The 249,600-nt window shown below is 43.0% G+C and overlaps 2 protein-coding genes across 8 annotated transcripts; both read right to left on the bottom strand.

Moving 5' to 3' along the window:
* Positions 1-6,232: 6,232 nt before the first annotated feature.
* PDLIM5 (PDZ and LIM domain 5) lies at positions 6,233-145,670 on the bottom strand. Of its 7 annotated transcripts, XM_035112567.2 has the most exons (15): positions 145,491-145,667; positions 139,376-139,512; positions 107,907-108,058; positions 80,891-80,933; positions 72,681-72,697; positions 71,807-71,821; positions 70,511-70,528; positions 68,658-68,830; positions 66,042-66,078; positions 35,297-35,481; positions 23,048-23,225; positions 18,242-18,422; positions 17,250-17,370; positions 14,750-14,865; positions 6,233-13,414 (listed from the first exon to the last, which is right to left on the bottom strand). In XM_035112567.2, the coding sequence occupies exons 2-15, from the start codon at positions 139,469-139,471 to the stop codon at positions 13,325-13,327; spliced, it is 1,422 nt and encodes a 473-aa protein (XP_034968458.1). In that variant the 5' UTR covers positions 139,472-139,512; positions 145,491-145,667; the 3' UTR covers positions 6,233-13,324. The 7 variants fall into 7 exon arrangements, with proteins under 7 accessions (XP_034968458.1, XP_034968459.1, XP_034968457.2 ...); XM_035112568.2 differs by lacking the exon at positions 71,807-71,821 and having other exon boundaries at positions 145,491-145,666; XM_035112566.2 differs by lacking the exons at positions 70,511-70,528; positions 71,807-71,821; positions 72,681-72,697 and adding an exon at positions 77,272-77,711 and having other exon boundaries at positions 145,491-145,670.
* Positions 145,671-171,462: 25,792 nt separating this feature from the next.
* On the bottom strand, positions 171,463-221,919 carry LOC118083707 (melanopsin). Its single transcript, XM_035112440.2, has 10 exons — positions 221,853-221,919; positions 206,393-206,529; positions 203,415-203,548; positions 202,860-203,063; positions 199,924-200,095; positions 198,293-198,451; positions 196,279-196,386; positions 187,366-187,540; positions 173,700-173,846; positions 171,463-172,128 (listed from the first exon to the last, which is right to left on the bottom strand). The coding sequence occupies exons 1-10, from the start codon at positions 221,868-221,870 to the stop codon at positions 171,730-171,732; spliced, it is 1,653 nt and encodes a 550-aa protein (XP_034968331.2). The 5' UTR covers positions 221,871-221,919; the 3' UTR covers positions 171,463-171,729.
* Positions 221,920-249,600: the final 27,681 nt, after the last annotated feature.

Below are 249,600 nucleotides of genomic sequence, written 5' to 3'. Positions count from 1 at the left end.
GTGTCTTTTTGGATTGTAAGCCAAAGGGGCAAGGAATGTATTGTTTGTATGCAAGCCCCTATGGGAGCCCCTTAGCGAGGTTAATTCATTAATTCACTTGTAAAGCCCAACCCGTTTAATTTCTTTGGTACATCTGCAATAGTGCCATCAGAGCCAGCCTTTGCACTGAATTCAGCCTGTAGCTGATGGGCTGATAGGAGATGGAATCCAATGGCATGTGGAGAGCCGCAGGTTACCCACCAATCTTTGATGGGTACAAATGACAGCCAAGTAGGTTGCTTGGATCCTGTGGTTAGTTCAGTCTCAGAACTTTGAAACCAAGAATGCACCAGGCTTGTAATTATCTCACTTCACCATTTCTGAGAGTTTTGCTGTTGCTCTTCCCTCCATCTCTTGGTGTGTGTGTACACACACACCCCTGATAGAATCCAGTTTCTATGCATAAAATGTATCTGTTGTGCAGAGAAATATTTGTGGGCATCTCACTAGTGCTTGTCTACTGCAGGTCAATGATAGCTCTGTTTGTAAGAGTCTTTCACTTGTGGCATGCAAATACCATATTTTGAATATCACTAACAAGCGTCTCCTGGGACGAGGAACAAGTGTCAACTGTGCATGACAGCCTTCATGGCTGCACACAACCTATACCTTTAAGCTCTTTTCAACTTTGGTTCCTGAGCAATTTTTTATTTAAAAAAATTGTTTGCATAAAGTGCTGCTCCAGTAGACTAAACAAATGGAATGGCATGGAGACTTAGGTTATAGGTAGAAGTGCCAAAGTATACAGTATTGAAGCTCTAGTAAAGGAGGAAGGCTAAGCCAATATTTTGGAGAAATAATATTGCCTATTTTCTGCTGTAGCATTAATACGTTTTTAGCGGGATTTAAAAAAGCTCCATCGGCATCCCTAGTATTGCAAGCACAGTTCAAGGTGCTGCTGCTTGGGACCAGGATATCTCAAATCATCAATTCAGACCACCCCATATTTTCAGATCTTCTGCTAAGGCCTATTCTCAAGCCAAGCCCCGCCACTGCCTTGCTGGAGAGCCTATGACCCTCAGCTACCATGGCTAATAGTCGCAGGTGATGGGAGTTAGTTCATTTGGAGAACCACAGGACCCACTTCTTGAGCAGCCTCACATGCAGCTATTTGAACAGTACACCAAGGGCCCCGAGTCTCCAGCTTGGCTTGCCATCTCCTGTGAGCCTGGAGGTCACGAGAAGAAACTGTCCCAGGCCTCAAGTAAACCACACAGGACACCTTGTTTATCAAGCATGCATTCCTATTAGTTTGCAGTGTGGTTAGACGATGTTGGAATCAGAGCAAGAGGGTTATCCTATGTATTTCCCCATCACTTTCCTTACTGCAAAAAGCCCAGACTTTGGGAGAAGTGGGTTTGTTGAGCAAGACCTTCTACCCATGACCTGAATTTGCTGGTACGTGACTGAATCCAGAAGCAGTCCGGGAGTGCACAGATCCCTAGTTAGGCAGAGAGCGTGTTCCACTTTGTAACCCCACCCCCCACCCCATTATTGAGTTTCAAAGAGATTAAGAGAAGCCATTATGGACATTCTTTAAATGTTCACTCACACAGCCTAGCACCCTGTGAAGAGATTAAAGCAAGTGCTGGGTTCTTGCCATGTAGTTAAAGTTACCAGCAAATTTCCAAATATGTCTGCACTCATTTTATACATATTACTCCCAAGATAGCCAGGAGCCAGCCAGCATTCACAAAGCCGGTATAGTCTTTATTACACCTATTCTTTAACGTGATATTTTTTTTGCAAGTCTTTTTCTTTCTTACTGAGCATTTGTATATCGTGGGTGACCAAAGATCTCTTGTAAAACGACAGGAGAGCTAACAGTATAATTTTCACAATGGATATTTAACATTTACGGCCAGATGTCCTATGTGAAAGTGACCTGGCAGCTGTGATTACTTTCTCTCACTAAGTAAATGACTGACATTATCTGTAACCAGATCTGTGTTTTGATTGATAAAGTTCCATAAATAGCAGCTAGCTGCTCAACTATAAGCCCAATACGATTCAAAAGATAACCCTGGAAAATAAGTTTGCTAGTCTAAATGCTACAGTGGGGAAACAGGAACTCCAAATACTAGAAAAAATACTAGAGAAAACTAGCAGTTTCATGCTTGTACCCCAGTGGGCCCAGAGCATAAGCAGTCGTCCTGACTGATCCAAGCGCCTCTTCCACATCCTCAGGCCTTACCAATTGAAATTCGTCCAACACAATAGGACTGGACACTTCTTGAGAGTCCTCTCCTATAACGGTGGAGTCAAGATGCCAGTGAATGAAACAATTTTATCCTCAAAATATTTTACAAACAAGTGACAAGAAGTTACTGTTGGTTCTGTCAGCCTTATGTTTGTATGTACAGTGGTACATACCTCTACTTACGCACATCTCTGGTTACGTATCCTTTAGGATACGCATGCGGGTTTTTCGGGTTTCACCGCATGCGCATGCGCAGAAGTGCTCTACCGTGCCGCGTGCATGTGCAGAACAGGCACCTCCGGTTGCGAAAACCTCAGGATCCAACCAGAGCTCCAGAACGGATCTCACCCACAACCGGAGGTACCACTGTATATAGAAAAATATACAAGGACAAACTAACTTTAAAAACAGGTAGGCGTAACATTTATAAAAATAAAGATAGATAGATAGATGATAGATAGATAGATAGATAGATAGATAGATAGATAGATGATAGATAAAACCAGCATTTTAAAACACACCTGCACAATAACATTACATGTCTGGTTGATCTTGTCAAAACAAAAAAGTTTTCAGTGGGTGCCAATGAAGGTGCCGTAATATTAAAAGGTGAGGGGTTCTAGCGAGTAGGTGCTGCCACTCAAAAGGATCGGTTCCTTACAGGTATGGAATGAATGTGATGTGGCCCTTGTAAAAGTGCCAGTTCCACAGATTGAAGCATTTGAGTGTGCTCATGTTGGGCTCAATGTGATCCCTCCAAGTAAACTGGTCCCAAGCTGTTACATGGTTTTATATACTAACAGAGCAACTTGAATCTGGCCTGTTAAGAAACATTACAGAACAAATATAGGAGCTTATTTTTCATTGTGATGCAAAAGAAAAACAGTTCTTCACAAGAATGTTGTGATCTTCATGGTAAAGAATGAATTCCCAAGTCAGACATCCTTCCAAAGCAATATGCCACATTATTTGTCCACCGAGTTTGAGATTTATTTGCTCTGAAGGAGTTTTGGAAGAAAATGGCTAGGAAAGACAGTGATGAGATGAGAAGTTTAAGGATTAATGGGTTTATCCCCCATGATGTAATCTTACTCCAATGGCTATTGCCCACCCTCCTCCTTGTAATTACACCACACATTCCAAGAGACAACCCCCCCCCCAAAAAAAAGCCTAATGCACTTCTCATAAGTTGTATGTAAATGTGCATTTCTCTGAGGTTTAATTCAGCTGCTGCCAAAACATATGTGCCCACAGGAAGACTTTAAGAACTCCACGGGGGATAGAGATAGAGAAACTGCAGTAGAACATGTTGGCTGCTGTCCATATTACAACACCACACTGAGAACTATTCCAGATGGAGAGGAATTCCAAAGGAGTTCAGACCCTCTGCCGAATGACAAGGCAGTGTATCAAACCAGAGATTAGGGCTGGAGAGATCCCGGAGCAGTTATTCCCCAGGGAATGACACAAAGTAGTCTACCAAAAGCATGCTGTGGAGTATCACCAGATGCAAGCACATAATCTACATACCACAAACACACACTGGGGTTTGTTTAACACAGTGAGCCATGGCAACTACCCTTTCGGATCTTTCCAAAGAGCAGAGCAGCTGCACCAAACTCCATCCTGAAGAGCTTGGAAGACGCTTGCTCTTGTGCTTATATTTTATGAACACCATGCAAAGCATTTTGGAGGTGGGGTGGGGTGTGCAAATAAAGAAAAAAATGGGGAGGGGAATAGCCTTAGAGCGTCTTGTTGTTGTTTAGTCGTTTAGTCGTGTCCGACTCTTCGTGACCCCATGGACCAGAGCACGCCAGGCACTCCTGTCTTCCACTGCCTCCCGCAGTTCGGTCAAACTCATGTTCGTAGCTTCGAGAACACTGTCCAACCATCTCGTCCTCTGTCGTCCCCTTCTCCTAGTGTCCTCAATCTTTCCCAACATCAGGGTCTTTTCCAAGGATTCTTCTCTTCTCATGAGGTGGCCAAAGTATTGGAGCCTCAGCTTCACGATCTGTCCTTCCAGTGAGCACTCACAGCCTTTGAGCTTAACACAGTATATAAGGCAAGGAAAGATTTCAGCTGAACTATAGGCAGGGTTCCCACTACCATTACTGGCAGTCAAACTGGCATGCTCACGTGCATTAAAATATAACAACGGTTTGCAAAAATGCATGTGCTAATTTATGTATAGATACAAATCTAGACATTATTACTATAGTTTAAATGAAAACATACATCTTCATTTATTTATTTGTTTGTTATCCTGCCTCCCCCCCCCCCCCATGAGTCCAGGGCAGCAAACAGATACACATTTTAAACACAGTATCATTTAAAAGCAAAAGCATTCTAAAACAGATTAAAATATTCTAAGAGCAGTCACAGTTAAAAACCTTCCATCCATTGACTGCGGTTGCCAGCCACAGTATTCTTCAGCCACCAAATGCCTGGGTGAACAGAAAAGTTTCCACAAAAATTTATAATGATGGGAGTCAGGTGCACCCCACTACGGAGGGCATTCCAGGACTGGGGGGGACACCACTGAAAAGGCACCGTCACAGGTCAACACCAACTGGGCAGACAGGGTGGGGAAAACTGTGACCACAGTAACTATTATATTATTTTAACTACACCCAGTGCTTTTTTTCCTGGCAGAACACGCCAGAGTGCAGTACTGCCACAAGAGTCCAGGGCTGCCACTTGGCTGCTGCCGAGGAGAAGTAAGGATAGTACTGGGTAGTGGGAGATGGCACAGGAAGCAGATTGTGGCATGCGACATCTCCGCAGAGCAGAGGTGGTGGTAGCAGCAAGCGAGCTCAAGGTTTCTCCTCCTCACAGCTGCCATAAAATGAAGGGTCAGATGGAGCCTGGGTGAGCTGGTGGTTTCTGCGCTGCCACTGCCCCAGACCAGAACAGCAGAAGGCAGGATGGACTTGGGGGGAAAGTGCCCTCCTCCTTCTCCCACAGCAGCTTGGGGATGGACACAGGGGAGCGAGAGCGAGAGAGGCAATTGACTCTGTGAGAGAAGTGTTGGGCGAGTGAGCGGGGCACAGGAGTGCCTGCATGCAGTGGGTCAAGGTTGCACCCAGGAGCCACTGACTGACCACCCAATGGCTTAGCCAGCTGCCCCCAAAGTGAGAGAGAGCAGGGGAGGGGAGGAGGCTGGCCTCAGGAGCCCTGCCGGCAGGAAAGGTGCCTCCCATCACCAAGCAGGCAAGTGCTGGTGGTGACGGCAACCCACAAGGGAGGCCTCTTCACCTGGGCCCCAGTAGGTGAGTGGGTAGGCAAGGGAACTTAAAGCCGCTAACCTGCCCCCTCTGCCACATGCTGGCCCCTCCCCGTGCCTGCTGGTGAGTACCAAGAGTGGTGTAGTGGTTAAGAGCGGTAGACTTGTAATCTGGGGAACCGGGTTCGCGTCTCCGCTCCTCCACATGCAGCTGCTGGGTGACCTTGGGCTAGTCACACTTCTCTGAAGTCTCTCAGCCCCACCCACCTCACAGGGTGTTTGTTGTGGGGGAGGAGGGGAAAGGAGATTGTTAGCCGCTTTGAGACTCCTTCGGGTAGTGATAAAGCGGGATGTCAAATCCAAACTCTTCTTTTTCTACCAGCACTTTTTCTCTTGGGGAAAAAAGCATGTGTTACCGTGTTTCCCCTTTTTTAAGACACCGTCTTATAACTTTTTTCCTCAAAAAAACCACAGGGTGGCTTATTTTCGGTGGGTGTCTTAAGTAAGATGCAAAGTGATACACAAAATAAGGAAAATATTTGGTGTGTGCAAGCAGTTTTGCATTTATTTCTATTCTGCTGCTGAGTCTAGTCTTCTTACAACACAAGGAGGCGGCTTGCCGGGTTGTCGCCCAGCAGCGCGCGCGGAGCGCCCCGAGCCTCTGGGAGCCGGAGGAGGCTTGCTGGATCGTTGTTTCCCTTGTGTTTCCTTGATTTCCTAATCCCTTCTTATCCCCGCCCTGTCCCACCCTAACCCTTCCCCACCCCCACTCCCACCCCCTCATCCTCCTAGAGCCATACCTTCACTGCGTGTTCCCTGCTGGGGGGTGCGGCTTGGGGGGGGTAATTTTTTCGGTTGCATAGGCTTCGTCGAGCGGCTTTTTAGCTGCTTGAAGGGGGAGCAGTCCAGAACGCTCCGTTTGCTTGCGCTGGGAGCGAGAGCGCTTTAGTGGCCGGGCTAATTTTAAGCTTTTGCCATGTTTTCCGTGCTCTAGGCTAGCGCTCTGAGCGGGAGCGCTCTAACCGCCGCCAGCTACCGGTATTTGGGCGGCAGGGTGCCATTTTCGCGCGCCTCAGGCCACGTGTCCAGTTTTAGGGCTGGCTTGTGGCGCCTTTGGAGGGGTGCTGTTGTGTGCGGAGGCTTCCACTCCCTCCCCCTCCTTTGTTGAGTCCATTGACAAGCGGCTTGAACCCGCTTGTCAGCGGTTCGCCAGGCTTTTCCTTGTCTGCGCTCTGACAGCCGCCAGTCAGCTGGGCTCGGGGAGGCTTTTGTGACAGCTGCAGGTCGCGCCTTTTTTGCCGAGGGAAGCGCGGAGCGGCTCCTGGCTTGGTGGCAGCGCTTCCTGTTTGGTAGCGTCTCTCAGTCCTCCGCCTTGCGGAAAGCCTCCTCCTCCTCTTCCCCGCCCCAGTTGTCTCCTTTCCTCGCTCCCCGCCTTTTCTCTCTCTCTCACACACACACAGAGGGAGAGACACCGTTCCGTGCGCACGGCTGCTCAGCCATTCTTTCGCGAGCGTGTCACAAACACCGCTCTCCTCCTCCCCCCACCCATCCTTTCTTGCGTGCGTGTGCATGCCTCCTCTGTGCTTCAGGTCAACAGCTCGGCGAGCGCGAGCACCGAAAGAGGGCCGAGCGCGCGGTGCTTGTGCCTCCTCCTGTTTCTCCCCCCCCCCGCCCGTGTGTGAGGGAGAAATTAGCAGTTGAGGGCGAGGACGGATAGAGAGCTGCACGGCGCTTCAGCAGCAGCAACAGCAGCAACCAGTTCCAGGTGCCGAGCCGCGGCAGAAAGAGGAGGCGGCGCGCGGAACGCCCTGAGTCTCCGGGACCCAGCGGTGCTCTATAGCCCTTTGAAACCTCCTCCTCCTGCTGTTGTGGCTTGGGGCGCTTGGGGCGCTCCGTGCTGTGTTGCTGGGCACTTTGTCGGTCCCGCTGCTGGGGCGCTCGGCGGTCTCATTCTAAGCGGCGCTGCAGCAGCAGCAGCAGTAGCCAGTTCCGGGCACCAACCCAGCAGCCCTCCTTTTCCTGCCGCGGCCAGCATGCTGGGTTCTGCTGGCTCGGGGTATGGCTTATTTTCGGGGTATGGCTTAATTCCGCAAAAGTGTAAAAATCCTGCTACGTCTTATAAAATGACTACGTCTTAAAATAGGGGAAACACGGTACACCCCACAGTATTAATGGACAGCAGCAAGTTTTTGCTCTGGCTATGCCATTTTATGTGTCTTTTAAAAAGATTTGGCATGAACCACACGGTTGCCGAAACATTTCCCATACAAAACACAGATGTGAACTTTTAAATGAAGGAGAAAACACACACACACACACACACACACACACACACACACACACACAATGCTTTCATTAACACATTCCTTAATATAAACATGGCAGGTTTTTGCTTTTTAAAAAACATTCTTCCATTTTAAAATCCAAACATGATTTTTAATCCAAACACAAAACATAGCTACTTCTTGGGGGGGGGGGGGCTGCTCACAGGGAAGGAAAAATTACCACCACCACCAAGGAAGTATAAATATGCATAGATGCAGAACAGGGGGCACCTATTTTTTTTAATGAGCCTCGGATATCAATGATTCCATTTAGAACCGATCATGTCAACATTTTGGAAACTTTGGCTGGGTAGCACTACTTCCCCCTCTCCCCCCTCCCCAATTTAAAATTTAAATAGCACAGAGGAGCCAGTTACTTTGGGAGGGTCTCCATGATTATAGCCAAGTCTTCCTCAGAGGAATTTTGACACCCTGTTAATTAGTTGATTTCGAGTAGGAGCTGGGCTTTTTCAGTGACTCCTATTCTGCCATCAGTAAAGTGTGATTTCCTAATAAATTTCCATCAAGCAAACTATTTCTAGTAACTCCCCCTAATTAACACCAGGCTGCTAATAATAAATTAGGCTCTATGTGTTTCTGATATAACCAAGATCTTGTCTGAGCACAGATATTAACGTCCCCAGAAAAGTAAAACTCCAGCCTAAATTAAGCCTGCACTGGTTAAAAGGATTTATGTGCAGTCCTGTAAGAAAGGCTTTGAAGATCTTTAACACAGTGCATTTCAGCCAGAAACCTTTTTGACTGAAAGATTTGTTCTAGGTTGAGCAGTGAAAGGGGATTTATTGTGAAAACACACTGTTGAGTTTTAAGACTATAAATATTACACTAGATTACAGTTTCTTAATGAATGAATGACAGATCTCTTATTTTTGTTTCTTGGTGCATTTTAATGTTAAATTATATTGTTAGTTGACAGAAACCAACCCTCCGCTGTTAAAATGTCAAACCCAGCCTTGATGCCTTTAAGAGTTTGGCTTCTGGAGTTTAATATACTGTTTTGCAAATAGACTTGCATTTGTCTTTAATTGTAGCCTAAACAAATGCAGCGGGGGCAAGATTCCTGTAAAGCTGGCTGTAGCTTTTTATAGTCATATGCAGTGCTCCCCCTTTCCTTGTACAAACAAGGTAGAAAACAGCAGCACATTCACCTAGTCAAAAGATACCCAGCTCATTAGAATCTTATGAGGCTACTGTTATCACGAAGTAATTGACCATGTTACTATAGATGGTTAAGTATCCTAAGGTGAAATCAGAGAATGCTTTGTGCCAAGGCTAAATACAGTATCAGATAAACCCAGTCAGAGGAGATAGAATTGCAGTTCCTATTTACTCTCTCCGGTTTAGAGAGGACACCAGACATCTTTGCACACAACTCTGTCAAATATTCTGTTTCGCACCCAGGATTTGGGAAATTAAACAATAAATTATTGCAAACAAAGATAAAAGGGACACGGGGCATCCAATTTAGACTTAAGCATGCTGTGGTCTTGTGAAAACGCAGGTTGCATTCGCACAACCAAATCCTGGCTGAATTAAGATGGGAAATGCATGATCTCCAAGCACTTGAAGACAGGCTCTTTATTCCCACTTTGCTCCTCCTTTTGCAGCAGTTAGAAAACAAGCTATGAAGCTGCAATTAAACCATAGCTTCCCATTACATGCAGTCTAGGAAACTTCCAAGCAAACCATTATATGAAGACATGGTTTAAAGTTGGCTTAAGTATGCTGGCTTTTATTGGAAGACATCATGGACTCCATGGATCTAATCATTCATTGATTTCAGTAGGTCTACTCCAGATATGAAGGAGTTGGATGTCATGCATGTCCTGGTTTATTAAGCCAGGTTTGGACAGCGTAAGCCAGATCACAGAGATGAGCATTTTTATAAATAAATGAAAGGGGGAGGAACTGTAATTTCATAGTCTTTGTTTATTTATCATGTTGCTGACTTTGCTTTTTGTAACAACTGGATCCAAAGACAACTGGGTTTAGACAAGATGTTTAAAGGGAGAAAGAGAAGAGAGAGAGAGAGAGAGAGAGAGAGAGAGAGAGAGAGAGAGAGAGAGAGAGAGAGAGAGAAAAGCAACAAAGCAAAGCACAACATGCATATCACCAGAATCCATTGACTGGAGCAGAACAAAGCTGAACACAATGATCTGGGAAATCCAGAGCTGTTTCTGTCTGTCTTGCTTCTGAATGTCATCGCTCCCCCACTTCCGAGAAATACTGCAGAAGACCAAAGTGCAACTACTCCAAGATTTCGCTTTGGCTCTCTTACTACTGGAATTTCATTCTGTTTGCAAATAATTGTGTACTGGCTTATTACAATATGCAAAAACGTCTTAGCACAGCTAAGATTTTACTTTACTTAATGCCTGATGCTCATAAACAGTTTGGGTTTCAGCTCTGCCTTCCGAAACAAGCTATTTTCTAAGTGAAGTGCTCCTAAACATGCATACAAATGTCCTTTTTCTGTTATTTTATGTTGTTGTTGTTGTTGTTGTTGTTGTTAATAGCTGCTGGTACATTTGGAGACTACCACTTGGTGGAACTGCTGGATAAATTCTTGGCATTTTCCGCTAAGTCACTTTGAATATTATTTTTCAACTTGTAAGTTTCCCAGCCAATTGCCAGGTCGTGAACTTTGCCACATCATATATGTGTAGAGAATGAAGAAAACAACACATCTAAAAGAGTTTAGGAGTAAAGCTTAAAAGAATCATATATATAAAAATATATATATTTATAGAAGAATTCCACCACCAAAAAAGTAGCCAGTCAGAGATAGTGAATTAAAGTACACTGCAAAAACCTTGGTCACTGCTATTAAAAGTATGGTAGGAAATATAACTTAAATTCCCATGGACTTTGCTTGTCTCTTGGGTATATTTATATTTTTGGGTGGCCATAAGTGCTTGGCAGAGCTTACTAGATCCCAGGTTGATAAATGAACCATGCTTTAAGGACTGTATCCAACTTAAGTTCTAGAACAGACCTACTGGAATAAGTTGGAAGGGACCCCGCAATGCAACAACCTAAGTTAGTCATGTCTTTTTATTTCACTGGGCCTGAGCTCAGTACAACTAATTTTGGCTATAACCCTTTGTTTCTATTTCTTTATAATAGAAACCAGTTTAACACAAACAACTATTAACCAGGTGGGGTATGCAGCCACTTGGTCCAGCCAGCTAAACTGTCCTACCATGTAGCAAGGACAGAACAATCAATAATGTGCACATGAATCAAAATAGGGGGTTCAATTTTCTCATCCTATGTGAGAATCTGCAACATGCGTACTTTCAGGGCATGGGACACAGAGCAGGATTTGCCATGGCACAACAACATAGCCTAACATGTAGCTGAGAGAATCACGAGTCACCATTTTTGACTGGGGGAGTGGAAGCCAAGTGTGCAAGTATAAACTGGCATGTGGCCACTTACAAGTCAACATTGGCCGAATAGCTTAAAAACCACATTCATTCTATGCTTCTGAAGTTTGAAAGCTAGAATACATAAACTTTATATACCACTTCACTGGAGTGAATAAAGCTGGAAATGGAATATTTCATGCCCCACAGTCCAGTCTGTGAAGTCACACAATGTGACACAGCATTTCATAATTCAAAGCAACAGTTCTTTGTTTTGTAGTCATTCTTCAGAAGTGACTGAATACCAAGGCAATCACAGCTAAACTGGCTCCTATGATCAGCTGGAAAGGATTGATTTATTTTTACTTTAATTAAAAATCCACACACCCCAGTTTGGTAGCATGGCCCATTAATCTTCTATGTACTGTAGATTCCACAGAAGCCAACTTATTCTTTCAACGGAACACATAAAATGCATGTCCATAATCACACACTTATTAGTCTTGTTTGGACGACTAAAATTTACCCAGAGGTTGCACACTAATTGTTTGCTCTTACTGGAATTTGCCAGTTCCTCTTATAGTGGGATATGCTTTAAAAACAGGTATGGGGAACTTGTAATCTTCCCGAAGTTGTTGGACTCAAACACCTAACAGCTCCAGCCAGCTATCCCAAATGTGAGAATGATGGGAACTGTAGTCTAACAACACTTGGATGGTGCTACTTTTGCATTACAGTAAAAATTATTTCCCTTCTTTCCACTTTCAAAGTGATAAATACTTTGCCATGCAGTTCATTATAAAATCATCCTCCTAACTCTGGAGAAACCAGAGGAATTGACATGTGTAGAAAGAACGTCAACTAATTCATGTATCTATTTACAAATTATGGCAAGCAAGCACCTGTGTTAAAATGGTAAAGCAATATAATTCACAATGTCCTAACACCACAGCAAAAAAATATGATGTTAATTTTTATTTTATTTACTATGCAGTGAGAGTATTGCATCTAAGAAAGCTGACGTTGTTTCCCTTTTCTGTTACACCAAAGAAGTGCACACAATAAAAAAATGTGCACACAATAAAGTAAAATTATATACAAAAAAGTTTAAGATGTGATCTTACGTAACCCAAATCAGACTTACCCCACCCCAGTATCCATCAGTCATTTTCTAGAAATATTTATAACATTTTAAGAGCAGGTAAGTAGCATGTTCTTCCTCTGCACTCATACAAGTTATACTGTATTCTGCATGGCCAAGTGTCTCATTAATTGGTTAATAACTGGTTAACTCTTTCCCCCACATATTTTAAGGGAGAAAATGAATGGAAAAAGGCAAATATTTATAAAATGTGGGAGCTAAAAGAATTGGCTTAACACTGCTCAGTTTCAAATTTCCTAATTACCTACAATAATGAATGCTCCCTTTTGTGCCAAACAATTTCATGTTGTTGGTTATATTTCCGAAATGCATATGATACATACCAGCTAAATTGATTCATTATCTAAAATTGGACCTTCTTCCTCTCTCTCCTACCTAAGAAGCAGCAGCAAACCCACCTTTAGTGGCACTTAAATACAAATGCAAGCTGAGCTACAAAATGTGTGATTGAAACAATATTGCCCTTTCTTAAAAAAGAAAGAAAAGAAAGAAAGAGCCCACCCCACAAAGTCCCAAAGGTTTGCTCTCACTAAGAGAGAGTGTCCATCTTCATTTGCCTGACATTACTACTCTAAGTCATTTTAAATCAGGGGTAGAGAACCTGTGGTCCCCTCCCCTGCTCTTATTATTATTTTATTATTTATTAAATTTGTATGCCGCCCTATACTCTCAGGGCAGTTACAACGTAAAATCGCTATATAATAACACAACATACATACTTGGGTTCCAATTTCCATCAATCTCAGCTAACATGGCCAATGGTCATTGGATGATGAGAATTTGAGTCCAGCAACATCTGCAGGGCTCTAAATGCTCCTTGTTGTATCACATGAAACAGTCATAAGCTTTATTCCTTCCCCACCCCACCCCAATCTCTGCTTCTACAATTAAAAAGTCTAGATAAATACTTCAGTAAGCCTACTGAAAACCAAAACCCAGGAACTTTATCTCCCGGCCAATATGTATGCTTCAGCAACCCCCAGAGCTTCAGATGTTCACAGAGTGGGCATGTTTCTTGCAAAGGGGCTTGTCCTTCTTAGAGAAAAAAGTGTGGCCTTCCAAACTCTCACAGCACACCTGAAATGAAATTTTAAAAGACAGAAAGAAATGTTCCTCGTTTCAAAAATTAGCACATCGGTTAATAACAATGTAGGTATTTTAGGTGCTCATCACGCTTAATTCTAAACGAACTAGTCTGTTTTTGTTTTGTTTTGCTTTTACCATTAATAAAATACAAGTGGAATCTGCAACAAAATGTAGAGTGCTCCGGTTCAGGGCTCTAGCCAGTCATGTTCTCTTTATGGTTGTCCATTCCTTTATCCTCCCATTTAACCCAAGCCAGCATTCCTTGGCTACTGAAGATGCTCAATCTTCTACTAAACTGTTTTGGGGTCCCCTACCTTACCATGCTTTTTTGTAAGCATACTTTTTGCAAACACTGGGTCTCCCCCACAAGGCTGCTGATGCATCTCTCTCATGTGTGTGTATGTGTGTGTGTGTGTGTGTGTGTGTGTGGCTGTCTCGGCTCAGCAAAGATCCATACTTGAAAAATGAATTCACTATTGAACTGATTTGATTAAGTGATGGCTTTACTCTGTGAATCTTCTATTGTTGTTAGAAGCCACCAATAACCTTTCAACTAGGAGGGTGCACCTCAGGAGAGGTTTTCTGGGGCAACCAGGAGCTACAGTGGGAAGGATGGGGTGGCGATTTGCACTAGCTTGTGCTCACCATGGGTTGGATACAACTTGTATTTTTGTTTTGCTCTTCCCCCAAGGAAGAATGCAAATGGGCTTCCCTTTTTTTATCCTCATATGTTCCCATAGTGACTGGGCTCAGGGGCACCCAGTGAGCTTTGTAGTTGAGTTAGGAATTGAATCTCTTTGGTTTGAGCCAGGCACCCCCAAACTTCAGCCCTCCAGATGTTTTGGACTACAATTCCCAACTTCCCCAACCACTGGTCCTGTTAGCTAGGGATCATGGGAGTTGTAGGCCAAAACATCTGGAGGGCCGCAGTTTGGGGATGCCTGGTTTAAGCCCATCTGGGAACCATTAATGTAGGAAGCATTTGCATTCAGATAAAATGCTCTACCACTGAACTACAGCCCTTCAAACAGAAGACTACAAACTTGTATGTTTGGCAACTGATGGGAACAAACCTGAATGATTTATGTGTGTTAAGAAAACAGTGCCAAACAAATTCACATCAAATAATATCTTTAAGGAGCAAAAAAAACAAAACAAAAAGGCCAGCTTTACACAATAGCAAAGTGCTCTCCAAACAATTATGAAATACAGTAGTGTTTTCTTGTGTGCGTTATGGCTATTAAAGGAGCATTTCAGAAGTTACTCCTATCTTATTCAGGCTAGCAATAGCATTGCTGCCATTGATAACCAAGTTTTTATACTTACTGAGCACACAAAGCAGGTATCATGCCAAGTGTGGCCCAAGGCTTCCAGGAACCTGTCCCCAGCTTCAATGGGGAATTCACAGCCATGGCACATGGTCCCAAAGAGTCCATAGTAATCTGTGTAGGCAGACACAAATATGGCCACTGAACAAAATGTCTCAACTTGCAACAAATCCTAAATCTGAATAAATGTCACAGTAAGCACATATTGCTCAAATAACACGCCATAGGTTAAGGTATGCCAAGATTTAAGAATTAAGAACATGATCCCCTTGCTCTTTAGCATTCCACGACTACATAAGCAACACCCAATGCCCAGAGCAGAGAGACTGAAACCAATGGGCTATTTCCTGTTTTCCGTGGGTCTCCTCTTTGTACTACTTAAGTTGGATATCACCCTATGGTTTTTCCTTAACTGAAGAGAGACACATCAGAAAAATGAAATTCAACAGAATTGTGGCATTGCAATACTCTTTCTTTCTCTATATTCCACCCTTTTCTTCGAAGAACTCAAGGTGGTGTACATGATTCCCCCTCTCCCCCTTCAATCCTTACAACAACCCTATGAGGTAGGTTAGGCTGAGAGGCTGAGTGTCTGGCCCAAGGTAATCCAGGGAGCTTCATGGCCAAGTGGGGATTTGAACCTTGGTCTCCCAGGTACCTAGTCCAATACCCTAACCACTACATCACACTGGCTCTTTATTTGCCAGAACCATTTTTATTTATTCATTAGGAAATTCATATACCTCCCTTTCATTTGTGAGAACTGTCAAAGCATCTCACATAATCAAAAATACAGTAAAATAAATAATAAAAATGTAATCAATATAAGCAAATCAGAAACAGACAGCAAGGAAACCCTTCCATTTTTCTCCAAGGAATCCCAACACAATACATTCTTGCAACAAAAGCAATCTCAGCATATGGCTATAACTCTCATCACCCTTCTCCCAGTGACCAACTCAGTTCCTTAAGATCATATGGAAGCTACTTCTACAATTTAAGGGTTTACTAAGTTTGGTATAACTTATTATTCAAACTGAGCTCATTTTAAATCTGAAAAGGTCCTCTCCATTTAACAGAATCATATTGAAAATGGGTGCACGCCTATTTAACTTGGCTGCTGTTTACGGTTTCAAGAGGTTTACAAGCTTTTCTACAGAAGACAGAAAACAGTAGCCAGGGCAGATTGAAAAGCTTCTGTTTTCCTTCCCTTTCAACCCCAGACACACAGTCTAAGATTTTTCTCCTATTACGTTAACCATGGTAACAGCAGCCTGAAGTAATCTGTGCACAGAAAATTTACAAAGGACAAGTCAGTGGTGCCCTGTATTGAAGCTTGTACATCTAATTTCCAGTCTCTGATTCCATAGAGAAATCTAGCATGAAGGCTTGCTGGGTGCAAAACTTGGTGCCTTAAGCTTAGACATCTAACTATTGTTTCTGTATTGCAGCTTCACTACTTCTACTCAATGCCACTGAGGTTGGTTCCCAGGGTTTACACCGCCATCTACTCTTAACTACTGCCAAGTTTGAGGCATACCTTGGGTTCACACAGCAATGTGTTATCCTGTGCCAAAAAGACAGTTCCTTGGTTTTGCCAACCCTATCTCTTGTTGTGGGGGAAATAGCTTACCACTAATCCATTCAACAACACAGGAAAAGCAAACAATTGTGATTTTTAATTCTACATTTTTGCATTTTTTTTAATGATAAAAATAGGGGAACTATTAAAAGAACAAAGGGGGGGGAGAGAGAGAGAGAGAACACAAGGGAAAACAAAATCATTTGCCATTGAAGGAAATTCTACAAAACATTCCAATTCAGACATGTGTGAACATGTTACTTTGGGATTCTTACTTTAGTATTCTCACTAGCATCTTAAGCAGTTACTAATTACCAAGGTCCAGGTTAATGAAGTACAGTTTTCTGTACAGCAAAATAAAAACAGAAAAATGGGAAAAAGAGTTCTCCCATTACAGGGGGGGACGGGGACCTTTGGATCTAACCCTATATAGAAAATCAAAATAGAAAATCAAAATAATGACAGATATGAACCAAGTGCCACCCCCCCCACTTTTTCTACCCAATTGGGGACTCCAAATTTACTTATATTTGATTTTATAGTTTTAACAGATTTTTACTCTTTTATCTATTGTCTTTTTGGGACACTGCTTAGAGGCAATTGGAGTTAAGCAGTATATAAATGGTTTCTTTAAACCAGGCTTCCTCAACCTCAGCCCTTGAGATGTTTTTGGCCTACAACTCCCATGATCCCTAGCTAGCAGGACCAGTGGTCAGGGATGCTGGGAACTGTAGTCTCAAAACAGCTGGAGGGCCGAGGTTGAGGAAGCCTGGCTTAAACAGACAAGACAAACTACGGAAGCTCCATCTGCAAATGTTTGAAGTACTGGTAACAACAAGGGATGGGTCTTATTTTATAGAGGAGAAACATGCCGGTGTAACTAGCACAAATATACTGAGTCAAGTAAAATGCTCACCTGTCTCACAGTAGGGATCACCATCCTCCAAATGGAAAACATTGTTGCGTATGGGCTTGTGGCAAGCCACACACACAAAGCAGGAAACATGCCAGGTTTGTTTCAAGGCATTTATTACTTCCTAGTTGCAGGAGAGACAAAAACAACACCATGTTGATCACTATAGGACTGGAATGAGATGGATTGCTGTTCTCTTGACCATGAAGAAACCCTTTTTTCTTACAAAAAAGGAAAGAAACTGGAGGAAGCACTGAGGAATGTAGGTCTTGTCTTGAACCAGATTTTCTGAAGTTACTGCCATTCGTAGGCTGAGAATCAGTGTTTTATTTTTTACCAGCATCTCAGGCAGAACATCACCCAGGGTATTATGATTACAAATTTCACAGGTTACTAGTAAAGGCTGGTTTGTTTCTGTGTTGTTATGTATTTTGTGTTCTCATTTTTTTATTTTTATGTTGTGATCTTTGGATCAAAGGCTATGGAATGCCCTCCCATCAGATGTCAAGGAAATAAACAATTATCTGTCTTTTAGAAGACAGCCCTGTTTAAGGAATGTTTTATTGCTTTATTATTATTATTATCATCATCATTAATTCTGTGGGAGCCGCCCAGAGTGGCTGGGAAACCCCAGCCAGACGGGTGAGGTATAAATAAATTATTATTATTATAATATTCACATTTTAATCATCACCACAATTCAGAGATTATGAAGTAGGCTATTGCATTGTTCCCGCCAGCCTCCAGCCCATTCTTTTCTGAACTTAAATCTAATCAGGGACATGATAAAAAGTATTTCCCCTTCCACTGTATTATTTAACCCTGGATAAGGTACAAGAGGAGGAGTTTCCCGACTTTCTGCAATTCAGTCTTTTAAAGGTGGTTACAAGGTTCCACGGTTAGGTCTGCTTATGTCCCAATACTTCTGAACTGATCTAGCGTTAAGGATTCCAACATCTAGTCCAAAACTTTAATGTGACAACTTTATTACTTACCCCAAGAATCTTCCTCTGGCATCGGGCGCATTCAGGGGCAAGGAACTTCTCATAGCAGCCCTCGCAGTAAAGAGCTCCCTTTTCTTCCACAAAGCCAATGTATGCCATGGAGGTTTTGCAGTGTGCACAATTAAACTCCTCTGGGTGCCAAGATTTTCCCAAGGCCACCAGGAAAGGCCCTCTGTTTTGAACAGAAACAAAATCATCAAATGCTATGCAATTATAGAAGCAGGGAAACGTGGACAATTTTCAAGTTAAGAACATGCCAAAAACATACCTTGAAAGCAAAGCTGATTTATATAAAAATATATACTGAGAGAATGAAAAGGTACAATGAAATGTAATTACATTATTTTCAACAGCTAGGTTAAAGGTTTTAATAAGTTAGATTTAACTCTGCTAACAATGCCTGCCCTGGTATGATCCATTTTTCAAGGTGTTGAATTAGCATCTCTTAAAAGACAAGACTGCTGAAGAAATTAAAAATGGAAGATGTTGGAATGGAATGTTGGAAGACATCTAAAGGCAGCCCTATTTAGGGAAGCTTTTAATGTTTGACGGACTATTGTATTTTAATATTTTGTTGGAAGCTGCCCAGAGTGGCTGGGGAAACCCAGCCAGATGGGCGGGGTAATCATCATCATCATCAGTTGTTTATTATTATTATTATTATTATTATTATTATTATTATTATTATTATTATTATTATGCAGTTTGGTGAAAAGGGCTAGCTTAATGCAACAGGGATGGCTAACATTTTGTGGGCCAGGGACACATTCAGAAATCTAAATGGAGCACCGTGATATGCCTATTTCACAGAATGAAACTAGAAACAAGAAACAGCCCCTTTTCATCAACTTCAGCATCATTTTTTTTGGATTAACCATGTTTGCTCTGCCAAAGAACGGACACTACCTTTTAAATACCAGCCAGATCTAGAATTCCTGCTGCATGTTTGCACAACCATTCAAACATCTAGAAAAAGAGGACACACTATTTCATGTACAAAATTGTTTTTTTGTCTATCTATGGCCTGTTGGTGAGTTTAGAACTTATTGCAAAGGGTTTCATATATTTTTTAAAGTTCTCCATGCCCCTTTTAAGAGGACGGTCCAGAATTCTATAGACACCCGCTGCTGCCATGTGATTACCTCAACAGAGCAAATACTGACCTAACCTGATACCCTCCAACCTCTGTACAAGCACCTTTTTACATCAATGCCCTTTCAGTTATGTAGCGATCAAACAATACAAGTCCTTATGTACAACAAAGTGCTCTCTTCTCACTGTGTCAGCAAAGGCTAATTTACCAGACTCATTAGGAACACAGAAGAGGTCCTTCTGGCCCCAGGTGGAATCAAGTTTCCAATTGTCTGCTCTAAAATGATAGAATTGGATGCTAATGAAGTAGGAAGGGAGGAAATGTTTTTACACCACCTGTTACATTTAGCAAGCAGTTTTTTATACCAGTTATATTTAAGTTTTCTGCTGTGATTTTACAGTTTTGACATTGCAAAGTGAACCGCTCAAAGCAGTACAAAAGTCCCAATTTAGAGGGGGTGGGGGGCGGGAAAGCAACTGTTTTCTTCCAGTATCTCCCTATATTCAGAACGTATTCATGACTTCTGCAGTTAAAAGTACCATGTTTAATGCATGGAATCACACCAAGAAAGGACGACAAAGTGATTATAACATGACTTTCACTGATCCAGAATTTAATACTCGTGCTCTGAATAACATAAAGTGAATTGCAACACGGGCCAAGAAAACATAAGTGTTAAGCACTGGCTGTCAGTCACTTGTACTAATTTCAGTCTCTCCCCCGTCCATTGCAACCACTTTGAAGTATCAATAGGACTTATATCTGAGTGTACATGCTTAAGATCAGTGCTAAGTCCTTCAAATGTTTTCCTAGGAGTAGAACTGTAATCATTTATAGGACATGCCTTGTAGTCTCCATTTATTAATAAATAACAACAGTTTGGATGAAGTTTAAGCCTGCTTCACTGATTGCTTCCTGCACTCAAATTGCTTTCTGTTACTATAGTTGTGGACAGATACTCAGAACCAGTATTACTTTCAGAATTTCATCCATGTGCTCACATGGGTGAAAATATCCAATATTTCCATATCCAGTGTTTCCATATCCAATGCGAGCACTTTGTTCAATTTGTATTGTTCAAACACTACAGTAACTGAAAGGGCACTGATGAGAAAAGATTGCTGGAGGGTATCAAGCTAGTGTCACTGTTTGCTCTGTTCTGGTAACCAAAATGCAACAACTCTGGCCTGATTTCTTCGAGTTAAATGAAGATACTATAAAAATAAAAACCACATTTTTATACTGCATTGCTTTTTCATTTCCTGTGTCAGGCAACACTTAACTCCATATTTATCTTGGGGGATTCCCCCCCCTCTGACAAAGCCTATGATAACTTTGTTTTAGCACGAAAAACCTTTTTTTTAAAAAAAAACTCATTGCATGTAAACTACACAAAAATACATTAATAAAAAATATGGATTTGAAAGTGATAGCTAACTTAGTTATTCTGACATTCAAAGACATGCCATGTTGCATGAGTACTTGAGTACTGTCAAAGAGCACCCCATCAGATCCACATTACAAATATTCTGTAGATTTGTACATATGCAATAGCCCCCCCCCTCCCTGCAGTGCACCCTGCCAAACCTGGCTCTGGGGTGGCTGGCTGAACCCATGGAAGAGCACACACAGGGTGAGGAAAGGGGATATTGTTTTGTCTGGGAAGCTGAAATGCTTGCACTGACAGAGTGATCGCCATGGTGCTACATTGAATTCATCATCTGTCTTAGGCTTCAATGCAAAAAGAAGGATTTTTTTTTAAAAAAAATGAGCCCCAGGAAAGTATCTATGATGACTAGATGATAAGTTGATCAATAATTAAGAAAAGAAATTAAAAAGTTATGAGGTGGCCTCTCTTAAATTTTGGGAGCTGGCATTTCATGGTTATTTTATGTCTCAGTATAAAGTAACCAAGACTACAAGGCAGTTTGGCTGCAAAACAGGTGTGCTGTGGAATGTCACTTGATCCAGCGCTTACCTTTTCATAGGTAATACTGCCTCAAAGGGCATGAACTGTAATTATGCTAAAACCTCAACCCCTGAAGGCTATCACAAGTTTCCCAAACCACTGTAGTGCAAGAGTGTACGGAGAACATGATATTATATTGATTAAGGTATTGTCAGATGGCTTCAGTGCATATCCTTCTCATCTCGTGTTTTCTGCTTCCTTTCATTTCCTGAATAAAGAACTGGGATAATTTGCCTGCCAGATACTGCGGGCATCAATTACACATTGCAACCATTCCCAAACAATATATTTTATAATTCCCAGCCTAGATATTGTGAGCATTAATTATGCTTTGTTGATCCTCCTACGTTTTTCTGTGCTCTCTGATACGACTGATCATGGAGAAGAAGAAAGAAGAAGAAGAAGAAGAAGAGGAGGAGGAGGAGTAGTTTGGATCTGATATCCCGCTTTATCACTACCCTAAGGAGTCTCAAAGCGGCTAACATTCTCCTTTCCCTTCCTCCCCCACAACAAACACTCTGTGAGGTGGGTGGGGCTGAGAGACTTCAGAGAAGTGTGACTAGCCCAAGGTCACCCAGCAGCTGCATGTGAAGGAGCGGAGACGCGAACCCGGTTCCCCAGATTACGAGTCTACCGCTCTTAACCATCACACCACACTTGTATCACACTGGTGATACACACTGGTGATACAAGTGCAAGACTTCATGGATCCTCTTGGGGTTGGCCCAGAGTTCTCAGAGTGGGGGCAAGGTATGGTTATTGCTTGTCTCAACGTAATTTTCTTTATGGAATCATGAAAGTCTCTGTTCCATTTAACGTGCAAAAGCCAGCTCAACTTAAGTCATATGAAGTGGGTGGACTAATCATTTTCCTTGACACCCCTACGGTTTCATCATTTACTTGATGACTGGCCACAGTTAAGCGTTCCAGTGTGAACTGACTAATCCAGGCAGACAATAATAGCTCTGTAACCTGCCTTGGGGATTTGGGATACCTGTCACTGACAAGGTTGTTACTGAAGGCAGTGCTGGAGCGCAACCTGCAGGCTGTCAATCATTGTTATTACATGGGTTGAACTTGAAGACGACTTGCCAGAAGCAGTCAAACTCCTAAGGAGCTTGTGTAAGCACAGTTCCAGCAATGATTCAATTGTTTGTTTAATTGCCATTCAAGTTTGATAGGGTTGGTATTGTTTAGTTTTCTTTTACCTGTTCTGGCCTTCAAAGAAATATTTGCTACTGCATATTTCTTGTTTTATTTCCATATCACCTGCTATGTGCTTTTCACCTTGTTTACCTTCTGGGTCTGATTGCAATGAATACTTATTTGCTTTAAGTTTCTCTTCTGGTGTCTCCTACTCTCTGTGCCAATGTTGCTAAAAACAGTTGCAGAAAGTGTCCATAGCTACTGGGAGTGTATGATATGCAGTTTATTTCATATAATAGATTTTGAATTTATATTTATGCAAACTTCCTTCTCAGAGTCAAATTATCATTCAATAATGTGCAACTTTTTCTAATATGAATTACACAGACACAAACTATATCTATATATACAAGCTGTTTCAAGTAGAGCTCTAGAAACACCAGCTAGTAAAACTTATAATTTATAATGTGTGGGGTTTTTTTTAAGAGAATGGTCTTGTCTATGGGCTAAGAATACTAAGGTGTAAAAATCTTGTAGATTAACAATTAGAAAGCCTTCATCTCATGTTAAAAGGGGGAAAATTACAAACCTAATTACTTGATTGCAATGAGCACACATCGGAGTTCGCTTTCCTGCAGGAATATGCTCTGCCATCTGAACCAAAGTGTCTTCATCTGTTAGCACAGGTGGTGCTGCTGTATTTTTTTCACTTGGCACAGTTGCTCCGGGTCTTCCACCCTTGTCTGATGCCCATCCACTTCCAGCTGCTATAAAACAAAATGGAAGGAAAACTTTATAATAAACTATGCTTGCAATGATAAATATGAGTAACCTCAAAGTTTTGAGGCATAGCATATGTAATGATTGGGTCATAGCTAAGCAACTAGAGAAAGAAATAGATGTGTACCTATATATTAATCTGTATAATAATAAGAATAATCATTTATTATTTATACCCCGCCCATCTGGTTGGGTTTCCCCAGCCACTCTGGGCAGCTTCCAACAAAATATTAAAATACAATAGTTTATTAAACATTAAAAGCTTCCCTGAACAGGGCTGCCTTCAGATGTCTTCTAAAAGTCTGGTAGTTGTTTTCCCCTTTGACATCTGATGGGAGGGCGTTCCACAGGGCGGGCGTCACTGTAGCGGTTCCTATTTATCTACTTGCATTTTGACGTGCTTTCGAACTGCTAGGTTGGCAGGAACTGGGACCAAGCAATGGGAGCTCACCCTGTCACAGGGATTCGAACCGCCAACCTTCTGATCAGCAAGCCCTAGGCTCAGTGGGTTAACCCACAGCGCCACCTGGGTCCCCATTATCTTGTTACTACTTATATCTAAAAACAGAGTTTTCAGACAGTCTGAGAGCAACTCTGCATTCATATTATTTGAATCACAATGTGACTCAAAAGCTAAACACTACAGATATTAAACTTTAAGCAAACAAATGAGGGATGAATGATATGCTACCTTCTGACACATTTACAAAGGCAGTACAAACAGAAGCGCGTTTGAAAAAAGCATACTTTCATGAAGCATGTCAAGGAATGTTAGGACTTTACCAGAAGTACATTTTAATAAAAGAAGGCTTGCTTCCTTCCTTTAGTTAACTATTACCAAGGGGGAGAAAAGGGCATTGGAAGAGGCATTTTCCTCATTTGAAAATGGTGACCTGATGTGTACTGTACAATGTTGCATAATAGCCACAGGAACCCAAGTGGGGCAGGCCACTGAGAAACAAGAGAGAGGTGTTGAAATGCTTTAGGAAGCACCAATGTCCTCAGAAGTACAAACAAAACCCCACACCACCAAATTGGGTGATCATCTGAAACACACCCCAATGAGGACTGAGTAGTCAACAGGAGTGACGGAATATTGCATGACAGTTGGGGTGGAGAACCAGGCAAGGGGACAAGAGACAGAACTGGCCTGCTTGAGCTGAACCCCAAATGAACATTGCAATGTTGAGAAACATGTTTACAAATAGTCAACTGGATAAAGAAATACCACTCCTTAGGCATGCAAAAAAAAATAATTCACCTATTCATATACAAACACAGCATTTCCCATGAAATATTACTACTATTGCTACTTCAATTTTCTATATCACTTTTTTAAAGCCTTAAAATTAAAGGTGGCAATATTTGGCACAGCCAAGGTTTTATTAATAGCATATTGTACTGCTGATTGCCAACTCAATAGTGAACTGGGAAAAAATAGTGAAGTATTGCTACAAGGGAGTAAGGTCAGATGTGTGAGGCAGTTACTCTGACAGATGATCTCTTGCCCATGGCAACAATACAACAGACTAAATAGTTCAGCACTCACTTAAATATAAGATCAAGTGTCATGCAATGTCTATAAATAACAATACTACTTCAAGGTGCACAATTTCATTTTCAACTGCTGAAATGAAATATAGTGCTATTAGACTAGTATACAACAAAATGCTGGTTCTTCAGCAGAATATTAACACACTCTTATACAGTAGCAGTTCTTTATTTCCTGTCCATGTGGATGCTGAAGGAATGTTATCATGCTTAAATAAAAAAATAATTATGGTAAATGTATGAGATACTTTAGTCCCTTAAGATCCCCCAAAGAATCATGGGCTCAGGTTAGCAGCAGAGAAAGAGCACAAAGCATTCAATAGCCACTTTTTATTTTATTTTGCTGAATTTGTGGAATACAGATAAAGCTTTAAATCCTCTCATGATGAAAGGGCAGAACAGGAAGGATTATGCTGTTATCATTTCTTAAAATGACTGAGAAAGCTAGAATGTGCACCATGAAAATCAGAACAGGTGCATTAGAGGCCCGGTTACAACTTCAGAGGGTTAGTTTCCTGCTGTAGTAGCTAGCCTTTCATCTCTCAAGAGCTCAGATTAAATGGGCTGTGAAGCTTCTTAATTAAAATGAGCATTCTGGGTTGGCTTGGGTCATCTTCTCATCTGCTGCACCGTAAGCCACTCAAAAGTCAGCACAATTTCAGAGTTGTGTGTGTGTGTGTGTCTGTGTTGACTAATAATAATAATAATAATAATTTATTATTTATACCCCGCCCATCTGGCTTGGTTTCCAGCATTTTCCAACAGAAAAATGAAATAATCTATTAAACATTAAAAGCCTCCCTGAACAGGGCTGTCTTCAGATGTCTTCTAAAAATCTGGTAGTTGTTTTTCTCTTTGACTTCTGATGGGAGGGCGTTCCACAGGGTGGGCCTCACTACCGAGAAGGCCCTCTGCCTGGTTACCTGCAACTTGGCTTCTCGCAACGAGGGAACCGCCAGAAGACCCTCGGTGCTGGACCTCAGTGTCCGGGCAGAATGATGGGGGTGGAGGCCAAGCAAGAGCAGTTATAGAACCTGGGGAGGAAGTAGCACCTTGGAGCACCATCATATCCTATTTACACCCATCTATTTATTTTAGTTTGGTTAATTTTTGCATCAAGTACCATTAGTCATTATATGTCACAGATTTGTATCTTGGCTGGCTTCATCGTTTTCCCCGAGTGATTTTTGCATGGTGTACACACACACCCTTCTCATTATTTGTGAGATCAAAAATTATGAAACCGGTATCACAATAAGGACTTCAAGCTGGTTTCGGACAATATATTGATTTATCGCCTAGCCCAAGTTCTGGATAATGCCATTTGGGTAACTGGGATGCCATACTGGGACTCTTAAAAGTATAACTACTGAGTAATGAGGCAGAAATGGCTGTGAGATATAGAGACATTCCCACATTCCAAGACAGCAAGAGACTTCTGCATGGACAGTTCCATGCAGTTCAGAATGATGATGGCAACAACCAGACCCCCAAAAGGCACAATGAAGATAAACACACAATAAAAACCAATAGTTAACAATGCAAAATTCACAAGCCATTACCATCAGGTACAATAAAACTAGGGTTGCCATATGTCTGGGTTTCCCCAGACATTTCAACCGTTCTATCCTTGCTACTAAACAGCACTTCCATTTTACTGTTGCCAACATTTCTAAAGGAGAGATGAGAGCACTGGCTGTAAATCATCTAGCCTGATGAGAAGACCCTGTCTCTGAACTATATTTAAACTAGGAAATGGAAGAGAATTTCATTCAGTTTGTAATTTTAAGTGAACTGACCTGATTCCCATCTCACAATGGACTGGAACAATACAGCCCTTGACTCAAAAACTGTACCAAGTGTCAAAAATATATATTTTAGGATAAAATCGTCTAGAAATATGTTCAATGAGATAAAACACATACTGTATTTTAATATGATTTTTGGATGGGTTTTTTTCTCATTAAAAAAAAACCAGTTTAATGTGGAAACAAATTCATGAATGAACACATGCAAAATTGGCACCAACTGGAAATAAATTAAAGACAGATGGAGGAGACTAACAGAGGTTACTGTAGTCCCCTAGACTTCAGCAAGGCTAACTAGTACAGTGGTACCTTGGTTTACAAACTTAATCCGTTCCGGCAGTCCGTTCTTAAACCAAAGCATTCTTAAACCAAGGTGTGCTTTCCCATAACAGCGGGAGACTCAATTATCAAATGGAACACACTCAACAGGAAGTGAAACATGTTCTTATTACAAGGCAAAGTTCACAAACCAAAACACCTACTTACTTCCGGGTTTGCAGCGTTCTCAATCCAAGTTGTTCATAAACTAACCTGTTCTTAAACCAAGGTACCACTGTAGTTAAATTAGCTTAGTATTCTATTTTTATTTTTTGCCTGTTAACAAGTAGGAAGTGAAATCAAAGTTATGTATTAAGTCTAGATCTAGATTACTGAATCTATCCTATATTTACTTAACTGTTAACACAGGCTGTAGGGCAAAACATTTGATGGCTTCCAGATTGGGGAAGACTGGTCTAGGAACTTGAAATCTTGCTCATTTTACATTAAGGTTTCCACTCTCACACGCCTCTCCCTTTCCCCATTGCTCCTTCTTCCACACCTTTGCCCAACACACTTCCATACATATCCACGCCCACACAGGTGCATTTACAGTACTACCAGACCATATTTCTCTCTTCATTCCCCACCTTTTCAAAGCACTGTAGCAACACCTGAGCTGATTTTGAACTGCCTCCACCTCGTCTAATCATAGCAACCTATGTGAAGTCGGTGTCAAATGCTACCATTCTGATCTGATAGCACCTCTTTTGCAGAGAGGTATATGTTGCAATGGAGAATCATGTCCTAATAAACTAATCAACCCTCAACAGCTTTTTGCTATCGCTCTTTGTCATGGGGTAGCAGGGAAAATTTGAACTTTTTGGTTTTTTTACATGACCGTCTGAATGCACTCTGGATAACGTATGGTAAATTTCCATCAATCATTGGTCCTGGGGTATGTCTCCGTGTACTGCGGCACTGCAAATGCTTTCTAGGAGCAGGGTTAATTCACCTCTTATTTTGGCATTTTAAAATGTTGTTTGGAAACATGCACCCTCTGGGGGGGCTGAGACAATTTTCTCTCCCTTAAATTTCCCATGGCGGCAGATCCACCTAACAGGGTAGCCTCAATGCAGAATTATTGGGGCCATGGCCGTGCCTGGCTAGAGGCCAAGGAAGGCTGAACTGTTGCCAGAAGTGGGTGGGAGGAGGAAGAGGATATGGACACATATTAATCCACCCCCTCTGCATCTGACGCCATGGGAGCAGCCAATGGACTGTGGGAAGCAAACAATGCAAGCATTTCAAAGCTCTCCCACTACCTGAACCTAGATATGAATAATGCTAAATATTTCCACACCAGTTTATAAACCAATGAAACAATACATACAACCCCACCCCCCTCGCAAAGATTATACTGCCTCCATTGTATCTTCCAGTGGTCCCAGGAGTTGCATATTTTCACCGGTTTTCATTTATATTTGCACACTCCTAAAAAAAAAACCTGAAATAAAAACCAAAAATAAACCCCACTGCCACAGTGATTTCAAAAGGTTGACATTTCACACCACAAGTAAATACCCCAGCTTTAACAGTTGACATTTATGAATAGCTTTGCTGAGGTTTCACAATATACTTTCCTTGGCTGCGTCGGAATTCACATTAGTTAACTTGTGAGAGTTTGTGGTATGCCGCCTCGTGACAGAAAAACAATTTAGAATTTTTAATACCAGACTGTCCATTTGTTAGAATTAAACTCCTCTGATGTTGCTACTGAACTATCCATACAATGTTTGTAGGGAATTAAGGTCTATTCCTACATTTGCTATATTGGTTGACTGCAGAGATGCCTAATCACATCCTCTTTTATTTTTCTGCAAAAAAAAGGGGGGGGGTTCCAGAGAATGATTAAAAAATATATGCAGAAGGGAACTTGCTGAAACAGGTCTAGGTCTGATCATTTGATTGTAGGAGTACAACAATGCTGTATTTTAGTTTGATTAAAAAATAATGATGATTTAGCTCAGGCATCCCCAAACTGCAGCCCTCCAGATGTTTTGGCCTACAACTCCCATGATCCCTAGCTAGCAGGACCAGTGGTCAGGGAAGATGGGAATTGTAGTCCAAAACATCTGGAGGGCTGAAGTTTGGGGATGCCTGATTTATCTACAACTCTGCATAATCAGTATTTCTATATTCCTAAGGTCTCCCTATGCCCGTAAACATATGACCTCAACACTGCAAGGCATTATGAGAATATTATTTACTGCCTTCTGCAAAGAAAATGATCTAGTCATTAATAGTGCTAAATCCAAATTAGTGGTCTACAGTAAGAGGAAAAAATGTTATACAAATAGTACATAGACTAGTACATAGACCCCCATGGGGTCACGAAGAGTCGGACACGACTAAACGACTAAACAACAACAACAAAGTACATAGACTTAGAACAGATAAAATCATGTTATCTTGTAACAGCTTTTTCTGCTTCAGGATCTTGGGCTTTACAAAAATAAAAATAACAATAAAAATAAAAATGAATGCTTAAATAGACTCCTGAATTTTAGGTACCTGTGATCAATATGCTCATTTTAAACGTCTTTAGAGCAAAAGTGTTGCCAATGTTTGTTTTCGGCACATAAATTGAGGGCTTTGCAAATATCACCAGAACTGAAAGAGTTCAAAGGCGGTGGGGGGGGGGAGGTTGGATGTGAGTTGGGGTATTAAAAACTCCCCCTGCTTATTTAATAAGAACAGTTATGTGTTATGGCAATCTCTGGCCTAACACATGTTAGGATATCTAATTATTGGTGCAGATTATTTCAAATGGGTGAAGATAGATTTCCTAAGACGTGACTTAAAGAAACAGATGGTACCAGCTCCGAGCAGTTTCTGGTTTCAGAAATTTTCCAAGTTGCTAGAGCAGTATGGATTTTCAGGGCAGGCTCTGAATTCACTTGTGGCCAGAAACATCTTTAAACAAAGAGTATCAGATGTTGGAGCAGAAACTGACAAAGTTGAACAGAAAAGGGCTGCTATTATGCATTGATTGTCAGTTCCAAAACAACTGTATTTTTCATACTGATGCTGATATTTCCCATGAAAATAGTATACCAGAAAGCTTTCATCGTACTTCATTTTGAACAGATGGAATCAGTGATGCAACCGGAGAGATTCCTGGGCATCCATCTGTTGAGCAGCCTCAGCTACCTGCCTCAGTATATTATCTGTATTCTAATATTAGAGAACACTATATAAAGTCCTAAGGGGACATGGGTGGCACTGTGGTTTAAACAACTGAGCCTCTTGGGCATGCATCCCCAAACTCTGGCCCTCCAGATGTTTTGGACTACAATTCCCATCTTCCCCGACCACTGGTCCTGTTAGCGAGGGATCATGGGAGTTGTAGGCCAAAACATCTGGAGGGCCGCAGTTTGGGGATGCCTGCTCTTGGGCTTGCCGATCAGAAGGTCGGTGGTTCGAATCCCCACAATGGGGTGAGCTCCCGTTGCTCGGTCCCAGCTCCTGCCCACCTAGCAGTTTGAAAGCATGCCAAAAAGTGCAAGTAGATAAATAGGTACTGCTCCGGCGGGAAGGTAAACGGCGTTTCCATGCACTGCTCTGGTTTCGCCAGAAGCAGCTTAGTCATGCTAGCCACATGACCCGGAAAAACTGCGTACAAACGCCGGCTCACTCGGCCTGTAAAGTGAGATGAGCGCCGCAACCCCAGAGTCGTCTGTGACTGGACTTAACTATCAGCAGTCCTTTACCTTTACCTTTTTTTATGTAAAGTCCTTACAAAAAGCATGAAATATTGGAGACTGACCAGGGGGAAAAAGCTTTATATTATAAGGAACTAATCAGTATGTAACTTGGAAGGGAGCCTCTTTTGTGATGAAGTCTTCAAGTCTTAGGGTGGTATTCAACTAAGTTTTACTCAAAGTAGGCCCACTGAAATTAATGAACATGGCTAAAATATGTCTATTACTTCTAGTGAGTCGACCTCAACTGCCTCATGATTCAGAGGGATAAGTATGACGGAGGTGGGAATAATTAAATATTGGTAACACCTAACTCCTAATCTCATTATGACCACTCCCAGTATATTCAGACACAGTTAAATAGCATGGGAACAAGACTGACCCGTGTATTTCCAACTCTCACAGTGCCATACAGGGGCCCCCAATAACTATTTTCTGGAAATGGCTCTAGAGGCAGAAGCAGAACCATTAAAGTACAGTGCCCCCAACTTGCACTTTCTGGAGCTGCTCCAGAAGGACACTGTGGTCAAAAGGTGCCAAAACACCAAGCAGAATGAACAGAAGCACACTCCCCACATCTCCCTTTGATGACAAATGTCATCAACCAGGGCGGCCAAGGCAGTTTCACTGCCCTGACTGGGCCTGGAGCCAGGCTGAAATAGATCCAGACAATCAGTTACCTATTTTTACCTAGCAGTTAAACTATTTTGCAAAACCTGGACAAAAGCACTTAAATATTTCATGAAGTAGCTGCAGTTGCATGAGGAACACGTATCCACTGCTAAAAATAACCAAATGCAATAATGGGAAGTCTTTGCATGTCCTGTACTTGGTATAGATTTCCATAAAAGCTCAAGTTCTCCAAATGTGTTCTAGGATCGGTATATAAATCTCCTTAATGCTTCTCAGGTGGTGTTTATCACCAAGAAATCCAACAAATTTCATAAACAAGCTGATGAATGCACTGTTATGCTACCATTGTGGGTTTTTCTCACCTTGTTTTTATGGACAATATCAGCTGCATGAATGCCTTTGTGATTGCTGTTATTTTCACTTAAGAAGAATTGGCACATTCTATTTCCCCCCACACAGCATCTTTTAGAAAGTACACTTTCAAAAGCTACTCCCTCTTGTCAGTCATCTCCCACCTTTTGACAGTACGCAGAGCCTCTGTCAAAATCATCTTTCTCCCACAGTCAGTGAAGTCATCCTTCTGTTAATCTTCTGCACTTCCTTTTTAACACTAATTTAAAACTCTAGTTCTCGATTTAAAGTGCCACCACCCCTGGCCTTCCCTGCCCAATCACCTAGAAGGCAAATGGCTGGATATATGTTTGTAAAAACCAATGTCTTTCTTTGCGTCTTTTGGCTTATTTTTTATTACTCAGAGGCCCCTCAAGTTATCTTTGAGAGCGACATCTTGGGTGTGAGTCCTGGAAGACCTGCTCCATGCCTTGCAGGCCCTTTCCACTTGACTTGGCAGGGCGGGACCCGGACTGACTCCAGCTACAAAAGCTAAGGCTGGGGTATTGCTTAGGGGCTTTCACTGTTTTGTTGTTGTTGCAGTTATTTATATTATTTTCTGTGTCTTTATTCTTAGATCTTATAATGTGTACTTTTTGCTGTGTTTTATTTATTGCTTGTTGTTTATGACTACTTTTGTTATGTTTGTAATTATGTAGTAAATCTTTTCATGTTGTAAGTAAGCCTTAAGCATGGTTTTTAACTATGGAAAGGCAGCATACAAATTAAATGATGATGGTGATGATGATAATGAAGTCAGCCTCAGGAAACAAAAAAATGTGTTAACTTAAAACAAACAAACAAACAAACAAACAAACAAACACCAACAAGGCTGTAGGAGATACGAACCAACTCAAAAGAACGATGGGATCAGTCATGAAACATAATAGCTTTATGAGGTGTTTCTGGGCACAATTCAAAGTGCAGTTTTTAACCTTTAAATCTTAAACATTTTGGGAGTGGGTTGTTTGAAGGACCACTGGCCAAAGACACAAACTTGCCCAAGCTTTGAGATGTGCCTCAAGAGGCCCTGTTCATGTGAAATAAATTTGGTTAGTAAGCTTGAGAGAAAGGGCCTTTTCTGTGGTGGCACCCAGGTTGTAGAAACAACTGCCCTCAGGGATGGGCATAGGCTTTAACTGTGGGTTTTTAAAACGGTTTTAAGAAACTTCCTTTTTTGAGCAGCCTTCTCTTAAATGTCTCTCTTCCCACCCCTGCCCCAAAGGTATGTTGCAGAATATAGCTATTTTAGTTGTTATGATAGTCTCTTATTTGTTTTAATCGGCCTTTATAGTGAGCAGTAAATGTCGCTCCTTTTATCAGCCCTGATTGTTTTTAGATTGTTCAAATTTTTCTCCTTAGGTTTTTTATGATGTGACCCACCTTGGGGGCAGCATATAAATCATTTTATAAACATAAATAAATTAGCAGCAGTGCTGTGTCAAATCCAATTGCCAGAGTCCCCTTTATTATACCACTTTTTTTGGAGATGGGGCAAATTTCAGAGATGAGGCAGGCTTGGTCCATACCAGTTACATAACTTTATAAGGTGGCTGAGGAGCCAAGAGAAAGCTCCTAAAAACAAACAGTGTGCCAGTAACAACTAGCGTGATCCTGACTTTCACAGGACTTTTTTCAGCCTGCTGGGATGGAACAGGATATACTCTTTTCCACCCACCTGGGGAGATCCTTTGAAAGCCAGGATTCCTGTCACTGTTACCGGTGCAATCCCTGCTTTCAAAGGCATTTTCTCTCCCCAAACCACCTCACAAAATTCCTTTCTGATAGGGACCAGCCCTCAAATCCCTCTAAAATTCACACCCAATTTTCAAGGTGGATTTTTTCTTAAAATGCTTCCCATCATCCCAATAATTTGCTTTTAAAAACAAACAAAAAAACAAACAAAACCCAGCTGCACTCGTAAAGTTCAGCTCAGCTCCAGGCAGGGAGCAAAAATCTTTACTCTTCTGTAGAGCACGTTAACACAGTTGTGGCCCTTGCTGTTGAGCTGGGGACAGCAGAAGTGACAGCGGCAATATCAGAGAGAAAAAGTACTGAAATGTCATTTTGAACATATGCTTAAAATAAAATAAAATAAAATCAACCAGTTATGGAAGACTGCATACTAAGACTTTCAACACTCTTAACTCTTTCCACCACCAAATAGAATAATCTGAAGGTTAAACACTGCATTTTTGTCAAATGTAGCATATCTGAAAAGAACACAGAGCATTCAACGCAGGCTATTGTCTTTATGTAAAAAGCCTTGACTTTGTCTCACATTTTGCCGCTAAAAGTGAGTTCAATGGGGCATAGATACGATGAATTATCGCCACCTTGAGGATACTTTGAAGTTCCACACCTCTGAAGCTCAAAGTTATTCGTTTATTAAATGGTTGCAACACAGCCATATTCTCAAAAGGCCGCATTATTAAAAATACATGGCACATTAACACCATATGTTCTCTCTTTTACTTTGAGATTATTTGGATTTTTTTCCTAACTTGTAAGCACATACCCCCCTCCCCCTCGCCCCAAAGGATAAATCCCTTTAAAGTGCCATTGAAAATACAGCTTTACAACTTGAATCACTGGAGAAGCAGGTAAGGGGACCCTATCCTGTATTCAAGATGGTTGATAGTCAAGTTATTAGGCACCTGCTAAAACATTCTTGTCTAGACAAGCCAACCCTGATACTTAGAAAGCTGGGGTAATTTTAAACTGTTTTAGCATGTTAGCTTTAATATGTTTAAAGTATGGTTCTGAATTTTTCTCGATTTTACTGTTTTACCTTGTTGTAAACCGCTTCGAGGTGTTTTTAAAAAGCAACCAAGCAGTGTATAAAACTTATGAAATAAATAAATGGCCCATTTTAGATAGCAACCCTCAGTAGATGTGGGGTGTTTAAGAACCTATAAGGATACAGATTTGTTAACTAAGCCATAAGGCACATCCACACAAGGCAGTTACGTCCACTCCCTTTTCAATATGGCACCACAGACCTATGTACCTTGAGAATTGTATTTCTTAAAAATGTTTTCTGTGTTATTGTCAAAGTAAAAGTTTCCTGCAGGAAAAATATAGGAGTGGAAACATTTATTCTCCACATAACTGGCTGTATAAGTGCATCATATTAATAATTACTGATATAGTTGAGAAGGGTGGCTTTTATTTATTTATTGTATAAATGATGCCACATACTCTCATTATAAAAAGGACCCCTGAACAGTTAGGTCCAGTCAAAGGCGAATATGGGGTTGTGGCGCTTATCCCGCTTTCTGGCCAACGAAAACCAGAGCGCATGGAAACGCTGTTTACCTTCCCACCACAGTGGTACCTATTTATCTACTTGCACTGGCATGTTTTCGAACTGCTAGGTTGGCAGGAGATGGGACAGAGAAACGGGAGCTCACCCCGGCGCGGGGATTTGAACCGCTGACCTTCTGATCAGCAAGCCCAAGAGGCTCAGTGGTTTAGACCACAGCGCCACCCGCGTCCCTACTCTTATTATATCCTTTAACACACTAGCAAAGTAAGGCAACTGATGGAACTTAAAAACTCGAACTTACAAACAGGAATTATCCTCATCATTTTACCTTTTCCATATACACCTTTTGCATTTTTAACTGAGCAAATAGTAGTTGGTAAATGTACCTGGCTGATTAGAAGATTGCCAGCCTGAGGTTTTGACTGCATACTGAGGTCCTGTCGGCTTGACAGCTGGCACAGATGTTGGATTGGCAGGAACTGGTCCACGTGTGCCGTTCTCTGGAGTTTCAGGCATGCTCCTTACTGTGGCAGCAGTGTAAGCAGTAGACTGTGTTTGCTCCAGAGAATCACTATTTGGAAACAAAATATTATCCCTTAGTTTAGAGCATTCACAAAACAAGGGTAGATGACGTTAGATGAATGTGCTCTTGCTTTACATAAATATGAAACTAATTTTATCTGAAATTACAAAACTCTCTTCTGAAATATTTAACTTTCATTATATCCGACATACACACACACAGCAATGTCTTACGACAATTCGGACTCAGGGAACATGACAGCTCTCATTTTCAATGTTTTGAAACCCAAGCACATGCTGAAATAGCAAAATGCTGAGATCAGTTACACAATTGGTACATAACGCTAATGCTAAGGTATAGTGTTTCTGAAATGCCCAAGACAAACAAACGGACAATCAAATCAGGAAAAATACTTTTAAAAAACAAATTTACACCTCTGGAAATAACAAGCTTATTCTAGGTTGCACTGTGGCTGGTGTCACTATTGAAAATTCAGTGTTTTTGTTATCTAAACACTGGTCGGATGCACCCAAGGCTTTCTGTTTGAAGCCATTCCAGTTGGCAAGTGAAACTAGCAGATGCTTTAAGTCTGTTATTTTATTTTGCAGCTACTTACTACTACAATTATATTCCATCTTTCCTCCAAGGAGCATCTAGGGTCTGAGTACATGGTTCTTCCTCTTTCGTTTTAACCTGTGAGTCATGCTAGGCTAGGCTAAGAGATAGCAATTGGCCCAAGGTCACCCAGTGAACTTTGTGACCGAATGAGGATTTGAAAACGACTCCTCGGTCCTAGACATTTTACTCACTATACCACACTAGTTATTACACACAAAAAAGGCATACAGCTGCAATGCAACAAACTATGGGTATTTTAATGGAAGGAAATTAACAGAAGCAATTAACAACTTGGCCAGAGGCCAGAAAGACTGAGGAGAGGGAGCTATTCTGCCTAGAGATATGGTCCCTGGAAGCAGCAATGCTATTGGCTGAAGTCATCTATAAAGTCATGATGACTCATCACTCTCCTGTGGATGTTGGTTGGAGTAGTGGTTGTTAGTGTTTGGAGCTTGTTCAAGAGAGTTTAAGACCCGTGTATGTTCCTGTATATAGTAACTTGTGTACCTGCTGTAAATAATAAATCTCTGTAGTAAACCAAGTTACTAGTCAGTAGCGTTTTGTTCCTGCTTCATCCTGCCCGCTTGGAACTGATTGCTTCTGAACCATCTGCACGAGCTCTGCAACGATATAGTAATACCCAACAGAAAAGCCTGCAGCCTTGGTGGAGAGTGGCCTTTTCATGAAACTTTTGATTTATGGCTCGCTCCAATGCCTATTGAGCTTAGGAGGCGGCTCTCTGTCAACATTTGCGGCAGGTCTCACACACCAATAACTGTTGGAACTGTTTTTGTAGGATTTACTTCATCAAATCAGAAAACATTTTTCTCTTCTGCTGCTCCACTCCCTCTGGGCTTCCTCCCAGTGGTAATCTTTACATCACGTTCAGGTAATCATGGAAATGCTGTCAATATGCAGCACGACGACTTAAAAAGCGCTAATTTCCATAGCAATCGGCTTTCTGGCATAATTCTGTGTATCAGTCAGACTGATTAATGGGACAGTGTTTTGAGGGAAGAAAATCCCACATTAATATTGAGAAACACTAACACAGAGTTGCTCATCTGTCAAGTTCATTTAACACAGCCAGCAGAAATCTCAAGAATGAGCCCCCCCCCCCCGGGCAACTGGGTACCTCCCTCAAGGGAGTGCATCTTTTGCCATTAAAAGTAGTAAAGGTTTTTCAAGTTCCTTGAAGTGATACAATTTCTCTGACCTGTAGCTTTTAGAAAGACTCTCAAATTTTGTTTAAGAATCTTGGGGGGGGGGGGGGAGACCATGTGCCACGCATGGGGGAGGTTTCAGGTTCAATCCCCAACATCTGCAAGTAGGGCTGGGAATGTCCTCTGCCTGAAACCATGTCAAGATTCTGCCAGTTAGCTGGCCTCTGGATAGTCTTGGATTCCATCAGGCTTGACTATTGGCCATGCTGGCTGGGACTGATGGGAGCTGTAGTTCAGCAACACCTAGAGGACGAAAGGCTCCCCACCCCAAGACAAAGATAGATGGATGAGTCTGACTCAGTATAAGGCAGCTTCCCATGCCCTTCTTTTAAAAGATATAAGGTAGGCAGGCTAAAGGTAAAGGGGCCCCTGACCATCAGGTCCAGTTGTGTCCGACTCTGGGGTTGCGGCGCTCATCTCGCTCTATAGGCCAAGGGAGCCGGCGTTTGTCCGCAGACAGCTTCCGGGTCATGTGGCCAGCATGACAAAGCCGCTTCTGGCGAACCAGAGCAGCACACGGAAACGCCGTTTACCTTCCCGCCAGAGCGGTCCCTACTTATCTACTTGCACTTTGATGTGCTTTTGAACTGCTAGGTTGGCAGGAGCTGGGACCGAACAACGGGAGCTCACCCCGTTGCAGGGATTCGAACTGCCGACCTTCTGATCAGCAAGCCCTAGACTCTGTAGTTTAACCCACAGCGCCACCTGGGTCCCTAGGCAGGCTAGAACATGCTATTTAATGCATTGCCATGTGCTTTTCGTTTTCTTACGTATGATAGGTTGGTTCTAATTAAGTTTCAGTTTTTTGGCTGAAACAACCAACACTCCGTTTATCAAGAGAGCTAGCAAAAGATCAGAGAAATTTTGAAGGTGGGAAGGGAGACCTAATTGCTGTGAGAGCTCTGCCCCTTTCCCCTCGGCCCTCCTATTCCTGCTGCCCCTTCCCCATCTTCCATCCCCTCAGATTCTCTTCCTTTCTCTTTGCTACCAAAAGGGCCAAACCAGATTTGATGGGGCAGCCATATTTGTTGTTCATGTGCCTGTCCTGTTTATGCATTGAAATCGAGGGAATTCAAAGAGGCATGCGAGTGAGAGGAGCTTACCTCTTGACACTTCGCCTCCCTGAGATCAGTCACTTCAGGTACTTTTCTCTCAGCTCAGTTCCAATACTGGAGACGGATTGGGAGAAAAAGTGCCTGAAATGATGAAGTGCCTCTCTAAAGCAGGAAAGACAAAAAGGCTCTCACCCCACATGTCAACGCCCTGGTTTCACTGTGGAATAGTGAGGTGGAAAGGGTCATTGACATGACTGTTCCTAAACCTCCCTTCTCGCCATGGGAAGTTTGGGAAGCTGCTTGGTTTACCGAAAAGCTCCAGAAAATAAAGGAGGCCTGACATTGTCTACAGCAGGTTGCGCAGGTTCTGGTGTGAATATGATCAAACAGAAATACGAGTGCATAGCCATTCCAAATGGATGGCACTGGTGGCTGTGAAAAAAAGCAACTCTCTCTGTCTCTATTTCATCCTCAGTGAATCACCCAGTAGGGGCTATTAAGAATGGTAAATTAGGTAGTCTACTCCACACCAGTGTGGTATCATTGACAGAAGACCAGTCAATAGCCTTCTGTGAGAGATCTGTGAATGAGGGGGGGGGAGGTGTGTAAGGGTATGATCTTCTCATCTCATTTCAATTCACAGTAGAGATCTATGCTGACAGTTTGCCTGAAATCAATACTTCCCATGTCTGACTTCTGAGGTTACATATGAGGATATTTTGCTTTCAGCTTCAAGATTTAGAAACCTGCTTCAAGTCCTCGAGAGATCAAATCAAACTCACTAGCTGTTAAGAGCACTGCAGCTGGAAATATAATTTGAACATGCAGAAAATAGAATTAATTAAATTTAGTAAAAAGCTAAATTAGCGACAGTGACTAATGAAGAATGAATTAGAGCAATAGAGCCACTTAAGTAAAAGTTAATGAGATGCAGAAGAGCTGAAGTATGCAAAGCACTTGCCTAACCTATGTATTGCATTCCCCCAAGCTAGTATTAATTCTGTAAAGTAGATCTCTACATATAATTTTTAAAGATTTTCCCCCCTTCTCCTCATCTACCTAATTTATTGCTGTATTCTTGAAGAACAATGAACTCTCTCTTGGGCTTTTATGGGGACAAGACAGAGAACTGCTGCAATCCAGGAACTCTCTTTGGTGCAAGAAATTTAAAAAGTAATGCATAATGCAGTACAGGTTAGGGTGTTCTTTTGTGAAAAGGACTGAACTTCAACATGGGCAAATTTGCACCATTGTCTGCCTAGATTGCAACTTGGTACATGGGCAACAAGCTAATGTACAAAAGTGCTTCAGAAACTTAAGCAAAACAGTGGGGCAGTCATTCCCAGGGCAGACTACAGAGGTCAGGAAGGCCAGACATCTGCTGAATTCTTTAGATCAGAAAGCCTACAGTTTAGAGCCACTATTATCATGTTGCATTGAAGAACAGAGCAGCAGGCAAACATTATTAGGAATTATTATTAGGAACTCATTGCCAAGCTTAAAACCATGGAGCCACATGGGATGAACAAAGACATAGGATTCTTATCTCATTATGCATGATCAAGCTTTCTTTAGCGCCTCAGCCCCTGCTCCCCCCCCCCCCCGCAGGACCAATTGCAGTCATCAGCAGTCGTTAACAGCCATCAACAGGTTTACCACTCCTATCAGCCCATCATCCATTCCCCCCACCACCCTCTGTATGTACATAAGGGTCTGGCTCTTCTGTTTCAAGTGTATCTGAAGAAGTGTGCATGCACACGAAAGCTCATACCAAAATAAAAACTTAGTTGGTCTTTAAGGTGCTACTGAAGGAATTCTTTTATTTTGCTTCGACTCAGACCAACACGGCTATCTACCTGTAATTATTAGGTTTGTACCATTCCTGGTCGAAAATCCCCCACTAGTGAGACAGTTTGCCCATAGAGATCCCTAAGCACTGGCCATATTGCTGTTAATTCCAGAAATGGTATACCATATAAGCACAGTCTCTATCAGCCTGCCTTGCAGTTTCCATGGTCAGATTGGCAACAGTGAGCAAAAATGTCAAATTTTAAGGAGTGTTGGGAGGCAGAATAAAACCAAACAACCCCCCGGGGGGGGGGTTTGCTGTCAGGCAGAGGTGAACCACCCTTGATATAATGAGAATAAAATTTGACATTTAATGTAGAAAACAAAACTGGAAGGATTAAAGAGCAGGAATCTTGCTGAGAAATGGTTTTGCTTACAGAGGGCACTGAACCGTATTCAAACACTAAATATTGTAAAAGTTAGAGTTAATTGCTTTGCGTGGTGAAAAATAAACTGTTTCTGTGTAGATTTACTTATTTGACAATGGGAATATGAAGAAAGACTTAACAGACAAAGCAAACTATTGGGGGAAGGGAGATTACAGGAGAGAGTCAGTCATGCTGCGTAAGGGCTCAGATGAACTTTACATCAATGTTTCATGAGGGAAACTTGAAAAGTGCAAATAGGTGAGCCTTGCAGGAGAGCATTCCAAAGTCAGGCCACCACCACAACAAAGATCATATTCCATAACCACCTGCCTCGCTTATGAAGATAGGGAAACACAATTTGAGCAGGATTCTTTCTAGAACCTGTTGCTGGGTTGTAACTATAGGTCAATCCTTTAAGCTATTCTACTGAGTCCTGGGCTTTCCCTAAGGTGTCTTATTCCACTACCTACTGACTTAGAGAGCTGTAAGACTCTCCTTCTAAAAGGAGACTCTCCTTTGTGGCATAGATGTCTAATCAGTGAATCCAAGAACCAGAACAAACTGTTATTAGATGCAGGCATTCTTAAAACTTTAGCATTCTGACTTAACATACTGTCTCTCCAGCAACTATTCTCACTCTTTTATACAAATAGTTGTACCTTGGAAGTCGAACAGAATCCGCTCTGGAAGTCCGTTCAACTTCCAAAACGTTTGGAAACCAAAGCGTGGCTTCTGATTGGCTGCAGGAGGTTCCTGCAGCCAACTGGAAGCCGCGCCGGACATTTGGCTTCTGAAAATCGTTTGAAAACTGGAACACTCACTTCTGCATTTCAATCGTTCGGGAGCTGATTTGTTTGGGAGCCAAGGTGTTCGGGATCCAAGATACGACTGTATTCATCTATATTTGTTTGCCCCATATTCCTCTAATGCTAGTCCTCATGTTACCCAACCATAATTAACCGTCGTTTTCCTGATGTTCTGTACAAGTCACTTCCCTCTAGCTCCACCCAACATTCTATTGCCCAACTGCCAATCACCTTCCCCTTCAACTTTTGTTATAAAGACACTTTTATTTTATTTTTCATTGAGGAGGCTGGCAATAGGTTATGTTTTGGAAGAGTATGTTGTTAGATATCTTATTTCCTATTTGAAACACACACACACACACACACACACACACACAACACAATAATAAACAACTGTTTAACTACTTTTGCTTTAGTACTGCAGCCTTAGTTGGGTCTCTGTTTTAAGGATTAGCTTCTAGCTAACTTCTAATTAAAATCAACGTTTTGCTATGTTTCAGGTATCTCTTTTTAAAAACAAAGAGAAATGCACAAAGTAGTTAAAATGGTTCCACCTTTTTATCACTAGTAAAATGAGGTAGGTATTGAACTCTAATTTGTGGTTTCTGGAATGTTAAACAGAGATGAACAGATGTAAAAATAAACCTGCCATTTTATAATGTTTGCACAATGGCAACATAAAAAATGCTTGGTGCCAAGGTCACAGGAGACACAAAGGGAGAAGAAATTCTTACTTTCCACCCCATAATCCTATTCTGCTCTTAAAAAAAACTTTCCACAGTAAATTACAAAGGTAAATGTTTATGTTGCTAAAAGTAACAGTGTTTCCAATGGTTTAAAAGGAACAAGAATGAACTGCCAGGCTCACAAATGAGGTAAAAAAGTACAAATAGGGCAATGCTATTCAAGTTCTTTTTGCCTTGGATTCTGTTTAAAAGGGCACATGCAATAAAGGTGTGAGAAGTGGGACTCCAAGTTGCATCATGCACAAAGCATTTTTTCCCCAGAAGCAGCATAATATGTTTCCTCAAAACACACCATGGTTTCCTCCATAACACTAAATCATTAGTGTTACAATCCTAGAAAGGTGTCAATTATGTGCTAATAGAGGGGGTTTGGAAGTTCACAATTTAACTCTCTTTATTTAACCACTTGCCTGGCACAAGTAACAGAGTGAATTATACTTGCATGTTTTACAACGCCACCTACCTGTGTTTGGGCTGCTACTGCAGCAAAATCCTAGATTTCTACCCTTGGACTTCTAAGTTCCCGGGGAAATCCATCCCTAGGACCAGGCCCGGCTCTAGGTAGACCCCCGGTGGCAGGGCACCATGGCGCCGGCCCGCCAGAAAGGCGCCGCGAGCTGCGCCCGCCCGCTGGCCGGCCAGTCCGCCGGTCCGCCGCGCAGCGGCACCCACCCACCGCGCTGGGAAACGGGGCGGGAGGGCGCCAGAGAGTTTGCGCTGTGCCTGCCTGCCTGCCGCTGCGCCCACCCGCCCACCGCGCTGGGAAACGGGGCGGGAGGGCGCCGGAGAGATCCGGCGCACCACAGCGGCAGGGGCGTTTAAGACGGCCCTGCCTAGGACAGATGTGCACAAAGTTCTCTCTGCCTTCTTTCATGACATGACCAATGGACTTTTGCAACTAGACTGTAGTCCCTACAAAAGTTTCAAATTGGAGCCCAAGGAACACATGCTTTCCCCCTTCCTTCCCCAAGCAAATTCTCCTCCCTTCCTTTGTTAAATGCGACATGTGCACCAACAGAAACCAGAGTTAACCACGTTCACCCACAATCATAGTTTCCAGTTCCATTTTAATCTATGGTTTCAATTCAAGTTTATAAAAAATTTTTTATGATGTTTGTCAAAGGTGCTTCCCATCCAAAGAATGCACACAGTAGAGTGAACTCTTTATTGTCAAAGATAACACAGTCACTTCTGGAGACCTACACACACCAATCTGGTGCTTAGGGAGCCATTCCCAGGTTCGTGTTCTGTGGAACAGGTGCAGCAACTGGTGACCACTCCCCCTCCACCAATTTATGTACCTTCCCCCAATGAGCTGTGCACACCTAGTGGGAGACTACACCTGCATGGAAGCTGCTTCTGCTCTTCCCACTTCACTTCTCTCTTGGTTCTGGAAGACAGTGGTGCAGAAGAGGGTGGGCAAGCACCTGGCCCTTCACTTGCCTGGCCTGCCTCTGCCTCCTCTTCCTCCAGCTCTGAAGCTTCCCCTGCCTCTGATTCTTGCCTCCTGGCTGGTACAGGTCCTCACAGACCACTGCCCCCCTCTCCCAAGTCAGACTCCAGCCACCCTTCCCCCGGTACACACTCTGAAGAGGAGGGGAAAACACATTTCTGAGACCGGCTCTCAATTTACAAATCAGTTTGCAGAGAGTTACCATTGCATCTACATACAGGCAGTGGTAGCCAAATTGTGGTGGTAAATAAGCAATTGACTGGGCCACATTTCCCCACTCGTGTCCTAGTCTAAAGGGTACGTCCATTCCAACCACTCTTCCTGTTTTCAGAGGTGCAGGAAGTGAAGAACCTTTTGGTGTCATGCCCCTGTGTTTCTGCATTGGATGCGCCAATTCAAAGATACTCCACAGGCAACCGACACACGACTAAACTATATGGCAGTGGCCAGTTGTATGGAAGCACATTATGTATGGAAGCCCATATGCAGCTACACTAGCACAAAAACAACTCCTGTTATTTAATGATAGAACAAGCCTTTGAAGACTGACTGCTTTCAGCTGACTGTGCTGCTGAAACGTGAAACCCTATACTCCTGTAGTTTCATAATATTTTCTCATATGCCTACGATTTTTGAAAACGTTCCCTCTTTCCAACCTTTTTTTGCACCTCACTATTGTGAAAGACATATGGTAGTACTTTCATATATTACAAAACTGGCCTAGAACTGGCATAACAACCCAGATTGGGGGAGGGACAAGGACAAAGTTTTATGAAGTACCAAAAAAAAAAAACCCCAAGGGGGGGGGGAAGACACTCATTTAGCTGTGGAATACATAACACACATTCACTGCTTTTTAGGAATTTATGATACAACAAAACAAAGTCCTTTGTGTACTGTGACTTGGGATATTCAGAATTATGCCTGCTCCTGAGGCACGTTAATAGTGAAATGGTCCGTGTGTGCCGAGCTAGAGGAAACTAGTTTGCTAGACACAATAAATGAGCTAGTTGCATCTAAACCATCAAAACACAGACGTCTGGTTTGTAGGTTAAATAAAGCTTCCAAGGAAAGTTAGGTCTAATGTTACCATAGTTGTGGTCAGGAAGTATGACACAGAACAAAATGTCCCACCCCACAAGGAAACATGAAACATTTTATGGAGTAGCTGTCAAATGTGTATAAAACCATTTATTTGCTCCCCATTTACCGACAGTAACAGCCTCATACGATTAAGTCAGTGAATATCTGAGGAAGAGAGACTCTCTGTTCCAATAATACAATAATGTGGCTTCTTCACCGATGGAGCTGTTGCCAGTACCTCATTCAAAACTATTGATTCCACTCTGGTAACATTTTTCCCACCTTGCAGTTAACAAAAAGGTCACACCTCTTTTAAATTAAGGGGAAAGGTTCGGTGCTATTGCAGCAGTGTGCAGCACATCACACATCCAAAATGAGTTGGATAGCCACCACCAACCTGCACAATGTATAATGACAGCTTTTTAAGAGTGATTAACAGCTCTGTGCCCCACAACCTACACACACACACACACACACACACACACACACAGAGAGAGAGAGAGAGAGAGAGAGAGAGAGAGAGAGAGAGAGAGAGAGAAGCTCCCCCCCCCCCCATGCAGCAAGATTTCCTGTCCCATTCTATTAGGTTGTAATGGATATTTTGCTAATAGTGACTGATCGGTACTAGTGAAAATAAACCACAAGAAGACCTCCATCGCTGGAGCTAAGTACTACATGAGTGGTAGACATGAGTGTGAATTAATTCATGACAGTCCATTAACAAGTTAGAAGATAAGAAGTCAAAGGAGTGCAAAACCATTCCTGTCAAACACTCTTACTGTCTCCAGTTTCTTTGCATCTCGAAAGCACTTGCCGATTGTCTTGATGGTCTTGTACTTTCCAGAGGTGGTGGTTTGATAATAGGAGTAATGAGAAGGGCATCCAACAGTGAACGATAGGTACTGTGATCAGAGAGTCTGGTAAGCATTTAAAGAGAATTTACTTTGGCAGCTGGTTTACTTGCAAAGTAGGAGGTTAACTAGACATGCTAGTTAAGAGCATGTGAGAGGCGAACTTTCCAGGGCAATTCAGAAATGAGTTGCAGACTCTAAGGCAATGCTCCCTCTACTCACAGCCCCCCAACAGGAGTGTTGACAAGTACTTAAGGGCTTGGGACAGAGGCCTCAACAGCCCTATAAGTGGGGGGAAAGGGGCAGGAGACTCAGGCTTCAGGAGCCTTTTGTCACCCCCTAACACCACCCCTGTCCCCCAATAATTTCAAACTGACTCATGATTCTGGTCATAATATACAATGCCCCTGAGCCTTTGAGAAAAGGAAAGATGTGCAGCCTCCTAATTTGACTCACCAGGCTCTGAGAAGCTTTCTAATCCCAGCAGCCAATAATAGAATCTGCAAAGGCTTTACTAAGCTCTACTAGCTATCCTTCTATCCTGTATTTTCGTGACAGCTTCAACTTATAGCAAGCCAAAGGGGAAAAACCCCCTCTTCCCATATGTTTCTCTGCTCATTGCAAATATTTCTTTTTGAGGGAAATAACATTGCTGCTTGAGAATTATGAGGCATGCAAAATTCTATGTTGAACCAGATAATTCCAAGTTTTAGACACATCACTATATCAAAATTAGAAGGGTGGGCTGGGTAGTTGTTTAAAAGTAATGAATAGAAACTGCTAAGTGCATCCAAATCACGTTGTATGGGCTCATTTAAATAATTAGAGTGACGCATCCTGGTTCTGCATCCAGTATAAAGCCCCAAGGTAAAAGACTGAATTTTTGTTTGTGTGATGTGTTCAAGAAATGAGCAGAGCATGCCTTTTCGGCTTCTGCTGTGTATATTTAAAAGGAGTTATATAACTAAATAAAATATACCTCCCCCGGTGCAGCTTCAAGTAATTAATTCGCTCAGTTGGGGAAATGATGTGGGGTTTCAAAAGACAAATAATATCCCATACTACGTATCTGAATCTTGAGTGTATTGTAAAATGCTAGTACACTGGTTGAATTCACACAGCCGTGTACTAAAGCAAAACAAGCAGAGCCTTGACCCTCTGGTTTCTTACTGGGCAGCCATGATGGCGATAGCAGCTTCCACTTGGTTTGGATTAACAGTAGTTGAAGATCGTCATCTGAATTTGGCTTGTTTTCATTAACCAGCCAGTTTGTCCATGTTCAGACAACATGGCAAATAGCAGTATTGTAAAAACGTAAGTAGAACTTTCTGAAACGATCCTTGCAGCTACCTCAGGGAAAGAATACATGACTCCGGAAGGGGGAAAGCAAAACTTTTGTTTTAGCATCACATCTCAACCAGCTCTGTTAAATTAGCACCACTGAATTCCACCACTTGCAAGTGAACATATTCCACCTCCCAACCCTCCATGAGATACAAAGATATTCCAGACCTCTGTACAGCAACTGCAGTAGACACAGCAGCAGCGGCACTCTTAACTTGTGACGATTCCACCTTTGGAAGTAAAGTAGAGGGGATGGGAGCAAATGTTACATTACTTCCCAGTGGATTTTCCAGCGGCCGTTTCATAGGGTAGAAGCTTCAGTTCGAATGGAGAAAAAAGCAAGGAAGCGAAAGGATAGAGAAAAAGGAAATGAGAAATAAAATACAGTATGCAAGACACATTTATAGAAGTAATTTCAAAGCTCATTCCTAGCAAAGCAGCAATAAAATCACTAGCACATTGGATGGGGGAACTGCGTGTTGATTCCTGCATTAAGAGGGTTGGTTGGATTAGATTACACTTGGGGTCCCTTTCAACTCTATGATTCTATTATTATTATTATTATTATTATTATTATTATTATTATTATTATGGGACATTTAAGCCACCTAGCGTACAATTTCATTAATGAAATTTTCATAACTGCTTCAGAGACTTTTAAAGTCGGCCCTGTAACAGGAGTTTGACCATGTTCAACCCATGCAGTGGTGATGGCACTCATATTTTAATCGAGACAAAACAGGAAGACTGTTGCCTTCACATTCTCCTTACAGACTGCTTGGACTAATCTAATAGCAATAATGCAGCATTGTGTGTGTGTGTGTGTGTTAGGAATCTTGGCCCGTGTTGCAGTCATGGGATTGTTTTATCACATGACGGTGTATGTTTTCATTCCACATAGTGGGAAGTGACGGAGACAGGATGTTTTTATTACTGTGTTTCCGTGATGCAGAATTTTTGTCCCGTGTTCGTTCTCTTTTTGCTGTTTGATGCTGATGAGGAAGGAGCGGAGTCAGAATGCTCCCGAGTGTATTATATGTACACAAAGTAGTTTAGCCAATATTGCTGTGCTACTGACTCTGTTACGCTGACTGCTAACACTCTACTGATCCTGAAGTGTGCTGATGTCTCTTTTTTTATTTTTTTTAAAAAATATTTTTATTAATTTTCCAATTAAAACCAATTATATCACATTCAATATTTCAGATTATACACATATATATATCAATCGAACCGAATGTTATGCCAAATCATCTAAAGAATTTTTTATTATTTGGGTTCCCATGCTTCAAGAAATTGGGAATTCCTCGCAACCGTCCACTGCCGTCTTTTTTCTAAAGTTCAAATCGTCCTCCAAGTTCATAATAATCCAGATCTTCCCCTTACAGTCACATAGATGTTTTCCACTTTCATCTGATTGTTTCCCAGCTGCTGAGATAAATATCAAACAAAGTTTCACAGATGTTCTTTCTCCTGTGTGAGTTAATCAGTCCAGCCTCCCCATAAATCTTCTTAATGGAGCTCCCTGTTGCGTCGAAGCAGCTCGAAGTAGCGCCATCTTAAAAAGCTCTAATCACTTTCATTTTCTCTCATAGCCATGAAGATTTACGATCTTTATAGAATTTACAGCTTTTCCAGGCAGGAGACCCAAACATCAAACCATAAACTCTTGGTAAATTCATGGATCTCCTTGCCCTATAGCTGAACTTAGCTTCAGGTCGCTGCTCCAATTTAAAGTGCGTCACAGCTCATAAATCCTCCGAACGCGTCCAGAACTCCTTCCGTCCGACTAGGGGGGGGCTTTTCTCATCGGCAACTCCACATCTTTAAAAAATATGCTCAGTAACAACAGTTATAAAGTTCAACTCACACAGTCTTTTGCTTCTCTTTCACTCCAAACAAGTCAGGACATCGCGTCCGGGAAGGTACGAGGCAACATATATGAAGAAAAAATAAAAACTCACTTCCCTTATCGCTCCGTCCCCATCAATCCTTCTTCCAGATGCAGTACAATCTTTGACTCCTCTCCCTCAGCAGCATAAATTTCTCAGCAGTAAACAGCGCTTCTTCCCCTCCTTCTGAAGTATGTCCATAGATTTAAGCCTAATTATCTTCTTTAACCATGGAAATCCCCGCCATGCAGATTAGCGTCCGGGAGTCCTGGCCCTCGTAAGTGCTCAGCCCAAGCTCCCCCCACTCCAAAAACAGTCGGAGTGGGTCTGGGGGCATCGCGGGCCAGCGGCCCCTCTCCGTAACCCCCGGAGAGGGTAGGGGGTTGCCATTTACTCCCCTAGCAACCGCCAAATTCCTTACGAAGGTCAGAGAGATGGAAAATAGGTCCGCCATTCCTGCAGGCGGAAACCGGAACCCTCGAAGTGTGCTGATGTCTCTGAGGCAACAGTCGCTGTGATGTTCGGGCTACAGAAAGACTTTTAATCTCCCGAACGAACGACCAGGAGGGAGAAAACATGCCAGCTGGTTCCTACTCGCATGTAGGATGCTCCTGACAGTACACACACACACACACACCAGAGGTGTATGGCATTATGGTTCAAATGCAGTACTGAACATTTTGGACTAGTCAATAGCATAGCTCTCCCAATATCCAAGTGCACCTTCCTTTTGATCTTCTTAAGATGTATCTCCATAATTCATTTAAAGCTTCAAATCAGCATGGTGGCTTTTATAAGGCAATTGTAAAGAAAATTTGATGCATGATCGTCTCTGATCGTCTTCCATGAATTTAAGCATGGAGTATTTTGTTTCAGGTCATTGGGACACAGAGCTTGAATTTTGTAATGAATAACTGACATCAGATGTTAAAAGAAAATTATCCGACTCCTCATAAAAACAGCAACCGGGGGTGGGGGAAATGTATGAGGTTCTTTTGAGCAACACTGGTATTCAGAAGCGTTATATATATTTTCTAAGTTACTAGACTCCCCAGAGCAACCAGTAGAGGTGTGGCAGCATTGCTGTTATTGCTCAGGATTAAGCTCCAAATAATTCCCTTGTGGACAGTTTACCTGGCTGAAGATTTACTGTCATTGAAAATGTCACTCTATCCTTATTTACTATTTTTTTGTTGTTCTGTTTATGTTGGACAAACTTTTCTGCAATGTAGTCTTGGTATTTCAGAAAGAAAAGAATTTACTTTTACAGTTTAACTTTTATGGATAAAAGCAAAAACTCCCCCTTGCCATGCTTTTGCACACACACACACACACAAGATAAATACAGGGAGCCTTATTTCCCCCCCTTTTTTAAAAAAGCACAGGAAGTAATTTGGTCTTCAAAATTCTAGGACTCCAATACCTGCCAGGAAGAGGGGGCACCAATGCAGATTTCCCAGTCTGGATTGTCAAAGTAGATTCCTCTGGAGCAACTGGAGACAGAAGTGTCTCAAATGTCTGAGTTGCCACTGTGCTAGTCATGGGTTGGCTCCTTTTAGCTTCATTTGCACCCAACCTTGCATCAGCTGAGGCACTCAGCTCTGGAGAACCAGTTTTTATCTTACTTGACCTTAATTCAACAAGAAGTATGCTACGTTAAACACAAATACCATACTTATGTATTTAAATGTTACCTAATAAAAGGCGTAACCAACAGTTATGGTGCTCGATAGGGTTTTGTTTTGTTTTAATGAACTACATCTGTTCAAAAGACCTGTGGTATACAAATATCCGGTGTTTACATTTGCCAAATTTCCAATTCCCCCCCCCCTCTTTGGATAACTCAAGTCAACTTTGGATAATGTGAATGTGAAGGCAGTCATGGTTTCCTTCCCCGGAGATGGCACTCCTCCAGCTCATAAAATTATACGCCCAATTTCATTCCCTGAACTTGAATGTTACCATACTTAACACAGATCTTGGATGGTGGTCAGAAGGGAGAACTAAAAATTATACTGAGTCAGGGTCACTTGACACAACTCAGAAAGATCAGTGTAGGATTTTAGGAAAGCCTGTGCGCCAATATTTCCATTGCTATACCAACCAGACTGCATATGTCTGGGGTACATGCAATGCAAATTTCAACAGTCACACAGAACATGTCCCCTTATATTCATTTGACAAAATTTATATACTGTTTGAGTGTAAGAAAACCTCTAACCGGCTTACAACGAAAATGCTTATACATGCTGATGGGAGAGATGGCAGCATCACTGAAGATTAGGTCTGTGTACAGAAGCTATTTTAACTTGGGTGTCTAACGAAATACCACTGCAAACAGAGATTTGCCTTTTACATTGATGCTCATGGGAACTACAGTGGAACCTCGGTTTATGAACACCTCGGTTTATGAATTTTCGGTTTATGAACGCCGCGGACCCATCCGGAACGGATTAATTCACTTTCCATTACTTTTAATGGGAAAGTTCGCTTCAGTTTATGAACGCTTCAGTTTATGAACAGACTTCCAGAACCAATTACACCCATGTTTCAGTTTATGAACGCTTCAATTTAAGTACTCTGCGGACCAGTCTGGAACGGATTAATCCACTTTCCATTACTTTCAATGGGAAAGTTCGCTTCAGTTTATGAACGGTTACTCTGCGGACCGTCTGGAACGGATTAATCCACTTTCCATTACTTTCAATGGGAAAGTTCGCTTCAGTTTATGAACGCTTCAGTTTATGAACAGACTTCCGGAACCAATTGTGTTCATAAACCGAGGTACCACTGTATTGATCAGAACATCTGTGGTTTCTGCTCTTACTGAGCCCTGCTGCCATCTTGTGGACAACAGCGTATCTACTGTAGGAACATTTGAACTATCTGTTCTCAGGGCATTGCATGTTCTCAGACTAGCCAAATGCAAGCATTTGCACTGCCGTGAGTTACATTCTAGACCAGAACCAATTCAGAATAGTTTGTGACTTGTTTGAATTTTTCAGGAAGTGATGAAGAAAACACAAATGCTGTGACATGAAAGCAAGTAGCATTTGCTTTGGGTTGAGCTTCAAAGACATTTGTTTTTGCCCCCAGCAGAAGTGGATCATACATAAGAGACATAACTTCCATCTCTTGATCACCTTGAATGTCTGAACAGAGTGAAATACCTCCTCTCCCCCTTCTCATTCATTCTGTATACAGACTGTCACTTGAGGTAGAGGTAGAGGTAAAAGACCCCGGACAGTTAGATCCAGTCAAAGGCAACTATGGGGTGCAGCGCTCATCTCACTTCAGGCTGAGGGAGCTGGCATTTGTCCACAGACAGCTTTCTGGGTCATGTGGCCAGCATGACTAAGCTGCTTCTGGCGCAACGGAACATCGTGACTGAAGCCAGAACGTACGGAAATGCCGTTTACCATCCAGCCACAGCAGTGCCTATTTATGTACTTGCACTGGTATGCTTTCAAACTGCTAGATTGGCAGAAGCTAGGACAGAGCAAGTACTTGAGGTAGAGCAGAGCTGTAGGATAGGTCTCAGAAGTAGGGAAATTGGATTATGGAGAAAGTTGAGGAGAGAGGGAGGAAGGGAGAGGGAGGAGAGGCAGGCAGGCAGGCAGAGAGAAAAATTTGGAAACCTAACATTCACTGTTCTTCAGCAAAGTTTGACAGGCATTTTGTCAGCTTCGGAGAATAAGTAATAAACAGTTTTAAAAAATAATTTATGATATGCTTGGAACAGAATGCAATAAATTAGTATGAAACTACCTAGTGTAGGTTGATGCCGTTTTGGACACAATGGCTACTTGGCTGCTATCACTTAAAATATGAACAGTAGCAGGTGGATATGGTGCACACTTGGGCAAGGCCTCCAATGGATTGTTGAAAAAAAGTTCTCTGAAGAAGAAAATGACAGAGCTTCTAACACCGGAAGTTCTCTTAGTATCCACCCCAACCCACCCCCAGCAATTGCACAAATGTATCTGGAGTTGGCTAAAGTTCCCATACTACGTGGTTAATTTGACAAACTTTACAGGCATGGCTATCTCCAACCAATTTCTGCTCATTTAGGATCCACAAATATCTTTCTGTCGACAAAGAAGACAAAATGCTGGGCTAGATCAGTGTTTCCCAACCTTGGGTCTCCAGCTGTTTTTGGACTACAGTTCCCATCATCCCTGATGGGTCTTGCTACCTAGAGATGAGGAGGGAGTTGTAATCCAAAAACAACTGGAGACCCAAGGTTGGGAAACACTGGGCTGGATTAAACAGTTATGGTGAAACCAGTGGTGGAATTTGAGGGGTACACACGATTGACCAGAAGTCTAATTCATAGACTCCAATAAGGACATACAGTTTCTGTTGTTATTTGTGCTGGCAGTTTCTGGGATTAGCTATGTCTGAGGTGGGGAACATCAGGACTGGGGGCCAAATGCAGCCCTGTCTAACTAATCTGGGACTCTACACAGCCAGCACTCTCCCTAAGTCATACCCTTTATTGGCTGCAATTCATGCCTCAGCTGGAATGTGTCCTTGAACTGTGGTAATGGTTGTCTGGAAAGACAGCGAGGGTGAGTCTGAAATTTTGCATGGCTGTAATGCTGCCTAATATTCAAAGGTAGGATTTGCACCTACTGCCCCATTCACTTTTTGTCTCTGGCCTTGTCCACTACCAACGTACAACCCCTAAAGGTTTTCTGTCAAGGGAATGCCCCCCCCCCCAAATAAGAAGGGCTCACCACTGATGGGTGTGAAGGTGTTATTCAACTGGGATAACTCACTTTCCCATTTACAGGAAGCAAATAAAGCAAAGGAAGAACTTTCAAAACCAATAATCCAGTAAAGAACAGCAAGTATTTACCTCTTGGGAGATGTAGTAGAAAGATTAGGACCGGGAAGATTGGTTGAATAAATAGTGATAAGAGCTGGATCTGTTACCACAGAAGTACTTGAAGTTCCTTCTCCCCTGATAGATAGCAGTTTGTTTCAATTTCGTCCCCAAAATCAGCGAATCAGTCGAGTTTATGAAGAAAATGTTAAATTCTACATCTAAATATGATTTGACAGATGGCATTTGTGCACAAAACTATTAGTTTGGCACTGGCAGGTACCCACTGCCAAAGCAGGAGGTTGCAGCATTTTCTAGATTCTCTAGAACTTATTTGGAACAGTCAAAGCTGAATTCACAATGCAATTCAGACCTTGGTGAGAATTTTCAAGTTTGTTTCGTAACAGTGATAGGGAGATCCTAAAAGCTGAGCATGTTTTGCATGCTTTGGAAACACACTTGAAATTAAATAATGGAAGTTTCAGTAAAAATGGCAAGGACATTCAGAACAAATCATAGTCCAATACAGAAATAACTTTTATTTTGGCCAATGAAAGACACATATACAACTTCAATATCTCATTCGCACTATTAGCTCTTAAGTTGTTGTTTTTTTCTTAAAATTAATGAATAAGAGCAATCCAGTTTGCCACGGCACCCTGCTTTTTGCTGTGAGCACTGCCCTGTGCAAAAAAAAGTATTTCACAATAATGCTTCCCCCGCAATTAACAGCTTCCCATGCACATAACACGCAGGAGTGGCTGTGCCCAGTACCATTCATGGGGAGTGAATATATTGGGTCCATCACCTTCCAAAATAGGGAGTGGGAATCCACTGGTCCAGTAATAAAGCAGTGCCATTAAGCAGTGACAATTGTGACAAGGATAACACTTGCTTAATTATCAAATTTGGTGCAAGTCTGATTAACTACTTGAGAATAATAATGACTTCTTCAAGTGTCATGTGCATTCATGTGTGGTGCAAAGCGGTTTTCCACAATAAAGTTTAGTCATGTCAGTGAACCATGAATGGATGGAACAAGGACAGAGAAACAGACCTTTGAGCTGGCAACGGTGGTTGTTCTGACACATCAGGTATTTCGCAGGTCTGGGTAGCTACTGTATGGGAGTGCTGGGTTTCCAATCCATTAGTTAGTTCTGTAGATATGCTTTATTCATAATAGTAACAGAGAACACACAATTTACGTCACCAGTCACATGTTTTGAGGCTATATATTATCTAGGTTAACATTCCATAAATCAGAGTTGCTAAACCTCTGGGAAATGCCAGTGTGAGTGTTCAGAATTTCAATAGCCAGTTCAATCATTTTGATAACAGAGGGCAAGAGGATTGCTTTAGCCATAGGACACAAAGATAAATTCAGAGCTACTAATTTTGCACTGAACCTAGACTAAGCAAGGCTGCAATCCAAACCCCTCTTTTGCTGGGCTGAGGGGGACTTGGATTGAGTATAGACTTGCCTCCACTCACTTCAGCCAGCCCAGCTGGCCTCCTGCTAGAAGAGATGCCCCTTTCTCCTCTCTGAAAGGTGGTTCACTGGCAGTATCCCTGCTAGCACAGTCCAGCAGAAAGCACCCAAAAGGGGTGTTCTGGGGGCAAGGCTTAGCTGGCCTGGGTTCCCGAAGTGCTCCCACAGCCAGCACTTGACAGCATCAGGTCTGCCATGGGCCAAATTACTACCGTACCTAAAATTGGCACAGAGCTCAGATTTTATCTACCAGCCTCACTCTCCACTGCAGCTGCCATGAATAAGTGGGCTACAGATCTGTTGTGAGCTCCATGTTTTGCAGAGCCTTGGTTGCCGCTGCAAGCAATATGGATTACTCTGTTAGCCACACTTTAGTCCCACTGAGATCAGTGTGGTGTAATTTAATGATCTCTATACTGTGCCACTCATTTCAATGTATCTAAAGCATGATGTTAGTCTCAATCCAACCACCTCTCACACTTTTTTTCTCCTTGCTAAAGGTTCTGTGGGTGCCAGCTCAAAAGGGGGGGGGGGAGAGACGATGGTACTGGGATGATAATGGGAGTGTAGATAGGAAAATGCCTGCATCAGTACATCTCCTTTCCCTTGATTCTGTTTAGTGCAGTTGTCTTCCCTCCAACACACCCCCACCCTGGTCTGCTACAACCAGCCATCTATGCTGCCTACTAAGAAGCATCCAGATGTGAATTGCTGGGGGGAATTAAGATTTGTGTGCTGTTACCACTGACAGCGCAGTCTTTTTTTTTTTAAAGAGATTTTTATTAATTTTTCAAACAAGAAATACACAAACAAGACATATAATATAACACTGTCCCTTCATTTTCCCTCCACCCACCGGTCCACTTCTGCCACCAGTAGGGCCCGTGTGCTTTAGGAAACAAAGGGGTCCAATTGTGAGTTGAGTTCTGCTTCCCCCCTCCCTCCTCCCTCCATATCCCCCCCCCCTGCCACTGAGAGAACAGGGAGGAAGGAGTTATGGGGATCTGCATCCCCCAACTCTTTCATAATCATATTAATAAACCTAGAAAAAAAGAGAAAGAAAGAAAGGAAAGAAGGGGAAAAAAAACAAAAAGAAAAAGAAAATTGGGAAGAGTTCAAACTTCCCAGTTCTTATTATTTTGACATCTTAATTGCGACTCCCTCGGTTGTCTTCCTCATGGTTTTCCTTGCAAATTCTAATTACTTGTGGCGAATTTTCCAACTCAGCTTCAAATCTTAATCTTATAATATTAACTCAATCCTCCTCCTTTTTCATGCTGCCCTCCCACAGGTCCCCTCCTGCCACAAGAGGTGCCTGCAGGGTACAGCACTTCCAAGGTTCCATTTCCTCCTCACCCCTCTGGGCACCCCCTGCCACTGAGTGCCTCAGAGTAAGGAGAGGGGGGCAGGCAGCTTTCTGCCTAAACACCTCACTTAACCTGCAATAATTTACAGTAACTTAAAACTTCTTTCCAAGCCATTCTTATACTCCCTTAAGGAAACATAACACTTTTTTCCCTTTCTTTTTTACATTCCATCTCCTCTCCCTAAGTCTTTTTCCCCCCAATTGGTTCAGCATTTCCATTGTCATGCCAAGATTTCGAAGACCGTCTTTCAGAAACCAAAACAATACCTTTTAACTAAAGTTTTTACCCCACACCCATTCTTTCCCAAGTCCATCTCCAGGCCTTTGCCCCCCCCCCCTGCCCCTGTCCTTCCCATCCCTCAAACACCCCACTCCACATTTTAACCCCTCCAGGATCTTCAAATCCATTAAACTTTAAGTCCCTTAGTCTCTCATCTTCTTGTTCTGGTTGTTTTTCTTCCTTTTGGAAGTCATATTTTGCTTCATCCCAAACAAAATTGTCACAGTCCAAGTCCTCTTCCGATTGTTTCTCCTCACACACAGTCTCAGAATCAGCAGTCTCCAAATTTAAATTTAAATTATCCTCTAAGTCCTGGACTTGGACTTCAATCTCAACTGGTGGTAAGTTGGGATGATGCCATTCCTTGTAGAAATCTTCCCATGACAGCAAGTAGTTCAGTACAGTCTCCTGGAAGGCTCGAGACAACTTTGTTTTCATACCTCTCGTAACCGCAGATAAACAGGGGGTAGGGAACAATGGGTACTGGAAAATTCCTCTCTCAGACGATCGACTCCATTTTGGCTGTTCTTTTTCTTGATTCTTAACTCAGTCCCAAATCCATTCTTACTTCCAATTTAAATAGTTCTTTCACTTTTACCAACAATTTTTCCTGTTCACAGCAATACAATCAATCCACCCGGTCTTTTGACAGTTTGACAGCTTTTGACAGCTGTCAAAACACTCTTCCCCTTAATGCCGCTGTACCTCAAGGGGTGCCGGACTCGGGGGCTGAGATGGTTCCAAAAAGTCTTTTTTCCCTCTCGGGACCACAGTTTCAAGTTCTTTCGTTATTCAGCTTTGGATTTTTTTTTCCAAACGCCTCCCAGTTTCCCATTAGGAAGAGACCGGCTTCCGTTTCTTTAAGTCTCTCCTATTTTCCAATCAGCAAATTTAGGATCCCGATCAAAGTTCCACTTACTTCTTTAGGAATCTTTAGTATCAAATCGGAAGAATCCTCCACTTGCCGGGTCAGGACTCGGAGCTTCGCTTCCCGGAGGTAAGATGTGGCCCAAAATGGCTCCCGCGGTTCAACCCCACCGGCTCACGATCGCTCTGTTGAGCTCTCGGGCGGCGGGGGATCCGCCAAACGGAGCAGCCGCTGGACGCCTAAGTCATCGGAACTCTCGATCCGATGCTTTTACGGGGAGTCCGCTCGCTCTGCGGACTTCCCCCCCTCCGAGAAGCCAGGGACCTCGGCACGCGAAGTCCCTGCGTCCTTCTCACCGCCGCGACGAACCGGAAGTCCCACTGACAGCGCAGTCTTTAGCATATGCGCCGCCAGGGTGCAAAGATCCACCCAGCGCCCCCCAATTTAGTTTAGCCCCCAAATTAACTTTTATTATGATGTAAGAGTTAATTTCGCATGCACGGCGCACTTGAGAATGACAAGCGCCATCATTGAGTCTGACAAGCGCCGCCGCTGGCACGGCACATCTTTGGTAAATGAGCGCATTGACAGCATTGACATGGGTCTAAATGTATAGCCTACTTCTTATTGTAGGTTTAAGTTTTAAGTTCCTTTAGATGTTTAGATGTTTTAATTTTTGTATGGATAAATGTTTGTTTCTGACTGACGGTTGAATAAAATCTGATTGATTTCTTTCTAAATGAGTGCACGAAGTTGAAAGTCCTTTAGTGAAACACTAGGCATACATTTCGGTAATACCTAAGTATTTATGTATTTTGTTTTTCTAGCTTGATCAAAATTATGTACTATTTCACAACAGGTAGATAGTTAATAGCTTAGGCAGCTTCAGGGGCGGGCACCTGACGCCCCCGAGGTTTGGCGCCTAGGTGCCGCGGACCCCTTGCACCCCCGGGTAAAGACGACCCTGGCCACTGAACTCCGTAAATAGAGATAAGGTGGGGGAAAAGATAGCAGAGACTGAAGAAAAGGAGGAGACAAGACAGAGACAAGAGTCTTGGTGGAGGGAAAAAGGAGGGGCTGAGATATGCGGTACAAGTACACATAATGCATTTTAGGTTTCTGGAGTAACCAAGCAACTTTTGATGCATAAAGAATACTTTTTTAAAAAAGTATTGCATTTTTTTCAACTCCCCCCTCCAAAAAAATAATTTTAAAAACAAGCAAACCTGGGAGAAATGTCGTCCCCCCACCTTCAATAGCTTCCAAATTTCCCAGAAAACGTACATCTTTACTAGATACTATATTTTGTGACGATAGACTGCCCTGCCTCCTTTCTTTTAGCAAATGCTTTGTGCCACTGGGGAAGTGGTAATTCTGTATTGATTTGTTTTGTATGTTTGTATGTGATACCAATAAAAGGTTTGATGATGATGAGAGATACTATCTTTGCAGTAAAACTGATTGACCCATCGTTCACCAGGGGAGGGGGGGGCCCCTGCATCAGACCCATATTTGTAGCTCAAAGACAGAGCTAATGGATTACAGCTGAGAATGAAATGGAATCTGGTAGTTATTAAGAATTTTCAAGTATTCTAGCAGAAGGGGGGGGTCAGGCATCCAGGTAAGTTGAATGCTCATTGTGCCGGGGGGGGGGAGTTTTTCTTGGACTACACAAAAGTGATGACAAAAGTTATGAGCTTGGGGCAAACTAAGCGGCTTTCCAGTCATTCAAAGTAGTCAAAATAGAAGCATGGGGAGTTTGGGTGAGATTTGGTTGCACTGCACACTGTCAAATGCAACACAAATCCACGTACAATGAGAATTGTTCAGTATTTTGATGCTATGGGTTGCAGCAAAAAGGGGGAGCAGCTAAGAAATGGAACTGCAGTAAAACCTGTGGTTATGGAAACGAACAGATAAAGAAGCACAGATCTGAGAAATGGGGTGGGTGCAGGCCTATAGTAGGAGATGGGGAGAGAAAGGGTTTTTTTGGGGGGGGGATATGTGCCACATGAAAGCGCAGAGAGAAAAGGAAGCAAGAGGAGTTCCAAGGAAAAGAGAATGTGCACTATGTTATCCAGAGGGGGAAAACTGATAAAGCAATAGTTACAGAAAAGAACAACTTTAGGGGGGAAGGGGAGAAAGAAAAAGAAAATGTGTTACAACTATTGTCAAAGCAATTAATCCTAAATGCATTAATAGAAATGTAAACATGGTCTTCAGAGTGATTTGCGCTGTGTGTGCTCCTGAGCTGTATCAAACCCCCCAAATAAGGAGGGCCACCAGAAGTCTCCAAAACACAGTTGTAATTGAGATTAATTGCCAACATTTAATGAGCAATTGCCAGAGAAGAATACTTTTTTTACACTATTTTTATAGTAGCTTGTGACAAACTGAGAAATATTTACTTTTAACTTTCTCAGCAAAAGCCGTTCATTTCAACAGGCCTTCAACAATAAATGTTGCTCTTGGTGGCGAACAGTGCCTATTATCATTAAAAACAAGTGCTTCAGCACTTTTAACATCGTTATTATGTATAGGTTTTTGTGGGATCCAGCCCACGTCATCAGATGCATGAAGCTATATCCATGAAAGCTTAGGCAACCATAAATTTGTTTTTGTTGCAAGAGACTCACATGGTTATCCTTTGGATAATATTGCCAAGGGACTAGTGATTCTGCACGCTCATTGTGTCTTGCAGTGGCTATCTCCATTTGGAGAATTCCCAGAATTTCTCTGTAACCTTTGAAACAGAGCACCACCACACCCTCCACCTTTGGTTATTCAAATACTACCGAGAAGTAGAAGAACCAGTTGTATAAGAAATGACTACTCTTTGCTCCACCTTCATCCCTCTGAATTTGTGAAGTAGGATTGCCATATTTTGAAGAACAAAAAAAGAGGACACATTTGCCAACTTCTACTTTTAATTATGGATAGCTATGACGACTCTACCCATGAAAAAGGGAACATGTCCTGGAAAAAGAGGACATATGTCAACCCTATGTGAAGTGGCTCTTGGAAGTGTTTTAGACTAGTAAAAATTAATTGTACTATATAATAGCTGTATGACACTTTCAAGTGTTCAAAGGGCTCCACATGCATTATCTTACAATCACCCTGTAAGGGTAAGGCTAGATTCACATCATCCATGATACTGCTTTAAACAGTCATGGCTTCCCTCAAATAATCCTGGGAGATGTAGTTTATTAAGGGTGTGCTTTGTGTGTATGGTGTGAATGTGGCCCTGGTCATTATTCTGTCTTGGTTAGACCACACCTGGAGCACAGTCCTGGGCACCACAATTCAAGACGGATATTGACAAGCTGGAACATGTGCAGAGGAAAGCAGCTAAGGTGATCAAGGGCCTGGAAACCAAGCCTTATGAGGAATGGTTGAAGGAACTGGGTCTGTTTAGCCTGGATAAGAGGAAACTGAGAGACAAAATTGATAGCCATCATCAAATATCTCAAGGGCTGTCACATGGATGATGGATCAAGTTTGTTTTCTTCTGCTCTGGAGGAATGGACCCAAACCAATAGCTTCAAGCTACAAGGAAGAAGATTCTCATTAACATCAGGGAGATGTTTCTGATGGGAAGACCTGTTTGACAGTGGAACAGACTCCCTTGGAACACGGAGGATTCCTTCCTTGGGGGTTTTTAAGCAGAGGTTGGATGTCATGTGTGATCATGTTGAGATTTGTGTGTTGCAGGGGGTTGGACTAAATGACCCTCAGGTTCCTTTCCAACTCTACATTTCTATTATTATTACTCTCCATATACCAAATGGGAAGACAGAGGAAGATGAAAAAGACCGGCCTGCCTAGTCGCCCAGTGAGTTCATGACAGAGGTGAAATTTGAACTGGAAACTGACTTCATAGCTCAGTTTCTTTAGCTGCTATAGGACATTCTTTTGATTATGAACCAAGCTGGTCATTGAAGGGATGGTTATTATGAAAATTAAACCTATGATTAGGTCATAATGAATATGAAATCTACAAAATGGGCCCCAAAACAGAGGAAAAACACTCTTCACAATAACATCTGCAAAATTGGGAAATAAGGTAAAACGTTCTAGTGTCAAAAAATTCACTGTAAATATTACATAAAAGCCACAATACATTCAAATAACGAAAGTGAGTTTACATTGAACCAGACTCTTCACAGCACAGTGGTGTTTTTGAACATTCCTGAAGACTACTCTCTATGGTGCAATGCACATGCATTAAACAGAGATGTGTCATTTTATTACATCAACAAACGTGACAATTCAGTTGAAGTAATAATTACTCAAACAAATGTGAGATTGAGGTCCCCCCCCCTAAGTGAAACAGCTTGTGGTTTTGAAAGAGTTAAACAGAATTTGATCACAAATAGCACACTATTTGTTTTTGGGTTTTTTTAAAAATTCTATAATGTAACAAAAAAGCAGAAACACATCTTAGTAGTTTAACAGCTTGCCCTGGCATATTTCAAGTTTTCTGCACACGTGGCTGTTAATGTCAAACAAGTGAGCAGTTACCTCAAATCTCCATTTCCTGTTTGACTTGCCCTAGAGATAAGTCAACAAATAGTGAGCTGAAAATATTGTTAGGCAGTTGACTTTGGAGAACTTGCATTCCCCACAAAGTAAATGCTGCAGAAGAGAACTTTTGAAGCTGGAACAGTTCAAGGATTTCTTTTGTTTGCTTTATTTGTAATTATAAATAAAAATATTTTTCCCTGAAGTAATCCTGCTGCAAGGAGGATCCTAATTAAGTATCTTTTTTTTAAAAAAAAAAGTAAGCAGAGCTTAAAGCTAGTAGGGAAATGTGGCTTCACCGGGTTTTGCCCTTCCCATGGAACTCTGGAATGGAAATTATGTGTGGAAACAGTACGTTGACAATGATGCTTAGAAAAACGGTGCAGCAAAGAAGAGGAAGAGTTGGCATTGTATTAAAAGGTGCCTCCTCCTCCTCCTCTTTGCCCATCTTCAACTCTGCAGCAACTCACATACCCTACAGTTGGGATGGATATTCATTCATTCATTCATTCAGCCAGTCAGTTGTTTTAACTTGTCCAGGGCAATCCAAAGGGACTTAAAACCAAACAAATAAGACAATAAACCCCACACAGATACATTAAAACCAAGAGGAAAGAGAAATACAGTGGTGCCTTGCTAGACGAATTTAATTCGTTCCACATGTCTTTTCTTATAACGAAAAATTCGTCTAGCGAATCCCATAGGAATGCATTGAATTTTTTTAAAAAAATTTTTTCCCATAGGAACGCATTAATTGAATTTCAATGCATTCCTATGGGAAACCGCGATTCGCTAGACGAATTTTTTGTAAAACGAATTCGTCTAGCGAGGCAACCTCCACTAGAAAAAACCTTTCGTTAAGCAGGGCATTTGTTAAGCGAGGCACCACTGTACAGTAAAAACATTCCTCCCACCCTAATTCACTCTTTTGCAGTGCTCTTTTGTTATTTCCTTCCTTCCCCCCCCCTAATGTCAAATGCTATAATTTGGCTGATTGACACTGGTCATGGCTTGTGGGCTAAAATCATGGGTAGGCTCGATTAATTGCAGGCTCCTTAATGCAGCTGCCCAGGTGAGGGATGGCACCTCACTCCTGGCTGGCTCAAGATAAAAGTTGCAAGGAGGTGGGGTCCTTGTGCCAGAAGGACATACTCTGCTAATAGCTGGCTAGTCAGAATGGAGAGGTCTACAGTTCCCCTGCAGTGCTGTTGGGAGCAGATTAGGAAGGGTGCAGTCAGCTGGCTGGTTCATGACCCAAGCCAAGTGTTTGGCCACTTGTTTGGCCACTTAGCAATTTATCCCAACTAGCTTGAGTTGAACTGCCTGCACTTCTACGCTGTCTACAAGTTGCAGATTTGCTATCAGTAAAAATATGACCATTTAATTTCACCATGTCTTCAGCTGAGTGTAGGGAACAAAATGCAGGCATTTCTATAAGAAATTTGCTGAAAAACACTACAGGTATATAGTGGCCTTCTTTGCCAATACGGTCAACATGTGTGCTATGCACAGAGTTCAAAAGACTTGAAGAATAAGGCAAGAGGGAAGAAATTAACTTAAAGGTAACATTTATTAAATACTCTTCAAGCTTCACAAACCATAAATTAAATCAATATGTATTTGCTATAATACATTATATTACAGAGTAATATGCACCATCAAAGCCGCTATTAAGGACAAAGAAAAAACCACCCCATAATAAATAAAACCTACATTCACTACCTCATACTATTTTCATTGGTTGTTATACATGGCCCTGTTCCAGTGTTATTTTTTCCTAGGTTTATAGCCGAGGAGAGTTTCTCTCAAGTTGAGCAGAGTTGCATTATGCTAACATTACTAAAATCCCCCAAATGGCCTCTTTTTCCTTTAATGCATTTGAAACATTTACATCCTGCTCTAAAATGCACCTACTACTGATTTCGAAGAAGCTATATAAGGAAACTAACAACTGATTTTTACCAAATTCAAACAAAGCTGTACAGAAATAGCAGAATGGTTTCTTAATGTACCATCCCTTTTCCATGTTAAACTACTGCAGCCTATTCTTTTTCTGCAATAGACAAGAACAGGTTCTTCTCTAAGCTACTTAGAATATTCTTTATGCCACTTGTGTGCTGGCTGCCTATTTAGATACTGATTTTAAAACAGAACATGTTCATCTCATTCTTTACACATCAGTAGGAAACTGTTAGAAAAAAAGTATAGAAAAGGCTAGAATTTCTCATGTAATCAAAGCTAATGGTTTTCATTTCTTTATTTGCAAAGCAAGTGGAAGAGAAAGAGGAAGAAGGAAGGGACACGTGCGTTGTTTTTAAAGCTTGGCAAGTCACTGGACGTTAAGGACACGTGCTGAGACGCCATGGTGCCAGTCACGTAATTTTGTGTATCTGGGACCTATGATGTGAAGGGGAACCTTTTCCCTGTGGAAAGAAGTGACAGAAGAGATAGATAAGAGAGGAAAGAAGTTTGCATCGTGGCCCACTGCATGCAAGAACTTGAACATGCAGGATTCCATGCATTTTTAGCAACTCTGCTTGTTTACACTAATTGTACTTGCACTCGGATGCAAATTTCATAGAAGTGAAAGGGTTTTAAGAGAAAGTAAACTTCTAGCACCTAAGGCTGACAAGAGACACTTAACAATGTGTGGTTAATACCCACTGAATTCTCAAAAGCCAGAACAAAGCCTGGTTTTTCAGCTTTTTTGGGGGGGGGGGTCTTTATTACCCTTGTCCCTCCCATGGCTAGCTAAATCAGAATCGTGTAATATAAGATGCCATGCAAATCTTCAAACTGCATTATTTACATAGGTCACAAAAATTAGCATTTCCTGGTGCAGAATCTTGATTGATTTTCAAATGCCAACTCCATGCATCTATTTAACTCTTTTGAACACAGCCCTGCCAACGTATTTGCCTTTAATTGCACCATAAACTGCAAGGCCACTATATCACAAGGAATATAGTCCTTTGTGATATACTGCTAAAGCCACAACAAACACGCCACACTTCCCAAGCACTTATAAGTCTGCTGCGACTGGTTGTAGAAAATCTGTTCTGTACAAACTAGTGATGGGCAGACCAACTACATCTGATTCAGAACTGATCCAGTAGATACAAGTTTAGAAAATAAAAAGAGTGTGTGAGGCTTTCTGCTTCCACTTGGTAAGCCAACAGGTCCCACTGCTCACCTACCTTGGCCAAGACAGACTTTGTATTCCTTATGGCAAAGTTTGGGAAAGCTAAATGTCTATAGTGGAGACCAAAGGCTGGAGAACCTTTCCCTCAAATGCTGTTGTACTATCATTCCAGACCATTGGTTGGGACTAATGGAAGCTGGAGTAAGTGGTCTACAAAGAGGATCCTAACCAGGACAGAATGGGTACAGGCTACAGAGAAAGCATTACCACACATCTACATTTGTTCAAACAAGTGGGCATCTTTAGAATCCTACCGGCCTGTCTCCTTGGTAATGTCACTTGCTTGTCAAAGCGAACATTCAACGTAATTGTAAACATTCTCATGCCACTTCTATGAAAAGTGGCCCAAAGTTTAGTAACCACTGCATGATTTTGAGAAAAGGATCATTTGCTTAATGAATGAAGGGGACCAAATGAAGTTAAGGAACGTAATCTAAAGATGAATGGGGTACCCAATATTCAAGATGAAGCACCTTTAAAAACTCAGTATAAATCTCATTCTCTGCTTTCTCGCGCCTGCCTTTCCATTTCTACACACAGCCTGTGAAAACTGGCCAGGTTTTTATAGCAAAATTCATCCTTGCAAATGTATGTCAAGAGTTTAAAAGGGGGCAACACTATGTCTTGCGCTACTATCTACAACAACATGCAAACGCTTTAAAAATGTCTTGAACTTTGCACCCATATGAAGAATTTTTTTTCAAACTATTAATCAAAAACAAACCATGCAACACATCAAATTATATTTCAGATCAATAACTTACTTTGCCTTCTTTGAATCATCAGGTTCTGGTTCTTTCACTGCAAATAAACAAACCACTAATTACATTTCCATCAGAACACCACAGAAGTTTCTGTTTTTTACATTTCTGCCATAATCCACAGAACCACTAAACCTAATTTCCTTTATGAAAAAGAATGACATCTAACATCCTCTAAAATCACAAGTGTCTTAGGTAGGATGCTCTATTTTTAAAGGAAACCTACTAGGTTCATGACCACCAATTTTTTTTATGGGCAGCTCACTCCAATGTTCAGCTAATCTTGTAATTATTAACAATTTAATCTATAAATCTTAGTCCTGAAGTGTAAAGCTATTGTTTCAAGCTTTTCGATATGCCTAACCAATTACCACTTTTTAAACTGTTATGATTTTTTTTTTTACCATTTTTCTGTCACCATTTTTAATCAACAACACCCCTCCCCAACATTTTCTGACATTTCTGTCTGGCTGCTTACACACCATACATGCAAAGCACGTTACACACACACACTTAAGAATCCTGGGAACTGTAGTTTACCCCTCGAAGATTTGTAATTCCTAGCACCCTTAACAAACTACATCTCCCAAAAGTCAATTGAACTTTAAATGCTTGGTATATATGCAGCCTCCCTCTTAAACAAAAATACTTTTGTTTAAAAGAGAGTGGGTGAACAAAAGTACTTGTATTTGTAAGTATTTGTAAAATGTGATTGATTGACTAAATAGTATGGAATAATCTCATTTGAGAAGTTAAACATCACATTATGTGACTACTAAGGTTTACAGGTATTATACCTGGAAAGACTCAGGCTATTATTTAGAACAGGTATCCCCAAACTGCGACCCTCCAGATGTTTTGGCCTACAACTCCCATGATCCCTAGCTAAGAGGACCAGTGGTCGGGGAAGATGGGAATCGTAGCCTAATAATAATAATAATAATAATAATAATAATAATAATAATAATTTATTATTTATACCCCGCCCATCTGGCTGGATTTCCCCAGCCACTCTGGGCGGCTTCCAACAGAAAAATAAAACACAATAATCTATTAAACATTAAAAGCCTCCCTGAACAGGGCTGCCTTCAGATGTCTTCTAAAAGTCTGGTAGTTGTTTTCCTCTTTGACATCTGTTGGGAGGGCGTTCCACAGGGCAGGCGCCACCACCGAGAAGGCCCTTTGTCTAGTTCCCTGCAACTTGGCTTCTCGCAACGAGGGAACCGCCAGAAGGCCCTCGGTGCTGGACCTCAGTGTCCGGGCAGAATGATGGAGGTGGAGACGCTCCTTCAGGTATACTGGACCGAGGCCATTTAGGGCTTTAAAGGTCAGCACCAACACTTTGAACTGTGCTTGGAAACGTACTGGGAGCCAATGTAGATCTTTCAAGACCGGTGTTATGTGGTCTCGGCGGCCGCTCCCAGTCACCAGTCTAGCTGCTGCATTCTGGATTAGTTTTAGTTTCCGAGTCACCTTCAAAGGTAGCCCCACGTAGAGTGCAATGCAGTAGTCCAAGCGGGAGATAACTAGAGCATGCACCACTCTGGCTAGACAGTCTGCAGGCAGGTAGGGTCTCAGCCTGCTTACCAGATGGAGCTGATAGACAGCTGCCCTGGACACAGAATTGACCTGCACCTCCATGGACAGCTGTGAGTCCAAAATGACTCCCAGGCTGCGCACCTGGTCCTTCAGAGGCACAGTTACCCCATTCAGAACCAGGGAATCCTCCACACCTGCCCGCCTCCTGTCCCCCACAAACAGTACTTCTGTCTTGTCAGGATTCAACCTCAATCTGTTAGCTGCCATCCATCCTCCAACCGCCTCCAGGCACTCAAAACATCTGGAGGGCCGAAGTTTGGGGATGCCTGATTTAGAACAACAACAAGGGGGGGGACTTTTTCAGAGTAACTTTCAGAGACTGGCAAAAGTAATAGAAAACATTGAGCAAACTCTCCTGGTAGCTGGGATCCAAAGAGCTGTTTGGACTCATGCAAGGGACTTATCCTACCCCACTGGGAAGTTTTCTTCTTTCACCACCCAACTCTCAAAGTACTTTGGAAACTCTCCTCGCTTTCCAAAAGGGGTCTACTGCATAGCACGCGCTGTACTGCTATTGTAAAAGGTAAAGGGACCCCTGACCATTAGGTCCAGTCGCGGACGACTCTGGGGTTGCGGTGCTCATCTCACTCTATAGGCTGAGGGAGCCGGCGTACAGCTTCCGGGTCATGTGGCCAGCATGACTAAGCCGCTTCTGGCGAACCAGAGCAGCACATGGAAACGCCGTTTCCCTTCCCGCTGTAGCGGTACCTATTTATCTACTTGCACTTTGACGTGCTTTCGAACTGCTAGGTTGGCAGGAGCAGGGACCGAGCAACGGGAGCTCACCCCATCGCGGAGATTCGAACCACCGACCTTCTGATAGGCAAACCCTAGGCTCTGTGGTTTAACCCACATCGCCACTTGCGTCCCAACACTGCTATTGGACCCACTGCTATTGGACACACAGAATTAACTATACAGCTTTTTATTTATTTTTTTGCCACTATCTGCTGAAGCTTCTATAATACATGAATATAGGGCAATGCCAAATGCCACAACCATTCAGAAAGTGGAACTCACTGTGTTCAGTGCCAGTGATCTGCGCAAGGATGCGGAAAGAACGTGACTGGGTTGTTCCTGTCCTTGGGTGCCAATCCTCTGTATCCTCAATCAATCGTTTCTTGCTGTTGTTGCTGTGAGTGGGTGGGTGGTAAAACTCTGTATTTGTATACACAACATGCTTCCGAGGTGGACTAACAGAATAGAGAAAAGATGGAACACCAGTAAGTGAAATAAAATTTAAACAGCGTCATTGCAATTATTACTACACTAAGCTGGTCTTGTTAAACCACAGTTAACATACCTTGGCTTGTTGCACCATCTAAACCAGGCATCCCCAAACTGCGGCCCTCCAGATGTTTTGGCCTACAACTCCCATGATCCTTAGCTAACAGGACCAGTATTCGGGGAAGATGGGAATTGTAGTCCAAAACATCTGGAGGGCCGCAGTTTGGGGATGCTTGATCTAAACCCTCGCTCACAATTTGCTTATATCCAAATGGTAAATCCTTGAAGTTTGTACTTGGCTAACAGCGCGAAAACATGTTTTTTTTAAAACAGCCACCAGTACACTACTTGTTTGCATTAAATCATAGTTAAAACATTAACTATGGTTAACACATGTGAACAACCACTGACTGAGATCGAGACACTAAATACATTGAAATGTATCATCCATTTTTGTAGGTAAATCCATTTAAGATTCAGTCCTGCCCTTTTGTCATAATGGTTGTATATGATGTAATTTGCAAACCTTATGGAATGCATGAACATCAGCTAACATTGCAACACGTGAAGCAACATTTTCTCTCTTTTTCTTGGCTTGGTTCACGCATTAGCCTCTTAAAGAGATACTGCATTCTTGCTTTGCGCCTCTAGAAATAAAGAAGGGAGGCGCCATTATCCCCAGATATAAACATTGCTTAGAATGCTTCTAATGCTAACTTCCTTCCTTCCCAGATTTATACAAGACACACAGCATTTCTCAGGGTCCAGTGTCTAAAGTGCTCTTTTTAAAATCTAGGTACCAGGGCCTTGTATGCAAAGGAGCCACAGCACAAGTTAAAAAGAAACATTCTTAAAAAAGAAATAAGTCACCCATGAGAGTGGAATTTTGCACATTTGTTTTACCCTTACTTTGCATCTCGTGAATCAACTCTTAAGGAACCATTGCTTTTGCCACATGCAATACAGTCATACCTCAGTTTGCGACTGCAATCTGTTCCGCGGAGCCAGTCGCTCACCGAATCGGTCACTCCCCAATGCACGCTTCTGCGCGTGCGCGAAGCGCCGATAGAGTGCTTCTGCACACACACACACGCTGCGCAGATCACTTCTGCGCATGCACGTGCTGCGCAGATCGTTTCTATGCAGCTGGCCGCCACGGAACCCAGATGTAAACACTTCTGGGTCCGCGGTGGTTGGAAACCGAAGCGGTCGCAAACGGAGGCGGTCACAAACCGAGGTATGACTGTACTGACTTATCACTGCTTCAATCTCTAGCACAGTGGTGGGCAAACTGTGGCCCCCCAGATCAACTCTCATCATCCCCAGCCATTGATCATGCTTGTTGAGCCTGATTAGAGTTGCACTCCAACAACATCTGAAGGGCCACAGGTTTTCCACCTCTGTTCTAGCACTACTCAAATGTAAGATGAAGAGCATGAGGAGCCAGAAGCAAAGTTTGTCTGATTTAGAAACTGCCCCCCCCTCTATCTGTTAATACAGAGGCTGATTGTGCATATGGAGAACATTCTCCAGCATCTGTAGATTATGAATAAGCCAACATTATCTTTCTCACACAACATAAAAGCTCCATTTGAAGCATGCACACACTGCTGAACTACACATACAGGTGAGCTTTTGGCAATTACCGTTTAGGTGGGTTTTGCCTTTTATGTGTTTGAAGGGCATGGTAGAAGTACGGAAAGAGTCCAGTATGAGGAGAAATAGGAAGGGGGGGAGGGAGGAGACAGAAGACAAAAGAATTAAGAGCAAACAGTTGAAAGTTTCTGTTGTATTTGATAACCAAATATACTTAATGTATATATTTCCCATTCTTCTATTTTTTTGCATTCTCACCCTGCCTTTCTGTCCCAAGCAAGAAGGATGCCATTACAGATATACACAAAGATGGTGACGTAAAGGAAATGGTCAGTACTGTGAACTATTTGTCGCTAAATACTGTACCCACTAGCAACAATTGAAGGAAAGGCATTCGTTTCTTTACTTGTACACATATAATCTCTGCCATGTGTGCTACAATGTGTCAGTATGGGATGAAGAACAGGACTGTTTACAAAAAATATAAAATACACCCTGTTCCATTAGCATAAATGTGCACACGGGGTCTAGTGGACTCGTTGCCCCTAGTGATACGTCTGTAAATAGACCCAATACACACGTAAAGGTAAAAAAGTTAAAGGACCACTGGACGGTTACGTAAAAGGCACTTCATAAATAATCAGTAACTGTTTTTCTTGCTCCTTTTCTCCATTTTTGTTTCTCATAACCTAGACTAGTTGGAAAAATACTTGCAAGTATTAAAGTATTAAAAATAGTCTATATATATATATATATATATATATATATATATATATATATATATATATATAGTGCCCCCCCTTGTGCTGCTCTGGTTCACCAGATGCAGCTTAGTCATGCTGGCCACATGACCTGGAAGCTGTACGCCGGCTCCCTAGGCCAGTAAAGTGAGATGAGCGCCGCAACCCCAGAGTCAGTCATGACTGGACCTAACGGTCAGGGGTCCCTTTACCTTTACCTTTGAGCAATAGTCGCCTTTGACTGGACATAACCATCCAGGTGTCCTTTACCTTGAGCAATTGGTTCAATATGTGTGCAATGCACAATTAAATTTACCATCAAGAAATATTACAAAATGGGAGAGGGAGAGGCCGGAATCCTTCTCCAAATAAACAGCTCGTCGTATTAACATGAGTCTTTTTGGGCATAATTTGTGTGCACAAAGATTTTGTATATTCTTATACAACTGTGTGATGTTAACTTTACAATCATTTTACTTTTTAACTAAGAAATCCAGGGGTTAATTACAAAGAATATCTACAGAATACAGCATTGTTTTATGTACTGTTGTGAGGGAAAACATGCTTAAGTAGTTAAGAGGCAAATTATATTAGTGAAGTACTTACACCTCATCAGGGTTACTGAAGGAAGGGAGGGACAGAACAACAGACAGACAATGGAGAAGATTCCAGGGTGATGGAGGGCAGATAGGAAATTGCATATAAAAGTGAAGCAAGAAAAAGTTAATAGAAAATTAATTAGGAAATTAGAGCAAATGAGTAAATCAAAATCAATAAGATTTAATAACAGGCTCACTCAAAATCATGAACCTATTAGTTAAAAGCTAATGGATATTGTGAATGGCAAAGGTTAGCCTAAGTTCTTTTTGTTGGCCCTTTCTAGTAGTTACCAAGTTTGGTAGCAAGATGGTGCCACAGGCAAAGCTAAAGTTAGAGTGCACTTGCTTCTTTTCACAAAGTTAATTTATATACCGGTAGTAATGATTTTAGTTGACTCTAGCCAGGAAAGTAGGGATGGGGAAGCAGGTAGGAAAAAATGGGTACTAAACAAATCTTTAGCTATCTCAATTTTAATTGCAACATGCTTGAGAGGCTGCAATCCTAAACATAAGCGCTTGGGTGTAAATCCCTTTGAACTCAATGCAGCTTACTTCCATGGAGACATGCATAGGATTGTAGGATAAAAGGTCTAATTGTTACAATTTTTATAACAGTAAAATTAATCATTATTGTTTCTGTTATTGCTATTATTATTGCTACAAATGAAAGCTAAAGACGCACACTGCAACAAAACTTCTTATTTGGTTAAAAAAATGCATACAGTGTGCAGTGTAAAAATGCAAACAATTAAGGTTAATCACTTTTTAATAAGTGCTGCATTTGTCTTGCAAATGTTGAATTCTAAAGCACAACTGCCATGCATGCTACTTCTTAAAAAATATGAAAACACAATTCCACTCAAGGTGCCACTGATACTAACTTTGTCACTGTGGTTTCCTGCAAAAGAAAAAACAGCAATTCGTATGTTTATTGTACTGGCTTCCCTAAGGCTGCATCCTGAACATATGCCAGGGTCACCGAAGTCCAAGTGCCTCCTCATATTTTTAAATGAAATATGTCAGCAAACTTGTAAGAACACATTTCGTTCAGTGCGGTGTCAAGTGATCGGTCCGATGCTAAGAGAACGTTGTTCATGCATAGGTTGTTGACAAGACAAAAAAAAAAAAAACCAGAATGGCACACAGCAACTTAAAAACCAAGCCAGCCCATGCTGCAGTTGAACATAGTCCTCTCATCTCAGGATAATGATGAACACATGAACTATTTTTTTTTCTTCCCACTGGGAATTTGGGACGTTGGGTGACATTTTGCTAATCAGAGCTCACGTGGCATGGTGATCAAGAACATGCATGATGCGTGTGCGTCCTTGGTTCAGACATGAATTTCCCCAGAGTAATATTAGGTAAGCCACATAGTGGCTTAGGTAAGATCATAGTGGCCTACCTTGAACACCTATTGTAGGAAGTACAGTGGTTACCTCGACTTACGAACGACTCGACAACCGAATTTTTCGACTTACGAATGGGGCAAATGGCCGCACGGTTACGAATTTCTCGACATCCGAATGGAATGGTTTTAGATAGGGTTTTTTTGGCTTACGAATTTTTAGATGGGGTTGCTTCGACTTACAAATTTTTCCGTTTCCAATGCATTCCTATGGGAAATCGCGTTTCCAATGGCGCTTTTCGACTTATGAATTTTTCGACCTACGAAGGTGCCTTCGGAACGGATTAAATTTGTAAGTCGAGGCACCACTGTATTGAAATAATCTGAACATGGCAAGGTTGCAGTTCTGTGCTGCTTGCTCTGCTGCCACATCTAAAGCCCTTGCAGCTTGCTTTGCTTGGGGCAGGAAGTGGGGGTTGACTTCATTTGTTCCTCCTGCCACCACCCATTTTTCTTTTTTAAAAAAGGGAAAGCCTAACCGGGTATAATGGGAGGGAAGTCAACAATTTTACCTCTAGGGCTGGAGTGGTTTCAGGCCCAATAGATAGGTGTGGAAAAAGAGGAATTTGGATCTACTCTCCAAGCATCACTCTGAAATGTCCTGTCTTGGGTCCTGCCGCCACCGGAAAATTACTAGCGGTACTTTTGCTTCTATTTTGTCTTTGTGTTTTTTTATGTCCTCTATGCTGGGTTAATGAAGGGACTGTATGCAGATGAAGGTGATGGCTGGCCCTGTGTGAGAGGCAAGGAAGGGAAGATCTCCCAGCGTGGGAGGCTGGGAGAAGAAAGGGAGGCTCCCAGGTAAAAGCTGGGAGGGTCCACCTATTTCTGTGTGAGACAAGGGTTAAGATCTACCTGTGAGAGAAGACGTTGCATTGTTTTTTCTCTTTTTTCTGGTTTTTCTTTAGACTAGTTTGCTTTTTTATTGTAGATAGATATTGGGATAGATAGATAGATAGATGACAGGTGATAGATAGATAGATAGATAGATAGATAGATAGATAAGATAAGACAAGATAGGTAGGTAGGTAGGTAGGTAGATAGATAGATGATAGATAGATAGATAGATAGATAGATAGATAGATAGATAGATAGATAGACAGACTACTAGCAGTACTTCTTCACTGGCTTTCTGAAAGCCTTCTGCTGGCAATACCAAAGACTCTTCCAGGGGCGTTAAGTGCCATCCTGGCAGTGAAACTGCTCTCCAGTGAGACAGAAGCTAATACATATAAAAGTAATGGCTGTTAATATGCAATTTCAAAGGTCTCTTTATATAAATACACTTCATTCATGTGACACATTTTGATTTAGAATTTGTAATTTCATTTTCAGATTTATAGAAATGACTGGAAGTTCATTTTGAACATAAAAGGACTATCCTTGCTCTCATTTTAAACAATGACAAGTTGCCAATTCATTTACCTTTCTTTTTGAAAAGTTTTTTTTTGTTTATTTAGTGCAACAAGACCCTTTGTTGCTTTTGCTGTTTAAGAGACTGGCGTGGGTACCCCTCTGAAAATAGTTGCCTGAATTAGTTTCTAATTTCTGGAAGCAATTGTACTAGAACTATGGCCTCAAGCCATGCACAAAAGCATGCTTGTACTTAATCTCAAAGTGCACTGCATGTATAGATGTGACATGCTGCGGACTAGGAAGACCTCCAGTAAACAGATTGTATTACTGAGGTCTAAATATATTTATAAAAAGGGCAGTGCAACGTCTTGCTGTTTAATCAGCACTAGATCTCTCATGTGTAAGCAAATTCTTGTCACACTAATAATTGCTCAAGCATCATTTGAAACCATAATATTTTCAGTACAGCTAAGCCCAACAAGTCTACATCTATTTCTTTTTTACTTCGCTAGATAATATCAGAAACTGGGCTTTGAATAATATTGGAAAATTGGACAATTGCTTAGCTAGATTGCACTACTGCTAGATTTTTGCAGTGAAGAATATAATGGATATATACGCTACCTTAAGGCAAGTTAGAATGAACTATATATATATATATATATATATATATATATATAATTTGTTCTGTTATTTATTCATAACACTTATTTATAAAACAGTTTGGGGGAAATGAACAAGAAAGTACAAAGCTCAAGGCTCCTCATGTGACCCCAAGGCAAGTCAGAGCCCCTTCATATCTTCAATATGGAGATAATGGTATTAATATACTTTATGATATTCTTTTAAGAGTTCCTGGAGATCATGTACATGAAGCAACTTAAAATTATTTCTTAAAAATTATACCGTGCAAAGCATTATATAATCTAATGACCAGAATTTTCACAGTTTGCTAAATTTACTGGTTAGAAAGCAGTTTTTAACCTGTCATCAGATTTCAACTGGGGGTCGGGAGGGAGAGACAGCCCCTGAGCCTTGGCAGAACGAAGTCATTTTCGTTGTAATAAATTGTATTTGAATGCTAATTACCACAGCTGAATGCAAAAGATAGCTCTTCCTGGAAGGCTGCAAATGGTTTGCCAAGATATATTTATGTTTTTGTTTGCTTTGAGTTGTCAAGAACTCTTCCTCCCTATTTTAGATATTATGGAACTATAGTATCATCTGCTCATGAGAGTTGTAACAATTGCTATACCATCTGTGCAACACAAGATGCATAAGGGTTGTATGGTAGGCATTCTGTCGAAGTAAATGTGCTGGCCGGGGTGGGCATTCCAGACACAAAGGTCAAACCTTTTATCTCTCAAAGCACTTATGTACTTTCACTACACACATTAAACAGAGTGGAGCTGACTTTAAAGTGCACATGTACAAATTGGGCTAAAAAGGTTCGTTTGCTACCTCTCTGTGTGAAACGCCTTCTCCTAGAACTTGGTCCATCTCATTATTCCTGGCAGGGATGGGGAACATATTTTCCTATATAGGGTATATTTGCTAAGGGGCAATCTGTTGAGGGCTGAATGCCAATGGCATAAGAACAATGACCAGTGCTATATTTCTAGAAAAAGAGGGGCCAGACCTCACCATGAACCCACCTGAGGGTTCTGCCAAGTTCAAGCTGAAAAAAAGCCCTGATGGTACCCATATGACCTTACCTGGACCCAATGATCATCATCTGTGGCCCTTCTTTACGTGCCTCCTCCATGAGAAGTCTGGAGGGTAATAACACAAGAATTGGCCTTCTTTGTGGTGGCTCCACGTTTGTGGGTTGCTCTCCCCAAGAAGTATTTAGGCGGCAGGCAAAACCTTTCCTCTTTTTCCAGGCCTCTGGCTAATTAAACAATCTATGGCCTTTTAAACTGTATATGTTTTGTTTGTTTGTTACTATGATATACATTTTTGTGTTATAAAATTGTAAACCGTCCGGTGATCCTCAGATGAAGGTGGTATAGAAATTTATTTATTTTTTAAAGGGTGGGTGAGATGGCAAACCATTCTCTCTCAATATAGCTCCCTCTCTTTCTTTAATCTCTCTTCATGTTGTGAAATGGCAGATTGCTCTTCGACTAATGACGTCCCTGGAGCACTTTCCCTATCTCCTCTTTCCATCATTCCATCTTTTTGGCCTGCTTCCCATTTCTGATAGAGCCCTCCTTATCCCTCACCCACACTGCATGAAATTAGGCTGAGAACCACAAGCTCTCCACACCTGGCCTCAGTAAAATAGTATAAGGTTAACTGCTGTGAAAGGATTAAAATGAGAAGCAAGTCACAGGCCTCAGTGTTTGATGAAATCAAGAATGTCCACAAAAACTTTCCACAAAACAACATTGTCTATGCCACATACTTAAAACTTGCTCAATTGTCATTTCATAGCCCCGGGGACCACTAGAAACTGCAGTTTTGTGAGAGGACTGAGGTGTCTCCAACACATAAATCCCAGAACTCTCACCTAACGATAGTCCTTAGGATTCCTTTGGAAACCATTACAATTAAAGTGGCTTAAAACCACATAAGTTATTGGATACGCAGCCAAATTTCACCGAGAAGCTCTTTTTTTTAAAAAAGGGTAGAAATACAGGTTGATAAATTGCCTAGGAAACCCTTTTTAAGACCATCAGAAGAGGGGGTTTCCTGAAGCCACCTACCCATTTTGCTCTTTATTGTCACCCTGGTTCTCTCTGAATCCTCTTCGCTGTCCCTCTGCCACCTCCTGGGCATTGTCGTTGAAAGAGGTGTTCGAGGATGCATTGTGTGTGGGCTGCCATGGGATATTAACTGCAGGTTTAGCAGCACTCAGCTCAGGTGAACGCTGGTCAGCGTGAGACTTGGCGTTAGCATGCAGTCCGGAGGCGGTGAGAGTGGGAGGCGTGACATTGGCCAGTGGTGTAAGGGAAGCATGTGATGAAAAACTCGCATGAGCTGGAGTGAAGGCAGATGATGGCGATGGAATGGACGTGATCTTGGAAGCTGACATAGACCCAAAGGGTCTTGGGGCCTTATTGAAGGCTATGTTGGCTGTGGATGAAACTTTGGGCACGACTGCGGACGGAATGGGCACAGGCTTAACTAGATCCTTAGGCTCTACCTATGTGAAATAAAAACAACAACACACAAAAATACACAAGAAAGCCACACGGACACACACGCGCACATACAAATGGCATGCAAAATATAAGTGTCAACTGTTGCAGTTTCATCTTGAAACACAAACCGATGACCAATGAAGGATTGTCCATCACACAGCTTTACCCACAAAGCACTAGTTCTAATCACACACATGGCATGCACTACTGAGGAGAAAAAGTTGAACATGCATGAGCTGGGAACTGACCAAAAAATTTCATAATTGACTGGGCTCAAGTGTTGAGAGATAAAGGAGACTCACCCAGTGCAAGAATCAGAGCTAAGTACCGTGTTTCTCATATTATAAGACACGTCTTATATTTATTTTTTCCTCAAAAAAACACACCATGGCTTATTTTCAAGGGATGTCTTATTTTTTTAATTAAGTACTGTACTTTTGCAGTCCGAGGGCTTCAAGCACAGTGTGCTAAGGGTACTGCCAGGTCCCAGGGCTTCGGGCTTCACGCGCCGCGGCTCCTGCCGGCTCCCGGGGCTTAGCGCTGCTTCAGTTCGGATCCAGCCAGGTCCCGGGGGTTAGCGCGCGTGCGCTGAGGCTGTTGCCGGGTCCCAGGGCTTCGCCGCGGCTCCTGTCAGCTGTCTTGAGCTGCGGCTCCAGCCGGTTCCCGGGGGTTAGCGCGCGCGCGCGCTGAGGCTGTTCCTGGGTCCCAGGGCTTCGCCGCGGCTCCTGCCAGCTGCCGTGGCTTGAGCTACGGCTCCAGCCGGGTCCTGGGGGTTAGCGCGCGTGCGCGCTGAGGCTCTAGACGGGTCGGGTCCCAGGGCTTCGCCGCGGCTCCTGCCAGCTGCTGCGGCTTGAGCTGCGGGTCCAGCCGGGTCCCGGGGGTTAGCGCGCGCGCGCTGAGTCTCTTGCTGGGTCCCAGGGCTTCGCCGCGGCTCCTGCCAGCTGCCGTGGCTTGAGCTGCGGGTCCAGCTGGGTCCCGGGGGTTAGTGTGTGTGCACGCGCTGAGGCTCTTGCCAGGTCCCAGGGCTTCGCCGCGGCTTTTGCCAGCTGTCGCGGCTTGAGCTTCGGCTCCAGCCGGTTCCCGGGGGGTTAGCACGCGCGTGCTGAGGCTCTTGACGGGTCCCAGGGCTTTGCCGCGGCTCCTGCCAGCTGCCGCGGCTCCTGCCAGCTGCCGCAGCTTGAGCTGCGGGTCCAGCCGGGTCACGGGGGTTAGCGCGCTGCGCGCTGAGGCTCTTGCGGGGTCCCAGGGCTTTGCACAGGGGAAACCGAGGCTCCTGCTGGGTCCCGCGGCTTCGCCTCTCGCTCGGTCAGGGCTTTGCGCTAGAGCTTATTTTCGGGGTATGCCTTATTTTTCACCAACCCTTGGAAATCCTGTCATGGCTTATTTTTTGGGGATGCCTTAAAATATGAGAAACACGGTAGTGGAAGATGCAAAGCCCAACATAAATATCTTTCTTTTTTCAGCCTGAATTGAATAACCATTTCACCATTTTCCAATGTAACCAAGGGAGTTCTGGGCTTGTGTTTCTTGAATTACCATCTCCCTGTGAATTACTGCCAACCTCTTTTTCATTCAAGGTGATTTTTCACAAGCAGCTTGCTATGTCACATGGGGCTGTGTTGCTCAAAGTGTGGGCGGGGTTGTGTGTGTTAAAAAGTTCTCTTAAACACATCCAGGGTCCTCACAACTTTTAAAATAGTTCACTGTGCTGTATAGCCTTCATTTACACACTTCTAGGGAAAATGTCAGAAAAGGGCACTCAGAATTATAAAGGGAATGGCCCAACTGTTTTCGCAGAAGTTTGTAAATGAAGGCCATACAGTAGGAGGAATGTTTACAACATTTGTGGCCTTTCAGTTTAAAGATAAGTCAAGTAAGAGGGCACATGAGAGAGGTGAATGGAACTATCCACGGAGAAAGTAGATAGAGAATTCTCTCTCTCTCTCTCTCTCTCTCTCTCTCTCTCTCTCTCTCTCTCTCTCTCTCATTGGGATACCCAATGAAGCTGAATGCTGCAAGATTCTGGACAGATGAAAGAAAATACTTCCTCCCACAGTGCATAGCTGAATTATGAGATTCACTCCCAGAAGAGTTAGAGATGGCCACCAACTTGCATGACTTTGAAAGAGGCTTAGATAAATTCAAGGAGGATAAGGTTATCAGTGACTACTACCCACAATAGTACTGCCACTACTGTCAGAGGAAGTATGCCTGCAAATACCAGTTGCTGGGAATTGCAAGCAGGGCTGCTTTAGAGCTCAGGTTCTGATGGCAGGATTCTCATGGGCATCTGGTTGGCCACTGTGAAAACAGGATGCTCAACTAGATGGGTCTTTTATCTAGCAGGGCTCTTCTTACCAATAAGACAGAAATTCCTGGCTACTATACTACTCCTCAGGTTGCTTAATTAAAAGGCAAATTTGCATATTTGTTCTGAAAAGGGAATCTCAATATGAGGCATGAAGCACCTACCATTTCCACATTTAGTGGTGGTTTTTTTTTGGGGGGGGGGTATTCAGCTAGTCATGAAACTCAGGTCTAATAAAGTTAGATGGAATCAGACAGAAACTACTAAAAAAGACAGGGACAACCTTGGGTCGCCTATCACAAGTATGTCCCTTTCAAGAAGCTATGTTTTCTGCCTTTCCAGAGTTCTTTTTAGCTACTGTATGAACTGTGACTTAACATCCAGGCCCCCTATATTTTGGAGACTGAAGCCATAGCAGTCTGTGAGGAAGATACAGCAAATGTATCCTCAGTAAAAAAACAAAAAACACAGTTGCACACTCAGTTCCTATTACAAAGACACATGAACTCCATAATCTCCCAGAAGGCTTTGTACATGGTTAAGTACATTCTAGAGGTAAGGGAACAATGGACTATGGTAGGTAGTGTATGCATGATGTTAATATAGTTTGGTCCTGACTGAAACAGGTATTTCCTTGGTATTGTTGCTTTTGTGCCCAGCTTTGAACTCCCGTATTATCCTAGTGAGTAGCTATGGCCTGCCTATAGCATACCCAGTCTGCAAAGATAGGGCTTTACAGATCAAGATAAACATCTTGAAACACCATTTTTGTTGCACTGGAAGAGCTCTTCAATTAATACAAGTTAAGAGAAGGATTTCAATGAGTTAATTGGTTACAGTGGTACGCCCCTGGATTTGAAGTGGAGGACTTACCTGTTGCACAGGTATGGGATCAGGTTTCGGAGCAGAAGGTGCTCTGAAAGAAAGAAAAAAGAACAGGCCATGTAAATTCTAAAGAAACCTTCCAGATGTAGTTCAATAATCCTCTAAATCACTATATAGCCTCTAACAGCACAATCCAATCAAAAGCTAAGCAGTTGGGGATCCCACTGATTTAAGCAATGCTTAATTCAAATCAGTGGTATTTGTCAATGGACCCACAGAGCTTTACACAGTGTATTAGTTTTCTTAGAATCCAAAATCTTATTTCAAACTGCAAGAAATCAGTTGCTTAACTTAGTATTTGAATAGCAAAGCATTTGCTTCCTAAAGTTGAAGAATGGCTTCGGAGTATATTGGATGCATTCGTAACAGAAACATTTCCATGCTTAAATTATGACACAGCACCACACTCCAATGGGTTAGCTAACAGAAACCACACAGTTCACAGTCTATAAGATGGTGGTGGCAGATACAGGAAAAACACATGTATTCTATCATCTAGTTATAGTCAATAGTTTGGGCTTCCTATTGGATATTGGTGTACCATGTATACATTTACCACTGATCTGCAAGTAAAGAAAAATCCAAGGAGAATTTAGAGATTCCCAGAAAGGCAAAACACTTAGGAAAATCGGTGATTGAATGGAAGGAATCTGATATGGTTAGAAACTATTTCAGAGGGCTCTCACTCTTCCCTACTGAATCCATACTGATTACCACTAAGAACAAATAAGACTTTGGCTGGATCTAGACATGTTCAAAGAGGCATTTCAGTTAAATGCATTGTAAATTTTGTATGAGAAATCGGGCTGGCAAAAACGGAACTCCACAGTGCTATCTGGCATCACAGTGTTATCAAGTATACAAGGCATATAAAGCACTTTTTCTTTGCCAATGTAGCGGAGTCCTTTGCCTTCAAACAGTTTTGTTCTCCTGTTTCAGAGACCATCCAGTGGGAACATCCAATGAAACATGACTACATGGATCCCAAAATAAACATTTGGATATATCAGTGTTAACATGTAATTACAAAGTACAGTAGTCAGTTTATAGAAATACAATGAAGAAATGGCCATGGTTCAGTGGTAAAACACATGCAGAAGGTCCCAGGTTCAATCTCTGGTAGGACTGGGACAGTCCCTGTCAAATCATGAAGAGCTGCTGCCGTTTAGGAATAAGCTAGAAGGGCCAGCCAGTGTGGTTCTGTATAAAACAGCTTCCTAAGTACATAGAAGCAAAATGTAAACAAAGGTAAAGCTTCAACTATAGCTGTAGCTAATGAAAATGGTTGCTTTCTCCGTAGTTGTACATATAAAATGAAAAACATGTATTGTTCCCGTATTTGCTTTCATCAGGTCTGGCACAATGGAGTGGAAGAAATCAAACTACAGTGTCTAGAGTTTCAACTAGAATCTTAAATCTCGACTTTCTGTTCCATAAAAAAATCTTTTCTACATGCAAATGGAACACTTCAAATTACCATGTTTATATCTGATGTCATCCTTACAACATAAATATCCAAAGATATGGTCCAGGCCCCTATGACTGCAGTGCCTGCATGCAGAGGGGTTGCCAGAGTATTAAATAAAGGCTTATTGCCCCCCACCCCACCAGCACACAGAACATACTGGGCAATTACGGGGATTAGGAACCCCTCCCTCTTTGAGTCTGAGTAACTTGCCCTGAGTTGAGAGATGAGGCTGGGTGAGGCTCAATGAGGGGCATGCAGACGTCTCAATCCGTATATGAAACAAATCTCCCACAGACATGCAAGAGAGGTTTGCTTCAAAAACCATCTCTATCCCTACTGCTATTTGCACATACCAGTGTTTGTTTATAAAAGAAAGCAGCATTTCTATGGCTCTGCAGCTGAACCTAAAATGCAGAATTAGTGTAGGCAAGGCATGGCATTGAACGAATTCCGGCGATAAAACTGAATGCCTTCCAATACGTTTCTTATAAATTTGGGATTCTATTACTTACCACCACCACCCTCCCCCTCAACACATTGTGGTTGGAAAATAACTATCTGCCCAGAGATTCCTGAAATGTTCTAACTGCTACTACTCAGTTCAGGGTTATTGTGTAAGATGGAACACAGAACCGTATATAAAAAGCAGTTGGGTCATCAAAATACGAATGAGAAAATTGCTGTGGTTGTGAAAATTGACGAGGAGGGGAAAAACAAGGATGGGCAACACTTAATGATGGAAAATGCTTTGGCACAATAATATCCATGTATATTATGTTAAGCGTGAATTCAGATGAATTGCTGATGTGTTAAAAAGGAACAGACCCCATTCTTCCCTGGTGTGGAAGAAATCCATGTTGCTGTGAAAAGAGTCTGACTACAAGACTACATGATTGTGGCTACTTCTGCAAGTCCTTCCCACTTCATCATTGTCCTGGCTCCTGGTTGGAATGTGATGGACTAGCGAGGATCCACATGATTTCACCTCCCCTCCATTTCCAAAACTAAGCACAGTACAGCATTATGCTTGCACAAACATTAATAAAAAGAATTAGGTTTAACCAGAGTACACCAAACTCCTTAGAACACTGCAGTGTTAACACTGGTGCAGAAGTAGAAACTGGGGTGTTTTTTCCTCCTGTCTTTCACACACATCCACTAGGACTCCCTTTAACCTCAGTTAAGAATTCTGAAGGGAAGCAGGTGGCGCTGCGGTCTAAACCACTGAGCCTAGGGCTTGCCGATCAGAAGGTGGCCTATTTGAATCCCCATGACGGGGTGAGCTCCCATTGCTCGGTCCCAGCTCCTGCCAACCTAGCAGTTCAAAAGCACATCAAAGTGCAAGCAGATAAATAGGTACCACTCCAGTGGGAAGGTAAATGGAGTTTCCGTGCGCTGCTCTGGTTTCGCCAGAAGCAGCTCAGTCATGACCCAGAAAAACTGTCTGCGGACAAACACCGGCTCCCTCGGCCAGGACAGCGAGATGAGCGCCGGGCCGCAACCCCAGAGTCATTCGCAACCGGACTTAACGGTCAGGGGTCCTTTACCTTTAAGAATTCTGAAATGTTATGTCTGCACAGAATCAAGGCACCTTTGTGAATTACTGGAAAAGAAACCACAATATCCATTGCAAGACATTTTTTTATACACCTCATTATAATTAGCTGATTAGTTGAATTTGAATATGTATTTAAGTGCTTCTCTACAAGCACTGAGAAATTATTCGTGTACAGTACTTTATCTTAGCAAAAAAAAAGTTCAACAACAACAACAATAATAAAGTATTTTAACGAGTGGCACCATGGTGTCATTAACAACCAATGCATCACATTACATCTCTATTCTGCCTTGGTTTGATAGAACTCAAGGCAGGATAAACAGTGTTGCTGATTGAGGAATTGACCAGACTGAAACCTGCTTAGCTTCAGCAAGTTGGCTGTATCAGGCACTTTCAAATCGGAGGTTCACTTAGCACCAAAAACTGCAGGTCTCATTGCTGTGAGAATTTATAAGACTGTTGTAGCTGGCACAACAGGGCACTCCTTACTCTTATTTTCCTGTGTGATGGGGAGGGGGATACAGTAAAATCACTTCAAGTTGTACCAGCATTCAGCACAGCCATATACGAAAAATGAAGCAATGTGTTCTTTGCTACAGGAAATCTGGACCAGCAAACTCTTCGTTCTTTACATTCTTGCTTTATTCACCTTTTTCCTGCTTATTTCAGACATAAAAATAGGTTAACACAATATGAAGAGCTCTGGCAAGTTATCCAGCTATCTGGAAATGTTTGTGCTTTGCCAAAAACTGCATTGTTCCATGTTATATTAATTTCAACTGTGTGTTTTTTTTAAAGCAACTAAAAGAAGTGGGAAGAGATGGGGAGTCAGCTAGAGGGCAGCTATTCGGCCCAGTGAGACCTGAATTCAACTCCTCACTAAGGCATAAAGCTTATTAAGATAGAGCAGTTGGCTTAATGTCCCTCATCTCACATTAACTAACCTTATAGATGAGTTGCACCCCTTTTAGGCTAGTTACAGGTAGGTAGCCGTGTTGGTCTGAGTCAAAGCAAAATAAAAAAATTCCTTCAGTGGCACCTTAAAGACCAACTAAGTTTATATTTTGGTATGAGCTTTCGTGTGCATGCACACTTCTTCAGATACACTAGAAACAGAAGTGTCAGACCCTATATATATACAGAGGGTGGTGGGGGTGGGTGGGAATGGGTGATGGGCTGATGGGAGTGGTCCCAACAACATCCAACATACCATCTCAGGACTATTTAATTGCTCATCTTCTAACATTGTGTATGCCATCAAATGCCAACGGTGCCCTTCAGCTCTCTATATTGGACAAACAGTCCAAACCCTACGCCAAAGGATAAATGGACATAAATCTGACATCAGGAACCATAAGACTGAAAAACCAGTAGGAGAACACTTCAATCTCCCAGGACATTCTATACAAGATCTCAAAGCAGCTGTTTTATTACAGAGAAATTTCAGGAACAGACTGGAAAGAGAAGTTGCTGAATTGGAAATCATTACCAAGCTTAAAACCATGGAAGCACCTGGGATGAATAGAGACATCGGATTCTTATCTCATTATGCATGATCAAGCTTTCTTTAGCACCTCAGCCCAGTACTAATTGCAGCCATCAGCAGCCATTAACAGCCATCTACAGGTTTACCACTCCCATCAGCCCATCACCCATTCCCACCCACCCCCACCACCCTCTGTATATATATAGGGTCTGACACTTCTGTTTCTAGTGTATCTGAAGAAGTGTGCATGCACACGAAAGCTCATACCAAAATATAAACTTAGTTGGTCTTTAAGGTGCTACTGAAGGAATTTTTTTATTTCCCTTTTAGGCTGACATTCTTTTCTCCCTTCTGTAATTGCTCCAAGAATTTCACAGCAGCATATACAATAATTCATAAGCAATTACCTTAACCACACTAGCATTATTACTGTGATGCAAACAGAGGTCTGGCAGTAACTGTGATGAAGTTGCAATGTCGGTTGAAGAAAATGGGTCAGCAACAGAATCTCTTTTTAAAAAAAACAATATTCCACTTCTGTGAGCTGAAGTGAAAGGTGTGGTTGACTAAGAACAACCACCACGTGTTGCCCTAGTAGTGTCTAATATGTGTGGGCAAGGTAGGGGGCACTGAAAACACAGTCCAGGTAGAGTGCAGGAAATTAGAAGTTCAAGGGCAGGAAGCCAAGATGCAGGGAAACAGAGCACATACTGGATGAAAATACTAGAGCCCATAGTCAGAGGAGATGGAGAAGGCAGGTCTGAAGGAAGCGGAGTACAGCTGTGAAAAAGCCTAGCAGGGCTTAAAGACAAGAGAGGTAAAAGGCTAGTTGATGGAAAGAAAAGTGCGTGAGCAGACACAGAACATGGTAAAGGAAGTGAGGTGGGGGACACAACAGGAGATGACACTGAAAATGAGGAACCTGGGGAAACAATAGTGTGATGAATGAAGAAAGGAAGTGGCTGACAAAGGGGGGGGGGAATAGGCCTGAGGCCAATTTCTAGTTTTTAGGGTAGAAGCTGTGAGCAAATGACATAAAGGAAGCAGGTATACAAAGGATGGACTACATACAGAATGAAGGCATCTACATTATATATCTTCATACTTTCTCCCCATCATGTGGTTTTCCAAGACACTCTACCTTGTAATAAGGTAAAGAACTATCAGAACACTTTTAACTACAGATGAACAAAAGTTTATTTATCTTAGCACGCTCAAAACCTTTTGATTCACACTTTTATTATCATACTGCTTCTAAATTTAACACTCAAACTTCTAAATAGCTACCACACACGAACCAACATGATGCCATTAACTAGTAAAATTAAAAGCCAACATTTAATCTGTCAAATGCATTTTGACCAAAAAGAGAGAGGTCCTCTTCAGCAGCTTAAAATGATGAATTCCTTAAAAGAACTGCTCGACATCTTCAAGATCTGGATGGGCAGGAACAGGCTTTCCCTGTAATGAACTCTCTCCATTTTCACAATTCCTAAAAGAAGGTATATCACTTTTAAAAATACACAAACTAATGTCCACTTACATAGAACCATTACGGTGAATAATTCTCATCTTGTAGGTATCTCATCTAATCTGTATGTATACCTATGTTGCTATCAAAACAGATGGAACAAGGAGAAAATGGAAGGGAACAACTAAATTAGGTAAAACTAAGCAGAAAAATATTATTACTGATTTCTGGCTAATGTGGCAGTCTGGCTAATGTGGCAGTCTGCCAGTCACAATGTTATTCATGTAGAAAGACAAGACTCAAAAACCTTTGCCACCATATGGTGGAACTGTCAAATACTGACAGTTTAAAGGGTTGGGAAAACTGCCAGCTCTGCTAGAACTCGCCCACAAATCCTTGGAAAAATTGTTACACTCTCAATCCATCCACCCCACAATGTACCTGCAGTTTCGCATTCACATGTGTATTGTATGATAGTAAATTGATTTAAGATTACGTACAACAATGTTGCTCAATGAGTATTTCCCCCATCTCACTAATCTAGTTTGTGAATCATGGTTTTTTCCCCTCATAAGTTTCTTAGCATTTGATTCGACAGGCAGTATCTAGGCCTTAAAAAAATAGTGGAAAAAAATCAAATTCAATTCCTGACCACTGGTATAGTTTAGAATTATGTGAATGAGTTGTAGTGACCCTTGGGCACACATACTCCCTTCCTTATCCTCCACAGCAGCCATGATTAATAGCAGCTTGTTGTGATGTCCAATCTTGAACAAGCAGTGGATACTCTTAACTATGATTTTTTGAAACAAGCCAGCTTCAAACCATACCTTGGGAATCTGGGTTGTTTCAACTAACCATAGTTAAGATTAACCACAGATTGGATTCCACCATCACAACAAGCTGGGGCCAATATAAAAATTTTTTTGGGGGGAGAACCTAATTGAGGACAATATAGGACATGTGGGTAACAGAAAAGCCCGGGTTTTCTGCTGTTCATTTTCATAACACTAAGCCATGGTTTAGCATTACATTTAAAACACTGCCTATAAATGCAAAAACCACCCATGGAGTTAAAGGTGGGGAAAACATAACATATGACTGATTATCAGCAGCAATTTAATTAGAAAAGGATAAACCAAGAACATGTAACAGGACCAAAGGATTGGCAACAGTTTCAATTTGGAAATTAACAATTATTTCAATATAAGTACGGTAAAAGGATTTTAGTCACTGTGACACATGAAACTAGCACATGAATGTTAGTGTGCCATGCTAAATCATAGGGCCCAAGCAAAGAATCTTTCTGCCCTTTTAACTTAATTTCTATGCATGCCTTGTACAAATGCTCTGTACAAATAAAACCTAGAATAGCTGGAATATAAACTTATAGTGGACATTGCTTATTTGTACAAGCAATTACTTTTCCATGTACTAAAATAAGGAGGATGTGAAGAATCACAGCTATTAAATGGAAGCCAGTTTTGCCCTTTCATCCTAGCTGAAGTATCTCAGCAACTGGGAGTAAAATGCCTTTCATTGCTTTTAATTACAGTGATATAAAGATGCCCGGGTATAACTATCATTCATCTTTCCCAATGTGTATTAAATATTTGGATTACTTATTCTTCCTCTCAGCTAATGAAACCATTTTTCTCCTTTCCACATTTCTCCTGCAGGAAATTATAACGTTCCTTCTAATTAGCGTGCTTGGAATGCACATGGCCTAAAACTCATGGCAGAGCATTAAAGGCAGTTAACCACTCCCGGGGATGGTTTGCCTTTGAGGTAAGTCTTTAAAGAGCTAAATTTAAATAGGGAGCACCTTCCACACACAAAAAACTTTAGAGTTGTTTTATCAGAAATTTATACTTGCCTTGTTTTCTTAAAATCTGGAAAGTACGCTTGCAATCTGCTCAGTTCATCTTCTTTTCCAATACCAAGAAAATATTTCCCAAGGACTGCTGTCAATTCCCATGCTCTAATGCCTGACAATTATTGCAACCATACAAAGCTTCTAGCAAATATTTAAACTGTTCACTGTCATTGTTACAGCTGGCTTTAACTATGTTTGTATGCTACCTGTTTTATTTAAGGACATAAGCTCCACTTGTGTGCAGGGCATTACCATGAAAACTTTGGAGCAGGGGCATGGCAGGGCCCCCGACACAACTTCTGGTGCCTCACGAAGCCGTGTGAGGCCTTGGAGATGCTGTCCAAGGCATGGTGTGACATGGTGTTTCCTTTCTTAAAAAAACTTTGTGCAGCCCACAGTTGTCTGAACTGCACACACTCCTGCTTACATTATAGGCTCAGTTGTCCTGATCATGCTGAACCACTACACACAGCCAGGAGATCATTATATATTGGGCTGCTTTTGAAACTACAGGCAATTAATAGATAGCTAAGGAAGAAGAGGCAGTGTTGAGAGCTGGAATTAAAAGCATAGCCCTGTTCCAAGAAAACATGATCATGCCTTAGAGATGAGTAGTTTGGGAACACTGTTAATATCAATATAACAGGCATAGGCAACCTTGGCTCTCCAGATGTTCTGGAACTACAGCTCCCATGATCCCTAGCTAACAGGGCCAGTGGTCAGGGATCATGGGAGATGTAGTTCCAAAACATCTGGAGAGCCAAGGTTGCCTATTGCTGCAATAGAAAATATAAAGCAGGGTGTTGGGCACTCAAGCCAAAGCGCTGGCAGTGAAGTCTCTCTTCTTCTTTCTCTTTGGTGATCACTCGTAGCCAAGTAGGATTGTCTTCCATGAACACGGCTTTATCAGTGAGCCCGTAAGTGACTGTGGAGGCCAATTCTGGATCCACACGTCCTTCTGCAGTGGGAATATAGGTTTCCAGGTGGGAGTTGGTCACGGTGAGGGTTTGCCAAGTGTGCCTTCCTCTTAGAACGTTTCTCCCTTTCGTCCTGAGTTCGAGCGTCTTCAAAGGCTATGACATCTTTAGTAAAGGCTGTTCTCCAACTGCAGCCCTCGCAGGTCAGCGTTTCACAGTTGTCGGCTGTTTATACTACATTTTTTAAGATTAAACTGCTTTTGTTGAAGTAGTAAAGTAGACCAGCATACACAAGTACAGCAGCAGACAAAGAGGTGGTCAGAGAGTCTGGGGCAGCTGCAGATAAGGAAGGCTACCAGGTCATCTCTTCGCCTGCTGCCAGACCAGGGGATCGAGAAGCTCTGCAAGAGGCAGCAGCAGTGGTGGATTAGCTTGATTTCTAGGATCAGATGATTCTGGAAAGACTGCAATTTTCTCGTCTGCACAGCAAGCCAGGGGGAAAAGAAAACCGTAGCTAACCTACAATTCAAGTCTGTGCCTGTGCCGGATACAGTGATATGGAGGTGAATTTCATTTGGTCTGCATTTTAATTAGCCTAATTTGCACCTCCTGGATTAGTGCATGCTTTGGAGTTTAATTATCCTTTAGATTTCGCGACCGTCCAAAATTTTAAATGAAGTTATCAATTCAAAAAATGTACCAGAATTCCAAATAATTATATATTTTAGGACCAAATGTATCTAGAAGTGTGTATTTTATCTTGCCTATATTTGTTGTTGATTAGTCTTAGTCGTGTTTGACCCTCCGTGACCCCATGAACCAGAGCATGCCTTGCAAACTCTCACTTTCTTCTTAAAGCTTCTCCTTTTTTTTTTATGTCCATGGAGTTTTACTGCCAAAATACTGGAGTGGATTGCCAGCTCCTTCTCCAGATCTTGCTATATATACATATCTAAATATATATTTAGCTTCTATGGTTTTTTTTTAAAGAAGTGCAGATTGATACAAATACAAGAGGAAGAAACCTATTAATCAACTCATGTGAAAATGACATGGACTGGAAATCGGTTGATCTGTCCCAGTTACCAGGCAACATCTGCAAGCCAAAACTGGTGAGACCATATTTAAGCTTCGCGACTAAAAGGAGGTGCCTTTCACACAACAATTTCCTACAGGGTTATCACTTCCCTATAGACATGGATACCTTTACACCAACATTTTGCTTCACAACCCCCCCATGGCTCAGATGCACAGCTTATAACTAGCAGGAGCCATGTGTTCAGGATAGTGGAACCAAGCCTGTGGAACTCCCTCCCAACTGAGATTGACAGGCACACTCCTTGCTGAACTTCAGGTGCATAACTAAGGCTTTCTGTTTCAGCAGTCTTTTAAAGGCAGTGTTTGGTTTTATGATTTTTTTTTTAGTGTTTTGTTCCATTTTCTGAGAATCATAGAATCATAGAGTTGGAAGAGACCATAAGGGCCATCCAGTCCAACCCCCTGCCAAGCAGGAAACACCATCAAAGCATTCTTGACATATGCCTGTCAAGCCTCTGCTTAAAGACCTCCAAAGAAGGAGACTCCACCACACTCCTTGGTAGCAAATTCCACTGCCGAACAGCTCTTACTGTCAGGAAGTTCTTCCTAATGTTTAGGTGGAATCTTCTTTCTTGAAGTTTGAATCCATTGCTCTGTGTCCGCTTCTCTGGAGCAGCAGAAAACAATCTTTCTCCCTCCTCTATATGACATCCTTTCATATATTTGAACATGGCTATCATATCACCCCTTAACCTTCTCTTCTCCAGGCTAAACATACCCAGCTCCCTAAGCCGTTCCTCAAAAGGCATCGTTTCCAGGCCTTTGACCATTTTGGTTGCCCTCTTCTGGACACGTTCCAGCTTGTCAGTATCCTTCTTGAACTGTGGTGCCCAGAACTGGACACAGTACTTCAGGTGAGGTCTGACCAGAGCAGAATACAGTGGTACTATTACTATAGCATTGTTTTTATGCATAACACTTAGAAATGCAAATAATAAAGCAATACAGAACTGTCTTAAACAATCAAACAAAATGTACCTGCTGCTGCGTACTCTACTGCATGTATACACTGTAAAAGACAACGTTGACGTGCACCAAATACTATGGTGGATGTGTGCTATTCCTTCACGGAAGAGATAACTGTCTAGGAAAATAGTCTTGCATAAGGTAGACCAATGTAGTTTGCAAATGTTCAACACTAAGCATCTTTGTTTTCGTTATTAGGGCTACTGCAATGTATTTTGATGGGATTCCAAGTACTGTTACTGTTGCTGTAAATCAGGCATAGGCAAACTCGGCCCTCCAGATGTTTGGGGACTACAACTCCCACCATCCCTGACTACTGGTCCTGTTAGCTAGGGATGGTGGGAGTTGTAGTCCCAAAACATCTGGAGGGCCGAGTTTGGCTATGCCTGCTGTAAATGCTTGCTTACTTGGATAATGCTGGAAGGAAAAGCAGCTATTTGTAAACCAAGAAATCTCCTTGAAATCTGTTTAAAGAGTGCTTTTCCATGGCAGAATGCCACATTCTGCTGTAAGGGATGCCTGCAAGTTAGCAACAGAAAACCTGTAATCAGTGGTTATATGGTTCAGGTGCGGTCAACAGCTCTTTAGCGAAAACAGAAAGAAGAGTGAAATGAAGCCTTAGTAGTAGTAATTCAAGACACTGCCTGGTAAACCCATGATGAATGCTTAGAAGTGGATATTACCAGCAAAAGGGAATGCATCAGTACCAAACCTCCTCCGTAAAGTGCCTCCACTTCTCTTATCGTCCCTCTGACCTCATCAGTCTTGGCATCACCTCCTCAGCCCTCAAGATCTGCCTGTCCATCGCTTGAAGCCATTGGCTGCTCTGCTATGATGTCATAATGAAAACAGGCACCCTAGGTACCCCGGAACTGAGTGTTTAGGGGGTTATTCGAGAACTTAAAATTTGAATCCCATGGTCCTTAAGGGCTGCTCTGAGTAAGCTGAACTCCTTCTTCACTGGCAGTACATCGTGGCCTTTTCAATGACCCCTTGGAGCAACGTTGTTGAGCACAGATCGTTTTGCCAGCAAGTGACAGACAATACTTACAGCTTGTATATAGCAGAGGGCCCAAAACTGCTGTGTTAGCTGCAGATGAATTAGGAAATGAGTGTGGGGAGCACTATTTCAGCTAGGTCAGGAGACACATTCTTTCGAAAACAAAAGATCAATCATCCAACTTTTGATAGCTTTCGCACATTAATTCTGCTGCTGTCAAGAAGAGCAGATTCCCAGCTTTGGGAAAGAAATCCAGCAGCTTTATTCAAATGCCCCACGTGAATTCTCTAGTGAGCCCTCTGCTCACACAGGGGCTTGTGCCCAGGAAACCAACATTACTTCCTCCTTCAATGCACCTATAGCTTTGGCTCAAATCACCAGTGTTTTAACACAACTGGGGGGTGAAACATGTGCTTGCAAAGTAGCCAGTTAGTACAGCAGAATGCAAGATGTGACCAGATGTGATGGAATGAAACAATTCCCCCGAGGGAAGGGCTGGAAAAACAAACAAACCATTTTTTTCAAGTACAGACAGTCTAGAACTTGAGATTTCCCTAACATCTTGAAGGTTATTTATTTATTTAAAGGGTTTCTTCTCTGACCTTCATAATAAAATGCCAGAGTGCATTACAACAATGTAATCAACAATGTAATCAGTTTTTGCTGTCAGTTTGCTGCCAAAACGTCCTGCAGTTGTTCTGGGCGGGGAAGGTGTTGCTTGTTATATATATTATGAAATGTTTGTGTTTGTGTGAATGTTAAAAACACAAAACCATTATAATATAAAGTATGTTTCAAGTTGCTTGGAGTTGCTCTGTGTTACAAGTTACCAACAAGCCAAATAAATAATATCAAAGAAAACAGTAACGAAGCAAAATCCAGACAAATATATAGAGGAAAGTCCCGCAAAAACCTTAAGTTTCAAAAGGCCAGAGTAAAGAAGTGTGTCTTCAGAATGCAATAAACACTGTGTAATGGAGTTGCAGAGGAGAGACTTTACATGATTTAGAGGTGCCACAAAGAATGCCCTCTCTTGGGCCCCCATTCCCTGTACTCCAGGAGGCGGTGGAACTGCCATGAGGGTACCCTCTGCCAATCTTAACATCTGAGGAAGTGGGGTCTCTAGGGAAGGGATATGTCAGATATTTTGGGTCTAAGTCTTTTAGGGTTTTAAACATTGCCAGCTGTAAAATAAACTATTATAGTGCTGGAGATCAGGCCAATCTTCCTCTGGATAGCCTGGTCCCAAAGCAGAGTATTTCAATCAGACATCATCATAATTATTAGGATTTAGTATTTTGGGTGCGAAGCACTATTTCTCTCCCAAACTTTAGAATATAGTGGTACCGCGGTTTAAGTACACAATTGGTTCCAGAAGTCTGTACTTAACCTGAAGCATAATTAACCTGAAGTGAAGTTTCCCATTGAAAGTAATGGAAAGTGGATTAATCCATTCCAGATGGGTCCGTGGATTACTCAACCTGAAGCGTACTTAACCCGAGGTATGAGTGTAATTAGTTCCGGAAGTCCATACTTAACCTGAAGCGTACTTAAACTGAAGCGAACTTTCCCATTTAAAGTAATAGAAAGTGGATTAATTTGTTCCAGACGGGTCCAGGGAGTACTTAAACTGAAAATACTCAAACTTAAACCGAGGTATGACTGTACTAGAAGCAAATACTTGTGCAATTTCATAGGTGGTGTGTCGGGTTTTTTGCACTTTTTATCCACCCGTTTCCTAACTCCTTTGATTGCAGGAAAAAGGGGAGGATCCATAAAAATATGTTTCACATTCCCATATCCAAGCTAGGATACCTTATTTCTCTCTCCCTCCTTTCCCTGGCTTCCTAGTGTTTCTTACAGATCAGTTTGATAGCTCTGATCCTGAACAGGACCTTGATGCTTAAGGTGGAGCTGTGGAACCTGTGGTTTTGCCAATGTTCCTGGACTGCAGCCATTCCTAACACAAAGCCAAAGAAACTACTAAAAAAATTAACAAATGGCCAGAGATTAAACCCTGGAGGAGCTTTTGTGTTATCATTTGAAGTCTATGTAGCAAAAGTTGCTTCTGGTGGGTCATTCAGTATATATTTTCTGGGTACGAAGTTTGCTAGAGATATTAACACCTCCAACCCACTTGGAAATTTCTATGGGGTATTACACCATCCTGACTATGCAATGACTGAATATCTAAGTGCTACTTGCACCGCTAAGCCAAACAACGAAAATATGGTTTACAAACATCCGAAAGTGAGAAGTGCTCTCATATTTTCAGGGGCATTGTAGTTCATTTGACTGCAGCTAATTCCCTTCCATTTTCAGACATGTTCCTAGCCTAGTTAGCATGTCTCTTGTAAAGGTTATGTTACTAAGTCCATGGAAATGTGCCAGCACATTCCCTTGGGCAGAAAGCATGAGGGAATCTATCTGAAGATGCCTCCATCATACCTTCCTTTATTCTCCTTGCCAGCTACTGTGCACTTCTACACTGGACCTGTAACTACTGTATGGCTGTCTTTAAAAATGAACACACTCAAACACCACAGTTCTATACATGCTTGCTCAAAAGTTAAATCCCATTCAATTGAGCTTATTCCCTAGTAAATATTTTTAAACTGGGAGTTGTATGGTTTAAAATAAAGAGCTTGTTCACAATACAGCACATTTAGCTGTTAATCCACTTTCTCCCCATTCAAATGAGACCCAGGTACAGTCATACCTCGGCTTACGTACGCCTCGGTTTGAGTATTTTCAGTTTAAGTACTCCGCGGACCTGTCTGGAACGGATTAATCCACTTTCCATTACTTTCAATGGGAAAGTTCGCTTCAGGTTAAGTACGCTTCAGGTTAAGTACGGACTTCCGGAACCAATTACACTCATACCTCTGGTTAAGTACGCTTCAGGTTGAGTACCCCGCGGACCCGTCTGGAACAGATTAATCCACTTTCCATTACTTTCAATTGGAAAGTTTGCTTCAGGTTAAGTACGCTTCAGGTTAAGTACAGACTTCCGGAACCAATTGTGTTTGTAAACCGAGGTACCACTGTACTGTAGTCTACACCCACAAGTATTTGAGTTTGTATGTGTGGAGCAACTTCAGTTTTCCTCACTCATACCAGAAATTTTCCCTTTTGTGTTTACCACCACTTTCCAAATTTGTTGAATCTGCTGATTAAGTGCTGTACCAACAGGGCATGCACCTATTGTTGTTGTTATATTATTATTAATAATAATGTAACACTTTCTCCCCCTGATGGGAGTCAAGACAGTTTACACAAGAAATGCTGAGGTTTCCCACTGCACTTGTCATTTCTGACTCCACCATCTTAGCAGCTAGTCCATCAATGAATTGCTCTTAAGCTTGTGAAATTTCCTAAAATCTTCTAGGCTGTATTTTCCACACTAGAACCCCATCTTGGATTGGGTCACATGAAAAATCTTGACTCCCACTGTTACTTTTGTGTGTGTGTGTGTGTGTGTGTGTGTGTGTGTGTGTGTGTGTGTGTGTGAGAGAGTGTAAGGGTTTACATATCCTTCAAGTGTTTCAATTTTTTCTGGGACATCCTGGAATTACAGAAGTCATCGCAACTTCTGATTTGATCCTGGGATGTCTCGTTTTCCCCCTCCAGTGCTGCTGCTGCAGAGCTCGGGAAGGAAGATGAGCTGGTGCCTGCAAACAGCGCTGGCACTCACTGCAACGCTGCTGACTCAAGTGGCAGCGCCACACAAAAAGACACACATCCCAATTTTCATCAGAGTAATGATGGAGGGTATGAGCTTCTACTGGAAACTGTGTATTCCGAGGCAAGTATTCAAGTGTGTGTTCAATGCGATCATCAACTAAAAGAAAAATATTTCATTATGATCACAGTATATTATTTTACAGCTTGACAATGAGCCTTCAGTTTAAGTGCAGTGTTTTGCATGGTACTAAGCAGCTATTTTTAAGAAAAGAGTACCAACAAGACTAAATGTCACCAGGGATCATGCCACCGCCCAAAGCATTTGTATTATTTTAAGAAGTTAAGATAAATGCTGGCCAAACTGGCATTGTTTCCCTTTGTCATCTTCTCCCTATCCCAACAGGCAGAGCTTAAAATAAATGTACAAGGACAATAGCGCCACGTTCTAAATTCTGTTTAGCAAATCCCAACACCGGCTGAATGCTGTGCTAAAGGAGCTATGCATTAGGTCAGGGGTCTGCAACCTGCGGCTCCGGAGCCGCATGTGGCTCTTTTACACCTTTGCTGCGGCTCTGGAGCGGATACGAGGGGAGGAGGCGTCCGAGCCATGCGCCGCCTGAGCCATGCGGCGGCACCCGCCAGACACTCGCGCGGTGCCCACCGCCACCGGAGCACACAGCTGCGGCGGCACGCTGTGCGCCTGCACCCCGCACGGCGCTGTGCAAAAAGGACGCAAGGTGACGTTAGCAGCCCGGGGAGCGTGGTCGGCCCCCTCCCTGCATCAGCCCCTCCCTGCCGCATTTCTGCAGCCAATAGGCTCACGGGGGCGGGGGCGGAGTTATTTATTTTTTTAAATGGGCGTGCTTCTTCCCGCCCAGCAGCAGAAAAGGCTTGCGGGCTCGGAGCGCGTGTTTGCTGCTGCTGCTCCTGCCTGCGGCCTGCCTGTGGCTTCCTGCCGGCCTGGTCAGGAGATTGAGGTAGGTGTATTAATCAATGGGTTGATTCAATATGAGGAAATTTTATAAGTTCACTTGATGGGAGCAACACACATGAAACCATACAGGTGTCCTAATAAGGGAGTCAGAGTTTTCCCCATTCCCAGTAATCAAGGCAGCCCAAACTCATAAGGCAGTGGTTGCTGGTGCCCATTCCCAGTACAGTGGAACCTCGATTTATGAACACCTCGGTTTATGAATTTTCGGTTTACGAACGCCGCAGACCCATCTGGAACGGATTACTTCATTTTCCATTACTTTCAATGGGAAAGTACGCTTCAGTTTATGAACAGACTTCCGGAACCAATTACACCCATGCTTCAGTTTATGAACACTTCAGTTTAAGTACTCCGCGGACCCGTCTGGAACGGATTAATCCACTTTCCATTACTTTCAATGGGAAAGTTCGCTTCAGTTTATGAACAGACTTCCAGAACCAATTGTGTTCATAAACCGAGGTACCACTGCAATCAAGGCAGCCCAAACTCATAAGGCAGTGGTTGCTGGTGCCCATTCCCAGTCATAGCTGCCAAGTTTTCCCTTTTCTCACGAGGAAGCCTATTCAGCATAAGGGAATTTCCCTTAAAAAAAGGGAGAGCTTGGCAGCTATGTTCCCAGTAATCAAGGCAGCCCAAACTCATAAGGCAGTGGTTGCTGGTGCCCATTCCCAGTAATCAAGGCAGCCCAAACTCAAAGTTATTTTTATAATGACGAGGATGACATTGGGCCCTCATTATTAATTATTATTTACATCAGGCACTGATTATGATTTATGGTACACTGGGGCCCTGATTAATTTTCTATGGCATTTTGGGGCATTGATTATTGGGCATAGCAAATTTTGCTATGGGGCCCTCTGATTTCTAATTACGTCCCTGTTTTGCGGCTCCCAGTTTATTTTTTTCCTTCGGAAATGGGTCCAAGTGGCTCTTTTTGTCTTAAAGGTTGCAGACCCCTGCATTAGGTAGACCGTCTGACTCATCTTTCCCAAGTGGGAGCAAAGGGGTGGAGAGAATGGGGAGCAGACCTCCTGGTATGATTTAACATATTTGCACACACCACTGCTATTCCACTGCTGTCTACAGTCTACACAATGTGATCCTTGGTAAGCAGGCTGCCTTCCTTTCCCAAACATGCTCACAAAATCTTTCCACCCATAGTTAGTAATAAAAGCTGCAAATGTACCTAGTAGATAGAAGAACCACATTGCTGAAGGAGTGAAGAGAATTTTCTTGAGTGACAGCAAAAGGTCTAATTTAGACTGTGTGCTTTTAGGATCGAGGCATTAAAAATGTTTAAACTGTGCCATTCTTAAAATTGGTTCTTTTTAAAAAAAAAATAACAAAATTTGTATACAGATTCAGTGCAAAATGAAACCTCTGGGTGATTTATAAACTCCTGTTCCTCCTCATAGGTGAGTAAGTAAACATCACTTAAGTAGCGTAATCTGGATGAAGTAGGTTAAAACATGTGAAGAAAGGAGTAGTTTTCTGTAAATTCTTTAAGACAAAATTGAAGATATGGCCAACCCAAGACTTTGGGAACATGGAGAGTAACCAATAAAAAGATCCTTGTCTGTGCTATAATAAATTTTAGTTTTCTGTGATGACAACACATTTTTAATGATTCACCATCGAAGAGGTGTCAGTGTTGTTATTTAAGTGTGTGAGTGTGTGTGTACGTACACACACACACACACACACACACACACACACACACACCCCACTTGATTGTAATAAAACCTCGAAGTGGCTTACACATAGCTGCCAAGTTTTCCCTTTTCTCGTGAGGAAGCCTATTCAGCATAAGGGAATTTCCCTTAAAAAAAGGGATAACTTTGCAGCTATGGGCTTACAAAAACACAAAAGGACAAGCGGTAACACAAAAATTTAATACACATGGGCTGCATTTGAATGCAATGCTAAGTTGTTTTTTTAAACCATGGTTTGTTGGAAGAAAGCAGGATCAGTTTCACAGAGAGCAAAATAATGGCGGTTTGTTTCACCCAATGTTGATTTCATTTTCTAAGATACTCTTACCTCACACCTCTGTAGTTATGCAAGTTTCTGAGGCAGTGGGCAACAAAACAAAACAAAACAAAAACTCGTGGACAGTGAGTTCTGATGTAACTAGAAACCATGGTTATCACAAGCCAAAATTTGTAAATCAGCTTCAACCCATCATTACATACTCTGGTTGACTAGGCATAAACAAACTATAGTTAATTGTCCAGAGTAGGTTTTAAAAAAACCGCTGCTAAGGAAAACAAACCATGGTTCAGCATTCCATGTGAACCAGGCTATGTAGTCCAAGGCATCCCAATTACTGGTTACAAGTTCAGAAAATATCACAACATGCCATTTTAAAACCTGTGGCACAAAGACCACATGTAGCACTGCACATTTTGGAGAGCTTCAGAAGTGGTTTTGCAAGACGTTTACCTCAGACTTTTATCTAACCTTTAGTAACTAATTTCAAAAAGCAGCCTTTTATCAAAAGCCTGATGACAAAAGCTCACCTTTAGAATGTAATCCAGTAAGAATGCCAGTTCCCTGAGGTAAGAACTACAGAGCTTGCCAGGCAAGAGGGAGGAGCGGTAACTAATGAATGCCAAGCTCACCAATTAGTCTGTACAAAGAGGCATGTACATTCTAGCACAGACTTCACCTTAACTAAATCAGTTTGATACAGTACAATATATTTCAGCAGGTTGTAGCAATTAGGTTGTAGTAACAAATAGTTTTTCTTTTAAAATATGGTTTCGCCGTTCTACATAGCTATGCAGAGGCCCATTGAATGCCCTGAGAACACCCGATCCTGCAGTACTGTTGATGTTACGCAGGTGTGAACCTGATCTGTAATCTGGGTGGAGTAACATTAGGATCATTATGTATGTGCAAAGCATTCCCTCCCACAAAAAAAGGCTGTACAGAGCATATGAAATAAGTGTAGCTTATTATGTTCCTCAGCTATTTTTAAGGCCTAAACTCTGAGGAGGTAATGGTGCAAGCAAATGGCACCCATTGCACTAGAACAGGCACCCCCAAACTTCGGCCCTCCAGATGTTTTGGACTACAATTCCCATCATCCCTGACCACTGGTCCTGTTAGCTAGGGATCATGGGAGTTGTAGGCCAAAACATCTGGAGGGCCGCAGTTTTGGGATACTTGCACTAGAAGATCAACGACATCACCCTGGGAAAGGGATCTGTGCGGACACCCGTATGTGCATTGCAGTATATGCCAGGTTTTTTTCCTGCCATTTAAGAAGATTTGGGGGGATGTATTTACACAGCTGGTATAATTTTGGCTATTTCAGTTTTTACAAATAACTCAGCTCGGGTGTCTCACCCGACCCCCACCCCAAATCTTGGATTTCTGTTATGTATTTGTTAGGGGAGGAGATGAAGTAAACTAGAATTACAACACTGTGCAACATCTGAAACTCTTAACATAAGCCTTCAAGCACATGAGGTCCCACAATGAAGGACAGTGTAAAATGGGGGTGGGGGAGAAGAGGAAGGAAGGGAACAGGCTAGACCAGCAATACACACACCCCTTCAGCTGCTATGGGTCTTTTGAAAATTGCATTCCAGATGACTGAACGTCAATCATCAAGGAAATAAAGGCAGCTACTGTATTAGGATGTCAGGTGAATCAAGTCTTTACGTCATTGCTGCAAGTCTGGTGGCTAAATACTGGAACAGAGTCGCTTTGGAATGGCTAATCCTGCATTCCACAGCTAACTCGAGAAGAGATGCTTTTGCTTCATAATAGGAAGTAGTCTTGCCTGCCTGTGAAAGGGAATTGGAACATTGCTGTCATGGGTCAGCAGTTTCACTTCTATGGGACTTAATAAGGATGTTACATATTGAGAGGTTTGTTTGTTTTTTGAGGGGGGAGGCCATTTGGCATTTCAGAAATAAGAATGCTTTGTGCTGTCATTTGATGCTCTAAGCAAGTTAATCATTGGGCAGTAACTGGATGGCTCAATGGCAATAACAAAAAATATAAAGTATCTTGGGTGTTGTCTGGGATGCAGAATGTTCTCATTTCAAAGGTTTTTATGGCAAATCCACAAACATTTAAAAGAAAAAAGGTTGGGAAATTTTGGAAGAGCTGGGAATTAGGATTAGGGGACTGCCTTATTTTAAAGGTAGAGAATGGAGGATTTGACATCCCATGGTAAACGAGATAGTGGCTGTTGGTATATGTGCATGAATTTTCAAAATCTAAACACCAGATATGATTACCATACTAATAAAGGCGAGCCATAGTTTCGAAACAAGTGCTAGTTCTACTTGGAGTAAACTCACTGAAATGGATAGCCAGGGCTAACTCTGAGACATTAATTTCAATGGCTCTACCCTGACTAAAACTTAGTTGGATACAACCCTGCGTTTTGGATGTTGCGAAATGGTCTAATCTTTGTTACAGATAAAGTTTATAAATGCAAAGGCACAACAGCTTTTACAACATGTTGGCAAGTGCCTTACAAGACTGCTGTGAAATGTTATTACCATTCTGTTATGATGAATTCCACATTGCTTCCACCTGATAGTTTTGCGTATCCCGTCAAAATAGCTGACTTTTTCACCTCCCGTCCAGCTTTTAGCATTCCATCTCTATCCAACACGATTGCTTTTGAACTTCACTACGGGGCTTAGCTGTGTCAAATTCATTTTACTTGCAGGATGCTTTGAGGTTTTTAAAACTGTGAGCACAGGGCATAGTGCTGTCTGCCGAGGGTTAAACATAGCTGGAATCAAGAATTCTGCCCCTTGTGTTTATTTAAAGTTTTAGGGATTCCGAAGTATAGCAAATTCCACAAAATTGCATTCATCTGGGAAACTAATTCACATCAACTTTTGCCAGCCCCTCAAGGGAAATGTAGTACCTGCCAATATACTGGTTACTCGCTGGCATTAAAAGAGAGAGAGAGACAGGAGGAAATAGCCAGTTAGTTAATACTGTGCTTGTCATGCAACTAGCATTTTAAACCAAATCAGGCAGAATAAAAATAGAAAAATAACTCAATGAGTTCTGACGTAAATAAATCCTATTTCTGAACCAAAACCAGAATCAAAACCCTAAGTTATTAACTTTATAGACTATTTAAGGCAAAAGAGATCAAGTTCTAGGAACCCTACCAACTTATCATGTCATGAGTCTCAGCACTTCAAAGCGAGTGACATCAAGGAGGCTTGCTTCCAAATGCAGGATTAAAGCATCCCCTTCATCTGGCAAGTCAAGAAATTTAAACTGGGCAATTGCTATTATCTGCATTTTAGAGGAGCCAAAATTCCTTAGCTTGGATGTTGATGTTATTCTGGGGTACACCCTCCAAACACATATATGTCAAGGCCCAATATGATCCTACTGTCATTGAATCACCCACAACGAAAACCATTGTATTAAATTACAACCCTTCTGCAGAAGTAAAACTTCACAACACCATTATTTTTAACATGCCATAACTTTTATTGGCACACAGTCTTCTACAGATAGTTTATGTTGTTTTGAGTAGATGCAGGAATTCATTAAGAAAGAAGTGAGAGAAACATACAACAAATACTACATATCATTTTACTGATATCTTTTCAGTTAATGAAGCTGGAAAGAAGAAGCAGAAAACAGAAGTCCTAAATGTAATAAAGAGGAACAGCTCCTCTCTCAAAGCAGAAAATGAAGTGTAGAGGAGAAAACAAGAGGAATTTGTCCTTTAAATAAGAGGCCATTGATCCACTCTTCTAATTTCCCCTGAAAGTGTTTGAGCATCTCTTGAACTTTTGGGAAGGGGGTAGTTCATGAACAGCAATTTTGCAGTTCATAAATGGAAATGACAAAAATAGGTTTGTCAGCCACAGTAGCTCCTCCCACTCTTAGCTTCCTTTTAAATATTACCTTTCTGAGAACACTCCCCCACCCCCCTTCTTGATAACATGGAAGAGACACAAAGCTATACTACTACAACAACAACAGTTACATCTCCAATAGCTTCATTCCCCCAAATACATATGTTTGTCCCCACCTTATGCACAGTTTAGATTGATATTTTTAGCGGAGCAGGCATACTATATGGTTTACACAGAAGAAATGATTGATGAAGACTGGAATAATCAGGTACTTAGGATTGCATGCACATAATTGTGCTTAATATTGAGACTATGGTTTGTAAGGAAAGGGAAAAATACATGAGAAGGATTGCTATAGGAAATATGAGAAGGATCACTTATGGTGAGAAGCTGCCCTATAGGCTCTTCTCTAAATTAACACTAAAACAAAAGATGCCAAGTACATTCCACACAAATTAGTGTAATTGAACCCTGATGCTCTTTTTTTGTTTATAAAGACAACCAAATTTTCAGAGTGAGATGGGGAGAGAAGGGAAATAGTTTGAACTGTGGTTGGTGGGACTGCGTAACCCTTTCCCCATGACTATTATTGCTTTGCTCAAATTTCTCCAGTACCAAAATGTTTGTTTTTTAAAAGAAGCTTTCAATTGACATTTTGTTTCACATTACGTACAAGAAAGAGATGGGTGCATGGATTTTTTGGGGGGAGGGGGGTGACTTATATAACTGCAGCACTCTATATACTTTCTACTACTGTACTGGTCTCTCCAGAAGAAAAGTTGTAAAGTATCATCAACATTCAACTCGACTGGAAATAGATGTACCAATAATACATTCATTTTCAGTAGCTTATAAAATAATTTATTCAAGTGTGTGTTAAATGACTTGGCGTTGAAGTCTGTCCAAAAAATTGCATCTGGTTTCCATCCTTTCTCATGGGAAACAAGTCTGTACTTCAAGTGAAAAAAATAAATCAAATACCAGGGAGCAATAATAATAATAATAATAATCCTACACAGCCATTGGGGAAGTTAGGGTGCTGTGAAAGATGGTTATAGACATTTCATGTGCCTGATGATGAGAACAAACTAAACCATAAACAAAGTGAATGATTTAGCAGAAAGCGTTCACAAGAACACTACCTGTGCCAGTTTCCTACTTCACTGCATCCCTGATTTTCAGTTCCACTCTTATCTTATCAACCTGATGTGAGCAAGGCTTCTGGACTGGGAATATGTCATTGCTGTGTTCTGTTCAAAACATGGTACACTCTTGATGCTAATAAAGATACTGTAGTACCAGTAGCTGCAGCAGCTGCTGAAAACATTGTCAACATCCCCCCCTTCTCTCTTAGAGTACCATTCTAACAGTTCAAAGTGCTAAAAAGAAAGAAGATGAAACTTGTGCATTTTAACAGTCAACTGCTGGAATATATCTGACAGAGGGAGCAGTTTAGAGTGTTCACACTAATCCACTCCTTCGATGGAACTGCTGTCCGCTGTTATTTCAGCATAAACCACAATCTCTGGCATACACTACAGTCATTTACCTAGTTACAGGTAGGTAGCCGTGTTGGTCTGACGTAGTCGAAACTAAATAAAAAAATTCCTTCCAGCAGCACCTTAAAGACCAACTAAGTTTTTTACTTTGGTATGAGCTTTCGTGTGCATGCACACTTCTTCAGATACACTGAAATAGAAGTCCCCAGACGCTTATATGTAGAGAAAGGGTGGGGAGGGGTATCACTCAGAAGGGTGTTGGAAATGGGTGACAGCTATCAGTCAGTCAATCACCCATTTCCACCACCCTTCTGAGTGATACCCCTCCCCACCCTTTCTCTACATATAAACGTCTGGGGACTTCTATTTCAGTGTATCTGAAGAAGTGTGCATGCACATGAAAGCTCATACCAAAATAAAAAACTTAGTTGGTCTTTAAGGTGCTGCTGCAAGGAATTTTTTTTTTGAGTCATTTACCTGTTTTCTAGTAACAGCATATCAGAAGCTCCCTTGAAACTGTATGCAAATGAAAGGGGTCTACACATGATAAAGAGGAGACGATGCTGTGTGCACAGCCCTGCTTTCAAAGTCTGGAGCCCCAAAAGTCACTGCTGGACCCAAGAGCAGAAAACTACATGCCCAGAGCTGCATCATGCAGGGCTCCAGCTTACATAGAGCTTTACACCTAAAGGTTTCCTATTTGGGGACATCCACATGCATGGTGTCGACGTTGGAACATTGGTTCAGTGACATGGCCAGGGCAAGGGCAAGCTTCCTCTTCAACACATGAGGTCTCATTCATAACACATGAAGGGAGCTACAGACTTCCAGAGCTCTTGCTATACAGCAAACATGAGGGCCAAATGCAGTCATCCCCCCCAGGCTTCTATCTGGATACAGCATATTCTGGAACCCTAAGTATCCTTTCTACAAACCATTTCCAGGGGTTAGTTTATTACAGCAAATATATTAGTCTTGTGGCACCCTAAGGACTGAAAAAATTGTCATAGTGTAGGCTTTCATGGTCTACAGACTATTTCATAAGATGCAAAAATGTAATCCTAAACTGACAGATTTGTATGCACATGGGTGTAGATAAATATATGTACAATAAGTGGAGGAAAGAGGGAAAAGAAATGAAAAAGACTGTGACAATTCAGGCTTGAATGAATATAAAAGAATTACAATGACCATTCACAAAGCAGTGTTGCCAATAACACAAACTTCCTGACAAAGACCAGCAATTCACTCATCTGATTAAGTGGGTTCCAGCACTCAAAACCTTGCACCATAGTAAAATTTGAGGTGCCACAAAACTTTTGTTGCTTCTGCTACTAACCGTGGCAGTAGGAAAATATGTGATAGGCATTGGTACTGAGACAACGCTGTCTAATGTTTCCGGGATCCAAAGAGGATTAGAAACAGATGGAGAATATGGGACTGGAAACTGGCACAAACCCACAAGACAGCATCCCCCCTTAAACAATGCTAAGATACCAAGTCTGGTACCAAAGGACAATTTATTTGATCTTTGCTCGCCTAATCCTGTGATAAGCTGACTTTGCCTCCAGCTGTCAGGTAGCAGACACTAGTGACTCATATCCTGTATGGAAGCTGAAACACTAACTCATTCACTATCGGAATAACTCAGTGGAAAGCTCCAAGGATCTTCCAATTTAGGTACCAAAAAAGGGCTGAAAACCAGGGTTGCTGCCACATTCCACTCCACACATTGCCCTATTACTGTTCCACACACTTCCTTCCCCACCCCCAAACTCTGACGAGGAAATCGTTCCTGCAGATCTGTCACATGCAAAAAACACATATAAAAACAAAAGTAAAACATAAAAAGCAGCAATAATTCAACTTGTATCAATTTCAAATCCAAAACAGACAACCAGCTGGGATAGCCATCTTCACTGAGAAGCCTTGCTGAAAGAGGAAAGGCTCAACAAATACCAAATACCACAGAGGTGGTGGTTGTCTGATACATAAAGGGGGAGGGGGTCCCAACACATTCAGGGCCCATTTCTGCAGGATGCTCTCTCCTGCAGAACAAATAAACTGTTTACAGTGACAAGTACCGGACGCTGTATTGCTGTAATATAAACCCTGCCTGAATGATGCACTCTAAAACCTAATTTCCAGGTGTGCAGGATGAGCTATAGTCAACAGTGGTGAAGAGGGGAGGTGCTCTCAGGCTTCTATTTTTTATTTTATTTTTTTGGTACTGTTCATATTCCAAGGCTGAAGCTTCCTTACTGAGAACTGGTCCTACGCTGAGCTCCAAGTTAAAACCCTGGTTTTCTATCACCACTACCACTCCCCCCCCCTAAACCAAATCACTGGATGGAAACACACACGGAGGACACTGACACTTATAAGCAATAGATAATGCAATCAAATGTTTCTGTCAGGTCTCATACTTGGACACAGAATTTAGATTTTATGGGGGGGTAGTGGTTTTGATAATGATAGTTCATTCTCTATAAGTTCAGCGTCTACTAGTTCATTGCCTATAGGGCATAAAAACAAAGACAAGATACAAGGTTTCAAAGGAAGTATAAGGAGGAGAGGTTACAAATATCACTAAATTAGGTGAAATTTTAGCTCTGTATTAGCAAGCTAAAAGCTCAGGAGATATTTCTCTACAGGGTGATCTGACGGGTTTGGGTCATACAAATACACCCAACCATTTTAGTAAAATAATAGTACAGTGGTACCTCACAAGACGAATGCCCTGCAAGACGAATTTCTGATGGTGACTTGCAAGACGAATTCGTTTTGCGAACAATTCGTCTTGCGAATCGCGGTTTTCCCATAGGAATGCATTGAAATTTAATTAATGTGTTCCTATGGGCAAAAAATAATAATTCAATGCATTCCTATGGGAAACCGCGATTTGCAAGACAAATTTTTCGCAAAATGAATTGACTCACGGAACGAATTAAATTCGTCTTGCGAGGCATCACTGTAATATATTAATGTCGCCCCTTCAAGCTACGTAACTCCATTACATCGCAAAACATCAAAGGGTATACATGCATTCCAACATACAAAAAGAACAATGTGCGGTTTTTCCTTAGTATGAGTTATTACATATTTTTTCCAAAAAGAAGAAGAAGCTTTTACCTTTGCAGATTCATAGTCAGTTTGCCTGAACAGGTCTTGATCTTGTTTTGTGCTTCCAGGTGAGTCATACCATCGGCACTTATCCCATCGATACTGAGAACAACGTCACCTATTCCCACATTTGCATTAGCCGCTTTGCCTCCATCACTCAACTGCAAGGTAACAAATGCAAAGATATAAGTATTAGTTTAGAAAAAAATTACCACCCAAGAGCATTACCCCAAGAGTTAACCAGACTTTGTGAAGTTTCTAAATGGTCATTCAAAAACCAAATGTTACAAACGTTCTTACAATAAATAAGAATTCATTGTAAGGATCAAGTCACATGATCCCATCAGGGCATGGTGGCCTCTAGAAAAGAGCATCCAGTCTGTACTTTAAAGTCCAGCTCCAACAGTATTTGACGGAGGGGAAGGATTATTTGATTATTTGACCACTGGCAGTGTTCACTTAAGCTTTACACAAATTAGCTCCCAACGTGTCAGTAAATAATTGGGTCATGTTGTGGTACAACCATACAATGTTCAGTACAGAACACTAGCAAGTCATAGAATTAAAGAATTGTAGAGTTGGAAGGGACTGTGAGGGTCGTCTAATTCAGGCTTCCCCAAACTTCGGCCCTCCAGATGTTTTGGACTACAATTCCCATCATCCCTGACCACTGGTCCTGTTAGCTAGGGATCATGGGAGTTGTAGGCCAAAACATCTGGAGGGCCGCAGTTTGGGGATGCCTGGTCTAATTCAACACCCTGCAATGCAGGAATCTTTTGCCCAACGTGGGACTCATACTTGCGACCCTGAGATAAAAAATCTCATGCTCTACAACTATACTGTGTGTTATTGGAGGTAGTACTCACCATAGATTCCCTCATGGCAGCAATGTGCTGGTGGGACTGTGTGATTCAAAAGCAATCCCCCTCCTCATCTTGAGGACCATGCCTCCAAGTGAAACTTTAGTACTATGGACCTGGAGTTGTTAGCAAGCAGATCTAGGGAAAGTGGCATCACCAACCCACACGAAATTGGGAATGGGAAGCCATCCATAAAGTTGTCAGCGGAGTACAGATTAGAGAGGGCCTTGTGAATACACACCCAACTCTCTGGACCAATTAGGAAACATGCCTGCACTTGCCTAGGGCAGGTCTAGCATCTTCACTGAAATCAGTAGTGAAAAACCAGCAACTTCATGCATCTCCTTAGAGAGGTCACTTTCATGTTAAGAGCAAATTGCATCTAGAACTGTATATCCTTCTTTATTCAACGTGACAAGGTTATTCATGAGTTATAAGTGAAGTAGCACTACAAAATGACATACAAAGCTGAAAGTGAGATAAGTGGATCCAGAAACTCGATCGAAGCTGCCGCCACAATCAGCACAAAGTATGGGTGTAGCCATGCATTATCTCTGCATTGATTATGTAAATGGAAGCCCAAACAATATTCCATGCAGTTCTAGACAGCAGCCTTCGTACTCTATTATATTACATCAGACATGGGGAATGATGCTTTCTGAGAATACAAGTCGGAGGTACCTAAAATAGGCCCAATAACTCCTTAGGTCTAACAACCTAGGCGATTAAGAAATGTTAATATGGAAGAAGTTCGTGGAAGGAAAGTTTCTCACCCACCTCTGTAGCCATCTTTGTCCACCGAAAAGTTTCTTTGAAAAATTAGGAATCTCTTGAAAAATGTAGGACGGTATTGGAAACAGCGTATAGGAAACTTTCCTTCCAGTGACCTACTTCAAGTTAACTTATCTTAGGATTCACGCCCAATTTTGTTTTCTGTGTGTGACTTAGTTGAGTAACACCTGTACTACTAAAAGCTGACTGATACAAATCAGCAAATGCTCAATTAAAAAAAAACAGCTCTTTTTAACAGACACCGAAATGTTGTTATGGTTGGCACTTTGTGGGGGTGGGGATGCTGAAGGCTGAACAAACAGAAGAGAAGACCTTCTCGGTGACCACCTCAAGATGTACAGGTGAAGGCAATGGAGCAACCAGGAGGGCATGCTCTGTGGAGCTCAATAATTACAGATCACATTTAAAAATGCAGATCTTGCAGTACAGTAATAATATGCTTCAAGAATCTGAATGCAAGGAAACAAATTTTAGTAGATCGTTGCCAATGCTATTAATTGATGTTGTGTAGTAAGGCTTCTGACAGCAAAATAGGATGAGACCTAATTCTCCATGATTTCCCTTCCCCTATGCAAGCCCCCTGCATTCTCCTCCCCCCAGTCTGCTCTGGATTAACCGCCCCCCAAAACACCTCTGGAGCATGATTTAGGGGTTGTGGGGACTGCCGGGGGGGGGAGGATTCACCAAAAATTGTCCCCTCCCTATTCCACTGTTTTGCTGAGCAGCAACCCAACATACAACCCTTTTTTACCCTTATATTTTGATCAAAATTCATTTTAAGGTATATATTGGTATTATTAGGCAGCAAAAACCAGAGAGAACCTCAACATTAAGTCGAAATGCAAGCCCCTTAAACTGAACTATTTAACATTTTAAAATTTAGATCAAATTAACAGGCACGGGCAAAATCAGCATCTCTTACTTAAAGAGAATGAAAATAGTTCAGGAATTATTCAGCAGCAAGTGAATGAATAGCACTGCCACTGGGAACATGAATAAAATCTTAAAAGAATATAAAGATGGAAAGAGCAAGTTATCCTTTCCATTCAGCCTGCCAATGTGGGATTATTCCCTTCTGTATGTTCGCATATGCTTCTGTTCTGCCTAGTCTCAAGTGTCTCACGGCATGGGGCTTCCATACTTTTCTCTAATAATTTATTGCACTGCTGTACTGCTACATAGACCTCACTGTTGATAAATTAATTACCCCTGCCCCATTCACATAAAGAGCATTCGGTCTTGGAGGGGAGAAATTTCCATTGCTCGCATTTCCAACCATTACTCCCAGCTATTAACCATAACTCAACTCACAAATGATAAATCAGTCTCACTTTTGGGTTTCTGCTCTTGCCAATTCCTTTCAAATATAGCAATGCTAAATGAAAATGTTAATTTATGTCATTTGATTTCTTTTATCTAGCCTTGCGAATAAATGCCGTTTCTCTCAATTATTTTTGACTGCTTTTTTGTGTACACATGAACCAACTTCTTTAAGAGTTTAAACCACTGCGAGCAACTAGAAATGCCCCCACAGTGGAAAAGAGGAACACGCTTCCCTTGTATATCATAAAGACACTTTCTATGTTGTCTTTCAGGCACCAATTGAAGTTGTTCCTCTTTCAACAAACCCTCTAAGTAGATAATTTTTATCCCAGTTGGTAATAATATTGAATTTGAATTGATTTAATAAGTGTGTTGTTTCAACATACATATACATATACATACGTGTGTGTGTGTGTGTGTGTGTGTGTGTGTTTCCTAAATGCAATCACTTTAGTAGTTTTTATATGTGCAAATATTCTGCATGTTTTCCTTGTAGAGTTTTGGGAGTTTCATAAATTAAACAAACAACTGATTTGTGTAAGACATGAACATGGCTATTCCACATATTGCTTGTCGCATATAAATGCCTTTAACCACATGCATTACTCCATTCATATCCATTAGTGCCCTTGGAGGCAGCACTATCATACTACAGTGGTACCTCTGGTTGCGAAAGGAATCTGTTCCAGAGCTCCGGTCGAATCCCGAGGTTTCCGCAACCGGAGGTGCCTGTTCTGTGCACATGCGCAGCACGATAGAGTGCTTCTGCGCATGCACGTGCAGCGAAACCCGGAAATTTACTTCCGGGTTTGCCGTGTGCGTATCCTGAAGGATACATATCAAGAGGTACCACTGTAATGTTATGTGGGAATGAGCCAGTTCACACAAGTGCATTGCAGCCTTACAACCTGCAAACACACCTTGCATAATCACATCAGGTACTCCTCTTCTATATCCAGAGAAACTTTCCAATAGCACCTCTCTCATAATACACCAGAAGGGTGGAGTTGTCGCTATGCCTTGGCTTTTATCCTGTGTCATAACACTTAATCACCTCTATTCTCAGGAATCTCCCCACGCATATCTTCTGTCATGCAATGACTCCCAGGTCTAAGCTTGGACTTTATCAGAAAAAAAGCCCTTTCAGATTTTTGGGGATGCTTGCATGAGGCTGACCCATGCCACTCTTTTCTCTGTGCCCCCTGTCCTGTTCCGTGGGACTTTATTCTTTAATTGCTGCAGGTACAACAGCAAGCTAAGCTAGTTCAGTTCTGGAGGGCAGGAAAGGCAAAACAGATACCATGAACTAGGGGGACACAGCTTTCATTGAGTCATAGAATCATAGAAATGTGGAGCTAGAATGGGCCACAAGGGTCATCTAGTTCAACCCCCTGCAATGTAGAAATCTTTCACTCAACCTGGGGCTAGAACCCATGACCTTGAGATTAAAAGTCTTATGCTCTACCAACTGAGCTATCTTTCATCCGGCTAGAATTTGTCTCTGTTAATGCCTCTTTGGCTGTCTGGATGGAGAGTTGTGTGTCTTCAAGAAGGGTAGAGAGAACTGTGAAACAACAACCTCCAATGGACTTGCTATGGTCAGGAAGATGCTGAGGAGACATTTATTGTCCTAATCTCCTCCATCAGTATTTCCTCAACCCTATAGCCCAGGCATCCCCAAACTGCGGCCCTCCAGATGTTTTGGCCTACAACTCCCATGATCCCTAGCTAACAGGACCAGTGGTCGGGGAAGATGGGAATTGTAGTCCAAAACATCTGGAGGGCCAAAGTTTGGGGATGCCTGCTATAGCCTGTTTTTGAAAATTGTATTTTATTGGAAATTAATCTCATTGTTTCACGCGGCAACTGTTCCTGGCTCTTTCAATTAATCCAAGCTTTTCTACTTTAAAAAAAAAAGTTTCAGAGATTATTTGTTGACAGCATGTTAGCTAACTATGGTCCTGCAAAATTTCTATTTCTGCAGCAGATCCAAGAGTCAGTGGAATGGTTGAGGTGCAAGACTATGAAACGGCACTCAAGATTTGTTGCTATCGGTGCTTGTTCTTTTTGGTGAACACATGTCGCTTTTTGGCAGAGTGCATGCTAGATGTCCAATTTGGAATGGTTCATAGAAGAAACTGCACACTCAGCCAACTGCTATATATAGGGATCCCCTCTTTATTTCTCTTGTATCCTCTTATAACCTGATAGCACTGCAATGTTCTGGATTCCTCCTCCCCAAAGGACAAGCAAGGTTCCCTTTCTACAAACAGTTTAGACATTATAGGAGTCCAAGATTTAATATTTCTAAACTGATTGTTGCCACTCACCTTCCTCCTTACAGAAATATTGCTTTCCTATTCAAGTCAGTGCAGACACGTTTGTTTCTGATTTTATAATCATACTAAGATCAGGGTACAGTATATGTTCCTCCAGCTCCTTATATTCTCATGCTTAAATTCACCCACTCCTTCCCCACCTCCACCAGCCACTGGACTTAAACCACCAGTTCACACGATCCAGGGTTTTGTCTTAATCAATGTGTGCAAAGCAGCAGATCTTTTTCAGCTTTGCGCTGAAATGCTCTATTTGTACAAGACCAAGAAAAAAAAGTGTTCGTGGCTTTAAAAAAATATGTGCTGATATCCCCCTGATACACAAGACAAAGTGGCCTACTGGGAGTTATCTATGTTAAAATGTGGTTTTGGCTAATGTTACAGTAAAAATTCATCTTGTCAAAATGGAAAGCAGGATTACATTCTTGTTGATAGTGCTAATTAACATGGAATTGATTTCGAGTGAAGTTTGTTAAACTTTGCACTCAAACACATTATTTTGTATGCTCATTTTATATAGTAAATGCAAGTGATTAGTGCCAAAAAAATGATTAGTGCACATATTTTTCTTCCCATATATTACCCTCCATATAACAATGGGTTGTTATTTGGAATTCATATTTCTTTGGAGCATTTTTCTTACCTTCATGTATAGTCTAACTGCCTTTAGTATACAGAAGCAGGGGGGAGATGTCAACTGTACATGATGGTGAGAGTATATGCTGCAGGAAATGCCAATTGACTATATGTCAGAGAGCCCAATATAAAGCCACCAGCACTATTGCACACTCAGACAGCCCAAGCACTCACCAATGCCTCCTGCCCAGTCTAATTTTTATGTTTACAAGGATTAGAAGTGGCTGCCTGTATAAGTGCCTTCTGGAGGGTCCTGGGAATCATTAGCTTTTTTCTTTCAAGATTTCCAAATGTGCAGGTTGGAGACACCCTTAGTGTTTAGCGCATGTCTAATGTAAGACTCAGCTAGAGTCAAATGTGAAGTTTAGTGGATAATGCGCATGCTTGGGTTCTGTTCCTTGGGCCATTCCATTAACTCAAAAGACTTTGTTCCCCTAGTAGAGTCTAACAAGTTTACTTATATAACTCTGAGACTTATTAAAGCCTGCCTATTAATTATATGAACCTAAAGAGAGTAACTTCACTTGTTCATGAAAACAAAAAATAAGTGCAAGCAACTTTGGGCAAATATTAGTCCAATCAGAATGATATTTTTGGCGATTCCAATATCATGCCTACCTTCACATTCTCTTAATTTAACTTGTACGCAATTCCAGATTTGTGGCAAGGTGCTTTCATTTCAAAACTCAAAATGAGTTACAAATGAGCAAACTGGCTGAGGAAATGTTTGGCTTCCCCAGTGGAAGGTGCTGCAAAAAATGAGTACTGTTGGTATTGGTATTCAACAGCTTATGTTTCACAGAGGTGCCATTTACTTAGTGCTGCACAAGAGCCTGCCTGAGCCGAAAGCCCAGCATGAAAATGTACATGACATTTGCTGGTACTGTAAATGTCATTAGACACATACCATGCCACGGTAGGTCAGTCCTCAGTAATAAGGATTTCAGAATACACTTCATGCATTCTACTTGCCTGGCTGCATCAAGATGATAAATTTGTAGTCAGAAGATCTGGCCAAGAAATTTTAGCTTCCTGTAGTATGCGCATTAAGCAGACCTCTGCTACAATTATAGTGCTACACAATGAAATAGGCTCACAGCAAAGTTGCTTGGTTCCTTTCCGTCGAAAGAACAGGTATGACTTTTCACACAATTCTGGCTTCAGTTTTCCACCAGCCACACCAATTTAAATACCAGTTACATTACAAGTATGACCTGCAACAGGCTGTTGCAGCGTACTTTCAATCCATAACGGGAGTACTTCTGCTCAGAGCTGCAGCCAGTCATGCTTTAAAGATTGGGCTTAAGCAGGACCATTATTTCATCCCCTGCCTTCAGTTTCCTCTTTGTCAGTTGACACTCAACACTCTGTGGCTCCTGCAGGCCACTAATCATGCTCAGTGTTCACTGGGCTGGTTTTTTTGGGGGGGGTGAGGGTGGGGGTAGGTGTGCCTTCTGTTGTTGTTTTTAAAGAAAAGATTTTGTACTTCTGTATACTGTACTGTACTTCAGGGTTCAACTCACGAAGCATGTTGATGCCTTGCTCTTGTTTCTCTCTGGCTCCAGTGCTATTGCCACTCAGCTGCACGCAGTTTGCTATTAGATGGGGATGGTTCACACCTTTTAAATAGCTGGCTGCATCATCATTTCTATCACATACTAACTATATCCAACTGTTCTGTAATCCATGTATGTAATTTTGCTTTGGATTTTAAATTTGGTCTTTAATTCCTAGTTTGCAAATGAGTACTGAGGAAGAAGTTGGCAGTGGTGACTTCGCCCATAATACTGGCATTGAAAGTATGTGAATAATTACAGACTTGTCGTTTTCTCCCAAGGGTACCTAAATCAACAGCCACACTACTTTATGTGTCGAGTATTTAAACAAAGTTAACAGTAGAGCAATTCTCCCCTGCAAATAGAGGACATGAAGTGCTATGGACCATTGGGATAATCAAGATTTGGTGAGCACACAGACCACTACTGCTTTGCCTTCCAGAAAACATGCCAAAACATCTATACTGCTGGTTTTAATATAATAGCTCCGAAGAGATATCTGGCACAGTCTGGTGGGACTGCACCACTTAATACAGGCAGGAGAGACATACAAAAAAACATTTATATTATTTCCTCCAACCAACCAAAGTACATAGGATTCCCAGACTGTCCTCTATCAATGAAGCTCCGAACTTGCTTAGCTTCACCAAGACTGTAGCTCCAAGAAGCTTCAGACCATACTCTGGGTCCAACAACCGATTTGAAACAGCATTCAAAAAGGAAGGTTTCATCCTAGGCATCTACTTGTTGTGCTGCTTATTCAAGGTCTTTATTGCTGCATAACAATAAAGGATTGGGGACTGCAGTATTCAAACATTCTGTTCCCCCATATGCATTATGCGTATCTTAAATATATTATTTCAGTCTCTATTTGAGAATTTTATTTTTACTTATAAAACAAAAATGTACCTTTTGGGATGGATCAAAATTGTTACACACACACACACACACACACACACACACACACACACACATAGTAAAAATCCAACATGGAGATGACACCTGTGGCACTATGAAACCTTCCCTATTTCATACTGAGAATAAGCCAACAGCAATCGTAACAGCTGCTAGGGATACAGACTGAATTGGTCTGGAACAGCCTCCCTTGGGAGGTTGTAAACCAGGCATTGACAACTTCCAGCCCATGGGCTGGATATGGCCCATGGAGGCCATTTATCCGGCCCATGGGCCACCCGTGAACTGAGCCGCCCGCTCGGCAAGTCCCCAGCGCACTGCAGTAAACATGGCGGCATGGCGACTCGCTGACCAGCACCGGAAATCACTTCTGCGCAGCTACAGACATGTGCAGAAGCGATTTCTGGTGCTGCGCTGCCCATTTCCAAAATGTCCTCAGTGCCAGAAATTGCTTCTGCGCGTGTCCGCAGCTGTGCAGAAGCGATTTCGGGTGCTGGCTGCCCATTTCCAAAATGTCCGCAGTGCCACCGGAAATCACTTCTGCTCCTGTCCGGCCCACGGGCAGAAAAGGTTGCTGATGCCTGTTGTAGACTCTCCTTCCTTGGAGGTTTTTAAGCAGAGGTTGGATGGCCATCTGTCATGGATGCTTTAGCTGAGATTCCTGCATTGCAGAGGGTTGGACTAGATGACCCTTGGGATCCCTTTCAACTCTACAATTCTATGATTCTAGGGGTGGGGGAGCATCTTGATACTCATTCACAATTTGGGGCCATTTGGAGAAGCTGTTTCACAAGATCAACTTAGCTGCATTTCACTGAAACCCTCTCTCTAATAAGGCAATATATCAAAACAAACCCAAGGCCATTTGGGGTGTTTGGAAAGGAAAAAGAAAGTTAGAGCAATAAAAACCGTAAGTGCTGCCTGGAGGTTTGGGAAGGAATGTTTCAACATCAGCTGTATTATGAGGAAAGCTTCCTTCCTTCTTGATCTGATCTGACTATTGGGACACCAACAGCTCTCACTTATTTGTTTTCCATTTCATCTGAAAGGGAGGAGTTGTGCTTTGCCAGGAATGCCATGTGCAAAACAGAAAGGCTCCAATTTCTGCATCCTCAGTTGGGTTCTGCTTTTAATAGCAGCAGCCTTAATTTCCCACTATTATTACCTTTTTCATGGATCCACCAAATCCCAAGTAGCAGTACAAGTACTACCACTGCACCCCTTTATATGCACTGTGCAATCTCCTATTGATGTTTCTACCCCTTGACTTTGTAACACACCGAGTTTTAACAGCCATGGATGTTAAAACCTCTTTGCACATATATGGTTCTTTCTATACAAAATGCTACATGGGAAACAATTCACAAATAAAATAATCTGATGTTAGGACAGCATGTCTTGTTTTTCAACCTCAAGCTACCCTCGTAGATTTTTATTTAAAAAACAAACAAACTGGACAATTTCTGGTTTTCATCCATGCAGCTAAAGGGATAGTCTCTCCCCACGTTTATTCTCAGAACCGGTAGATTAAGCTAAGAGAAGCTGCATGCTTCTCATTGTTGCACCATCAAGAAAATTAAGTGGTGAAATAGAGTCTTATCAGTGTTGACAACCTGACTAGGGCATTCCTCCCCTTAAGCAGCACAACTAGCAGTGAAACTGTTGTCATTTTTTCATCAGGTGAAATTGTGGATTGTTAGGAATTTTATCACCATAGCTGCCGAGTAACCCATTTTCCCCGGGAAACCCCCGTTTCCCGGCGGTTCCCCATTTCTCTCCGTCTCCCATTTTTCTCCCTAAAAGTCTCCTGCCGGCGGCCATTTTCTTCCCCTGCTTTGCCCATCTATGGGCACCGAAAATGGCTGGCGTCGAAAGTCGCGTCTACGCATGTCTGGAAGTGCATAGACGCGACTTCCGGTGTCGGCGGAGGCAGAGCGACACCGGAAGCTGCATCTACGCAACTTCCGGAGTCGCGCGGCTGCTGGTCCGGGACTTGGCAGGTATGTTTATCACACTGAGGAACCCATATTGTGGCTCCCTGGCTATTTCATTATTGTATTTTTATCTGCTTTTGTAAAGTTGGGTTGAACTGGTTTTAATATAGTGTTTTGTCTGTTTTATTGTACAGGACTAAAAGCCCAGTTTAGGATTATATAATGGAGAAACTAGAAATGGTCATATAAAAAAAGAGAATGAAAGACAGGGGAGTCTCCCTGCAGCACACTTTAAAATCATCAAGTAGGTCTGAGATGTAAGGTAATTTTGGTCTACTAAATTGGACTCCTTTTGTGCTTGCTTGCTTCTTTGCAAGAAAGCTCAAAGAAGGAGATTTCTGACAATTTATGGTGACATAATTTATTGTGGCACAATCTTTATTCATGACAGTCTAGATTTTTTGAAAGCATTCATTCATTGACCTTACTATCAGAAACAAATGGCTTATGGAATATTTTATTGCCAGAAAATCCTACAAAGTGCAGTCAGAGATCTACAGAGTGTTCAATCCTATACATGTCTGCTCAGAAGTAAGCTGAACTGAGCTCAACAGGAGCATATGGGATTGTAGATGCATATGGGATTGCGGTCTACATGGTTATTTTTATTACTCATGTATATATTCTTAAGAAACACACAGAAAGAAAATCACCAGTGCGAGAAAATATGACCCTGTAAACTCCTCATAACAAAATGACCAAGACTAATTCCTATTAAGAGGTACAAAGGCTACATGTTTAATACAAAAATAGCAGCTTGATGCCTGTGTTTGCATATGGAAAAGCTCAAACTGCCCCTAGTTCTTGATATACACTTAAAGCTTTTAACAAAAAAAAATTCCAGCAAGCATATCCACAGACTGCAATAACATACAGCAAAAAATTTATTGTCCTTCTGTCAGTCATGGAAAGGGATAAAGCATTATAAAGAACACTAAAACCCTGTTTCCAGAACACAATTCTGACTGCTTTTAAGATTTCACAAGCAGTCATTCAATCACATGCACTTAAGGCTAATTTCTGCAACTGCAAGGGTTAGGAACTAGAAAGAAAGAAAGAAAGAAAGAAAGAAAGAAAGAAAGAAAGAAAGAAAGAAAGAAAGAAAGAAAGAAAGAAAGAATCACAAGCCCTACGTTTACCCTCATCGAAAGCACTAACTTTCATTTACTCCAGCTGAGTATTTCATAAGAGCAAGCTGTACAAAGAAAACCACACACACACACCCCACAAAACTAAAAAAGCCCACAGGCTTTATATAAGCGGAGAGATATATTTCATAAGATTGGTGTTGGGAAACATCAACAACAAAGCCTCCTCCAAAAGGGCTTTCTTCCTTTCGCAGCCACTTTTTCAAGAAAAGGCATTTTTCTTTACTTTTTGGGTTGCAACTACAGATTTGTTTGGTTTTGTCCGTAAAATAGTGCTTGAATGCATCAAAGTAACATTGCACAATTGACGTTCTGTTCTCAAACCATGAAGGCTCTTAATATTGCACCATCTATATGACCACCACCACCGCTAGAAACACTCTTTCATTTAACCTCTGCCCTAGCAGTAATTAGGTTGTTTTATATGCAGTATATATATATATATATATATATATATATATATATATATATATATATATGTACACAGTTTGTATCTACAAAAAAGAAAGGAACAACAACCTAAGCTTGCAGTGTAAAAAATAATAATAATCAAAAACTGAAATGTGCATTAAGAAGAATTCTACCACAAGACAGACAAAATACATACTTTAAAATACAGTGACTACAATAAAGCTCAAAAGGACAAATAGGTTCATGCCCTGACAAAGTGGTGTGAGGTTATACGTCCAATAAAAAGCAGAGAGAAAAACAGTGTCCAAATAAGGAAAAGATGAGAGTGAAAATTGACCCTTGCAGAGATTTGAGTGTAGTTGCTCGAATAGTTTAAGCTGTCACTACGAACATACAGGCTAAAAAACTTTCATTTTAAACGGTGGTTAAAATAATTGGAAGTTCCTTTCTGAACCTTTATGCCTTTAAAAAGAACAAAAACAGCAGCAGCAGCAGCAGCAGCACAATGTCAATGAAAATCTGGAGCATTGCTACTGGTCAAAACTCTCATTTTCCTACTCCTCTATGGATAACTCTATGGATCCAAAACTGGATAAAGAAGAAGTGTGCATGCACACGAAAGCTCATACCAAAATAAAAACTTAGTTGGTCTTTAAGGTGCTACTGAAGGAATTTTTTTATTTTACTTCGACCCAGACCAACACGGCTACTTACCTGTAACCATGGATAAATTTTGTTTCAGTTCTGTTTTCTGTAGGAATTGTGAAACCCAGTTCTATCCATGTTTAACGAAACACACCAGCTTTAACATACAGTAGTTTCACAATCATTGGCAACATTCTTATTTCACAAACAGGGGAGGTGGGCTGCTCGTATCACTGTCACAAATCGTAGCTAAATTGGTTAAGATAATCTTGTGGAGGCCTCCAGAAATCTCCAACATCATGTTTAGTTACGGAGCCTGGAAAGCAGCATGTTGTTATAATGACATTTTAACTCTTTTTAATTAAAAGCTACTGGTTTTAAGAAGCAAGAAGCGGGGGGGGGGGGAGAGATCATTTGAAAAACAAGATTAGGGAGAGGAAAGCATCAAAGAGGCGAAGAACAGGGCCTTGCGCCGATAAAGAAACAGTAGCTCTAGAAGTTTTGCTTTGCAATGTGTCAACATTAAGAATGACAAATGTATCCTGGAGTTGCCTTGGGCTTTTATGTCCCTTGTCATGTTCTGAACAATGCATCATAATTTCAGGTCTCATGGACATTACAAGCCTCCTACCACATTGCAATTGGCTTCAAGAGAGACACAGCTGTTGCTTTTTGAGTACTGCTGAGGAGGAGCCAAATAAATAAGTAAATCAAAATTCCTTTCCTAGAAAACTGGACAGAATTTATTTATTATGGCTGAGCTGACAACATCAAGTCAAAGAAATAGCAGGCACAGCAAAAGAGGCTAAATATAAGATGAAGGAGGAATGGATGACCATAGGTGGAAGCTACTGTCTTCCATCAAAGTTGCCACTAAAACAGAGTAGGAGTAGGGATAGAGAAGTTTTGTTTTGTTTTGTTTTTGTTCTAACTATTTAAATATGCTTTTATCTTGTATTTTTATCTTGTGAACCATCCTGAGATCTTTGGGTAAAGGGTGGTGTATTAATAATAATAATAATAATAATAATAATAATAATAATAATAATTGCAACAAAAGAAAACAGTCTGGACATATTTATAGATGCATAATGATGTGAAAACTAATTAAATTCTTCAGTGGTGAGAAGGATCTTCTAGCAGCCTTTCACAAGCTGGTGCCCTTAACTCCCAACAGCTCCAGAAATATGGCCATGGTATAGTTAAGCACATCCGGAGAGCCCCAGGGTGATAAGAGGCTGATCTACAAGCTAATCTACAAGTCTACCAACATGGTACAGCAGCCATTAACTAGGAGACGTGCAGATCCCTTCCTGGCTTTCCTGCATAACTTTCTGAACAACATTAGCATAAATATTTCTGCAACACCTTATTTGCTGAACCTGGTCCACAATGGGGTCAAACAGGACACACATTCATTAAGGCTGTCTCTTGAGAGCCTTAAAGCACAGAATGGGCACACATGACTCTAAGTTGTTTCCTGCAATCTTGTTGAAGGCCATGGGATGGAAGATCTAGAACACATGCTACTAAAGCAAGCTAAAGGGACAATCTTTGGAAAAGATTAGTGGATACAGATAGTGCAGATGTTGAAAAACAAATGTGTGCATCTAGGATGTACACTTCAGGGTGTTTACCCAACCTATGTCAGGTACACTCCAGGGCTTTATTACACCTAGCGGTATGTTATGATTTAAGACTTTTTGGTTTCTCTTTGCTATAACAGACTAACACTGCTGCGTCACTGAATCAAGGGGGTGAGAAATCAAGCATATACCTTAACTCTGTAGCTAAGGTCCTCAGAATACAAAACAGAGGACCTGCAGAGTTGACTGCTGGATATTATTGTTTAAGAACTAACACTTTAAGCCAGGCATCCCCAAACTGCAGCCCTCCAGATGTTTTGGCCTAGAACTCCCATGATCCCTAGCTAACAGGACCAGTGGTCGGGGAAGATGGGAATTGTAGTCCAAAACATCTGGAGGGCCGAAGTTTGGGGATGCCTGCTTTAAGACTTGCTTTTTCAGTAATGGTCTGCCCAATTAAAAAGAAAAATGAAGCTTAACCATACTGCTCAGTTGAGTTGTTTTTGGTCTTTGCATGCAAAAGCAAGCCCAGGAGAAGATTCTGCAAAGCAGTGAGCTCTACTGTCAGTAGTAATTTCAAGAAAGGCTCAACATTAATGCTATGAGGAGGGCAGAAGTTATTTAGAGCCTATACTGGCACCTCACTTTTACACTATACCCTGCATATTACATCTCAGTTCGGCTACATAATGAACCTTTAGATTCAGAGAACTGACCCTACAGATTTTTTAAAAATATTCCTTATTTTTTCCAAAAGTCCTGGATCGTGTTTTTAGTAAAAGTTTCTGCTTATGTCCAGATGTGCAAATAAGATTACAAGGAACTGAAACACACAATAGATGCCTGGAAGAAAGACGACTTTAAAGTTAATATACTTAAAAGAATATTTTAAAGTTATGCCCACTTCCAACACATCACATGCAGAAGCGTATTTCAATTATATTTTAAAACACGGTATCTAAAAACAGAATATTATACTCTGCTTTTAAGTCTTTAAGACAAATTTTAAATAGTGCTTGCTTGATGAACCAGAGTGTAGTAAGTGCTATGAAAAACCAGACACAAACAAGTAGCACATTCAGTATCCACTACTGATTACAGCACTCCTAAGGAAACTTTGGAACCAAGATTCCAAAGTGATATAGATCAGAGGTCATATACGTCATAAATGCACACTCCTGGAATCTGGGGACATGGTGTTCCAGTGTAGACTGTTGCACATACCAGGCATTAATTTGTAGAATTGAAGCATACATAACAGTACTTGACTCTGAATTTTCAATGCATATACTTTGCTAGTTTAAAAATTTGCATTAACTTCAACTCCCAGATTGAAAAATCCAGGATCAGCAGCGGCGTGGCACCAGAAGTCGTCCTGCCGCCATTTTGGAACTGGGCAGAGTGGCACCGGAAGTTGCTTCTACGCATGCTCTGCCTATTTCCAAAATGGCCGCAGCGCCGGAAGTCGCGCTGCAGCCATTTTGGAACTGGGCAGAGCAGCCCCGGAAGTCACTTCTACGCATGCTCTGCCCATTTCCAAAATGTCCGCAGCGCCAGAAATCACTTCTGCACATGTCCAGAGACTCCAGACATGCGCAGAAGGAGCCTCCCTGGGCCGCTAAGAATCCGGAGTATTTACTGTTTTTTTAAAAAAAATCTGGGGTGCCAGCGGGAAACGGCTGGAAAAACGGGGTTTTCCCAGGGAATACGGGAGACTTGGCAGCTATGAAGTTACTGCATTAAGAAAATTGTAGCATGAAGTGCATCACACATTGCTCTCCACAATTAGCACAATTTCACTGTGCAGTAAGTCACATTTTTGCAGGTTAGAGCTACCCCAAAGAATACCGCATGAAAAGTGTTTACAATTAAAACAAATGTTTAACTATTTTAAAATAATTGTTAAGGTGTCAATGCTGTGGGTTTGAAGGCACAGGATGCAGTAACCTTGCTGAAGCTAAATTAATCTGTGTGTGACCAGACCCAGGAATAAAGAGGCAAGACACAAGTAATGGCCTGAACATTTGATTTACAGTACCTATAGGGGAAATGAGAAGAGTGGGAACCTAACAACCTCAACCTTGGGTGGGCAGAAACCTACCCATTTCAAAAGGCACAAAAGGGAATAGCCCTGGGCCCCACTTGATGCTTACTAGGGAGGCCTTTCTGTCCCACAACTCTGGGTAGATGTACATTCCATTTCCAGGCTAAGAGCTCCACAAACCAGGTAGCTGCCTGGTTTCCGGAAAAGCCCTTCACCTCCAAAAGTACCTAAGGAGGGTCACCTGTTATCTAACCTCGATCTTTCCTGTATCTGCCCTGCCAACAATGGGACCAACTTAACCACGCCTCCAAATTATTTAACAGCACCGCCCCCTCCACACTCTCAGATTTGGTAAAGAGCCGACTAGACAAACCTCCTTGACCAATCTGCAGGTAGGCAAACAATTCCTACTCAGCTCCAAAGCTATCAGTGATTCTATGCTGGAACAGAGTGCAGGCTGAGCAGGTGAAAGAAGAGCACCAAAGAAGCCTGTAAGGGCAGGCATGTCAAACATGCGGCCCTCCAGATGTTTTGGACTACAATTCCCATCTTCCCCAACCACTGGTCCTGCTAGCTAGGGATCATGGGAGTTGTAGGCCAAAACATCTGGAGGGCCGCATGTTTGACATGCCTGCTGTAGGGGGTGCAGCCAAGGCATATGACTACACACCCAGATACCAAGGACAGCATGTGTGCATGTGCATGTCAAGTAATCTAGTCTCCCTGCATCCTGGGCCAGCTGAAACAATGCTCCCAGATGCCCTCGCCACCACTACTCAGCATTCTGATACATTGCCATTACAGATGACCCGCATATAAATGCTTGTTTCTGTGCATGCACATCACTGGTGTTTGGATAAGAGCTTTTCCCCTTCAGGGATGGCAAAGTAGCAATTAGTTGCCATCAACCAAAAAGTCAGCCTTAGGCAGCTTAAGATTTACCGTTTCTAAAACGGACACTTATTTTATTCCGGTAAAGCCTGGGCAATTCATGGCCAACAATTCCACTCTGCAAGGTAAATCAAGAACTGCTTACAGAAAGCCTGGGGGGGGGGTGATTGGGGAGAGGGAGAGAGAGCGAGAGAAAGGACTTAATGATTGATGCTTTCGGTGTCTGATGCCTTTCGATGTCTGATGTGCATCATAACCGACATGGAAAAGCAATCTTGGTTTGCAGTGGGAGGTTTCATGGGAATGGCCTGGAGTTAGTTAGCATCTGGATGGATTATTGCAGTAAAATGATGTGGAGCATGTCATTGGTTTGGCATATGGGTATAAACGTACAGTATACGTTGCAGTAAGAGACACATTGGGGAAGCTAAGGGGGAGAAAGTGCTTTAAAAAATCCAGTAAATGTTAGGAGCTTTTCCCCAGGCTATTAAAAAGAAAAGACAATAAAAGGCATGAGAAACACACAACACTTTATAGCTTTTCGTACACATGCAGTTGGATAATTGCTAACGAGCAGTTCTGGAGCAACGGCTGCATAGCACCACTTACCAGTCTAGGTGTCACAACCTGTACAATTTATGCTGAGTATGATTATGAAGCACAAGGACTTCATAGCACCTGAACGAAATCTTAATGCAATTGACTGCAACTTAAAGTAGTAAAGCATATCCTGATGATGTGTCACCAAAACTTTCCAAATAACTACATAAATAAGTAAAACTGTCTATTATTATTTTTTAAAATAAATAAAATCATTATCGAAGCACAAAGAAACCAATATCCCAGTACCTTCACACTCCTAAAAATTTGGACAAACTTCCATTTTAATTTGTTTGCTCAAAGTTACTTCACACATTATACTTCTGGAGAAGTTAGACATGCTAGTAAAATGCACACTTTCCAAGTTGTGAAATTGTGTTACTGCATTCAAAGATAAAATTACATATGACCCAGCATACAACAAATAAATATCCGGTGGGGGGGGGGGGTCGATGCAGCACTTTCAGCTGCGCTAAGTGTTGCATACAGCATCTACTTTCTGGCGCAATGTTAAGGATGACAAAAAAGAAAGAAGTTAGGAAATAGTGCTCATAGCCTTCCAGCTGTACACTAGAATTTCACACTGACTGAAGAAGCTGAACCCTGATGGATATTTGAAACCAAGCTCTGTGCAAGCTAGTAGCAAAATTGTTTCATTGGACACTGTATCTTGATGCATGACACTTTCGCTGCAATGGCTGTGATAGGAGTTTGTCTAAAAGTGAGTCAAAGTTGCAGATACAAAGAACACTCAAACCCCCACTTGTCTAGTTATGCTTTCTCCTCAACTTCTGTATCAGGGCTTGCCAACCCAGCACTCGTGGGCAAAGACTTTTACTGGTGGCCCTGGGAAAGTGCCCCATACTCTGAGTTGTTGTTTTAAGTAAGTCTCTAGTCCTCCTGGAAAGAAAGCTATGGGTCAAAATGTGCAGGTACTTTTAAAGCAATTTCTGTGAAATGAGAGCGAGTGCCGTGTGCCTACCTTGTATATTTTCCCTGGAACTGAGGAATGTTCCCTGCTGCTATTGGTTAACAACCAATCAATATTGTGTGATCTCTACAAGCAGGACATAGCTGACTTCCCATAAGGTTGTCGTGGTAGCTGTCTCTTAATTTTCATGTTTTGGTGTGCGTGCACAGAGCAATTATTTTGTGATAGATGCCACCAAAATCTAAGCTGTGCCTTCTGGTCCCAAAAGGCTGGCAACTTCTCCTGTGCTATAGTCATAGAAAAGTGAAAACAGTTAATAGACTGAAGTTTAGCTCTGTTTGTTTGTTTGCTTTTGTTTGTTTACATTCAACTATTCTGAGTGTGGCTTTTTCTATATGCATGCAAATCTGTTGCCTCAGAAAGCACTTTATTTTCAGCAAGATGCTAACCACCATCTTATCAGATTGGCAGCTGTCATTAACATGACATTGCTGTTTGAACAAGTCAAAATTAAGGCAATTAATTAAGGGGAAAGCTAACATATTGAAAATTATGAAGTAAGAATTTTTAGCTTGATTTTAGCTCAAAGTATTCCCAGTGTTGGATAAACTGTAAAACTAACCTTGACTTCAATTTTTATTTATTTGAACATTGTATCCTGAATTTATATGCAACAAAATCCAACTCGCAACGGCATATGATATAAATATAAATCACAATGTTTTGTTTTTTTAAAATAAAATAAAAATGACAGTAAAACAGCATCATAAAAACCACACCATCAGCAGACGACCAATAACATAAAAAGCTCGACTAAAAAAAATGTCCACCTTAACACAATAGCTTTTCCATATGCAGCACCATCATAGCTAAGAAGACCCTGTCTTTACTTCCCAACAGCTGTATTTTCACTGGCAAAGGGACAATGAGGAATGCTTCAGAAACTGAATGCAAATCTCAGGCAGCCTCTTATGGCAAAGAGGCAATTCCTCAGGTGGTTCTTTAGATCAGAGGTAGGGATCCATGAGCCCAAGGGTTGTAAGTGGTGGTCCAAGTCTCCCTGGCCCTGCTCCACGCCCATGAGGGCTTTTGCCTGGCTGGAAAGTGTCCTAGAATTATGCTAATGCCTCTTGCTTGCCTGGATAGAGACACAGGTGGAAGTGTAGAAACCTATGACTAGGCATGACTGGAATGCAGTCTATTGTACAAAAGGCAGTCGTCACATATGTTGCTCCCCTTGTTGCCTCTTGACCTGCTCACCCACTGGCATGTGCCCCCACCCCACCCCTAGATCCCTGAGCCTTAGATTGAGCCCAGAAACAAATTGGAAGCCAATGAAGTTGAAACATAACTGGCATGATATGATCTGCCTTTCCAACCCACACACACAAGTCTAGCCATCATATTCAGAACCAAATGAAGTTTCCATGCTGTCCCCAAGTAGAGTGCCATGGCTGCAGTGTAGGCTCCAATCTTGCACCAATACAGTTTATTATATGGCTCCTATTTCCCTGTAGCCATCAGTGTTTCCTGTGTGCATTGGTTCAATCTTTAGACCAACTTCAGACTGGTGTCTGGTTGATTCATGATTCACACCGCAAGCTGAGCCAACACGGCAGCACTCCAAAATGAATGCTTGCCCTATGACAGGCCACTTAGTCACATTTTCACCAATGGTTCAATCAGTCTGGCGTTCTTCCTCAGGCAGTGGACAACTGATGCCTCTGGGAATTCCATGAGGAGTGAATGGAACTGATAGTCTTCTCCCACTACCAACATCTCTATTGTTCATAGAAGTTCATAGAAGGACTGTTTAACCCACAGCGCCACCCGCGTCTCACACTATAGCACAACTAGCACCTCAATCTGTCCTTAAATATCAAGAGTCTTCAACGCTATAATTGGAGAATATCACTGAGAGTGGAAGTCAGGGTGCTAAGGTCACATAGGGCAGCTGTTTAAAAAGTCACTTCTCAATACTTAACATCCATTAAGAAAGTCTAACAACACCATATGTGCAGTGTTTGAAATTAGCCAGGTGCATTTTGTACCTGGCTTTTGACCACTTTCGACCAAGTGAAGATACCTGGGTGCTAGGATGGTGCCTGACATTTCCACCTTCTGGAGGTACATGCCTGGTAATCATCGGATCCGGACTGTTTGTATACACTAATACCCCATCCTGTAGAATTCTATCAGTTATATTTTATCTGCACAATCGGAATGAATTTCTGGAACCAAAATGCTATTTCTATGCAGCCTGAGCAGGAGCAGTCACCATTAAGAGAAAGAGAAAGAGGTCAGAATAGGCCAATATATATGTGGGCTGTCCCTGGAAAAAGTGACTTTTCTTCTTTAAGTTCTCAAAGCTCTTAACCTAGGTCATCTGAAATAGCTGGATGTTTAAATGAGAATCAATCACAGTCAGCCCATTGTTTTGAAAAATAAGACTTTACCGACGTCTTGTCCCAAAATTGCAACTAAACGTTCCATTTTGGTGACCGTAACCTTGGTTTAAGAAGCCATTTGGCACCTAGCCTACATATCTGAGTTTCTAACACTGCATGTGTGCACTTGAAAATATACCATGAGTATACATATACAAATGATTACCAATATAAATCACCTTAGTATATTTCATATATAACTGAACTCACCAGCAAACATGGATTCACATGAGCTAATTCTACAACAAAATATTGGCAGACAAAGGCTTTAATGATAACGGAATGTGTGGTGCCATGTCAGTGACAGACGGCAACTTAATTCTGCACAGTTATGGAGCTGACCTAGGCTATTCATTAAGTACTTAAGGCAGCAGTCTCACCCAGGTCAAGTATCAAAACAAGTTCATGACACTTAATCCTGCCATGGTCAGCATTTGATTTAAAAGTTCAATCTGGAGGGGGAAATCTTCTATGAGGAAATCGGGCAGTCCAAAAGGCCAGAGGCACTGGGAGAGGATCTTATTCCACTTTTTAAAGAAGTGTTGCAAAGTTTGGTTCTGAGAACTTACTTGAAAGAGCTCAGTTCACTATATAATGCACAATTAAATTTAGAAAGATTCCACTCCCCAATTTGTGCCAGTCTACCTGCAGGCAACTTTACTGTAATTTCACAACTTGCAACTTTGCACCAACACAGCAGTAAGCACACCTCCTAGAAACCACTCAGTTTCCTTGGTCACAAAGAGTCGGACACGACTAAACAACAACAGTATATTTTTACGACAGAAGCAAAAGGTGATATGTGATCCACACTTTATTCAAAGACCCAATACCCAATTCTTCTTTAAACACACCCATTCCTTCAACTTCTGCACCCACAATACAAAAATGCAAACCACTACTATTTCTTCCAGAAGTTCATCTGAGAAGCAGTTTTACAAAATACCAAAAAAGGAAATGTGTCATCTGGTTAGGCACCAGAATGTCACTTAACAACACTGGGAAACACAGACATACCACAAAGGGGAAAGATCATGAAGGTCACTTGGAGTTTCTGCACCACACTGACAAAGCTGGAAATGATTACCACAACCCCCACTGGCTTAGCTTATAGCCCACGATCTTCTCCAAAAGTCTGAAACGTCTATCATGTATGCTGCAGCCACAGAAGTATCTGTACTGTGTTAACCAAAAGATCAATGACAATAGTCAGGCTTCCACAAACAACAAAGGAAGTAGGAAGAAGTGTGCAGTTCAAGATATGTGCCCCCAAATCCGTTGGAATGTCAGAGGAGACAGAGGGAAAATTTCTGGACTGCATAAAATCCAGAAATCCAGTGATGGTTATACCCAACATGCTCTGTTACAGTGATTCTGGTTCACATGTTTTATTGCTGTTTAACACAGTCATATGGGAGACAATCATGCATCTTGGTTCAGCCTTGGTTCAGTAAGATGCTACTTCTATTCCGGTAGCAAACTGCAATAAGAACACTCCACCACATGGGCTAAGTTGGGGTAGGAAGATGGCAGCACCATATGATTCTACAAACTACCTTGTCATCCACAAGAGAGGGAAGCAGAAACCAAAGGAACAGTGGCCTGTTCCTAATTTTAAATCCAGAGTTGTCTGGTACAATGTCAAGCTTGCAACACTTCATGACTGCTGGAACTCAGTCCCAGAAGTAACATCAACCCAAAGGCAGCAAAGAGAATTACCATACCAATGGTTTAACAACATGACCTAATCTACCAATGACATGGAAGGGCACAAGTAGGATACATACAGCTGCTGCGGTCTTGCTCCAATTTTGGTTGCTAGAATAGAGTGCCTCGAATTGTTCTTTGGCAAGCAAGCCTTGCCACCAGCAGGGCCCCGCAGAGTTCCTGATCAATGAAGACAGCAAGCCTTCCTTGCTAACAAACAATTGGAAGCACACTTTTAAGCTTCCTTTTGTTCTCTCACAGCCACATCTCTACCTGCCAGGAGGGGGTGAGAGGGCATGGCTTAGGAGACGCAGCCTTGCAGGACAAATTGGGACCTGTGCAGGGCCTAATTTGGTGCACAGGTTGATTGTGCCCAAACTCTGCTATACTGAACTCACGTAGATGGCCTGGAGTTGCACAACACAGCACCATGCAAGCTCTCATTTTTTTGTGCCGATTGATCATGGATAATAATGTATCAGCTGGCTTACATTTATTTCAATTTCCCTTTGTAATAAATACTTCTTATTATGATTGGAATAATCAGTTTGATAAATGGTGACTCGGGACAAAATAACTCAGGAGGTATTTTTCTCCTCTTAGTTACTGCTTTTATTGTATTGGTTAACAGACATTGTATTGTCTGTTTGTTATGTCTGTGTTGCAGCTTGCTAACTATAATGCAAGAAGGGAATTTTTTTTTTACTGTCCTATAAAATACCATTTGACCATCATGTCCTTGAGCAGCAGCTCCCAAAAGACTAATCTTGCATATCTGAGTAATCCATATACATTCCACTAATTTTGAAAGGCAAAGTGCTCCCTTTTCTCTACCTACCATGAGCCACAAATGAATTGTGTATATTGCAGAAGCGCTGCCAAGCACATGATAGAAAATGGGAAAGACCAATTCCCTCAACCCCCATCTATTACTGACATAGAACAAAGAAGCTATATAAGCCAAGAAACCATATGTTTAAAAGATATTTTGGGTTGCATGTAAAGAGTATTTGCTTTAGCACTTAAGCATAACATGCACAGAGTGTTATGTAATAAAAGTCATGGGCTCTTTCCGAGCTTAAATTCACATTCATTAAACATCTAGAAAGCTGGGCTGGCTGCAAGATCCATACATGACAAAATTATGTAAAGTAGCTAAGGCAAGGTGAGTCACTAAAGAGATCTCGAAGAAGTGATTGTAACAACTTGACTGACTGGGGGTGGGGAGAGAATGCATATGACAAAATAATTCCAGGCTCCCTGTGGATTATCTTCAGAACATCAGTACAATGGCATGAATCCAAATAGAAGTTAAAGAACTCAGTAAGTCCACATAGGAAAGTTCCCCAATTTTTGGATAATTCTCCATGCCCATAATACCCACCGTGTCCCATTCCACATCATTCAGGCCACTATTCATATGAACACCTTTCCAGAGGGTGCAGGTGATTGCAAGGGGAAGGAAGGGATGAGAAGCTTTCCTTCCATGAATTAATTTCCTTTAGTTAAGTTGGGAGCCAAGCCAAAATGATGCAACAGTAAAACAAATGTGCAAGGGAAACAGGAATACAGTAAAAGTAAGTATGACACAACCATGTTTTTATAAGAGCATTAAAGGATGTGAAGAAAATCAACAAAACAGCTAAGTAAGGGCTGGAAAAAATGGTTCATATTCCTAAGGCAATACTACCAAGTGCTCTGGCAGTGAGGAACTTTTGGAGCTCCTGATCAAGTGTCTAATTCCAGAGAGGTTGCGTTAGTCCATTGCAGCAAGCACAAAGAGGCTTGCTTGTGGCTCCTGTAGGATTAACAAGTTTATTGTAGACTAAGTTGTCATGTCTTGAGTCTGAGCCAATTTTGTGAAGTGGACACTTAAGTAAGTAGGTAAAAAAAAGAAGTATGCCAGACTCTTGGTGCTTTTAAATAAAGTACAAAATATCAATCAATAAAAAAAGAGATAAACAGGTGGCAAGAGATTACACAGAGCACAAGTACAAACAGAATCCAATGGATGAATGTAGATTTTCTCTGATAGGGAAAGTTTCACTCCTGCCTAGCAGGCAAGCACATTGGTATCATACATCAAGCCAGTGGTTCCCAACAGGTGGTCCGGGGACCCCCAGGGGTCCGCGAGCTATGCCAGAGGGGTCCGCAAGATGCTATTAGAATAAAAAATATATTAAATATATTTCGTATGATAACAGATTTTTTGTTTTGGCCGCTTCCTGCATGAGCAGAGTCTAGCGCAAAACTAGAATTAGATAGAGGCAGTAGTTCTGCTGTATGCCGTTAGGTGGCACTTTACAAACACTACTGTTTTGCAAAGAGGCAGCGCACGCATTCTACTAACGCTCACCTCCCCAAGATGCTTTGCGCGCGTCGGCTTCATTTGTGTGCTACGGCACAGGTACCCTGTCTTCTCCATTCCCCTCCCTCCTCCCTGGCGCACGCTGCCTCTTTGCAAAACAGTAGTGTTTAAAAAAAACGTTGTTTTTCGCGGAAGCTACAGTTCGTGTAGTTAAAAATGGACCGTTGGTTAAAAAGTGGTTCATCTCATTAAGAACTGAAAATTAAAACTAACTGTATACTGATGGAGTACTTTGTTGTAACTGTAAAAAACGTATAAATATAAAATATAAAAAGATTCTTAATTTGGCTCTCACTTTTTAATTTTAGGATTAGGAATTAATGGGAGTCCTTGTCACAATAGCGGCTCGATGAGGGGTCCTCGAGAAAATTTTGTTGGGAACCCCTGCATCAAGCATATGATGCAGTAAAAAAATTAGGTTGTTTCTCGGAATAGACACTCTCAGTAAACTAAATTAAGCAAGTTTTAAAATTAAAGATATCTTCAGACACAAGACAAAACAATTTAGACCTTACTGCATGCATCCATTTAAGGCGTAAACTGACAGGGTTTTGCTACATTCCTAAAGTTCAGAAGCCAACTATGAAAAACATTTTATTTAGTCAAGGAAATACCAATTTTCCCACTATTTTAAGCAAACAAAAGATAATCTTCTGTCATGCATTTCCTTATATGGATAGTAGGATGGAAGACTTCCCCCACCTCCTTTCAAAAAAGTTAGGAACCCATATTATCTCCTGGCACTCAACCAAGAAAAACAAACAAACCTTTCAACTCCCTGTCTCTTCTCACAATGCCCTTAAAGATAACCATCAACAAATGAATAATGAGAAAGCAGTTTCAACTAAAAATAACTCTTCAAAATGGTGGGGACACTGACTGGAGTAGCCAGCCCTCTGAGTTCAGTATGAAAATAAGAAAAACAAAGTCTAATTCTTCCTTGTTTACATTAAACAGAATGTACTTGTGTGGAACTTGCCCAAGGGCTCATTTTGGATGTTTTGCAACTAGCCATCTGCTTCTTTGTTATTGCCTGTCAGTTAATGCTCTTTCTTTGAAATGAATATAATGTAGAAACAGACTCAGTTAGGATGGTTTCTCATGCTACATTTTGCATTGTAGATAACTAGTAAGAAGCAGTATAATGTAGAGCAAAAGGCACAAGAAAAGGGCACATGTGCTCCCCAGCATTTCGGCCCAGAAAGGTCCTTTCCCCCCTGAAACTAGTGTGGAACTGGTTGCACAGGGAAAATTAGGTTCCAGGTCCATTCAGAAGCTTTCCCACTGAGAACCCTCTATTGATATACAGACAAATGAGTAGTGCCACCCACTATTCAGCTGAAGTATGATCTCTTGAGCTGCTATGTGCCCAACCTATCTCTGGTCCCAATACAAACAAGCTTCAGTGTACACTATTTCCAAGTTTCCAACAGGGAACTCAGTAGCACAGCCAATACTTGCAGAACACCTGCTTGGAGTCACCACCTATTTAAATGTTCAAGCATTGCTTGGCTTGGATTTTCTTTTTAGCACAGCAAAAATGAATATCTAAGAAGTGATCAGGCTTCCCTGCCTTTTCCCAGCTCCCACTGCAGCTTTCCCCTTCCTTCCTTCCTTCCTTCCTTCCATCTCCTCTGCAGCCACAAGCCACTCACCCTACTATTCTCCCCCTCTCCATCTGGTTAACAGCATCATCCAGTTGAGTGTTCCTATTATCTGGATAAGTGGAATGTCCAGCAGATATGAGTGAAGTATGGAGAGCACATTTACAACTACTGAGTGGCTAAACCTACCATGTTTGTGTGTGAAGAGTGGAAGACAGAGAGAGAGAGGTGGGGTCAAAACATACAAATATATTATGTAAACAGACGCATCTGCAAGTTTCCACTCGTTTGTTCAATTTGTTTTGTTACAGGTGTGAAATTAAGCTTTCTGTCCACTAGGTTGTGCTTACAGGTAGTCACTCCTACCGTAGCAAACAAACTCTACAAAGTTTACTGCTACACATATTTCATAAGGGGACATAAGTATTCAAGTCTATTGGAGGGAGGGGAGAGAAGTGCACGACAGATCCAGGAATCTGTGTCACGCTTCTTTCGGAGCATTTCAGTTTATATGAAAGGCATCTTAAACCTATATGACTTATCTTCATTTGACATTTAACTGAAAGTTTCTTATTTTAAGCAGTCCAGATTTGCAACCTACTTAAGAATGAAGCCGAGCAAGAAAAAATGTTTGCATTTCCTATGGTGGTATAATTTGATCCCAGTCCAGCAACTGTGCTGCATGAACGTATGTTCACTAGACTCACAGAGGAACCAGCTCTCTTTGGAGAAAAGGAATGCTCAACTAATGATAATAGGGAGGGTACCGACATATGCCCCCTGAAAAGCAAGCAAAAGAAGGGGGATTCAGAGGCCTCCTTGGAGATTTGATACATACTCCTCAAGCGTAAAAATTCATCCTGTTACTAAACAAAAAGCATTGCGAAACAATGAACACAATACTATGCTGGAAGCACTCAATAGTGTTTTTAAACTACATCTACTTGCTAAGGTTCTTGTGCTTGTTTTTCAGCTTAGGAGCAAAACTGCCCCCATGCCCTTTTACATTTGTACCTCCTTCACAGTCTTGAGAATGGCAGATGGAACAGGATCAGAAGCTTTCTTCTGCTAATATCTGTCTCAGCGGTAGAGCATCTACCTTCCATGTTCCAGATTCAATTCCTAGCAATGCTGGAAGAGGCCCCCTGCCTAAAGCCCTGGAGAGCTGCTGTCAGTCAGTACAGGCGATGGTCAGCTAGATCAGTGTTTCCCAACCAGTGTGCCTCCAGATGTTTTGGGACTACAACTCCCATCATTCCTGACTACTGGTCTTGCTAGCTAGGGATGATGGGAGTTGTAGTCCCAAAACATCTGGAGGCACACTGGTTGGGAAACACTGAGCTAGATGGACTGATGTTCTGACTCAGTATAAAGCAGCTTCCTGTTTTGCATCTGCCTACAGAGCCAGGAACTCAAGGCAAAACAGCAGCAGCGCATGTGAGGAGGTTGCTCTGCAGGGGACCAGCATCTGGCTACTTCAGCTGTCATTTCCGAGTCTGGATCATTTCCTCCAAGACCTGCTCCAGAGATTCAGAAGCAGAATGACAACTGGAATAACTGAGGGCCGGGGGGGGGGGGGTGTGTGCACATGACTTTTTGTTACTTCTCTAGTAATTCTTGTTTATGTTGCTGTATCTTAAGCTATATATCATAAGCCACCTAGACAACTTCATTTAGTAGGTGGGCATAAATACTCCAAATAAATAAATGCCTAATCTAAAGAGACATTATACATAAGCTGATTTAATGTAATGGTACTCCTGAAATACCCTTTAATTCCGTTAACAATTTTGTTCCCTTTCCACTTTTTACTCCCATTAAATGGTTTCCAATTCTCCCTCTCTTCCTTACTGACTACCTTTACTTTACTGCTTCCATCTAGGAAGTTGGTCACTAAATGAGCTTTCCCCAACATGGTGCCCTCCAGATGTTTGGGGCTGCATCTTCCACCAGCCCCTGCCAACACAAAAATGGCCAGGTATGATGGTCATTATAGCCCGTCACATCTGGAGGGCACCAGGTTTGGAAAGGCTGCCCTAAATTAAATCTGATTCCATGGGTCTTCCCTATAATCCAGTTTCCAGCACCATAAACCGGGTTGAAAATAGCAGGCTTGCTATGGCAACCGTGAAGGTAAAAATGGCAAATTGTTAAAAGTTTCGTAGCTTGCAATTAGCTCAGATCAAAGCCTTCTCCACTCGCTTGAGCTTACTTCACCGGGCGTTTGAAAGTTGAAATCATTTTTTCCATTTCAAACAGGCAGCTACCAATTCTACTGAAGCTGTGAGTGCAGCGGTTTTTATGAAGGAAACTCTTGGTGCTTTACTGAATATGACATTTGCTTTTATGGACACTCTTGCTAATAATAAAATCCATTAGGAACTAATTTCTTTTTAGCCACCATTTAAAAGTGCTGTTGAAAAGTATTTTAAAGCTTCCCTTTGTACGCAGCAGTATGGGGATGCCAGCTCCCGATACAAAGCCATAAAAATAACTTGCTCTCGCAGTACAGAATGAATTGCACGCATGACTTCCCCCAAACCCAAGAAGGTCACAACAAGACAGCAGGACCTTGGTAAAGGGCACATAAACAGCTCTGCTCCTTTGTTTGTGCATTTCTTTATCAACATTTAATTAGCTAGCACTTCTGGCTTTACTGGGAAGGGAAGAGTGCTGTGTTGTACACCCTGTTCTGATGTACCCATAACACAACATAGTTCCTTTATACTATCAGAGGAGCAATTGATCAACATACCAGAATGAAGTGCAATAATTCCAACATGCCATACAAAGGCACACACACTGGACATTAACTCCAGTCTACATTTGGACTGTGTGTGTATGTAATGTATTTGTAGTCCTAGTTCAGACTTATTAATATGGATGCAATCCATTGGGGACCTGTCACACACACATGAACATGATGCATAAATTGCATTTGCTTTCAGGAGACTTGTATTATTAAATTTATATCCCACCCTTCCTCCCAAAGAAGCCCAAGGCAGCACTGCTGTTACAAGATGCTAGTGGGTTATATATTGGGAATTAATGTGTTAGCCGGACTATTTTAAAAATGTGATATTTTAAGGAAGCAGAGGAAAGAAATTCAATGTGGCGGAAAGAGTCCCTTTATTTACCCTAGGATACTTTAAGGAGCCCTGCATGGCATGAAGAGTAAGGTAATACACATTTTTCTAGTTTAAAGGAAAATTTGCAAAATAAATCCAACCTAGAGGCTCCATGACAGCTTAGAACTCCTCAACATAATCAGCTTTGCAAAACACATTTTTCCAAGTGTTGATTCCCCTAACGTGTTTTCTTAAACTGCTTGCTTTTAGTTTCTTTTCTGCTATATTGCCCATTTCCTTTGTTTTTCCATTGTCTATGCCACTGGCCTTCAACTGGTGGATGAGGACTTACCACAAACATTACCATCATGGGTTCCCAAATGCATGCTTGGGTTATAGGAAGGTCCAGGGTTAAAAACATTGAAGGCTATTGGACTGTGCTATCCACCTGTTCTCTCTGATCTTATGAGGTCAGGAAGCATTTCTGTCTACCATCACCACACACAAGGGCCCTTTTAAATATTTCTAAATAAAATAAATTAAATAATTTGAGCTACCTTTGCAAAAGAAAGTAGTAAGTATTCTAGTCTGGAATAGTTAACAGGAAACTATTTTCTGGGTAAGAAGTCATAGGGTTGACCTTTCACAGGGCACATATACATTATTCAACAGCATTTTCCTAGTCAGTTGACTACTTTTACCAAAGGATGGGGGGATGCTGGTGGTGCTCAGGTCTAAACCACTGAGCCTCTTGGGCTTGCCAATCGGAAAGTCTGCATGATGGGGTGAGCTCCCTTTGCTCTGTTCCCAGCTTCTGCCAACCTAACAGTTTGAAACCACACCAGTGCAAGTAGATAAATAGGTAGCGCTGCGGCGGGAAGATAAACAGCATTTCCGTGCACTCTGGCTTCCGTCACAGTGTTCTGTTGCACCAGAAGCGGTTTAGTCATGCTGGCCACATGACCTGGAAAGCTGTCTATGGGCAAATGCTGGCTCCCTGAGCCTGAAGTGAGATGAACGCTGCAACCCCATAGTCACACCTTTGACTGGACTTAACCATCCAGGGGTCCTTTACCTTTACCTACCAAAGGATGGGTACGAGAAGACCTGGGCATTTTAACAATCCCCAGTCCTAAATTAAGTCCCACAGCACTGTCTCTCCACATCTCACTTACACTAAAGCAAGGGAAAGTGGATTTGGTTCTGGCTGTTGCTTTTCGCCATATTATAACCAGAATGTCTATCACAATTAATACATTCAAGTGTAGTCTCCTATCATGTCGTAACTCAGATGAACAAACAACTGATAAAAAGCAAGAACACGAGCAAAATACTAATTTTGATACAAACACAAAAGGACAGGAAATACTCTTTTAATTAGTGGCTATGTCAGATAACAAACTTTTGAAGGCCATTACCACCACTTCTAAGATGGGGCACTGCTACTTCTCTTAAAAACAAAACGAATGCCCAAATTGCACCCAACTGAATTGAATGCCTCTTCATTCAGCAGGCACATAATGTTACCAAAATATTCCTTTTCACTCATTTCAAGTGGCACATGTCACAGCAGATTTTGACATAAAATGGTTTTAAAAAAGGCAAAATAGGCTCACCCGAGAGATGGTTAGGGGCATGTTGAAGTCTTTGCCACCTTGAAGCCTGAAACCCCAGGGGGCTGGACCAACCAAAGAAACGCTGTAGTTGTTCATGGCGTCTGGAAGTCAAGGTCTAAATTCCAGAGAATGAATGCCTGTAAGGAAGTTTTAAAAGATTATTTGGAAAGTTGAAGAAACTCACACCCAAAGAACAATTGCAATATGGCCTTCAGATATTAACATTTTGAAGTCTCTAAGAGGAGAGTCATCAACGTTCAAAGCCCTGCCTGTGAATTTTTTTTGGGGGGGGGGTTCGATTATTTCATAAGGTCAATAGTAACAATAAATAGATGCAGCACTGCAAACAGATACTAGGCAAGCTTGGAAGTTTCAAAGCTTTTAGCTTCATTTACTAAATACAAGCAAAACAAGCAAGCTGAAGTAGACCATACTTCAGGGCCTCAGAAAACGTTCTGATGCAAATCACCCTGCAAAAGGTGACTAACCAATTAACTAGAGCCTTTGTAAGAGAAACATTGATGTTAGTAAAATAAGGAGATGAGTACTTGCCAATTTTGGACAGGGCAAATATCAGCCTAAAAATAGACCTTGCAGCTTGGAAGTACGCCTCGTGTTCTTCATATGCTCGTTGCATCTATGCCAGGAGTGCTTTTTGCTAGCTTTGGCTGGTCGTCCAGCTGTACCACTTCCTGCATGACAGGGAAGTGCAATCCTGCTTGGATCACCACAATGAATTCTAACTCAACTTCTCTTAAGAGACTGTTTGGCTACTACCACGTAACTGATGGTCACAGAGAACAATGTTATGGTGGTGTCTGAAATGTTGCTGTAGCTACCAATTCTCTCTAAAATCCCTAAGACAGGCTTCCTCAAACTCAGCCCTCCAGATATTTTTGGCCTACAACTCCCATGATCCCTAGCTAGGACCAGTGGTCAAGGATGATGGGAATTGTAGTCTCAAAACATCCGGAGGGCCGAGTTTGAGGAAGCCTGCCCTAAGACTAGTACCTTATGGAACACCACTTCCTCACCAAAGTCTTCAGAGGTCTTGCTCTGGGAACCTACAAATTTGTAGTCTACATTACACCAGGTTGGAAAGAGGGACTTCTCTGGAATGGTGCTGCACTTTTGAAATCCTGTTGCAGGAAGGCGTGCCTCACACAGGGTTACACAAATGTAGTATCCCTATCCAGGTTGCCTAGACACTAGCGAACAAGGAATGTTTCCTGTCAATTGCATTTACAGATGAGCACGAAGGGGATCTCTCTCTCTCTCTCCCCCTTCCCAGAACCTTCCATGTGCCACAGACTAAAGGAACAAACCCCTCACATCCATATTCCAGCACATGCAAAGGATTCAGGGTGGAGAGGGAATGGGAGCTTACTTTGTAAGACATTCACAAACAGAAAGAATGTCTCAAGGGTGCTGTCCTTCTCTCTCTCTCTGCTGAGCTTCTGGGTGGCGACAGACAGCCCTCAACACCTGGAGATAGACATCTTCTTGTGTGCTTCCAAGGCTAGCACAAAGTGAGAGCTCCCCCCCCCCGAGTATTTTGCTGATGCGCTGCCTACCCTGTTTCTCATATTTTAAGACATACCCATAAAATAAGCCATAGCAGGATTTTTAAGCATTCAAGGAATATAAGCCATACCCCGAAAATAAGACATAGTGATAGGCGCAGCAGCAATGCCGGCCGTGGCAGGAGGAGGAGGAAAAAAATAAGACATCCCTTGAAAATAAGCCTTAGTGTGTTTTTTTGAGGAAAAAATAAATATAAGACATGTCTTATAATATGAGAAACACGGTACATACTTTTAAATGTGTTTGTGGGAGGTGGGGGGGTTATTGTTTCATTTTTTCTTGTTTTTACTATATATATTGTGTTTGTGATGTGTATTGTTATGATTTTGTATTTTTATGATGTGAACTGCCCCGAGATCCACCTATGAAGGGCGGTATACAAATTTAATAAATAAATAAAAATAAGTAAATGCTAGTGCTTTTCTAGGTGCCTTTTTTACACTTCTACTGTTTTGTTCTTATTCTGTGTTGCCAATACCAATAGAATGGTGGGAACCACAGAATTACTGATAGAATAGTGAGCCATCTTTGCTCAAAAAGCTTCCTCTTTCATTCTAAGCATGGGTGGGACTGGAGAGGTGTAGCTCCTATGCTAAAGGTTAGATACAAAATACTGCATATACATATACATATTTGAATCCCCGCAATGGGGTGAGCTCCCGTTGTTCGGTCCCAGCTCCTGCCAACCTACCAGTTCGAAAGCACGTCAAAGTGCAAGTAGATAAATAGGTACCGCTACAGCAGGAAGGTAAACAGTGTTTCCATGTGCTGCTCTGGTTTGCCAGAAGCGGCTTAGTCATGCTGGCCACATGACCCGGAAAAACTGTCTGCATGCAAACGTCGGCTCCCTCGGACAGTAAAGCGAGATGAGCGCCGCAACCCCAGAGTCATTCGTGACTGGACTTAACTGTCAGGGGTCCTTTACCTTTATACAGTATATATGCACACACGTAGGAAGAAGTCTAAATTTGCTAGCCAAATGTACTCCTAGCAAGCTTCCTATGTTACACATATGGTGTTTAGGTTTGCATGCAAGATGCTTTGTGTACACGCTGAAAAATGCCATACATGAATCCTGCTCAGCCCGGTTCCAAAAATAATAGAAACCATGGCTGAGTCCACTCAGAACTCAGCCCTGGGTGTTGCCTCAGTCTCTCTCTTCTGAAGGAAAAATGCTTCACAGGCGCAAGAGAATAGAACTGAAAATATGACACATAAAGGATTCTAGGTTGCGGGTGTCCTATTTCCTCCTACTCTGCAACCACCCTCAAGTCATCAAGATGGGACCTCTGCAGTCTAGCTTCTCCAAAGTCTTGAATGCCACTTACTGTATTTGTTTTCAGTCAAACCATGGAGGATTAAGCCAAATATCTAGTGTCACCCCAAGATAAGGAAGGGTTCTCTCTCTACTGCCTTAAGGTGAGCAAAAGGAAACATCTGAGCGCGGATGAAAGAATAAAGAACTGCATTAAGTGTTACACAATAATTACAGATCACAAGGGTTATTCAATTGTTACCCTAAGCTCAGGCCAAAAGGATGTAAAACGTGGAATTGGGGTCTGCACATATACGCACGTACCTAAGTACATATCAGGTTCAGATAGTAAATAATTATGAATGCTTAATCACTGGCTTTCTTGCTGTGAAATATCTGCAGCTCTCTGAATTTAGTGTTATTGTTATTAAACAACCAATCAAGTTATAGATCAATATTCAAAGCAACTTCCTTTTAAAACTGCATAAAAGGAATCAATAAAACAATATTCTTTAAAAATGAACAATAATTACACCATTTTTCACTTTAAAAAGGGTTTCTCAGACTTTATGAATTTAGAAATACGTACGTATGAACACTACCATACAGTTACAGCAAGTGTTAAAGTTAATGCAGTAAAAAAAAAAAAGCAGCCCTTGAAATCTTCTACCTAACTCTCAAAGCACACATAGTAGCAGCTAGCAGAAGTTACATAACACAAACCAACATTTTGCAAGCGAAATATTTGCATATGAAGCCTAAGGCATTTTTTTTTAATGGTAGATTTGTTACTGCTGTTCAAAGTTCAAGCGAAGTGTTTCAGCACCACATGAGATAAAATATTGTAACTGAGCCTTAGGTAGAAGCTGCTATCCATTCCCATCGATTTGGAAAGCCTGAGAGGCTGCACAGACTGTAAAACGAAACCAAAGCATGGTATGGAAAGATACTAAAGTTACCTAGTATTTATGTGGAACTACATTTACCCCAAATGATTTGGGGAGTGTTATAAAGGATACTTCTTATTTCCTTGAATAATATTTACTGCTGTGGGGTGGGGTGGAAAAACTACAAAACCAGTAGCATTTTTTAATGTGGCATTGACAAAGTTGCCCAAATATGGTTTAGCATACCACAACAATTCATATTAAAGTTTCTCAAACTGAACAACAAGCCTCCCCAAGGCAGGGGTTGGGTACACAATGTACCAAGGCAAAATACGAAATACACGAGCGCATAGTTGAACCAGCATCCTTCAAGTGGCTGTCAAATTGAAAGACTACCAGTATCTCACCTCCTTCAAGAGAGAGCCTTACCACTGCAAAAAAGCTTTCTCTTTCTCTGCCAGTCCCAAAAACAAACCTGAAGCCCACTGCTACAGGCAAGAGTTCAAAGCACAGAATGCCAGAGGTTAGCAATGTGCTTTAACCTCCACTGGCAACTGCTCATAGAACATGCTCGTTGCCCTTTTCTGCAATTAATACACGGTATGTCTATACTTGAGGGACCCAGGTGGCGCTGTGGGTTAAACCACAGAGTCTAGGGCTTGCTGATCAGAAGGTCGGCGGTTTGAATCCCTGCAACGGGGTGAGCTCCCGTTGTTTGGTCCCAGCTCCTGCCCACCTAGCAGTTTGAAAGCACATCAAAGTGCAAGTAGATACCGTAAATAGGGACCGCTCCAGCGGGAAGGTAAACGGCGTTTCCATGCGCTGCTCTGGTTTGCCAGAAGCAGCTTTGTCATGCTGGCCACATGACCCGGAAGCTGTCTGCGGACAAACGCTGGCCTATAGAGCGAGATGAGCGCCGCAACCCCAGAGTCAGACACGACTGGACCTGATGGTCAGGGGCCCCTTTACCTTTTATGTCTATACTTGAGGCTGTCATCTTCTGGAAATTAATTCATTAATGGTGGTAGTTATCTGGTTTAATGTATGCAGAACACACGTATTAAAGACTCACTTAGCGCCATCATCTGCTATCTCAGTTTCACCTCCATGTTTCATTGAAGCAGCAATCGTTTTCTCTCTAGAGACTTTAGATGCTCATTTTGACATTTTAAAGCCTCGGACTTGGCTAAAGTTGCCAACGCAACATTTTTGGAATGTTTAAGTTGCATCTCATTGCTCCCTAAAGTCTCAGATGGGCATCTGTTTCCATGAAGATTGTATAGTTAAACTAGCAGGGAACAGGTTGCTACACTGCATTATATTTTTAAGCATACCACAAAATGTGGCAGCTACAGGGCACCAAAACAAAAAAACAAAAAGCCCTACTTTTAAAAGTCAAGCCACACTAACAAGCCATACCATGTGTGCGGGGGGGTGTGCATGTATGTGCGCACACACAGGGGACTTCTACTTTTTCTATTTGGCTGCAGCCTAGTTACCAAAGCCCTGACAACGGCCAGAAAAACAGAGCCATCAAACAACCCCACACCCTTCAACCTGCCCTGCCCTGAATGTGTCCCCCCCCCCTTCATGCTGTCTTTTGCCACGTCCGAATTACAGGTTTGTCAGCAGGCTGCAGGAACGGCTAGCTAAAGTCTTGCTGATGAAATGTGGTTTTCTTTTTTTAAAGGGGAAGTGAAGCTGGGGGAAGGACCCCAAGGAGAGGCAGCGCAGGCACCTAAACAAACAAGATTATAGCTGGCTGATCACTTCCCGTTTACTCGATCACAGGTCTTTGAAAGGGGGGAGAGGGGAGAGGCAGACACACACACTCTTGAGACTTCACCCCAGTGCCACGGACACTGGGGTGCGCCTCTCTGAAAGGACAACAACAAAAGAGCCGGGATATTGGATGGGTGAAACTAGAAAGGGAAATAAGAACTAAGAAAGTTCTGAATGTCTTCTATTCCGGACTAAAAGGGCTGCCGCCCGGTGCTCAAACCTCGTTCGCTGAACTCTCCCCTCCCTTTTATTCCCTTCCTCTGTGCGCACTTTGCTACCGACACAGGTCTCCTTCGCGGCTGGCTTCTCTCACTTCCTCACGGCTCCAAGTGAGCCGGCACCGCCAAGGGAAAGAGGAGCAGCCCCCCGCCTCTCCCCACGCCCTGGGCAAAGGCGTCGGTCTCCTCTTCCGCAGTCTCTGCCGCCGCCGCCGCCGCCCTCCTTTGCTACGCGAAGGGCTTCCCCGCGCGCTCCCCTCGGCCGGCGCGCTGCTGTTTTGCAAGGGAGCCTCCTCCTCACCCTTTACCTCGCGCGGCGCGGTGGCCCCTCCGGCAAAAGCCCGCTTTTCCACTCCCTCCCGCGCAAAAAACAAAAGCCTTCCACTCACTTCCAAGTTCCGAGGTGCGCGGAGTTCAGGGCGCACAGGCAGCAGCACACCGACGACGCGCAGGCGCTCCCAGCAAACTCGCGAGCGTGTGAGAGCAGGCAGCAAGCCGAAGCTCGCTCGCTCTCCTCGGGCTCTTGTTTGCACTTCCGCCCCTTTTCGCGTCGCTCCTCCCCTCCCCGGCTCAGGAGGGACGGCGAGGCTCTCTCTCCAGCTGAGAGGGGAGGGAAGCCGCGCGAGGCGCAACGCCCGGAGGGGGGCGGGGAGACCGGGACCCGGCGCAGGGATGCCGAGCTCCAGCAGAACTAGCTGAACAGCCAGGACTCAGGACTCCTCTCTCTCTCTAACGTACGTTTCTTCGGAAGTAATTGACGCTAGCATAGTACAGTACTGTATACGTAAGGCTACTGTCTCCCTTAAATAAATAACAACTTTTAAGCACGGTCCACTTAAAACGAAGCGCGCCCAGGCCCTATTATTAGCCAGTGTAGCGCACATACTTAAGGCGGTGTAATTCTATAATTACTTCTAAAGGAGGAAAGTCCCAGGATGGGGTCGGGGCTGGCACATCCATTAAGGCGAACTAGGCAGCTGCCTAGGGCGCCAAAATGGAGGGGGCACTGGCCGGCCTGCCCGCCGCCGCTCCCCGGTGCTGCCTGGGGCTGCCTCCTCCACGCCCTCAACTGTTGAGCGGTTTCAGGCCGTTCTCTGGAGGCGCGCGGGGAGCGCGAGTCTGGGGCTGCCTCCTCAGCACCCTCAGCTGTTGAACAGCTTCAGGCCACTCTCTGGAGGCACACGGGGAGTGTGAGCCTAGGGGCGCCTCATCCGCCTTTCAGCTGTTTGGCAGAGGCGGCCCCAGGCTCCCACTCCCCGCGCGAAGCTCCGGAAGCGTGCAGGGAGCGTGAGCCTGGGGCTTCCTCCTCCGTGCCCTCAGCTGTCGAGCGGCTTCAGGCCGCTCTCCAGAGGCACGTGGGGTGTGCGAGCCTGGGGCCGCCTTGCCCGCCTTTCAGCCAAGGAACTCTATTTTTTTTATTTAATTTTTATTTTTTATTTTTTCTACTTTTTAATTTTTTTCTATTTTCTATATTTTATTTTTTATTCCACTTTTATTTTTTCTAAAAAAGGTCAACAACTCTGGGAAATTTGGGGGGGGGCAGAAGGTGATCTCGCCTAGGGTGCAAAAAACCCTAGCACCGGCCCTGGATGGGGTAATCCATGCGGGGTATGCCTTGAAGGGGTGCCCTGCAAGCGACTGTGGTAGTTTCTGGGTTCCAGTGAGATCTTGCAAGAGCCCTACAAAACCGCCTTGTGATCTTGCTGGAAGCCACAGCTGCCCTGGTAAGCAAGGCTGGGGGTCGGGTAGCAGGGTAGGCTGGGCTGTGTGATGTGAGCACCTTCCTGCCTTGCCTCAGGCGGAGGAATGCGATGGGCCATCCGGGTAGATCACGTTGAATTTTGAGGAGTTCATGCCCAAGTAAACATAAGAGCAGGTCAGCCCTATAGCAATTCTAGGTGCAATTTATTAGGGAATCAGACCCATTAAAAGCAGTATGGGACAGGGCACTTCTCCAGATCAAGGAAAGGAATAATAGTCCTGCTCTGTTCTGCCTTGGTCAGAACATACCTGAAATACTATGTCCAAAAGGATATTGACAAGCTGGAACGTGTGCAGAGGAGGGTGATCAAAATGGTCAAGGGTCTGGAAACCAAGCATAAAAGAGAATTGGGTGTGTTTGGCCTGGTAAAGAGGAGACTAAGAGGAGATAGGATAGCCATTTTCAAATATCTAAAGGGCTGTCTTGTGGAGGATGGAGCAAGCTTGTTTTCCTGCTTCAGAGAGTAGGACCCAAACCAACTGATTCTACTTGCAAGAAAGGAGATTCTGACTAAATATCTAGAAGAACTTTCTGGTGGTAACAGCTGCCTGACTGTGGAAAATAAGTGCATAAGAAATAGTGCACTCTTCTTCCTTGGTAGAAGGGGCTTGGGCTAGTTAAGTCTTGATTCTATTCCCCACTAAAATCAACAGAATTCAACAGAGATGGTAGCCTTTGAATTCAATGGATAATAAAATGCACAATAGCATTCATACACCTAAACAATAAAGCTTCACACATTTTGAAATGGAAGAATGGATATCACACCACGAAACAAAATTGATTATTGAAACTGCATGTGCCCAATGTTCAGCTCCGTCAGAATCAGTCCAAACATGATTTGAGACAATTGTCTCAGATTGAGTGTGTGTGTGTGTGTGTGTGTGTGAACTGGCACTTGCTGTCCCCACTCCTTTTGCTCACTATTAGCGCAAGCAGGTCCAGAGAAGCCTCTCAAGAGGCTCTTCCTCCATTCTGTCTTGCTCTGAAAAAAGGAAGAATGGGGCTTTCTTAAGGCAAAGCATTCTGGACAGGCTGGGTCTAATAATAACATGCTGTTGCCTTGCCTTTTGTTTTTAGACTATTGTAAATGGTTATGAATGATGTGATGTAGAGTCAGGATGTTAGCATGTTGGACTTGGGCAGAAAACACCCAGCGTTACATCCCCATTCAGATATGAAGCTCGCCTTGTGCCATTTGTTATCTCACAGCCCAACCTACTTTAACAGGGATATATTGTTAAAATAAAAGGGACGGGTCATGTTGTGAGCTCCTTGGAGGAAAGGTGGGGTGAAAATGAATGGATGATAAACACAATGCATTTGCTCTTGATTAACCAAGTGTGTTTACAGCAGTTTCTCCTACCTGCCCGTTACAATGCTCTAGAATTGCAGGCCTGGTCCTGAATCTGCTGACTGATGCCTTGTTTGACTTTGTACCAGACTAGATTGCCATGCTTGAAAAATAACTCCTGTTTCCAGCATGCTTGGTCATGTCAGCCTTTCCTTACCACCCACAGTGATGCATGCATTCATCATCTCCTGGCTGAATGAAAGGAATCCATTGTCTTATGTACCAGCCTGTTGTAATTAAGCAAGCTATCTCTCTGCTTCAGAGGACCCTAGACCCCCACCAGTCTCCATGGCTGACTGACACCAACATAGTACCAAGGTGGGCTGTGTAGTTTGCATGACTGGTCTCCCATTGTGAGTGAAACAAGATCCTTTAATTCCCTTGGTGGAGCACACCCTACGCTTCCAGTTATAGGCTTAAAGGTCTAATCAGGAGCACAGAAAACTGCTATCTGAACATGCCTTACATGCTATTTCATTCAGCCAGTTTGAATGGAGCTGCATGGAAACTTGCATTGTGCATCATCATCATCATCATCATCATGCCTTCTTCCCTTACAACTAAAATAGAAACAGTTAAAAACATTAGGGTGGGGAGCCATAATTTTAAAAAAAGCCAATTAAAGATGAATAGAATAAATAAATAAATAAATATTTAAAAGATATATTTAAAACTTACAGGTCATTAAAATAGCAGTATTACAGCACTAGTCCTTTCCTTAAAAACTCTCAATTCCACAAAGCCTGTCTTAACTTCCTTGCAGAAGGAGAACAAAGAGGGAGCCAGTCTAATTTCTCTAGGAAGGGAGTTCCAAAGTCTAGGAGCAACAACCGAGAAAGCCTTCTCCTGCGTCCCTACCAAGCATACCTGTGAGAGTAGTGGGATCAAGAGAAAAGCCCCACCTGGAGATATCAAAACCCATGCAGGTTTGTATTTACAATTAACACTAAACATGACTGTGATTTGACTGTAAGGTTAACTCTTCAGCCTGGCAACACAATTTGCGAGCTTCCCCATTTCTTTATTCCGTGACAAAACAATAGTACTCTTCCAGAACAGTATCACTAACAATAATCGGTGTGAAGGGGACAAAAGCAATGGGTGAAATCCAAAGCAATGTTAGGACACAAAGTAGGAGAGTCGGTGGTGTCGCAAAAGCGGTTTTCATTGTGCAAGCAACAGTGCAAGGGAAACTGTAACACTTCTCACTTCTGATGGTGCAAGCTGCACCATTGGATCTGGGAGGCTGGCCGACTTAATGTTAAGAACGGCTATCCTGTTCACAGAATGTATGTTGTTCTCGCAGGCTGCCAGAATTGGTTCTAACCTAATGTGCAACTGCCTCCACTGAATTGGAATCACTGGAATTTAGTACAGTGGTTGTTTTTTGAATACTGGTGGTGGTTGTGTGTCCTATCGGCCGCCCATCCTTAATGACTTAAATTGCTTGGTAAAGAGTTTTTCATACTTTTAGTTGTACAGCTAAATTTGTTTATAAGAAGGCAGTGATAAAAACAGGAAAGCAAAGGTACAATTCAGCCAAACTATGATAACTATAACTATGATAACTAACTATAACTATAAACTTAACTGTATTTAAGACTGCACCCTTTGCATTTTTACTTGAGAGTAAGCCCCACTGAATGGAATAGGACTTACTTCTGAGCAAACATGCATGTGAGCACTGAGTAAAAACATGCAGATTTCAGTAGGAAGGATAAGCATGTGCTTAAATATATCCCTTAGGCCTAGAAACGCTTACCTTTACTTAAATGTGAGCAGGGAAATTCACGAGTTTGTATCTGAAAAGCAGATTTGGAATAAAGGAGGGATTTTGTACTTATGAATATATTGAAAAGTATAAAAGTGAATCTGGTCAGGAAATCTTTCTCCAGTGTCAGTTATTTATTATTATTCATGCCAATCAGGGATGTTGTTTGTTCAATTCATTTATTTTGATCAGGTCTCACTCATGAGGTTTGAAACATAGGCTAGCTTATCCCAACAAGGCCTTACATGCAATGAGAGGGAAAGTGTATCCGTCAGCCGTTCTCTGTCTAAAACTAAAGCCAAGTTGCTCTATTTAATTCCATTGCCTTAGCAACAAGGAGTGAATGTACTGCTTCATTTTTAAAGGGCAGGTAGCTGTCAAGCTGGTTAAGAAGGAATGGTTTGGTACAGCATGTTCCCGATTGCTATGCGCATGTGCACATAGTGTGGCAACCCTTGCAGGTCAGTGACTAAATGTTCCAGTTGGTCCTTTAGCAAAATGTTTGTTTATTATTCAATTACCTAATTCATTTAGAATTGATGCTTTTGAATTATGGTGCTGGAGGAGACTCTTGAGAGTCCCATAAACTGCACGAAGATCAAACCTATCCATTCTGAAGGAAATCAGCCCTGAGTGCTCACTGGAAGGACAGATCCTGAAGCTAAGGCGCCAATTCTTGGGCCACCTCATGAGAAGAGAAGACTCCCTGGAAAAGACCCTGATGTTGGGAAAGATTGAGGCCACAAGGAGAAGGGGACGGCAGAGGACGAGATGGTTGGACAGTGTTCTCGAAGCTACTAACATGAGTTTGACCAAACTGCGGGAGGCAGTGGAAGGCAGGAGTGCCTGGCGTGCTCTGGTCCATGGGGTCACAAAGAGTCGGACACGACTAAATGACTAAACAGCAACAACAACAGTTCATTTGATTGGTATATATACTGCCATTATTTTGCTGATGGAACTTTTAAAAAATCACATACTATATAATTATCTGTTTGTCCGGATCTATCTATGACGATAGATAGGCTTAGAAAGAATAGATGATTAGGCTAATGCTATGGTGGTGAAGGAGGAGCATGGCTCCTATTTAAGCATCTTTCCTGGGGGCAGCGAAGAGGCATTAGCAAGCAGCAGCATGAAAATAACTGGGCTTGGCAACTAGTGAATGCATTGGATTTTAGACCACAATAGCCAGCAGGTATGATAAATGCCTTACACAAGGGGAAGGTGCACCTCCCCTCTGTTGATATCTGACTGCAATTTTAGGCTATTGGTACTCATAATTTGGGTTTGCGGCTTGCTTGCTTGCTCATACTGTTGAACTAGGAACATGACACACACAGCCAAATTGCAGTCTGATCTGTAACTTATCTCCATACAAACGTAGCTGAATAGGTGTATGTTTCAGTGCCATGCAGTGAATTTTTTCATAGAGGAACAGTTAGGGCCAGAGCCCCCAATTTACAAGGGAATTTTTTTGGGGGGAGGGGAGGGAGGAGATGTCATGTGTGTGATATTCCAGCATCCTGCGCATGAGCATCACACCTTCCTAAGCCAGGCAGAACCTTCCCAAGGTTTGGAAAGGAGGCACCAAGCCCCTGACAGCTGGAGCTGTGCTGTGTCCTTCCCATAGCTGCCAAGTTATCCCCTTTTTAAAGGGAAAATCCATTATGCTGAATAGGCTTCCTCGCGAGAAAGGGGAAAACTTGGCAGCTATGGTCCTTCCCAGTGCTAGGTGGGCTTTGGGAAGGTGGCAGGAGGGTTCTTGGATCCACCGGAGCACTGCACCTCCCTCTCTCAGCCAGGCAGAAGCTTCCCGAGCTTTGGACAGGAGGCAGCAGGCCTCTGATAGGATGCTGGAGGCCTGCTGCTTCCTTCCGAAAGCCAGGCGGGCTTTGGGAAGGTGACAGGAGGGTTCTTGGACCCTTTAGGGGACTAGCCTACTCTCCCTAGTCCATTGACTGCAAACCAATTTCTAACCCCGGGTGCTGGCCATCGAAAGCAATTTAAATCCCACCCTGGTTCACAAGGATCTGCTAGCTTTACTGCTGTCTGTAGCCAGACTTGAAATTGCCAGATGTTGGAAGTCTGCATTGGGTCCCTCTAAAGGTGGATGGTTTGAGAGGGTGTGGGAAATTGCCTTGTCTGAGTATTTAACCTATCACAGGAGGGTTCTAAGAGGGGCTACAAAATGAGACAGTTTTGATGTTGTATGGTCTCTGCTTATATGCCCCAGTGACACATACCTATGTATGGCAAGGCTACCTTATCAATATGGGACCCAGATGTCCAAAATGCCCCTTTGCAGAATCTATTTCATTTTGTCAACAAAAGTGTGCTGAACCTTCTGTTTATTTTAGTCTAACTGCAATCATGTGTAATCACGTTCTTCATTTCTTTACTGTTTGTCTTGTTAGTAGCTGCTGTTTTACAAAACTCAATAAACACATCTTTTAAAAAAAGAACAACCTTAAAACCAAATAAGTTTTGTCTATTTTGTCTCATTTTGGACATTTTTTTATTGCAGAAAAAAGAGGGTTTTTTTGGGGGGGGGGTAATTCTAAACAGTCACAGCCCTTGTGGCTATTGAACTCACTGGTGTGAGTTGAGAAGGGCTGAAATCTACATTCCCACAGTAAATAAAACTTCAGCTGACAAGAGCTGGGAAGAGAAATGGCCTACATTTTTATGTGTGAAATGCTTAACATTGTTAGGCTGCTTCAATCCCTCCCCACCCACCCACCCAAAAATCTTGAACTGAACATAAACACCTAGATTAAATCGGTTTCCCTAGCTAGACTGTTAATCAAAACACCCATTACCTTGGTGGCTAAATACCATGTTTGCAGTAAAATTGATCTGTGCATCGTCAGCAGAAAGTGAAGCCTTCATTGGACTGATGTGTCTAGCTCAAAGAAAGCACATGTAGCTAATGGATAACAGCCGAGACTGAAATAGTGATGAAAAACGCCCAGAAGGGAATGCATCCAGGTAAGTTGAATGCTAGTCGTGCCAGGAAAAAAAAATGGGGAAGGGGAATTTTATTTTCCCAGCCAACATAATAGTGATGACTAAAGTTATGTGCTTTGAAGCAACTGAGGAGGTGCTTGCTGCCCCTTTCGTATCATTGAAGATGGCTGCAAGCACAGAGCCTGGCAGAGGCTCATTGGCATTACTCAAATGCCACATGCAAATCCAAGTAAAATAGAATTGGTAACAATTTGCATTAGCATTTCGAAAAGCAGATAATTTAAAGGCCTTGTCTAATATATAGCTTGCAAGTTTTGTTTTTCCTTGTTGGGGAGATGTCTAATGATTCCTGTGCTTCGCAGAGAGCATAGCTGCCAAGTTTTCCCTTTTCTCGCGAGGAAGCCTATTCAGCATAAGGGAATTTCCCTTAAAAAAAAGGGGTAACTTGGCAGCTATGGCAGAGAGAGAATATTGCATTGTGTGCAGACTCACACCACCTTACCAGACCCAGACCCTCAAGTGTCCCTATTTTCCAGGGACATTCCTGATTTAGAGAAGCCGTCCCGGTTTCTGGTTTGATTCCGGAATGCCTCACTTTTCCTTAGGATGTCCCTATTTTCTTTGGAGAAATGTTGCAGGGCATGGAGTTATCCGATCCCCGAGCTATCTGAAGGCAATCCGGTATAGTGAAGGTTTTTTAAAATGCTTAATGTTTTGTTGTGTTTTTATATATGTTGGAAGCTGCCCAGAGTGGCTGGGGCAACCCAGTCAGAAGGGAAGGGTATAAATAGTAAAATTATCATTATGGAATGGGACATGCCTATTTTCATCGGAGAAATGTCGGAGGGTATGCCTTACATGTAAACCACTGTTATACCACTTTAGCAGTTGTGGCTTCTTCAAGGGAATCATGGGAACTGTAGTTTGTTACGGGTGCTGCGGGTTGTTAGGAGCCCCCTGTTCCCCTCACGGAGCTACACTTCCCAGAGTAATTTAACAACCAGTCTCTCTCCACAGGGAACTCTGGGAACAGTAGCTCTGAGTGGGGGATAGGGATCTCCTAGCAACTCTCAGCACCCTTAACAAACTACAGTTCCCAGGATTCTTGGGAGGGAAGCCATGTCTGTTTAAAGTGTATTAGAAGGGCAATGGAAAGGGAAGCCCAGCTCACCAAAGGCAGGAGAAACCACCAAGCAGCAAGTCCTGTTTAAAGGTTTGTCTGTATGTACAGTATCTCCCTCATGTCTCTTTCTACACCTGAAATGTCCCCTTCATAGGCCCCCCCCCCCATCACACCCTCCGCATGTCCTCTTAGCATTAAAATAAATTATCATGCTGCCAAAAGGATGACATTATGATCTGGTTCTTTTCTTTTTTGGCACCATATCTAGGTCATGCAATTATCTCAGATTGCAGGGTGAGCTCAAGCCCACCAGCGTCAGTACATAGTGTGCCCCAAACCCCTGAATATGAGGGAGCGTCTGTCCACCATCCCCCGACACAGACACACAGACATTACAGTACCACATCCTGCTTTCCAAAGGTTCCATGGATATCATATGAAAATATGAATGGGGAAGGGGAAGCACACAAACATCAACTTCACGATTCAGAAAAATAACCTCAGTTTTGTCTGCAAATATGAGTAGGGGGTGCAAATATAAAGCAGTATAAAACCTTTCTTCCTAGGGTACAATTTTTTCCTTGGGGGGAGGGGCTTATTTATTTGTTGAAAACCTTTTTGCCCTGTACTTTAGCCAGAATAAAAAGGCTCTCAGAGCAGCATATAAATATCAGTGATAAGACTTATAGCCTAAAATGCATAGCACAAAAGGAAAAGGATTTGGGAAGGAGGAGGAAAGAACAATGTTTAGATACAAGACCTGACCACCTTGTCCCCTGGCTTTGGTCTCGCTCTTCAGTCGATTTGTGCCATCTTTGTCTCTAGCTTCTCTTTCTCTTTTTCCTGTGTTGCACACCTGCTTCTCCAACATGACTTGTCCCTAGGGACTGTCCAGACTGAGCATTCACAGGGTTGTGTCTTACTAAGGGCTTGTGCACACCAGTGTTTACTTTGTGTTAGCAGCTGTTTGCATTCACATTTGATTTGCAGAGACTGCATGATGTTACCCTCAAACCACACCAGTCTCAATGCTTGCCCCCTCTAAAGTCTGGTAATCTGATAAATTATGGGAATAAGGCTCCAAACCACACCACATGGGGGTCGCAGAAGATTTTTTTCTGTGTTTTTGATTGGTTGGATCAATTGTCACTTTCTGCTACTTCCCGTTCCTTGTCCTCTGCTTCCTCTGTGAAGCTTCCATTTCTTTTCTGGCTGTGCTCATTTCCAGTGCCCTCCTTGAATTTGCGTACCAGAAAACTGCACAAGCAAACCACACTAAAAAAATTCTGCACCAGATATAATGGGCAGCAATCTCTGAAAAGTGTGTGCATAGAATAATAAGAGTATGTTAGAAGCATATACTTTTGTTCTCCCAGATTTGTACAATACCAGAAAACTGCAAATTTGCAATTGTTACAATTGCTTTTGCACAAATCTTGCATGGGAATTTTTTTAATGCATGCATTCATTTATTTTTAAAATCTGCATGCATGCCCTGTCAACACTTAATCAGAATACGTACTAGAATCAACAAATTATAAGTCAGGGACAAAAACAAAAGGGAATGCCTATTAGTATGAATGGGAGAAACCCAAGTTGCTCTGCAAATACATCTTCAGGTATGTGCAGGTGTGGACTGCCTCCATTTAATTCAATTGCAGGGGGAGTTGGATTAACAGCTATAATAATGCTCAAAAGTGGACAAGCTCTAAGTCCGGAATGAGAAACTGTATGTGGCTGGTGGGCCAGATCCATATTTCCACACACACACCAGTGGCCCAAGTTTGATAGGTGGCTAATAACATCAGGTGAAAGAAGCTTTGAGATCACACCATGTGGGCAGAAAGTTTTGTACAGTGCTTCTGTAGCCCCAACAATCAGCTGGTTGTCAGTGCTTGGAAAGCCTTGAGATGAGATTTTGGCTGAATATACACCATGCATTTAAAGCACATTTAAGGCACTTTCCCCTGCCCAAATAAACCTGTGAATAGCAGTTTGTTAATGGTGCTGGGAATTGTGGCTCTGTGAGGAGTAAACTACATTTTCTGTGATTCTTGGGTGGGGGGCAATGTGCTTTAAATGTATGGTGTGTAAGCTGTATCGGTCATATGCAGGCAAACTTAGGTTACACAATGAAAATGAATTGGGCACTTGCAGAAAAACCTGCTTTACAAAAAGAGAAAAACAATATCCTTTCTTTTGCACTAAGAGAAATGATGGGAAAATGCACTGGAAAGTGTGGAATAACAATTGCTTGACACAATGTTGTCTACTCATGGATGAGAATTTTCTTTTAAGGAATGCTCAAGAAACAATGGACATCGTACAACCTCTGTGCAAACTTTGTGAAAACAAATCAGCACCAACCCTCAACAAGCAGGTTATCTGGAAGAGAGCCCTCTGTCTTATTCATCCTGCAGTATTCCATGTCATGTTTCCGTAAAAGTAGTAGGAACAAGCTGAAAGGGGCTGGTTTGGGTGACAAATGTGGGACTCACCTGTCCTTTCTGAAGTTTAAAACTGGCACGCTCCTCTCTCATGCATTCATTCTGTCCCAGTTCTGTAAGCTTGATATCCCCAGTGGTGGTCATTTATGTGCTTCTATCTGAGGAACATTTGTCATCTCCCAATTCCAGAGGATGCTTGTACACCAAGAATCTTGGGCTTGCTGAGCCCAGTTAAATTTTGTGACCTGTTTTGAATACCTGTTTGTTTGTCATCTGGGACTACAGGAGCTAATTCAAGGAGAACGAGAGTTATGGCATTACCTGTTTCCAACATGAGATCAGCCCAACCTGATAGCAGGAGTGATGTCAGTCGTTCTGGATCGATAAAAGACTGGCCAACAATCTCTGGAATTAGAAGCATCCTAACAGACTCCTATGGAGCAAGGCAGTGCGTTCTATAAATATACCCAGTACTTGGGTTCCATGGAACATACTGGCTCTTCTGCTAGGGTTTTATTTTCTCCTTTCATGACACTGAAAGGGAATGGGATAGCTTTTAGAGCCTTGGAAAGGGAAAAAGAAACCAACTCCTTAGAAATAATATCAGGTTGTGAAGTTTTGAGGCTTCCAAAATTAATAACAGGTTATGAGGTTTGGATAACAGCATGGCTATACTTAATAGCTATTCCTAGGACAGATATTGTTCATCAGAAATTGCCAAAAAGCTCTCTCTCTCTCTCTCACACACACACACCCTAATTTTAAGTGGGGCTAGTTTCATTTCCATTTCTTTACTGTCAACAGAGCCCTGTTTTGGGAAAGGCGCAATTGTTGCTATCAGTTTGACAGGCCAGGCCCAAACCTTTAGCGGAAGGAAGGGGAGCCAAAGGTCCTTTAGATATTGTGGAGCTCCCATCAGTCCCAGCCAGCATGGCCAATAGTCAGGAATGCTGGGAACTGGAGTAACATCTGCTGGGACAGAGGTTTCCCACTGCTGCTTTCATTGTTGACTGTTCACACTTGTTTTGAGGACTGGGGAATTAAGGTATTGATGGAGGCCTCACAGCCTCCTTCCCATGATACGTAGCAGCTCCCAGATACAGATGTGTGCACCCAGGGGTTTGTGAAACCAGCCCCTGCCGAGGGCACAAGCCCAGGGGTGTGTGTGTGTGTGTGTGTGTGTGTGTGTGTGTGTGTGTGTGTGTTTAAAAAGCACCTATCAGACTATGGAGTGTATGACATATCTGTGTGTGGCGGCACACTGTCACTGTTGCAGCAAAATCAAACACAGGAGAAGTTTCCTGTCTTTCTCAAACCAGGCACAAATGCATTTTTTCCCCTGGGGTGTATGTGTGCCAATATAGCTCTTTGCCAGGGGTGCCAATACAGCTCCTTGCCATGGGCACAAGTTATCCTAGGGTTGTCACCTTTGTTCTGGCAAAATAAAGGACAGGACCAGGTCGGATTGCAGGGTGATTTATTTTTTTTGCCACCTGGTGCTGAAATGACTTCAAAGCAATCCACTGCAGTCTAACAGGATGGCCTACTCTGGAATTTGTCAGTCACACACACACACACACGAATTTGTAAATCTGTGCTTTGCAACCCAGAGCTTAAATACATGACCTTTCATACACATGCAGTGTATATTGTACAGCAATATATGCGGGCTGGGGCAATCAATCAATCAATCAATGAGGAGGCATATTCTTCTCTTATTTTACTTGAAGAAGAGGAATGGGTAACTTTCAGGCTTTGGGGATTTACTTTGCTTTTCACTAGAACTATGAGATCCACCATCCTAAGCCAAATGCAAAATAGTGATTGTGGAGAATATACAGTACACTTAGGCTATGTGCACACCTTACATTTAAAGCACATGACTCTCCCCCAAGAATGCTGAGAACTGTGGTTTACATCAAAGAGTTACAATTCCCAGCACTCTTAACAAACTTCCCAGGCTTCTTTGGGGGGGGTGTTGCTGCGGGCGGCTCTGTGCCGCGAGTTTGGGGGTGACCAAGCCATCGAGATGCTGAGGCGGCCGGCCGGCTCCGCCCTCCTGCGCGTCTGGGACTGGGCAACCTGGGGGGGGGTGCCGGGCGGATCTTTGCACCCCGGCGCGACATATGCTTAAGACAGCCCTGATTTGCATTAAGGAATAAGGTGCCTTGGAGCACATGTTCTGTTGAAGAATTTGTTTTCAGTGGCAGAACTGAGCCCACAAACCAGTCACAGGCAACACACAAAAAATCACTCCTGACACACACTCAACTTTCTTCATCTCAGTTAACTAAAATAGATGGAAGGGGGAAAGTCTTGTTGTTGTTGTTGTTGTTGTTGTTGTTGTTGTTGTTGTTGTTGTTGCTGCTGCTGCTGCTGCTGCTGCTGCTAAACAATTGTCAGAAACTATTGTTGATCTGTTGCAAATCACCCAGGGATCTGCCAGTAGATCAGCTTTTTGCCCAACTTCTGAGCAGCTTTCAGGTTCAGTGAATCTCCAGACTGAGGAAGGGAGTTTTCCTGAATGTATTTACATGTACTTTTGGCCCCATCTTACCCTTTTGCAAATATGTTTTGTGAATTGTTTCCACACTTTTGTACACACACACCCCACCTGAAATCTTTTGATCAACAGCGGTTAAGAAATATTTTAAGTAAATACTAATTTACAAAGCTGCACCTCGCTGCTCAGGTTCTCATAGAGCTCCATTGTCAGCAACTCCCTGCAAAACAACATCGCTTTAGGGTAGGAAAAGGCAATAAAAACTCTGATCTCCTGACAACAAATATTAAAATGTACAGGAGTCGCACAGAGAATTACATGCACCCCTCCCAAGCCAAAGGGCTGAATTGAGAGGCAGAACTGCAAAAGAATAATCGGTAGGCATTCATGATTTTCTCCAACAAAGATTGCAAGATGAGATAATGTGATTTACATAGTCTGCGAATGTCTTACAATCTTTAATGCACTTACATTTCTTACTGTATAATACTATTATTATTATTATTTTACACTGCAGATGACCTCTGATAACTGGTGCTGCCAAATATATCGGGAAGACAAACATAGTGGGTGGGTAGCCAGCTGGGCAGTGGAGGCCAATGAGGAAGAAAGTGGGTGCTTGGATGGCAGAGGCCACAAGACCCAGCAAGTGAGCCATGGAGTAGGCAGCAGAGGTTGGCAAGGGTGTGGTGAGCCAGGAGCCTTGCAAAAACCAACCATTCTCTGAAGTGGTGCCGCCCTCTCCACAGAGAATGCCAAACCCCTCTTGGGAGCAGTGCCCATCCCCTCTTGCTGGAATGGCGTTAACAGGAGAGAGGCGCTGCTTCAGAGAGCGGTTTGGATGGTGCAGCTGCAGGGACAGGAGATGGGAAAGAACCAAGGAAAGAAAGCCTTCAACAACAGCCTTCCCTGGAGGTTTGAAGGAGAAATGTGGGTGAGGGGGAGCTTGAAGGGACTCTTTCACCCCCATCAACTGATGGGTGTCGAGAGTGGGCCTGAATGTTCCCTCCCCCCTCCCATTTATCTTTCAACCCCCTGCAGGGGTTTGAAGTTAAAGCATGGAGGAGGACATTTGAAGGTTTTGCAAGCATCTGCCCATCGGATGGTTCCTTCCATCTTTTTCAAAAGCCCATAGAGCTTTGAAAAGCCTTTGCAAACATCTCCACTAGTTTATAAGGGATGGGAAGGGATGGTTTGGTGTGAGCTGTTAGGGAAGTGGAGGGCTGACGAAGTATAAGCAGGTTAGGCAGGGGTGGTGAGCAACGTGGGTAGGGGCAGTAGTCCCTAATAGTCAAATAATACTCCTTCAAAGGAGAAATAAGTACAGTACAGTGGAACCTCAGTTCATGAACACCTCGGTTTATGAATTTTCGGTTTACGAACACCGAGGACCCATCTGGAACGGATTAATTCACTTTCCATTACTTTCAATGGGAAAGTTCGCTACAGTTTATGAACGCTTCAGTTTATGAACAGACTTCCGGAACCAATTGTGTTCATAAACCGAGGTACCACTGTACTGAAAGGAGTATTCCTAGCAGATTAACATACTGCATAGAGATTCAAATTAATTTAATATTTGCACTTATAATAATTCTTGACTCCAAAGTGTTTAATAACAGCAGCAACAGGACTCCCCCATCCCTCAATTATACTGCTAAAGTGAAAACAGCTCGGAGTAACCAGGAATCTATTCTTTTTGTGGAAGGACTGTAAATTCTGTTTATTTCTGACACTCACAACTGATTCCTGGGCTCATAATTATTTAATTCTACGTTTATGTCTTTTGCACCAGGCTTCAGTAAAAGACAAAGTAGATCCTACAAGCCAGATACCTGCCTGTTCCTAGCTTAAATTGTACTCCTGCAGATACCACAACAATGAATATAATGAAGTGTCTGCAAGCCTCCCCAAAAGAGTTCATCCAAGGTCAACCAGAGTCTTGGGATACTTTGGAATGCAATGGGAATGTCTATTATCCACACCTGCACACCATAGGTGTGGAAGTATTTTTTTTTGGTCTTATTAATTTGCACCTTAGGGAAAATATACTGACATTGAGCATTTATTTATTGGTCTTTATATTTTCTGTTGATGTTGCCAGGGAGCTTTTGCAATGAACATGTCAGTAATCTGTTTCTACAGCCAGAATAATCACTGTTTGCATGGTCCAATGAAGAATTTTTTTGCAGAAGATGCAATTATGTCCAGCCCAAACTCTAGAGGGATATAATGTAATCAGTCACTAAGGTGAAACTCCCTGTGAGACTCTCTGTCTCCCGCCAAATGCTTTTTACATGTGACAGAACTACAGAGCACATGGAGTTCTAACTTTCCCCAGCTGTTATAGTGGTACCTTAGACCCTCCCCCCAAAAAACAACCTCTTGTGTCAGGAGCAGAGAAAATTGGGGCTTCTTTTACTATATAGTCCCCATGTCTTTGGTCTCTTGGGAAAATGCAACTTGCAGGGGATAATATTAAGGTGTGTTATTTAACCTGGATCTAGGTTACATGTGTAATAAAAGAATCTTTGCCACTCCCCCCCTCTTTTTTACTCATACTGGCTTGCACATAGGGATGGGGGGGGGATCTGATGAAGGCTGCATTTTAAGTTGAATCTACTGACCTTGCGGTTGCTAAAACTATATGAGAATCAAAACACCTTTGAAAGTTGCATATGTCTGAATTTTGAAATGCAGTTCTCCAATAAAAGACTGTTTCCAAAAGTGCATATATTAACAAAAAGTATGCATCAAAATAACATACCAATGAAAAAGCATATAAGCGTGCATTATGCTATGAGAAACTGCAAAAATGTGTGCCTCAAACACATTTTTTTGCGTGCAGTTTTGACTATTTGGAGAAACTGGCACTAAAACGCTGAAGAGTTTTCATGGCCATTTATTTAAAAAAGGAAATCTGCAAATTGCTAAAGAAATGTGGAGAGCACTGTGGCGATCACACAGGGTCCCCGGACGTTTCACCGTCTATTGATCCCTGTGCCACCACTAAGTTCTCCCGCTGCCACCAACCAGTCTCTAACTGGTACAATACTGAGTCCAGTCAGAGTTAAAATTGGAACACAAAATGTTGTTATTAGTTTGCAGTTTAACAAGCTTGTGGTTGCAATAAAAGTCTTCAGTTTCAAATACAGTACATTTGTTTTCTATACCGGCCTATACCTTCCTAGCAATTAGCTCAGGGGTCCCCAGACTTACCGAGCGGCGGGCCGGTGCCCGCCGCGCCGACCGCGCGGTGGGCCGGACTGCAGGGGAGTGCGCGCGCAGCGGGCCGGAGGGCGGGGGAGTGCGCGCCCGTGCGCATGCGCACACGCACACGGGCGGGAAAAAAATCGGCGAAAATCGCTTGTGCGCATGCGTATGGGCCTCCCCCGACCCGGAAGTGCACCAGAAATGACCTCTTCCGGGTCGGGAGAGGCCCGTACGCATGCGCACAAAGGATTTTCGGCGATTTTTTTGCCGATTTTTCAGATCGCCGCTGCGCCGCGCGCCGTGAGAGCGGGCGGCGGCAGCGGGCGGCGGGGGTCGTCGCGGGCCGGATTGGAAGGCCGATTGGGCCGCATCCGGCCCGGGGGCCGTAGTTTGGGGACCCCTGAATTAGCTGTTCCAAACTCCCCTTATTTCTCCTCACTAACTCAGCCTACCCACAGACTCTCCAACTCCCTCACTCTCCTATCTCAACAACAACCCCATCAACTCTCTAACTCCCTTACTACCCCTCAGGGCTGGTTTTTATAGTCCCTCTGACTCCACCCCCTTGGGTTCTGATTGGACCACCCAGTTAACTCTTTCTCCACCAGCACTATACATAGGTAACCGTCACAAGCACAGCCCCCCAAAATGGGATGTCCCAATTTAATAGGGGCAGTTGAGGGGTATGTTATAACAGCATAGGGAGCTACGTTATGACAAGTCAGACCACTGGTGTATGTGGCTCAATATTGTGAGCATTGACAGAAAGCAGCTCTCCAGGATTTCAACCAAAGGTCTGTCTTAGCTCTAACTGGAAATCAAACCTTGGCTTTTTGCATTCTACAGCTCTTTCACAAGGAGGAAAGGAATGCAGTGTAATGTGTGAACACTTTTCTGTTGTGCAGCTGCATCCCAGGTCAGCAGACAGGCCCTCAGTAGAATTCCAGTGAAAAGAATTGTTGCAGTTTTGCTCTGTGTGTATTGAAAATAGTTCTGTTTTAGCATCCAGGAGCATACTATTGTTTTGGCTGGCTCTGTGTTTTGGCTTTTTTGTTCTATACCAGTGTGTGTGTGTGTGTGTGTGTGTGTATCTGCATTAATAAATCATGAAAACATAATGGACAAATGGTTACCAGATGTCTTTCCCATATAGGCCTATGGAGAGGGCCAATGTCACTAACTAAAAACAAAACAGAAGCCATGCCCTTCCATTGCTGACCTTTCTCCACATGAAGCTTAATTACAGACGGAGGAATTGCAGATTGTCTCTCCACTAACGCAAAAGGATTGCTTGAAACTATGAGCGGTAAAAGCGGTGACATTGCACCAGGATTATAAGCTTGTAGGGGCCAAATCCTGATGATTGACAGAACTGCTGTGCAAAAGGAGGGAGGTCACCACCAAATGAATAAATGGATCATGAGCTGTTTTATTTATTTATCATGAGATTTTACAGAGGCTTTGTTAACCTGGAAAGAATTTTTAGAATGATTGGCATTCTGCAGCCCAGCCCTTGGTCTCCAGAGCCTTCTCTTATTTTGTATCAATATGATTCCATCAACATCACCTTTTGCCTACCCTATCTCATTGAAGACTAGACCTATCTCCGCACTTGCTTAGAATAATAGAATTGTAGAGTTGGAAGGGACCCCAAGGGTCAGTTAGGTCAACCCCCTGCAATTCAGGAATCTCAACTAAAGCATCCAAGACAGATGGCCATCCAAACTCTGCTTATAAACTTCCAATGAAGGAGAGTCCACAACCTCCCAAGGAAGTGTGTTCCACTGTCGAACAGCTCTCACTGTCAGAAAGTTCTTCCTGTTTAGTTGGAATTGCCTTTCTTGAAACTTGAAGCTATTGGTTCAGGTCCTACCCTCCACAGCGGGAGAAAACAAGCTTGTTCCCTCTTCCATGTGACAGCCCTTGAGATAGAGAAGATGACTATCCTACAGTACCTCCTCTCAGTCTTCTTAATTCCAGGTTAAACATATACAGCTCCTTCAACTGTTCCTCATAAGGCTTGGTTTCCAGACTTGCTTGTGAGCTTGTTCATACTTCACCACCAACTTCTGTCTTGAATGCTGAGACTTAAGAGTTCAGATGCTCCAATCCAGTGGCAAGGAATCATTTAGACCCCACGAGTCAGATCCTCATCAGGATTGACTTTGCAGGCCAAATGTGTCTGGTGGGGAGGGTTGCTCACCTGTCATCACCTGAAGTCACAATGATGTCAGGTGTAAGGTGTGGCAAATCTCTCAAAGATGGGACTGAGGTACTGTGAATTGATTTTTGGTGTTTTAAAACTTAGTCCAGGCATCCCCAAACTTCGGCCCTCCAGATGTTTTGGACTACAATTCCCATCATCCCTGACCACTGGTCCTCTTAGCTAGGGATCATGGGAATTGTAGGCCAAAACATCTGGAGGGCCGCAGTTTGGGGATGCCTAACTTAGTCCCTGTCAATAACACATGATAGATTCTTTGTATGTGGTAGTATTCAATAACATCCAGCAGCAAGGACTCTTGACAATGTGAAAGAAAAGCTTGTGACTACTTATCCCTCAACCAAAGGATCACAATAAGGATGTGGCATGTGAGATGCCGTCTGTCACCCTACAGTCCTCATGCCATCTGTCACTTAGATCTGTGGATGGAGATCCATTGATGGGGCCACATTCCTCTGCAGTGATGCATGCTGTGACTCAATCTTGTGTTTTCTGTGTTGCGCAACCCTTAAAAGTGAAGCCAATCCCATCATTCTGCTAGATCCATTCCACACAATATAGAAATTTAGTATTGCGACACCTACCTTTTGGGATCCCCTCCATTAAATATCAGACAGGCACTGTCTCTGCTGTTTTTTCGCCACCTACAAAAGACCATTTCCCCCCAAGGAGAGATCTTTCCCAGTCTGTATTGAAGTTGTTTTTAAATATCTTTGAACCTTTTTGTTGTTATTTTTGTGTTTGCTGCCCTGGGCTCCTTCATTACATTATCAGAGTTTGCTGGAAACTTTTCTTCCTCCTCCTCCCCCCGCCCAAGCCTTCTGAAATTAGTCTACTTTATTTCTGCTGCTTTTAATTCTTGTGGGTTTTTATGTTTTAATATCATGATCTGTTTTGCATGCTATTTTCTATTTCTGTCCATCGTACTCAGAATGTGTTCTCGGACAGTAGAGTGGTTTATACATCCTGCAATAAATGAATAAATAAAAGAAAGCTTCCCCCACCTCCTGACTGAGCTGGCCTCATGCCCCACGAACTCAAGTCAAAAACATTTGGTTTGCATTCTACTGATGGCACCACTCAGAAGGCACGTCCCTTAGGCACATGCGGCCTGAGACGGCACCACTCCCAGGTGCCCCATCTCATAAGGAACCTGAGATTGTCACATTCCCAAAGCTTTAAAAAAGGTTTGGCACGGCGAGTGCCAAGTCAAGGAAGTTCTTGTGCCTCTGCTGCTCATGCCCGCCACACCCAGAATTTTAATTCAGGATGAAAAGAGCCCTTAGTGATCTGAGTCCCCAAACAGAAACAAATAAACAAATGAGACACTCCCATGGTTAACATTTCAAATATAGAAATCATCGTTCATGTCTTGCCAGAGAGTTAATAGCCAGCGTTATTATTCGTTTGTAGAGATGAAATATGTGAAGGCAAATTAGAGGCAGGAAGGAAATCAACCGGTTCCTGTATCACTCTTTGCTGACATTTTAGTTACTTTGATAATCCTAAAAGCATGATCCTAAGGGTGCTTACTTCTCCCAAATGAGAGGTGATGGGTAGCTCATTATCATTTTTAATGCAGCAACAGGAGGTCAAAATAATGAGAGGATCAGGGAAGATGTGTTTTCAGGTTTTTCTTATCTGGAGGAGGGGGGAATGGAGGCCCTGTATATTTTCTCTGTTGGTAGATTGGCCACCTGGGGAAGAATTAAGACATCTAATTAAGCAGCCCCTTTCCTCATGGGTCTGGGTTGGTTCATATGGGAAATTTGAGTTCTTTATGGCATCTGATGCCTGGTCCTCTCACTCTTCTGCTTGAGAAGAGTCTTTCACAGGAGGGAAGCACTGAAAATGGAATATCTCGGTGCAGATTGAAGTAGTGCAGCCCTTCTTTCTTCCCAGAAGTCAACACTCTGGGGCCCTTTGTGGGAGCAAGAATTATATGAGCAGCTTCTGCACAGGTAAGATAACATTAAAAAGGCCCCCCTCCCTCCCTTCTCTCTCTTCCCTCCCTCCTTCCCTCTCTTCCGCTCTCTTGCCCCCCCCCCCCGTTTTGATCCTGGGTACGCCCCTGGTTCTGGTTTATGAACGTTCTTTGAACATCCGACATGGCTTCCACAGCTTCCGTTTGAGTGCAGGAAGCTCCTGCAGCCAATCGGAAGCCATGCCTTGGTTTTTGAACTTTTTGGAAGTCAAACCAAGGTACAACTGTATTATTCAATGCAAGTCAGCATGGCAGAGAGGGCAAGGCCAAACCTCAAATGTTCCCAGAAGTCCTCTGGGCAGTATGCACATAAAACAGGTCAAGGAGGAGAAGCAGGGTAGACAAAGCTAATAAGGAGTAGACCGGTGGGTGAGAAACATCTCATGTAGAGCCAAGACTTGCATGTGTACATGAAGGAATCCCAAGGCTGGAACATCTTTCCTGACAAGAGTTTATTTGAATGATCAAGCATCTGTCAAAGGGTTGTATCTTCCAGGTGAAGATAGCTCTGGAATATGAATATTTTAAAAGTTATTATTGCCCTTAATCTTGTATGATTCTAAATGTCTCTTGCCAGACATTTATGTAAGTATATTCTTGGATATTTCAGCTTGGACTGAATACATACATTCATAACTTGATAGCTGTCACATTAAGTGCTGACTTGCATGTCTGAATGGGCTGTTAATTACACACTCGGCAACAGAGATAAAAGTGTTTATATCACCTCGAATGAAATACTTTCGGATGGAGCCAGTTTGCACAATTTCAGCAGCTCGCTGTCCAGTACATAAAAATCAAGTACAGTATGTTATGTTCCTTGGCTCATCGTGTTTAGACATTTCAGCTCCCCAATCTTCTTTCTTGTCCATTTCCCTGCGTTTAACATACATGCTTAGTAGGGTTTTTTGTTTGTTTGTTTGTTTGTTAACTGGAAGGCTTGGAACCAATGCTTGAGGTTGCTTCTTCACCACACAGATTGTCACTGAGCACGAGATCAACAGCCTTCAACCTTTACCAACTCAGGACCCACCTTTAACCCAAAGATGCATTGGGTGGGGTGAGGGGCTCAGTTTTTAATCTTTTATCATATATTTGTATGGTGGCAGTGCTGCTGTTAAGACCAACATTAGATCAGACTGTGACCTGGTAGCAGATACCGACGCACTAGTTGAAGTCCAATGCATTAGACAAAAGATCTCTTTCCCTTAAGTAGTTTCCCTACCTCTGGGTGCTTGGTTCACATGTTTGCTGGCATGGACATCGGTGAAATGTGTGCCTTGGAGCTTATGCAAACACTTTAGCAGCTGGTTTATCTATGTGAAGAATTGCTCAAGCAACTAGATGGCAACACCTGTCGTGGACTGGCTCTGATTCTCTGACATCATTTTGCATTAGAAGGCATACAGTTGAACTTTAAAATCTTGGTCAACCTGTCTGAAAAACAAGTTTCAAAAGTTTGTGGGCATCTTTAGAGAGAGGGGTGGGAAAAACCCCAACTCAACAGCAGTAGCAATGCTGGTGGACAGTAATTACTTTGAAAGCAGCTCCACTGATGACATCTAGTGGCCACGTAATTTTTGACCTACTTTGAGCAGGCATAAAATATGCCTAATTGTAGAGGAATCTAGAGCTACTTTTCACTTTCCTTTTGCCATTTTCAAAGGCAAACAAACATTTACAAAGGTATGGATAGTAGGTCTAATGGACCTAGGAGCAACTGTATGCAGGAATGTTTTTGTGTAAGAGAGAGGGAGGGAGGGGGAGCATCGCAACATTGCAAATCAAACTCTAGTTGTCTTAAAATGCAAAATTATTAGGATTAGGCTTCCTACTACATTGCAACCTGTAAAAATCTCAAGACAAGCTGTGTCCTCCACTGGAAGCACAGGTATAAGGGAAGGACCATAGGTCAGTGGTGGAGCATCCGAAGTTTCTGGGTGGGGACTTATTCCGTTCTCAGTAAGGACTGTACAAAGGTTGCCGCCATACGGATCAGCAAAAGAGATATACTGTACTTTTCCGTGTATAAGCTGAGGGTTTTTTAAAATTAAAAGTGATGTTAAAAATTGGGGGTAGTCTTATACATGGATAGTGCATAGGGGGGACGTGAGATTGGTTTGCTGCCACGAGCTGGAGATTGTCAGTGGCTATTGGTCATGTTATTGGTGGCCGCTGCAAGGACTGGTGTTGATTGGCTGTCGCTGTGACAATTGGGCAGCCGATTGGCAGCTTCTGTCTGCGATGGGAATGGGACAAATCTCCCCTTTAAAAAGCTCAGCAACTCTGGGCAATCTCCCCCCATTTTCTTAATCTGGAGTCCCCCCCCCCAAAATAGGGGGCATCTTATATATGGGGGCGTGTTGTACACGGAAAAATACGGTATGTAGGTATTTCACATTGACTTCTGTGGCATTTGTTGATGATTAAATAGATGTGGAATTACTCTAGTCTAGTGGAGCATCATAAAAAATAAATCCTCATCAGCTGCCGAAGCTTATCTACGATCAATTTCCTTTTAATTATTCTCTCGCTCACTCTGATCCTTACTTACAAGGGATGATGCAATCAATCTCAACCTCCATGGTGCTGTTTAGGAAGCATTTCCTCATCAGAATTTAGAAAGGAAATTGGAATCTGGTTTTGTAGCTGTCTTATTTTACTGACAGTAGAGTAGAGATTATCATGAAGGGAATACAGCGTCCAGATAATTTATCTTCCAATTAAGAGTCAAATATATCAGAGATAGTATTGATCAGGGATACCCCATAAGGTAGCCTTTCCCAACCCAAGGATGTCTTAACATTTGCCAAAGCAGAATACCTAAACGATGGTAAAACCCCATTCTAACTGGTTTATAATTTAACAAATGGTATAAAAAGGAGGCCTGAATGTTTCCATATTATTATTCAACATAAGGATATTCTTCTTGTTGTTGTTTAGTCGTGTAGTCGTGTCCGGCCCTTTGTGACCCCATGGACCAGAGCACACCAGGCACTACTGGCATCCACTGCCACCCGCAGTTTAGTCAAACTCATGTTCGTACCTTCGAGAACACTGTCCAACCATCTCGTCCTCTGTCATCCCCTTCTCCTAGTGCCCTCAATCTTTCCCAACATCAGGGTCTTTTCCAGGGATTATTCTCTTCTCATGAGGTGACCAAAGTATTGGAGCCTCAGCTTCAGGATCTGTCCTTCCAGTGAGCACTCAGGGCTGATTTCCTTCAGAATGGATAGGTTTGATCTTCTTGCAGTCCATGGGACTCTCAAGAGTCTCCTCCAGCACCATTATTCAAAAGCATCAATTCTTCGGCTATCAGCCTTCTTTATGGTCAAGCTCTCACTTCCATACATCACTACTGGGAAAACCATAGCTTTAACTATACGGACCTTTGTCGGCAAGGTGATGTCTCTGCTTTTTAAGATGCTCTCTAGGTTTGTAATTGCTTTTCTCCCAAGAAGCAGGCGTCTTTTAATTTTGTGACTGCTGTCACCATCTGCAGTGATCATGGAACCCAAGAAAGTAAAATCTCTCACTGCCTCCATTTCTTCCCCTTCTATTTGCCAGGAGGTGATGGGACCAGTGGCCATGATCTTAGTTTTTTTATGTTAAGCTTCAGACCATATTTTGCGCTCTCCTCTTTCACCCTCATTAAAAGACAGTGATCCATGAAGGAGTTTGGGAATTACTGATTCAAACAGATATTGTTTCTAAACCTATGGATGCATATACGTATACAGGCAATAATTTTCCACTTTTAGTATTATAAGTTATAGAACTGTAACTAATTGTAGGCCACCCATATTTTGTTCCATCTTCCTCATGCAGCTCTGAAGGCTGAAATAGACACAGTTGCTCCAGTTCAAAATCTGTGGATTATTATTATTATTATTATTATTATTATTATTATTATTATTATTTTAAAAACCTCCCAAGGGAAACATGAAAAGCTTGCAATCAGTCCTAAAGAGACAACTGTACTAGAGCAGTTAAGTGGTTTTATTGTTATTCGTGAGTAAAGCTTATTGTGAGAATTCAACAGTGAGCTCATTACAATTGACACATATTGTTAACCACAACCTAAGGTGACTTTTTTGCCACTGTTGACACCCTATAGCAGGGGTCAGCAACCTTTTTCAGCCGTGGGCCGGTCCACTGTCCCTCAGACCATGTGGTGGGCCAGACTATATTTTGGGGGGGGGGAAAAGAGTGCATTCCTATGCCCCACAAATAACCCAGAGATGCATTTTAAATAAAAGCACACATTCTACTCATGTGAAAACACCAGGCAGGCCCCATAAATAATCCAGAGATTCATTTTAAATAAAAGGACACATTCTACTCATGTAAAAACACGCTGATTCCCAGACTGTCCATGGGCCAGATTGAGAAGGCGATTGGGCCGCATCCGGCCCACAGGCCTTAGGTTGCCTACCCCTGCCCTATAGGGATAAGACAGGAATGACTGCCTTAGCTTTGCACAACAGTATCACTTTCCCTTGTGACTGAGAAGGGTTGACACCGATCTTTACATCTGGACTTAACAAGTGCTATGCTATATTACATTTCTCGTGCATAGTTTTGGGCTCATTTAACCTGTGAGTAATTGGGAAGTTTAGTCTTAAGGGTTGCTCACCTTCTTGCTACTTTAATTTCTTCCTCCTCTAGTCATAGCTTCAGTTACATAGAACAGATGGCAAACTAGCTGTTGTGTTGAGTCAGGACAAAAAGTCAACTGGTTTCTGGTTGATAGACAATGGCTGCTTGTGCCCCCTCAAACATCTCCACTTGATCTACCATTTTTCAGTTGGTGGCTAAAGTGGTGGAGAATGACCAATTCTTGGACCAGGTTTATTGAGGAATGCATAGCTGATATTTCTTTCTGGAACTAATCTTAGTATTTGGAAATACAGCAGGACTTATGGTTGCTGGGCACTCGAGCAATGAAACTGCTTAGAAAGGTATTAAAGCATGAAAACGTATCCTGAATACAGATACAGAGAAATATTTACTAGGTGTTTTGGTTGGCAAACACTTGTTATCTACGCTATGGATGCTTTGTGCCTTCAGCATCTATTGCTGTTGTTTTGCTTCTGCCAAGTGCATAAAATTCAAGAAGGGCTAAAGATTGCATTACAAAAAATATACCAGTATATATAAAGTTATCTGCTTAATCTACAAGGCTCACAGTTCTTCATGTGGGTATCTCCCCCCTCTTTTTTGGTATAATAATGCAAAGCAGCAGCAAAAAGAGCAAATAGTTGTTCTCTTCCATATTTAGGACAGAAGCTTCTCAATTGCTTCAATGAGGTTGGTAGAGGAGCTAAGCCTTCTTATGTCCAACAGGTGATTCTTTCCTGGAGAAAATAATACACTGGAATTTTCTGCCCGTCCATTTTCTGGCTCATCTTGCCCCTCAGAGAGGGTGGTCTCTGAGGTAGAAACAATAACTATTTGTGGGACGGTGGGGCTCATGAATGAGTCGAGGCTTCCATCTGTTTGCTGCTCTTGAACTTCCATGTGAGAAGTGTCTGCATTCTCTTCCGTGCTGCTACTGTTCAAGCCAAATGGAAGAGATGATGTTCTCAAACAGCTGGGCTTGAGCAGCAGTTCTGGGGCATTCTCTCCAAACGATCTCTCAAACGGGTCATGCAGACTGATGGAGGACACTGCAACCTATGACAAAGAAAATGGGGATGGGGAGAGAATCAGTATTCCATGCTCAGCTTTCTTCGGCAGTAATCACACAGTCCTTCCAGAACAGTTGCTACATCTTTTACATACCTGTCATATTCAGTTGGCCCATTCAGCTGACAGTGGCAACCCCTGCTTTATGGCCTCTGGGAGTGTATGGGGCCAACAATGTTTGTGCAACTGAGTGCAATTGTGCAACATTCACTAACATCCTGGGATTCCCTGGCAGCTGTCTTCATTGCATTGTTTTCAGTTTAGAAATGCCACCCCAGACATGAAATTTTATTGTGTATGTTTGCTTTAAAACTTTATATTCCCCCCTGAGGTTTTTTTTAAATCCAAGCAATATAATAAATCTTGTCAAATAAAATAAACAGAAAGGAAGGAGGAGCCAAGATGGAAACATGAATACCAGCCTTTATCTTTTGCTCGTTTTTGTTTTTTTTAAAAAAAATAAAAATAAAAACCCAACTTTTGAAGCTGAACTGCACTAACTCTTTTGTCAAGGTAAAATAAAAAAAATTCCTTCAGTAGCACCTTAAAGACCAACTAAGTTTTTATTTTGGTATAAGCTTTCGTGTGCATGCACACTTCTTCAGATATGCTGAAATAGGAGTCCCCAGGCGCTTATGTAGAGAAGGGGTGGGGAGGGGAGGTCTTTTGTCAAGGCTAAACTTTGGAGGACGGCAGAGCAATTTTCACCCAGGGATTTTTAAAACTAAACATTCTTCCTGTGGTTCTTATCTGCTATGGGGGCCTCGCTTGTTTTTCTTAAGTGGGAGTTGCCTGTATGGGAAATATAGATGCAAGAAGACAACTAATATAATTACTATTAATCTACATTACACCTTGGTGGCAAAACGAAACAAGGAACGCAGAAGTGCTATCTGAATTGGATTCAGCATGTGCAAGTTGCACACGGGCCACAATGTCATTGCCTGAAGTTTCCAAATGTGCAAAGGAACCTTTCAGAAAATGACAATGAACAGTGGCCAACAAGCCATCAGTTCCTTTCTTTGCATCAACGGATGATGCGTTCGGTACTCACCCTTTTCAGTTTCACGAAGGTGGAAGTTGCCAGAGTCTCCCACTGTCAGTGAGAAATGGGAATTTCTTTTTCATCTTCCCCCTCAAAGACAAGATTTCTTTTTTAAAAAAAAGCAGGTCCCACCATTTTGTATCAATTCCCAAGATGGGATTTGAAGGAGATGGGAGGTAAAGCTAAGTTTACTGGAAACTCAGCAAATGAACTACAGAGGATGGAAATGTTGGAGATCAAAGCACGGAGAAGCAATATGATTGTTGGACTCACTTATATATGGAGGAGCATCTGATTTTGCTTTTTGGATAATGTGTTTTGCCTTGCCCTTTCGGGCAACACAAGACAAAAGCATACTGAAATGGATTAGTAAACTATTTCTAATACAGTAACATATGGACATCACTGTAATGGGCTGGGTAGGAATAATCAGGGAGAACGGAGTCCAGGTTGTATGCATTATGTTAAAGAGGACTTTATTATAAGGAGAATTAAAAATGGTTGCTGTTTTAACCTTTTCTCCAGTCAGCACATTACAGCTCTGGGTCTTTAGCAGCAACCCACTCTCTTCTTCTGCTTGTTCTGAGAAAGAGCTGCTTCGATGGGGTTGCTGTTTCTTATGGGCTGCCTCCACAGGCTCAAGCTCCATGTCACTCCAAGCCTAAAAAAGGAAATTGAGATGTTTATACACGAACAATCAATAGGCTGCAATTTCGCCTCTTGTCCACTGGTATATTAAAAAAGCTGCTCTTGCACTACACTAGGAACAAGGGTACATGAGGTGTTCAACGACCGAAGCGTAGAATCATAGGCTTGTATCAAATGTAGCGCTAAGTAGCCACACCACCAGCACAAAGATTTACACTTGTGCCGCAGGACTTCCCTTGCACATGCCCTAAGCCTGTTCTGGGGCTTCTACAGCAGATTTGGCAAGGGCGGGTGTTATGTACTGAGCTGAATCCTAGAACAATAGGATTCAGAATTAGCGGGAGCTACCCAATCCAACTCCAGGTGGAAGTGAATCCTCAACCTGATTGGCCTGCTGGAGCAGCCAATCAGGCGGCTGGCAGAAGTGAATCTGCTACCTGATTGGCCTGTAGGAGCAGCCAATCAGGCTGCAGGCAGAAGTCAATCCACAATATAATTGGCCCACAGGTGTAGCCCTGAAGTAGCCAATCACGCAAGGCCCATTGTGTAAATAATGTATATAAGCAGACGGTTTGGGGAAAAGAGCCATTCGTCTTCTCTTCTCCTCCTTGATGACTATGAGCTGAATAAAGAGCATGAAATTCACTCTTGACTCCGAGTATATTTCACTGGCGACGAAGGTGGGATCCTGCTGAGCTGACCGCCACCACGCACTGCACCGCAGCACCGCCACCTGCTGCACCGCTGCATCGCACCGTGCATCCAGGCTTCAGCTCCAGGACCCAAGGAACCCAGAATGGCAACCGACAGCAGCTTCTCGCCATTCAAACCAGCATCAGGAGACTGGGAAGGGTACGCCGCCCGTTTCAACTTCCTCCTGCAAGCGAAAGAAGTCACCAACGATGCCATGAAGAGGGCAACATTCTTCAGCGTCTGTGGAGAGGAGACGTTTGAAATCGTCCGGGCTCTCCTTGCACCTAGAGATGTCGCTACCGTCTCTTACAAAACAATAATGGAACGGCTGAAGGAGCACTTCTCACCACAGCCCTCGGTGGTAGCTTGCCGAAATGCCTTCTACGCAAAGCGGCAAGCCCCGGGGGAAACCATAACTGGGTTTGTGACCTCCCTCCGCCAAGCCGCCCGGTTATGCAACTTCTCAGAATTGGAGAACATGCTTCGTGACCGCCTCGTCGGTGGCCTGAGGGACGAGATGTTGCAACGACGCCTCTACGCCAAAAAAGACCTCACGTTCCAGATTGCTCTGGAGGAAGCCCTGGCAACCGAAGCCGCCGAGAGGTCAACGCAAGAGGCACGACCGGCCCCGCCATCCCAACCGAGGGTCTACCACGAAGACCTCACCGACGAATCCGAATCTGACAGGGAGGAAGTACACCGAGTACAGCGGCGCACTCAAGAAGGAGGGAACTGTGCAAGCTGCGGGGAGAACCACGAGAGGAGGACCTGTCGTTTCCGCAACGCAGAGTGCAGGCAGTGCAGAAAATTGGGACACATCGCCCGGGTGTGTCGGGCTCGACTCACCCGTCGACAAGCATCAGATGACCGACCCAGGAGCCCCAGGTCACACGGCACCATGCACCAAGGCAACTCGACGGAGATCACGGACTACCAGGTATTCCAGTTGCCCCATCCCAGCACAGAGAAAATTTATATAGAGGTACAGATAGAGGGAGCCCCATGCCGCATGGAGCTGGACACGGGTTCAACTCTATCCATAATCTCGGCCCGAACATTAAGGGAACTGTGCCCTAATGGGGGTCCCAAACTAAGGCCGGCCCCATTCACCCTCCGGGACTTCCAGAAACGTAAGGTCCCTACTATGGGGGTGGGGACCTTCAGGGTGCAATATCGAGGGCGAAAGCAACAATTGGACTTGCTGGTAGTTAAGGGCCCCTACGTTAGCTTACTGGGACTGGCATGGTTTGGACCTCTGGGGCTAGCCGTTACCGGGGTGAACCGCACTAGCTTACAAGTGGACGTGGACGCCATATGCAAAGAGTTTCCAGGGGTTTTCGATGGGGCATTGGGACGATATACAGGACCCCCCCATTGCCCTACAGCTAGACCCCGCTGTACGACCCATCAGGCACAAGGCCCGCCGGGTCCCGTTCGCCCTGAAACCCCGCATAGACGAGGAATTGGACCGGCTCGTGGAGCAAGGAGTGCTGGAGCCGGTGCCCAACGCCCCCTGGGAAACTCCAATTGTCACACCCGTCAAGCCTAACGGTTCGGTCCGCATCTGTGCAGACTACAAATGCACCATAAACAAGGCTCTCACGGCCCATGCATACCCAGTGCCAGTGGTCAGCCATGTCCTCGCCACCCTGGCTGGGTCAAAAATCTTTGGCAAACTGGACTTGGCCCAAGCGTATCAACAGTTGCCTGTGGACGAAGCCACAGCAGAGGCTCAGACGATTGTGACGCACAGAGGGGCATTCAGAGTTAAGCGGCTGCAATTTGGCGTTAGCGTGGCACCAGGCATATTCCAGAATCTAATGGACTCTCTCCTTAAAGGGATTCCTGGCGTCACCCCCTTCTTCGATGATGTACTGATCGCCGGGCCCACACCAGAGGAATTTGAGGACCGCCTCCGCTCCGTCCTGCACCGTTTCCAGACGGCGGGCCTCAAGGTGAAGCGGGAAAAGTGTTTACTGGGAGTGCCGCAGGTGGACTTTCTGGGATTTAAGGTGGACGCAGAAGGGGTCCATCCAACCGGTGATAAGGTACGGGCCATTTGTGAGGCCCCAGCGCCCAAGAGCAAGCCCGAACTTCAGTCATTCTTGGGACTATTGAACTTTTACCATGCCTTCCTTCCCCATAAGGCAGCGGTAGCGGAGCCCCTACACAGACTCCTAGATAAAAGGGCCCCTTGGGTGTGGGGCCAGCGACAAAGGGCCGCATTCCAGGCAGTCAAGGACTTGCTCGTCTCGAACTCGGTCTTAGCACACTTCGACGAGAGGCTGCCAGTGGTGCTGGCATGCGACGCCTCTCCCTATGGCATCGGCGCTGTCCTGGGACACCAACTCCCGGATGGAAGAGAGGTGCCGGTGGCATACTTCTCCCAGACGCTTGCTGCAGCCGAACGAAACTACTCACAGATTGACAAGGAGGGTCTGGCAATCGTGAAGGGCGTAAAAAAATTCCATGATTTCTTGTACGGGCGGCCCTTTACCATAGTGACTGACCACAAGCCGTTGCTTGGCCTGTTTGCCCCTGAGAAGCAGACCCCCCAAGTGTTGTCTCCACGTGTCCTCAGGTGGTCAATTTTCCTTGCCGGCTACCAGTATGCACTAATCCACCGCCCTGGGAAGGCGATGGGCCACGCAGACGCCCTCAGCAGGCTACCACTACCAGAAACAGGCCCCGACCCAGCGCCTGCGCAAGAGGTTATGACCCTGGAGCTGCTTCCCGACCGACCCATTCAGGCACAAGAAGTTGCGCACCATTCCACAAAAGATAGGGTCATCTCCCGGGTCCTGGACTGGGTGTGGCGAGGATGGCCCAGCAGCAGCCCCGGGCCAGAATTCGCTGGCTACACAAACCGCAAACATGAACTGTCGGCCCACAAGGGGTGCCTGTTATGGGGAAGCAGGGTTGTTGTTCCCCAGCCCCTCCGCAAAAGGGTCCTCACAGCCCTACACGAGACACACCCAGGGGTAGTGAGGATGAAGGCCCTTGCCAGGAGTTATGTGTGGTGGCCGGGGATTGACAGAGAGATAGAGGCCTGGGTCCAACACTGCCAGACCTGCCAAGAATCCCGCCCGGATCCCCCAAGGGCCCCAGTCCAGCCCTGGGAGTCCGCCCGACATCCATGGTCACGCTTGCACGTGGACTTCGCTGGCCCCTTCCAGGGAAAAACATTCTTCATAGTGGTGGATTCCTACACCAAATGGCTGGAGGTCGCACTGGTACCATCCACTTCTACGGCGGCGGCCATCCGGGTACTACGTAAGCTGTTTGCGACCCACGGGCTCCCTGACACCCTCGTCTCGGACAATGGAACCGCATTCACGTCAGAGGAGTTCCAGACCTTCACAGCGCAGAACGCCATCCGCCACATCCGCTCAGCACCATTCCACCCTGCCACCAATGGCCAAGCGGAGCGCATGGTGCGGACCACCAAGGACAGCCTCCGCCGCAAGACACAAGGGGACTGGGAATACCGCCTTGCCGCATTTCTTCTAGCACAGCACAGCACCCCAAGCACAACGACGGGCCGGAGCCCAGCTGAATTACTAATGGGCCGGCGCCTTGCAACTAGACTGGACCGACTTCACCCCGACAGAGCTCAGGATGAGGTAGTGGTGGGGAAAGGCAGGAACCCCTGGACATTTGTGGCCCAGGACCCAGTGTATGCAAAGAATTTTGGGGCAGGCCCAGCATGGGTACCCGCCACAGTCACCAAGGTGACCGGTCCCGTGTCGTACGAGGTACTAACGGAAGGGGGGCAATGTTGGCGCCGCCACTGCGACCAGCTACGGCGACGATTCCCAGGAGGAACCCGGGAGGAGAGCGGGACAGAGGGGTCCCAAGGGGACAGCAGGGCAGTGAGGCCTGTAGAGCGAGAGGGGTGGGCAGGGGAAGCAGAAGCAGTAGGCACAGAGGGGCGCCCCGAGGCTGGAAGGACACCGGAACCAGAGCTACAACCTAGTGGTTCAGTGGCGCCAGACCAGACAGCCCTGGCACAGCCAGCAGCCTCGGAACACGAGCCAGAACCAGAACCCCTGACCAAGGAACACCCCAGGCCACAACGCACACGGAGGCGGCCAGCAGACCTTGGGGACTACGAATGCAACTTCCCGGGCAGGACTGGAACTTAGAGGGGAGGGGTGTTATGTACTGAGCTGAATCCTAGAACAATAGGATTCAGAATTAGCGGGAGCTACCCAATCCAACTCCAGGTGGAAGTGAATCCTCAACCTGATTGGCCTGCTGGAGCAGCCAATCAGGCGGCTGGCAGAAGTGAATCTGCTACCTGATTGGCCTGTAGGAGCAGCCAATCAGGCTGCAGGCAGAAGTCAATCCACAATATAATTGGCCCACAGGTGTAGCCCTGAAGTAGCCAATCACGCAAGGCCCATTGTGTAAATAATGTATATAAGCAGACGGTTTGGGGAAAAGAGCCATTCGTCTTCTCTTCTCCTCCTTGATGACTATGAGCTGAATAAAGAGCATGAAATTCACTCTTGACTCCGAGTATATTTCAGCGTGGAAACATGCATGAGCAGACGGGCCATTGTCCTGATCCAGCAGGCGTTTCTAACACTCTAAAGAATACTATCATATACTCATCCCACTCCAGCTCAATCTTTTATTCTTTAGACTAAACACAATACATTCCATCAATCTTTCCTCGCAGGACAGTGAGATTTCCCTATAAAATGTGGTTGCTTAAGTGGGTCCTCAGGTCTTTCAGCAAGTAAGTAGTTACTTATATTGCACATTTCTAGTTCGAAAATCGAACCATCCACCAAGGATGTAAACGGTAAGGTACAAACATGAACAGTAAAAAAAAGGCAGACCAAGTAGCAGGAGGAAGAAAAGACCTCTTCCTCCCTCCCATAAAACTAAAACCAGGATTGCATACACACCATACATTTAAAGCATCCTCCAAAGAATCATGGGAACTGTAGTTTAAATGTTTGGGGTCTTCCTAAAATAGAAAAGGCTCAACAACTTTGCGGGTGTCAGGAATTTTACTTTTTGAAATATAGCAACCTTAAACAAAACCATGCATGACTGCAGGTTAGTACAGCAGGTGATTAAGGAACACAGAGTTGCATTGCTAGATAGGTCATGTACCCTCTCCTCTGGAGAGGAAGTGAAGCTTCTTTACTCTTCCTTTTTCTCTCTTTCTCTCTGCATCATGTAACCAATGAAGGAGGACATCTGTAAGCTTGCTCCCAAGCTTACAGCACATGTTTAGAACTATATTCTGTATTGTCTACCCAAGAGTATTTTGCCTGTATTATCCTTGCTGCTGCATGGAACAATGCATGACTCAGACCTTGAATCTGTAAGTAAAGCATACTTAACAGTGTGTGGTCTGCACATTGCGAGAGGGGTAGGAAAGAGGTCAGCTGCTGTGTGCAGCTGAACGGGGTAAAAAGGTTTAACAACCTATATTCATAATGCTATACCGCTGCTTAATTTTTGTAAGTTTAATCTCTGCTACCGGGGCTCTCTCCACAGTAATATCTAGTGGTAGGGGTTCCACAGGTTTCCGGCAGGAGTCTTTCCTAGCCCTGCCTGGAGATGGCCGGTATTGAAACCAAGACCTTACCTATGCAAAACATATGCCGTTAGACTGAATTACAACACAGATGCTTGACTCAAAAAGCTTTAAAAACAGAGCTGCACCAGTAAGTCTGTTTATTGGAACCCTGTGAGCAAGGATTAGACAAGACTTAGACCTTTAAACATTATCCATTGTGATGAAAGGGAACATGTTTTAAAAGGCTTGAGCACGGATAAGCAACATGGAGTAAGACACTCTTGTGTAACACTTTAGAATCTCATTTGATGCTTGGTGATTTACAAAAGGCTTTGTGGGAAAGAAGATTAAGTATAGGATGAAATAATAGTAAGAAAGTCAATAAAGTAGTTAAGTGCGTGACTGTTTTTCTGTTTCCCTGCTTTTTTTATTCAAGCAGCCCATGATATGGCTACCATAATTTATTTTGGCAAAGTACTTTCACTGATTCTCATAACAAGGCGGGTCACTCCAGATAAATGCCCCAATTCTCTGTGTGATCCTTTATCCTCATGCACAGATGTCTTCCTGCCAGTCCCCTTTAAATTAAACAGAGCGACTCAAGTCCCATAAGCAAAAGAATATATTAAAAGAACACACCCCTCTCTCTTAAAGAAAATGTAGAATATGCTCCTTGTTGGGAGCTATCACACATAGAACAAATGCTGAATTTGAGCAAAAAAACAAACCCTGGAAGCTACCGTGTTTCTCATATTTTAAGGCATCCCCAAAAAATAAGCCATGACAGGATTTCTAAGGGTTGGTGAAAAATAAGACATACCCCGAAAATAAGCCATGTCGTGTAGCCCCGACCGAGCGAGAGGCGAAGGCGCGGGACCCAGCAGGAGCTCCCTGCCTGCTTCCCCGAGCCGTCGCGCATCGGGGGACAGAGCCGAAGATCGGAGGGCGCTCCTTGCTGGGCTTGACAAGCCCGGCAAACAGCGCCCGCCGATCTTCGGACCTGTGCTGTGTGACAGGCAGGGGTGGGGGGAAGCGGAGATCGTTCTCCGCTCTCCCCCCACCCCCGCCTGTCACCAAAGATCGGCGGGCGCTCCTTGCTGGGCTTGACAAGCCCGGCAAACAGCGCCCGCCGATCTTCGGACCTGTCCTGTGTGACAGGCGGGGGTGGGGGGGGGAAGCGGAGATCGTTCTCCGCTCTCCCCCCACCCCCGCCTGTCACCAAAGATCGGCGGGCGCTGTTTGCTGGGCTTGACAAGCCCGGCAAACAGCGCCCGCCGATCTTCGGACCTGTCCTGTGTGACAGGCGGGGGTGGGGGGGAAGCGGAGATCGTTCTCCGCTCTCCCCCCACCCCCGCCTGTCACCAAAGATCGGCGGGCACTGTTTGCTGGGCTTGACAAGCCCGGCAAACAGCGCCCGCCGATCTTCGGACCTGTCCTGTGTGACAGGTGGGGGTGGGGGGGGAAGCGGAGATCGTTCTCTGCTCTCCGCCCACCCCCGCCTGTCACCGAAGATCGGCGGGCGCTCCTAGCTGGGCTTGACAAGCCCGGCAAACAGCGCCCGCCGATCTTCGGCCCTGTGCTGTGTGACAGGCGGGGGTGGGCGAGAAGCGGAGATCGTTCTCCGCTCTCCCCCCACCCCCGCCTGTCACCAAAGATCGGCGGGCGCTCCTTGCTGGGCTTGACAAGCCCGGCAAACAGCGCCCGCCGACCTGTGCTGTGTGACAGGCGGGGGTGGGGGAGAAGCGGAGATCGTTCTCCGCTCTCCGCCCACCCCCGCCTGTCACCAAAGATCGGCGGGCGCTCCTTGCTGGGCTTGACAAGCCCGGCAAACAGCACCCGCCGACCTGTGCTGTGTGACAGGCGGGGGTGGGGGAGAAGCGGAGATCGTTCTCCGCTCTCCCCCCACCCCCGCCTGTCACCAAAGATCGGCGGGCACTGTTTGCTGGGCTTGACAAGCCCGGCAAACAGCGCCCGCCGATCTTCGGACCTGTCCTGTGTGACAGGTGGGGGTGGGGGGGGAAGCGGAGATCGTTCTCTGCTCTCCGCCCACCCCCGCCTGTCACCGAAGATCGGCGGGCGCTCCTAGCTGGGCTTGACAAGCCCGGCAAACAGCGCCCGCCGATCTTCGGCCCTGTGCTGTGTGACAGGCGGGGGTGGGCGAGAAGCGGAGATCGTTCTCCGCTCTCCCCCCACCCCCGCCTGTCACCAAAGATCGGCGGGCGCTCCTTGCTGGGCTTGACAAGCCCGGCAAACAGCGCCCGCCGACCTGTGCTGTGTGACAGGCGGGGGTGGGGGAGAAGCGGAGATCGTTCTCCGCTCTCCGCCCACCCCCGCCTGTCACCAAAGATCGGCGGGCGCTCCTTGCTGGGCTTGACAAGCCCGGCAAACAGCACCCGCCGACCTGTGCTGTGTGACAGGCGGGGGTGGGGGGGGAAGCGGAGATCGTTCTCTGCTCTCCGCCCACCCCCGCCTGTCACCGAAGATCGGCGGGCGCTCCTAGCTGGGCTTGACAAGCCCGGCAAACAGCGCCCGCCGATCTTCGGCCCTGTGCTGTGTGACAGGCGGGGGTGGGCGAGAAGCGGAGATCGTTCTCCGCTCTCCCCCCACCCCCGCCTGTCACCAAAGATCGGCGGGCGCTCCTTGCTGGGCTTGACAAGCCCGGCAAACAGCGCCCGCCGATCTTCGGACCTGTCCTGTGTGACAGGCGGGGGTGGGGGGGAAGCGGAGATCGTGCTCCGCTCTCCCCCCACCCCCGCCTGTCACCAAAGATCGGCGGGCGCTCCTTGCTGGGCTTGACAAGCCCGGCAAACAGCGCCCGCCGATCTTCGGACCTGTCCTGTGTGACAGGCGGGGGTGGGGGGGGAAGCGGAGATCGTTCTCCGCTCTCCCCCCACCCCCGCCTGTCACCAAAGATCGGCGGGCGCTCCTTGCTGGGCTTGACAAGCCCGGCAAACAGCGCCCGCCGATCTTCGGACCTGTCCTGTGTGACAGGCGGGGGTGGGGGGGAAGCGGAGATCGTTCTCCGCTCTCCCCCCACCCCCGCCTGTCACCAAAGATCGGCGGGCGCTCCTAGCTGGGCTTGACAAGCCCGGCAAACAGCGCCCGCCGACCTGTGCTGTGTGACAGGCGGGGGTGGGGGGGAAGCGGAGATCGTTCTCCGCTCTCCGCCCACCCCCGCCTGTCACCGAAGATCGGCGGGCGCTGTTTGCTGGGCTTGACAAGCCCGGCAAACAGCGCCTGCCGATCTTCGGACCTGTCCTGTGTGACAGGCGGGGGTGGGGGGGAAGCGGAGATCGTTCTCCGCTCTCCCCCCACCCCCGCCTGTCACCAAAGATCGGCGGGCGCTCCTTGCTGGGCTTGACAAGCCCGGCAAACAGCGCCCGCCGACCTTCGGACCTGTCCTGTGTGACAGGCGGGGGTGGGGGGGGAAGCGGAGATCGTTCTCCGCTCTCCCCCCACCCCCACCTGTCACCAAAGATCGGCGGGCGCTCCTTGCTGGGCTTGACAAGCCCGGCAAACAGCGCCTGCCGATCTTCGGACCTGTCCTGTGTGACAGGCGGGGGTGGGGGAGAAGCGGAGATCGTTCTCCGCTCTCCGCCCACCCCCGCCTGTCACCGAAGATCGGCGGGCGCTCCTAGCTGGGCTTGACAAGCCCGGCAAACAGCGCCCGCCGACCTGTGCTGTGTGGCAGGCGGGGTGGGGGGGAAGCGGAGATCGTTCTCCGCTCTCCGCCCACCCCCGCCTGTCACCGAAGATCGGCGGGCGCTGTTTGCTGGGCTTGACAAGCCCGGCAAACAGCGCCCGCCGATCTTCGGACCTGTCCTGTGTGACAGGCGGGGGTGGGGGGGAAGCGGAGATCGTTCTCCGCTCTCCCCCCACCCCCGCCTGTCACCAAAGATCGGCGGGCGCTCCTTGCTGGGCTTGACAAGCCCGGCAAACAGCGCCCGCCGATCTTCGGACCTGTCCTGTGTGACAGGGGGGGTGGGGGGGAAGCGGAGATCGTGCTCCGCTCTCCCCCCACCCCCGCCTGTCACCAAAGATCGGCGGGCGCTGTTTGCTGGGCTTGACAAGCCCGGCAAACAGCGCCCGCCGATCTTCGGCCCTGTGCTGTGTGACAGGCGGGGGTGGGGGAGAAGCGGAGATCGTTCTCCGCTCTCCCCCCATCCCCGCCTGTCACCGAAGATCGGCGGGCGCTCCTTGCTGGGCTTGACAAGCCCGGCAAACAGCGCCCGCGTGCACTTTATTAAAAAATAAGACATCCCTCAAAAATAAGCCATGTCGTGTTTTTTTGAAGAAAAAATTAATATAAGACATGACTTATAATATGAGAAACACGGTACAATTCTATATACCATTTCTTGGGAAAGAGAAATTGCATTTACCGTATTTTTCACTCCATAAAACACACTTTTTCCTCCTAAAAAGTAGGGGGAGATGTCTGTGCATCTTATGGAGCGAATGTGTCTTGTGGAGCGATTTATTTATTTTTTCGTTTTCTGTTGCATGAGATTTTTCAACTGTTCTTATATGTTCTTTCAATGCTGATTTCATATCTGAAGTTGGTTTTGTTCTGTAAGCTCTAGGTTTTTTTTTTGCAATTCATGTTTTTCACTTTTCACCATAATCATCATTTTTCGCAATGCAAGAATTCAATATTTTATTAAACACATAGCCAAAGTAGTACAATATGATTATAAATGTAAGTGACTTATATAGCACTGAACATGACATGTATAGCATTGAACATGACATGTATGTCTATGTACAGTTGAAGGTATGCAAAAAAATGTATTCCCTTGGGATACAGTATATACAAGCTGCTATTATTTAGGTAAGAATTTGCGCTTGTAGTTGAGGAGGGTGTGATTCAGAATATTTTTTTCCTTTTTTTCCTGCTCTAAAAACTAGGTGCATCATATGGTCAGGGGCGCCTTATGGAGCGAAAAATGCGGCACTTCGGTGGACTTGACTTGCGAGTAAAGATGCACACAATTGGGCTTTAAGGTTGCATAGGACGTCAGAACACCAGAACCTCCAGGATGTTGGTACCCAGCTATATCTAAGATGGAGTCTAATGACTTCTAGACAAGCAACAACTCCCATCAGCCCCATTGATGGATGGATGAAAGGTATGGGACACTGTGACCCTGCTCGATCTGCCAGTGGCCTTTGCTACCATTGACCATGGTATCCTCCTGGACTGACACAGTGGGAGGGGTATCAGAGGCACTGTATAATTACGGTGGATCTGTTTGTATCTTCAGGGGTGCGATCGGAGATTAGCACTGCTTTTATGTACAATTGTTCTTTTTTAATGAATTAGCAAGATAATATGTATATAAATAAGCAAGTAAAAATAAATTATGGAAGCTACAGTCCAAGAGCATCTGAAGGGCCAATGGTTCACCATGTCTGTTGTAAGAAATCATTTTAGAGCAGCAATTTCTACGGCAGGTTGGTCTATAATTTATGGTGAGAGAAGAGGTTCCAGCGACCTTGGCAAGTGATCATTCTGCCTTCCAGTTGCAATCATTCTCCTTGAGAGGGACCTGGCTGGTAAGTTATCACAATATACCACAACCTTGAAAGATTAGTTTTTTTGAAACAGAGAAATCATCTCACATCCCTACTGTATCAGTATATATTGGTGTATCTTTGACTCAGTGGGTGTATTTAAATTCTAGGATTCAGGAACCTTTGATTTCAGCCGATCTGCATTGTAATCCTGCACTCAGTTATGTACAGAGCCACTGAAACCAACCTAGTGCAGAACCACAGTCATAGTTCACAATCCTTAAGACTTACTAAAGACCACTCATTAATTATAAACTATTCATAACTGCAATTATTTCTCGAAGTGTTTTTTATACAACTTTTTTTTCTTGATGAATAATGGTCTGTTCATATATATTTTTAAAGAACAGTCAACTTTTTCTTTTTTACACATCTTCCTCAATGAACTTGCCCTGCAGTATTTTACAAGTAAGCCCATATATGGGTTTCCAGTATTTGAATAACTGGGTAGCTTAGAACCCATTTTCCTCTTAAAATAACTTCCATTCCAAACCATTCACTGACCAATCAATCCCTTATAGTAATTCATTTTTTAAAAACAAAATCTTCCTCATTTAGTTTGTTGTGGGAAAACTATAACAGAAAGTTGCTTGTTGATAGTATATGCTAACAAAAGATTCTCAAGGCTGCATGCACTTGAAATCTGTGACATAATAATAATAATAATAATAATAATAATAATAATAATAATAATAAAATATTATTAGTATTATTAGTATTATTCCCCACCCATCAGGCTGGACCTCCCCAGCCACTCTGGGTGACTCTGAACAAAATATATTAAAAAGCAACAAAACATCAAACATTAAAAACTTCCCTAAATAGGGCTGCCTTCAAAGGTCTTCTAAAAGTCAGATAGTTGTTTATTTCCTTGACATCTGATAGGAGGGCACCACCACAGGGGGGGCACCACCACCAAGAAGGCCCCCTGCCTGGTTCCCCGTAGCTTCACTTCTCACACTGAGGGAACTGCCAGAAGGCCCTCGGTGCTGGTCCTCAGTGTCTGGGCAGAACGATGGGGGTGGAGATACTCCTTCAGGTATACTACGTCGAGGCCATTTAGATCAGCACCAACACTTTGAATTGTGCTCAGAAACATACTGGTCAATGTTGGGTCTTTCAGCCAATGTAGGTCTTTCAGGGCCGGTGTTATGTGGTCTCGGCAGCAACTCCCAGTCACAAGTCTAGTTGCTGCAAATTTCATAGTTTTTGGGAAACTTTCCCCAAAGAACCAAGCTTGGGAGAAACTGGTTCTTCCCGTTTCTCACAAAAAATCCTGTTGTATTAATATCTAATTAGTTGGCTTTTGTGACAATCACCCCACCCCACCTCATGAATCCATTTCCCCACAGCTTGATTTTTTTAACCAGACAAACTTTAACAGGCACACAAAGCCTTGCAAAGTAAGTGTTTGTGTGAGTGTGTAGCCATGAACCTTGTTGCAAGTGGAGGGGAGCAAGGAATCCTGTGGCTGCTTAAAGGAAAAAATGAAGCACATGTCTGGTTCTACCACTAATATCATAGAACCATAGAATTGTAGAGTTGGAAGGGACCCCAAGGATTCTCAAGGAGGTTTAGAAGTGCTTAATGGATATGAGTTTTTCTATAATCACTCCTTCTAATAGTGAACTCAGGTTGGTGAGTGCCGTCCAGCAGTTTAGTCTGCCACCTTTAATGTGAAGCAAAAGGATGTGACCTGGGAGGCTGTCACCCATGCCAAACTTACAGTTTCTGCTGCAGAAATGGAAGAAACACAACTGCTCTTGTTCCTGGCAGCAAAAGAGTGACGGTTGGACATAGAAGCCCTGAATGACGACTCGTTTACAGAACTTGTTGAAAGATCACTTGGTGAGATCCGTATAAGGAATCTCAAGCAAGGGACAGCACTTCGAATAGTTCTCCTAAAAGACAGAATAAAAATACTGTGAAACAACAGCAAAATAAAACATTAAAAAATGCAGTGAATGAAAACAGAGTTTGGAGAATACTTTGAAAGAAACGACAGACTGCACATTTCAGGAGATTCAACTGTATGGTATTGAAAAGAGTTAAGTCTTGGTTCTCTCAATCCCATCTATATAAGGGCCAGTTCAAAGACTATAGGCATCTCCAGAAGTCCTTTTTATTGTCTTTTCATGATTATTTGTTCTTGTGTCAGCATTGCGGGTGGTGGTATTGTGTGTAGGGTGGTGGTTACATGCAATCCCCCCCTTTTTTCTTTTTTTATGATATATATTTATTGATTTTATAGTAATAAAGAATATAAAGAAAAACACAATTAATACGTTCGAACAACAATAGTATCCATAATAAAACAAAAAACAAACAAAAAAACAAAAAAATACATCCCTCAATCTTATATTCCATATCTTTATCGACTTCCTCCTTCCCTTCGCTTCTACGGGTCTATAAATCTCTAATTTAGCACTTTCTCATTCTTGATAACATTCTTTTTCTTAATTAATTATTCTAATTATTGTTTTTAATCGCTTTTCACTCCCCAATTTCCAAAACCTCATAATATAATTTTAATCTGAAGGGCATTATAGCCGCCTAACATATATCTAAATCTTACCGCATCCTACATTAATCTAACTTACTTCTGCAACTTCCTTGTACTACCACATCCTATTGAATATTTTTAATCTTATAATTCTTTTCTAAATAAACTTTAAATTTCTTCCAATCTTCTTCCACTGATTCTTCTCCCCGGTCTCGGTGTCTCCCGGTCAATTCAGACAGTTCCATGAATTCCATCAGCTTCATCTGCCAGTCATCCACTGTAGGTATATCTTCAGATTTCCAGTTCCTTGCTAATACAATTCTAGCTGCTGCTGTGGCATACAAAAAAAAGTAACATCTTTCTTCATAGAATCAGAGTTGGAAGAGACCACAAGGGCCATCCAGTCCAACCCCCTGCCAAGCAGGAAACAACTTCGGTAGTTCATTTCTTATGATACCAAGGAAAAAAGCTTCTGGTTCTTAATAAACGTGTTTTTAAACACTTTCTTCAACTCGTTATAAATTTTTTCCCAGAAGCTCTTCAAGTCCACCACATATGGTAAAAGGTTCCTTCCGCTTCCTTACATTTCCAACATTTGTTACTTTGTTTATGATATGCAATCCCCTTTTCAATGCTGAAAAAGGTTTGAAAATGTTTTGAGGTGGACATACTGCTTCATTTCCAATCAGTCCTGCAACTTCTTGCTGAAACATTTTATACCAGAAATGTTCCAGATTTCCTTTTCCCTCGTTTTTGTTGTGCTGTAATGCAAGAGTGCCTTGCCAGGTAGCAAAAAATATGATAAGACGAGGGATACATTGAGGAACAACTGATAAAGCAGAATGATGCATGGATGGTGGACCACTATGAATCTACCACAAATGCGCTATTATTGCATCAAGGACACGTTGAAGAATACATCCACAAAACAGCAGCGGGAGCAAGCGGCCAATCTGGAGGCGCCCAACATCTACAAGGTGGAAGAAACCATAAGAATACAGTATGCTGAAAGAGACCAGGACTCCAGGAAGCATATTGTTCTAACTTGTATTGTTTTGTGTTTATTGAGAATCAGTAAAATCAAGGTACAACAACAAACTTCAGTGTTGCTGTGACTCCTTGGTGGGTGTTGTTGGAGTAACTGGGCATGAGAAGAGGTTAATTTCATTCATGGGCATAAATTACCCCACTGATGAGCTAATCGCAGGTGCATGGTCAGTAGAGCCAGTTGCTCCCTTGACTATATCTGTGATCAATGTATGTCAGCTCAATAGTGAGTGGGTAAGTCTGTCTTGAGTCTATTACTTGCCCAGTGTTAAATCTTGAATTGTTAAGAGCTATTTAGAGCAACAGATATATTTTGTACTTGTATATATCTGCATTTGCAAAACCCTACAAGCTGGAACTTATCTGTCTATATCTTGCATCCAGAACTGTATTACTGAGCCTTATCTTCTGCAACATTAAACTATCTGAACTTTACTTGGCTTCCATGGGGTGACTGGTTCTAGGAGCAACTTCCACTACATGGCTATCTCACCTAAGATCCCCAACAGGTATGTCGTTTCATTCACATACCCCTCTGTTCATGAACAAAGGCAGACAAGACTTTAATTTTAATTTTTGCAAGGCAGCGTAAGCTGGTGGTTATCTATTCCACTCACCGAAAACCTAGGAAATGAGGAGGGTGCTAAGTTCAGACCATTGGTCCCAGGACCAGCCCACCCATGAGGTGGGGTGAACAGGGCCGTCTGAACCCTATCCAGCGCCGTGGCTGAGAGATCCCTCCGGCGGCCCTTTGCCAGCTGGAAAGCCGGAGCCACGCGCTGCCCTGGGGACGTGTGTGTGTGCGCGCTTCATTTTAGCAACTGCGCCTCATGCACCTCTGATGCGCCGCTCCCCCCCCAACACCATCATGCTGTGTCTTCTGCTTCTCACCTGCCGCAAGCAGGACTGGCAACGGCGACGCCGGACTCACGCTCTGCCAGGCAGGGCCAGGCACAGTGGGCCACTGGAGGGGGTGGCCTGACAGGCAAGGGTGCTGCCAGCTGTGGTTCGTCTCCACCTCCTTGGCCCAAGCGGCTGTATGGCGCTGCCGTCCGGGGAGCCCTGGCTGCTGTGCTGATGGGAGGCTCACGGCCGGCTTCCCAACGGCGCCCACAGCCCAAGAAGAGGCGGGCGAGGGCGGCGCTGCTGTTGGGGCTTGCTGGTGGCTCCTCCAGCAGACAGCCGCCGTGGAGGAGCCAGGCTTGGGAGCTGCCGGAGCTCTTTCCAGAGCGCACGTGGGCGGTGAGGGGCGCTTGCTCCGTGCAGCTCCCCCACTCACTGGGGCGCCCCCGAGAGGTGGCGCCCTGGCACAACACACCTTTAGCCCCAACAGGAAAGACAGGTCTGCTCCTCCTCCACCCCAACCCCAGCAGCAGCGCCCCCTGGTGGCCAGGCACCCTGGCGCATTGCACCAGCTAGAGACGGCCCTGGGGGTGAAGCAACCACCTTGGGCAGTGGAAGCCCCTAAGGGCACCCACCATCTGCCCCACCACCCATTTCCCATGAGATCTGGCTGGAAATCAGTGCTGCTGCTGCTGGAAACTGCAGCCACTGCCACTTTGCAGGGTGGTTGGCAAGGCAGGGTGAAACAGGACGTGGCACCCCTGATTAGTCCACCTAGCTCATTACTGGCTATTCTGACTTGCTGTGCCTCTCTAGGATTTTCAGGCAGAGGATGTTCCCAGCTCTACCTGTAGGCTGAGCCGAAGATCTTGCAGAGCTGCTACTGAGCTACACTTCATCTGCAAAAACAAAACAAACAAAGCTTCTGCTCACAGCTTCGTTACCTTAACATGTCAGATGTATCAATACGCAAGTGTGGCTATCCCATTGTGTACAGTTTGGTCCTATTACATCCCCTTTTTCCCAGGACTGCAACCTCGCTATTTCTTACTTTGCACATTTTTTGAATTAAGTTCACCTAAAGCAGTCACTTCCTTTGGCATTACAGAAATGGAATGAACTTGTACGTGAACTTTTTATCAATGACATTTCCTGTGCCTCCTTTCCACGTATTATTTATTGACTTCATTTTGATCTCAGCTTTCCTTCAAGCAGCCCTAGGGCAGCATACATGCTTAGCATTCCCTTTTATCCACAGGATGCTCTTGTGAGGTAGAGGATAAGGCTGAGAAAGGAAGTTTGCTCATGCAGTGGGCTTCCTAGGGAACTCAGTTTCCCTTTGTCATAGTTTGGCGCTCTAGCCACTCCACAATTCTACAGTGAAGGCAAAATGGTCTGTAAGCTACTAAAGAATAATTGATAGCTGGCTGTGCATGGAACAGAATGTGTCTTTAGTTCTTTGCGGGGCGAGGTTTTATTCCAACGAAGTCGAGTGACAAATTAACCTCTTCCCACCATTTGGGGAAAAGGCCCCCAGACAACAGTATTTACATATTTTCCATTAAACAGAACTAACAGAAGAATGGCTTATGCAAATACATATCAGCGTATGAATTACTTGCAAATAACTGAGTCTATGTAAATATCCTCTCTCCCCTCCACACCTGTTCTGAGCTCAATGCCTGTGCTTCAGAGTTAATTCACACAGTGCTATCATGTGTATATTCCATAAACAAGTTATTCTTCCATTTGTTTATGCAGAGCTTAGCATAGCTGCCAAGTTATCCCTTTTTTAAAGGGATTTTCCCTTATGCTGAATAGGCTTCCTCGCGAGAAAAGGGAAAACTTGGCAGCTATGGAGCTTAGAATCACAGAATTGTAGAGTTGGAAGGTACCACAAGGGACATCTAGTCCAACCCCCGTGCAATGCAGGAATCTTGTTGTCCGACATGGGGCTCAACCCCACAACTTTAGGATTAAGAGTCTCATGCTCTGCCAGCTGAGATTGGCACTTGTATTGTGCAACCCCCTCTAGCTCAAGGTATAAAATAACTCTTCTGTGAGTGAAAGGAGACCTTTAGATCCATCCCAATATTTATTTTTAAAGGGCTTCGCGGTAACTATAGTTACATGCCCTGATTCTTTGGGAGATGGAATCGAGTAAAAATATAAGAGCGTCTCCAGTCTATCACTATTTTGCAGAAGGGATTCAAGTACATACCAGAACTTTAGGTTTGCATAATTAAAGAGGGTTAAAGTGCAATACAAGGCCCCCTTTATAAAAAAGAACAAGACTTTTGTGGTTTGTAATGTGATGAGGAAATGCTTCGAAAAGTGTGGGATAAACAAATGACTAATGGGAAGACTTGTGAACAATCTGCAAGCAAACCAGTTATGAAACAAACAAAAAGTTATGAAGAAATTCACCCAAACAAGTGATGAAAAGAATGGCTGTTATGTGTCACGGAATGCTGTTAGTATACTACAAACTTTTTATATCCATTAAAAGATTGTAAGTGGTTCCTTATACATTTCCTGCCGAGGCTAAGATCACATGGATGATTTATGCTGCTGCCTAGTGGCAGAGTCATGTATCTATTATATTTAAAACTTTTACGCAGCATTTCCTTTTAGTAAAACAGAAGTAAAACAAAGTCATTTATCTATTGGCCATGATTCAAAAGAGTTATGTGTCCTTGAATCTAATAACTCTGGAGATGGTGCAATGACACTGTGTTTGTTTGTGACAGTATCGGAATCTCTCTCTCTCTTTCTCACTCTCTCTCTCTCTCTCTCTCTCTCTCTCTCTCTCTCTCTCTCACACACACACACACACACACACACCATTTATGAACATAAGAAGAGCTTTATCAGAGCAATAGCCCTGGATCAGGGCAATAGCCCATCTAAGTCCACAGGGCCGGCTCTAGGTAGACCCCCGGTGGCGCGGTGTGCCAGGGCGCCGGGCCCTAACCTTGCTGTGCCCTGCGAGGGCGCGGAGCGATCTCCGCCCCTCAGCGCCAGGGCGGCCAACCTGCTCGAGACTGCCCTGTAAGTCCATCATCCTGTTATTACAGTGGGCAACCACTCCATGCCTGCAAGCAACACCTCAGCACAACAGCATCCTTCCACCTGCAATTTTCCCGATGGGGAACTTGCTCGTGAAACCAATCCACCTGGCTTCACCTCAACCAGGTGGTGGGCAGCAGAGCCAGAGCCCGCTTTCCTTTGCCAATGAACAATTCGGAGCACACTTTAAGGCAGGGGTCAGCAAACTTTTTCAGCAGGTCCACTGTCCCTCAGACCTTGTGGGGGGGGGGGCAGATTATATTTGGAAAAGAAAAAAAATGAATGAATTCCTATGCCCCACAAATAACCCAGAGATGCATTTTAAATAAAAGCACACATCCTACTCGTGTAAAAACACCAGGCAGGCCCCAGAAATAATCCAGAGATGCATTTTAAATAAAAGGACACATTCTACTCATGTAAAAACATGCTGATTCCCGGACTGTCCGCGGGCTGGATCTAGAAGGGGATTGGGCCAGATCCTGGGCCTTAGTTTGCCTACCCATGCTTTAAGGCTACTGATTGTGCACTGGCAGCTATATCTATGTCAGGTATAGTTTGGTGGAAATGCCCTTCAAGGCCAGATTTGAATCCCTGGAAAACCAAGTTTGGTCTGCAAGCCATATGTTCCCCACTCTCACTTAAAGCAATAAAAAAGAATCAAAAATCTACACACCAAGACAAACCAATTCTATATGCAGATCAAACAAACATGCATATATTTGCTTGTTGCACACAATTAATGTTGTTTCTGTTAGTCATGGCAAAGAGTTAAGAATAATGGTGGGCCCTCTAGTTCTGCTCTTGTGCTTGCTTTTCCCTAAACGGGAGAAAAATGCACTGCAGTATTTGGGCTAGTAAAGATTCTGTGTTCAAAAATCTCCCAGCAACTGGGAAAATAGGGACACATCCCAAGGGGCGGGGGGGGGGGGGAGTTTAAACGGGAGATACCTGAACTGTTAAGTATTTTAACAGAATCCATTAGTTTCTGAATATAGAAGCAATTTCAAGCTCAGCAGGAAACTCAGTTTTACCGTGTTTCGACGCTACAAATTACTTGTCTTTAAATGTTAACCAGACTTGGCTGCTGAACTGAAAAAGGAGTGATAGCAAACTGGAGTAAAAGATTTCAAATCACATTCGCATGATCCTGAATGCATGGTTCACTTACAGAAGCATTCAGAGCCTTAGAACCTAATACAGTGGTACCTTGGTTCTCAAACTTAATCCGTTGCGGAGGTCCATTTTTCCATAGAAAGTAATGCAAAATGGATTAATCCGTTCCAGACTTTTAAAAACAACCCCTAAAACAGCAATTTAACATGAATTTTACTATCTAACAAGACCATTGATCCATAAAATGAAAGCAATAAACAATGTACTGCAGTCACACAAACAATCCATCAGTAGCTGAACTGGGTTCCACACAGTCTCAAAAACAAAACAAAATAGAGCCGCTAAAACAAAAACGCAAAATAAATAGCAAAAACAGACAGACCTCAGCGTAACACTCAAAACAGAAGTGTGGCACTCGAATCGAAAGCATAACACTCAAATCAGAAGCATAACACTCAAAGCCGAGCATGTTCGACTTCTGAAAATGTTTGCAAACCGCCACACTTACTTCCAGGGTTGCAGTGTTTGGGTTCCAAGTTGTTTTGAGTACCAAGGTGTTTGAGAACCAAGGTACCACCGTATAATCCTAATGGTGCAAAGTGCTGCTTCCTGTCCCAATTTATCTTGGACCATGCCATAGGGAAGCAGAAAAGGCTGATGGGTGTCAAGGCTTCTAGGCTTTCTGATTACATTACTGGTATGCACCAGGAGTAAAGTGTACAGAATGCGGCAGCTAGACTGGTGACTGGGAGCGACCGCCGAGACCACATAACACCGGTCTTGAAAGATCTACATTGGCTCCCAGTACGTTTCTGAGCACAATTCAAAGTGTTGGTGCTGACCTTTAAAGCCCTAAATGGCCTCGGTCCAGTATACCCGAAGGAGCGTCTCCACCCCCATCATTCTGCCCGGACACTGAGGTCCAGTGCCGAGGGCCTTCTGGCGGTTCCCTTGTTGCGAGAAGCCAAGTTGCAGGAAACCAGGCAGACGGCCTTCTCGGTAATGGCACCCGCCCTGTGGAACGCCCTCCCGTCAGATGTCAAAGAGAAAAACAGCTACCAGATTTTTAGAAGACATCTGAAGGCAGCCCTGTTTAGGGAGGCCTTTAATCTTTAATCGATTATTTTATTCTTCTGTTGGAAGCTGCCCAGAGTGGCTGGGGAAACCCAGCTAGATGGGCGGGTATAAATAATAAATTATTATTATTATTACAATCCCAGTGAAGTATCTTAATGAAGGGCTCTAGCTCTAGATCATATGCCCGGCATGCAGATGGTTCAGTCCTCCACATTTCCAGGTAGGATTGGAAGAGCCTCTTGCCTGAAGTGCAGGTGAGCTGCTGCTGAGCAGTATAGACAAAACTGAACTAGATCATGGGTAGGCAAACTAAGGTCCGGGGGCCGGACGCGGCCCAGTCGCCTTCTAAATCCGGCCCGCAGATGGTCCAGGAATCAGCATGTTTTTACATGAGTAGAATGTGTCCTTTTATTTAAAATGCATCTCTGGGTTATTTGTGGGGCAAAAGAATTTGTTCTCCCCCCCAAAATATATATATATAGTCGGCACCCAACAAGGGGTGAGAGACAGTGGACTGATCCCCTGCTGAAAAAGTTTGCTGACCCCTAGATGGACCAATGACCTGGCTAGAAGCTTACTAGGTTTCTATACTTAGGAATTTGCCTGGTCTTGCAAGGTCAGTAACACACCCTTCACCAAATACCCAGCGTGGCACTCTATTCTGCAGAATGAGTGCCCATAAGTGTACACACAATGCCAGTGATTGAAGTACAGTCATACCTCGGTTTACAACCGCCTTGGTTTACAACCACCTCAGTTTACAAACACCGCGGACTCATCTGGAATGGATTAATTCACTTTCCATTACTTTCAATGGGAAAGTTCGCTTCAGGTTAAGTACGCTTCAGGTTAAGTACAGACTTCCGGAACAAATTGTGGTTGTAAACGGAGGTACCACTGTAATACGTTCTCTTTACCATCCAACGGTGAATTCATTCAAAACAATACGTATAAAACATTATCATAGGGATGCATTCACACTACCTGTATCTTGGGTGAATGATTGCATAGATTATGGGATTGTAGATCGCAGAAGCTTTGGCAATAACAGCTGGCACAGATTTAGAATATGGGTTTAAGGTCTTGGCGTAGCTAGAAACAAGAAAAAAACACAGCATTAAAATACAAGGCAATAACTAATGCTGTAGGGTGGGGGACTATATTTGATATTTTTTTTTCTGGTATTAAACTTCAGGATTTCTGCGAAAATAGCAATTACTCCAGAAGTATGAAAACATGCCCAATATCAAGTGCACTCTAGGTGTCTTTAATTATTCTTCACTGCATATCACATTATAGGTTCCAAACAAAAGATGGCATGCATTTTGCAATTGCTTGCAGCATTCTGTTTTTGAATCAGAATGTGTGGGTTATTACATGCACAAGCAATTATCTACAAATCTGCATAGGCGAGGGTGGACATTTTTATAGGAAAACATAAAAATCAGATATTTTAAAGTGAAGTAGAATGGTGCATCACACTCCATTTTCTCTGCAGGAATATTCGGGGGGGGGATTCACCTCTAACTAGGTGTTCACTCTAGCTTCTGTATACAGGTGTCCACCCCACTTATGCAGGGGTTACGCTCCAGGCTCCTATACAATAAGCAAATATCGCTTAATTGGGGAGCAGCCTTGAAACACCCTTTAAACGCCCTCTCTGACGCTCTCTCTCCAATCCGGACCAAAAACACTGTATCCAAAAATATTGACAACTAGAATCGAAGCTCTGGGGCTGGCTGAAGGACACATGGAGAAGCAGCTGCTACTGCTGCTGCGCTATTGCGAGCATCAGCTGTTAGGCGGGGGGGCTGAGCAGCCTAAACAAAACCCTGCTACACCTCCAGTCTCTTTGGGGCTTCCTCTGCCACCACTGACATCCTCTTTGAGCACCAGGGAAGGGTTCCTCGTGAGCCACGAGGACTCTCCAGCTCTCTCCCACCATCCCCAGGTTTGAATCAAATTATTCATTTACTTCCTGGCACCATGCGTATATGCGGTCGCACATGAGTCTACAGCACATAAGTGGGGGGGGACACTTGTAAAGATGTTTATGTTAGAATATAGGGATGATAAGCCCTAGATTCGTCATCTGCTACCTTTGTTAGATTATAGGGATGACAAGCCCTAGATTCTTACTTCTGCCACTGGCTTCTGTAAAGAAGACAGCAAACACTCGTAGCTTTTAACGACGTTTATTAGGGATTATTATTATTATTATTATTATTATATTATTATTATTATTATTATACCCCGCCCATCTGGCTGGGTTTCCAACAGAAAAAATAAAACACAATAATCTATTAAACATTAAAAGCCTCCCTGAACCGGGCTGCCTTCAGATGTCTTCTAAAAGTCTGGTAGTTGTTTTCCTCTTTGACATCTGCTGGGAGGGCGTTCCACAGGGCAGGCGCCACCACTGAGAAGGCCCTCTGCCTAGTTCCCTGCAACTTGGCTTCTCGCAACGAGGGAACCGCCAGAAGGCCCTCGGTGCTGGACCTCAGTGTCCGGGCAGAATGATAGAGGTGGAGATGCTCCTTCAGTCCTTCAGGTATACTGGACCGAGGCCATATAGGGCTTTAAAGGTCAACACCAACACTTTGAGTTGTGCTCGGAAACGTAGAGAGCAATGGAAAAGTGTGCGCCCCATCACTCTCAGTCAGAAGTGAAAGTAAAAAGTACAAAGAACATCACATGACAGGAGATCAAGTTACATCCGTTCTCCTGTGTGGGAAAGTTACAGCAGTCACACATCAGAACAGTAAACAATTATCCTGTCACACATGCAGCTGGGCAGTGGACAGAATTGAATATGCTAACAGTTTAGCCTTGTAGATAGTACCATTTAATACAATTATGCCTCGTTCACAAAGCAAAGGAGAGAGAGGAATGTTCTTACATTCCGCAAGGGAACTGAAGTTTCAGGGTGGACACACGCACATCCATAATCCTTATCCACCCTTGACCGAAACTGTTTCGCTGGTGACTTGCCACTTACCCTGCCCACGCAATCAGAGTGACACAAGCATATGGGGACCAGGACAGAACAAACACCACAATAGCCACAAAGGCGATTTTTGCTAACTTCCATTCACTCTTCACTGAATGCGAAACATTCGACTTCCGGTTATAGGTTGATCCTAACTTCTGAACGTTCCTATGAAAAATCAGCAGGAGGTATTTTAAGGAAAAACCATTCATTCAGCGTGTGAAAGGCACTATTAGCAGTAAATGCAATGGTACATAGCTTCTCTTAAAACAGCACTTCAGAAAAGAGGCAGAGAACGTGTATGTGTGCTCTGCTAATCATATTTAGTTACCCCCCACGCCAATATACTGGTCTTGTGAACTTTTGTGAGATAGCTTACATCGGTAGCAGCTTTGGGGTGGATGAGAGCAGGGCAGGAAGTACAACGTATTGCTCTTTGTGTTCCCTACATTCTTTGTAAGGTTTGTAAAGTGGCTCTTACACATGGTGAGATTTGCATCAAAAACATGCACACCTCACAATGAAGAGGGCTGCGGAACTTTGGAGTATTGCAAAAGATGCAAGCAGAACAAGGAATTGTTATTTACATACAAGGATTATTTGCACTATTCCAGCCTAGTTCTATGAAGCTGGGATTCTTCCATATTTACAGAAAATGGTTCAATGAAAAGTATTACCTAAGTTCCTTTGTATCCACATCTCTTAGACTGATACAATTAATATATAGTGGTGCCTCGCTTAACGAATGCCCTGCTTAACGAAATTTCCGCTTAACGAAATGATTTTTCGAGCGGAGGTTGCCTCGCTAGACGAATTTGTTTTATGAAAAATTCGTCTAGCGAATCGCGGTTTCCCATAGGAATGCATTGAAATTCAATTAATGCCAAAAAAAATTCAATGCATTCCTATGGGATTCGCTAGACAAATTTTTCATTATAAGAAAAGACCTGTGGAACAAATTAAATTCGTCTAGCAAGGCACCACTGTACCCAACTAAAAAGTCCAAACACCTTTTAAAAGATTGTCCAATTAAGGGCAGACATCTAACTCCAGGTAGGCAACAACAGGTTTTAGTGGAGTGGCAGAGCTACCACCAAGCCCAGACCCCCCACTGCTCATGCCAACCAGGGTAGAAGAAGGTTGAGAGGAAGGGAAAGTGTGCATGCTTCCTGCACCCAAACAAACCTGGATTGGGCCCTTCAACACAGTTTGCTGGTAGCTAAACCAGTTTAGGGTCTAGCAGCTCCTTGGCTGACTCAGGACCACCCACTTCCTATCGCTGACAAGGGTTCTACTGACAGTAGCTTCCGCCCATCTGTGTTTTGGGCAGTCAGCAGAGAGATGTCTGCTGTGGAGTCTCCCTACTGGTAGAGCCTGGCACAGCCAGGCAGAGGGGACACCCCCAGAAGTCTCCCTCCATTCCAGCAGATCAGGAATTTGGCTTGTTCTTCCCATGCCAAAGATCATCAGGGACAGAAAGGAAAGGAATTCCCATAAAAATAGATATTTCTTGCCATTGATCCTCCTCTTCCTTAACGAAGTCTTGAAGCCATAAGCAGCAAGTTAACTGTGATTAAAAGAAGAAGAAACCTACAAAATAATTATCTATTTATATGAATATTTTTCAGTGCTCTGCTTACCTGCCAGTACTTCTAATGGCCAGAAACATGAATAGATAGCAGTGGAAGATTATTATCAGAGGGATAAAGAACACAAAGCAACATAGCATCATGGTATAACTTCTGTTTGCTGGAGAATAGGATACGTAGTCCCATGTACAAGATATCATCAAACCTTCAGGTATATAGGAACCTGAGAATAAACATGATTATTAATACAATGCATAAATAAGAACAGATGCAGGATCTTGACAATTAAGAAAAAGCAGCACTACTTCATTGGAGACTGTTATACTCTGCTGCAGTAAGCATAGCAAATAATTTTGTGACACTATGAACTTATTGTGACATAAGCTTTTTGGGGCCAGATATCACTTCTTGTGAAATACAGCTTCTAGCTATTTATAATAGCACAATGGCATAACTTAGTTGTTATGCATAGTTACTCAGAAATAGTTCAGTGGAAGTTACTTGTAAGAAAGCATGTCTTGGGCTCAATTCTCATTGGCTGCAGATTGGCTTTCACTTTTAATCTAATTGCTCCTTTTAAATTTATTATTTGTTGTGTGTTGTTCTGATCTTTCATTTGTGAGCTGCCTGGGGAGAAGTGGTTCTTAAAAAATAATAATAATCTAAATCAGGGGCAGCTGTTGGACTCCCAAACTCCCACCAGCATGGCTAATGATCAGGGATGATGGGAAATGCATTCAAGCAACAACTGGAGGGCACTGTGTCTACTGCCCCCGATTTGAATAAAATCAATAATGTGCATCAAATTATGCCCATATCTACTAGGCAGTTGGCCCCTTTGAGTTCAGTTGGATTTACTCTAAGGTAAGTGACACAGGATGATAGTCTAAGGCCACAATCCTACCTATACTTGGGAGTAAATATCATTAAACTCAATGGGGCTTACTTCTGAATAGACATGTACAATCAATGTTCATAGGTTTGCACCTGCTAGCCATGCAAACACTTGTCTGAAGCTCTATGGTACATCCCCCCCAAAAGTTTTCAGTCTCAGGGAGAAGTATGTTTGGTTTCTTGTTGAAGAGTTCAAGTCTGTCCTAGAAAATGCCATTATGATTCTGCTGTCTAAAAATGGCATGCATTCAGTCACCCAACTGGGCCTTATTACGAACAATTCTTATTATGAACAAATGTATTGTGCACAAGTAATCAGAAAACTGCCAATCTTCCATGGGCAACCTTTTAAAATATGCACATGGTCACGCTAAATGCTTCCTGGGAGGCAAGGAACCCTCTGAAAATGATGTTGGCAAATAGAGATAGGGTCAACTCCTTTTTCTTAGACAAATTTGATAGCATTTATTAATAAGGCTGCTCTGCATGTCCTAGCGGGTGATGTCATTTTCATTATGGGTCTTTCAAGGCTTTTCTAGCAGGGGCTTTTGTTCTAAATTAAATCATAAATCACTGAATCGACAACCCTGAACTTTCAAAAAGTTATGTTGGAAATCTATCCGGGGCGAACGGTGCCGCTTGGCTGCCCGGGGCAGCACCCCCTGGGAGTGAGACACTGCTCCACAGCGTGCATGCGTCGTGATGTCACGACGCATGACGCGCGCGGCAGGACAAACTGTGCATGTCCGCACACGCACAGTCTGTCTGGGTTGGCGCTGTTGCTCTGCTCGGCTGGCGCGCTTTGAAGCAGAGCATGCTACAGAGCAGTTTGCCGCTGCTGCCGCCCAGCAACCCGCTCCGTAGCGTGCTCTGCTTCTTCCTGCTCGGGCGGAGGAAGCAAGGGACGGGTCAGGGGCCGGGAGCGCTGCCCCCGTGCGCTGCCCCCGCCAGACTGGAGCTAGGGGTGGCCCCCCCATGCCCTCCTTTGCTACTCTATCTTTCTATATTTCCACCTAAACATTAGGAAGAACTTCCTGACAGTAAGAGCTGTTCGGCAGTGGAATTTGCTACTAAGGAGTGTGGTGGAGTCTCCTTCTTTGGAGGTCTTTAAGCAGAGGCTTGACAGGCATATGTCAGGAATGCTTTGATGGTGTTTCCTGCTTGGCAGGGGGTTGGACTGGATGGCCCTTGTGATCTCTTCCAACTCTATGATTCTATGATTCTATATCTATAGGGGATGTTAAACTGAAAGGTTAATGTGCATAATAACTGGCCATTGTGCTTCTTCTCATGATATTACAAAGATATAAATATCTAGTTTCCAAATATTTGGATACTTCACAGAGCTGCAAGACTGCCCATGAAAAATAACTTGACACACTGAGATTTCTGTTCCCTTTTTTCCACTGCAGCTAGTGCCTTCCTGCTTCTTCTTTCTTTCTTTCTTTCTTTCTTTCTTTCTTTCTTTCTTTCTTTCTTTCTTTCAATTTTCTATTTTACATATAAAAGGTGAAATAAAAACAAACATAAAATCCCCTTTCCCTCCCCACTCCATTGTGGATCTTAATATAACGATTTCCCCCTCCGCATCTCTTTGATAACTCTATTCCTGTAAAGCCTTTATCATTCCATAGTTCAAATTTTTACTACAAGTTTTATGTCAATCCTACCAATGTGTGTAATTGTTTACAATAGTTTTTCAAATAGATTGTAAGCTTCCCTCATTCTTTATTAAAGTCCATTTCTTCCTGCTCTTCTTTCAAATAGCTACGGTACATGAAGAGATGCAGACTTCTAGAGTAGGCCGGGTTCCACTTAAGCATTCTGTTGATGCAGCAGCTCTCTTAATGAGGAACCTGGTTCTGCTAGGACTGATATAAACCTGTTCATCTACTTTTACCAGTTGATTCACTATGAAAATAAGGACTCCACCACTATAAAAGAACCAGGTTTCTCATTAGCAATAATGCCCTAGGATTTGCTAACTGTCACGCCATTTGCTAATGTCGCTTGGCTGTCCCACACATATTTAAGAAAGCAAAGACAATGCACACAAGACAGTATATACATTAAGAAAAGAATAAGTGACATACTCCATCCAAAGAGAGGACATACACTCCATCCCAGTGAGTAGAGCCAGACAAAGGCAATGATTATGCATGAGCGTTTCTTTGAAGACCTTTTTATAGACTGCAGAGGCTTAGTAATCACACAGTAGCGATCAACTGAAATAGCTAATAAAGTCATCATTGAAGTTATTCCAAAGAGTGCCCCACAAAAAGCATAAAAGTTACAACCTAAAACAAAAAGAGGAGAGTGCAAGATTTTCATTTTTGAAATGCGGGGAGGGAGGGGGTAGAAAACAAAACAATTGTGCATATCTTTTCATAGACTGACATGGTTGCTTATATATTAAGATGATACTGGGGTGGGGACACTGTATTGCCTGGTCCACCTTTCGCAGGTGGTTTCATTAAAAAGAAGCAGAAGGACAAAGAGTGACAAAAAGGTAGGTATGTTCAGTAACTCTTAAAACAGGGTCAGTTTGTCTATAACAGCAAACAGATTTCAACAACCTTCTCATGCCACAAGGACAAGTTCCATGAAATAGGGAGAGGTTCATGTGCAAAACAGCATTGGAAAAGTACCTATGTCTCCGAGTACCCATTCTGTGTGCATGCTGTTGAGAAAGCAGATTGGAGCTTGAGTTGCAGACATCAGAAAATCACTTGCTGCTAAATTCATTATGAAATAGTTTGCCGGTGTCCTCAGCCGCTTGTTGCTTGATAAGAATCACCATGGTGCCCCAAAAAAGGTGAAAGAAAGCAAAACAGTGAGTTTATCTTTAATTATAATCCAGTTTATAAAATAAACCACATTTATTTAGTTTTGCTAAATAAACCCTGCCACCATACTCAAGACTCGGAGGATGAGTCCCTTACAACACTTCAACCTCCCCACTCTTCACAAATGTCAAGGACTCCAGAATTAGATAGGATCTAACCCTACCACTGAGCTTATCAGCCCGAAAAAGGTTCAGCTGGATTTTCCTCTCCACATGGACAATATTTTCCTACAGTTACCTTATTAGAAGAGAGCTTAATCCACTTGGAGCTATCCAAGGTCCTACTCTTGTTTGAACTTGAACTTGATCATTGTTTGAAGTGAGCTTCTCACTTACTTGACTTTGCCTGTTTTGACTCCACATGCCTCAACTTTCTTGGACATTCATTCATTCATTTATACAGGTATTCTTATACCACCCCTCACCAGAACCATGCACAATAGCAAGTGTATTCACTTGCTTACCTTCATAGCCTTAAGCTTCCACAGAACAGGACACTGCGGATGCTTCAAACATAGTATCACCATGACAATCATAGTACTAAAATGTTGTAACAGCAATGCTGTAGAAATTTATTCAATGCTTTTATTTCAAACTCAAAGCGCCATTAAGGTAGTTTTATACTGGATTCAGCTAAGCAGAATTTTACATATTTATCTATATTGGGAAATGTTTCTTCCACCACTTATATAGGTGTGTGTGTGTGTGTGACTGGATCATTTCTGCTAACAGAAATGTCTGAATGTCTGTATGTAATGTATACTTATAAAGAAATTGGGGAGGGGGGTATCGACCTGAGTATGTTGTAGGCATGTGTGAATCTACTTTTTGAACCTGAAACATTAGTGCAAAATCAGTAGGTTAAACTATCCCTTGGCACAACTGTTAAAACCATCCACCATTTATTTGCCATGGGTGGGTGCTACTGGTGCAACATTAGTATTCCTATGTATCATCTTATGCTCTCATTCACTAAAAAGATAGGGATACGCTCCACTGGAGGAAAAATTGTCCCTGACTTTCTGAATCCTACCTGCATAGAAAATCACAGTACAAGAGAATTTACCAAGACTATTAGTAAATTATTTTTATAGACCTGCTCTACAACATTGCATTGTTTTCATACCACGTTACATCTTCTCAGCAGGTAGCCTGGGTATTTCCTGAGCCACATCTTTACAGATGCTGGCATGATGTACTACTCTTTGATGTTGTGCTTGTTTTTGATAGACCCTGCAGCGTTAGCAGGCAAGGACAAAGCAGAAGGAATCAGAAAGAAAGAGAATAAATTATGAACTATAGTGCTGCTTCTTTAGGTCACTAGGTCAAATCTTTCCTTGTTTAAGCATGGCCAAAAGTCATTACTATCTGACTGCTGCTCAGTGATCTATGTGGCATTACTCAGCAGTTTCAGTTCACCTAGAACTCAAAGCCACAGCTGTCAACGTCCACAGAAAGTTCATCAGAATATCAGGGCACAGCGCCTGAACTCCCTTATATCTGGAAGGCAACCTAGTCATAAACAAATTAATGTTCAGAAGGTACATTTGCCCCCATTGCTACTCCTTCTGGAACTCAAATTCTAAAATATCCCAAACTCAAGTTGTCTCTCTCCCACTTAAATAGATATGTTTTGTAAATGTGTGGCTTGCTGGGAGGAAATGTTGACGAGATTTAAAAGAACTGCACACGTGACATGCAGAACAAGGCTGTAGTACAAAAGAACATCCCATCAGCGGCTCAAAATATGGTGACAATTTTAGAACCTAGGAGGTATCCCCCTCAATTTCTAGTGATATTTTCACAATAGTCTATCATTGTTTTTATGGTAGCCTTTCATGAAGATTATGTGTAACACTGTGATGTGACACTAGTAAGATGTTAAAACAAAACATGCTTTCATTTTCAGTGGCTGAGCTCAGAGCAGTGTTAAAAGATAATGAGCAACTTGTTTCAGCAACAGGAAAACCATTACCTGGGAAAAAACAAACCAGGGCAAATTCTGACCTCCTATAAGGAATCAGAGAAAATGGTTTGTTTGTTTTTTTAAGTCATTTCAATCTCTCACAATAGAAAGTCTCAAAAACTGAAATTCTTATATGAGTGGTTAACTTGGCAACTGTATTTCTGTTTACTGTTGTATATTATTGAGGTAACAAAAACACAATAGAAAGTTTGAATGTGAATTTCATCAAGCATTCCACTACAATATATACAGTCTAAAAATCTTATTCACAGTTATATGTGCAAATACCTACTTGTGTTGGCAGTATTAATGCTAGAACAGATAGGGCTTGCCAGTAATTTGGTTTTTTTTAATAATAATAAAGCACATCCTTTTCACAGAGAAGTTGTAATCTTGTGTACATTCCCTTCTCTGGGATGATGGTGCTTTTCAGGGTGCCAGTTGAAATTTTCACATCTCCCATTCCTGCCTGGTCATACCTCCCTCATATTCACTTTGTTGCTTTCTGTTATATTTCCAAGCAGGCTTTTGAACCAGCCTCTTGTTTTCCCACCATCCCTTTGAATACAGCACCACTGCTTTAATCATTAGACGGTAGTAAGCAGGGATATACCCCGAGATATACCCTGATCCTGAATGTTCAACTTGCAGGTAGGTACCGGTATAAGAGCCATATTTCCCTGCATGTGGAGGTGAGACCAGAGACATATCGGTACCTCAACAGCCCTTCAAGTTGTTGATTTCCCCCTTTCATTTAAAACGTACCAAAAAAAAAATCCTATTCAAACTTATCCCCAGCCTGAGAAAAACCATACCTGTAAAATGCATAGAGGACAAGGAGATTTCCTGTGATTCCAATGGAACCAATGACAAGAACACAGGAGCCTACAGTGTAAAGAACATGATCAGGAACATCTACTTTTATTCGGTGCTGAGTTCCCATATTCTGTGTCTGAAAGCAGGAGAGGGGGAGAGAACAGGAGAGGAAACAAAATGTCACCCCAATCTATGTGTTTTCATTGAAATGATTAAAACATGCCATGCAACATTACTGCAGTATTTTAGTCAATCAAATATTTATAGTTTTTTTAAAAAAAAACCATGGAAAGGAGAGTTTACAACAGAAAGGCTGACAAATGTTATTCTCATATAAGCACCCTTCAATAATCCCTTGGAATGGATATGTAACAATGGGTGCTAGTCTGGACATTTTACATGGTCCATTTCCATGGATTATGACATCAGTGCAGCTGGTGTAAGTTTATTATGAAATACAGGCAACACCCAACTTAAGGACCCCTGGACAGTTAAGTCCAGTCAAAGGCGACTATGAGGTGTGGCACTCATCTCACTTTTAAAGCTAAGGGAGCCAGTGTTTGTCCACAGACAGATTTCTGGGTCATGTGGCCAGCATGACTAAATCACTACTAGCACACGGAGGACCATGACGAGTGCCAGAGCACACAGAAACACCACTAGCCTTCCCTCCGCAGTGGTACCTATTTATCTACAGTACTTGCACTGGTATGCTTTCGAACTGCTAGGTTGGCAGAAGCTGGGACAGAGCAACAGGAGCTCACCCCGTCACGTGGACTTGAACTGCCAACCTTCTGAGGCTCAGTGGTTTAGACCACAGTGCCACCCGCATCCCTACTGTCAACTTACACAGTCATGTAAAGCCAACACCCCCTATAGTCAAAACACATCGGGTTCAATAGCAGGTGGGTTTGCCAAAGTTCCCCCCCACTCCAATCACCCACCCCCTTTCCCCTTCTTTTCCAAGCACATAAAGCTAAATGCACACAAGTTAAATGTGTTTAAGTGCAACAACATCCATGGTAAGAGGTATCCCAAATCCAAATAACTGGGGGGCGGGTCTCCTTATTTAGACATTATTTTCCCTATGCAATTGCATATGGCAGCTTTCTCCAGCCTGGTGCCCTCCAGATGACTGGACCCCCACCAGCTCCAGCCAACATGGCCAATGATCAGGGTTGATGGGAAGACACCAGGTATGGGAGACACCAGGCTGGTACATGGGAGGAGAGGTGGGGAAATGGGTCAGGAGGAAGCTTGCAACCCACCTTTCTGGAGAGCATCTTGTGTACCTACCTATACAGAGTGAATCAGACCAAACTAACCTGTTATTTGGTGAACATATCAGAGGTAAGATGAAAAGTGATGACGCCCACTGTCTCAAATAAGAGAAAATACTATAGTGAAGTGTTCCACAAATATATGAAAATTATGTGTAATTAATCAGCAGGGAACTAAAAACTGGTGCAAACTCTTTGTTTTATTTAGCTGGAGTAGAACCTGAACATATCGTTGAACCCAAATTGGGGAGAGGGGAATAAATAATGATGTGGAATAAGGACATGACTAGCTAACTAAATAATGATGTGGTAGTATACTTGCTAGCTTCAAACAGTAGTCAGAGCTAGAAAACAACAAGCAAGACAGTCTACTCTTGTTTCCAGAATTCTACTCTGTTGGAATTCCCTGCCTATTGTAAAGATGAAAAGCTCGGTACAGAAATGAGGTAAGATCTCTGGTGTGCCTCTACCATGCCAAAATGACCACTCCATTAATGACCACTCCGTCTCTGTAACTGTTAATGTTGGTGACAAAAGCTTTTATTTCTATTCTCTGGCCTAAAGGCCGGAATAGTTGTAGTTGTTTTGCCAAAGAATTAGGCACATTAACTTATCTCAACTTACTTTGCAATTCACATTCCTAACATGAACTATGCTTACTTTTCCTCATGTATGCTGAACTAGTTAAGGTGTGCCAAACTAGATACTAAACCCTTCTTGGTCAAACCAGAACCAAATTAAGACAACTTTAGGATAACTACGCAGCACATGCTCATGCAGCCAATTGTACCTCAAAGCTCTCCCCACTGCTGGTTTAATAGGTCTGCATATTGTTCAAGAGTTAAGTTAGTCCTAGAAAGAGGCAAAGTCCTTAATGTACCATCTCTTAAAAAAACACACAATCACACATGCCTGAGGAGTCCGTATCTTCCTTTCTATAAGCACCTAGAGCACTGCACAAAAATGCTGGTGGTGAGAGATGAGGAATCCATTTATTTTCCCATTCAGAGCTGCCTGAAATATGAAGCTTAAAGGAGTGTGGGAGCCAATATATAACACAGAGGTGCTAAAACCTCTATGTCACAGTCGCTGTAATGCATTCATGGCTAAAAACCTTTTGTCAGCGGACTGCTTGCATGCCAGAAAGCTTTACACACTCTTAATCTGTCAAAGAATGATTTTTTTAAACAGAAAAAAAGAGGAAGACTAGTTTGCCAGCTGCTACATCAATCAAAACATCATGTAAAAACATTTAGATGGAGTTGCCACCTTCAGGTTTCAATACCACAAATGGAAAACTCTTCAGTCATATAATATATATAAAATCTCAGCGGAGAACACCTTTTTGTGACAAATTGCTATTCTTTTCCCCAGGGTCTCTTTCTATCAACCAAAGCTGTTGCAGGGAGAGAAAAGGGAGTTTCAGAGTGACCAGTGGAATTGCAGATATAGGAAGCAAAACAACCACTTCTAATATGCTTTTCTCACACAAAACATAAAGGCCATACTGGAATAGCTCAGTTGGTAGAACACGAGACTCTTAATCTCAGGGTCATAGATTCAAGCCCCACATTGGGCAAAAAAAAAACCCCTATGCATTGCAGAAGGTTGGATTAGATGACCCTTGTGTTCCCTTCCAATTCTATGAATCTATGATATCTCAAGGATAAAAGCATGGAACAGAGTGAGTTGACAAGTGGCTGAGAAGGAGAGGGTTAAATCACAGAATTCTCTTGCTATCTTTCCCCGTTTGCAAAGAATCACAGAATTTGGTCCATATGGTTATAATAATATAGGGGGGTATTGTTTTCGTTTCTTATTGTGATATGTATTTCTGTGTTTTTATATTGTAAACCGCCCTGTGATGTTTGGATGAAGGGCAATATAGAAATCAAATGAATGGATGATGTAATTCCATCCCTAGGACTTCTAACTTGTCTAAGGCACAATTAATTGCTTTTTGAGGCAATTGGCTCTTGTTTATACTAACAAAACTTAAAAACCACTAACTTTTAAAGACCACCATGAAAAAGCTATGGTTGGCAATTTATGTCAGATGTAAGTGATAAAAGCCAAGGAGTCTTTATCCCCAATACATATATTTACAAGAGTTCATGAATTTATTTTATTGGAGTGCAATAGTAGCTGCCTAATCAAGTATCATGAATGCACAAATAGAGTTGCCATATTTCAAAAAGTAAAAACCAGGACACCCCTAAAGTTATTGAGCTTTTTTTAGTTGTAGGCTATTTTGAGACGAACCACAAAGTTGTGGAGCTTTCTTTTACCGAAGATGCAAAGAAAAGGCACTTCCGGTAAAAGCTCTACACATACCTATTTCTGCCAGAACATGCTGGGAATTCAGTGATGTGTGCTGCTGCTTCATAGCTAGATTAGCACAGATCATAGTGTGTGCATGCACATGCTTCCCACACCAATATAACTTTAAGAGAGTAGCACAAGAGAGCAACGGAAATAGAAGAATCAAACATTCTGCTACCATATGTTTTCAGTAGTGGGTTGCGGAGATCAGGCGTTACTACAGCATGACTATAGTAACTCATTTTACCAAACAAACACACCCATAGACTATTATAATGCCTTTAAGCGGAAACATGTCTCATTGCTGTGGCTCTTAATAATGCAACAGACAAGCGACACCCTTTGTTTTATAGCTGTTGCTTTTTAATGTATAAAGCATTAGTTAAGAACGTAAGGAGAGCCCTGAATCAACCCAAAAGCCCATCTACTTAGCAGCCTCTCCTCAGAGCATCCAATCAGATGCCCATGAAAAGCCCACAAGCAGGACCTGAATGCAAAGTCACTGAGACCAGTAGTCATTATTAGCCTTATCCTTCATAATTTGTCTAATCCTATTTTAAAGCCATCCAGGTGACCATCGTTTCTCCAGAAACAATCCCCTGGTGCCTACATTATGGGCTTTTTGGTGCCAGGTGAAGACTTTCTTTTGTACTCTTCTGGTCATTTTAATTATATGATTTAATGCAGTAAGATATGGGCATTAAATTACTTCCCAGTTTTTATACTGATATTGTGCTGGTCTGTTTTTATGCCTTTTGTGCTGTTTTTGTATGTTGTTCTGATGCTTGGATTGCATTATTATATTTTATGATTTTATTTTTTTTGCAAACTGCCCAAAGAGTGTGGTTGATGGAAATGCAATGAAATAAAATAAATACTCCCCCCCCCCCTTTCAGCTACCTCGGACTTGGGAAAGGAGGGAACAAAACAACAACCACAACAACAAAAAGGTTCAGTAAGTTAATTGGTAAATTTCAATTACCAACCTGTTCAATGAGAATAATGATGCTGCACACGATCACACAGAGACAATGGCTACAAAAGCATTATCTCTATTTTGAGACAAGCAAACTGATATAAATGTAATTAACAAATGATACCAATTAATATTGCATTTCAACTTAACAGGGCACAAACAGAACAGCTCAATTTATACAACCAACATCACCCAGCAGTAACCCCAGCATCCCTCAGATATTGACGCTCATGAATCAATGTGTGAGGTTCTTTCTGAATTCAGCTGTTTTGTATTTAATAGAACATGACAGCTATAAATGTGGTTCGCATCAAAGCACCACGGTGCACAGAGCTGATCAATACAAATAAAAGGAGGCACCTACTGATATTGTTGTTTGCTGTTTGTTGAGTTCTCCCTCTTTAACACACTTTTTTTTATTTAGGAACTCAGGAAAGGGGTTACACACACACTCTTTAGGTTCTGCAACAAAATGTTGTCATGCATATATTTTTAGGGCTCCAAAACATTGTTTAGGGGAAGATCTTGCAAGGGGCTTGATGCAGAGAAGAAAGGATGGTAGAACTCCAACACACTCAGTTCTCCTGAAAATGGACCCTAGGGTTCCCCAGTCCTGTTATCAATGTGCAACCCACTATCAGTACTGTATCTGTTTAGTGGAAGGACGAGACATAACTTTTCTAAATACACTTTCTAAATAAACAAGAAACTGAAGGGCCATCTAATCAACGCGGTTCCCCTTCCCCCCACTTGCACAGCTTCCTCCCAATTTTCCTAGCTCAGGAGCTGTCCTTGCACTGCAAATGAATTGACGGAACAGGAACATATGACTCATCTGAAATACCAAACAGCCCCACTTGATGCACTAAATCATCATCATCATCGTGTCAGAATGATGGTTTAAAACAGCCATCAAAATCCCAACTCTCACTTTAAAAAAATAATAATACCACTTCTGGAGCCCCACAAATGCAGGTTACTGCACATGTGACAGTAAAGTGACAAGCCGTGAGAAATAAGGTAATAAAAGAAATCAAAATGTATTGTTTTTACCACACTTCATGTCAGAGATAATTTAGAATTGTATTATTTTATTTTTTGCAATTTAGGGTAATAATTTCAGAGTAAAACTGGGGCAACCCAGTCAGATGGGTGGCGTACAAATAATAAATTATAATTATAATTTAAGCAATGAGAACTTTGCTGATAAATTTCCAGAAACTAAGCTGCATATTCAATCAAACACCTTAAGAGCATGTGAGTTTTGAAGCTTGGTTTCCTGCAATGTGCTAATTTATATGTCTTAGACCAGGCATCCCCAAACTTCGGCCCTCCAGATGTTTTGGACTACAATTCCCATCTTCCCTGACCACTGGTCCTGTTAGCTAGGGATCATGGGAGTTGTAGGCCAAAACATATGGAAGGCCGCAGTTTGGGGATGCCTGTCTTAGATTAACATATTCAGTAATGAATAATGAGCTTTTACGGAAAGTCCTTCCATGTCTTCCACGTCCAGAATGGCCCACTGGCCATTTTCAGGACAAAGATCCTCTCCCATTGTTTTATGAGAGCTGGATGTTTGCATCAGTAGGACTGTTTTCCATGATGAAGGAGTGGACAAGGAGAGGAAAGGAGAGAGGGAGAGGGAGGGGGGGAGAGAGAGCGCTTTTAAGAAACGGAACAATCATGTGCTCCGTGATGAAGTAGACAATACTTCGGAGGCAAGAGGGTTCATGAAGCCAACACGCTGTATTTAATCAGTTTCAAATCTAACAACAATTTATGAGGAACAACTGGACCATAATGGATCACTAGGGGATGCAGGACTAGAACTTTTCCCTCTCACTTCTCAATAGCCGCTGCAGTAGGTCACTGCAGGACAGCTTTGCAGAAAATTCTAAAGAGTTCAGAAGCCTGCTGCACAGTATCATTGAGCAGCGCTTTTCATGTGGCTGCATCTGTTTTTCCCTTTTATAACATTTTGTGTGCCTGAGCAGCTTATGGCTACACTGTTGGCCCTTCGTTTTACTGGCCGAATGCCAGCGCTGACTCAAAACATTGTGCCACAGAAGCACAGCCCAAATGCCCCCAGTCTAGTAGACCAACATTTTTTAAAAATAAAGAATCATAGAATTGTTAAGTTGGAAGGGACCATGAGGATCGTTTATCCCACCCCCTGCAATGCAAGAATCTTTGCCCAACATGGGGTTCAAACCCACAACCCTGAGATTACGAGTATCCATTTGCTTTACCAACTGAGCTATTCCAGCATTTGATGTGCCATTCAGACACCATTTCCTGCCTTCTGTGATCTTCTTCCAATTCTCATGGTGCCACCCAAATTAATCACTTCACCCAGCTTCATGTTACAGTCAGCTCTGCCAAAAGCCGATTATGCTTAAGTTTGAATGACATTGTTTCCCTAAATGGCAGCAATCAAAGAAAAACACACAACACTTAATATTTTCACCATCTTTGAAGCATGTTTAACATTTTCTGGCATACATTACTGCATGTACGTTACTTAACCTCTAGTGAAGATTAATTGTAGCAGAGTGTATGTGTATAGTTTGTGCATCAGATGATGACCTTAATAATGTAGAAGTACTTTGTGAAAGTGCTATCTAGATCCAACAATAAATTTCATTTATGGGTTTCCATGGCATTTTGGAAAGGTCTGCCATTTAAACATTTATTGTCCAATTCCTGTCAATCAGATATTCAACAGAACTTGAGTATTCATGAATTTTTATGAGCATGAAGCTAAAGTATTATGAATTCAGCAAAATGAACTTTAGCTCAACAGGGTCAGTTGTTTTTCACCTGTTTGTCTTTCAAAGCATGGTCTAGGTACAGTATACAGAGTTAACAAAGTTAAGACATACGACATTTCTTTTCAGATTTAGAATATACTGAAATCTAAGCTTATGAAGTAGATCACATATAGAAAGTAGAAGTACCGTATTTTTCCATGTATAAGACGATATTTTTTCCTTAAAAATAATAGGCAAAAATTGTGGGTCATCTTATACACGGATAGCAGAGGGGGGGCGTGTGATTGGTGGCAGCAGCTAAGAGGAGATTGGCAACAGCGATTGGGCGTGTGATTGGTCGCTGCGGCAAGGCCTGTGGACGATTGGCTGTAGTAATTGGGTGTGCGATTTATGACAGTGGTGAGGCATGCATGCAATCAGCTGTGGTTGCGGCAAGTGGGCAGATGGGTTTTGGACGGTGACCATTCATACCATTGGTGGCTGTGGTGATGTGTGCGATTTGCATTGATTTGCTGTAGAGCAATTGGTGGGGGTGAACCAATCCCCCCAGAAAAGCTCAACAACTCTGGGAAATCTCCCCCCCCCCCAAATAGCTCAAAAAAATTGTTGCGGTCCAAAAAAATAGAGATTGTCTTATACATGGGGACGTGTTATACATGGAAAAATACAGTATTTTACAGCCATAAAAATGCTTATCTAGAAGTTGCAAAGAGTGGATCTTAAATGTTCTGTCCAGAATGTTTAGTGTGAAGTTGCAATCAGAAGAACCTTATCCTACTGTTTAGAGTGCAAATTTAAATTAAATACAGGAACACTTAAACCAATGCAAAATAATAAGTGGTGACATTGCATGCATGCAAATTCAACTGTGCTGATGTGGCTGCACTATGCACAGTCCTACTTGAGTCAAATGTAGGTCAAGAAGCGAGAAGCACAGGGGTTAAGCAGGAGAACAGTAACATAACCCCTCTTCAATCCCTGTCAACAGCTGGTGAGAGCTGGCTTGGTGCCCGATTTGGCTAGCCAAAGCCTACAGGCAGCACGACAAAGTCCTTGAAGCCTTAATAAAGCCAAGTAGAGATGACTAGGCGGTGGCAGATGGCTGTGACCCAGAGGCAGAGCTCCACAAACAGAGATGGCAATAGTTTTCCAGGAAGCCGACCACCAAAGGAAATTTGGTAGCAGCAGCAGGTAATCAGCAGCTCTGTGGAGGGTTCCCAGGCAGGAGACAACTTGTTCCAGAGCAACAAGGAACCATTCAAGACCCATAAATTAATTCATGGATGGATATCATTCTTTGCTATTCTGCACTTTCTCTGTAGGTCTACTGATATGTCTGGGAAGAAAGAACAGGTGAACAAGAGATCTTGACAACAGGCAAAGTGACTCCTTGGAAAACTCAGGCCGTCTTGACTGCTGGTTCCTGGGTCTACACATGATAGACAGGCTCTTCACAAAGGATTCCATCTGCTTATCCGTAAATTAGTTTTCATCCTCCTTGCAAGCACATGACCTCTTCAATTCCATGTCCAAGGTTGGTTGTGAGTTTAGAACGTGCCTTGACTTTGTCATTGTTGTAGCTTGCTAGTTGCTCGTTACACAAAAAACGACTCTAGGTCACAACATATTTAAGAGCATAAACAAAAATACATCATAATAATAATGCATTTACATAAGAACACATGCAATTCATAAATTGATAAATGGTATATAATCCTGTTACATAGTCAATGAATAGTAGGCATATCAAAGGTCTCATGCAACATGGAACGTATTACAAGAAATGAGGATTTATTCTCTGCGATGGTTCTATTTGTAAACAGCAGGCAAAACAATTAGGGCAACAGGCCCACGATTGTGACAATCTCTTCCCAAAAAAGCATGGATTTGCAAACTACACTGCAAAACAGAAAATCTACTTCTCAGCCCCCAGCTTTTCCCATAATGCAATTACCACAGCATGTGAATAAAAATAACTCTGAATTCTAAGCTGAAAATTGCGGGAAGAGGAAAGGGCGAAGGCGAGTGAAGGCAGAATTTTGCATGCTCATTGCAAATATTTGAGAAAGATGCTGGGACTCCCTCTATATGGTCCTTGCATTGACACAATTACATTTATTATAAGAGGTACAAATTCATAACCATAATTTTCTTAACTTATAACTGTTCTCCCACCAAGGCTTCAAAAGGATTTTGGCTGTGATTTTATACTTGGTGAGCCTCACTAGATTTGGTGACTATTTGGTGGTAATCATACATAAGTTTGGGACGCGGGTGGCACTGCGGGTTAAATCACAGAGCCTAGGGCTTGCCGATCAGAAGGTCGGCGGTTCGAATCCCTGTGATGAGGTGAGCTCCGGTTGCTCAGTCCCAGCTCCTGCCAACCTAGCAGTTTGAAAGCACGTCAAAGTGCAAGTAGATAAAATGGTACCGCTACAGCGGGAAGGTAAATGGCGTTTCCGTGTGCTGCTCTGGTTCGCCAGAAGCGGCTTAGTCATGCTGGCCACATGACCTGGAAGCTCCCTCGGCCAATAATGCAAGATGAGCACTGCAACCCCAGAGTTGGTCACGACTGGACTGGTCAGGGGTCCCTTTACCTTTACCTTGATACATAAGTTTCTGCATGCCCAAATTAAAGCTAGCACATACCCTTAGCAAGTGACAATTTGGAGTTCCTTCTCTCTCTTTTCACCTATACCCAGACAAATTCTTATTCCATTTGACACCTTATTAGTGTTCATCTTGCTTTTCTTTACAGTGTTTATGTGTGTAGTAGCTGTTTTTTAAAGCCTCTTATGCGGTCACTTCAAATCTTTGATTCACACATCCCTCATCATCATCTTGGCACTTTCTCTGTAGTACAGCTTCAACTGAGTTAAGAAAGCAGCGTTTAAAGGCACTGCATTGTACTAGGTATGTGGTTTGTTACTTTACACAGCCGTTTAATGAATGCTCTGGGTAAAAGGTATGACAAAACCATAGTGGATTGCCCAGAAGTGAAATAGAATTGAGGGGGAGAGGCTGAAAATGAAATATAGCTGTCAAGAAAGAACATTTGAAAATGCCTTCTATATTGAAAATGCAAAGGATCAATCAGGGGATAAAATAATGTTATGACAGGTGCAGAGATAGCCAGGAACACCTCCTACCAACTATGCATAATCATTTCTATGTTGTGAAGTCCCTGCATTCTTCATTTACATCTGTAGTGTCTTAAACACATGCTGAAATCCACTTGGAAACTTTAGTGTATGCAAAAACGAGCATGTCCTGTAAAGTGGGCTGAGAATCTGTCAGTACTAGTATTATGCTAGTACTCCAACATCTGCACTGACTCTGTCCTCCTCTGGGCAACATCCAGGGTATGAGTTTTAATCCCGAAAAGGATAAGGCTCAACCAGGACCGGCACAAGATACCTTGGCACCTGAGGTGAACCACAAAATGGTACCCCCCCGCCCCCTGCACCAGGGAAGATCTACATCAGAAACAAGGTGGGGAATAAAGATCTGCATTGGGATCTACTGTTGTGTGGATCTTGATCCCTGAGGTGGTCATCTCACCTTGCCTGATGGGTGGGCTCAACACAGCTTAGATCAGAGATGCACAACCCATGGCCCTCCAGAAGGTGCTGGACTACAACTCCCGTCATTCCTGACCACTGTTCACACTGCCTAGAGCTGATGAGAGTTGCAGCACAGCAATATCTTAAGGGCCACAGGTTCCCCACTTCTACTTTAAGGTTCCCCACCTGTATCTTAGGCACTGTCTCATCCCAAACACTTTGTTTCAAGATTTGATGACACTGTTATCTATGTTTAGTGAGAATAAGCTAGCTCACCATAAACAAACTGCAATTTGTCAAAGCCCAGACACCACAAGCTGCAGTTAATATAAAAAAGAAGCACAAGTTCACCGTAGCTTGTCCTTGTAATACTAACCATGGTTCAGCCTTACATACAAACATAAAAGGTAAAGGTAAAGGGACCCCTGACCATTAGGTCCAGTTGTGACCGACTCTGGGGTTGCAGCGCTCATCTCGCGTTATTGGCCAAGGGAGCCGGCGTACAGCTTCCAGGTCATGTGGCCAGCATGACAAAGCTGCTTCTGGCGAACCAGAGCAGTGCACGGAAATGCCGTTTACCTTCCCGCTGTAGTGGTACCTATTTATCTACTTGCACTTTGATGTGCTTTCAAACTGCTAGGTGGGCAGGAGCTGGGACCGAGCAACAGGAGCTCACCCCATCGCGGGGATTCGAACTGCCGACCTTCTGATCGGCAAGCCCTAGGCTCTGTGGTTTAACCACATACCAACATACCCATTGACAAATTCTAGCTTCTAGGGCAGAATTGGACACATTTAGACTCCTTGTGCCTGCACTTGAGGAAGAAGTCAGAGACTGCAGGACTGACAAGAGTTTTACACATGAAGTGGATGCTCAGGTTGCGAACGTGATCCATGGGGGAGGCATGATCGCAACCTCCAGCATTCACAACCCGTGTCTGCGCATGCACAGGTTGTGCTTCTGCGTATGTGCAAAGCATGATTTAGCGCTTCTGCGCATGCGTGCTTGCCGAAAGCTGGAAGTAACCCATTCCGGTAATTCTGGGTTTGGCGCAGAGCGCAACCTGAAAAGACGCAACCTGAAGCGGCTGTAACCCGAGGTATGTCTGCAGTGCTAACCAATGGTTTGAAACTGCATACAAAATAGACCATTGTGTTATGTGCAGATATTTTTCGGTTCTTGGCCAATATCAACAACAGAAAAACTGCAACAGAATTATTTAGAGCTTAAAAACTAAAAGTAATAAGCATGCAGACGTCTGAAAGTTTTTTATTTGATAATCAAAGAGTGATTTTTTTTCCTGCTTCATTTGTATTTAGGTTTGGAAACTCTGCTATCTCTGGAGACAGAAGCAATCTTTGAAGCAAGTTTGCAGTTGCTTTCCTTTGAGCCTATATTTCCATTAGATCAAAGCTGGGGGAAAGAGTTAGATAAACCTTTGTACTGGCCACTGTTTGTTTAAGAATAGGATTTTTTAAAAACTGAAGTGTTGCATGCAGGGTCAAAGGAAGTGTTGTACAATACCAGGGGTGGGGGGTGGGGATAAGTTAAAGTGCTAAAATTTGATAGGACACTGATTCAGGCATGGGGGTGACAATCTGAGGTGGGAGAGTACCTCACTGATACACCACATGAAAAAGGCACCAGATTCAATCCCTGGAGTTTCCACTTAGAACTGGGAAAGAATTCTGTCTGAAACAGGAAGTCTGAGCAAGACAGTGTAGATAATACCAAATTCACCACTGGTCTGACTAAATATGTGACCAGGGTTTGATTTCACTCAATCTAGTCCAACATAATTTCATAAGGTATATCTGGCTTAAACGTGTCCAGAAGAGGGAAACCAAAATGGTCAAAGGCCTGGAAACGATGCCTTATGAGGAACGGCTTAGGGAGCTGGGTATGTTTAGCCTGGAGAAGAGAAGGTTAAGGGGTGATATGATAGCCATGTTCAAATATATAAAAGGAAGACTTCCGGTTGGTCGCAATGCCATCGCGGTCGGAGGTCCGTTCAGCGGAGCGGACCTCGGCACTTTGGAGCAAGGGAAAACCGCTCCAGCGAAGCGGATTCCCTTAAAAATCCCCAAGTCGAGCATCTTGGGACCAGGCTTGTCTGGCGGTGCATCCAAAGCGGGCTCTTCCCCCCCCCGGAAAGGCTCTGTTTCTGAGCCCCCGAGAGCAGCGGGATTGGAGCTGCGACGCGGCAGACACTAGACCGCTAACTCCAAGGTGTGACGCTGCAGGGCTGCATGGCTACAGCGGCCAATTCTCCCAAAGATTTGGACAAAATGTGAGTTAGACTTATTGAATTTTAAATTGGACGTGAATTTGGACAATTGAGATAAGGGAAGAGATTTAAAAACGGGAGTTGGTCTCTACCCACTGAGGAATCGGGAGGCGGTGTGTGAACCCGAAGCCAGGGGAAAAGTTACAGATTTCTAAAAACCACCAAGGAAAGACTAGAACTTCCCCACCTGAGGCAGGGCGAAGGGGGGAAAGATTTCAATAATAAAGACCCTGCGAAAGTAAGAGGATATGTGAGGGAAACTCCTCCTCAACCCGGGATTCGGCACCCCAGGAGAGCCGGCGAGGTGTTAAAGTTTGACAGCTGTCAATAATAAAGTCTAAAGGATTTGGCTGGTAAGAGAAGAGATCATACTACGAGAACTTTGGAAAATGTTTTCTAGCCATGTTGGATTCTTTTTCTACCGGAAGTCTGAGTCTCCATTGTTCTTTGTCCTCTAATCTCTGCCTTTGACTGAGAAGGAATGTCAACATCTGGAACATCTGTTTTCCAGACGATGATTTAGACAGCAGTACCAGGAATTGAATAAAACTTTGCAAAAAGGGTCAGACAATGGGAAACCAATTCCTGAGGATAAACAAGATTGTGAAGAAGAGGAAGAAGAAGATGCCCAACAAGGAGAAAAGAAAGATCAGGACTGTTACAATAGTTCTGATCCTGTTGAATTGGAAGAACAAGAACTGGAACTGATGTCATGGGAAACGTGGGGAAATGTGAATAGGCAAGGGAAGGAGCTTGGGGAGATGAAGGGGCAGAAGGAGGGGAGGACAAATATCTGGGAGGTAAAATGGGACAGAATGGGAGTGGGATGAGGACAGTCTGAAGTATAAGTGAGGTAGGAAAAATGGATATGGAATATGGAATGTCTTACGGAATCGCTGTATCAAATGGGGGAAAGAATCTTGGGGGAGGAGGAATTAGAGATTAATTAAGGATAGAAGTAAATATAAGGCAAATAGTTAAAGGATTAATTATATGAAAATTTTCTTGGGGAAAAGATTAGGCTAGGGAAGAGAAAATAGGATATTTGTTATAAAAAAATGTTTTAGGTGGTGGATAATAGTGTTCTTTAGCTATTAGAAATTGATGATTTAGTTAGATAGTTTGGTGGCTTGCAGTCTCTTTTCCTTCCTCAGTTCTGGGGCCCCTTGGTGGCAGGGAGGGGCCCTGGAGGGGGGGAGGCTGTGAAAAACCAGGCTATAAAATGGAACATTTTCAAATGCCCACCACCCATAGGGCCCGCTTGTGGCAGGAGGGGTTCTGTGGGATAGGGGGGTGGGAGAAGATGTATGTTGAGTTAAAATAAGAGGTAAAGTGTAAAGATAATGATCAGCTGTTTGAATTTATGTTTAAAAAGATTGACTTGAAATTTTAATAATGAAACTGCTGTGAATAATGATGAGAAATTATGAAAATCAAGAGGGAGCGATACGGGGAAGTCACCAAAACAATGTTAAGTAATTAAGGATTGAATTCATGAATATTTTTTTCTTTTTTTCTTTTCTCTTTTTCTGTTTTCCTTTTGGTAAGAAATGTATGGAAGTTAGCTGGGCGGACACCCGGCCCTATCTTCCCTTGTTATCCCGAGGCCCACTGGTGGCAGGAGTGGGCTCGGGGGAGGGGGAGGGGGGGAGAAACCCAGTTACAAAATGGTCCGCCTTCAACTATTTGCCCGGCATGGGTCTCTCTTGTGGCAGGAGGGGTCTCATGGCGGGGGTGGAAGAGGGTGTTTGATTATGATTATGTATCTTTTGTGTTTATTTTGCAAAATTAATAAAAATTTATTATAAAAAAAATGAAAACCATGGCATATTTTACTGAAATTATGAAAGCAGAATAAAACCACTAACAAAGCACAATTATCTAATAGACAGAACCAGATCATTAATGTAAGGATGTTAAAGGCAAAGAATAATTAATGGAAACGGTTTCAAATAAAATATTAGTCAATATCTGTGTTTCCAAGAAGCCCAAGCTTGCAAAACTAATGTTAATTGTTAACCACTTTGTAACAATACATTTACTTACAATTGCTTTCTTGATTACATATTAGTAAAAGCAGACTAAAATTCAAAGGTTTTGGCTTTGGCTGGTTTCTTATAGTTGTTCAGTGTTTGTAACCAGACAATCTGTAGGTGTCTGAATTTGTATTACAAATATGTTCCGCAGCTGCCTGGCATTTGAATCCATGCAACCCTTTTAGAATGTGCAGTTAGTTACTTGTTAAAGTTCTCTTACTGTATCTGTGAAGTTCATGTTGTCTCATGTCAATTCTTGCCGGGAATTTTCTCAACACCAATGGATTTTTATTTCCAGTATTTCAATAAATATTGATATGGCCATTCTGAAAAAAACAAACAAACAAATATATAAAAGGATGTCATATAGAGGAGGGTGAAAGGTTGCTTTCTACTGCTCCAGAGAAGCGGACATGGAACAATGGATTCAAGCTACAAGAAAGAAGATTCCACCTAAACATTAGCAAGAACTTCCTGACAGTAAGAGCTGTTTGGCAGTGGAATTTGCTACCAAGGAGTGTGGTGGAGTCTCCTTCTCTGGAGGTCTTTAAGCAGAGGCTTGACAGGCATATGTCAAGAATGCTTTGATGGTGTTTCCTTCTTGGCAGGGGGTTGGACTGGATGGCCCTTGTGGTCTCTTCCAACTCTATGATTCTATGGCTTAGTTTCTCATAGTCTTGTCTGTAAATAACATGTAGCCCACAACATACCTAGAAGTATCACTAACTTCAACGCATATTATTTAAGGCACAGCGCAAATGGTTGAAACCTGAGCCAGTGCAAGTGTCATAGCTCACTCCAAACAGTGGCACAGGAAGGGGGTAGGGGTGGACCACCCTGGGTGTCAACCCTGAGGGAGGGTGACAAATCCCCCCTGGTTGGATCACAGCACCGCCCACCTGGTTGGATCGCCCCATCCCCCAGGTGCACGGCATGAGCGTCTAGCTCCACATCTGACTCCAAAGAACTGTAAGAACAGCAAATACAGTGGGATCTGCTGGCCATTGTCCAGTTGTTTCTCTTAACCTCCATTCAGAAATTGTAATAAACCCTAGCAGAAAAGCCTTCATTCATCCTGATCTACAACCCGGGTAAAGTAATACCACCCCTTTGCACTAATGCTATCAATGGGACAACATAAGCTTAAATCCAATTACTTTGGCTTAAATAATATAAAATACTCATTGCAAATTACAAGTTAAATTCAAAAGATCTCCTAAGCCATGGTTTAGGTCACGGCAAACAAGCAAAGAATTCCACTTATTAAAAAATAAAAATAAAATAAAATGGTTTGACAACCAGATTTGTTAACAGACTAGAGTTAGAACAAAACACAGTTCTAAGTGTGACATGGAACTGTAGTTCACTCTCCACACAAACGATGAAAAGAGAAGAAATGTTGGAAACCCAAGACTCACCATGGCTTATTCATGATAATTAAACCATGGTTTCTTGGTGTTGTGGGAAAATACAGGCCCCTAAACTGAAGTTATTCTAGAAATGTGTCATTTTCCCATCTACATTCCTATCTGCCAAATATTATCAGCAAGGTTTGGGTCACAAACCAATCCATGTGACTATTCCCAAGGTTTATATAGCTGTTTCTTGTATGTGAACTTCAGGATAAAAATAGTAGAGTTCAGAAACTGAACCAAATAAACAGACAAGTACAAAAGGGCCAAGATGTCTTTTGTACACAAAATTTACAACAAGGACATAATACTTTAAAGCAACCCCGCAAACATTCTTTGACTCAATATGCAGAATGTAGCCTTTCAACCATCCATAGCATTGTGCCAAGTGTTTAAAACCTTCTTCTTTTTCTTTTTGAAGTTCAATTAGGCAGCAAATATAGAAAGTTTGTCAAACCTCTGCTGGGTTGCCATACATGACTTGTGGGTTGTGTTTGACTACATAGATCACAAGTTGTTATTGACTATTGTGATTCATTCTGTAAGACAATAAAAATCCTCCTGACTCTTCTGAGCACCAGGAAGGAATGATCCCCACCCCCTACTTTCATATTAAGGTAGATACAGAGTTCAATATAAGAAACTAAGGGCTAACGTTTGCATGAATAACTTATTTCTGTAATACTATTAGAGAGAAGGTGCAACTCCATCATCGTAACTCTATAGTGAAAGCACAGGAATTGGATACATAAATTTAAACAAGGCAATGAAGCATGTTAGACTAGGGCACACTGATTCTCCACAAGCATAACAGCACAAACTATGCTGTTGTACAGGCATTGCAAAAATGTTATTCCAGTGCTGTAGGCAGATTGAGACAAATATTTACCATTAGGATCAGATAACTGAGCAATGTCTGCTTATACCGGTGTTAATTAGTACTAAAGACGCACATATTTTTAAAAAAATATTTTTATTGAAGAAATAGATTTTTTTAAACAATACAAATTACCAATAACCTAGCCAATTACAATTCCCCCCTTTTCCCTCCCATCCCTCCCTCTCCCACCCTCTAAGGACTTCCCTCAGCTCTCCTCTCTGTTTGTACATATTGTTTTCTGCATGTTATAAAATTGTACATATCATTGCCTTTTCTATCATATGTTCTACTAATAAATTGTGGGTGTTTATTCAAAACCTGCCAAGGAGTCCAGATCCTCTTGTTGTCTTTTTAAATAGTTTGTAAACAGGTCTTGTCCTAGGATCCCTAACAAAAATGCTTCTGGTTGTTGTTTTTTTTTTTTTACAAATGTCACTTTGAACATCTTTTTCCATTCATTATGTATCATCTCCCAATTTTTTCCCACTTCTCTACATTCCCACCACATATGATATAAAGTATCTTCTTTTTCTTTGCATTTCCAACATATGTTTGACCCGGTTTTCTACATTTTTGCCATTTTTACTGGTGTAATATACCATCTGTACATCATTTTCATGTAATTTTCCTTCAAAAGAGAACAATCTGTAAATTTCAAATCTACCTTCCACAATTTTTCCCAATCCTCAAATTGTATATTATGTTCTATATCTTGCACCCATTTGATCATAACTGATTTGACCTCCTCGTCTTTCGTTTCCCATTCTAGCAGAATGCTGTATGCTTTCTTCAGTAGTTTCATGTCTTCTTCTATCACCTCTTTTTGCAATCTAGAAATTGTATAACTAAACCCTTTTTTAAAATCCTCCTTAAACATCTCATTTAATTGTCTATAATGCAACCAACTCTGAAAATGATCTTTAATTTCTTCATAATCTTTTAATTTCCATTTTCCTTCTTGGTCTTTCAATAAATCTCTATATGTAGGCCATTTTCCCTTTTTGCCAAGCGATTTGAGTAATGAAGCTTCTATTGGTGATAGCCACCAAGGTGTTTTCTGTTCTATTAAATCTTTATACCTTTCCCACACTCTCATTAATGATTTCCTAATTATATGGTTATAGAATCCTTTATGTACTTTCCCTTTCCCATACCATAAGTATGCATGCCATCCATATCTATTGTCATGTCCTTCCAAATCTAATGCTTCCTTTTCCAGTTTTATCCAGTCCCTAATCCAAACCAAACGCGCAGCCTTGTAATATAATTTAAGGTCTGGGAGGGTGAAGCCTCCTCTTTCTTTTGTATCTGTAAGTATCTTATATTTGATCCTTGGCCTTTTGCCCCGCCCGCCCCCCCGACAAATTTGGAAATATCACCTGTCTTTAAAATCTCATTCATCACATCTTTCAATGGATTCACTAATTGTTCACTTAACTTTTTATAATATTTTGCCGTTAGTCCATCTGGCCCTGGAGACTTCTTGTTTTGTTCATATTCAAACTTGTCAACAGTAAACTGTGACTGCATCAGCAATAGGATTTATTTTTTTAACTCTTGTTTTCCATTACATCTGAGTAAAAACGCCAAACAAAACAAAAATTCATCATACTGTAAAGTTGTAGTGGCAATTTGTTGACTACATGCTTTGAATTGCACTACTTAGCAGCCAACTCTTAATGGTGCCTAACAAGCATATCTGGCTGGAGAATGACAGCTTTTCTAAGAATCCAGAGAGCCTAAGTATTTTAAGCACTGTCTGATTGTACTGCTGGCAGTTTTTGCACAGCTTTCCCTCACCTTTGTCCTTAAATTTAACAAGGACTATTACCAACATCCATTTGTGAACAGACCACAATGATGCTGCTAAAAGTAGAATGTATTGTAGCTGATTAGTTTTTTTTCCATTTTAGTTTCACAGATAAAATCATAGCTCTCTCTTATTTAATTAAATGGCAAACTTCCTACCATGCTCATTCTGTCAGAACCACAATTCCAGCAGTCTTATCTTCTGATATGTAAGGATTTCCTTTTCTATTACACTCATACCTCGGGTTGCGAACGCTGCGGGTTACACGTTTTTGGGTTGTGCTCCGCGCCGAACCCGGAAGTGCCAGAACAGGTTACTTACCTGTTTCAGCACTCGCGCATGCACAGAAATGTAAAATGACGTCATGTGCATGCACAGAATTGCATCACGCGTGTGCGTAGATGCAACACTGAGGGTTGCGAACGCCGCAGGTTGCGAACGGGCCTCCCGCACGGATCACGTTCACAACCCGAGGTATGACTGTATCTTTGAATGGGTGTAGAACTAAGACCAATTATTCATACTGGTAAGATTTAAGAGAATTACCATCACCCATCCCTGGCATGGGACCCAGGGTGGGACCCAGGTGGCGCTGTGGGTTAAACCACAGAGCCTAGGGCTTGCTGATCAGAAGGTCGGCGGTTCGAATCCCTGCGACGGGGTGAGCTCCCGTTGCTCGGTCCCAGCTTCTGCCCACCTAGCAGTTTGAAAGCACATCAAAGTGCAAGTAGATAAATAGGGACCGCTCGAGTGGGAAGGTAAACGGCGTTTCCGTGTGCTGCTCTGGTTCGCCAGAAGCAGCTTTGTCATGCTGCCACATGACCCGGAAGCTGTCTGCGGACAAACACCAGCTCCCTCGGCCTACAGAGCGAGATGAGCGCCGCAACCCCACAGTCGGACACGACTGGACCTGATGGTCAGGGGCCCCTTTACCTTTAACCCTGGTATGCTTAAAATTTTCTAAGGGACTGAATAACATTTTTTCCCTCAGCAACAGAGGAAAAACAACAACAGAAGAGCAGCAACAACAGAAGATTTTTTAAAGCCGTACAATATAAATTTATTTTGCAACAAGCTAAGATAACATGTACTCTAATTCTGGACCAGTGCATCTAGAGAAGTCTTGCGAGCAAACAATATTTTTAATAAAAAATTTCCTTCCAGTAAAACCTTAGAGACCAACTAAGTTTGACATTGGTATGAGCTTTCGTGTGCATGCACACTTCTTCACTTCTTCTTCTTCATGTGTTTTTAATGTTAAAAAGAAAATGATAATTTTGGAGTGCTATTGTATGAAGACATGCCAGTTAAACTATTGGGGCTCCTTCATACACAAACGCTTTCCATGCCTTCTCCTGAGCTATCAGAATACAGTGGTACCTCTAGTTACGAAATTAATTCGTTCCAGAGGTCCGTTCTTAACCTGAAACTGTTCTTAACTAGAGGCGTGCTTTCGCTAATGGGGCCTCTTGCTGCTGCTGCTGCGCCGCCGGCACACGATTTCCATTCTCATCCTGGGGCAAAGTTCTCAACTCGAGGTAACTCTTCCAGGTTAGCAGAGTTTGTAACCTGAAGTGTTTGTAACCTGAGGCATTTGTAACTTGAGGTACCACTGCAGACCACAGGATATATATGGGATACAGCTAAATTAAAACACTTTCTTACTTTGGTACATGAAACTAGCAATTATTCTTATACTAGGACAGCAGCAACCAAGAGCCTCAGTATGCCACCTGCCCAGGAAACCCTCCATACAGGGCAATTGCCTCGGACAAGTGTCTTTTTAGGATGATATACTAAAGGGGAGCTAGAGCTCAGTTCTCCGAACGCTGCTCCTAATTAGACAATCTGGCATCACTCAAGCACAAATAAATATATTAGCAGGTGTGGCGAAAGGCATGCAGTAGTACAAAAGATGCAATCAAAGGAAATAAAATATTATATAATATCAGTGTATATTACTTCTTCGAGGCTTCCAGATCTCAAGGCATGATGCCGATGATTCCTGTTGTAAATTATTACATATGTTGCTGTTCCACCAAACACCATGAAATGCATCATGTGTTGTAGGTGGCATGTATTCCACCTCCCCTGAAATGATTCAAGTTCCAAATATTTTTAAGCTAAAGAAAAAGATTCAAGTCAGAACTGACAACCTTGCTATGGTTAACAAAGAAACAAATCCATCCCTATACTGATCATCCATATATCTTCAAACACAGGCAGAAGTGGTAAATGTAGTGTAACCTGTATATGGTCTCTTGCATGGGCGTACCCAGTACGGGGCGGGGGGGCAGCTGCCCCCCTAGAAGCAGGGCCGGCGCACGAGAGCGGCGCTGCCGGCGGGGCTGGTGGGCAGAGGCACAGCCCAGCCCGGCGGAGCGCGAGTTCGGCGTTCCCGCCCACCGCGCCACGCCCTCCTTCCAGCTCCCCATCGCGCCCCCGGCAAGGCCAAGCGCAGCGGGGAACCAGAGAGTGTGACGGGAAGCTGGAGGGCGCGGCGCGGTGGGCGGGAACGCCGAACTCACGCTCCGCTGGGCTGTGCTCCTCCGCCGCCTGCCTCTGGAGACTCCCCCGCTGCCGTTGATTCAGCTGCTGCTGCTGCTGCCGGCGGCCCCCTCACCCTGCCTTCCTCCCTTCCCTTCCCTCCCATGCCTTGGCCCCACCCCTTACCCCTCCCTATTTTTGATCCTTGTTACATTGCAGATTTCCTGGAATACTGCAGACCAGAGATTCTGCACTGGAGGACACCCCCACCACAGGTGGAAATAAAATATTTTGACCAAGGTCATACACCACCCATGACAATTTTTTTTCATTTCCTCTTATATAAGCAGAGAGTGATCTTGCTAGTCCTTAGATCTCGCCTACTCAGTCCAAGCCTGTCTCCTAAACAGCCTTTAAACAAACAAAATCTTCAGTGTAAAACAGTATGAGTTTTGCTACCACAAGACATGGTGATGGCCACTGATTTAGATAGATTTACGGGGGGAATTAGACATATTGATGGAGGGTGCCTATCAACCTCTATTGCGTGTCAAGACCCCAAGAAATCCCTAAAACTCACAACGGACACAATAATTAGGGTTTGTTTTTTGGGCATTATTTTGGCCACAACTTTATTTAAAATACAATTTAATTCTGAGTGTTGGCTTAGGCTGTCCACCCTAAGGGACAGGACTATTTCCATCTGACCATTGGGTCAGGACCATACCATCTGCCCATTGGGCAGGACCAATTGCATCTGACCATTTGGGTCAGGACCAGCTCCGACTTACCTAGTGGTTGGTAAGTCAAGTAAACACCCCAAGGGATTGGAGGTATGGTTTCACTATACTCTCCTTCCCCCAAGGAGTGTTCCCCAAGGCTCGGCTCTGTAATGGACACACCATCCTTGCTTATGGCCGGATGATGGACTAGAGTCCCTGAGCCCCAGGATTCCTTTAACGGAATACTTCTATGAGGAGCAAATAATGGGGGGTAGGCATTTAGCCATGCTCCTCCAATACCATTTAACCAAAGCCTAACGGCCAACCTAACAAGTTGTGACAGATTGCTTGACAGTAGGCGAAAACCAAATGGCAACAGCCAATCAGCCAAGTGGAAAAATTCCTACTGGACCCCTGAATACAGGCGACCCCCGCTAGTTGGGCAAGCAGTGTCGACTAAGCCTAAAGTCAGGGTGGGTGGGCGGGGATTCGGCAGCTATTCAAAAGACTGGGGAAAACGAAAGCGATGCAATCATTAAATTAGATGTGCCTGTCAATCAAACTCAAGGCACGCCCCGTGACTCAGCTTACACTTGGCCCACCCCCTCCCAGATTTCTTTCTGGCCTGATCGCAAACGCCATTACACTCTATGAGTGTAATGATCCTTAGCCATGATAAGTAAAGGCAGTGTAGCTTTGAACTCCAGTTTGGTGGCTAGAAGACAGGGCAGTGTGGAGTTGTTGCCTTCAAACCCTGTAGGTTTCCTGGAAGTAACTGGTTGACTGGAACAGGATACTGGACTAGACGAACCCTTGGGTATGAAGACAAAACAATGACAAATGTTTTAACCTGCGCTTGCCCAGAGCATAAAAGAAATCAAAGTAAAGGCTAAGAGAAGGAACGGAGCCTGCTGAACCTATGAAAGTATAAAATATAAAGGAATATAAATTCAAAACCTTATGAAGAAAAGGAGCATTTCAGCACAGATTCCCAGCACAGATAACTCACACAAAGCATAGGGGTACAGACTCCTGTGATGAGCAGAATGGAAAGGTCGGATAGTCAAACTATCTTCCAGCCCATTCAATGAACACACAATTGGGGGGGGGAATTAACCACTTGTCTGTGGCTCTCAAAGGAGGTTCACTTGGCACTTGGGGCCTGGTATTTCTATTAGGTACAGTGTTTTTGAAATTCAAATATGACATCAGAGAGCTGGCTCCTTGGAGAGTCCACAGAATAAACCTAGATTTGTTCCTGGCAGGGTAATTCATGAAATAGAGAAAATTTGCTCTAAGTCATGCACAAAGCAACACCCACCTCTCTTCTTTTTAAAAACAAACTTGAAAGGATATATGGAAAATTCTTGTGACAGGACAGAGTATAAATCTAAAGACATATTCTTATTTAGAGTGCCTATTTAAACACACAGTCTACATTGTTGTTGTTGTTGTTGTTACTACGACCACTACTACTACCACCCACTCTTCATGAGAAGGTCCCAGGGTGGGTTAGAACAACATAAAATTCAGCATTAAAACAGTTTAAATCAAATGAACATAGCTGCAGCTTTGCTGGTAAGACTATTTATTTATTTGTAAAAGTATCTAAACCCCACCATCTCATAAAATGTCAGGGCAATGTACAACAATATGTATGCAATAAAAATTAAAACACCATTTAAAAAGTACAAAATAATCATCATAACGATGGTTTGTGAAGCTTTGTAAAGCTGTTCTTTTATATGTATTTTTATGTTATGAACCGCCCTGAGATTCCAGTAATGCTGCCCTTAGATTTTGAACTTTTAGAAAACCTAAGAGGGTACAGTTGTACCTTGAAAGTTGAATGGAATCCATTCCAGAAATCTGTTGGAGTTCCAAAGCGTTCGGAAACAAAAGTATGGCTCCTACAGTTAATCGGAAGCCGCAGAAGCACAGTCAGACGTTTGGGTTCCAAAGAAAGTTCGCAAACCGGAACACTCATTCCCATGTTTGCGGTGTTCAGGAGCCAAAACGTCTGAGTACCAAGGCATTCGGGATCCAAGGTATGATTGTATATTCATTATAAGTTGAACAATGTTTGTTTTCAATGGTGGTTTTTTTATAAAAAAAATCACTATAGTTATTAATACCTACTTTGCATCAGATCAATTATTGCTATTCCCAGCTTATTAGTCTATAAATCATTTTAGGGGTTCTATAAATATTCATATCCTCCCATCAACTTTATAAACCACAGCATGGACACGAGGAGTTGCAATGGTTCCATAGCCTGACAGATGATGATGATAATTTATTACTTATATCCCGCCCATCTGACTGGGTTGCCCCTGCCACTCTAGGATAGGAGACCAGACCCATAAACCATCTAAGTTTTACTAGTGAGTGTTCATGTGTGTGTGTGTGTGTGTGTGTGTGTGTGTGTGTGTGTGTGTATATATAATCACATAATAACAGTTCTTTATTTAAAAACAGGGAAAGAGAGTAAGACATTCTTTAGAGAAGGGGAGTGTGTTTTTTTTAAAAGGAGAACCTGCAACACCCCCCCCCCAAGAAGTTAATGGAAAACAACTTCCATCATCCCTTACCACCTCCTATGCTGCCTTGGACTGATGGAAGTGGGGAACCTTCAATATTTTAAGGACCACAGTGTCACTTATCTTGCTGCTTTGAAGAAGATTTTTAGGAATGCTCTCAAATACAGCATAAAAAATCAATCCTGAATGAATCCGCTCTGAATAATATTCATGTCCTTTTAATGTAATGTTTGTTTGTTTTTTACTGAAGTGGACAACACAGCCAGTCTGAGGGATGAGCTCAGTGATGCCACGCAACAATTCGATCACTTTGCCACTTCATCACCACCAAGTTCTGAAGACTCCTCCTTAAAATGATCTACAACTCCCAAAGGGTGCAGTGCAGAGTCTCCCTATAAAAGTCAATGGAATTGTTGAGCTATGAAGCCAAGTAGCACGAACCTTGTTTCCCTAAGAAATTGCCCAAGTTCCCTCTAAAGCACGGGTGTCAAACACAAGGCCCGGGGGCCAAATCCGGCCCGCCAGACCTCGTCATGTGGCCCGCCGAGCGCCCCAGCCAACGGGACCCAGCAGTGGGACCTTGCTGCTGAAGCGCCGCGCCGACAAAGCGCCGACAAACAGCTGGGGCCGGGGAAATGCTTTTTGCCCCCGGGTCCCTTCGCGCTCTTTTCTGGCGCTGAATCAAGGTGGCGACCCCCCCTTTCCCTTTCTTTCTTCCTCTCTCTCGTTCTTATTCTTTCTTTCCCTCTCCTTCCTTCCTTCTTTATCTCTGTCTTCTCTCCCTCTTTCTTTTTCTTTCCTTCTTTATTCCTTCTTTCCTACTCTTCTTTCTCTCACCTCTTTCCTTCCTCTCTCCCTCCTGCTCCCTCTTTTCTTTCTTTCTTTCTTCCTTCCTTCCTTCCTTCCTTCCTTCCTTCCTTCCTTCCTTCCTTCCTTTCTTCCTTCCTTACGTCCTTCCCATATTTCTTCCTCTCCCTCATTCTTATTCTTTCTTTCCCTCTCTACTTCCTTCCTTCTTTCTCCCTTTCAGTCTTTTCTCCCTCTTTCTTTTTCTTTCCTTCTTTATTCCCTTCCTTATTTCCTACTCTTCTTTCTCTCCCCTCTTTCCTTCCTTCCTCTCTCCCTCCCACTCCCTCTTTCCTTCCTTCCTTCCTTCCTTCCTTCCTTCCTTCCTTCCTTCCTTCCTTCCTTCCTTCCCATCTTTCTTCCTCTCCCTCATTCTTATTCTTTCTTTCCCTCTCTACTTCCTTCCTTCTTTCTCCCTTTCCATCTTCTCTCCCTCTTTCTTTTTCTTTCCTTCTCTCCCCTCTTTCCTTCCTTTCTCCCTCCTGCTCCCTCTTTTCTTCCTTCCTTCCTTCCTTCCCAACTTTCTTCCTCTCCCTCATTCTTATTCTTTCTTTCCCTCTACTTCCTTCCTTCTTTCTCCCTTTCCATCTTCTCTCCCTCTTTCTTTTTCTTTCCTTCTTTATTCTCTTCCTTATTTCCTACTCTTCTTTCTCTCCCCTCTTTCCTTCCTTCCTTCCTTCCTCTCTCCCTCCCACTCCCTCTTTTCTTCCTTCCTTCCTTCCTTCCTTCCTTCTTCCCCTCCCTCTCCCTCTCCCTCTCCTCAGAAACATAGGATGCTGCTTTATACTTCTGGCCCTTAAACCCTGGAACCAGGAGAGAAGCTCCAGTGAGTCAACCTCAGCCAGTCCCTTTGGTGAAGGGTGGTGGCTCACTGGCAGAACATCTGTCCTGCATGCAGAAGGACCCCAGCATCTCCAGGTACTAGTAGCTCTGCAAAGGTCCTGCATGAAACCCTAGCGAGCCTCCACCACCCAGTGCAGTTACCAAAAATCATTTTTCAATAAATTGTACAATAATTGTACATTTGAATATCTACTTGCCATTATTCTGACTATGTTTCTGCTTTCAGAGCTAGTTATTACTTAGGTAAAGGTAAAGGTAAAGGGACCGACTCTGAGGTTGCGCGCTCATCTCGCATTATTGGCCGAGGGAGCCAGCATATAGCTTCCAGGTCATGTGGCCAGCATGACAAAGCCTCTTCTGGCAAACCAGAGCAGCACATGGAAACGCCGTTTACCTTCCCGCTGTAGCGGTTCCTATTTATCTACAGGTACTTGCATTTTGACGTGCTTTCAAACTGCTAGGTTGGCAGGAGCTGGACCAAGCAATGGGAGCTCACCCCGTCACAGGGATTCGAACCGCCAACCTTCTGATCAGCAAGCCCTAGGCTCAGTGGTTTAACCACAGCGCCACCTGGGTCTCAGTTATTACTTACATTATTACAAAAAACAGTAATAATTGAATGCAGTGACAATAATTTATGATAATCAAGAGTGGACACATAGTCCTACATATACAACCGGCCCTTTGAGGGTGACCAAACTGCTGATGCGGCCCCCGATGAATTTGAGTTTGACACCCCTGCTCTAAAGCAATCTCCAGCTCAGGAGAAACACCTCTAATCGCTCATCAGTAGGAATGGAAGCAGATGGGATTCTATCATACCGGCAAAGACAAATGCGCAGTGTGCAAGAGTTATAAAAAGGTAAAGGTAAAGGACCCCTGACAGTTAAGTCATATGGCACCTTAAAGACTAAAAGAATAAGGCTGTGGTGTGATCCTGTAAATCCCACTGGACTCAATGGGGCTTCCTTCCGGGTAGCTATGGCTAGAATTGCACTGTCGGGGTACATTCCTGTACCCACTTACCTGGAAAGAAGACCCACTGAACCCAGCTGGACTTACTTCTGAGCAAGCACACAGAGAGATGCACTGTGCTATTGTGGAACAAGTTTTCCAGGTGTGGGCTAGAGCTGCAGCTTGTTGAGAGTTTGCTGCGATGTTAGGAACTTCGCAGAAACCTCGTCCTTGTGGTTAATTGTTGCGTTTCGACGCCAGCAACTCTGAACGTCTCGATTTCAAACTGAAGAGAGAAGGGCAGCAAGTCCCTTTCAATAAATATATAATGCATTTATTAATAATAATAAAAAAAAACCGCAGTAAGGGAGACACTTTTTCGCGGCGCAGGGCTGGCGCACGAGAGCAGCGCTGCCGGCGGGGCTGGTGGGCGCTCTTCTTCTGCACACAGCAACTCCTTCGCTCCCGCCCTAGACCCACGAAGAGGCCGGTGGGTGGGGAAAGAAAGAACCCCCCCCCCGACATGCATCTCCCCCGGCCCACCTACGTGCCCGTGTCCGAGGAGGGAAAGTCCATTTCGGGAGGAAGGGGAAGCCTCTTCGTCCCGAATGCCCTTTCCCACCTGCCCGCGCGCCTCGCCTTTACCTGCTCGTGTGCCTCTGCCATGCCTCCCGCGCCGCCGCGCGAAGCGCTGGCTCGCTGACTCGGCGCCGCCGCCGCAGCCCCAACGCAGGTGCCGCCGGAGGGACGAAGCCAACGACACCGGCTTCCCCTCTCACTCTTCCCCCGACTCCATTCCTCAGGGGGCGGGGGGCGGGGACCTCCGTGGCCGGCTTCGCCGCCGCCGCCGCCGCCTCGAGCTGCTCGGCCAGGGAGAAAAGTGCCCCGGGGAGAAGGAAGGCGAAGCTGCTTCGAACAACGTGATTCTCCTCTCGTAGCAGTTGTTGTGTGTGGTCGTTAGTTCCCGCCAGGACAGAGAGGAGGAGGAGGAGGAGATGGAGTCGGGCTGCTGGCGCCTTGGCAACTATTTAACCTCGCCGGCGCGCTGGTCATCATAATAAATGAGAGGCAAAAGCGCGGCCGGGGCTTCTCCTCCACACACTTCTCTCTCCCCTCCTCCCCGCCCTGCGCGCGCGCCGCTTCGCGCGCCAACAAACTCCCCGAGGGCCCATCAGGCGGGAAAGCAAATGAGGGCAGAAGCAGCTGCGAGGAGGGAGAGAGGGAGACGCCGCCGCCGCGGAAGGACGTGAGGCGTGGTGCGCTCAGTCAGTCTCAAGCACCATCGCCAGATGCTTCTCTTGTGTCAATGTCACACGACGAGGTGGTTTCAAGAGCTCTAGCCCCTGAGCCGCCTGAGAGCAAAACGGTTTTTTTTTTTATAAAAAAATGTTCTCACTTATGAGGAACTCTCCCTGCAAGTTGAAAAGCAACACACACAAACACACACACACCAGGCAGCGAAGTTCTTAGCCCAGTCCTTGGTTTGCTATGCTGGTTCTAGCCGTTTGCTAGGAGTTTCATACACGCGCAGAAAGTCGGACTAGGAGGACCTAGGAGACCAGGGTTCAAATTCCAAGAAGCTCACTAGTTGACCTTGAGCCACTCACTGTCCCTCGGCCTATCCTACCTCACGGGGTTGTTGTGGGGATTAAAGGAGGAAGGGAGAACCATGAGCTCCTTAGAGAAGAAGGTTGGGATATAAATGCAAGAAATAAATACCTAATATAAAATAAACCCCTCATGTGAACCTGGTGCAAGCTCCTATCACTAAGGATAACACCCTGATTATATAGATTGCAGAAACGGTCGGAACACTAATCCTTGTATTTGCCGGACATATCTAGTTCCCAATCTCCTGTTAGCAGGAACAGAAAATGAAAATCTCTTTTAAAGATAGGCTACTTTATGATTCAGGAACTGTAAAGATAAAGATGTGGTCTTCCCAAAATCAAGGCAGTGTCCTCTTCAATTCAAATGTATCTCACAAAACACAATAGTATACTAGAATGAAGAAACAATAGTTCAAAGGAAGCCCCCTCCCCTGTCCATAGAAGTTAGAATCAAGGTATACTTAGATTACAGGTTTTCAATTGTTAGTCAGCTCACAGTTCCAAAGGGAAACTCCTCTTTGCTCTTCAGTGATCGGTCTCAGGGATCAACCCTACACTTTGCTGGACCGCACAGATCAAAGGAATTGGTGAGAGACTCTGTTGCCTTGCTGATACAGGATTTCAAAATTGTGGGGGAAGCTTTAACTCTTGAAGATGGCACATATCAACTTCCTGACTTTGTGCTCCACTTGCTCAAATGTCAGGAATACCCTACCCTCTTTTTCTTTCTTTTTGTCTGACTACTGCGCACATCACTACACTCTTTTTCTCTAGGCTTTGGGGTAGTTCGAGACTCTTTTACACTTTAGGACTAAGGTGTAAGTATGCCTTGAATGATTATTTGCTCCCCACATACCTGCAACCTTGCTTTCTAAAGTAACAACAATATACTCTTGTCTCTTTCATTTCTGAGTAATAAACCTTTTTTTCCTTTCTATTTCCTGGTGTGACAAGTTATTTATTGGGCATAACGGTTAAAGGTGTACACACATTTTTAATGGACACATGTCCTTGCTCCCCACAAAAGATTCCATTCCCCTCAGAAGTGTACATTGGATCTATAAACATGGTGGATACATGCGTGGATCTGATGTATACAGGCACTTAGTTGTGCCTTCTCACACAAGGCTGCATATATCTGAGGCACTGGGAAATACATAAATAAATAGAATCCTACTAGGAAATGGCGGGAGAGATCTGGAGAGTCCTCATGGCTTGCAAGGAGACCCCAGAGTCCGAAGAGGACATCTTGAGGGCGGAGGAAGCCCCGAAGAGACCTGAGGCACACTGGGGCTTACTGCTTACCTTCTCCACTTAGCAGCTGATATGTGGGGTAGTGCAGCAGCAGCAGCTTTCCCATGTGTCCTCCAGCCTCCAGCTGGCCCCCAGAGCTTTAACTCTAGTTATTTTGCTCTGGATTGGAGAGAGAGCAGGTGAGCAGGAGAAAACAGACATTTAGATGCTTTTTTGAGGCCTCACTTTATGCAATTTCACTTATGCACGTGGAGGCCCAGAACGTATCCTGTGCCTGTGCCTCATAACAATACCCAGAGTAAGCCCAGTGATTTCGTTTAGAAGAGTTTGGATTTGATATCCCGCTTTATCACTACTCGAAGGAGTCTCAAAGCGGCTAACATTCTCCTTTCCCTTCCTCTCCCACAACAAACACTGTGAGGTGAGTGGGGCTGAGAGAAGTGTGACTAGCCCAAGGTGACCCAGCAGCTACATGTGCAGGAGCAGAGACGCGAACCCGATTCCCCAGATCACGAGTCTACCGCTCTTAACCACTAAACCACACTGGCCCTCGGAGTACAACTTAGTTGGATACGAAACCCCAAGTGTCTCATGATGTCAGTTCCATTATACATTTAACATATGCTTTTTCCTGCATCAACATGCAGCCAGTGGCAGAGCTTCATGCTCCAGCACCAGGAAGCGGATGGCAGGCAGGGGCTGGGCTGGTGCGTGTCCTGAGGGCGTGGCATGCATTGTGGGGTGTGGTGCCCAGCGTGGGCGGGGGAGCAGCCATGATGGCACCCCACCGGGATCATGCTGCTGGGGGCAGTACACTCCCCCCGCACTCCTCTTCCTCCACCAGTGCATGCAGCAGGCACAAAACAGATTGCAGAACATTTCTCTTAGCAATATAGAAATAGGTACATTTTAAATTCACAAATACAGTATAACACCAATGCGGAATAGAGACATGCAAGATTGTTGTCATTATGTCCACACACAACCCTCCCCCTTGTAATCCCTATTTAAATTATTCACTAAGCAGCTTATGATTTTAAAATAACGGTGGGGCCATATTGTTAACGGGCAGACCGGTCTTATTAATCCGCTTTATTGTGATAGAGCAAACGCTGCCTTGTGTCACTATAGCTATATTGGAATGCCATGTAGACTTATATTCAGGTAAATGTCTTTAGGAATGGGGTTGAAATAAATTAGAAAGGGAACAGGAAAAATGGCCACAGCTGCATTTCCCTTTTTCTGTCTGAGAATAATTAACTTTCATTTCAAGACACCATAGAATATAATTAGAGTAAAATTCAGATGTGGCAGTCCCCTCAACAGAATTACTCAAACATCTTCAAAACAAGTTAATGTAGTGTAGCAGCGATTGATCCTGAGGAATCTCATTTTAATTAGTCATAGATACTCTTCCTTAGTCAATTATAGCTGGTTCCCCACCTATTAATATTTTTATTATTATACCGTTAAACATGCAATTAAAAATATACATAGTTCTTACTTCTTTCATTTCATTTTTATAACAGCATACAATGCACACAAACTCTTGTATAGTATGAATGCCCAGATGCCAACAATTTGCTCTGTGACATATACTGTGATTCTCTTGGTAGAACAGGAAACCAAGCAATTTTCTCCCCTAAATGATATGCACTAATAATTTGTGAACTGACAAAGGTAGGTTATAGCTGTGATTTTTTTGAAATATATATATATGAATAATATCAGCTTTGGTGATGTTGACCACAGCTCCTTGCCACTGCCCAGCTCTTTGCAGAATGTCATTTGCTGTTCCAGCTCAGGCAACAAAATGTATTGAACCAGCATTGTCGGTGGGGGATGTTTTGGGGCAGAACATTAATGTGAGGGGGGAGTTGAGAAGTCCTTCTCTCACCTAATGCCCTATTCTATCTTCTCTTAGGTTCTGCAAAACAAAAAAGTCTGTAGAAGAAGAATAGAATTGCATTTAATGAAGATCTGCCTTTCTCAACTGTGCAACTGGCTTTAATAGAAAGGGTTGTATTTAACATAGGTCAAACTCAGAGTCGACCCATTAAGATCAATAAACTCAGGTCCTTCAGTGTCAATGGTGCTTTTCTGAGTAGACCTTTGTTGGCTACAACCCAAAGCATTCTTCTAAGATGACAATAGATACAACTAGAATATTTCCTGGATTATTTGTTTTGGCAACGTAGTCTAAAACTTTCCTAAGGAAAACAAAACACCTTTTCAGATACAATAAATGTAAGGTTTGCAGATTTATTTATTTTTTGCAGATAATGGGAACTGTGGAAAGTGTTTTATTCTATTTTCAACATCTTATTTCCTAGCAAGAAAAGTCAGACCATCGAATCATATTCCTGGGAAAATAACAAGTCCCTAGAGATTTTAAAGTCCAAAGATATTGGCTGAACCGATCAAAACTTGGTCAGAGAGATTTTAGGAGAGAATAAATCCATCGTTTTGATGTCATTGGATGTCTCACGTTTTGCCCAAATGTCCTGTAAAGTTTGATACCATGCTATTTTTAGTTAGGAAAGTTAACCTTATCCATTGTCTAAAATAATAGTTGAGTCTATACTTATTATGTTCACTTTACATATAGAGTAATGGATTGGTAGCAACACATATCACAATGGTAATATTATCTTCCTAACATTTTTGTGCATATATCAATGGCATAACAGAATGCAGGACTAGGGAGACCTAAATCCAAATGCCCACTCAGCAACGAAGTTAATTGGATCACCTTTGGCCAGTTGATTGCTCTCTGTCTAGGTCACATCCACACCATAGATTTAAAGCACATTTAAAGCACAATTCCCAGTACTCACGACCAACTACAGTTCCCTGGATTCATTGGGGGAAGCATTAGGTTTTAAATGTATGGTGTGGGTGGGGCTCTATGTGCTTAATGTTTATAGATCCAAGAATTAACTTCAGAGGTGGTTTTAGGGTAGCTCAACTGGTTTGCTCACACTGGGTGCCATGCTGCAGGGGGCATCACAACAATGGGTGCCATGCTGCAGGGGACATCACAACAATGCTGTAGAACAGAGCACAAAAGGTGGGGGGGTGCCCCAAATTTTAGCATCGCACAGGGCGCCACTGACATTTGAGAACCCCAAGTCTGCCACTCTTAACTGTTGTTGTTGTTTAGTCGTTTAGTCGTGTCCGACTCTTCGTGACCCCATGGACCATAGCACGCCAGGCACTCCTGTCTTCCACTGCCTCCCGCAGTTTGGTCAAACTCATGTTCGTAGCTTCGAGAACACTGTCTAGCCATCTCAACTGTGCAACCATTATTTGCATATATTGTTGTTACAAAGGTTTCACGCCCACTCCCCCAATCTCTGCCAAGCACATTTCCATTGAGAAGCAAGATGCAGTGGAGACTGGAGTGCCTTTAAGAAATATGGTTTAATTACACATATTTACGGTTGAATTTAGATGAAGGGGCTGCAGATCTTACAGCAATGTCATATCAAGAGCAGCTTGTTCTTCACAGCAGCCCAGTTTGGAAACACAGCCATCCTAAGCACCATCCCTTTATTTCTGCTTTCCATCCAGCTCTAATGGCCATTTCCCTTCAGTCCCCAACTCCTTGTCCTTTCTCCCAGAACCCCTGCCAAATGCAGCCCCTCCTCTTAAGCCTCAGCCATTCCAAGCTTGGTGCAAAAGGCACAGTTTTCCTGTGATGTAACCTTGGCGATTTCCGCCTTCCAAACTACCCAGCCAGCTGCTGGCTGGCACACAGTCTTAGTTATGCTGATCACTTCTCTCATTGTCCCTTGTTAGGTTAATCACTTCCTCATGGGCCCTCTGCCAAATGACTACCTGGTCCCAGGAAATTGGTCTCACCTATGTTTTAGCACTTCACTAAATCCAGTGTCTAGCATTTATTAAATTTAAGAATCTTGGGAAATCTGCACAACCTGCAAACTTATAGCAATATAATAAAAGACCAACTTAGGGTTTGCCTTGCTTGCAGAGCACAACTATAGTACCGAAGAGGAAGCTTTGATGGACACATAATCCCTTTGCTTTTTCTTTGCCATCTCATTTATGAAGATTTAAAGTCAGTGCACTACTTCTGTTTTTCAGTGGCACGAGGCCAACAGGTTACTGAACTGTCTCCGTTCTGCAAAGTTCACACTAAGTTCAATCTCATGAAGCACTTTAAAAAGTACTAAATAGGAAGCCTCTGTATTCAGCTGTTGTGTAGGAGGTTATTGTGAAATGAAGGCTTTTTGATGTGCAGTGGCCCTTTTTATCTTTATCAGCCATTGGCTTCCACTGGATGTAGGGTACATTTGTCTTTCTGAATGTTGTATCTGAATGGTTTTGCATGCTGACTTTTTGGAGAAGGGATATGTGTGAATTTTTGGTTAAAATATGGGCTATTATTTCATTATCCCTTTCTTGTTTATACCTGTATACATGAAGGAGCGTCTCCACCCCTATGGTTCTGCGCCCCTTGAGGTCCAGCACCAAGGGCCATCTAGTGGTTCCCTCATTGTGAGAAGTGAAGTTACAGGGAACCAGGCAGAGGGCCTTTTCAGTAGTGGCACCTGCCCTGTGGAACACCCTCCCATCAGATGTCAAAGAAATAAACAACTATATGACATTTAGAAGACATCTGAAGGCAGCCCTGTTTAGGGAAGTTTTTAATGACTGATGTTTTAGTGTATTTTAAATCTTTTTTTGGATACCTCCCAGAGTTGCTGGGGAAACCCAGCCAGATGGGTGGGGTATAAATAAATTGTTGTTGTTGTTTTATGTATTTGGTGATTAACTGAATTGTCATATACTGTTTCATATCATTTGCTTCTTGTTGCTGTATTTGTTGCTTTGGATTTCTTTTTGGATGTAAAAAAAGGACTACAGATAAAATAAAGGTAAATTATGAGTGATATAGGGCTAAAGTTTAAATATAAACTGGGTATGGGAACCCAGATGTTGGTGGACTCCAATTCCTCTCAATCCTGGACAGACTGGACAATGGTTAGGGATGATGGGAGTTGGAGTACAAAAATACCTGGAGGAACACAGGAGTTTCACTCCAACATAAATGACAAGTCCTTCTATTGATAACATTGACCTTCATAATCAATTTACTGTTGCAGTTTAAGAGCACAATCCTATTCATGCCTACTCAGAAATCAGCCCCATTGAATTAAATAGTTTCCTCATAGGAAATGAATAGATTAAATTTACTTTCTGCTTAAATTTAGTGTAGGCTGATATTGGGACATAATTCATCAAAAATAAGTGGGACTTTTCTATGCAAGTTGATAACAAGTTTGAAGCCTTCCAGTTAAGATTAATTTGGGAACAATATTGCTTCTTAGGTACTTTGTAACAGCACAAGTATTTAGAACATTAGCAGCAAACCCTATACATGCCTGCTCAATTCTTTACTTACCTACCTGGAAGGAATCTCAAGTGAATTCAGCAGAACTTACTTCTGAGTAGACAAATTGTACTGTAAGAAAGAATAGCATATATTATAACTGTTCACCTTGTTTGCCACCATTCATGAGCTATTGGAGGCTATTTCCAATCAACTGTTTGACTTGACAGCTTATTCTTTCCATTAAATTTCCCTTTTTGCAGCCAGCTGTGCCTTGGCATATTCCTCAGGCTTCAGACATTATTTCACATCTGTCTCCTTAATCCACATGATCCACATTTTTGCTTTTCAGAGCCATTCATCATTACTTTTATTGTTTGCTCAAAGCTACTGCAAGTTGGAAAAATACATGTTTTGAATGAACCGTTTCTAGATGAAGATTTTTCCTCATCTGCTTAGCATCATTCCAGGAAGATTTTTCCCCTGAAATTTAAATTTACAAACAGTGCTGTGATGTGCTGAATAAAGTAGGCCTGGCCCTACCATTGGGCAGAGTGAGGCAGCTGCCTTAGGCAGGAGATGGTGGGTACTTCCTGCCCTATGTCCCCTAAGAAAACCTGTTGCACTCAGGTGTACTGGAGAACATTTATTGATTGCCAGTGCTGAAGTAAGACTTTATGGCCAGCCTGGTCAGCATATGGACATGGAATGGAGAGAGGCTCCATTTTGTCTTTCACCTCAGGCAGCAAAATGTCTTGGGATGGCCCTGCCAAGGAGGGTACTTGAAGCAACAGTGTGGTAGAAAGTTGCATTTATTATAATTATTATTTGAAAAAAAGTTTTTTTAAAAAAAATAAGTGTTGTCATTTGCAAGATGATTTAGACTTTTTAGATATAGCAAAATGGAAAATTAATTGATCAAGTATCAACAAACAGAATGAGGCCCTGAAGTATAACATAAAAGCTACCAACATGAGGGCAGATTTCAAGACAACATTAAGGAAATCATATCCATTTGTTTACCCACAGATTTTTCCTTTTTTTTTTGGTGAAATTCATTGTTAGTTATACTCATCAATTTCAATGTACTCTGCTACAAGTATGAGTAATATTGGGTATCACCAATGTTCTTGTCCAGTGGTAATGTCTTGTGCAACCAGTGATGCTCTGAAGCAAGGCTGAGGAAACTTGTTCTGCAGAAGTTGTTGGACAACAAATCCCCTAATCCCTTACCACTGCCTTGCACTGCCTAGGACTGATGCCAATTGAAGTCCAACACCATCTGGAGGGCCACAGGTTCCCACCCTGGCTGAAGGGAAGGAAATAGCATCTCAAAGTAAGATGAAAGGTAGAGTGCATCTAGTATGCATTTTGACCAAATGACTCTCACACACCTAACTTTCCATCTTCCACCTGGCATGCCAGAGGCATTTTCACAGCTGAAGGATGTTATTACAGGTCAAGGAGGGTGTGGAGCAGGGCCAGTGGGAATGTGGCCTGAGGAGAGTCTTGTGGGCAAGACAGAGAGCCCTATCCCTAATGGATTGAGAGTTCTGGATTCAGAATGTTGCATGCCCCGCTCTTTCACTGCCACATGCTTCAACACGTGAGGGGGGGAAAGTGTATAATAAAAAAATCTGACTCCAGAATTTTTAGAGTTGTAAAAAATGTGCATAGGTAACACTCTTGTTCACATATAGAACAATATCCCTTAAATTTTCATTTTCATTCTGGAAAGTTCAGCGAATCAGGAAGGAGTCTCCATTTCTATAGCACCTCTCACCCCTGAAGACCTCCAAAGTACTTAGCAAATTTAGCAAGGAATATTATTTCATCAGCAACAGAAAGCTGTCCTCACTGGGGTGCATTTTGGCAGCTGGGAGACTACTCTGTCCAATGAAGACAACGGAGGAACTGTCTGAAGGCTTAGTAAAGTTACCACCAGTGGAATTTGTTTAGAATGATGGGTTATCACTCCTCATCTTGCAAAAAAGCACTGCAGGATTTCTAAGTATCCATCAGAATATGGCCCTGCTGCTAAATCTACTACTATAGCTCCTGTCTCTATACTGTTAGGAGGTTTTATGCCTTTGCTTTTAATTTTATATATTGGCTAGAGGTCACAGACTTTATATTGAAGACTCCTGAAAAACCCAGGTGTCTGTGTTGGGTTCCCTTGGCAAACCAATGGAGAGTTACAGCACCTGCTGTGGCTGTAGAAGGAGCGATAAAGGAGTCCAGTTTCACTGGTGCAGATGCACTATGACATTTCTCTCTGCGCTCCTTCCAGCCGTCATTCCTGTTCTGGATACACAACCTGATTGTCTGTCTTCAGGCACTGCAATCGTGCAGTTCTGGTGCAGTGCTTTAAATCATGAAAAAGCCAAGGTGTTGGTCCAATAGAAACAGTGGGTTAATATAATATAATGTAGGCTAAGAAGTGGTTTTTGTTTGTTTGTTTTTGTTTCAAGCAATTGTCTCTTTTATAGTTATCTAATTGATGGTGGGTTTTTTAAAAAAAGATAGTGCCCTCAGTGTTTGTTATAGATGTGTGTTTGCCAAGATGCATTCATATACATTTTGCAAATAGTAGCAGGTCCAGCTGCAAATGAAGTGCTTGCAGATCAATATTTTTCAAGTGGTGCCACAATTTCCTGGTCCAATGGTTTAGCAGCAGGACAAAGATCTGCAACAAATGACTTCTCCTCACATCCAGCCAGAATGACTGCAATGAGCATTAACTGATTAGAGCAGCAGCAGTTATTCTATCTAGTCGATAGGCTGATGTGCAGGGTGCTTGTCTTAATGTTTGACTTACAAGTGTGAGCAGCATTGTACTAATGCCCCGAACTGCAATCAAATCAACATGGGGTGCTGCCTTTTAACTCATGGTGGGACAAAAAACCACTGGGTTCTAGTAAACAAGACCTCAGAGTACAACTGCGGTGAACGAGGCAAAGATCCAGCAGGCTTTTCTTATGTCCTTATATTCTTAACTATTTGCTATAGTTGCATTTGAAATACTGCATATGAATATTTCTCAAGCAATTATTTCTTTTATAGTTATCTAAGATCATGCCCCCAGTGTTTGTTATAGATGTTATGGATGTATAGTGTTTGCCAAGATGCAGTCATATACATTTTGCAAATAGTAGCAGATCCAGCTGCAAATAAAGTGCTTGCATATTAATATTTTTCAAGTGGTGCCACAATTTCTTGGTCCAACAGCTTAGCAGCAGGTTAAAGATCTGTGACAAATGACTTCTCTCATATCCAGCTTGAGCAATGGCAATTGCCACTCCATTTCAAATGCACCTACCTTTTCAAGGGACCTCATCTGCATTCCGGCTGCACACCTGGAAAGAATGAAACCATCCTATAGAAGGCATGCCCTAGCTGTGCCAGCAAAACAGCAGTTTACCACCCAGCTCCTCAAAGAGCCACAGCTTCTGAATTATGTTAACAATTTGAAGTTAGGACATGCCACCAAAAACACACATGTTATACCCCTCCCCATTATAACACCAAAGAGTAAGAAGTATTTGCAATCATTACTTTTCCCCTAGTCTTATATTGTGCAGAGTCCCTACCATATACAGTACAGTAAAAGTAATCCAATGCTTTGGTGTAACATGCATCAAGTGCAGGGCTGTGGTTGCATTATGTTTTCCAAGTTGATGCCAAGGTAACAAGTCTGAGGAAGGTGGAATAAATCATTCACTTGATTGTCAGTACTAAGAATACATGGCTGAGTGGGCATAGCTAGAGGTATGACATCACAGCTCCTGATTTCTGGCAATTTGTAGAAGCATGGATTTATGTCAGAAGTGTCCTACAAGTAGACTTAACAATGGACCAAGCTTTTGCTGGTTGATTTTAAAATCAAAACACTTTCCATAGTAAACTCTCATAATCTCCATCATCTCTTTGCAGAAGGTGATTAAAATGTCTTAGTGATGATGCAGATCTAATTGGAATGATCCTTAAAAATTACCTCCTTGTCCAAAACCCATCAACCAAACAGACACTCATTGATTTTGTTTTAGCCCTAAAGGCTAATCAGATGAATGTTAATCACATAGTTCTACCCCATTGAGTTTCCAGCTGTGTTCTAGATATATTTGAATATTTGAAACTGCTTTTTTAAAAAGTGTTGTTGGGTTTAAATTTTTATCAAACCTTGCTGAAGGTAAATGAACAACACTGCATAAATATAAGCAGGAAGCATAGCATTTTTAAAAATGAAGACCAGCTTGACCTACAGTTTCTGGTAATCACATGACAGAACACATTATTTTAGCAGCAGATAAGATACTGGTACTAAACGAGAGGCAGATGCATTGCCCAATTAATGGATTGGATTCAGACTGGGCCCTGCTTAGAGTAGACCTTTTGAAATGAGTGGGAGTCAAGTGCGCCATTATGTTCCATTGATTTCAATGGGGTTATGCTAAGCATGACTTGGGTTGCAATCCTAAACCCACTTAATTTGAAGCAAGCCCCACTGAATTCAATAGGACTCAATATTCCAGCCCCCTACATCGCACTGACTTCACTGGTCATTGCAGGGATCTTAGAAGCCCAGCTTCTGTCTGCTCAGCAGCAACAGCAAAAGCAACAAACCCTGTAGGTTAAATTCCAACTGTTCACTATAAACACTTAGCACTAGTATAATGCTGGGAATATTCCTTTTTTCCTTGCTCGAAACAAATGGTTCTTAAAATCCTGTGGTGATGTTTTTCTCTTTTTGGGGGCACTTCTAGGCTAGGGACATCGACAGAGTGCTATCAATTTAGCACTCCAGCAGCAAACCGGAGGCTCCAAACAAGTCCCCTGAAGCAAAACGGTACAGTTTTGCTTATTTGGAAAATGAAAGCCAATCATGCCAGCTGAGAAGCTGATACAAAATACCTGCCGGAGCCCCCTTATTGGAGAAGCCTGTCCAGAACGTAAAGGGGACAGGCACCATAAGGCTTAGCATCCCTGAGTTTATATACTGTGAGATTTAGAAGCACTAGGAACAATCTTACTGAAGAAAAATCTACCCACCGAAAGCCATTGAACAAGCAACTTCAGTTTTGCTTTAGAAAATAACATCAGTTGACTATCAGGACTCAATATCAGCAAGCAACTAAGTGAATTGTATTCCTGTCCCAACACTGTATTCATTTGCTGGTCCAATGTGATTGCTGCATGACATGACACAACATGCATGAGCAAGAAAGAGCCATACTCTGCCCCAAGGTCATGCAGACTCCCTCTACCCTCTTCTCCTCCCACAGGGCCAGCCAGGATCCTTAAGCTTGTTCTTGCCTTTATATTATCTCCCTCCTGATAAAGTCATTCCAGCTACGCAGACCACAGCATTAGAGGTTTATCAAAGGTGCATAGGAGGTTCCTTTATTATACCGAATCAGACCATTGGTCTACTAACTCAGTATTGTCAACACTGATTGACAGCATTCCTCCATGGTTTGCAGAGTCTCAATTTTACCTGGAGATGCTGAGGATTGAAGCTGGGACCTTCGACATGCAAAAGGGAGCACCTTAGTGCTTTGTTCCTTGTTTTATTTATTTATATGTTTATTCGGTTTACAATAAAAACCCAGCTCCCCCCTCAGGCGACAGTATGCAGCACACAACAATGCCAAGGTAAGTATTGTTCATTACATGGGTTAAGCAATTTAAGTACAAAGATTGCTGAATACAATGTCTAGATAGCCCAGAATGCCAGTGGCACAAGTTGGCCCTCCTCTTCCTTATTTGTAAAGGTTATGAAATGTCTTTTGTTCATCGGGAAATATAAAGAAAAGAGGCCCTATGACTTTGCCACCTGAATTCTTGTAACATAAAATCAGTGGCAGAGAATTCATGGAAGGTTTTTGAGTTAGCCTTATCCTGTTGCACAATCGGCTCCTGTACATACTCACACACAGAGAGTTCAATAAACTAATCAATAAAGCTCAGAACTAAGTATTCTTTTAGGCCACCATGCTGCTCAAGAATACTGTTAACCATGGCAAGAGCATAGTTATGACAAGGATCTAGTATACTGCCAGACAGCTTTACTATCTGAAGTGTGAGCAGGGATGCCAACTTGAATCAAATATTGGGGGGGGGGGAGATGCCCCACCCCACATAATCACAAGATGCGGCACATGCACAACATTTGATTGGCAATGCCCATCAACTTTGGGGGTGCCCAGCTTCCTCAAATATTTTATGGGGGGGAGGCAAAGGACCAAAACCTATAAGGCTGAGTTTTAATTTCTCTGATAGAATTAGTCTAACATTTATTATCATCACCATCATTTTGCCTAATCCTCTAAGACCGTGTTAGGGAGGACTAATAACCTCCTTTTGGTGGAGATATGCTGAGCACTGAAATAGGTAGATTGTACTTCTGTCCCATACTGCAGAATGCTAAATAGGAAGTTAGTGTTACAGGTAGGTAGCCGTGTTGGTCTGCGTCGAAGCAAAATAAAAAAATTCCTTCAGTAGCACCTTAAAGACCAACTAAGTTTTAATTTTGGTATGAGCTTTCGTGTGCATGCACACTTCGTCAGATACACTGAAACAGAATCCACCAAACCCTTATGTATATTCAGAGGGTGGGGGTGATGGGAATGGGTGATGGGCTGATGGGAGTGGTAAACCTGTAGATGGCTGTTAACGACTGCTGATGACTGCAATTGGTCCTGGGGGGGAAAAACAAGGGCTGGGGCGCTAAAGAAAGCTTGATCATGCATAATGAGATAAGAATCCGATGTCTTTATTCATCCCAGGTGGCTCCATGGTTTTAAGCTTGGTAATGAGTTCCAATTCAGCAACTTCTCTTTCCAGTCTGTTCCTGAAATTTTTCTGTAATAAAACAGCTGCGTTGAGATCTTGTATAGAATGTCCTGGGAGATTGAAGTGTTCTCCTGCTGGTTTCTCTGTCTTGTGATTCCTGATGTCAAATTTATGTCCATTTATCCTTTGGCGTAGGGTTTGGCCTGTTTGTCCAATATAGAGAGCTGAAGGGCACTGTTGGCATTTGATGGCATACACAATGTTAGAAGATGAGCAATTGAATAGTCCTGAGATGGTATGTTGGATGTTGTTGGGGCTAGTAATGATGTTGTCCGGGTGTATGTGGCAGCAAAGTTGGCATCTGGGTTTATTGCAGGCTCTGGTACCAGTGTCCATGTTAAGTCTGGTGGTTGTATTATTGTGGGTGAGGAGTTGTTTAAGATTGGGTGGTTGTCTGTAGGC

The sequence above is a fragment of the Zootoca vivipara genome, chromosome 9 (assembly GCF_963506605.1).
Source record: "Zootoca vivipara chromosome 9, rZooViv1.1, whole genome shotgun sequence".
Taxonomy (NCBI): Eukaryota; Metazoa; Chordata; class Lepidosauria; order Squamata; family Lacertidae; genus Zootoca; species Zootoca vivipara.
This window is presented reverse-complemented; position numbering and strand designations above follow the sequence as displayed.

What these genes read in the sequence shown, in the direction of transcription:
- PDLIM5 (XM_035112566.2), bottom strand. Translation starts at nt 139,471, where the DNA reads ATGAACAACTACAGCGTTTCTTTGGTTGGTCCAGCCCCCTGGGGTTTC. An exon ending in GATCACTGGCACTGAACACA is followed by an intron (nt 66,079 to 68,657) that starts GTGAGTTCCACT and finishes GTTTATTTGCAG; the next exon opens with TGAAAGAACCAGAACCTGAT. An exon ending in CATTGCAATCAAGTAATTAG is followed by an intron (nt 18,423 to 23,047) that starts GTTTGTAATTTT and finishes TGTTCAAAACAG; the next exon opens with AGGGCCTTTCCTGGTGGCCT.
- LOC118083707 (XM_035112440.2), bottom strand. An exon ending in GTCCTCTATGCATTTTACAG is followed by an intron (nt 203,549 to 206,392) that starts GTATGGTTTTTC and finishes ATTCTTATCAAG; the next exon opens with CAACAAGCGGCTGAGGACAC. An exon ending in ATGTGCTGACTGGAGAAAAG is followed by an intron (nt 172,129 to 173,699) that starts GTTAAAACAGCA and finishes TCTTTGTCATAG; the next exon opens with GTTGCAGTGTCCTCCATCAG.